Source organism: Synchiropus splendidus, chromosome 1, assembly GCF_027744825.2.
Source record: "Synchiropus splendidus isolate RoL2022-P1 chromosome 1, RoL_Sspl_1.0, whole genome shotgun sequence".
In the NCBI taxonomy this organism is placed as follows: Eukaryota; Metazoa; Chordata; class Actinopteri; order Syngnathiformes; family Callionymidae; genus Synchiropus; species Synchiropus splendidus.
Window position 1 is genome coordinate 33317306 of NC_071334.1, and position 245264 is coordinate 33562569.

Here is a 245264-nt window from a genome sequence, read left to right on the forward strand (position 1 = left end):
TGAATCAGTTCTCTTGAATGGGCCCTGAACCCGTTTGTTCTGGGAAAGATGGGCCCCGAGATCAAAAAGGTGAAGAACCCCTGTTCAAGGCAATGGCTTCCCTCTCTACGCGGCTGCACAGGATCAAGCCAAACCTCCGACTTATACGCTGGCGTTGAGATGAGCGGGTGTCAGCACGTTGCCTTTCTTCGACTGGTATGACCAAGTGAATCTCTGTATTTCCTGGATCGTATCTTGTCAACTCCTTTTATATTTTTGTTGCTTGGAGCGTTTTGAACTGCACCACCTGGATTTGTTCGTGGACATTTGCCTTTCTTTGCCGCATATCTTGTGTGTTTGTAGTTTGGACATTAAAAGACTTATTCATATTTCAAGTTAGTTATGCTGGAAGCTTATTTTCTGCTTTTTGGCCTCCCTTTCTCTTGAAAGTGAGTTGAGCTGTTGAAATTTTAATGAAAAAAGGATTGGATAGAAATGTGAAAGAATGACAAAATGATAGAAATGGAAGATTACTGAATTGAAATGGATGGGGGAAAAAATGTAAAAATATTTTAGGCCCATGCACTGAACAATGAATGAAAAACAATTTCATGAATGAGAGAAAAAAATGTCTGTTTTGGGTGTCTTTAATGGATGGAATGAAAGGATGGATGCCACCCAGATCTTTGTTTCAGATGTTTTAGAAAAACAACAGTTCAACAAAGATTTGGTGAATGAAAAACCCAGGAGAAATATGAGCTGCAAGAACACAGATTGTAAATGGTATTTTGAAACAAAGTGGAATAGAACTTATAATAAATGAGAGAAAAAAACTTGGGGAAATGGATTTTAAAAGACACACTTAAGTGATCATGCTGTAATTAAATACAAATCGGGAGAAGAAAGAATCATCCAACAGGGTGGTATAAGGTGCATGAATGAAGATTAAAAAAAAATCAAAATGTGTTTGGAAAAGGAGACAAACTTTTAAAGAAAACATAATAGTGTGGTGAGAGGAATTTAAAGGACGTTGGATGCTTTGATTTATTACTGCAAAAAAGGGAATATGGAAAAGAGGAAGAGGGAATGGAAATTCAAAGAAAGATTTAAGAAAAATAGAGAAAGATATAAACAGAAGAGGGCGAGGAGTAATATATGTATAGTATAATATAGCAAAGAGGAATATATTACACTTTAATAAAGGAATTTAGATAAAATAGAAGAAGAGAAATGTAAAGGAGCCATACTAAGGAGCAAAGCAAGAGTTACATTTGAGGGAGAGAAGTGTGCAAGTTACTTCTTAAGATTGGAAAAGAACAATTTATAGAATTTATAGAAATAGTGAATAAATGAGGAAAAAATAAATAGAAGCACAGACAAAGACAGACGGTCTTTGGCGGCACACTCCAACGCACAACGAGCTCTCCATCATTCTGTTGTGAAGATGTGTGGTTAAGTTAGAGTCACATCAGGCATAAAAACAACTCAGTTCAGCATAGATATATAGTGTATATAAAGGATGAGAACGAATCCATGTCATCTCCTCATGTTGGTAGATGGTCAACACGCTCTACTTGATCATGATTTAATGTCACCATATAGCCCACTGATATCTCCGGACAAATGAGCTGAAACTGGATCATTTCCTACGGCGCACCTGCACACTGGCGTGCCGCAGTACACTGGTTGAAAAATGCTGTTTGGAAGAAAGATGTTGGGAGGGAAGAGTGATTTCTACTGTGAAATGCTTGGTGCATGGGGAGAAGCACTGAAGTACAGATTATGAATGTGAAAATACAATTCATCTATAGGTGTTTTTAATAAATAAAGTAAGACTACAAGGACTATTAATCATGGATGAACAAGTATGGAATGCCACAGTGTGGAAACTAAAAGGTGCCTTAATATGTACCTGGATTTATGAGTGCACGGGAGTTGATTGAAGAAGTGGAAGAGTCATGTTTGAGTGAATATTTTGAGAGAATGAAAGAATATCTCAGTGACAGAAGACGAATTGAAAAGATGTTTCTTCCCCATCTGATAATGTGAGACCTAAAATGACGCGCTCAGGGACCAGTGACAGAGCACATGTGACAAAAGAGTGGTGGGCAGAAGCGCTTGGATCCAGCGAATTGGTGAGGAAGGGGGGTTGAAAGTGAAAGTAAGAGACGCGCTGCCGCCAACTCGAGCTCGATTCCGGTCTCATTTGAGGGGTGCTGTTCCGTGAAATATTGCCAATCTCTCGTGCTCTCTCCGACCATCCGGGCGGTGGTGGAACGCACACCTGACACGCTGTTGCGAATCAACACACTGGCGGACATCGGGCACATTGGTGGACTGGAACCACTGAGCTCCGACATGGTCCCGAGACTCAGCAGCGGAGCCTTACTCACAGGTCAGTGACTTGAATTGTTGTGTCTTGTTTATGTTGTGGGTTCAAGATCCACACACTGATTCTTGAGGGGGAATGTTTTATCTTGATCTCACGCGATCCGCATGTGCACAAGCTCAACTCAACGACACGTGTTCTAGTTCTCCATCACACGTCTTCTCCCTGTCACGTACTATCAACGCCTTCTACTGCTTGGATGCACCAGTAGCACATCATGCACAAAGGCGTCGCCATAAGCGGAGATTTGAGTTTGAGTTGAATTTTGACGCTAACGTGACTGTTACCGGACCCGCTTGATCAGTTCCGAACCGTGGTAAGGAACCTCCGGGTGTGTGACTCGCGCTGGTAACAGTATGTTTCCAAAAGAAAAATCTCCGGGTCTCTGCTTGTCCGACCAAGTTTATTTTGTTCAACAACCAGTTTCAGGTGCCGCGCTCCGACACTCTGTCGCTGACACCCCTCACGTCAAGACACGCCCCCCGGAGCGAACTGGCAACATGACGTTTGACATTCAGGATCCAAATAGAGACACATTTGTTGACTGTAGTGTTTCGCTAAGAATGACCGACCAGGAAGCGTTTATTTTGAACTGTGACGTGTTCGAAATCGACAGCCAACCAATGGCTCTGTCTTGCGCCGAATGTTATAACGGAAATGAGCGCAGCAGCGTCTTTGTTAAGACATGTGCGTTTGAGTTAGTCAGCATCAAAGCACGTTCTCTCCCCTGGAAGTGACCTGTAGGCCAGTGCCACGCAGTGTTCTGAAATAAGGCGGCAAAGCTTAACATGGAGGATTTAAGGACGACCATGGGCAATTTGTGTCAGAGCACACAAGAACCTCAAAAATAAAATAAATTAAAACAAGCGATGGTGGCGTGCTGCCGCCGTTTAAATGAGAGCCCCCATGCCTTCAGAAAAATGATCTCTTTTAAAGGTAAAATCTTATTAAAAGACACGTGGAAACATCGAAACATGTGGAAGACAAATGGACCAATAGAGTCCACAGTCCAAATACACAAGGGGGAGGTGTTGGGGGCTGCCTTTTTTTTTAGTCTTAGCCATGTGCAATTTATATATATATATAGTATTTTATTCATTGAGCTTGTTTTGATCTTGTCACCTCTGATGGTGTCTTTGATCTCAAATATTCCTCGGCACTGGTCATTTCCAAAGAACATCATGCTCTATTACTGTGTCGGGGTCTGACCGCCTCAAACGTGTGTTTCTCTAAATGAGAAAGAAACAATATTAGCACAGACATGTGGAAACAGAAGGAGAGTTAGAGGTGGTTCAATAGACAATATTGATTTTGGCTTTGCTCCTGTATAAATGAAGACACAATCCCCCACATAAAACAGAAAAAAACAAACGTGGGAAGAGACTGATGGATATTGTGTGAGTCACGTGATCATGAAGCTAAAACACTGATCAAGGGACAGATGGAACAGTGGTGAGGTTATTAGACATGGTTGGATCATTGGATTCTGATGGAAATGTCCGCTGCACTGGTCCATCATGAAGATCAAAACCCTTCATGTAAGTCTCCTGCTGAAGTGGAGTCTTCATGTTGTGTTCAAACTGCAAAAGTGAAATTTCTCCACTGTGGGACTACTGAAGGCCATCTAATCTCATCTAAGCAGCAGTGAGGAGGGTTCTGGGGAGAGGGACGCCTGGGCTTCTTTGCTCTGGTGCTGCCCCCGCGACCCAACCACAGATCAGTTGTGGAGAATAGAAGATGGAAGGAGCTTTTCTTTGAGAGTCTCATAGTCTTGTTGTGTTTGTGTGAAGGTGAAGCCTCTGCTGAGTCAGGGCTCAGAGAGGACGGAGACCCCGCCTCTGTACGACCTGGGACCAGAGCTCTGAGGTGAGATGAAGACCTCCAAGACTGTGCTCCATGTCAGAGCTCCGATCTCTCCTCTATTCCTCATTCTTGCTGCGACTTCTGTGTTGAAGATCTAAGCTGCATCCCGAACCACTTGGACCTGGACCTGGACCTGGACCCAGCTGTGTGTCTCTGAAGAGTTATTTGTCAATGGGGACAAGGATTGACTTCAGAGGAGGAGCAGAGTCTTCAGGTCTGAGGTGAGAGGGTTCAAGTGTGAGACTCTCAGGTCCACACGGACGCAGGGACTCATTGAAAACAGAGATGGGTCTCCTTATGAGCAGGACAGTGACCAGGTCCACACCTGCACACGTGTCAAATCACTTCTGTCCACTCCGCAATGCAGTGACTCGCCACACCATTATTAAAATGAAGCGGACACATGGAAACGGACATACATACAATTAACCAGTGCTTAGTCCTGTTCAGGGTTGCGGGGAGTGCTGGAGCCTATCCCAGCAGTCATGGGCGAGAGGCGGGAATACACCCAACTTGTGTGAGAAAAATAACACATCTTGGAAGTAGGTATGATCATTGTGGTTTTCAGTGTGTTTTAAGAACCAGACCAGGTAAAGAGTGAGTGGCCACCCTCATTGTCGCCTCAACTTGCTGACAGCCATGTGGCGTGTCTGTACAGCACTGACAAAACTGCACAAAACAAAACAACAAACTTCGTACAGTGAGGAAGCGCCTCTAATACTGTATGCTACAGGACTTAATTTGAATTGCCATGAAAACATGCCGTGAGTCCAAATAGACAAGGGGGAGGTGTTAGGGGGCTGCCTTTTTTATGAGCCTGGACTCAAATAACTCCACGTACCACACACACCACAATACAGGACCTCAAATGCTGGTGTTCACAGTGGTTTAGAGTGGGACAGGTACAGGGGTGTGAGGACATCTAGTGGTCAGATGGTGAATAGCACGACGGAGACAGACGGCAGAGTTGATCAGAGTTGTGTTTTCGTCAGGGTCCGTCAGGAGGAACCAGAAGAGTGTGGACTCTGCTGGGACTCTCTGAAGAGTGACTCCTCCAAGGAGTGGGGTATTAACTTCCAAGCTGGACCGGAGTCATCAGAGAGGTGAGATGATGTTCCTCCAGGTTCATGCTCTTCTTGTGATGGAACGGCATCATATGGCGTGGTTCGAACCATATGCTAGATCCACACTGAGACTATACACTGCCATAGTGGGAGTGAAAGTGCGGAACCCACTGACGAAGGAAATGAAAAACCTTTTTCAAGCAAATGACACAAAAAACAAAAACTGAGATTATTCTAGAGAATAGACCGTAAAGGTCAAAATAAACAATTGTTTAATCTACCCACAAAAATCTAAATAAATACACAGACACACACAAGTTCACACAGCCACTGATCTGAAAATAGGGAAAGTGGGATTATGGGGAAGACATCATAAGAAGTGGTCTTCACTCTGCTCCTTTTCAATCTCTGTATCATGTATGTATCATGAGTGATATACAGTAATAGTGACAAAACAGTCATATGATGTCACGTTTGAAATGTCTTTATCTTTATCTGTAATATACAGATAAATAAACATTCGTCAATAAACATTCATTCATTCATTCAGTCATTGTCCTGTCTGGAAGTCTAGGAGGAACAATCATGTTACAGTAGATTGTCTCCACACTGATGTTCAGAACTTTCAACACAACATGAGCGTATTGACAGACAGACTCACATTTTCTCCTCAGAGTGGATCATCAAAGCACAGAGCTTCTCAGTGGTCAGCAATATCTCTCACATCTGGACTCCACACGGCAGGTATGAACATGAACAAGTGAATGTTCTCATCTGAGAGGTTCCTGCTGCCGAGTCCCAACTCAGCTTGATGATTCTGTTCCAGTTGCTGGTGGTGAAAGTCCTTTGCAGTGAGAGCAGAGTAAGACGTGCTGCAGAGTGCGCCGGACAACTGAAGAGGAGCCTGCAGAAGAAGTTCCACAGAGTGTTTGAGGGAGTTGCTGAAGCAGGAACCTCTGCCCCTCTGAATCAGATCTACACAGAGCTCTACATCACTGAGGGGGGCACAGACCAGGTCAACCAGGAGCACGAGGTCCGCCAGATCGAAGTAGCAACCAGGAAGCAGACCAGACCAGAAAATACCATCAGACTAGAAGACCTCTTTCAACGTTCACATGACACAGACAGTCCAATCAGGAGCCTGCTGACAAAAGGCGTGGCTGGCATTGGGAAGACCCTCCTGACACAGAAGCTGACTCTGGACTGGGCTGAAGACAAAGCACACCAGAACTTCCAGCTCATGTTTCCTTTCACCTTCAGAGAGCTGAACCTGCTGAAAGAGAAGCAGTTGAGTTTGGTGGAACTTGTTCATCTCTTCTTTCCTGAAACCAAAGAAACAGGACTCAGCAGCTTTGAAGGAGTCCAGGTTCTGTTCATCTTGGACGGTCTGGACGAGTGTCGACTCCCTCTGGACTTCAACAGTCGGGTCCTGACAGAAGCTACAGAGTCCACCTCAGTAAACGTCCTGCTGACCAACCTCATCAGGGGGAAGCTGCTGCCCTCAGCTCACCTCTGGATGACCACACGACCTGCTGCAGTCAATCAGATCCCTCCTGAGTGTGTGGACATGGTGACAGAGGTCAGGGGGTTCACTGACCTCCAGAAGGAGGAGTACTTCAGGAAGAGGTTCAGAGATGAGGAGCAGACCACCATCATCTCTCACATCAGGAGCTCACGAAGCCTCTACATCATGTGTCACATCCCCATCTTCTGCTGGATCACTGCCACAGTTCTGGAGGACATGTTGAAGAGCAGAGAGACCAGAGAGCTGCCCAAGACCCTGACTGAGATGTACATCCACTTCCTGGTGGTTCAGTCCAAAGTGAGAAAGCTCAAGTACCATGGAGGAGCTGGGACAGACAGCGTTTGGGATCCTGAGAGCAGGAAGATGATGGAGTGTCTGGGAAAACTGGCTTTTGAGCAGTTGCAGAAAGGAAACTTGATCTTCTATGAATCAGACCTCACCGAGTGTGGCATCGACATCACAGCTGCTTCAGTTTATTCAGGAGTGTTGACTCAGATCTTTAAAGAGGAGAGAGGACTGTACCAGGACAAGGTCTTCTGCTTCATCCACCTGAGTCTCCAGGAGTTTCTGGCTGCTCTTCATGTCCACCTGAAGTTCTTCAACTCTGGAGTGAACCTACTGCATTCACAGCAAACAAACAGAAAAAGGAACAAACATCACATCAAACAGTTCTACCAGACAGCAACACGTGTTGCTTTACAAAGCCCAAACGGACATCTGGACTTGTTCCTGCGTTTCCTTCTGGGTCTTTCTCTGCAGTCCAGCCAGAGACTCCTTCCAGGTTTGTTGACCCTGACAGGAAGTTGCTTCTGGACCCACCAGGACACAGCAGAGCTCATCAAGGAGAAAATAAGGGAGAAAGTGTCTCCAGAGAGAATCATCAATCTGTTCCACTGTCTGAGTGAAGTAAAGGACACTTCTCTGATGGAGGAGGTCCAACAGCAGCTGAGATCAGGACGTCTCTCCACAGATCAACTGTCTCCTGCTCAATGGTCCACCCTGGCCTTCATCTTACTGTCCTCAGAGGAAGATCTGAGTGTGTTTAACCTGAAGAATTACTTTACTCCAGAGAATGATCCACGCGCGTATGTCCTGAAGAAATACCCTCTGTCAGAAGAGGCTCTTGAGAGGCTGCTGCCAGTGGTCCAAGCTTCAAAACACGTTCTGTAAGTAGATCAGACAGAGGAACCTGAAACATCTGTGATGATGTGAACTAGGGCTATTTTGATATACCAGCGTTAAAGATAATGAGATGACTTTGCACATGTCAAGTTGACAGGAATTCCGATTGATCACAACACGTGCGGCGTCTGCCATTCTGAGCCTTGATCCTCTCAAAGTTTGATCTCCTCATCTTTGCTTAGCTTCAGAACACCGCTCTCTGTCATCATCATGGCAGAACGCAGTGAGTGATGGTTCTTATGAACGACAGACAGAGTGAGTTGCATGAGCTGGGAAAGTAACTGTTCCAGTCAGGTCCTCAGTGATGACAGCATTGGAGTTGAGTGTTTTCTTTCCCTTGGGAACTGGAGGGAAAACACAACATGAAGATCAAGATGACTGCTCCATTATAAATTTCATTTTGCTCCATGTAATGATAATATTGTTAATGTGACATTTTTTGTTATTGAAAAAAGGCAAACATGAATGTATAATTTCTTTATTCATTTTATTCAGACTGAGCCGGTGTGGACTGTCAGAGAGAAGTGGTTCCCTTCTGTCCTCAGTCCTCAGCTCTCCGTCCTCTAGTCTGACTCAACTGGACCTGAGCTACAACAAGAACCTGAAGGATTCAGGAGTGGAGCTGCTGTCTGCTGGACTGAAGAGTCCACACTGTCACCTGGAGACTCTCAGGTCAGAACACATCATCTGTCCAGCTTCAGAGCTGAAATGAAAGTCAGAGGTGGAGACTCCAGCTTCAGAGTCATCAGTTTGCCTGCAGTTTGCACTTCTGTGAGCTTTGTTGTGCCGACCAAATCACAAATAAATGAAACGATCCCTTCAACGGTTGTTCTGATGACCACTGTCACACACCTTTAGTCTGTAGTCTACTCAACAGCGCCCTCTGGTGCTGATATCCTCAGCATGGGGACTGTAAAGTGAAATTGTTGAGGGAGACAGTTCCTGTCTGGCAGGATCAGCACCAAGTGAAGGGGTGGACTCTGATCATTTTAGATTGTAAATCACGACAGAAGGGTCCTCACTTCATCAGACCTGCTTCTCCACATATTACTGTTCAAACAGGGTCCAGAGCATGGAGTCTTGTCAAAGTAGAGGACTGAAAAAGTCTCACTTGTTGATGACACTTGTCTCTTTCACAGCCTGAGCTACTGTGGACTGTCAGAGAGAAGTGGTTCCCTTCTGTCCTCAGTCCTCAGCTCTCCGTCCTCTAGTCTGACTCAACTGGACCTGAGTCAGAACTACACTCTGAAGGATCCAGGAGTGGAGCTGCTGTCTGTTGGACTGAAGAGTCCACACTGTCACCTGAAGACTCTCAGGTCAGAATATGTTATGTTTGCCGTTCCAGAGCTTGATAACAGAGACTGCATCCACCATTTATACTCAAAATTAAGGTGGAAAAATACACTACAGGCTGATCTTATCCCTTTTGAACAAGTCAAAATGAAGCTCAGTAGTGTGTGTGGCAACGGATGTTCTCCTGAAGGATCTCCTCCCAGACCTCGACTAAAGCATCGGCCAACTCCTGGACAGTCTGTGGTGCTACTTGGCGTTGGTGGATGGAGCGAGACATGATGTCACAGATGTGCTCAATTGGATTCAGGTCTGGCGAATGGGCGGGCCAGTCCATAACATCAATGCCTTCGTGTTGCAGGATCTGCTGACACACTCCAGGCACATGAGGTCTTGCATTCGGAGCAAGGAGTCACAATCGATCTGAGAACCTCATCTCTGTGCCTAATGGCAGTCAGGCTACCTCTGGCGAGCACTTGGAGAGCTGCTGAAACCCCACACCATTACTGACCCACTGCCAGACTGGTCATGCTGGAGGTTTCTGCAGACAGCAGAACGTTCTCCATGACGTCTCCAGACTCTGTCACGTCTGTCACATGTGCTCAGTGTGAACCTGCTTTCATCTGAAGACTCTGAAGAGCACAGGGCGCCAGTGGCAAATGCGTCTGCACGGTGTTGGGCTGTCAGCACAACCCCCACCTGTGGATGTCGGGGGCTCATACCACCCTCGTGGAGTCTGTTTCTGACTGTTCGAGCAGACACGTGCACATTTGTGGCCTGCTGGAGCTCATTTGGCAGGACTCTGGCAGTGTTCCTCCTGTTCCTCCTTGCACAAAGAAGGAGGTAGTGGTCCTGCTGCTGGGTTGTTGCCCTCCCATGGCCTCCTCCATGTCTCCTGCTGTACTGGCCTGTCTCCTGGTAGCGCCTACATGCTCTGGACCCTCCGCTGACAGACACAGCAAACCTTCTTGCCACAGCTGGCACAGATGTGTCGTCCTGGATGAGCTGCACTACCTCAGCCACTTGTGTGGGTTGTAGACTCCATCTCATGCTACCAGGAGAATGAAAGCACTGAGAAGTGGTCTGTGGTCACCACCTGCAGAACCACTCCTTCATTGGGTGTGTCTTGCCAATTGCCTATAATTTCCACCTGTTGTCTATTCCTTTGTCACAACAGCATGGGAAATTGATTGTCAATGAATGTTGCTTCCTCAGTGGTCAGTTCGATTTCACAGAAGTGTGCTTGACTTGGAGTTTCATTGTGTTGTTTAAGTGTTCCCTCTATTTTTTGAGGTGTGTGTGTGTGTGTGTGTGTGTGTGTGTGTGTGTGTGTGTGTGTGTGTGTGTGTGTGTGTGTGTGTGTGTGTGTGTGTGTGTGTGTGTGTGTGTGTGTGTGTGTGTGTGCGCGCACAAAAGCATTGGTGCATTTAACATGTATATTTATATGTATTTAAGTCCTGTATAATAAGTCTGACTTGTCTCAAGTAACTCTCACATGCAGTTGACTCTCGTGTCTTTCACAGCTTGAACTTCTGTCGACTGTCAAAGAGAAGTGGTTCCCTTCTGTCCTCGGTCCTCAGCTCTCCATCCTCTAGTCTGACTCAACTGGATCTGAGCTTTAACTGCGACCTGAAGGATCCAGGAGTGGAGCTGCTGTCTGCTGGACTGAAGAGTCCACACTGTCACCTGGAGACTCTCAGGTCAGAACACATCATCTGTCCAGAGTTGTCAGGGTTGGGGTCATAGGTCACTGCATTAGCGCCTGGCATCAACCCCCCCATCTGCTGGGTGTAACCCCCCGTCATAACGCCCCTGCACTTCACACTGACTAGTTACACGACGGCTCAGATAACTGAATTATTGCCTTAAGTCAGGCTAAGTTTGAACTTTTAAAATGCATGTAAACAGCTCAGTTTGTCTGGAGAGAAATTATGATTTCACTTGGTCGAGCTACACGACCTGGATACTGTGGTGAATAGCTGGACTCAGCTAGCATGTAGCTGAGTAGCTTGACTATAACTGAGCTGGGTGATGTCCGGCTGCGTGAGCTTCAGCTGCGCAGCGGAAGGAAAAACAAACTCCTACTCTAATCTGATCTAATGATGTCTATTAACCTTCTATCCAATCGAGGAGTGTGTGTGTGTGTGTGTGTGTGTGTGTGCGTGTGTGTGTGTGTGTTCCTTCGTCTGCAGTGAACACGACAAACCCGATATCAGCTGTGTAACTTTGTAACTCATGAGTTACTAAGCACCACTGTGTTTTAGTGACTCCACATCTATCATTCTTGTGATACAAAGAAAGCACAAGCTTCAGATTATTTCGTTTTATCCAGAAACTTGCGAGTTTATTCCCAAAAGCTGCTGTGAAGGAAGTGTGTTGAGGATGATGACAGCACCATGACGGTGACGCCGTTGAACCATCGCTCCGATGCGCTGAATGTGACCTGCCAAAGTTAAAGTAGTTAATCTGTCAGCACGATCGCTGTTTACAAAGTCCAATATAGAGTACGAGTCTGAAACGGCTCCTCGCTACCCTCAGCTTCAATAAACACAAGAACCCTGAGACATTGAGGAGACAAGCAGGTGATGATCTGAGCACCTTCATGACTGTTGTCCTGTCTAGTAGTTGGTTTCAAGTGTGATCACCAAGAAGAGGAAGATTCACCAGTATAAGCTGCTGCATTTTACCACAATGATCTTCTCAATTCAGTGCGTCCCCAAATCAAGTCTTGTCAAAATAGAGGACTGAAAAAGTCTCACTTGTTGATGACATTTGATGTTGTCTCTTTCACAGCCTGAGCTACTGTGGACTGTCACAGAGAAGTGGTTCCCTTCTGTCCTCAGTCCTCAGCTCTCCGTCCTCTAGTCTGACTCAACTGGACTTGAGCTCCAACTACACCCTGAAGGATCCAGGAGTGGAGCTGCTGTCTGCTGGACTAAAGAGTCCACGCTGTCACCTGGAGACTCTCAGGTCAGACGTGTTGATCAATGTTTATTTATCTTGATTTCTCTCAAACAAATTAATTTCTTTGACAGAAATATTCCAACAATAATATGATTATGATCTTGTGAATGGGAAGAGTCCCGTGTGTCCTCAAATCAAGTCTTTAAAGTCTTGCCAAAATAGAGAGTTGAAAAAGTCTCACTTGTCTCTTTCACAGCCTGAGCTACTGTGGACTGTCAGAGAGAAGTGGTTCCCTTCTGTCCTCAGTCCTCAGCTCTCCGTCCTCTACTCTGACTCAACTGGATCTGAGCTGGAATGACGACCTGAAGGATTCAGGAGTGGAGCTGCTGTCTGCTGGACTGAAGAGTCCACACTGTCACCTGGAGACTCTCAGGTCAGAACATACTGTCCATTATCTGTCCAGCTTCAGAGCTGAAATCTGAGAGTCACACGTGTGGACTACAGAGTCACAGTTTCTCATAAGTTTGCTCCAATACTTCAGTGAGCTGTGTTGTGCTGAATCAGCAGAGTTGAAAACAAATAGAACATTGCATGAAGTTGAGAGGACCAGAAGAAGATTATCTGACCAACTGAATCATGAAACGATCCCTTCAACAGCTGTTCTGATGACCACTGTCACACACCTTTAGTCTGTAGTCTACTCAACAGCGCCCTCTGGTGCTGATATCCTCAGCATGGGGACTGTAAAGTGAAATTGTTGAGGGAGACAGTTCCTGTCTGGGAGGATCAGCACCAAGTGAAGGGGTGGACTCTGATCATTTTAGATTGTAAATCAAGACAAAGGGGTCCTCACTTCATCAGACCTGCTTCTCCACGTATTCCTGCTCATCACAGATGGTTTTCATCTGTGGCAGTGTCCACACCTCAACAAGGACAGTTAGGTCACTGCAGTAGCACCTGGCATCAACTCTTTGTCCTGCTGTTGATGGCTTCGTCTGTCTCCTGTTTTCTAATGGTCCTTCACTCGGGCAGGAGAGAAAAATCAAAGCCCTGATCACTAATGTTGTTGTCAGTCAGTGACCGATCCCAGACTGGAGCTGTCCACAGCCAACAGCTCCACTTGGCATTCCACTTTCTAGAAATACAGACTCATAGCATGTTGACATTCACACTTAGTGGCTTCAAGTTAGCAACTGAAGGCTGCAACTTTTGGAGATGATCCAAGGCTTAGTTGTTCTGGTCAGAGCTGAAGTGGAATTAAAGAGCCATGCAAGAAGTGTAAACATTGACAGATGGAGATTTAGGGAGAGGAAAATGGAAATGAACTTGAAACATTCACACAATGATGTGATGGTTGTTGATGTTCTTCAGCTCTCACAAATGTGTTCTGGGGTTGATACACTGGACACACACACCACTCACAATTCAATGCTTCACACTTGTGTAAGACTTGTCAGAGGAGTGAAACTCACAGCAGAGTACATGTGGATCTCAGCCTCTCTGCAAAGCTCCTGAAACTCTCCGCCTCCAAAGAGACAAGACAGTATTTTGAAAACAAATGAAACCACACACATGCAAGAGAATCGTCACTCAAATGCACCACAATATGATAAACATAAGAACCTTGAGACTCTCAGGAGACAAGCAGGTGATGATCTGAGCATCTTCATGACTGTTGTCCTGTCTAGTAGTTAGTTTCAAGTGTGATCATCAAGGAGAGGTTGCTTCTCCAGCACAAGTATATGTATAAGCTCCGAAAGTCTTGTCAAAATAGAGGGTTGAAAAAAAATCCCACTTGTTGATGACAGTCTTCTCTTTCACAGCCTGAGAGGGTGTGATCTGTCAGAGAGAAGTGGTTCCCTTCTGTCCTCAGTCCTCAGCTCTCCGTCCTCTAGTCTGACTCAACTGGACCTGAGCTCCAACGACACCCTGAAGGATCCAGGAGTGGAGCTGCTGTCTGCTGGACTGAAGAGTCCTGACTGTCACCTGGAGACTCTCAGGTCAGACATGTTGATCAATGTTTACTGATCAGGAAACACATTTAGAGACACTGACACTGGTTCTTCTGTTCTGTTCTCCATGTTTCACTTCGTCTATAGCTCAGAAATTCATTTCCACATTTTGTCATTTTCTCCCTTTTTTTCCTCAAACTAGTGAGTGTTCTAATTTTTCAAAAGACATGGTCCACTTTTCTGAAGTCTTTTTGAAAGAATGGACTTTTTATGGGGCTATTTCTTGTCCATCTTATTGATTGATGTTTTTCATGTTCCTGAGAAAAGACTCAATTTGCTCTCCTTGTCCAGGTGTTTATTATTTTACTACAGCGTTAGATTAGATTTCCTTTATTTGCCCCACAGAGGGGAAATTCAGCGTGTCGCTGCAGCCATTGACACAAAAAACACCCGAGACATGAATGATGCACAACAAACATCATTCCAACATCAAGTTTAACTTTGTTTCTCTTGAGTGTCCAGTTCTGCTTCACACATTCGTCCAGTGGTGTAATGGTCTGAGAGGAGAGGTCCAGATGTGAACAGACTGTGCTCCACACTACACTTCAAAATCACCAGTTTAATCTGTCTGGCGCAAGTGAAAATGAAGAACTGCACGAGAACCCAAAACCCAGTTTACTTGAAGTACATTTTAGGTATACTTAAGTATAAGTATTCAAGTATAGTCCAGACCATATACTTGTATTGTACTAGAAAGTATACAGATTTTTTACTTCTTTGGACTAAATTGCATAATAAGTGTACAACAAGCGTACTACAAGTACACTAGGTATATACTTCTCATCCACATTTCAAGGATTCAATGTGTATTTAAAGTTCACATTATTGATATGCAAAAGCACTGTAAAATGCACCACCCCGAAGGAATTTGCACTTTTACCTCAGACAGTAGCGGTAATGATGAGCCCATCATCCAGGTCATCACCAACTAATGTCTACATATGATTGTACATGTCACCTATGTTTACGATTAACAGGCTCTGTGATCGTAATGGCCACACACAAATGTATTCAAAAAAATAAAAAGCTCTTTGTATTACTTCAAATGAAAGGCCGCAGTTCAAATGTTGACACGATCACAAATCCCCAGCAACGGAACCAATACAGTTTGTAGAGTTCGCTCTCAGTCCAGCACTAAACCACAGTGCGCTCTCGGACGGAAAAAAGAAAAAATATAATCCACTCAAAAAAAAAGGAAAAAGTAAAGTAATCGCTCCAACTGGTATGGCTGGAAAGTGTGGGGTACCAATGCGGCGGGGATCCTGGAGACCTGTCGCTTCCTTCTCCTCAGCTGAGGACTGAGGACAAACAAATAAATAAAGGCTCGGTCTCACCGGCGTCAGCATGGTGGATCAGATTGCCATTGTTTCTCTCCGCACTGAGGAGAAGGAAGCGACAGGTCTCCAGGCTCCCCGCCGAACCACACAGGAACCTGATCGCTTCACCGATCTGCTGGGTTTAGCACGACTCACTTCATTTCTACCGGGCTGATTTTTTTTGCGCATTGGCACCCCACACTTTCCAGCCGGACCACATGCACCACTCGCCACTCTGCTGTAGCACTATATATATATATATATATATATATATATATATATATATATATATGAGAACAGAATAACTGTATACTGGAGAGTTATTCTGTCCTTCCGTCTCTTTCACAGGCTGAGCTGCTGTGGACTGTCAGAGAGAAGTGGTTCCCATCTGTCCTCAGTCCTCAGCTCTCCATTCTTCAGTGTGAGACACCTGGACCTGAGCTGGAACGACGACCTGAAGGATCCAGGAGTGGAGCTGCTGTCTGCTGGACTGAAGAGTCCACGCTGTCACCTGGAGACTCTCAGGTCAGAACACATCATCACCTCTCTTCAGTTGTGCTCCACAACTGGACAGTTATTCTGTTCTCATGATTTTCTCCAACATTGTTTCTCCTTCATTCCAGTCTGTCAGAGTGTAGGATCTCAGAGAGAGGCTGTGCTTATCTGGCCTCAGCTCTGACCTCTAACCCCTCCCACCTGAGAGAGCTGAACTTGAACCGCAATAATCCAGGAGGACCAGGACTGAAGCTGCTGTCTGCTGGACTGCAGAGTCCAGACTGGAGGCTGGAGACTCTCAGGTATGGACAGAGCAGCAGAACTCAACCAGTGAGCTCCAAAGAGCTTCAGATTGAACATGTGATCCAGAAGGAGTCCGCTGCTCAGACTCTTCATTTGAACTGAGCACATGAATCCAAACACATGACATGTTCTACTACTGGTCATCACTGGAAGCACCAAGGAGACAGTAGAGACTTTAGAGATTCATCATGAACATAGTCATGAAAGAGTGGCCCATTCCTGTCCTGAAACATCTGAAGTCACATCGATCTACTCTCATCCTCCTCACTCTTTGTTCCTCCAGGGTGGACGACTGTGGACCCCAGTGGTTATAGATCTGACTTGAAGAAATGTGAGTGTTTGAGTGATCTATGAGAACTCCTCGACTCTGTCAGCTTCTGGTGGAGCAGCAGAACCTTGAATCTGCTGCTGGAACTCAAGTCCAGGTCACTGTCCAGAACACTGCTCACCAACAAGGTGTTCAGCAGAAGCTGGTTGTCCAGCAGCAAAGTTAGGAGCCTCTGTGCAGAAGTAGAAGCAGCACTGTTGACTTCCCTCTTCAAATATGGAGTCATTCACTCTCTTCGGTCTTTGTCTCCATAGACACATGAGTTTGAAAGACTGTCACCTTCTCACTGGAGTCTGAAGACCTCAGTGTTCTTCCATCATCATCACCACGCCCTTCTTTTGTTTCTATGGCAGTCACTCTGAGAAGAGACAGAGGGAAAGAAGAGGAGTCGAGTTTGGACAGAAGCTTCTTCCTGGACTCTGAGCAATGGAAAATGTGTGAAATGAAATCAAATAATAATAATTTGCTTTTACTTTGTAAATGTTTTTTTTTCCCCATGCACTTTGAGTTTTGAGCTTTGAGTTTTTGAGTGAGTTTTTCTGATTGATCGCCTTGGTTTTTCAGTGCATCTGTGCCTGCTATTCATTGTTCCTCTCCCCAATCCTGTGGACTATATTCTGCACCTTGGGCAGTGTTTTTTCTGTCCATTTGTGCTTTTGGACTCTTGTTTTATTCTCCTGGATTGTTTTATTTTATTTATTGGACTCTGTCTCCCTCTTGAGCAGAGGTCGAGTTTTCGTTTCTGTTTCACCGTCTTTACTATTTTAGCTCTTTAGTTAACTTGTCTCCTTTTCTTCTTGAGTTAAATTCTGTTTGTTTTGTTCTTAAAATTTGTTGGAATTTCTTTTTTACATTCATCTCCTCCGTGCTGTATGTGGGTCTCTCATCTTAAGCGCGATCCTGCGAAAAGAAACTTAAGGAAAATGCTCTTCCGTATTGTGTTGCAGTGCCTCGCTGTATACCCTTTCTACTTTTACCACAAGTTGAAGAGGAGTTGAAGGACAACCACACTGCCGGTGGAGGATGACGGAGGATTAAACGAAGATGTACAAGCATATGTGGACCGCTATTGAGGATCATTGCAATGAACACAAGCCAGCTGGTGAATGGCTGGAGAAAATGAACCTCAGCAGTGGGACAAGCAAGTGACTCATTGGCAAGATTTGGAATTCACCACCAGTATGAGTGGCAGTGGCCCGACCGAAGCTGTGTAGAAACTGAGACTGTCCTCACTCTGTCATAATAAATTTAAAAAAAACTTCAGTTCCATGAATACATATGACACCCTCTATCAGGCCTTACTGTTGGTTTATCCACTCTGAGAACTGCGCCTGTGAAATTATTGGCTTAAATCTCTGCCCAGGTAAACTCCACCTCTCCCAATAAAACCCTCTGTTCCGAGCCATTTGTCTTGCAAACAGACACAGTTCAAGGTGCCACCTTGTGGAGAGTGGGTGACCTGACACCGCCCTGTCTGTTCAGGTACGCTACACAAGTTGTGTTGTCCAACCAGTTCATGGTTCCCTCTGATATGAGCAGTAAAAGGGCAGCGTACCAGATCCATATTGTAGCGTCTGCTGGGAGAAAAAAAAACAGCCGTTCTGTAGTTGACAATCCTCTTTAATTCTGTCAAACTCTGTGGATTGGTCTCATCAACACCAGCAGCTTGTGGCTCTCTCTCACCACCCGAAACAAAACTCCCTCTCCCCTTCAGCGCAGCCCCTCGCCCCGCCCCCTCTCACCCGTCACCACTGAACCCCTTCATAAATCCCTCGCTCCGAGGGATCACAACAAAAAGCACAAAAAAAAATCAGGGAGGTGCACAGGAGCCTTTCTGCGCCTCTTCGGAGTTGAGGAAGGTCCTTGTTGTCCAGGTTCCACCCCCTGATTCGCCGAAGGTGCTGTCTGGGATAGGGAGTCATTAACAGGAATCATTTCCTGATCCTGTGATGTGGCTAGCGCCCTTCCTTGAGATGACAGTGCAGAACCATGGCGTTGTTGCGGGCGTGAGTCCCTGCGGTATGGTGCGAGTCTGTCCCGGTGAAGAAGCACACGTCGTCCCCGAGGTGGCAGCTGAACCCAGTAGACCACTTCCCAGTCTTTCTAATATTTCACATGGCCCAGCCCAGTGGCAATCTAGTTTTGGACATCGTCCCTTCTTCCTCTTTGGACTATACACCCAAACCAAGTCAACAAACTGGAAATCCCTTCCTCTGGCCCTGATGTCATGGTTCCATTTTTGTCGATGGCCCGCTTTCTGCAACTGATCCCGGGCAAAAGCATGCGCTGACTCCATCCGATCCTGTAACCTGTGCACATACTCAGGCCCAAGTAATAAAGCTGGAGCATCTGGCGGTCTATCATTTCTGCTGGTATCCGGAGTTCTCTACCCAGCATGAGCAGGGCAGAGTTAAGTTAGACAATATGTTCCCTGTTTCTGGAAGTGGAAGGTGTTTTGGTGCTGTACGCGAAAGTACCACTGTGTGGCGCTACTGTATCGTAATTCATTAAAAATAACCTTTTTGTCGTCACCTGTTCCGTTAAGCTGCGGTCACACCGTGAGCATGATGCGTGTGTTTCGCTAATAAATAAGATACATTTTGGACTAAAAGGGTAGATGTCTCTCGTTCTGTCCCCACCCGAACGCAACGTGTTGCTGCTGCATTGGACAACTCAACAGACAGAGCCTTGAAATGACCTGGCATCTGCTCTGCCAAGTCTAAAATGCAGGTTCCACCGAGACTTGAACTCGGATCACTGGATTCAGAGTCCAGAGTGCTGACCATTACACCATGGAACCTCATATGTCCTTCACTGAACATCAAGCAAATCCAGTATTAGAAACTTTGTTGTACAGAGGTAGACCTTTATTCTATTACAGTGATGATTTTGAGTGACATTAATGTTGATAAAATAACGTTAAGCAGGGACGTAACACAGTGTTAAACCTATTACCAATGGAACAGCTCGCCACCTAGTAGTTTTATTTATTTATTTATTTTTTTTTTATTTTTTTTACATACAAACAGGTGATGATAAATAAACAAAAATACAGGCACATTATGGCAATATGAGGTCAGCAGTTCAAAGACAAAGTATAATAATCTGTAAGAAAAACTACATGATGACTGAGGGACATATATATAGCTTTTACTGAATATTTTGACACTGCTTTTGTGCTCTCAAAGTGTAGCAAAGAGCAACACAGTGATGTATGATCACGCTGACCGTTCGGCTCTTAACCGAACAGTTGGTGGTTGGATCCCACCCAGGGTCCATGATGATCACCCAGACAGCCATATGAAGCTCACCTTCATCGAACTTGAAGATTCCATGAGCATTGGTGCTGTAGACGTTAGCAGAGCTGCCTTCCAAGCAGTTGACATGGGTTTGATTCCCATCCAGTACAAGGCACCTCTGTGTTTGCTGTACAATCTGGAGTCTTCCCATCAACCTTTCTCAGACATGGACTGATAACATGGCCCAGGGTTTTAGTCATGAACTGTGATGTTGTTGAAGATGCGTAGAAACGAAGTGCAATGGCTGGGAATCAAACCCAGGTCAATTGCTTGGAAGGCAGCTGTGCTCACCACGATACGACCGTTGCCAATTCTATCCGGGAACAACCAAAAACACTCAAGGCAGCCACAACAACCTGGAGCTGAACGCCCAGAAGACAGTGGAGATGATCATAGACTTCAGGAGAGTAACAGTTTCTCTGTCCCCTCTCATGCTGGCTGGTTTGCCCATTCTTATTGTGGACTCCTTCTGCTTCCTAGGAACCGCCATCACTGAGGACCTCAAATGGGAGCCAACCATCAGGTCCCTCATCAGGAAGGACCAGCAGAGAATGTTCTTCTTTAGGCTGCTACGAAAACTACGACTGCCAATGAGGTTGCTGGTGGAGTTCTACACACCATCATCCAGTCCATCTTCACCTCCTCTATCACCCTCTGCTACAACAGCGCCACCTCCAGGGACAAGGATGTCAGCGCATCGTGCGTTCTGCTGGAAGGTGATCGGTTGCAGACTGCCAACTCTTCAGGACACCTGGACATGGACTGTTTGTTCCTCTTCCCTTCTTCCTGCTCTCAAAGTGTCTCTTATGGTAGAGATCCTCATTCTCATGTCTCTGTGACGTAACTGGTCATGCGGCTGTTGTGGGAAAGGCTGCTGGTTAGAGACCACCCTGGGAAGAAGATCCACTTTGGTTCCGTGACGAACCTCAGGGTTAGTAGGGCAGGTGATGGGCTGGTGATTTCACAGTGCTGTAGGCCCGTACGTTCCCCAGGGGACTGGAATGTTTGATTTCTGCATTCAAAGGGTTTTACCCAATACTTTGAGGAAACTGCATGAAAAGATCAGACCCTGCCTTGAATTGTTGGACTGTCACAATATACATCTGGTTGAACTCCAGTCAGCTGAAGAGCAATGAATTCACACACACTATGTTACGTGACGGTTCCACAGAGCGATTCCTGGTGTACACAACATCACTTCATGCGGCATATTCCAGCCCAAGGCACAACACTATTGTCATGTGACAGTTCCTCAGACTCAAAATGACCAACGCATCCAAAACACACACCAACGTTGTTGGTAGGACTTGAACCTAAGCGGGTACAACCCCATGGATGTCAAGTCCATCGCCTTAACCACTCGGCCACAACAACATTGTGACTATCGCCTACACCTAGAAGACAATAAACACTTTTTGAAGACAGTAATGGCCACATTTTGGCAAAAGACGACAGATTGTTTGAAAGAGGAGTAAAAGAGGCCATTTTTGTCAAAGTGGAAAAACCCTCTCTAAACAGAGGTGGAGGACTGAGACACCATCTTTCATCCTTTCGGCATGGACAGGTCCTTCACACCTGTACAGTGTGGTGTCAACATCTGAATTGCCTCAATTGCCACCTGGGTTACATTCAGCATTTGCATTAATGGACCATCAACACCCATCCCCAATGGGCAGGGACCAATAAGCACATCTCCATTGTCATAATGCTGACTCTTGTCACCCATCACACTGGATTGGTCCCACCCCTGTCCATCAACACCTTTGCCCATTCAACTGGCCTAATATAAGCCTGAACTCCAACCCAGCACATTAGAACTGACGAAGCCTTCTGGATAGGAGGCCAAACCTTTTCTCTGACTCTTACTAGTCCGGTTGACCTGATTCAAGCGCTGATCGATGAACTGGAAGAGAAGGGCAGAGCTCTGAGACCAGGAGGGCGGCTGGGCCCATAACCCAGAGGTCAAAACCACCCTCTGTTATCAAAAATAATGTTCTATTTTATTGATACAGGTTCAAATCCAGTGCCGCCTTTGAAGTGTTCATGAGGAAACATTGGACCATGAGGTTTCCCTTGGTTGCATTTCTACTGGCTAGAGTATGAAGGAATGTCCAAGAACCACTCCAAAGACCAGCAACACTAACGCTTCCAGGGCTCTGGACTTTGACTCCAGTGATCCGAGTTCAAATCTTGGTGGAGCCTCAGTTTTCATCTCCTGAAACTTGTTTTGGAGTCACAGTGACATGTTGACTGAAGGACTTTCTCTTACTGACGCCAAGATTGTTCTTGCCGCACACTACTCTTCACACACCACCATTCCACACACGACCCACGTTGCAAATTTTTCATCAGTATTTCATTGATCCCCCCCCCCCCCAACAGGAGTTCTTGGGTTCAAATCCCAGCAGGTGAAACATTAATTTCTGAAACATTACCAATACAGGTTTGTTGACACATCTTATGAAGGAACATCCAAGAACCACTCCCAAGTCCCAGAACACCAGTGGCCTCATGGTGTAATGGCCCTCACTTTGTCCTCTGAGGAGAGTGATCTCAGTTCAAGTCTTGGTGGAACCAGCTGATAATGAGTGAGCCAGGGAATTGGATGACGTCTGCCTGAATCCAGTGATCCAAGTTTGAGATTCAACCTTTGCTACAGGTCCTGAATGTTTTTGGAGTCACACTGAAACCAAATATTCTTTCATACATCAACAAGTTTTCACACACGATACAGTGGCAATGCAGAGTGTCTGTCCATGGAGTGACAGGAGATGTTGTGGCAGACCTCCTTGAAGGAGTCGACTCTGTCACGATCTCGTCCACAGCCACCTTATTGTTTTGCCAGGTCGTCCAAACACCTTTTCAGTCCCTCCTTCTCTCTATAAACACTCCCTCTGACCTCATTGCTCAGGAAAAAAACATATCATAGCAAGACATATTCTGACTGTGTCAATAACCATGGCTTACCTCAACCAGCTCAATGTCCATGACTTGGTTGCTATCCTGGTGCATCAATGTATAGGTGCCAAACCTGGCTGTGTGTCCCGTAAACATGACACATTTTATCAACACTCTCCAGGTGATGTTTTCTTCTGTTCTACCAATGTACGCTGTTCCGATTTCCACTTATGGCCGGTTCCAGACAGTTTCCAGCTTGCACCCTGAAAGCATTGTGCTTGAAGACCTGGTCGACAATTGTAGTGTTGTCGTCATACATCTCATACATATTCTCCCTTTTACTGAAGAAAAAAAGGAGTCACTGAATACTGAAGGTATTATACTACAGACATGTCATGGCACTACAAATGTCCTACCTCACTTTAGACTCCTCCATTGCTGAATGCCGAGGCAAAAGTGTTGAGTCGTGGTGGATGAAAAAAGAACGGCTGTCCTCTTCAGCATCTCCAGACGGGGTCTCTTTGCTCAGGAGAGTTGCAAACCGCCCTTCACTGGTGTGGAACTGAGCAGCAGCTCTGTGTCCAGCGTGATCTCAGTGCCTCCACTTCTGGACATGACGGTGGTCTGTGTCACTGTTCATCACCAAAGTGGGAAAACAAACATTCTTCTCACCACTGGGCTGTTGTTCTTCTGTGACCTGCACCTCAGATTCCTTTGTTGACATTAATCCGACAGAGATGATCATCACACACTTACACTCATGAAATGTCACTCTGGCTTATACAGTGCTCTCTATGTTCATCCACTATACACAAACACCCATTCACACACAGCTTGACACACCTCGGGGAAACTCGGCATTTAAGTGTCTTCACTTTCACCACTCACATGAACATGAATGACGTATTGACAAGCTCTTATGCAGCAGGAGTCCAGACCACTACACCATGGAACCAGTCATGTTGACTTTGGAGTGGTTCTTGGACCGTCCTTTGTAAAACTGGTGTCATAAATCCTGCCGTCTTGACCAAGTGTTTAAAACGAATGTTTCACCAGTGAGGCACTGCTGGGATTTGAACCCAGGATCTCCTGTTTACTAGACAGGCGCTTTTACCAACTAAGCCACAGCGCCACACAGGAAAGGAAAATAAAACAATTAAAACCCTCTAGTCTTAGAGATCAAGTACGGAGCTTAATGAAAACTTCTAGAACGTAGCTCCTGTGGTGTGTGAACAGTCGTGTCTGGGCAGAACACCTTCAGGCAACATGTCTGTGTCACTTCTAAGGTAATTGCAGATAGGAGGTTCCACCGAGATTTGAACTCGGATCACTGGATTCAAAGTCCAGAGTGCTGACCATTACACCATGGAACCATGAAGGTTTTGAAACATTGGAGTGGTTCTTGGACATTCCTTCATAAAGCTCTTGCCAGGAGCAGCAAGAGGAAACCTCATAGTCAAATGCTTTCTCATGAATACTCCAAAGGAAACACATGAAAAGTATCAATAAAAGGATACATTCTGTTTTCCACTCTGTCCACATGCCTTCTTTGACGTCCTGCATGACTAGAGCCGCCCTCCTGGTCTCAGAGCTCCGCCCTTCTCTTCCAGTTTATCGATCAGCACTTGTGCGCTCATGAATCCTGGGACGTACTCACAAGTTATAGAGTTTATTTTCATGATCCGAGACTTCCAGACCTTTTCATGATATAGGGCATTGTTCACTTTCTTTTCTTTGAATCACAGTCATAGCTCACCATGTTGAGGGCATTGCTCCATTCTTCAAATACTTCCTCGTGGAATTCATTTTCAAAACCTTTCATATCTATTAAGCATTTGTCTCTGTTCTGACCCTTATCACACTTTTCTGATTCTCCAAAGTAACTAGCTTGATCCTCCATCATCATCCTCATGCTCTAAAACCTCTTTCCTGATCTTGGCTCCCTTCCCATCCCTAATCATGTTCCTGATCACATCACTGATTCCTTCATGATGTTTTTATTTTGGTGATTAATTCCTCGTATTGTATCCTCGTATAGTCCTGCTATTTTCGTAAATTCTTGCATCACCTGTAAATCCAGACCTGAAGTTGGTGGGTTCTCATCGCCTACATACTGTACATCACCTCTGGTATGAAGGTAATAATGGCTGCCGAGGCCTTTCCAAAACTTGACTCTGACACCATCATCTAAGAGACGGGTTCCACCGAGACTTGAACTCAGATCACTGGATTCAGAGTCCAGAGTGCTGACCATTACACCATGGGGTTGCAGAGACATTTGCAATTACATTTATGTGCTTGTTGAAGTTATGTTCATCTAAAATAAGTAAATGTTGGAATGGCTTGCAATGGATTTCCACACAAGTAAAAGGAGACTTTGATGAAAGTGTTGTTGTGGCCGAGTGGTTAAGGCGATGGACTTGAAATCCATTGGGGTTTCCCCGCGTAGGTTCGAATCCTGCCAACAACGGAGAATGCTCTTTTTATATTACACTGTGTTTGTCCTATGCCAGTTTCAGTTTATAAATCACATTCTCTCCTTAAGTTGGTGTATGGCAGGAAGTGCTTTCCCCCACCAATATCATGCCCATAACAAAGGTCGATACAATAGAGTTTCTAACACTGGATATACTGGATGTTCACTAAAGGACGGCAGCCACCAGTGGTTCCATGGTGTAATAGTCAGCACTCTGGACTCTGAATCCAGTGATCCGAGTTCAAGGTCGGTGGAACCTGTCTCTTTCTGCCAGTGATCACGCTCCTCGTGGCTCCACTGTCCAACTGGTGCTCTGTGACCTCACTAAGCAGAGTATATGAGTGACTCTTTTGAGAGTTGGAGGTTTTTGGAGAGGCATCAGGAGCAATGATGAACTTTGGGAAACCAGGGGTGATGTACAGAGGTGATGAGAACCCGCCAACTTCAGAGGTCGATGGATCGAAACCATCCTCTGCTATATACATTTTTATATTCTATTCTAATGCTATGGGTTCAGTTTCATGTGTTTCCTTTGAAATGTTTGAGAAAGCATTGGACCATGAGGTTTCCTCTTGCTGCATTTCTACTGGCAAGAGCTTTATGAAGGAATGTCAGCCACTCCAAACTTTGAAAACTCTCATGGTTCCATGGTGTAATGGTCAGCACTCTGGACTTAGAATCCACTGATCTGAGGTCAAATCTCGGTGGAACCTCATGTGTGAAACTTCCTTTGAAATGACACAGACATGTTGCCTGAAGGTGGAACTATTACTTAAAGCAAATATTGTTCTACCCAGACACAACTCCTCACACTCCATCATTCCACACAGGACCCATGTGGAAGAATTTTTCATTACTTTCTGTACTTGATCTCTAAGACTAGACAGTCTTTTTTTTTTCTTCTGAATGGCAGGAACAGTGAATTTCCATGACAAGAGCTGTGTTCCTCCACATGGATACTAGCTCAGTGTTGTCTGATGGAAGCAGAGTGGCGCAGCGGAAGCGTGCTGGGCCCATAACCCAGAGGTCGATGGATCGAAACCATCCTCTGCTAACAACATCTTTATATTATTTTCTAATGCTATAGGTTCCATTTCATGTGTTTCCTTTGAAGTGTTCATGAGAAAGCACTGGACCATGAGGTTTCCTCTTGCTCCACCATAAACTTTGCAAAGTGCTTTTTATTTTTATTTTTCTGTGAAGCCATTTTCACAAACCCACATTGACAAACTTTTTATTTGCAAAAATAAAATAATTCACTCTTACATTTATACTCATTCAATACACCCAGAATCATGGTCAGACTTGAAATGAACTATGTACAGTGTTCTGAAGGATCTTCCCTGGAGGGATGAGGGTCAAGAGACCTGGGGAGAAGCATCTGGTTCCTTATCCCAGCTGGTGCCCTTTTTTGAGGTTTATTACTTTGTAATAGTCACTAGACGCAGGCGTCTGTGATCATTCCTTCCCCTTCATTTTCACTACAAAGGTAAGAGTTTGTTTTGGAATAAAAGAGGATGGACTGTAGCCTGCTGCCAGAGGGAAGAGGAACAAACAGTCCATGTCCAGGGTGAGAAGGGTCGGTTCTGAGCCGACCTGCACGTCTCTGGGTCCTGGAGACATACAGGTCCTGAAGAGTTGGTAGTCTGCAACCGATCACCTTCTCAGCAGAACGCACAATGCGCTGCACTCTGCCCTTGTCCCTGGAGGTGGCGCTGTTGTACCAGACGGTGATAGAGGAGGAAAAGATGGACTGGATGATGGCTGTGTAGAACTCCACCAGCAACTTCATCGGCAGTCGTAGTTTTCGTAGCAGCCTAAAGAAGAACATTCTCTGCTGGTCCTTGCTGATGAGGGACCTGATGGTCAGTTCCCATTTGAGGTCCTCAGTGATGGCGGTTCCTAGGAAGCAGAAGGAGTCCACAATAAGAATGGGCAAACCAGCCAACATGAGAGGGGACAGAGAAACTGTTACTCTCCTGAAGTCTATGATCATCTCCACTGTCTTCTGGGCGTTCAGCTCCAGGTTGTTGTGGCCATTTTCAGTGTTTTTGCTTGTTTCTGGATAGAATTGGCAACGGTTGTATCGTGGTGAGCACAGCTGCCTTCCAAGCAATTGACCTGGGTTTGATTCCCAGCCATTGCACTTCGTTTCTACGCATCTTCAACAACATCACAGTTCATTCCTGTTCATATTATCTTATTCTTATTCATGTTATCAGTCCATGTCTGAGAAAGGTTGATGGGAAGACTCCAGATTGTACAGCAAACACAGCGGTGCCTTGTACTGGATGGGAATCAAACCCATGTCAACAGCTTGGAAGGCAGCTCTGCTAACGTCTACAGCACCAATGCACATGGAATCTTCAAGTTCGATGAAGGTGAGCTTCATATGGCTGTCTGGGTGATCATCATGGACCCTGGGTGGGATCCAACCACCAACTGTTCGGTTAAGAGCCGAACGGTCAGTGTGATAATACATCACTGTGTTGCTCTTTGCTACATTGTAAAATCGATGGACAAACACTTTGAGAGCACAAAAGCAGTGTCAAAATGTTCAATAAAAGCTAACACCCTGAGGATTTCTTGAGTGCCATCTAAGTGTGTTACAAAATGATTTGTTTGTACTTTTGATAGAAGAATGATGTATCATTTTTACTGATACTTCAAAATAAAATAAAACAAACAGCAGGCCCTCGGTTTGAACCTTGCTCTGGGATGGAAAACTGGATCAGGTTCCCATTTTAAATGCTCTCGACAATACAAATCATGTCCTGCTCAGCTCGAGCTCTGCTTCTTTGACAAAAGATGGCTTTGCTCGCAGTTGTCTTCACCCAGCTCTTCATCACATCTGTGTAGCCTGGTGCATGAGGCTAAATCTGAGGGAATGAAGTCTTTCCAACCACTTTCATTCAGGTCCAGTTTGTGCTGTTGATGCCAGTGAATGGCAGGAACAGTTTCCATGACAAGAGCTGCGTTCCTCCACATGGATACTGGCTGAGTGTTGTCTGATGGAAGTGGCGCAGCGGAAGCCTTGTAATCCCTCATGGTTCCATGGTGTAATGGTCAGCAGTCTGGACTTTGAATCCAGTGATCCCAGTTCAAATCTCGGTGGAACCTCATAGCTCGAATTACCTTTAAAGTGACACAGACACACACCACCACAGGAGCTGCGTTCAAGAATTTTTCATCAGGTTTTCATGACTCTCTGTACACTGTCTCTAACACTAGAGGTTTTTTATTGTTTTATTTTCCTCTCCTGCGCGGCGCTGTGGCTTAGTTGGTCAAAGCGCCTGTCTAGTAAACAGGAGATCCTGGGTTCAAATCCCAGCAGTGCCTCAGTGGTGAAACATTGATTTTAAACACTTTGTCAAGACGGCAGGATTTATGACACCAGTTTTAGGACGGTCTAAGAACCACTCCAAAGTCAACATGACTGGTTCCACGGTGTAGTGGTCTGCACTCTGAATCCAGCTGCATAAAGGTACGTTCACACCGAACTGCCAGACGTCAGTAGCTGGTAGCTTGCTCAGGTAGTGAGTGGTTGCCACCTGCCCGGATCGAACAAGTCGCCAAAGTAGGTCAGTCGCCGGGGGGCGTGGTGGTTGTGGACGGTGGATTGAAGATGGTGGAGCCGGTGCTCGCTACTGATTAAATGAAAACATGGAAAAAGAGACGTCTCTGGTTTCGTAGCAATCGCCAGAGCCGCTCACACTGGTGAATTTAACCACCTCCTCCTGCAGCATCACCGGGATACGGCCACTTCGAGCGGTACTTCAGGCGGAACCGCCGCAAGTTGGACGACCTGTTGGTCTGGATCAGTGGCTGAATACAGGACACCAAGTGCCCGCGGTCTGTCCTCGGTAAGCAGCTCGATGTGTCGTTATGTACGCGGACTTGTGTCCAAGTCTTTCTGAACTGTCATCAATTCATCAACTCCGGAGTACATTAGTAGATGTTTGAGCTCAGCTTCAGCATCTGGTGACACCTTCCTCTGTAGGTCTCTTCCATCGGTGTACTGCACATAATGGAAGTTGAGTTCAATAGTGATAGTGATCATAAATAAAATTTGTATAGGACAGCAATAGTTAACCTAAAGCATGTCATGTCACTACGACAGTGCTTGAACATTTAATAACAAAAACAGAATAATGCTAGAAAATGTTATTTCTACATACATCAGGAGCAGCAGTGGATGAGGAGGGGCCAGTGTTAGGTGGAGGTGATGCAGCAGCAGCAGGTGAGGCAGAGGAAGGTCCATCCTGCTCCTCATCATCACCAACATCATGAGTGGATCCATCCTCCTCCTCTCACATAGCGTGATTACATTATTGTACTAGCTATACTGAAAAAAGCAATACAGAAAGCTACATACGTTTTTATATTTATATATTTAGCTAGTATTCAGAATGTCACCACTAAATGAACGTACAAACCTACCTGCTACCTTGCTGCTGCTGCAGCTGCCTCTCCAGTCATGTTGGCCGAGGTCTCTCTTGGAGATGAAGGGCTCCAGAAGAGAGAGGACGGTGAAGAACGCTCACTTCACGGCACTACAGTAGATGCCGCTGACCACTCTGCTCCTCGGTTACCATCCTCCCCTCATATAAACAGACCCTTCAGGACGTCTCATCTGAATTAAATTAAATCAGAAACAGTACTGATTTATCCCGTCGCCATACAGATGTAGTTTCTACAGTCGCAGCAGTACATTCGCCTCGTAAACTCGGTGGACATTGCGTTTAGTAAACTTAGGTAAATAAAGGTGTCAACTCACCAGGAACGCCACCGTTGTGGCGAACTTTCCCTCCGGACAAGATTCTTCCTATTTATGTTCCGGTGGAAATTAAAAAATGCAGAATTTGTGCCACTCACGACAGGACGGCGGAAAGTCTGCATGTAAACAACTGCAGCCATTAGCTTCTCCTCCTAAATCAGTCGTGTCGCTTGCGGAAGTCGCGTTCGGTGTGAAAGTACCTTTAGAGATCAAATACGGAGAGTATTGAAAACCTCATGAAATATTCTTGAACATGGCTCTTGTGGTGTGTCAACAGTCGCGTGTGGGTAGAACAATGTTTGTCGTAAGTAATAGGGAGACGTTTGGGTCCCTTCAAAGGAAGTTGAGTTGCGGTTCCACCGAGATTTGAACTCGGATCACTGGATTCAAAGTCCAGAGTGCTGACCATTACACCATGGAACCATGAGGATTCTGAAACTTTGGAGTGGTTCTTGGACATTCCTTCATAAAGCTCTTGCCAGTAGAAATGCAGCAAGAGGAAACCTCATGGTCCAATGCTTTCTCAAACACTCCAAAGGAAACAAATGAAACTGAACCCATAGCATTAGAATAGAACATACAAATGATCATAGCAGAGGATGGTTTCGATCCATCGACCTCTGGGTTATGGGCCCAGCATGCTTCCGCTGCGCCACTCTGCTTCCATCAGACAACACTGAGCTAGTATCCATGTGGAGGAACACAGCTCTTGTCATGTAAACTGTTCCTGCCATTCACTGGCATCAACAGCACAAACTGGACCTGAATGAAAGTGGTTGGAAAGACTTCATTCCCTCAGATTTAGCCTCATGCACCAGGCTACACAGATGTGATGAAGAGCTGGGTGAAGACACTTTGCATTGTCAAGAGCATTTGAAATGGGACCCACCTCAGTTTTTCCCAAAAAATCCTGATCAAATCAGTGATTTCCTTCATGATGTTTTCTGTCATCACATTCATTGTATAAACTATCTCACTCATGATAAGTGTGTTAACAATCACTATTTTCCCATCATCTCTGCACTAAAATGTGTTCAATTTCATTTGTTGACATTTTGCATGGTGCTTTTTATTTTTTTTTTCACAAAAACACATTGTCAAACTATTTATTAGCAACAATTAAAAAAAAACGTTATTTCTCTCAGAGATTAAAGTACAGTGGTACCTCGGTTTTCGAACGTCCCAGACTTCCAACAAATCGGAGTTTGAACAAAGATTTCGAGATTTTTTTACTTGGGATTTCAAAAATCCAGAACTCGAACGCCCCCGGAAAAACATAACGTGCGCGGACCGATCAGCTGACCCACGACGCGCTTTGTTATTGTGTATAATTAGCTCTATTTACTGACTGTTTTTTCTTCATATTGAGGTGTAAAACCTTTCCTGTCTCCACACTGGACCATGGTAGAGCGTCACAGGGGAGGTGCTCACTCTCCACACCTCTCAGGCTGGAGCACTCACTCCAGGGTTTGATGTCCTGTTGTGGGCTGGAGCTGGGACAGGGATGAGGCGAGTCTGGGACAGAGCGTTACTTGGTTTATGACTTTGTCACAGCCAAACTGCACAGAAGCGCACATTCAGAGCTGGACACGCACAGGGCACCTCTTCACTTCTGGAGAGACGTCACTCACTCGGCAACCCCTCCCACATGCAGCGGCCACACACATAGAGGAACAGCGCACCTGCAGCAGACACTGTACATTCACTCCTACAAAAGCCTATTTTAAGGCTTGGAACGCATTATTTCTTTTTCCATTCATTGTGATGGGAAAAATCGATTCGGATTTCGAACAAATCGCTTCTCGAACGGCCGTCTGGAACGGATTGTGGTCTTTGAACTGACTGACCTCGAATTGCAATAATTTGCGTGTATTTTTTACATTTCTTTATTTGTCATCACCTGTTTATGTATGTTCTGTTATATATTATAAAAAAGAAAAAAAAACTACTCAGTGGCGAGCTGTCCCATTGGTAATAGGTTTAGCACTGTTACGTCCCTGCTAGGTGAAAAGGAAAAGTTTGAGCAAGTGGCTGTTAAAGTAAAGTTGTTTTAGATGAACATAACTTATCAACAATCACAGAAATGCATGTAAAAGGGCAAATGTCTCTACACCAGTTTATAAAACTCACTAAACTGGATGATCACTGAAAGATGTGTACAACCCCAGGTTCCATGGTGTAATGGTCAGAACTCTGGACTCTGAATCCAGTGATCCGAGTTCAACTCTCGGTGGAACCTGTCTCTTAGGTGTGAAGTTTGTGAGTCAAGTTTTGGAAAGGCATCGGGAGCCATTATTACCTTAATACCAGAGGTGATGGACAGTATATTGGTGATGAGAACCCACCAACTTCAGGTCGAGATTTACAGGTGAAGGAAAATGAAATAGCAGAAAGAAAACAATATGAGCAATTGGTCACCAAAACAAAAAAGGAATGTGATGACAGAAAACATCATGAAGGAATCAGTGATGTGATCAGGAACATGATTTGGGATGGGAAGGAAGCCAGGATCAGGAAAGAGGTTTTAGAGCATGAGGATGATGATGGAGGATCAAGCTAGTTACTTTGGAGAATCAGAAAAGTGTGATAAGGGTCAGAACAGTGACAAAATACTTGGAACAGGAGGATGATCAGATATGGAAGAAGGTTTTGAAAAGAAAGTTAAGGAAATATTGTGGTTGTGAAATAATGGGAAAATATGTGTCTTTTAAAGAAGCACATTTAATAAAAACAAATTAATTCCACGAGGAAGTACTTGAAGAACGAAGATACCCCCTAAACAAGGTGAGCTATGACTGCGATACATTGTTGAAGATCTTGAAACAACCCATCACATCAGATCACTGGATTCAGAGTCCAGAGTGCTGACCATTACACCATGGAACCTCATATGTCCTTCACTGAACATCAAGCAAATCCAGTATTAGAAACTTTGTTGTATAGACCTTAATTATATTTCAGTGATTATTTTGAGTGACATTAATGTTGATAAAATAACTTTAAGCAGGGACGTAACACAGTGTTAAACCTATTACCAATGGGACAGCTAGTAGTTTTATTTATTTTTTGATTTGTTAGCTATGACTGCGATACATTGTTGAAGATCTTGAAACAACCCATCTTTCTAAATAATGTGACAAAGAAAGTGAACAAGGTCCTAAATAATGAAAAGGTATGGAAGACTGGGATCAGAAAAATAAACTCTATAACTTGTGAGTACGTCCCAGGATTCATGATCGCACAAGTGCTGATCGATCAACTGGAAGAGAAGGGCGGAGCTCTGAGACCAGGAGGGCGGCTCTAGTCATGCAGGACATCAAAGAAGGCATGTGGACAGAGTGGAAAAGTAGAATTGAGAAAGGAAATAATATAAGAAGAGGCAGAAATGACTGATCTTGTTTTATATCAGAAGAGGACAGAAGAAAATTGAATTAAGTACATTAAAAACTAATTTCTGGTCCTTTGAAGAAAATCAGAATCATTACCCATTGAGAGAAATTGGATGGAAGATAAGTATTTAATTTTTAGTAAGTTGAGGACGAAAATGTGTTTGTACTGCAGGCCCTCGGTTTGAACCTTGCTCTGGGATGGAAAACTGGATCAGGTTCCCATTTTAAATTCTGTCGACAATACAAAGCATGTGCTGCTCAGTTCAAGCTCTGCTTTTTTGACAAAAGATGGCTTTGCTCGCAGTTGTCTTCACCCAGCTCTTCATCACATCTGTGTAGCCTGGTGCATGAGGCTAAATCTGAGGGAATGAAGTCTTTCCAACCACTTTCATTCAGGTCCAGTTTGTGCTGTTGATGCCAGTGAATGGCAGGAACAGTTTACATGACAAGAGCTGCGTTCCTCCACATGGATACTAGCTCAGTGTTGTCTGATGGAAGCAGAGTGGCGCAGCGGAAGCGTGCTGGGCCCATAACCCAGAAGTCGATGGATCGAAACCATCCTCTGCTATGAACATTTTTCATATCCTGTTTTAATGTTACAGGGTTCAAATCCAAGTGTTGCCAACAACGTGTTCATGAGGAAGCATTGGACCATGAGGTTTCCTCTTGCTGCTACTGGCAAGAGCTTTATGAAGGAATGTCCAAGAACCACTCCAAAGTCCAACAACTCTCATGGTTCCATGGTGTAATGGTCAGCACTCTGGACTTTGAATCCAGTGATCCGAGTTTAAATGTCGGTGGAACCTCAGTTTTCTTGTCCTGGAACTCGCTTTGGCGTCACACTGACTGAAGGTGTCCTGATCACTGACGCCAAACATTGTTCCAGCCAGACACGACTGTTCACACACCACCATCCACCACAGGAGCCACGTTCTGAAATTCCTCATCACGTTTTCATTTCTTCACTGGATCTCGAAGACCAAAGTGGTTTTATTCAAATCCCAGCAGTGTCTCACTGGTGAAACATTGATTTTAGGCACTTGGTCAAGACGGCAGGATTTATGACACCAGTTTTACAAAGAACAGTCCAAAAACCACTCCAAAGTCAACATGACTGGTTCCATGCTGTAGTGGTCTGGACTCTGAATCCAGCTGCGTAAGAGCTTTTCAATGCGTCATTCATGTTCATGTGAGTGGTGAAAGTGAAGACACTTAAATGCCTCGTTTCCCTGAGGTGTGTCAAGCTGTGTGTGAATGGGTGTTTGTGTTGTGAGCACTGTATAAGCCTGACACACCTAATTGAGAAATGATCAAAGTAGTTAAACTATCATTTTGGTAATTGTTCTGTTGCTGGTTTTATGGGAAATGTAAATAATGGCAGGGTACATGTCGTGCCATCCAAGACAGTGGACCACCAGCGTCTGAGGAGGCAAACTATCTCAGTGCACCAGAAAGTTCCTCTGAGGCAAAGCTCACAAAGTTCACCCCCATGGACGGATGTCCTCCATGACGGGTTTGTGAAGAGCAACCCAGGCTGCATCCTACCGTTCATATATCACAACATGAAATCTGGCAAAAGCAGAAAGAAGTTCTCCCCATTTTCTGGGCCTCAGCTCGCAAAGTGACAAAGTGTCAAATCAATGTTTTAAACATTGATTTGGCACTCAATGGTGAAAAATCAATGTTTCACCAGTGAGGTACTGTTGGGATTTGAACCCAGGATCTCCAGTGGACTAGACAGGGGCTTTGACCAACTAAGCCACAGCGCCGCACAGGTGAGTTGTTAAATAAAATAAATAAATTAAAAAAAAACTCTGGTCTTAGAGATCTAGTAGAGAGAGTAATGAAAACCTCATGAAATATTCTTGAACATGGCTCTTGTGGTTTGTGAACAGTTGCATCTGGGTCGAACAATATTTGTCATAAGTAATAGACACCTTCAGGCAACATGTCTGTGTCCCTTCAAAGGAAGTTGTGTTGAGGTTCCACCGAGATTTGAACTCAGATCACTGGATTCAAAGTTCCGAATGCTGACCATTACACCATGGAACCATGAGAGTTTTCAGACTGGAACCATTCCAGTTCCGCTGCGCCACTCTGCTTCCATCAGACAACACTGAGCTAGTATCCATGTGGAGGAACGCAGCTCTTGTCATGTAAACTGTTCCTGCCATTCACTGGCATCAACAGCACAAACTGGACCTGAATGAAAGTGGTTGGAAAGACTTCATTCCCCCAGATTTAGCCTCATGCACCAGGCTACACAGATGTGATGAAGAGCTGGGTGAAGACACTTGGCATAGTGAAGAGCATTTAAAATGGGACCCACCTCAGTTTTCCTCAAAAATTCCTTAAATCAGTGATTTCCTTCATGATGTTTTCTGTCATCACATTCATTGAATAAACTATCTTACTCATGATAAGTGCGTTAACAATCACTATTTTCCCTCCCAGTCCTAACTTCCTGGTTTTCCCAGAGTTTAATCCTTATTGTCTGTTTCATGTTGTCTTTTCAGAAGAGAAATCCATGAAGGTTCTAGACGTCCCTCAATGTTGAAAACCTGCCAACCAGTGGCAGAAATATCATCTCTAACAGACGTCTGGACTGCAAACAACTCCTCCAGGATCTCTGCTAACTGTCATCGCACCACTTTCATGGAGTCAGAAGCCTCTTGGTGCCACTGGAAAACAAGGCACGGAATTGTCCTTGAGCAGAGACAGAGAGACAGTGAACAGCTGGAACAACATTTGGCTTTGTTGGTGGAACAAGCTTGGACTGAATGGTGTTGATGAGGTTGGACAGTGAGAGTGGGACAGAGCTTTGAAATGACCTGGCATCTGCTCTGCCAAGTCTAAAATGCAGGTTCCACCAAGACTTGAACTCGGATCACTGGATTCAGAGTCCAGAGTGCTGACCATTACACCATGGAACCTCATATGTCCTTCACTGAACATCAAGCAAATCCAGTATTAGAAACTTTGTTGTATAGACCTTAATTATATTTCAGTGATTATTTTGAGTGACATTAATGTTGATAAAATAACTTTAAGCAGGGACGTAACACAGTGTTAAACCTATTACCAATGGGACAGCTAGTAGTTTTATTTATTTTTTGATTTGTTTTCAACAGAACAGTACACACAAACAGGTGATGATGAATAAACAAATAAAAATACAGGCACATTATGGCAATATGAGGTCAGCAGTTCAAAGACAAAGTATAATAATCTGTAAGAGAAACTACATGATGACTGAGGGACATATATATATAGCTTTTATTGAATATTTTGACACTGCTTTTGTGCTCTCAAAGTGTCTGTCCATCAATTTTAAAATGTAGCAAAGAGCAACACAGTGATGTATTATCACACTGACCGTTCGGCTCTTAACCGAACAGTTGCTGGTTGGATCCCACCCAGGGTCTATGATGATCACCCAGACAGCCATATGAAGCTCACCTTCATCGAACTTGAAGATTCCATGAGCATTGGTGCTGTAGACGTTAGCAGAGCTGCCTTCCAAGCAGTTGACATGGGTTTGATTCCCATCCAGTACAAGGCACCTCTGTGTGCCAACCTTTCTCAGACATGGACTGATAACATGGCCCAGGGTTTTAGTAATGAACTGTGATGTTGTTGAAGATGCGTAGAAACGAAGTGCAATGGCTGGGAATCAAACCCAGGTCAATTGCTTGGAAGGCAGCTGTGCTCGCCACGATACAACCGTTGCCAATTCTATCCAGGAACAACCAAAAACACTCAATGCGGCCACAACAACCTGGAGCTGAACGCCCAGAAGACAGTGGAGATGATCATAGACTTCAGGAGAGTAACAGTTTCTCTGTCCCCTCTCATGTTGGCTGGTTTGCCCATTCTTATTGTGGACTCCTTCTGCTTCCTAGGAACCGCCATCACTGAGGACCTCAAATGGGAACTGACCATCAGGTCCCTCATCAGCAAGGACCAGCAGAGAATGTTCTTCTTTAGGCTGCTACGAAAACTACGACTGCCAATGAAGTTGCTGGTGGAGTTCTACACACCATCATCCAGTCCGTCTTCTCCTCCACTGTCACCGTCTGGTACAACAGCGCCACCTTCAGGGACAGGGGCAGACTACAGCGCATCGTACGTTCTGCTGGGAAGGTGATCGGTTGCAACCTGCCACCTCTTCTGGACCTGTATGTCTCCAGGACCCAGAGACGTGCAGGTCGCATCAAAGCAGACCCTTTTCACCCTGGACATGGACTGTTTGTTCCTCTTCCCTCTGGCAGGAGGCTACGGTCTATCCAGACCAGACCCTGATCAGGAGTGATGCTGAAGTATTTGTTTCAATCTCAAAGAAGAGTCAACAGAAAAGGAACAAATCTCCTGTGACCAACGTCTGAAGAAAATGTTCACGTCTGGGGTATGAGCTCATAGAGCACCAGTTGGACAGTGGAGGCACAAGGAGAGGGATCAAAGAAAGACAGGTTCCACCTAGACTTGAACTCAGATCACTAGTTTCAGAATCCAGAGTGCTGACCATTACACCATACACCTTCATATGTAATTTCAACATTGGTATATGAGCATGGAGCAGGGAGATGGCTGCGCGGTCTGGAAAGTTGAGGGCTGAATGTATATTTAGTCCCAGGTCACTTGCCTCAATGTCATGCAGGGTTTTTTCGTGCACCGCTCATGTAGCTTTCTTTTCTGTAGTGTCTGTTTCATGCAGTCTTTTGAGAAAGGATCACGGATCACTGGATTCAGAGTCCAGAGGGCTCACTATTACACCATGGAACCACTGGTGGCTGCTGTTCTCCAGTGAACATCCAGTATATCCAGTGTGAGAAACTCTTGTCCTATCCTTGAGTGGGAATCCATTGCAAGCCATTCCAATCTCAGGCTCCAATTTCTTTCTAAATTCTTAACCTCAACCTTCATCCACAAAAATTCATGTGAGGGGCAAGGACTGTTGCGATTGTTGGAAAGTTCAATTGAGGGTTCCGGGTTTGATGAGGCGCCGTGAAAACCCTCTCTGTGTGTGGAATGCATGTTTGCAGGTGCGAGATGTATGAACGGGTGGACGTGTGCACCACCGTGTGGACTGCAAGGGTATTGTCGTTTGGCTGTCAACGTGAGTGTGTTATGTGTGTGACACCTGAGTTATCAAGCTAATTGTGCACGATTTGTTCATTTTCATTGTGTAATAGAAATATTCTCAGAAGTTGAAAGACACAAGCGAAGTTGCATCGTGCTGCATTGTGTCCTGTCAAGTGTCGTTTTCTGGGTTTGCAGAAATAAAGAAAATTCAACATAACACCCTGAGGATTTCTTGAGTGCCATCTAAGTGTGTTACAAAATGATTTGTTTGTACTTTTGAATGAAGAATGATGTATCATTTTTATTGATACTTTTCAAAATAAAATAAAACAAACAGCAGGCCCTCGGTTTGAACCTTGCTCTGGGATGGAAAACTGGATCAGGTTCCCATTTTAAATGCTGTCGACAATACAAAGCATGTGCTGCTCAGTTCAAGCTCTGCTTTTTTGACAAAAGATGGCTTTGCTCGCAGTTGTCTTCACCCAGCTCTTCATCACATCTGTGTAGCCTGGTGCATGAGGCATAATCTGAGGGAATGAAGGCTTTCCAACAACTTTCATTCAGGTCCAGTTTGTGCTGTTGATGCCAGTGAATGGCAGGAACGGTTTACATGACAAGAGCTGCGTTCCTCCACATGGATACTAGCTCAGTGTTATCTGATGGAAGCAGAGTGGCGCAGCGGAATCGTGCTGGGCCCATAACCCAGAGGTCGATGGATCGAAACCATCCTCTGCTATGAACATTTTTCATATCCAGTTTTAATGTTACAGGGTTCAAATCCAAGTGTTGCCAATAACATGTTCATGGGAAAGCATTGGTCCAAGAACCACTCAAAAGTTTCAAAACCATCATGGTTCCATGGTGTAATGGTCAGCACTCTGGACTTTGAATCCAGTGATCCTAGTTCAAATCTCGGTGGAACTTCATCTCTGACACTTTGAAGTGACACCGACATGTTGCCTGAAGGTGTCCCTATTACTTGCAGCAAATATTGTTCTACCCAGACACATTTGTTCACATTCCACACAGGAGCAATGTTGTACAAATTTTCATTGATCTTTGTACTTGATCTCTAAGACTAAAGGGTCTTTATTTTTTTTCTTCTACTGTGCTTAGCGGCGCTGTGGCTTAGTTGGTCAAAGCGCCTGTCTAGTAAACAGGAGATCCTGTGTTCAAATCCCAGCAGTGCCTCACTGGTGAAACATTGATTTTTTGACATTTTGTCAAGACGGCAGGATTTATGACACCAGTTTTACAAAGGACGGTCCAAGAACCACTCCAAAGTCAACATGACTGGTTCCATGGTGTAGTGGTCTGGACTCTGAATCCAGCTGCATAAGAGCTTGTCAATGCGTCATTCACGTTCATGTGAGTGGTGAAAGTGAAGACACTTAAATGCCTAGTTTCCCTGAGTTTACGTTGCAGCTTTTTATCTTGTGTCGTACTTTTCCACGGATGACTTCCCTACTTTATCTTCATCATGACGTGAGACACGCACGATGCAGAGGGCGCCACCATGAGTTAAAGGTTGATGTGGAAGAATACAGCTCCTTCTCTGGTTCAGTGTCAGTAGTTCACTCATGTTTCTCTTCAGATCGTATAAATCTTTCGCCTTTTACTAAAGATTTCCGTGGAGAGGAACAACATGAGTTTTTACTAATTTTTTGATCCCCTGCTCTTGTTGGTAGTGATGGGTAGATGAGGCATCCTGTATCGTTTCGACACAGTGACACACTGTATTGACACTGTGTTGACACTGTGTTGCTGAATACTAGTGATGGGTAGATGAGGCATCCTGTATCGTTTCGACACAGTGACACACTGTATTGACACTGTGTTGACACTGTGTTGCTGAATACTGACACCTGGTGGACTTGCAGGAAACATTTGACAGGGTCATCTGACACTGATCTGTCAAACCAATTTTATCCAATTCCATTGATTAGGCATTTGCATTCACGTTATTTTTACATATACGTAATTTCATTTTAAAAAAAATATTTGATATTCGCGACGCAGTTGATAAATTAAGTGAACATCTGTCTGAATGCCTAAGTAAAAGTGTTGTGAAGGACAATGCACTCATTGTAATTAAAGATTTTTATTTAAAAAAATTAGTTTCTCCAGCGTTTTGTTATTCAGTCTATTTCTTTTTTTTGAGGCAATTTCCCCCGCCTTCGAGAAGATCCTCTCGCAAGGCACTGAAGAGGCTGGTGTGCACAACACCTGTGTGGCCAATATAAATAGGTGAGGGAACGTTGCCTCCATGGACTTCCAATATAAGAGCGGGTCTTCCGTACGTGCAACGTGTCCTGCTGACATATAGCGCTGCACCTCTGAGTGCGCATCAACAGTGGGGTTGCGCATCATCTGGCCAACTTCATGGTCGAGGTGCTGCCACAGGTCGTCTGAAAAAAAAAAATGACAAAGGAATTTCAGCGCATTTTCCAGAAATAAAAATTACATAATGATAAAGAACCTGATGGTGTCGGAGTCAGCAGTGAAGAAGGTCCTGGCTGGGCCTCCTGTGTGCGCCCGATGATTCGGGCGCATTCTGAACGCAGCCTAGTGACTGCTTCTGTACACCGGGAGGAACTACGGAACCCTAGTGATTTGTATCTGGGGTCTAGAAGTGTTGCTAGTGTTAACACACTTAAAGACTCCAGATTGGAAGCAGTGTCTGCGACTCGACGCTTGAGGTGGTCATGTAACTGTATGGCGGGCTGTGTCTGCAAGGTAGAAGCATAACGCTCAAGTGCGAGATAGAGCATTTTCATCATCGGGATGACCTTCGATCCTGAAACTCGCCTCTCTCCAGACAACTCCACTGTTGCTTGATGGAATGGGGCAAGCACTTGAAGTACTTCCCCCACGGTGTTAAAGTCATCAGCAGTCAGTGGAGTCAAATCTGTCTTTAGAGAGGCCAGAGATACCCACACTGGTTCCCTCTCATCATGCAGCCTCGACAACATTTCATATGTGCTGTTCCAGCGCGTTGGCACCTCATTGATCAGTTTCAGTGTTGGTCGTCCCATCTGTTGCTGCACCTGAGCGAGCTTCTCCTTGGCTGTCGTGCTGGAGCGGAAATGAGTGACTATGTTCCTAGCTTTTTGTCTGATGGCTGTCAGTGCGGGGATCTGGTCACAAGACTTTTTAACTAACAAATTTAGACTATGTGCAATGCAAATTATGTGCCGAATTTGGAGCTGTCTGATAGATGCGATCATATTTGGAGCAGCGTCGGTCACAAAACACCTTACTTTGTTAGTTATGGCCCAGTCCTCCATAACAGCTCTCTTGACCTGGGCCAAATTGTCTGCAGTGTGACTTTGTGGAAAGTATTGAACTCCCAACACTGATGTACACAAATGCATATCTTTATTAATGTAGTGACAGGTCAGCGCCAAGTAAGCCTCCATGTTCACAGATGTCCACATGTCAGCCGTTATACTCACTGCCACAGCTTGCTGTACTTCCACTTTCACTCGTTCCCGTTCCTCCCGGTATTTTTCGTCTACCATCTGCTTGATGGTCTGAAAATTGTTACAAAAGCAAATCAATACGTTAGAAATACTGATGGAATATAACTGGCTTTATCAACTACTACTTTAGGAAAAACAAACCTTTCTGGATGGCAAAGAATATGAGGGTTCAAGGACCTGAATAAGTTCCTTGAACCCTTCACTCTCCACAATGCTGAGCGGCTGGCAGTCTTTGAGAATGAAGTTCAGGAGTGCTTTATCAAGCAGCTCCTTCCGGGAAGCTTGATTGTTAAGCACAAATCATTAATAATGACTGATACCTAACCATTCCATTAAGAGAGTCAGACAAAGCAAAATAATGTTTGCATACCTGGATTTATCCGGGATCTATCAGGAACTTCATTCTCGTGCCTTGCCCTGTAATGCCTCAGCATTGTGGAGGTGCTCTTGTTTGTGTAAGTAAGTTCGCTGCCGCAAATGCGACATTTCACCTGAAAAACAGAGTATGAATAATAAACTAAGACTTACTTTCAAAATAATCATGAAATAACAGAACATTTAGAAAATATGAGAGTAAGACAGTGAAACAAGGAAATCAACATAAAACGATACCTTATTTTCACAGACAAGATCGAAATGGTCCCACACGGCAGAAAACTTGCGTTTACCGGTGACATCCATCTTGCTGATATTTAACGCAGAGTAACGTGCCAATAACGCAATGCTTGTTTTGAGCGTCCATCCTGTTGACAGATGCGCTTCCTTATAAACACAGTTTGGCGCGCGACCGCTGTGTCGACACGTTCCGGTAGTGGTCACGTGACTTTCTTAAAGCGGTACGCGTACCGACACGGGGTTTGCCCTGGAAGCTCGGCGCATGCGCCGACGCCTCAGTGTCGCTGGACCCATCACTACTTGTTGGGCTTCTTATTGTGTTCAATGTAACCTGTGTGGTCAACAACTTTGTATCACAAATGCAGAGTTGTGATTCCCAAGATGTGTATCTATGAAGCAGCAGACTTTGTTGTGTAACTTCAATTCATCACTCAATTTCCAGGGTTTTCATGTTTTCCTGCTCTCAAAGTGTCTCTCTTTTTGTAGAGATCCTCATCCTCATGTCTCTGTGACGTAACTGGTCAGTGTGTTTGGCTGTTGTGGGAAAGGCTGCTGGTTAGAGACCACCCTGGGAAGAAGATCCACTTTGGTTCCGTGACGAACCTCAGGGTTAGTAGGGCAGGTGATGGGCTGGTGATTTCACAGTGCTGTCGGCCCGTACGTTCCCCAGGGGACTGGAATGTTTGATTTCTGCATTCAAAGGGTTTTACCCAACACTTTGAGGAAACTGCATGAAAAGATCAGACCCTGCCTTGAATTGTTGGACTGTCACGACATACAGTCTGGTTGAAGAAGACCAATGAAGTCACACACACTATGTTACGTGACGGTTCCACAGAGCGATTCCTGGTGGACACAACATCACTTCATGCGGCATATTCCAGCCCAAGACACAACACTATTGTCATGTGACAGTTCCTCAGACTCAAAATGACCAAAGCATCCTGAACACACACTAACGTTGTTGGTAGGACTTGAACCTACGCGGGTACAACCCAATGGATTTCAAGTCCATCGCCTTAACCACTCGGCCACCACAACATCGTGATGAGAGCCGTTTTTCTGTCTTTTGTCCATTTGAAACACCTACACCGAGAAGAAAGTCTTTTGAAGACAGTAATGTCCGCATTTTGGCAAAAGACGACAGATTGTTTGAAAGAGGGGTAAAAGAGGCCATTTTTGTCAGTGGAAAAACCCTCTCGAAACAGAGGTGGAGGACTGAGACACCATCTTTCATCCTTTCAGCATGGACAGGTCCTTCACACCTGTACAGTGTGGTGTCAACATCTGAATTGCCTCAATTCCCACCTGGGTTACATTCAGCATTTGCATTAATGGACCATCAACACCCATCCCCAATGGGCGGGGACCAATAAGCACATCTCCATTGTCATAATGCTGACTCTTGTCACCCATCACACTGGATTGGTCCCACCCCTGTCCATCAACACCTTTGCCCATTCAACTGGCCTAATATAAGCCTGAACTCCAACCCAGCACATTAGAACTGACGAAGCCTTCTGGATAGGAGGCCAAACCTTTTCTCTGACTCTTGCTAGTCCAGTTGACCTGATTCAGACCTCTGCTGCGTGATGACCTGGATAACTGAGCACTCTCACAAACTTTGCATGGTGCTTTTTATTTTTATTTTTTCTGTGTCACAAAACCACATTGTCAAACTTTTTATTTGCAACAATAACATAATTCACTCATTCATTTATACTCATTCAATCCACCCAGAATCATAGTCAGACTTGAAGTGAACTATGTACAGTGTTCTGAAAGATCTTCCCTGGAGGGATGAGGGTCAAGAGACCAGGGGAGCAGCATCTGGTTCCTTATGCCAGCAGGTGCCCTTTTTTTGAGGTTTATTACTTTGTAATAGTCACTAGACGCAGGCGTCTGTGATCATTCCTTCCCCTTCATTTTCACTACAAATGTAAGAGCTTGTTTTGGACTAAAAGAGGATGGACTGTAGCCTGCTGCCAGAGGGAAGAGGAACAAACAGTCCATGTCCAGGTGTCCTGAAGAGTTGGCAGTCTGCAACCGATCACCTTCCCAGCAGAACGGAACGCTGCACTCTGCTCTTGTCCCTCGAGGTGGTGCTGTTGTACCAGACGGTGATAGAGGAGGTGATGATGGACTGGATGATGGCCGTGTAGAACTCCACCAGCAACTTCATCGGCAGTCGTAGTTTTCGTAGCAGCCTAAAGAAGAACATTCTCTGCTGGTCCTTCCTGATGAGGGACCTGATGGTTGGCTCCCATTTGAGGTCCTCAGTGATGGCGGTTCCTAGGAAGCAGAAGGAGTCCACAATAAGAATGGGCAAACCAGCCAACATGAGAGGGGACAGAGAAACTGTTACTCTCCTGAAGTCTATGATCATCTCCACTGTCTTCTGGGCGTTCAGCTCCAGGTTGTTGTGGCCGCTTTCAGGGTTTTTGGTTGTTCCTGGATAGAATTGGTAATGGTTGTATCGTGGGAATCAAACCCATGTCAACTGCTTGGAAGGCAGCTCTGCTAACGTCTACTGCGCCAATGCGCATGGAATCTTCAAGTTCGATGAAGGTGTCTGGCTGTCTGGGTGATCATCATGGACCCTGGGTGGGATCCAACCAGCAACTGTTCGGTTAAGAGCCGAACGGTCAGTGTGATAATACATCACTGTGTTGCTCTTTGCTACATTTTAAAATCGATGGACAGACACTTTGAGAGCACAAAAGCAGTGTCAAAATATTCAATAAAAGCTATATATATATGTCCCTAAGTCATCATGTAGTTTCTCTTACAGGTTATTATACTTTGTCTTTGAACTGCTGGCCTCATATTGCCATAATGTGCCTGTATTTTTATTTGTTTATTCATCATCACCTGTTTGTGTGTACTGTTCTGTTGAAAACAAATCAAAAAATAAATAAAACTACTAGCTGTCCCATTGGTAATAGGTTTAACACTGTGTTACATCCCTGCTTAAAGTTATTTTATCAACATTAATGTCACTCAAAATCATCACTGAAATAGAATAAAGGTCTATACAACAAAGTTTCTAATACTGAATTTGCTTGATGTTCAGTGAGGGACATATGAGGTTCCATGGTGTAATGGTCAGCACTCTGGACTCTGAATCCAGTGATCCGAGTTCAAGTCTCGGTGGAACCTCATAGCTCAAATTACCTTTGGAGAGACACAGACATGTTGCCTGAAGGTGTTTTCCGAGACCGTTCACACACCACATGAGCTGCGTTCAATAATATATCATCAGGTATTTATTACTCTCCGTACTTGATCTCTAAGATGAGACGGTTTTTATTTTCCTCCTCTGCTGTGGCTTACTTGGTAAAAGCGCCTGTCTAGTAAACAGGAGATTCTGGGTTCAAATCCCAGCAGTGCCTCACTGGTGAAACATTGATTTTAGACACTTTGTCAAGACGGCAGGATTTATGACACCAATTTTACAAAGGCCGGTCCAAGAACCACTCCAAAGTCAACATGACTGGTTCCACGGTGTAGTGGTCTGCACTCTGAATCCAGCTGCATAAAGGTACGTTCACACCGAACTGCCAGACGTCAGTAGCTGGTAGCTTGCTCAGGTAGTGAGTGGTTGCCACCTGCCCGGATCGAACAAGTCGCCAAAGTAGGTCAGTCGCCGGGGGGCGTGGTCTCAGGTTGGCTACTTATCAAATGAAAACATGGAAAAAGAGACGTCTCTCGTTTCGTAGCATTCGCCAGAGCCGCTCACACTGGTGAATTTAACCACCTCCTCCAGCAGCGTCACCGGGATACGGCCACTTCAAACGGTACTTCAAGCGGAACCACCGCGAGTTGGACGACCTGTTGGTCTGGATCAGTGGCTGAATACAGGACATCAAGTGCCCGCGGTCTGTCCTCGGTAAGCAGCTCGATGTGTCGTTATGTACGCGGACTTGTGTCCAAGTCTTTCTGAACTGTCATCAATTCATCAACTCCGCGGTCGTATCTGCTGTGTGCTTGAAGTAATTTTCGGAGATATATAATCTGTCATCGTCAATAGTATGTACACTAAAACTAGACTATTTGAAACAATATTTATATTTCTTTGAGTCTTGTCAGTTAGCGCCACTTTGTGGTCATCAATGAATGCAACAGTTAAATGCATTGTGATGAAACTATTTATCCTGTGAGGCAGATGCACTGTTGTATGATTGATATATACTTAAAGTTATCACCAATATATATATGTTTACATATCCATGTATGGTTTATATTTTGCAGGTATTCGGTAACAGGACACCTGCTTCCATGTTGGTGTGACCGTCCATTTCCAGGAGCTGACCAGAGGACTCCAGCCACAGACCACACATGTTTTTGTTGTCCCCGGAGGGACGGGGGTCAAGAGAGGCGGACTCTAACCCTAACTGTGGCTACAAAGAAAGTAAATGATCCAAATTTCAGTCAGCTGTTGTTGCTTGGTCACTGGTTGTGCTTGGTAAGGTAAGGTAACTTTATTGTCAAATATGCTACAGTACGAGACATATAGCATGGATGAAATATCTGGTAAAGTAGCATGTACATTTTAAATTTATGTGGAACCTGGAAGGAACGAGGACCTTGAAAACTGTCCCATCTTCTGAGCTGGGTTTGTGGAGGGACTACATTAGTAGATGTTTGAGCTCAGCTTCAGCATCTGGTGACACCATGCTCTGAAGGTCTCTTCCATCGGTGTCCTGCACATAATGGAAGTTGAGTTCAATAGTGATAGTGATCAGCACGAATAAACAAAATCTGTATAGGACAGCAATACTTAACCTAAAGCAAGTCATGTCACTACGACAGTGCTTGAATGATGGAGAACATTTAATAACAAAAACAGAACAATGCTAGAAAATGCTATGTCTACATACATCAGGAGCAGCAGTGGATGAGGAGGGGCCAGTGTTAGGTGGAGGAGATGCAGCAGCAGCAGGTGAGGCAGAGGAAAGTCCATCCTGCTCCTCATCATCACCAACATCATGAGTGGATCCATCCTCCTCCTCTCAATGATTACATTATTGTACTAGCTATACTGAAAAAAGCAATACAGAAAGCTACATACGTTTTTATGTTTATATATTTAGCTAGTATTCAGAATGTCACCACTAAATGAACGTACAAACCGACCTGCTACCTTGCTGCTGCTGCAGCTGCCTCTCCAGTCATGTTGGCCGAGGTCTCTCTTGGAGATGAAGGGCTCCAGAAGAGAGAGGACGGTGAAGAACGCTCACTTCACGGCACTACAGTAGATGCCACTGACCACTCCGCTCCTCGATCGCCATCCTCCCCTCATATAAACAGAGCCTTCAGCACGCCTCATCTGAATTTAATTAAATCAGAAACAGTACTTATTTATCCCGTCGCCATACAGATGTAGTTTCTACAGTCGCAGCAGTACATTCGCCTCGTAAACTCGGTGGACATTGCGTTTAGTAAACTTTGGTAAATAAAGGTGTCAACTCACCAGGAACGCCACCATTGTGGCGAACTTTCCCTCCGGACAAGATTCTTCCTATTTATGTTCCGGTGGAAATCAAAAATGCACAATTTGTGCCACTCATGACGGTGGAAAGTCTGCATGTAAACAACTGCAGCCATTAGCTTCTCCTCCTCCGGGACACGTCACTCGCGGATCTGGTCTCTGATTGGTGAACGCGCCGCGACTGGTCTCTGTACTGGACTACTGTCGCAGTAGTCCAGTCGTGTCATCTTGAGTAGCCGGAATCGCCATATGTAGCTCAAATCGCGTAGCGTCGCACACTCCAGTCGTGTCGCGGCTGATCATCGTCAATCGGCCAAATCAGTCGTGTCGCTTGCGGAAGTCGCGTTAGGTGTGAAAGTACCTTTAGAGATCAAATACGGAGAGTATTGAAAACCTCATGAAATATTCTTGAACATGGCTCTTGTGGTGTGTGAACAGTCGCGTGTGGGTAGAACAATGTTTGTCGTAAGTAATAGGGACACCTTCAGGCAACATGTTTGGGTCCCTTCAAATGAAGTTGAGTTGAGGTTCCACCGAGATTTGAACTCGGATCACTGGATTCAAAGTCCAGAGTGCTGACCATTACACCATGGAACCATGAGGATTCTGAAACTTTGGAGTGGTTCTTGGACATTCCTTCATAAAGCCCTTGCCAGTAGAAATGCAGCAAGAGGAAACCTCATGGTCCAATGCTTTCTCATGAACACTTCAAATGAAACACATGAAAGTGAACCTATAGCATGAGAATAGAATATAAAAATCTCCATAGCAGAGGATGGTTTCGATCCATCGACCTCTGGGTTATGGGCCCAGCACGCTTCCGCTGCGCCACTCTGCTTCCATCAGACAACACTGAGCTAGTATCCATGTGGAGGAACGCAGCTCTTGTCATGTAAACTGTTCCTGCCATTCACTGGCATCAACAGCACAAACTGGACCTGAATGAAAGTGGTTGGAAAGACTTCATTCCCTCAGATTTAGCCTCATGCACCAGGCTACACAGATGTGATGAAGAGCTGGGTGAAGACACTTTGCATTGTCAAGAGCATTTGAAATGGGACCCACCTCCCCAAAAATTCCTGATCAAATCAGTGATTTCCTTCATGATGTTTTCTGTCATCACATTCATTGTATAAACTATCTTACTCATAAAAGTGTGTGAACAATCAATATTTTCCCTCTCAGTCCTAACTTCCTGGTTTTCCCAGAGTTTAATCCTTATTGTCTGTTTCATGTTGTCTTTTCAGAAGAGAAATCCATGAAGGTTATAGACGTCCTTCAGTGTTGAAAACCTGCCAACCAGTGGCAGAAATATCATCTCTAACAGACGTCTGGACTGCAAACAACTCCTCCAGGATCTCTGCTAACTGTCATCGCACCACTTTCATGGAGTCAGAAGCCTCTTGGTGCCACTGGAAAACAAGGCACGGAATTGTCCTTGACCAGAGACAGAGAGACAGTGAACAGCTGGAACAACATTTGACTTTGTTGGTGGAACAAGCTTGGACTGAATGGTGGTTGATGAGGTTGGACAGTGAGAGTGGGAGAGAGGCTTGAAATGACCTGGCATCTGCTCTGCCAAGTCTAAAATGCAGGTTCCACCGAGACTTGAACTCGGATCACTGGATTCAGAGTCCAGAGTGCTGACCATTACACCATGGAACCTCATATGTCCTTCACTGAACATCAAGTAAATCCAGTATTAGAAACTTTGTTGGATAGACCTGAATTATATTTCTGTGATTATTTTGAGTCACATTAATGTTAATAAAATAACTTTAAGCAGGGACGAAACACAGTGTTTAACCTATTACCAATGGAACAGCTCGCCACCTAGTGGTTTTATTTATTTTTTTGATTTGTTTTCAACAGAACAGGTGATGATGAATAAACAAATAAAAATACAGGCACATTATGGCAATATGAGGTCAGCAGTTCAAAGACAGAGTATAATAACCTGTAAGAGAAACTACATGATGACTTAGGGACATATATATAGCTTTTACTGAATATTTTGACACTGCTTTTGTGCTCTCAAAGTGTCTGTCCATCGATTTTAAAATGTAGCAAAGAGCAACACAGTGATGTATTATCACGCTGACCGTTCGGCTCTTAACCGAACAGTTGGTGGTTGGATCCCACCCAGGGTCCATGACGATCACCCAGACAGCCATATGAAGCTCACCTTCATCGAACTTGAAGATTCCATGTGCATTGGTGCTGTAGACGTTAGCAGAGCTGCCTTCCAAGCAGTTGACATGGGTTTGATTCCCACGATACAACCATTACCAATTCTATCCAGGAACAACCAAAAACACTGAAAGCGGCCACAACAACCTGGAGCTGAACACCCAGAAGACAGTGGAGATGATCATAGACTTCAGGAGAGTAACAGTTTCTCTGTCCCCTCTCATGTTGGCTGGTTTGCCCATTCTTATTGTGGACTCCTTCTGCTTCCTAGGAACCGCCATCACTGAGGACCTCAAATGGGAGCTGACCATCAGGTCCCTCATCAGCAAGGACCAGCAGAGAATGTTCTTCTTTAGACAGCTACGAAAACTACGACTGCCGATGAGGTTGCTGGTGGAGTTCTACACGGCCATCATCCAGTCAATCATCACCTCCTCTATCACCGTCTGGTACAACAGCGCCACCTCCAGGGACAAGAGCAGACTGCATAATGTGGTAGTATGTCATCTGATTTAGTCATTTCTTTTCTCTCTTGGCTTCTATTGAAGCAGGCGATGAGACCGGCAGTGCAACAGTACGTGACGAGGACACTCGCAACTCCAAATGAACCAACAGAATAGACACGCTGTGAATCACTTAAAATTGAATTTACATATGTTTGGCAGTTTCTGTTAATGCTAGAATGAAAGACAAATATTGCACAACGCTCCCTGATGGGCGGGAGTAATAACCACATGTCACTGACTCCACTAAAACAATCAGTGAGCATTTCTTCTGATGGTTATTTTATAATTCCATGCCGTCTATGCTTCATTTAGCTTGCTGGTGCTTGGTTCTTCAGAGCTGGTCTCCTTCTTCTCATGCAGGGCTTGAAAATGCCTCAGCATGGAAGTGTTGTTGTTGAACACAACAGGCACTTCACCTTACAATGAAAACATCAGCTATAGCAACAATCCATCACAACACATCGCACACTCGATTACACCTGTAGTATTTTGGAATTACCTTATTGGGAGAGATGAGGTCAAAGTGTTCCCAAACAGGGGAAAACGTTTCACTCTTTCACAGTGTTTGCATGACAGCACAGGGATCACAGTAATGACAAAACAGGAAAACTTCATTGCATCAAGTTGCTGCTTAAATCTAGAATTGAGCTGCTCGATCCACTTCCCAAACTGGTCACATGGTACGGCCGGTTTCAAGGCTTCGGCTGTCGTCTTCAGAGCATTCCTCGTTGTGCGTTTTATATACTCGCTGCCAGTTTACTCTGTTCATTCAAAATCTTGAGTGATCACCTCATCATCTTAACCACTCATCCACAACAACACAGCAGGCATGGGAAAATTCAAGATGGCGCCGACGAAGGCTGGCTTGGCATTATTGTGTGTGTTACTTTGCTTGTTTTATGTTTTGACGGAGCATGTTCTTACACCCAAAATGAGTCGATGAACATCAGGTCTATCACGCCGTCTGACTTATTGTCTGTATTTGTTGTGTGAGGCTTGGAGTTAGTCCACTTTTCGACTGGACAAAAGAGGCTGAGGAGGAGAGGGAAACGTTCATTTGTTTGCCTTCGCCAAAGAGGATCACGCACACCGCTTCATGGGATGTTCCACTCCAACGTCCTCCTCTTGTGTTTTGTGTTCCACACAGATGTAGTTGAGCAAACTCATACCGGACAATGTGCTTCATCCAGAGGGGTTCCACCTTCACCGGGTACTGCACAGTCTCTGCACAATGCTTATAAGGCCCTCCCTCGAGCAGAACTGGGACTCTGACCACTTGATGGTCCATCTTGTCCCCACATACTGTACAAGCAGAGATTGAAGCTTGCAAAGCGTGTTGTGTAGCGCATGAAGATCTGGATGAGTGATGCTGTGAGAAAGAGGCAGCTCACAAGAGTGGGCACACAAGCTGAAATATCAGACAAACTTAGGCAGCAGTTCTCAGGCAGTGACTCGGCTGCAGTGTGGAGAGGGCTCAAGGTGGTCACAAACCTCACTCTTGCACAGGACTTGAACAACTTTTAGTGTCGTTTTGAGCATCCATTGAGCCCTGTCTCATGTCAATGGTTCTTTGGATATTCTTTTGGGGTGTTCCATCATCTTGTATGGGCATAGTATGGGCGGGATAAAGCTCTTCCTGCACACACCAACTTTAGGAGAGATTGTGATTCATAAACAGCAAAAGGGATATAATGTACTCAGTGTAATAAAACACACACATTCCATTGTTGGTAGGACTCAAACCTACGTGGGGAAACCCCAATGGATTTCGAGTCCATCGCCTTAACCTCTCGGCCACAACAACACATTCAACACAACCTTCCATCCTTTTGCATTCGAATTTTTTCCTTAATCCTCCACCTCAAACTTAATCCACAAAAACTCATGTGAGGGTCAAGGACTGTTACGATTGTTGGAAAGTTCAATTGAGGAGCAACATTGAGGAATGGACCTCTCTCAGCATTGAGAAACTCCACGACCTTCCTCTGTATTGAGGAATACCCAGAATCCTTTGCGTAGTATCCAGGAATAAAAGCGTGGCACTGAAGGCGACAAAGAAAGCGAGCTTCAAATGTAAGTGTTTTCTTTGTTCATGGACACATAAAAAACAGAAGGCATAAACACAGCTGCAGTATCTGCAATAAGGAATCTCTCATTTCTGAGGAACCAAACCTTCCTTCACCCTTGGTTTTGAGGAATCTGGTTAAGGATTGGAATTGAGCATTCAGGAAGCATTTGGAATTCATCCTAAAGGTACATTCACACCGCCGGCTACTCTTCAGTTGCAGTAGCGCCAGTCGTCAGTCGCTGGGTCCGCCTGTATACTGTACATCACCTCTGGTATTAAGTCAAGTTTTGCCTTTCCAAAACTTGACTCACACACTATCATCTAAGAGACAGGTTCCACTGAGACTTGAACTAGGATCACTGGATTCAGAGTCCAGAGTGCTGACCATTACACCATGGAACCTGGGGTTGAAGTCTTTCAGTGAACATCCAGTTAAGTGAGTAATAGAAACTGTTGTAGAGGCATTTGCAATTACATTTCTGTGATTGTTGACAAGTTATGTTCAGCTAAAATAACTTTACTTTGACAACATTTTGTTCAAACTTTTGTTTTCCTTTTCACCTAGCAGGGACGTAACAGTGTTAAACCTGTTACCTATGGGACAGCTCGCCACTGAGTAGTTTTTTAAAATATTTTTTATGTATCACAGATTATACATAAACAGGTGATGACAAATAAACAAATGTAAAAAATACACGCAAATTATTGCAATTCGAAGTCAGTCAGTTCAAAGACCACAATCCGTTCCAGACGGCCGTTTGAGAAGCGATTTGTTCGAAATCTGAATCGATTTTTCCCATCACAATGAACGGAAAAAGAAATAATGCCTTCAAAGCCTTAAAATAGGCTTTTGTAGGAGTGAATGTAGAGTGCTGCAGGGCCGTTGTTCGTCTATGTGTGTGGCCGCTGCATGTGGGAGGGGTTGCCGAGTGAGTGGCGTCTCTCCAGAAGTGAAGAGGTGCCCGGTGCGTGTCCAGCTCTGAATATGTGCTTCTGTGCAGTTTGGCTGTGACAAAGTCATAAACCAAGTAACGCTCTGTCCCAGACTCGCCTCATCCCTGTCCCAGCTCCAGCTGACAGGACATCAAACCCTGGAGTGAGCGCTCCAGCCTGAGAGGTGTGGAGAGCGAGCACCTCCCCTGTGACACTCTACCACGGTCCAGTGTGGAGACAGCAAAGGTTTTACACGTCAATATGAAGAAAAAACAGTCAGTAAATGGAGCTAACGGGACACGTCTGCATACAGAGGCTGCGTTAAACACTATTACAAAGCGCAACGTGGGTCAGCTGATCGGTTCGCGCAAGTTATGTTTTTTCTGGCTTTTTTCGGGGGCGTTCAAGTTCTGGATTTTCATTCGAAATCCGAAGCAAAAACATCTCTAAATTTTTGTTCAAACTCCGATATATTCAAAGTCTGGGACGTTCGAAAACCCAGGTACCACTGTACTTTAATCTCTGAGAGAAATAACATTTTTTTTTTTTTTTTTTTGGAGCAAATAAAAAGTTTGACAATGTTTTTTTTTTTTTTAAAAAGGCACCATGCAAAATGTCAACAAATGAAGCTGAACACGTTTTAGTGCAGAGATGATGGGAAAATAGTGATTGTTAACACACTTATCATGAGTGAGATAGTTTATACAATGAATGTGATGACAGTAAACATCATGAAGGAAATCACTGATCTGACAAGGAATTTTTGGGGAAAACTGTGGTGGGTCCCATTTTAAATGCTCTTGACAATGCAAAGTGTCTTCACCCAGCTCTTCATCACATCTGTGTAGCCTGGTGCATGAGGCTAAATCTGAGGGAATGAAGTCTTTCCAATCACTTTCATTCAGGTCCAGTTTGTGCTGTTGATGCCAGTGAATGGCAGGAACAGTTTACATGACAAGAGCTGCGTTCCTCCACATGGATACTAGCTCAGTGTTGTCTGATGGAAGCAGAGTGGCGCAGCGGAAGCGTGCTGGGCCCATAACCCAGAGGTCGATGGATCGAAACCATCCTCTGCTATGAACATTTTTCATATCCTGTTTTAATGTTACAGGGTTCAAATCCAAGTGTTGCCAACAACATGTTCATGAGAAAGCATTGGACCATGAGGTTTCCTCTTGCTGCATTTCTACTGGCAATTAGAACCACTCTAGCGCTCTGGACTTTGAATCCAGTGATTCAGTGATCCGAGTTTAAATCTTGGTGGAACCTTATGTCTTAAATTACCTTTGAAGTGACTCAGACATGTTGCCTGAAGGTGTAACTATTACTTACAGCAAATATTGTTCTACCCAAACTCGACTGTTCACACCCCACAGGAGCTATGTTTAAGAATTTTTCATCAGGTTTTCATTACTCTCCGTACTTGATCTCTAAGACTACAGGGTTTTTATGTTTTTATTTTCCTCTCCTGTGTGGCGCTGTGGCTTAGTTGGTCAAAGCGCCTGTCTAGTAAACAGGAGATCCTGGGTTCAAATCCCAGCAGTGTCTCACTGGTGAAACATTGTTTTTCAGATACTTGGTCAAGACGGCAGGATTTATGACACCAGTTTTAAAAAGGATGGTCCAAGAACCACTCCAAAGTCAACATGACTGGTTCCATGGTGTAGTGTTCTGGACTCTGAATCCAGCTGCGTAAGAGCTTGTCAATGCGTCATTCATGTTCATGTGAGTGGTGAAAGTGAAGACACTGAAATGCCTAGTTTCCCTGAGTTGTGTCAAGCTGTGTGTGAATGGGTGTTTGTGTATAGTGGATGAACATAGAGAGCACTGTATAAGCCAGAGTGACATTTCAGAAGCATCAGTGTGTGATGGTCATCTCTGTCGCATTAATACCAATAAAGGAGTCTGAGGTGCAGGTCACAGAAGAACAACAGCCCAGCAGTGAGAAGAATGTTTATTTTCCCTGGTAATGGGTTTAAAACTGTGTTACTTTCCTGCTTGAGGGAAAAAGAAAATATAAGTTTCGACATGTGGTTGTTAAAGTAAAGTAATTTATATACTGGATGTTCACTGAAGGACAGCAGCCATCAGTGGTTCCATGGTGTAATGGTCAGCACTCTGAATCCAGTGATCCGAGTTCAAGTCTCGGTGGAACCTGTCTCTTTCTGCCAGTGATCACACTCCTCGTGGCTCCACCGTCCAACTGGCGCTCCATGAACTCATACTCTACATGTGAATAGTTTATAGGTTCCTGTCCTGAAATGGTGCTGTGACTGGTGGTGGAGTGCCTTCATGAGGCTTCCGTTGACTCTACTTTGTGCTTCAAATACTTCAGCGTCACTTCTGCACCATGAGTAAGTCTCAGTGGAACCTCTATGTTTGCCTGGTACAGCAGGGCCACGCCCAAGGAACAGGGCAGACTGCAGCGTGCATTCTGAGAAGGTGATCGGTAGCATTCTGCCGCCTCTTCAGGACCAGTATGTCTCCAGGACCCAGAGACATGCTGGTCGGATCAGAGCCGGCCCGTCTCACTCTGGTCATGGACTGTTTATCCGTGTTTCCTCTAGTAGGAGGCTACGGTCGGTCCAGAACAGAACCTCCGACACAGGAACAGCTTCTTGTCCTCGGCTGTCAGATGAGGAAGAATTGGACCATGAGGTTTCCTCTCACTGCATTTCTACTGGTTATACTAGTTTTATGATGGAATGTCCAAGAGCCACTCCAAAGTTCCACAACACTAATGGTCAGCACTCTGGAGTCTGAATCCAGTGATCTGAGTTCAAATCTTTTTGGAGCCTCAGTTTTCATGTCCTGAAACTTGCTTTGGAGTCACACTGACATGTTGACGAAAGCTCTTCCTGTAACTGATGCCATATATTGTTCGAGCCACTCGTCTGTTCACACACCACAATTCCCAACAGAAGCCACATTCCACAACTTCATTGCACTGCACACTTGATCTCCAAGACCAAAACGTTCTATTTAATCTGAAAGTTTATAGATTTGAAGGAATTATCGTAGCTATATAAATTAGACTTTTAATCTAAGAGGCCTCTTGACGTTGCTTATTCTTCTTTTATTCCAGCATCTGTTCTACGAACTTTTACCTTTGCAGGGAAAATGAAGGGGAAGGAATTGCGTCTCGTGAGTATTACAAAGTAATAAACCTAAGTTTGAGGTGGAGGATGAAGGAAGAAATTGGAACAAGATTGGAATGGTTTGCAATGGATGTTCAGACAAGCAGTGGAAAGGAGTCCTATAATTTTGGTTAAGCATGTTGTTGTGGCCGAGTGGTTAAGGCGATGGACTCGAAATCCGTTGGGGTTTCCCCGCGTAGGTTCGAATCCTGCCAACAACGGAAGAAGTGTATTTTATTACACTGTGTATGTCCTGTGTCTCCTTAAGTTTCTCAATCACAATGTCTCCTAGAGTTGGTGTATGGCAGCAAGCGCTTTACCCCACCAATATTATGCCCATACAAGGCCATGGAACACTCCAAATGAACATGCAAAGCACCACTATAGTGAGGAAGACTTGTTGCTGCCTGATGTGGTCCACCAGCCCGACGTGTTCCGCAAATGCCGGTGCTGCCACTATGAGTTAGCAAAACACATGCGCGAGTTCTGCCAACTGACGTTTAGTGGTAAGTGCATGCGCTGCTCCACTTAGACTGCACCTGATGTGGACCGGAAGATAACTACACGATAACTACTACTTTCTCTTCTTCTCTGCCTTTGCCCTCTTCACCTTCCTCACCACCATGGTCATCCTGAAATCTAACATATGAAGAGACCATTCTAGAAAAATCCCTTTCAGCATTTAGAAAAAAACTGAAAGCGCGAAATACACAAATAAACATAAGAAAACGCACTGAATGGCAAAATTTCTCCCAGAGATTTAACACTCTCAGTTCAATAACATAAATTGGCGCATTACGTGAGTTGTCGTTTTCAATTTTGCATGACAAACAAAATTGGAGAACTTTGCTTTAAAATATTATAACATCTGCCCAAGAAAGTTGCTCCTCTCTAAATTTACTCGAGTTGATACTTATTGCTCCTTCTGTCAAAACACAATACATTAATTGTGCATTTATCCTGAATCTGTCAAATTCTTCAATTAATGCTGAAACTTCAATTTGCATTTTAATACCCTGTAAAATGTTTTTTATTTTTTTCTAAGCTAAAAGAACTCTCTGACTATAATGACATATTCTCTTGTCTATGATTCATGCCATTTCTCTCTGAGATTATGGAACTTTGTCTTTGAACGGACTCACTTTGAATTGCATTAATGTGCCTGTATTTATTACTTTTGTGTATTTGTCATCATCTGTTTATGAATGTTGTTTTATTAAAAAATAAAAAATAAAAAACCTCCTCCTCCTCCTCCTCTGTCCCATTGCTAATAGGTTTAACACTGTTACATAGCTGCTTGGTGAAAAGGAAAACAAAGGTTTGAGCATGTGGTTGTCAAAGTAAAGTTATTTTAGATTATCATAACTTTTAAACCATCACAGAAATGTAATAGCAAAGGTCTCCACAACACAGTTTCTCATCCTGGATATACTGGATGTTCACTGAAGGACATATGAGGTTCCATGGTGTAATGGTCAGCACTCTGGACTCTGAATCCAGTGAGTCGAGTTCAAGTCTCAGTGGAACCTGTCTGTTAGCTGATAGTGTGTCAGTGAAGTCTTTCAGCACTATTGGAAAGTTATCAGGTGCCATGATTAACTTTGGGAAACCAGAGGTGATGTTCAGGATTTCAGCGATGAGAACACACCAACTTCAGGTCTTAGATTTACTGGTGATGAAAGAATATTCAGAAATTTTAGGAGTAAATTTAGGGAAGGAAAATGAAATAGCAGAAAGAAATCAATACCAGGAATTAGTCACCAAATGAAAAAAAAGAATGTGATGAAATGTGATGACAGAAAACATCATGAAGGAATCAGTGATATGATCAGGAACATGATTTGGGATGGGAAGGGAGCCAGGATCAGGAAAGAGGTTTTAGAGCATGAGGATGATGATGGAGGATCTTTGGAGAATCAGAAAAGTGTGATAAGGGTCAGAACAGTGACAAAATACTTGGAACAGGAGGATGATCAGATATGGAAGAAGGTTTTGAAAAGAAAGTTAAGGAAATATTGTGGTTGTGAAATAATGGGAAAATATGTGTCTTTTAAAGAAGCACATTTAATAAAAACAAATGAATTCCACGAGGAAGTACTTGAAGAACGAAGATACCCCCTAAACAAGGTGAGCTATGACTGCGATACATTGTTGAAGATCTTGAAACAACCCATCTTTCTAAATAATGTGACAAAGAAAGTGAACGAGGTCTCATATCATGAAAAGGTAACTGTCATCAGTATTTACGACATGTCAATCAGGTACTTAGGGGGCAGGGACTGCCAGAAAGAGATGTTGTTACAGACCACAAGAGTGATTGGAAATAGGAGTACGGGAAACAAAAGGAACCTCAAAGACCTCTGGAGTGTTTATTGAATAACCTCACTTTACAGTATGGAGGTCTGGGATCAGAAAAATAAACTCTTTAACTTGTGAGTACGTCCCAGGATTCATGATCGCACAAGTGCTGATCGATAAACTGGAAGAGAAGGGCGGAGCTCTGAGACCAGGAGGGCGGCTCTAGTCATGCAGGACGTCAAAGAAGGCAAAACTAGAATTGAGACAGGAAATAATATAAGAAGAGGCAGAAATGACTGATCTTGTTTTACATAGAAGAGCTTGTCAATGCGTCATTCATGTTCATGTGAGTGGTGAAAGTGAAGACACTTAAATGCCTCGTTTCCCTGAGGTGTGTCAAGCTGTGTGTGACTGGGTGTTTGTGTTGTGAGCACTGTATAAGCCTGACACACCTAATTGAGAAATGATCAATGTAGTGAAACTATCGTTTTGGTAATTGTTCTATTGCTGGTTTTATGGGAAATGTAAATAATGGCAGGGTACATGTCGTGCCATCCAAGACAGTGGACCACCAGCGTCTGAGGAGGCAAACTATCTCAGTGCACCAGAAAGTTCCTCTGAGGCAAAGCTCACAAAGTTCACCCCCATGGACGGATGTCCTCCATGACGGGTTTGTGAAGAGCAACCCAGGCTGCATCCTACCGTTCATATATCACAACATGAAATCTGGCAAAAGCAGAAAGAAGTTCTCCCCATTTTCTGAGCCTCAGCTCGCAGCACTTTTAATGGAAGCCTGGCTGTTTATAGATTCACAGTTGAAAGGAGTCCAAAGTCTTCGGAGACAAAGATCGTTGCAAAAGTGAAGCAGTTTGGACAAGCTGAGCATCTGAAACAGGAGTCGGCAAGCCAAAGGACGATGAAGAGGAGGAATTGTAAAATGTAATTAGGTAGGTAGGTTCAAATCCTACCAACAACGTGAATGGAGATTTTCTCGCCTTGTGACCTATGTGTCGTAGTCAGCGTCCAGATCTCCTTGATGTTTGAAGCCCAAATATCTTAAGTGTTGTGGACAAGCTGCTCATCGAGTTTACGTTGCAGCTTTTTATCTTGTGTAGTACTTTTCCACGGATTACTTCCCTACTTTATCTTCATTCATCATGTCGTGAGACACGCGCTATGCAGAGGGCGCCACCATGAGTTAAAGGTTGATGTGGAAGAATACAGCTCCTTCTCTGGTTCAGTGTCAGTAGTTCACTCATGTTTCTCTTCAGATCGTATAAATCTTTCGCCTTTTACTAAAGATTTCCGTGGAGAGGAACAACATGGGTTTTCACTAATTTTTTGATGCCCTGCTGTTGTAGGGCTTCTTACTGTGTTTAATGTAACCTGTGTGGTCAACAACTTTGCATCACAAGTGCAAAGTTGTTATTCCCAAGATGTGTATCTATGAAGCAGCAGAGTTTGTTGTGTAACTTCAATTCATCACTCAATTTCCATGGTTTTCATGTTTTCCTGCTCTCAAAGTGTCTCTCTTTTTGTACAGATCCTCATTCTCATGTCTCTGTGCCATAACTGGTCAGTGTGTTTGGCTGTTGAAAGGCTGCTGGTTAGAGACCACCCTGGGAAGAAGATCCACTTTGGTTCCGTGACGAACCTCAGGGTTAGTAGGGCAGGTGATGGGCTGGTGATTTCACAGTGCTGTCGGCCCGTACGTTCCCCAGGGGACTGGAATGTTTGATTTCTGCATTCAAAGGGTTTTACCCAATACTTTGAGGAAACTGCATGAAAAGATCAGACCCTGCCTTGAATTGTTGGACTGTCACGACATACAGTCTGGTTGAACTCCAGTCAGCTGAAGAGCACACTATGTTACGTGACGGTTCCACAGAGCGATTCCTGGTGGACACAACATCACTTCATGCGGCATATTCCAGCCCAAGACACAACACTATGGCCATGTGACAGTTCCTCAGACTCAAAATGACCAAAGCATCCAAAACACACACCAACCTACGCAGGTACAACCCAATGGATTTCAAGTCCATTGCCTTAACCACTCGGCCACAACAACATCGTGATGAGAGCCGTTTTTCTGTCTTTTGTCCATTCGAAACACCGACACCGAGAAGACAAGAAACTGTTTTGAAGACAGCAATGTCCGCATTTTGGCAAAAGACAACAGATTGTTTGAGGCAGGAGTAAAAGAGGCCATTTTTGTCAAAGTGGGAAAACCCTCTCTAAACAGAGGTGGAGGACTGAGACACCATCTTTCATCCTTTCGGCATGGACAGGTCCTTCACACCTGTACAGTGTGGTGTCAACATCTGAATTGCCTCAATTCCCACCTGGGTTACATTCAGCATTTGCATTAATGGACCATCAACACCCATCCCCAATGGGCAGGGACCAATAAGCACATCTCCATTGTCATAATGCTGACTCTTGTCACCCATCACACTGGATTGGTCCCACCCCTGTCCATCAACACCTTTGCCCATTCAACTGGCCTAATATAAGCCTGAACTCCAACCCAGCACATTAGAACTGACGAAGCCTTCTGGATAGGAGGCCAAACCTTTTCTCTGACTCTTGCTAGTCCAGTTGACCTGATTCAGACCTCTGCTGCGTGATGACCTGGATAACTGAGCACTCTCACAAACTTTGCATAGTGCCTTTCATTTTTTCTGTGAAGCCATTTTCACAAAACCACATTGTCAAACTTTTTATTTGCAACAATAAAATAATTCACTCATACATTTATACTCATTCAATACACCCAGAATCATGGTCAGACTTGAGCTGAGCTCCACATGGATACTAGCTCAGTTGGTGGTGTGGAACTGAGCAGCAGCTCTGTGTCCAGCGTGATCTCAGAGCCTCCACTTCTGGACATGACGGCGGTCTGTGTCGCTGTTCATCACCAAAGTGGGAAAATAAATATGTCCATTCTTCTCACTGCTGGGCTCTTGTTCTTCTGTGACTTGCAACACAGATTCCTTTATTGACATTAGTGCGACAGAGATGACCATCACACACTGATGCTTCTGAAATGTCACTCTGGCTTATACAGTGCTATGTTCATCCACTATACACAAACACCCATTCACACACAGCTTGACACACCTCAGGGAAACTCGGCATTTAAGTGTCTTCACTTTCACCACTCACATGAACATGAATGACGCATTGACAAGCTCTTATGCAGCTGGATTCAGAGTCCAGACCACTACACCATGGAACCAGTCATGTTGACTTTGGAGTTGTTCTTGGACCGTCCTTTGTAAAACTGGTGTCATAAACCCTGCCGTCTTGACAAAGTGTCAAATCAATGTTTTAAACATTGATTTGACACTCAATGTTGGGATTTGAACCCAGGATCTCCGGTTGACTAGACAGGGGCTTTGACCAACTAATCCACAGCGCCACACAGGTGAGTTGTTAAATAAAAAAAATAAATAAATTAAAAAAAAACTCTGGTCTTAGAGATCTAGTAGAGAGAGTAATGAAAAGCTCATGAAATATTCTTGAACATGGCTCTTGTGGTTTGTGAACAGTTGCATCTGGGTCGACCAATATTTGTCATAAGTAATAGACACTTTCAGGCAACATGTCTGGGTCCCTTCAAAGGAAGTTTTGTTGAGGTTCCACCTCGATTTGAACTCAGATCACTGGATTCAAAGTTCCGAATGCTGACCATTACACCATGGAACCATGAGAGTTTTCATACTTTGGAATGGTTCTTGGACATTCCTTCATAAAGCTCTTGCCAGTAGAAATGCAGCGAGAGGAAACCTCATGGTCCAATGCTTTCTCATGAACACTTCAAAGGAAATACATGAAAGTGAACCCATAGCATGCGAATAGAACATAAAAATGTCCATAGCAGAGGATGGTTTCAATCCATCGACCTCTGGGTTATGGGCCCAGCACGCTTCCGCTGCGCCACTCTGCTACCATCAGACAACACTGAGCTAGTATCCATGTGGAGGAACGCAGCTCTTGTCATGTAAACTGTTCCTGCCATTCACTGGCATCAACAGCACAAACTGGACCTGAATGAAAGTGGTTGGAAAGACTTCATTCCCTCAGATTGAGCCTCATGCACCAGGCTACACAGATGTGATGAAGAGCTGGGTGAAGACACTTTGCATAGTGAAGAGCATTTAAAATGGGACCCACCTCAGTTTTCCTCAAAAATTCCTTAAATAAGTGATTTCCTTCATGATGTTTTCTGTCATCACATTCATTGAATAAACTATCTTACTCATGATAAGTGCGTTAACAATCACTATTTTCCCTCCCAGTCCTAACTTCCTGGTTTTCCCAGAGTTTAATCCTTATTGTCTGTTTCATGTTGTCTTTTCAGAAGAGAAATCCATGAAGGTTCTAGACGTCCTTCAATGTTGAAAACCTGCCAACCAGTGGCAGAAATATCATCTCTAACAGACGTCTGGACTGCAAACAACTCCTCCAGGATCTCTGCTAACTGTCATCGCACCACTTTCATGGAGTCAGAAGCCTCTTGGTGCCACTGGAAAACAAGGCACGGAATTGTCATTGAGCAGAGATAGAGAGACAGTGAACAGCTGGAACAACATTTGGCTTTGTTGATGGAACAAGCTTGGACTGAATGGTGGTTGATGAGGTTGTACAGTGAGAGTGGGACAGAGCCTTGAAATGACCTGGCATCTGCTCTGCCAAGTCTAAAACGCAGGTTCCACCGAGACTTGAACTCAGATCACTGGATTCAGAGTCCAGAGTGCTGACCATTACACCATGGAACCTCATATGTCCTTCACTGAACATCAAGTAAATCCAGTATTAGAAACTTTGTTGTATAGACCTTAATTATATTTCAGTGATTATTTTGAGTGACATTAATGTTGATAAAATAACTTTAAGCAGGGACGTAACACAGTGTTAAACCTATTACCAATGGGACAACTAGTAGTTTTATTTATTTTTTGATTTGTTTTCAACAGAACAGTACACACAAACAGGTGATGATGAATAAACAAATAAAAATACAGGCACATTATGGCAATATGAGGCCAGCAGTTCAAAGACAAAGTATAATAATCTGTAAGAGAAACTACATGATGACTTAGGGACATATATATAGCTTTTATTGAATATTTTGACACTGCTTTTGTGCTCTCAAAGTGTCTGTCCATCGATTTTAAAATGTAGCAAAGAGCAACACAGTGATGTATTATCACGCTGACCGTTCGGCTCTTAACCGAACAGTTGGTGGTTGGATCCCACCCAGGGTCCATGATGATCACCCAGACAGCCATATGAAGCTCACCTTCATGGAACTTGAAGATTCCATGAGCATTGGTGCTGTAGACGTTAGCAGAGCTGCCTTCCAAGCAGTTGACATGGGTTTGATTCTCATCCAGTACAAGGCACCTCTGTGTTTGCTGTACAATCTGGAGTCTTCCCATCAACCTTTCTCAGACATGGACTGATAACATGGCCCAGGGTTTTAGTAATGAACTGTGATGTTGTTGGAGATACGTAGAAACGAAGTGCAATGGCTGGGAATCAAACCCAGGTCAATTGCTTGGAAGGCAGCTTTGCTCGCCACGATACAACCGTTGCCAATTCTATCCAGGAACAAGCAAAACCACTGAAAGCGGCCACAACAACCTGGAGCTGAACGCCCAGAAGACAGTGGAGATGATCATAGACTTCAGGAGAGTAACAGTTTCTCTGTCCCCTCTCATGTTGGCTGGTTTGCCCATTCTTATTGTGGACTCCTTGGACCTCAAATGGGAACTGACCATCAGGTCCCTCATCAGCAAGGACCAGGAAAGAATGTTCTTCTTTAGGCAGCTACGAAAACTACGACTGCCAATGAGGTTGCTGGTGGAGATCTACACGGCCATCATCCAGTCCATCTTCACCTCCACTGTCACCGTCTGGTACAACAGCGCCACCTCCAGGGACAAGAGCCGACTGCAGCGCATCGTACGTTCTGCTGGGAAGGTGATCGGTTGCAACCTGCCACCTCTTCTGGACCTGTATGTCTCCAGGACCCAGAGACGTGCAGGTCGCATCAAAGCCGACCCTTTTCACCCTGGACATGGACTGTTTGTTCCTCTTCCCTCTGGCAGGAGGCTACGGTCTATCCAGACCAGAACCTGATCAGGAGTGATGCTGAAGTATTTGTTTCAATCTCAAAGAAGAGTCAACAGAAAAGGAACAAATCTCCTGTGACCAACGTCTGAAGAAAATGTTCACGTCTGGGGTATGAGCTCATAGAGCACCAGTTGGACAGTGGAGGCACGAGGAGAGGGATCAAAGAAAGACAGGTTCCACCTAGACTTGAACTCAGATCACTAGTTTCAGAATCCAGAGTGCTGACCATTACACCATTCACCTTCATATGTAATTTCAACATTGGTATTTGAGCATGGAGCAGGGAGATGGCTGCGCGGTCTGGAAAGTTGAGGGCTGAATGGATCTTTAGTCCCAGGTCACTTGCCTCAATGTCATGCAGGGTTTTTTCGTGCACCGCTCATGTAGCTTTCTTTTCTGTAGTGTCTGTTTCATGCAGTCTTTTGAGAAAGGATCACGGATCACTGTATTCAGAGTCCAGAGGGCTCACTATTACACCATGGAACCACTGGTGGCTGCTGTTCTCCAGTGAACATCCAGTATATCCAGTGTTAGAAACTCTTGTCCTTTTCTTGTGTGGGAATCTATTGCAAGCCATTCCAATCTCAGGCTCCAATTTCTTCCTAAATTCTTAACCTCAACCTTCATCCACAAAAATTCATGTGAGGGGCAAGGACTGTTGCGATTGTTGGAAAGTTCAATTGAGGAGTTCCGGGTTTGATGAGGCGCCGTGAAAACCCTCTCTGCACAACAACACCCTCCTCCTCCCCCACATCAACACCATCGCCACCACACCTCACCACAGACCAGGTCAGAGGAGAGCTGAGGAAGCTCCGACCCAGGAAAGCTGCAGGCCCAGACAAAGTGTGTCCAAGACTACTGAAGACCTGCGCTGCAGAACTGGGGGAACCAGTACAACGGATCTTCAACCTCAGCCTTCAGACTGGGAGAGTGCCAACACTCTGGAAGACATCCCGCATTGTTCCAGTTCCGAAGAAGAACCGGCCCAGCGAGCTGAATGACTTCCGACCAGTGGCACTCACTTCACACCTGATGAAGACGCTGGAACGGCTCTTCCTCAGCCTCCTCAGACCTCAGGTACAGCACGCCCAGGATCGCCTGCAGTTTGCATACCAGCCAGATGTTGCCGTGGAGGATGCCATCCTCTACCTACTCCATCGAGCCCACTCCCATCTGGACAAGGGAAGCGGCACAGTGAGGATTCTCTTCCTAGACTTCTCTAGTGCCTTTAACACCATCCAGCCTTCTCTGCTTCGGGACAAACTGGGCAGGATGGGAGTGGACCCCCACCTGGTGGACTGGATCTCCGACTACCTCACTGGCAGACCACAGTACGTCGGGCTGAAGGACATCACGTCTGACACTGTGGTCAGCAGCACAGGAGCCCCCCAGGGCACAGTGCTGGCCCCTGTTCTCTTCACCCTGTACACATCAGACTTCTGCTACAACTCAGAGCTGTGTCACATTCAGAAGTACGCAGACGACACAGCCATTGTCGGGTGCATACGGGATGACAGGGAGGAGGAGTATCGGAGACTGGTCAGGGACTTTGCTGCATGGTGCCGCACCAACCACCTACAGCTCAATACCTCTAAAACGAAGGAGCTGGTTATTGACTTCGGGAGGTCCAAACCAAGACCGCGACCAGTCCTGTTAGAGGGAGCTGAGGTGGAGACTGTGGACTGTTACAAGTACCTTGGGCTGTGGCTGGACAATAAACTGGACTGGACAACACACACCAGCCACCTGTATAGGAAGACACAGAGCAGGATGTACTTCCTGAGGAGACTGCGGTCCTTCAACATCTGCAGTAAACTGCTGCAGATGTTCTACCAGTCTGTGGTTGCCAGCGTCCTTTTCTACACCGTGGTGTGCTGGGGGGGCAGCATATCCAAGAAGGACACTTCCAGACTGGACAAACTGATCAGGCGGGCCGGCTCTGTGGTCGGCATGAAGCTGGACTCTCTGGTGACCGTGGCAGAGTTGAGGACTCTGGACAAACTGCTGGATATTATGGACAACACCAGCCACCCTCTGCACACCGTCATCAGCAACCAGAGGAGCTTGTTCAGTGAAAGGCTGCTGCTCCCCAAGTGTCGGACCAACAGACTTAAGAACTCCTTTGTACACCACGCCATCGTACTCTACAACTCCTCACTTGGGGGGAGGAAGTAGTAGGGTACACCACGCTTTACCACATAGAAATGGACACCTGCTCTTACAATGTGCAATACCCATCTCAATGTGCAATAACCATCCCTACGGTGCAATAACCCTTTTTAACCTAGTTTAATTTTTAACTTTTTAATTTGTTTTATTTTATTTTATTTTATTTTTTATTATATATATATTTTTTTTTTAATCTTATTTTATTTTCAATTGTATTTTTACTTCCAGGTTATTAGTATTATTATTTTTATTTCATTTGTATTTTCTTTCTTATTCTCTGTGTGATGCTCTTCCTAACTGCATGCCCTTCCTTGCCTCTATTGTTACTGGAAACGTAAATTTCCTGGAGGGAGTCATCCCAAAGGGATCAATAAAGTCAAGTCTAAGTCTAAGTCTCTAAGTCTAAGTGTGTGTGGAATGCATGTTTGCAGGTGCGAGATGTATGAACGGCTGGACGTGTGCACCACCGTGTGGACTGCAAGGGTATTGTCGTTTGGCTGTCAACGTGAGTGTGTTATGTGTGTGACACCTGAGTTATCAAGCTAATTGTGCACGATTTGTTCATTTTGATTGTGTAATAGAAATATTCTCAGAAGTTGAAAGACACAAGCGAAGTTGCATCGTGCTGCATCGTGTCATGTCAAGTGTCGTTTTCTGGGTTTGCAGAAATAAAGAAAATTCAACATAACACCCTGAGGATTTCTTGAGTGCCATCTAAGTGTGTTACAAAATGATTTGTTTGTACTTTTGAAAGAAGAATGATGTATCATTTTTATTGATACTTTTCAAAATAAAATAAAACAAACAGCAGGCCCTCGGTTTGAACCTTGCTCTGGGATGGAAAACTGGATCAGATTCCCATTTTAAATGCTCTCGACAATACAAAGCATGTGCTGCTCAGTTCAAGCTCTGCTTCTTTGACAAAAGATGGCTTTGCTCGCAGTTGTCTTCACCCAGCTCTTCATCACATCTGTGTAGCCTGGTGCATGAGGCTAAATCTGAGGGAATGAAGTCTTTCCAACCACTTTCATTCAGGTCCAGTTTGTGCTGTTGATGCCAGTGAATGGCAGGAACAGTTTACATGACAAGAGCTGCGTTCCTCCACATGGATACTAGCTCAGTGTTGTTTGATGGAAGCAGAATTGCGCAGCGGAAGCATGCTGGGCCCATAACCCAGAGGTCGATGGATCGAAACCATCCTCTGCTATGAACATTTTTCATATCCAGTTTTAATGTTACAGGGTTCAAATCCAAGTGTTGCCAATAACATGTTCATGGGAAAGCATTGGACCATGAGGTTTCCTCTTGCTGCATTTCAACTGGCAAGAGCTTTATGAAGGAATGTCCAAGAACCACTCAAAAGTTTCAAAACCTTCATGGTTCCATGGTGTAATGGTCAGCACTCTGGACTTTGAATCCAGTGATCCTAGTTCAAATCTCGGTGGAACTTCATCTCTGACACTTTGAAGTGACACCGACATGTTGCCTGAAGGTGTCCCTATTACTTGCAGCAAATATTGTTCTACCCAGACACAATTGTTCACATTCCACACAGGAGCGATGTTGTACAAATTTTCATTCATCTTTGTACTTGATCTCTAAGACTAAAGGGTCTTTATTTTTTTTTTTTCTTCTACTGCGCTTAGCGGCGCTGTGGCTTAGTTGGTTAAAGCGCCTGTCTAGTAAACAGGAGATCCTGTGTTCAAATCCCAGCAGTGCCTCACTGGTGAAACATTGGTTTTTTTGACATTTTGTCAAGACGGCAGGATTGATGACACCAGTTTTACAAAGGACGGTCCAAGAACCACTCCAAAGTCAACATGACTGGTTCCATGGTGTAGTGGTCTGGACTCTGAATCCAGCTGCATCAGAGCTTGTCAATGCGTCATTCACGTTCATGTGAGTGGTGAAAGTGAAGACACTTAAATGCCGAGTTTACGTTGCAGCTTTTTATCTTGTGTCGTACTTTTCCATGGATTATTTCCCTACTTTATCTTCATCATGTCGTGAGACACGCACGATGCAGAGGGCGCCACCATGAGTTAAAGGTTGATGTGGAAGAATACAGCTCCTTCTCTGGTTCAGTGTCAGTAGTTCACTCATGTTTCTCTTCAGATCGTATAAATCTTTCGCCTTTTACTAAAGATTTCCGTGGAGAGGAACAACATGAGTTTTTACTAATTTTTTTGATGCCCTGCTCTTGTTGGGCTTCTTATTGTGTTCAATGTAACCTGTGTGGTCAATAACTTTGTATCACAAGTGCATAGTTGTTATTCCCAAGATGTGTATCTATGAAGCAGCAGAGTTTGTTGTGTAACTTCAATTGATCACTCAATTTCCATGGTTTTCATGTTTTCCTGCTCTCAAAGTGTCTCTCTTTTTGTACAGATCCTCATTCTCATGTCTCTGTGACGTAACTGGTCAGTGTGTTTGGCTGTTGTGGGAAAGGCTGCTGGTTAGAGACCACCCTGGGAAGAAGATCCACTTTGGTTCTGTGATGAACCTCAGGGTTAGTAGGGCAGGTGATGGGCTGGTGATTTCACAGTGCTGTCGGCCCGTACGTTCCCCAGGGGACTGGAATGTTTCATTTGTGCATTCAAAGGTTTTTAACCAATACTTTGAGGAAACTGCATGAAAAGATCAGACCCTGCCTTGAATTGTTGGACTGTCACGACATACAGTCTGGTTGAACTCCAGTCAGCTGAAGAGCAATGAAGTCACACACACTATGTTACGTGACGGTTCCACAGAGCGATTCCTGGTGGACACAACATCACTTCATGCGGCATATTCCAGCCCAAGGCACAACACTATTGTCATGTGACAGTTCCTCAGACTCAAACTGACCAAAGCATCCTGAACACACACTAACGTTGTTGGTAGGACTTGAACCTACGCGGGTACAACCCAATGGATTTCAAGTCCATCGCCTTAACCACTCGGCCACAACAACATCGTGATGAGAGCCGTTTATCTGTCTTTTGTCCATTTGAAACACCTACACCGAGAAGACAAGAAACTCTTTTGAAGACAGTAATGTCCGCATTTTGGCAAAAGATGACAGATTGTTTGAAAGAGTCTTACTCTCTGACTCTTACTAGTCCGGATGACCTGATTCAAACCTGTGCTGCGTGATGACCTGGATAACTGAGCACTCTCACAAACTTTGCTGTTTGTTTTTTTTCTGTGAAGCCATTTTCACAAAACCACATTGTCAAACTTTTTATTTGCAACAATAACATAATTCACTCATTTATCTGTACTCATTCAATGCACTCAGAATCATGGTCAGACTTGAAGTGAACTATGTACAGTGTTCTGAAGGATCTTCCCTGGAGGTGGATCGAAACCATCCTCTGCCTTGAACGTTTTTATATTCTATTCAAATGCTATAGGTTCACTTTCATGTGTTTCCTTTGAAGTGTTGATGATGTGTCAAGCTGTGTGTGAATGGGTGTTTGTGTATAGTGGATGAACGTAGAGAGCACTGTATAAGCCAGAGTGACATTTCAGAAGCATCAGTGTGTGATGGTCATCTCTGTCGCATTAATGTCAATAAAGGAGTCTGAGGTGCAGGTCACAGAAGAACAACAGCCCAGCAGTGAGAAGAATGTTTATTTTCCCTGGTAATGGGTTTAAAACTGTGTTACTTTCCTGCTTGAGGAAAAAAGAAAATATAAGTTTCGACATGTGGTTGTTAAAGTAAAGTTATTTATATACTGGATGTTCACTGAAGGACAGCAGCCACCAGTGGTTCCATGGTGTAATGGTCAGCACTCTGGACTCTGAATCCAGTGATCCGAGTTCAAGTCTCGGTGGAACCTGTCTCTTTCTGCCAGTGATCACACTCCTCGTGGCTCCACCGTCCAACTGGCGCTCCATGAACTCATACTCTACATGTGAATAGTTTATAGGTTCCTGTCCTGAAATGGTGCTGTGACTGGTGGTGGAGTGCCTTCATGAGGCTTCCGTTGACTCTACTTTGTGCTTCAAATACTTCAGCGTCACTTCTGCACCATGAGTAAGTCTGAGTGGAACCTCTATGTTTGCCTGGTACAGCAGGGCCACGCCCAAGGAACAGGGCAGACTGCAGCGTGCATTCTGAGAAGGTGATCGGTAGCATTCTGCCGCCTCTTCAGGACCCAGAGACATGCTGGTCGGATCAGAGCCGACCCTTCTCACCCTGGTCATGGACTGTTTGTCCCTTTTTCCTCTAGTAGGAGGCTACGGTCGATCCAGAACAGAACCTCCGACACAGGAACAGCTTCTTGTCCTCGGCTGTCAGATGAGGAAGAATTGGACCATTAGGTTTCCTCTCACTGCATTTCTACTGGTTATACCAGTTTTATGATGGAATGTCCAAGAGCCACTCCAAAGTTCCACAACACTAATGGTCAGCACTCTGGAGTCTGAATCCAGTGATCTGAGTTCAAATCTTTTTGGAGCCTCAGTTTTCATGTCCTGAAACTTGCTTTGGAGTCACACTGACATGTTGACGAAAGCTCTTCCTGTAACTGATGCCATATATTGTTCGAGCCACTCGTCTGTTCACACACCACAATTCCCAACAGAAGCCACATTCCACAACTTCATTGCACTGCACACTTGATCTCCAAGACCAAAACTTTCTATTTAATCTGAAAGTTTATAGATTTGAAGGAATTATTGTAGCTATATAAATTAGACTTTTAATCTAAGAGGCCTCTTGACGTTGCTTATTCTTCTTTTATTCCAGCATCTGTTCTACGAACTTTTACCTTTGCAGTGTAAATGAAGGGGAAGGAATTGCGTCTCGTGAGTATTACAAAGTAATAAACCTAAGTTTGAGGTGGAGGATGAAGGAAGAAATTGGAACAAGATTGGAATGGTTTGCAATGGATGTTCAGACAAGCAGTGGAAAGGAGTCCTATGACTTTGGTTACACATGTTGTTGTGGCCGAGTGGTTGAGGCGACGCACTCGAAATCCATTGGCGTTTCCCTGCGTAGGTTCGAATCCTGCCAACAACGGAAATCTTACATTTTATTACACTGTGTACGTCCGATGCCTGTTTCAGTTTCTCAATCACAATGTCTCCTGGAGTTGGTGTATGGCAGCAAGCGCTTTACCCCACCAATATTATGCCGATACAAGCTCATGGAACACTCCAAATGAACATGCAAAGCACCACTATAGTGAGGAAGACTTGTCCACCAGCCCGACGTGTTCCACAAATGCCGGTGCTGCAACTATGAGTTAGCAAAACACATGCGCGAGTTCTGCCAACTGATGTTTAGTGGTAAGTGCATGCGCTGCTCCACTTAGACTGCACCTGATGTGGACCGGAAGATAACTACACGATACCTACTACTTTCTCTTCTTCTCTGCCTTTGCCCTCGTCCCCTTCCTCACCACCATGGTCATCCTGAAATCTAACATATGAAGAGATCATTCTCGAAAAATCCCTTTCAGCATTAAGAAAAACTGAAAGCGCGAAATACAGAAATACTCATAAGAAAACACACTGAATGGCGAAATGTCTCCCAGAGGAAACACTCTCAGTTCAATAACATAAATTGGTGCATTACGTGAGTTGTCCCTTTCAATTTTGCATGACAAACAAAATTGGAGAACTTTGCTTTAAAATATTATAACATCTACCCAGGAAAGTTGCTCCTCTCTAAATTTACTCGAGTTGATACTTATTGCTCCTTCTGTGAAAACACAATACATTAATTGTGCATTTATCCTGAATCTGTCAAATTCTTCAATTAATGCTGAAACTTCAATTTGCATTTTAATACCCTGTAAAATGTTTTTATTTTTTTCTAAGCTAAAAGAACTCTCTGACTATAATGACATATTCTCTTGTCTATGATTCATGCCATTTCTCTCTGAGATTATGGAACTTTGTCTTTGAACGGACTCACTTTGAATTGCACTAATGTGCCTGTATTTATTACTTTTGTGTATTTGTCATCATCTGTTTATGAATGTTGTTTTATTAAAAAAAAAAAAAAAACCTCCTCCTCCTCCTCCTCTGTCCCATTGCTAATAGGTTTAACATTGTTACATAGCTGCTTGGTGAAAAGGAAAACAAAAGTTTGAGCATGTGGTTGTCAAAGTAAAGCTATTTTAGATTATCATAACTTTTAAACCATCACAGAAATGCAATAGCAAAGGTCTCCACAACACAGTTTCTCATCCTGGATATACTGGATGTTCACTGAAGGACAGCAGCCACCAGTGGTTCCATGGTGTAATGGTCAGCACTCTGGACTCTGAATCCAGTGATCTGAGTTCAAGTCTCGGTGGAACCTGTCTGTTAGCTAATAGTGTGTCAGCTAACAGACACACTTCAGTGAAGTCTTTCAGCACTATTGGAAAGTTATCAGGTGCCATGATTAACTTTGGGAAACCAGAGGTGATGTTCAGGATTTCAGCGATGAGAACACACCGACTTCAGGTCTTAGATTTACTGGTGATGAAAGAATATTCAGAAAGTAAATTTAGGGAAGGAAAATGAGATAGAAAGAAATCAATACCAGGAATTAGTCACCAAATGAAAAAAAAAGAATGTGATGAAATGTGAGGACAGAAAACATCATGAAGGAATCAGTGATATGATCAGGAACATGATTTGGGATGGGAAGGGAGCCAGGATCAGGAAAGAGGTTTTAGAGCATGAGGATGATGATGGAGGATCAAGCTCGTTACTTTGGAGAATCAGAAAAGTGTGATAAGGGTCAGAACAGTGACAAAATACTTGGAACAGGAGGATGATCAGATATGGAAGAAGGTTTTGAAAAGAAAGTTAAGGAAATATTGTGGTTGTGAAATAATGGGAAAATATGTGTCTTTTAAAGAAGCACATTTAATAAAAACAAATGAATTCCACGAGGAAGTACTTGAAGAACGAAGATACCCCCTAAACAAGGTGAGCTATGACTGCGATACATTGTTGAAGATCTTGAAACAACCCATCTTTCTAAATAATGTGACAAAGAAAGTGAACAAGGTCCCATGTATGTGTGTCATGGTATTTACGACATGTCAATCAGGTACTTAGGGGGCAGGGACTGCCATAAAGAGATGTTGTTACAGACCACGAGAGTGATTGGAGTACGGGAAATAAAAGGAACCTCAAAGACCTCTGGACTGTTTATTGAATAACCTCACTTTACAGTATGGAGGTCTGGGATCAGAAAAATAAACTCTATAACTTGTGAGTACGTCCCAGGATTCATGATCGCACAAGTGCTGATCGATAAACTGGAAGAGAAGGGCGGAGCTCTGAGACCAGGAGGGCGGCTCTAGTCATGCAGGACATCAAAGAAGGCATGTGGACAGAGTGGAAAACTAGAATTGAGACAGGAAGAACAGAATATTGAATGTTGAAAGGTATTAATACTAATCTTTCAATCATGTCCCTCAGTTTTGCAAGATAGACGAAATATTGTCTAATATCAAAATAGAGTTGGTATTATAGTGAATGTGAATCATGTGTCATGTCAGATCATTGTTTCATTTTCTGAAAAAGGAAGATTTAGATTTAGTTTTTTCTCGTTTGATTTCATTAATGGACGACAATATAGTCATCAACTACGATTCTGTTGAGTAGAATCGCTGATGAAAGACAAACCTTAGAAAATGAAACAAAATGTGAAACATGGAAATTTGTTTGATTAACTACACTATTCTGTTGTTTCTGAATCATTACCCATTGAGAGAAATGGGATGGAAGATATATAATTTATTTTTAGTAATTGGATGGCGCAAATGTGTTTGTATATTATTTGTTCGTACTTTTGAAAGAACGATGTATCTTTTTTATTAACACTTTTTTAAATGAACAAACAGCAGGCCCTCGGTTTGAACCTTGCTCTGGGATGGAAAACTGGATCAGGTTCCCATTTTAAATCTGTCGACAATACAAATCAATGCACATGGATACTAGCTCAGTGTTGTCTGATGGAAGCAGAGTGGCGCAGCGGAAGCGTGCTGGGCCCATAACCCAGAGGTCGATGGATCGAAACCATCCTCTGCTATGAACATTTTTCATATCCTGTTTTAATGTTACAGGGTTCAAATCCAAGTGTTGCCAACAACATGTTCATGAGAAAGCATTGGACCATGAGGTTTCCTCTTGCTGCATTTCTACTGGCAAGTAGAACCACTCTAGCGCTCTGGACTTTGAATCCAGTGATCCGAGTTTAAATCTTGGTGGAACCTTATGTCTTAAATTACCTTTGAAGTGACTCAGACATGTTGCCTGAAGGTGTAACTATTACTTACAGCAAATATTGTTCTACCCAAACTCGACTGTTCACACCCCACAGGAGCTATGTTTAAGAATTTTTCATCAGGTTTTCATTACTCTCCGTACTTGATCTCTAAGACTAGAGGGTTTTTATGTTTTTATTTTCCTCTCCTGCGTGGCGCTGTGGCTTAGTTGGTCAAAGCGCCTGTCTAGTAAACAGGAGATCCTGGGTTCAAATCCCAGCAGTGCCTCACTGGTGAAACATTGTTTTTCAGATACTTGGTCAAGACGGCAGGATTTATGACACCAGTTTTAAAAAGGATGGTCCAAGAACCACTCCAAAGTCAACATGACTGGTTCCATGGTGTAGTGTTCTGGACTCTGAATCCAGCTGCGTAAGAGCTTTAGAATGCGTCATTCATGTTCATGTGAGTGGTGAAAGTGAAGACACTTAAATGCCTTGTTTCCCTGAGGTGTGTCAAGCTGTGTGTGAATGGGTGTTTGTGTATAGTGGATGAACATAGAGAGCACTGTATAAGCCAGAGTGACATTTCAGAAGCATCAGTGTGTGATGGTCATCTCTGTCGCATTAATACCAATAAAGGAATCTGAGGTGCGGGTCACAGAAGAACAACAGCCCAGTAGTGAGAAGAATGTTCGTTTTCCCACTTTGGTGATGAACAGTGACACAGACCCCCGTCATGTCCAGAAGTGGAGGCACTGAGATCATGCTGGACACAGAGCTGCTGCTCAGTTCCACACCAGTGAAGGGCGGTTTGCAACTCTCCTCAGCAAACAGACCCCGTCTGGAGATGCTGAACAGGACAGTTTCTTGACGCGTTGGACGGTCATGGCATCGGAAACAGTCTTGCTTGATTATGATGGCGTGTCTCGGCAGGTTCCCATTTTGTCCAGGAGTGAGGAGTTTTTGGATTATGTTACATCAACAGCAAACACGTCCCCACAGAGACATCAAAAATTGCCGTAACAACTGTATTTCAAGTGGTCAAGGCGGGGTATAGACCTTTAAGGTAAGTTTTCAACTGGCAATAATCGCGCCTCGGATTAACCTCATAGGCTACGATACTGCCACTGTGCAAAGCTGCTGGTTGAGTTGCTCAGATGAGGACCCATGGAATTACGCCTTACATTACGTGACGGTTCCACAGAGCCACAACTACAAACGAAGCTCAAGTATTCCAACCTGCATTCATAACACTCACACTGCTGTATTTCAGACATGACCGCTGCATCCATTTATGGACAGAGTGGAACTGAGTAGATACATTTCTTGTGCTGACATGGACTTAAAGAAATAGAAAAGCTGAGGAGCCAAACTCAGTCGGCCAAAAACACCATCTCACCGCATGTTTGTAAATCCACTATTGTCGATTTCTCTTTGTGACAGTGAAAGTTCCTTGACAGGAATCTGTGCAGTGATGTTCTTGTGTAAACTGTAGCAACCTTCCATACAGTTGACTTGGGTTCAATTCTCAGGCTTTGCCAATTGTTTTTGCCATCTAACCATGGATGGCAGAATATTTGTGCCTCAACTGTCAACACCACAAATGTCCCATTAAGGCTGGACGCGGACGACCAACACATAGGTCTCAATGGGATAAAAACCAATCTCCGCCTGGCGTTGTTGGTAGGACTCGAAGCTACGGGGGAAATCCCCAATGGATTTCAGTTCCATGGCCTTCATCACTCGTGCCTTCAGTGGATTTGTGACTGGTCAGAAGAAACCAGTTCTCTGAATCACGATTGAATGGAATGAGGTATGTGCAGTGGCTGGGAATGGAACCCAGGTCAAGTGCTTGAAAAGCAGCCATCATCATTGTTGCTTGAAAGATGAGGAAGAGATGACCCATAACTAAATTACTGATGAAGTGGCTGGGAAACAGTGTTGTTGTGGCCGAGTGGTTAAGGCGATGGACTAGAAATCCATTGGGGTTTCCCCACGTAGGTTCGAGTCCTACCAGACTGACTTGATGTTTGAAGCCCAAATATCTTGAGTGTTGTGGACAAGCTGCTCATAGAGTTTACGTTGTAGCTTTTTATCTTGTGTAGTACTTTTCCATGGATGACTTCCCTACTTTATCTTAATTCATCATGTTGTGAGACACGCACGATGCAGAGGGCGTCACCATGAGTTAAAGGTTGATGTGGAAGAATACAGCTCCTTCTCTGGTTCAGTGTCAGTAGTTCACTCATGTTTCTCTTCAGATCGTATAAATCTTTCGCCTTTTACTAAAGATTTCCGTGGAGAGGAACAACATGAGTTTTTACTAATTTTTTGATGCCCTGCTCTTGTTGGGCTTGTTATTGTGTTCAATGTAACCTGTGTGGTCAACAACTTTGCATCACAAGTGCAGAGTTGTTATTCCCAAGATGTGTATCTATGAAGCAGCAGAGTTTGTTGTGTAACTTCAATTCATCACTCAATTTCCATGGTTTTCATGTTTTCCTGCTCTCAAAGTGTCTCTCTTTTTGTACAGATCCTCATTCTCATGTCTCTGTGCCGTAACTGGTCAGTGTGTTTGGCTGTTGTGGGAAAGGCTGCTGGTTAGAGACCACCCTGGGAAGAAGATCCACTTTGGTTCCGTGACGAACCTCAGGGTTAGTAGGGCAGGTGATGGGCTGGTGATTTCACAGTGCTGTCGGCCCGTACGTTCCCCAGGGGACTGGAATGTTTGATTTCTGCATTCAAAGGGTTTTACCCAATACTTTGAGGAAACTGCATGAAAAGATCAGACCCTGCCTTCAATTGTTGGACTGTCACGACATACAGTCTGGTTGAAGAAGACCAATGAAGTCACACACACTATGTTACGTGACGGTTCCACAGAGCGATTCCTGGTGGACACAACATCACTTCATGCGGCATATTCCAGCCCAAGGAACAACACGATTGTCATGTGACAGTTCCTCAGACTCAAAATGACCGAAGGATCCTAAACACACACCAACATTGTTGGTAGGACTTGAACCTACCCGGGTACAACCCAATGGATTTCAAGTCCATCGCCTTAACCACTCGGCCACAACAACATCGTGATGAGAGCCGTTTTTCTGTCTTTTGTCCATTTGAAACACCTACACCGAGAAGACAAGAAAGTCTTTTGAAGACAGTAATGTCCGCATTTTGGCAAAAGACGACAGATTGTTTGAAAGAGGAGTAAAAGAGGCCATTTTTGTCAAAGTGGAAAAAGCTTCTCTAAACAGAGGTGGAGGACTGAGACACCATCTTTCATCCTTTCAGCATGGACAGGTCCTTCACACCTGTACAGTGTGGTGTCAACATCTGAATTGCCTCAATTCCCACCTGGGTTACATTCAGCATTTGCATTAATGGACCATCAACACCCATCCCCAATGGGCGGGGACCAATAAGCACATCTCCATTGTCATAATGCTGACTCTTGCCACCCATCACACTGGATTGGTCCCACCCCTGTCCATCAACACCTTTGCCCATTCAACTGGCCTAATATAAGCCTGAACTCCAACCCAGCACATTAGAACTGACGAAGCCTTCTGGATAGGAGGCCAAACCTTTTCTCTGACTCTTTCTAGTCCAGTTGACCTGATTCAGACCTCTGCTGCGTGATGACCTGGATAACTGAGCACTCTCACAAACTTTGCATAGTGCTTTTTATTTTTATTTTTTCTGTGTCACAAAACCACATTGTCAAACTTTTTATTTGCAACAATAACATAATTCACTCATTCATTTATACTCATTCAATCCACCCAGAATCATAGTCAGACTTGAAGTGAACTATGTACAGTGTTCTGAAGGATCTTCCCTGGAGGGATGAGGGTCAAGAGACCAGGGGAGCAGCATCTGGTTCCTTATCTCAGCAGGTGCCCTTTTTTTGAGGTTTATTACTTTGTAATAGTCACTAGACGCAGGCGTCTGTGATCATTCCTTCCCCTTCATTTTCACTACAAATGTAAGAGCTTGTTTTGGACTAAAAGAGGATGGACTGTAGCCTGCTGCCAGAGGGAAGAGGAACAAACAGTCCATGTCCAGGTGTCCTAAAGAGTTGGCAGTCTGCAACCGATCACCTTCCCAGCAGAACGGATCGCTGCACTCTGCTCTTGTCCCTCGAGGTGGTGCTGTTGTACCAGACGGTGATAGAGGAGGTGATGATGGACTGGATGATGGCCGTGTAGAACTCCACCAGCAACTTCATCGGCAGTCGTAGTTTTCGTAGCAGCCTAAAGAAGAACATTCTCTGCTGGTCCTTCCTGATGAGGGACCTGATGGTTGGCTCCCATTTGAGGTCCTCAGTGATGGTGGTTCCTAGGAAGCAGAAGGAGTCCACAATAAGAATGGGCAAACCAGCCAACATGAGAGGGGACAGAGAAACTGTTACTCTCCTGAAGTCTATGATCATCTCCACTGTCTTCTGGGTGTTCAGCTCCAGGTTGTTGTGGCCGCTTTCAGTGTTTTTGGTTGTTCCTGGATAGAATTGGTAATGGTTGTATCGTGGGAATCAAACCCATGTCAACTGCTTGGAAGGCAGCTCTGCTAACGTCTACAGCACCAATGCACATGGAATCTTCAAGTTCGATGAAGGTGAGCTTCATATGGCTGTCTGGGTGATCGTCATGGACCCTGGGTGGGATCCAACCAGCAACTGTTCGGTTAAGAGCCGAACGGTCAGTGTGATAATACATCACTGTGTTGGTCTTTGCTCCATTTTAAAATCGATGGACGGACACTTTGAGAGCATAAAAGCAGTGTCAAAATATTCAATAAAAGCTCTATATATGTCCCTAAGTCATCATGCAGTTTCTCTTACAGGTTATTATACTTTGTCTTTGAACTGCTGGCCTCATATTGCCATAATGTGCCTGTATTTTTATTTGTTTATTCATCATCACCTGTTTGTGTGTACCGTTCTGTTGAAAACAAATAAAAAAATAAATAAAACTACTAGCTGTTCCATTGGTAATAGGTTTAACACTGTGTTACGTCCCTGCTTAAAGTTATTTTATCAACATTAATGTGACTCAAAATAATCACAGAAATAGAATAAAGGTCTATGCAACAAAGTTTCTAATACTGGATTTGCTTGATGTTCAGTGAGGGACATATGAGGTTCCATGGTGTAATGGTCAGCACTCTGGACTCCGCAGCCATTAGCTTCTCCTCCTCCGGGACACATCACTCGCGGATCTGGTCTCTGATTGGTCAATGCGCCACGACTGGTCGCAGCAGTTCAAAAAATTGAACTACTGCGACTGTCGCAGTAGTCCAGTCGTGTCATCTTGAGTAGCCGGAATCGGCATATATAGCTCAAATCGCGTAGCATCGGACACTCCAGTCGTGTCGCGGCCATGTTGGTCGCCGCTGATCGCCGTTAATCGCCCAACTCCATTGACTTTGTATGCAAATCAGTCGTGTCGCCCGCGGTGTGAACGTACCTTTAGAGATCAAATACGGAGCGTAATGAAAACCTCATGAAATATTCTTGAACATGGCTCTTGTGGTGTGTGAACAGTCGCGTGTGGGTAGAACAATATTTGTCGTAAGTAATAGGGAGACGTTTGGGTCCCTTCAAAGGAAGTTGAGTTGAGGCTCCACCGAGATTTGAACTCGGATCACTGGATTCAGAGTCCAGAGTGCTGACCATTACACCATGGAACCATGAGAGTGTTCAGACTTTGGAGTGGTTCTTGGACATTCCTTCATAAAGCTCTTGCCAGTAGCAGCAAGAGGAAACCTCATGGTGCAATGCTTTCTCAAACACTCCAAAGGAAACAAATGAAAGTGAACCCATAGCATTAGAATAGAATATAAAAATCTCCATAGCAGAGGATGGTTTCGATCCATCGACCTCTGGGTTATGGGCCCAGCACGCTTCCGCTGCGCCACTCTGCTTCCATCAGACATCACTGAGCTAGTATCCATGTGGAGGAACGCAGCTCTTGTCATGTAAACTGTTCCTGCCATTCACTGGCATCAACAGCACAAACTGGACCTGAATGAAAGTGGTTGGAAAGACTTCATTCCCTCAGATTTAGCCTCATGCACCAGGCTACACAGATGTGATGAAGAGCTGGGTGAAGACAACTGCGAGGAAAGCCATCTTTTGTCAAAAAAGCAGAGCTTGAACTGAGCAGGACATGATTTGTATTATCGACAGAATTTAAAATGGGAACCTGATCCAGTTTTCCATCCTAGAGCAAGGTTCAAACCGAGGGCCTGCTGTTTGTTTTATTTTATTTTGAAAAGTATCAATAAAAATGATACATCATTCTTCATTCAAAAGTACAAACAAATCATTTTGTAACACACTTAGATGGCACTCAAGAAATCCTCAGGGTGCTATGTTGAATTTTCTTTATTTCTGCAAACCCAGAAAACGACACTTGACAGGACACAATGCAGCACGATGCAACTTCGCTTGTGTCTTTCAACTTCTGAGAATATTTCTATTACACAATGAAAATGAACAAATCGTGCACAATTAGCTTGATAACTCAGGTGGCACACAGATAACACACTCACGTTGACAGCCAAACGACAATACCCTTGCAGTCCACACGGTGGTGCACACGTCCACCCGTTCATACATCTCGCGCCTGCAAACATGCATTCCACACACACAGAGAGGGTTTTCACGGCGAGTCATCAAACCCGGAACCCTCATTTAACTTTGCCCCTCACATGAATTTTTGTGGATTAAGGTTGAGGTTAAGAATTCAGGAAGAAATTGGAGCCTGAGATTGGAATGGCTTGCAATGGATTCCCACTCAAGGAAAGGACAAGAGTTTCTAACACTGGATATACTGGATGTTCACTGGAGAACAGCAGCCACCAGTGGTTCCATGGTGTAATGGTCAGCACTCTGGACTCTGAATCCAGTGATCCGAGTTCAAATCTCGGTGGAACCTCATATCTTAAATTACCTTGGAAGTGACACAGACATGTTGCCGGAAGGTGTAACTATTACTTACAGCAAATGTTGTTCTACCCAGACACAACTGTTCACACACCACCCAGGACCCATGTTGAAGAATTTTTCATTACTCTCTGTACTTGATCTCTAAGACTAGAGGGTTTTTTTTTCCTCCTCTGCTGTGGCTTACTTGGTAAAAGCACCTGTCTCGTAAAAAGGAGATCCTGGGTTCAAATCCCAGCAGTGCCTCACTGGTGAAACATTGATTTTAAACACTTTGTCAAGACGGCAGGATTTATGACACCAGTTTTACAAAGGACTGTCCAAGAACCACTCCAAAGTCAACATGACTGGTTCCATGGTGTAGTGGTCTGGACTCCTGCTGCATAAAGATACGACCACACCGAGCGCCAATTTTCAGTCGCGGTAGCACCAGTCGTCAGTAGCAGGTAGCTTGCTCAGGTAGTGGTTAGTTGCCACCTGCCCGGATCGAACACGTCGCCAAAGTAGGTCAGTCGCCGGGGGGCGTGGTCACAGGTTGTGGACGGTGGATTGAAGATGGCGGAGCCGGTGCTCGCTACTTATCAAATGAAAACATGGAAAAAGTACGGAAGAGGATTAGGGCCAGTAAAGAAAACTTTAACTTTAAAGTGAGAATTCTGACTTTAAAGTGAGAATTCTCACTTTTTTCTCAGAATTCTGACTTAAAAGTGAGAATTCTGACTTCAATCTCAGAATTCTGACTTTAAAGTGAGAATTCTCACTTTTTTCTCAGAATTCTGACTTTAAAGTGAGAATTCTGACTTTAATCTCAGAATTCTCACTTTGTGACGTTGAGCAATGAATTGTGGGGCGGGAAACGTCAGATCGCTGTGTAGCTGTGAAGAGACAACATGTCATCGACCAGTGACTTTTTGCGCAGTCGAGGAGTTTCAGAGGACATCATCTCACTTATGGAGGAGCAGAGGGTGAGTAACATATTGCCCTCATTTGGTGACTGTTGAGTACTTAAAGGAAATGCTCCATGTAGCTTGTAGCTTCGCTGCTAATTCATATCACATTGATGGGATCTACCCGCGTGAATATGCAGATTAGGAGTCGTTGGTTCCTTCAGACAAAAGTATTCAAGAGACAGTCCAGATACGTCATGGTGACGTCATATAACATTTGTAGAACTCGGCGACACTTTGCATCCAGCCCCTTTGCTTGCTTGACGGAGCCAGCGATCCGGTAATTAAGGAAGAGGCAGACACCGCTCCTCATTCACAACATTGCTTTCATTAAATCAGTCAAATATACGATTGTAAAATAACAGAAACTGTGCGATCACTGAACAAACAGACAACATTTGAACAAACCAGCACGTCTTGACGCTATTAACCATCGTGCCATTAACATACATGCATATGAGCCAGTAATCTCCTGTCTTTGGTGACTTATTTTGCAGACATTCACATGTTCAGCGCACAAAAGAGACGTATCTAATGTTCTAGAGTCATCGCCGCCAAGGTGTCAGTGACGATGTGAGTGTGTTTGTAATATATTGGGAACTTGAATGAAGGCAACTGTTCGTTTGGTGCGTGCATTTTATTTTACGCCCGTCACACTCACTCGCCGATGCTTCGTCAAGCGTGTTGGCCAACAAAAACCTTCCCTTAACCATCGCTAATATCAGTGCACTCCACTCCACTAACACCTACTAGGGCAACAACACAGTCTATAACACGGTTGTTAATTATATTTCTTGTTCTTATATTGCTCGCATGCTTCACGCTGCTGCTGTCGTTTGTTGTCGAATGTGTTGAATCTAATTTTAGACTCATTAAGCTTATTTAAATCTAAGTAGTTTTGAAATAATATTTTTAGGCATATATGTACATCACAAATTATTAATATATTTCAACGTGTAACAGTTGCAGCATTTTTGTCAGTTTGTATTTTATTTACAATTTTATAATACTTACAATACTTTGTGATTCTGTTATATTTTAATTGATTGTCTTTTTTTGCTGTTTTTCTTGTGCAGATTGATAGTGACGTCATCTCACTGATGGATGATGAAAGTCTTGCCAATTTCATCCCCTGTTATGGAGACCGAATTGCTCTCTTCAATTTTTGCAAGACAAAACAGCCCCCATTAAAAAGAAAAAACGGACTTTTGGAAAAACTCAGTGAAAAAATAAAACTCAGAAATGAAAGTGCGAAAGGGGACACTGCCTCAAAAACGAAAATACAACAGATTAAGAGGCAGAAAACCACAAGAAATGTTGCGATTGGATGGATACACAATGATGGAAAAATAGCAAAACAGGTGAGGGAGAAGCAGGGAGGAGGTACCAGAAAGGTTAAAATGTCCACAGAAGCTGGGTTAAAGGACATTCTTGAGGAGGGAAAAAAACTGTTTTTCCCTGGTGGAATTTCTCCTAAAGGATCTGAATTGGACTTCGAGTTTGAGGTGTGGGATTTCAAACAGAATTACCTCACTGATGACACCTGCCAGTCCATTGGCAATATGTACGAGGCAGCAAAACTGACGTTGTTGCGTTTTTACATTGCAACAAGGCGAAAAGATGAGCAAGATGACGCCAGCACAACGACAGGGGAAGTCTTGGCTTTGTCACACAATGGCAGTGAAAACAACTCTGCAGAAATTGAGGAGGTCACAGTTGAATCAAGTGAAGTCTACATATCTTTGGACATTTCTGTTGATTCAGAAATTACTTTTGGTCCCACATATGATGCAGAGGAAGATACAGAGGTCACATTGATTTACGATGGTCCAGCTATGCCTCTCAGTCCACCTGATCCACCAGATGCGATGACAATAACTGTTCACTACTCTGACACATTGAATGATATGATTACAGCTTTCTCTGATGACGCCATCTTGAACAAATCACTGAATGTGAAACGCATATTACCAGATAATAGAGAAGAAGCAGGTGTTGGATCTGGAGTGCTGAGGGATGTTCTTAGCTGCTTCTGGCAAGAATTCTATGAACGATGCACCCTTGGTACAATAGTTAAAGTGCCATTCATCCGCCATGATTTTCCTGAGGAAAAGTGGAAAGCAGTTGGGAGAATCCTTGTTAAAGGTTACCAAGATTGTTGCTATTTCCCAAACAAACTTGCATTTCCCTTCCTCGAACAAGTGCTTTTTAACTGTGTTTACAGTGATGCGAAAGCCCATTTCCTGCAGTTTGTGAGCAGCCAGGAACGAGATGTGTTGATGGAAGCAATGAAGGACTTTTCTGAAGTGGACCTAGATGATCTTGTCGAAGTACTTGACAGCTATGGCTGTAGAAGGAGAATCACAGCTGAAACCTTTCCCACAATACTGCTGGAAATAGCACACAAAGAGCTGGTCCAAAAGCCCATGTTTGTTATAGACTGCTGGAGGGAGGTTACTCTTCAGCATATCTCCATCAGTCCTGAAGCACTGAACAAATTGTGCTCTGACTTGCAACCAAAAGTCTGCCAACTGCTGAGATTTGCGACTGATTTAACCCCAAAGCAGAAAGAAGTGGCAAGTCATCTGAAAAAGTTCATCAGAGAGTTGGATGAAGTCAAGCTTCAGAAGTTTCTCCGGTTTTGCACTGGCTCTGATCTTGTTGTTACAGACACCATTCCTGAGGAATTCCAGGAAATGACAGAGTTCACGAGAAGACCCGTGGGGCACACCTGTGGGAAAGTTCTGCATATTGCTGAAAGCTATGAAAATTTCCCAGATTTCCGATCAGAATTCAATGCAGTTCTCGAAAGCAATGTTTGGATGATGGACATTGTTTAATTGTTTTGCACCCTTAACTAGAGGAATATAACGATCTAAAAAGTTCATGGGCTTCATTTAAAAGAAAGCCTAAGATGTTATACTTACTATTGGGAAGTTGTTTCAGCAGCTGCATTGTTTTATATGGATATATACCATGCTGCTACTATGAAGAGTAATATTTTATTGCATTCAATAAACTCACTCTTCTACAACTTTGTATTTCTGTCTTCACCTGAGTGTTTATTAAGTGTGTAAATATGAAGTGTCTCATAATGTTGTTCATATGTTTTGTAAAATGTTTTTTGCAATACATAGTACTTCAAAAATATTTATGGAACCAATCGAAACTAAAAAAAACGACATTGTAGACAGCGAATTATACACAGGAAAATATTTTCTGTCACTCATTTTGGTAGGTGAAGTTTTACATAGATTCATCACAACTCAGGTGAAATGTTTAATGCCCTTTTATTTATTTGTGACTTACAGAAAATACATTTAAAATGTCATGTGTGAAAAATCACAATACGTAAACTCAAAGGACAAAAAATGTGTCGAATTCATTCTCTTAATGACACAGTTAGATGCCGAAGTTTTAATAAATATTACATCAATAGACTTGTCATACAATCTTCAATATTTCTCCCCTCAATGTAATGTACAAATCACTTGCATCTAATGGATCTGATGGAGCATGCCATTCATTTTCCTCCATGAGCAGACAACACAGCTCAAAAACAGTTTCATCACAAGGAAACGGGGCTTTTGGCGTGCACTCTTCCATACATACAATGACCTCTTCCATTTCAGCAGATTTCAGTCGATCCTCAGCACTGTGAATGGCAGGGAATGAATACATGACGACTGGCCGACCTGAAGCTGCATCACCGGTCAACCTTGATCTTATTTTGTGGGAGTTCCATGTGTTCACAACTTCATCCAGCTCATCCTGCCCAAAAAGCGGAATAGTTAAGTATTGATATTATTGACATTTTGCCCAGCAACTTTATGAACATTCAATTTGCTTGTTTGAGTCATCCCATCTACAGTATGCACTATGCAAAATGACAAAAGTATCTGTAGTACATCTGACTGTCTTACTTCAAGTATTTCGGAATTAAATTTTTACCATTGATTAATTTCAATGCAGAAAAAATAATATGCACAGACAAAGTCTTTTACCTGCATGAGATTGAGAATGCAGAACTGGATGAGGCTTTTATCCAGAAAGTTTCCTGTGAAGTGACCATCATCCTGAAGAGTTTGAAATAAATTCATCCAGAATTGTGCAGTCTGTTTACGGAGGGTGGTCCACCATCCTTCAATGCGCTGATTGGCGGTACTTCTTCCATAAAGGAAACTTTTGTCCCCTGCAAAGCTATCTGAGTGGTTTCTTCGCAAAAACATTTGCATCTGTTCAACATGGCCATTTTCTGTGCCCCTGTCAGCACGGATCCTTTCTGGGCATCCACCAATGCGTGAAACTGTTTTAATAAAGTAACTTGCAACCACCTTCGGACCATTGTTTGTGGTGTAGGCCTCTGCCCATAATACGTATCGGCTAAACCCGTCAATGCAGCCATGGATGCCAATCCCATAGGGTTTCAATTTATCATAGCCATCCATGTGCCAAACAGCATTTGGTCCTCTGCAGCTGTATTGCCGTCTTCGTAGGCGTCGTGCTCTTCTTAATTCCACACCAACGGGGTCAATCATTTTTATAATTTGCCGTATTGTGTCTTGTGACACAACAAATCCTTTCTGAATTGCTCGTAGATGAAGCCATCGATAACCTTGCATCTGCCCACTCGTCATGATCTCTTGCTGGATAAAAGCCAACACTTCTCCCAGGTCTGACTGGTTCTTTCTTCGATACAAACCAAGTCTTCGGCATATGCTCTTCAGAGTCCGAATACTCATGACAGTCTGAGCACGATGTGCCACTACTGCAAGTATTTCTTTATTGCTGAGTGAAAGTCTAAAGCACAGCTTGATGAAGTCATCCAAATCTGGCTTTTCAGCTGCCACTGTGTGAGTTGTAGCCTCCATCAGTCACTTTATCTGCACAAGAAAAGATAAAAAACAATCATATTTTAGAATTACTGAAATAATGTAGCGTCTGACAAAACAGTATGCATATTATATATTTTGTAAATAATAATGTTCGCATTTATCGTGTTGTGTCAGTTTCAACAGTTCACTACACTCATCAACCTTCCCAGTTAGTAGTAAAATACAGACGTGTGTGTGCATATGTGTGTCTATGTGTATATGACATCACCGTGACATATATGGATTGTCACGTCAGTCTCTTTTTTATGAATTAGTAGCGAAGCTACAAGCTACATGGAGCATTTCCTTTAAGTACTCAACAGTCACCAAATGAAGGCAATATGTTACTCACCCTCTGCTCCTCCATAAGTGAGATGATGTCCTCTGAAACTCCTCGACTGCGCAAAAAGTCACTGGTCGATGACATGTTGTCTCTTCACAGCTACACAGCGATCTGACGTTTCCCGCCCCACAATTCATTGCTCAACGTCACAAAGTGAGAATTCTGAGATTAAAGTCAGAATTCTCACTTTAAAGTCAGAATTCTGAGATTAAAGTCAGAATTCTCACTTTAAAGTCAGAATTCTGAGATTAAAGTCAGAATTCTGAGATTTTTTTTTTTTTCTTTACTGGCCCTAATCCTCTTCCGTAAAAAAGAGACGTCTCTCGTTTCGTAGCATTCGCCAGAGCCGCTCACACTGGTGAATTTAACCACCTCCTCCAGCAGCGTCACCGGGATACGGCCACTTCAAACGGTACTTCAAGCGGAACCACCGCGAGTTGGACGACCTGTTGGTCTGGATCAGTGGCTGAATACAGGACATCAAGTGCCCGCGGTCTGTCCTCGGTAAGCAGCTCGATGTGTCGTTATGTACGCGGACTTGTGTCCAAGTCTTTCTGAACTGTCATCAATTCATCAACTCCGCGGTCGTATCTGCTGTGTGCTTGAAGTAATTTTCGGAGATATATAATCTGTCATCGTCAATAGTATGTACACTAAAACTAGACTATTTGAAACAATATTTATATTTCTTTGAGTCTTGTCAGTTAGCGCCACTTTGTGGTCATCAATGAATGCAACAGTTAAATGCATTGTGATGAAACTATTTATCCTGTGAGGCAGATGCACTGTTGTATGATTGATATATACTTAAAGTTATCACCAATATATATATGTTTACATATCCATGTATGGTTTATATTTTGCAGGTATTCGGTAACAGGACACCTGCTTCCATGTTGGTGTGACCGTCCATTTCCAGGAGCTGACCAGAGGACTCCAGCCACAGACCACACATGTTTTTGTTGTCCCCGGAGGGACGGGGGTCAAGAGAGGCGGACCCTAACCCTAACTGTGGCTACAAAGAAAGTAAATGATCCAAATTTCAGTCAGCTGTTGTTTTGCTTGGTAAGGTAAGGTAACTTTATTGTCAAATATGCTACAGTACGAGACATATAGCATGGATGAAATATCTGGTAAAGTAGCATGTACATTTTAAATTTATGTGGAACCTGGAAGGAACAAGGACCTTGAAAACTGTCCCATCTTCTGAGCTGGGTTTGTGGAGGGAGTACATTAGTAGATGTTTGAGCTCAGCTTCAGCATCTGGTGACACCATGCTCTGAAGGTCTCTTCCATCGGTGTCCTGCACATAATGGAAGTTGAGTTCAATAGTGATAGTGATGAGTACGAATAAATAAAATCTGTATAGGACAGCAATACTTAACCTAAAGCAAGTCATGTCACGATGACAGTGCTTGAATGATGGAGAACATTTAATAACAAAAACAGAACAATGCTAGAAAATGCTATGTCTACATACATCAGGAGCAGCAGTGGATGAGGAGGGGCCAGTGTTAGGTGGAGAAGATGCAGCAGCAGCAGGTGAGGCAGAGGAAGGTCCATCCTCCTCCTCATCATCACCAACATCATGAGTGGATCCATCCTCCTCCTCTCACATAGCGTGATTACATTATTGTACTAGCTATACTGAAAAAAGCAATACAGAAAGCTACATACGTTTTTATATTTATATATTTAGCTAGTATTCAGAATGTCACCACTAAATGAACGTACAAACCGACCTGCTACCTTGCTGCTGCTGCAGCTGCCTCTCCAGTCATGTTGGCCGAGGTCTCTCTTGGAGATGAAGGGCTCCAGAAGAGAGAGGACGGTGAAGAACGCTCACTTCACGGCACTACAGTAGATGCCACTGACCACTCCGCTCCTCGATCGCCATCCTCCCCTCATATAAACAGAGCCTTCAGGACGTCTCATCTGAATTAAATTAAATCAGAAACAGTACTGATTTATCCCGTCGCCATACAGATGTAGTTTCTACAGTCGCAGCAGTACATTCGCCTCGTAAACTCGGTGGACATTGCGTTTAGTAAACTTAGGTAAATAAAGGTGTCAACTCACCAGGAACGCCACCGTTGTGGCGAACTTTCCCTCCGGACAAGATTCTTCCTATTTATGTTCCGGTGGAAATTAAAAAATGCAGAATTTGTGCCACTCACGACAGGACGGCGGAAAGTCTGCATGTAAACAACTGCAGCCATTAGCTTCTCCTCCTCCGGGACACATCACTCGCGGATCTGGTCTCTGATTGGTCAACGCGCCGCGACTGGTCGCAGTAGTTCAATTTTTTGAACTACTGCGACTGTCGCAGTAGTCCAGTCGTGTCGTCTTGAGTAGCCGGAATCGCCATATGTAGCTCAAATCGCGTAGCGTCGCACACTCCAGTCGTGTCGCGGCTGATCATCGTCAATCGGCCAAATCAGTCGTGTCGCTTGCGGAAGTCGCGTTCGGTGTGAAAGTACCTTTAGAGATCAAATACGGAGAGTATTGAAAACCTCATGAAATATTCTTGAACATGGCTCTTGTGGTGTGTCAACAGTCGCGTGTGGGTAGAACAATGTTTGTCGTAAGTAATAGGGAGACGTTTGGGTCCCTTCAAAGGAAGTTGAGTTGAGGTTCCACCGAGATTTGAACTCGGATCACTGGATTCAAAGTCCAGAGTGCTGACCATTACACCATGGAACCATGAGGATTCTGAAACTTTGGAGTGGTTCTTGGACATTCCTTCATAAAGCTCTTGCCAGTAGAAATGCAGCAAGAGGAAACCTCATGGTCCAATGCTTTCTCAAACACTCCAAAGGAAACAAATGAAACTGAACCCATAGCATTAGAATAGAACATACAAATGATCATAGCAGAGGATGGTTTCGATCCATCGACCTCTGGGTTATGGGCCCAGCATGCTTCCGCTGCGCCACTCTGCTTCCATCAGACAACACTGAGCTAGTATCCATGTGGAGGAACACAGCTCTTGTCATGTAAACTGTTCCTGCCATTCACTGGCATCAACAGCACAAACTGGACCTGAATGAAAGTGGTTGGAAAGACTTCATTCCCTCAGATTTAGCCTCATGCACCAGGCTACACAGATGTGATGAAGAGCTGGGTGAAGACACTTTGCATTGTCAAGAGCATTTGAAATGGGACCCACCTCAGTTTTTCCCAAAAAATCCTGATCAAATCAGTGATTTCCTTCATGATGTTTTCTGTCATCACATTCATTGTATAAACTATCTCACTCATGATAAGTGTGTTAACAATCACTATTTTCCCATCATCTCTGCACTAAAATGTGTTCAATTTCATTTGTTGACATTTTGCATGGTGCTTTTTATTTTTTTTTTCACAAAAACACATTGTCAAACTATTTATTAGCAACAATTAAAAAAAAACGTTATTTCTCTCAGAGATTAAAGTACAGTGGTACCTCGGTTTTCGAACGTCCCAGACTTCCAACAAATCGGAGTTTGAACAAAGATTTCGAGATTTTTTTACTTGGGATTTCAAAAATCCAGAACTCGAACGCCCCCGGAAAAACATAACGTGCGCGGACCGATCAGCTGACCCACGACGCGCTTTGTTATTGTGGAAATTAGCTCTATTTACTGACTGTTTTTTCTTCATATTGAGGTGTAAAACCTTTCCTGTCTCCACACTGGACCGTGGTAGAGCGTCACAGGGGAGGTGCTCACTCTCCACACCTCTCAGGCTGGAGCACTCACTCCAGGGTTTGATGTCCTGTTGTCAGCTGGAGCTGGGACAGGGATGAGGCGAGTCTGGGACAGAGCGTTACTTGGTTTATGACTTTGTCACAGCCAAACTGCACAGAAGCGCACATTCAGAGCTGGACACGCACCGGGCACCTCTTCACTTCTGGAGAGACGTCACTCTACATTCACTCCTACAAAAGCCTATTTTAAGGCTTGGAACGCATTATTTCTTTTTCCATTCATTGTGATGGGAAAAATCGATTCGGATTTCGAACAAATCGCTTCTCAAATGGCCGTCTGGAACGGACTGTGGTCTTTGAACTGACTGACCTCGAATTGCAATATTTTGCGTATATTTTTTACATTTGTTTATTTGTCATCACCTGTTGATGTATGTTCTGTTATACATTGAACATATTAATAAACTACTCAGTGGCGAGCTGTCCCATAGGTAATAGGTTTAACACTGTTACGTCTCTGCTTGGTGAAAAGGAAAACAAAAGTTTGAGCAAATGGTTCTTAAAGTAAAGTTGTTTTAGATGAACATAACTTATCAACAATCACAGAAATGTATGTAAAAATGCAAATGTCTCAAATGCAACAGTTTCTGATACTCACTAAACTGGATGTTCACTGAAAGGCGTGCAACAACCAAGGTTCCATGGTGTAATGGTCAGCACTCTGGACTCTGAATCCAGTGATCCGAGTTCAACTCTCGGTGGAACCTGTCTCTTCGGTGTGAAGTGTGTGAGTCAAGTTTTGGAAAGGCATCAGGAGCCATTATTACCTTAATACCAGAGGTGATGTACAGTATACAAGCGATGAGAACCCACCAGCTTCAGGTATGGATTTACAGGTGATGCAAGAATATACGAAAATTGTAAATTTAGGGAAGGAAAATGAAATATTCATTGGTAATAGGTTTAGCACTGTTACGTCCCTGCTAGGTGAAAAGGAAAAGTTTGAGCAAGTGGTTGTTAAAGTAAAGTTGTTTTAGATGAACATAACTTATCAACAATCACAGAAATGCATGTAAAAGGGCAAATGTCTCTACACCAGTTTATAAAACTCACTAAACTGGATGATCACTGAAAGATGTGTACAACCCCAGGTTCCATGGTGTAATGGTCAGAACTCTGGACTCTGAATCCAGTGATCCGAGTTCAACTCTCGGTGGAACCTGTCTCTTAGGTGTGAAGTTTGTGAGTCAAGTTTTGGAAAGGCATCGGGAGCCATTATTACCTTAATACCAGAGGTGATGGACAGTACATTGGCGATGAGAACCCACCAACTTCAGGTCGAGATTTACAGGTGAAGGAAAATGAAATAGCAGAAAGAAAACAATATGAGCAATTGGTCACCAAAACAAAAAAGGAATGTGATGACAGAAAACATCATGAAGGAATCAGTGATGTGATCAGGAACATGATTTGGGATGGGAAGGAAGCCAGGATCAGGAAAGAGGTTTTCGAGCATGAGGATGATGATGGAGGATCAAGCCAGTTACTTTGGAGAATCAGAAAAGTGTGATAAGGGTCAGAACAGTGACAAAATACTTGGAACAGGAGGATGATCAGATATGGAAGAAGGTTTTGAAAAGAAAGTTAAGGAAATATTGTGGTTGTGAAATAATGGGAAAATATGTGTCTTTTAAAGAAGCACATTTAATAAAAACAAATGAATTCCACGAGGAAGTACTTGAAGAACGAAGATACCCCCTAAACAAGGTGAGCTATGACTGCGATACATTGTTGAAGATCTTGAAACAACCCATCTTTCTAAATAATGTGACAAAGAAAGTGAACAAGGTCCTAAATAATGAAAAGGTATGGAAGACTGGGATCAGAAAAATAAACTCTATAACTTGTGAGTACGTCCCAGGATTCATGATCGCACAAGTGCTGATCGATCAACAGGAAGAGAAGGGCGGAGCTCTGAGACCAGGAGGGCGGCTCTAGTCATGCAGGACGTCAAAGAAGTCATGTGGACAGAGTGGAAAAGTAGAATTGAGACAGGAAATAATATAAGAAGAGGCAGAAATGACTGATCTTGTTTTATATCAGAAGAGGACAGAAGAAAATTGAATTAAGTACATTAAAAACTAATTTCTGGTCCTTTGAAGAAAATCAGAATCATTACCCATTGAGAGAAATTGGATGGAAGATAAGTATTTAATTTTTAGTAAGTTGAGGACGAAAATGTGTTTGTACTGCAGGCCCTCGGTTTGAACCTTGCTCTGGGATGGAAAACTGGATCAGGTTCCCATTTTAAATTCTGTCGACAATACAAAGCATGTGCTGCTCAGTTCAAGCTCTGCTTCTTTGACAAAAGATGGCTTTCCTCGCAGTTGTCTTCACCCAGCTCTTCATCACATCTGTGTAGCCTGGTGCATGAGGCTAAATCTGAGGGAATGAAGTCTTTCCAACCACTTTCATTCAGGTCCAGTTTGTGCTGTTGATGCCAGTGAATGGCAGGAACAGTTTACATGACAAGAGCTGCGTTCCTCCACATGGATACTAGCTCAGTGTTGTCTGATGGAAGCAGAGTGGCGCAGCGGAAGCGTGCTGGGCCCATAACCCAGAGGTCGATGGATCGAAACCATCCTCTGCTATGAACATTTTTCATATCCTGTTTTAATGTTACAGGGTTCAAATCCAAGTGTTGCCAACAACATGTTCATGAGGAAGCATTGGACCATGAGGTTTCCTCTTGCTGCTACTGGCAAGAGCTTTATGAAGGAATGTCCAAGAACCACTCCAAAGTCCAACAACTCTCATGGTTCCATGGTGTAATGGTCAGCACTCTGGACTTTGAATCCAGTGATCCGAGTTAAAATCTCGGTGGAACCTCAGTTTTCTTGTCCTGGAACTCGCTTTGGCGTCACACTGACTGAAGGTGTCCTGATCACTGACGCCAAACATTGTTCCAGCCAGACACGACTGTTCACACACCACCATCCACCACAGGAGCCACGTTCTGAAATTCCTCATCACTTTTTCATTTCTTCACTGGATCTCGAAGACCAAAGTGGTTTTATTCAAATCCCAGCAGTGTCTCACTGGTGAAACATTGATTTTAGGCACTTGGTCAAGACGGCAGGATTTATGACACCAGTTTTACAAAGAACAGTCCAAAAACCACTCCAAAGTCAACATGACTGGTTCCATGCTGTAGTGGTCTGGACTCTGAATCCAGCTGCGTAAGAGCTTTTCAATGCGTCATTCATGTTCATGTGAGTGGTGAAAGTGAAGACACTTAAATGCCTCGTTTCCCTGAGGTGTGTCAAGCTGTGTGTGAATGGGTGTTTGTGTTGTGAGCACTGTATAAGCCTGACACACCTAATTGAGAAATGATCAAAGTAGTTAAACTATCATTTTGGTAATTGTTCTGTTGCTGGTTTTATGGGAAATGTAAATAATGGCAGGGTACATGTCGTGCCATCCAAGACAGTGGACCACCAGCGTCTGAGGAGGCAAACTATCTCAGTGCACCAGAAAGTTCCTCTGAGGCAAAGCTCACAAAGTTCACCCCCATGGACGGATGTCCTCCATGACGGGTTTGTGAAGAGCAACCCAGGCCGCATCCTACCGTTCATATATCACAACATGAAATCTGGCAAAAGCAAAAAGAAGTTCTCCCCATTTTCTGAGCCTCAGCTCGCAAAGTGACAAAGTGTCAAATCAATGTGTTAAACATTGATTTGGCACTCAATGGTGAAAAATCAATGTTTCACCAGTGAGGTACTGTGGGGATTTGATCCCAGGATCTCCGGTTGACTAGACAGGGGCTTTGACCAACTAAGCCACAGCGCCACACAGGTGAGTTGTTAAATGAAAAAAAAAAATAAATTAAAAAAAAACTCTGGTCTTAGAGATCTAGTAGAGAGAGTAATGAAAACCTCATGAAATATTCTTGAACATGGCTCTTGTGGTTTGTGAACAGTTGCATCTGGGTCGACCAATATTTGTCATAAGTAATAGACACCTTCAGGCAACATGTCTGAGTCACTTCAAAGGAAGATGTGTTGAGGTTCCACCTCGATTTGAACTCAGATCACTGGATTCAAAGTTCCGAATGCTGACCATTACACCATGGAACCATCAGAGTTTTCATACTTTGGAGTGGTTCTTGGACATTCCTTCATAAAGCTCTTGCCAGTAGAAATGTAGCAAGAGGAAACCTCATGGTCAAATGCTTTCTCATGAACACTTCGAAGGAAATACATGAAAGTGAATTTAAAGCATTAGAATAGAATATAAAGATCTTCATAGCAGAGGATGGTTTCGATCCATCGACCTCTGGGTTATGGGCCCAGCACGCTTCCGCTGCGCCACTCTGCTTCCATCAGACAACACTGAGCTAGTATCCATGTGGAGGAACGCAGCTCTTGTCATGTAAACTGTTCCTGCCATTCACTGGCATCAACAGCACAAACTGGACCTGAATGAAAGTGGTTGGAAAGACTTCATTCCCTCAGATTTAGCCTCATGCACCAGGCTACACAGATGTGATGAAGAGCTGGGTGAAGACACTTTGCATTGTCAAGAGCATTTCAAATGGGACCCACCACAGTTTTCCCCAAAAATGCCTTATGAAATGAATGATTTCCTTCATGATGTTTTCTGTCATCACATTCATTGTATAAACTATCTTACTCATGATAAGTGTGTGAACAATCACTATTTTCCCTCTCAGTCCTAACTTCCTGGTTTTCCCAGAGTTTAATCCTTATTGTCTGTTTCATGTTGTCTTTTCAGAAGAGAAATCCATGAAGGTTATAGACGTCCTTCAATGTTGAAAACCTGCCAACCAGTGGCAGAAATATCATCTCTAACAGACGTCTGGACTGCAAACAACTCCTCCAGGATCTCTGCTAACTGTCATCGCACCACTTTCATGGAGTCAGAAGCCTCTTGGTGCCACTGGAAAACAAGGCACGGAATTGTCCTTGAGCAGAGACAGAGAGACAGTGAACAGCTGGAACAACATTTGGCTTTGTTGGTGGAACAAGCTTGGACTGAATGGTGTTGATGAGGTTGGACAGTGAGAGTGGGACAGAGCTTTGAAATGACCTGGCATCTGCTCTGCCAAGTCTAAAATGCAGGTTCCACCGAGACTTGAACTCAGATCACTGGATTCAGAGTCCAGAGTGCTGACCATTACACCATGGAACCTCATATGTCCCTGACTGAACATCAAGCAAATCCAGTTTTAGAAACTTTGTTGTATAGACCTTTATTCTATTTCTGTGATTATTTTGAGTGACATTAATGTTGATAAAGTAACTTTAAGCTGGGACGTAACACAGTGTTAATCCTATTACCAATGGAACAGCTCGCCACCTATTGGTTTTATTTATTTCTTTGATTTGTTTTCAACAGAAAAGTACACACAAACGGGTGATGATGAATAAACAAATAAAAATACAGGCACATTATGGCAATATGAGGTCAGGAGTTCAAAGACAGAGTATAAAAATCTGTAAGAGAAACTACATGATGACTTAGGGACATATATATATATATATATATATATATATATATATATATATATATATATAGCTTTTACTGAATATTTTGACACTGCTTTTGTGCTCTCAAAGTGTCTGTCCATCAATTTTAAAATGTAGCAAAGAGCAACACAGTGATGTATTATCACACTGACCGTTCGGCTCTTAACCGAACAGTTGCTGGTTGGATCCCACCCAGGGTCTATGATGATCACCCAGACAGCCATATGAAGCTCACCTTCATCGAACTTGAAGATTCCATGAGCATTGGTGCTGTAGACGTTAGCAGAGCTGCCTTCCAAGCAGTTGACATGGGTTTGATTCCCATCCAGTACAAGGCACCTCTGTGTTTGCTGTACAATCTGGAGTCTTCCCATCAACCTTTCTCAGACATGGACTGATAACATGAATAAGAATAAGATAATATGAACAGGAATGAACTGTGATGTTGTTGAAGATGCATAGAAACGAAGTGCAATGGCTGGGAATCAAACCCAGGTCAATTGCTTGGAAGGCAGCTTTGCTCGCCACGATACAACCGTTGGCAATTCTATCCAGGAACAAGCAAAAACACTCAATGCGGCCACAACAACCTGGAGCTGAACGCCCAGAAGACAGTGGAGATGATCATAGACTTCAGGAGAGTAACAGTTTCTCTGTCCCCTCTCATGTTGGCTGGTTTGCCCATTCTTATTGTGGACTCCTTCTGCTTCCTAGGAACCGCCATCACTGAGGACCTCAAATGGGAACTGACCATCAGGTCCCTCATCAGCAAGGACCAGCAGAGAATGTTCTTCTTTAGGCAGCTACGAAAACTACGACTGCCGATGAGGTTGCTGGTGGAGTTCTACACACCATCATCCAGTCCATCTTCACCTCCTCTATCACCGTCTGGTACAACAGCACCACCTCCAGGTACAAGGGCAGACTGCAGCGCATTGTGCGTTCTGCTGAGAAGGTGTTCGGTTGCAGACTGCCAACTCTTCAGGACCTGTATGTCTCCAGGACCCAGAGACGTGCAGGTCGGCTCAGAGCCGACCCTTCTCACCCTGGACATGGACTGTTTGTTCAGCAGGCAGCAGGCTACAGTCCATCCTCTTTTATTCCAAAACAAACTCTTACCTTTGTAGTGAAAATGAAGGGGAAGGAATGGTCGCAGACGCCTGCGTCTAGTGACTATTACAAAGTAATAAACCTCAAAAAAGGGCACCAGCTAGGATAAGGAACCAGACTCCGCTCCCCTGGTCTCTTCACCCTCATCCCTCCAGGGAAGATCCTTCAGAACACTGTACATAGTTCACTTCAAGTCTGACCATGATTCTGGGTGTATTGAATGAGTATAAATGTAAGAGTGAATTATGTTATTGTTGCAAATAAAAAGTTTGTCAATGTGGTTTTGTGAAAATGGCTTCACAGAAAAATAAAAATAAAAAGTACTATGCAAAGTTTATGGTGGAGCAAGAGGAAACCTCATGGTCCAATGCTTTCTCATGAACACTTCAAAGGAAACACATGAAATGGAACCTATGGCATTAGAAAATAATATAAAGATGTTCTTAGCAGAGGATGGTTTCGATCCATCGACCTCTGGGTTATGGGCCCAGCACGCTTCCGCTGCGCCACTCTGCTTCCATCAGACAACATTGAGCTAGTATCCATGTGGAGGAACACAGCTCTTGTCATGTAAACTGTTCCTGCCATTCTCTGGCATCAACAGCACAAACTGGACCTGAATGAAAGTGGTTGGAAAGACTTCATTCCCTCAGATTTAGCCTCCTGCACCAGGCTACACAGATGTGATGAAGAGCTGGGTGAAGACAACTACAAGGAAAGTCGTCTGTTGTCCTGAAAAAGAAAGAAAAAGAAGAACTTGAACTAAGCAGGACACACTTTGCATTGTGAAGAGCATTTCAAATGGGACCCACCTCAGTCTTTCCCATAAGTTCCTTTTGAAATGAGTGATTTCCTTCATGATGTTTTCTGTCACATCACATTCATTGTATAAACTATCTTACTCATGATAAGTGTGTTAACAATCACTATTTTCCCTCTCAGTCCTAACTTCCTGGTTTTCCCAGAGTTTAATCCTTATTGTCTGTTTCATGTCAGAAGAGAAATCCATGAAGGTTATAGACGTCCTTCAATGTTGAAAACCTGCCAACCAGTGGCAGAAATATCATCTCTAACAGACGTCTGGACTGCAAACAACTCCTCCAGGATCTCTGCTAACTGTCATCGCACCACTTTCATGGAGTCAGAAGCCTCTTGGTGCCACTGGAAAACAAGGCACGGAATTGTCCTTGAGCAGAGACAGAGAGACAGTGAACAGCTGGAACAACATTTGACTTTGTTGGTGGAACAAGCTTGGACTGAATGGTGGTTCATGAGGTTGGACAGTGAGAGTGGGAGAGAGGCTTGAAATGACCTGGCATCTGCTCTGCCAAGTCTAAAATGCAGGTTCCACCGAGACTTGAACTCGGATCACTGGATTCAGAGTCCAGAGTGCTGACCATTACACCATGGAACCTCATATGTCCTTCACTGAACATCAAGTAAATCCAGTATTAGAAACTTTGTTGGATAGACCTGAATTATATTTCTGTGATTATTTTGAGTGACATTAATGTTAATAAAATAACTTTAAGCAGGGACGAAACACAGTGTTTAACCTATTACCAATGGAACAGCTCGCCACCTAGTGGTTTTATTTATTTTTTTTATTTGTTTTCAACAGAACAGGTGATGATGAATAAACAAATAAAAATACAGGCACATTATGGCAATATGAGGCCAGCAGTTCAAAGACAAAGTATAATAACCTGTAAGAGAAACTACATGATGACTTAGGGACATATATATAGCTTTTACTGAATATTTTGACACTGCTTTTGTGCTCTCAAAGTGTCTGTCCATCGATTTTAAAATGTAGCAAAGACCAACACAGTGATGTATTATCACACTGACCGTTCGGCTCTTAACCGAACAGTTGGTGGTTGGATCCCACCCAGGGTCCATGATGATCACCCAGACAGCCATATGAAGCTCACCTTCATCGAAATTGAAGATTCCATGAGCATTGGTGCTGTAGACGTTAGCAGAGCTGCCTTCCAAGCAGTTGACATGGGTTTGATTCCCATCCAGTACAAGGCACCTCTGTGTTTGCTGTACAATCTGGAGTCTTCCCATCAACCTTTCTCAGACATGGACTGATAACATGGCCCAGGGTTTTAGTAATGAACTGTGATGTTGTTGAAGATGCGTAGAAACGAAGTGCAATGGCTGGGAATCAAACCCAGGTCAATTGCTTGGAAGGCAGCTGTGCTCGCCACGATACAACCATTGCCAATTCTATCCAGGAACAACCAAAAACACTGAAAGCGGCCACAACAACCTGGAGCTGAACACCCAGAAGACAGTGGAGATGATCATAGACTTCAGGAGAGTAACAGTTTCTCTGTCCCCTCTCATGTTGGCTGGTTTGCCCATTCTTATTGTGGACTCCTTCTGCTTCCTAGGAACCGCCATCACTGAGGACCTCAAATGGGAGCCAACCATCAGGTCCCTCATCAGGAAGGACCAGCAGAGAATGTTCTTCTTTAGGCTGCTACGAAAACTACGACTGCCGATGAGGTTGCTGGTGGAGTTCTACACAGCCATCATCCAGTCCATCATCACCTCCTCTATCACCGTCTGGTACAACAGCGCCACCTCCAGGGACAAGAGCAGACTGCATAATGTGGTAGTATGTCATCTGATTTAGTCATTTCTTTTCTCTCTTGGCTTCTATTGAAGCAGGCGATGAGACCGGCAGTGCAACAGTACGTGACGAGGACACTCGCAACTCCAAATGAACCAACAGAATAGACACGCTGTGAATCACTTAAAATTGAATTTACATATGTTTGGCAGTTTCTGTTAATGCTAGAATGAAAGACAAATATTGCACAACGCTCCCTGATGGGCGGGAGTAATAACCGCATGTCACTGACTCCACCAAAACAATCAGTGAGCATTTCTTCTGATGGTTATTTTATAATTCCATGCTGTCTGTGCTTCATTTAGCTTGCTGGTGCTTGGTTCTTCAGAGCTGGTCTCCTTCTTCTCATGCAGGGCTTGAAAATGCCTCAGCATGGAAGTGTTGTTGTTGAACACAACAGGCACTTCACCTTACGATCGAAACATCAGCTATAGCAACAATCCATCACAACACATCGCACACTCGATTACACCTGTAGTATTTTGGAATTACCTTATTGGGAGAGTTGAGGTCAAAGTGTTCCCAACAGGGGAAAACGTTTCACTCTTTCACAGTGTTTGCATGACAGCACAGGGATCACAGTCATGACAAAACAGGAAAACTTCATTGCATCGAGTTGCTGCTTAAATCTAGAATTGTCCACTTCCCGAACTAGTCACATGGTACGGCCGGTTTCAAGGCTTCGGCTGTCGTCTTCAGAGCATTCCTCGTTGTGCGTTTTATATACTCGCTGCCAGTTTACTCTGTTCATGCAGAATCTTGAGTGATCACCTCATCATCTTAACCACTCATCCACAACAACACAGCAGGCATGGGAAAATTCAAGATGGCGCCGACGAAGGCTGGCTTGGCATTATTGTGTGTGTTACTTTGCTTGTTTTATGTTTTGACGGAGCATGTTCTTACACCCAAAATGAGTCGATGAACATCAGGTCTATCACGCCGTCTGACTTATTGTCTGTATTTGTTGTGTGAGGCTTGGAGTTAGTCCACTTTTCGACTGGACAAAAGAGGCTGAGGAGGAGAGGGAAACGTTCATTTGTTTGCCTTCGCCAAAGAGGATCACGCACACCGCTTCATGGGATGTTCCACTCCAACGTCCTCCTCTTGTGTTTTGTGTTCCACACAGATGTAGTTGAGCAAACTCATACCGGACAATGTGCTTCATCCAGAGGGGTTCCACCTTCACCGGGTACTGCACAGTCTCTGCACAATGCTTATAAGGCCCTCCCTCGAGCAGAACTGGGACTCTGACCACTTGATGGTCCATCTTGTCCCCACATACTGTACAAGCAGAGATTGAAGCTTGCAAAGCGTGTTGTGTAGCGCATGAAGATCTGGATGAGTGATGCTGTGAGAAAGAGGCAGCTCACAAGAGTGGGCACACAAGCTGAAATATCAGACAAACTTAGGCAGCAGTTCTCAGGCAGTGACTCGGCTGCAGTGTGGAGAGGGCTCAAGGTGGTCACAAACCTCACTCTTGCACAGGACTTGAACAACTTTTAGTGTCGTTTTGAGCATCCATTGAGCCCTGTCTCATGTCAATGGTTCTTTGGATATTCTTTTGGGGTGTTCCATCATCTTGTATGGGCATAGTATGGGCGGGATAAAGCTCTTCCTGCACACACCAACTTTAGGAGAGATTGTGATTCATAAACAGCAAAAGGGATATAATGTACTCAGTGTAATAAAACACACACATTCCATTGTTGGTAGGACTCAAACCTACGTGGGGAAACCCCAATGGATTTCGAGTCCATCGCCTTAACCTCTCGGCCACAACAACACATTCAACACAACCTTCCATCCTTTTGCATTCGAATTTTTTCCTTAATCCTCCACCTCAAACTTAATCCACAAAAACTCATGTGAGGGTCAAGGACTGTTACGATTGTTGGAAAGTTCAATTGAGGAGCAACATTGAGGAATGGACCTCTCTCAGCATTGAGAAACTCCACGACCTTCCTCTGTATTGAGGAATACCCAGAATCCTTTGCGTAGTATCCAGGAATAAAAGCGTGGCACTGAAGGCGACAAAGAAAGCGAGCTTCAAATGTAAGTGTTTTCTTTGTTCATGGACACATAAAAAACAGAAGGCATAAACACAGCTGCAGTATCTGCAATAAGGAATCTCTCATTTCTGAGGAACCAAACCTTCCTTCACCCTTGGTTTTGAGGAATCTGGTTAAGGATTGGAATTGAGCATTCAGGAAGCATTTGGAATTCATCCTAAGGGTACGCTCACACCGCCGGCTACTCTTCAGTTGCAGTAGCGCCAGTCGTCAGTTGTTAGCTCCAGCCATGATGAGTTGAGTCCTGCCCGGCACCAACACGTTGCCAAAGTAGGTCAATCGGCTCCCTTCCCATCCCAAATAATATTCCTTATCACATCAGTGATTCATTCATTATGTTTTCTGTCATCACATTCCCTTTTTATCTTGGTGATCAATTCCTCCTATTGATTTCTTTCTGCTATTTCATTTTCCTTCCCTAAATTTACAATTTTCGTATATTCTTGCATCACCTGTAAATCCAGACCTGAAGCTGGTGGGTTCTCATCGCTTGTATACTGTACATCACCTCTGGTATTAAGGTAATAATGGCTCCCGATGCCTTTCCAAAACTTGACTCACACACTTCACACGTAAGAGACAGGTTCCACCGAGAGTTGAACTCGGATCACTGGATTCAGAGTCCAGAGTGCTGACCATTACACCATGGAACCTTGGTTGTTGCACGCCTTTCAGTGAACATCCAGTTTAGTGAGTATCAGAAACTGTTGCATTTGAGACATTTGCATTTTTACATACATTTCTGTGATTGTTGATAAGTTATGTTCATCAAAAACAACTTTACTTTAAGAACCATTTGCTCAAACTTTTGTTTTCCTTTTCACCTAGCAGAGACGTAACAGTGTTAAACCTATTACCTATGGGACAGCTCGCCACTGAGTAGTTTTTTAATATGTTTAATGTATAACAGAACATACATCAACAGGTGATGACAAATACACAAATGTAAAAAATATACGCAAAATATTGCAATTCGAGGTCAGTCAGTTCAAAGACCACAATCCGTTCCAGACGGCCGTTTGAGAAGCGATTTGTTCGAAATCTGAATCGATTTTTCCCATCACAATGAATGGAAAAAGAAATAATGCGTTCCAAGCCTTAAAATAGGCTTTTGTAGGAGTGAATGTACAGTGTCTGCTGCAGGTGCGCTGTTCGTCTATGTTTGTGGCCGCTGCATGTGGGAGGGGTTGCCGAGTGAGTGGCGTCTCTCCAGAAGTGAAGAGGTGCCCGGTGCGTGTCCAGCTCTGAATGTGCGCTTCTGTGCAGTTTGGCTGTGACAAAGTCAAAAACCAAGTCACGCTCTGTCCCAGACTCGCCTCATCCCTGTCCCAGCTCCAGCCGACAACAGGACATCAAACCCTGGAGTGAGCACTCCAGCCTCGGAGGTGTGGAGAGTGAGCACCTCCCCTGTGACACTCTACCACGGTCCAGTGTGGAGACAGGAAAGGTTTTACACCTCAATATGAAGAAAAAACAGTCAGTAAATGGAGCTAACAGGACACGTCTGCATACAGAGGCTGCGTTATACACAATAACAAAGCGCCTCGTGGGTCAGCTGATCGGTTTGCGCAAGTTATGTTTTTTCTGGCTTTTTTCGGGGGCGTTCAAGTTCTGGATTTTCATTCCAAATCCGAAGCAAAAACATCTCTAAATTTTTGTTCAAACTCCGATATATTTGAAGTCTGGGACGTTCGAAAACCGAGGTACCACTGTACTTTAATCTCTGAGAGAAATAACTTTTTTTTTATTTTATTTTATTGTTGCTAATAAACAGTTTGACAATTTGTTTTTGTGAAAAATAAAAATAAAAAGCACCATGCAAAATGTCAACAAATGAAGATGAACACATTTTAGTGCAGAGATGATGGGAAAATAGTGATTGTTAGCGCACTTATCATGAGTAAGATAGTTTATACAATGAATGTGATGACAGTAAACATCATGAAGGAAATCACTGATTTGATAAGGAATTTTTGGGGAAAACTGAGGTGGGTCCCATTTTAAATGCTCTTGACAATGCAAAGTGTCTTCACCCAGCTCTTCATCACATCTGTGTAGCCTGGTGCATGAGGCTAAATCTGAGGGAATGAAGTCTTTCCAACCACTTTCATTCAGGTCCAGTTTGTGCTGTTGATGCCAGTGAATGGCAGGAACAGTTTACAAGACAAGAGCTGCGTTCCTCCACATGGACACTAGCTCAGTGTTGTCTGATGGAAGCAGAGTGGTGCAGCGGAAGCGTGCTGGGCCCATAACCCAGAGGTCGATGGATCGAAACCATCCTCTGCTATGAACATCTTTATATTCTATTCTAATGCTATAGGTTCACTTTCATGTGTTTCCTTTGAAGTGTTGATGAGGAAGCATTGGACCATGAGGTTTCCTCTTGCTGCTACTGGCAAGAGCTTTATAAACGAATGTCCGAGAACCACTCCAAAGTCTGAAAATCCTCATGGTTCCATGGTGTAATGGTCAGCACTCTGGACTTTGACTCCAGTGATCCGAGTTCAAATCTCGGTGAAACCTCATCTCTGACACTACCTTCGAAGTGACACCGACATGTTGCCTGAAGGTGTTCTACTGAGACACAACTGTTCACACACCACAGGAGCTACGTTCAAGAGCTTTTCATCAGGTTTTCATTTCTCTCCATAATTGATCTCTAAGACTAGAGGGTTTTTATATTTTTATGTTCTTCACCTGTGTGGTGCTGTGGCTTAGTTGGTCAAAGCGCCTGTCTAGTAAACAGGAGATCCTGGGTTCAAATCCCAGCAGTGCCTCACTGGTGAAACATTGATTTTTTTTTAGACACTTTGTCAAGACGGCAGGATTTATGACACCAGTTTTACAAAGGACTGTCCAAGAACTACTTCAACATGACTGGTTCCATGGTGTCGTGGTCTGGACTCTGAATCCTGCTGCATCAGAGCTTCTCAATATGTCATTCATGTGAAAGTGAAGACACTTCAATGCCTAGTTTCCCTGAGGTGTGTCAAGCTGTGTGTGAATGGGTGTTTGTGTATAGTGGATGAACATAGAGAGCACTGTATAAGCCAGAGTGATATTTCAGAAACATCGGTGTGTGATGGTCATCTATGTCGCATTAATACCAATAAAGGAGTCTGAGGTGCAGGTCACAGAAGAACAACAGCCCAGTAGTGAGAAGAATGGACACATTTGTTTTCCCACTTTGGTGATGAACAGTGACACAGACCGCCGTCATGTCCAGAAGTGGAGGCACTGAGATCACGCTGGACACAGAGCTGCTGCTCAGTTCCACACCAGTGAAGGGCAGTTTGCAACTCTCCTCAGCAAAGAGACCCCGTCTGGAGATGCTGAACAGGACAGCTGTTCTTTTTTTGTCCACCACGACTCAAGACATATAAGCCTTGGCATTCAGCGACGGAGGACTCTGAACTGAGGTAAGACATTTGAAGTGCCATGACATGTCTGTAGTATAATGCTTTCAGTATTCAGTGACTGTTTTTTATCTTCAGTAAAAGGCAGATGGAATCTGAAAAACATAACAGCAGCAAGTACATTGTTTTTGAGGATGGTTCGAGGGTGCTCTTCCAGTCCTGCCCTGTGTGCACCAGTGCATCATACATTCTACCTGGATGTGTGACGACAACACTGCAATAATCGACCAGGTCTTCAAGTACAATGCTTTCAGAGTAGAAGTTTGAAACTGTCTGGGACCGACCATAAGTGGAAACCAGAATAGCGTACATTGGTAGAACAGAAGAAAACATCACCTGGAGAGTGTTGATAAAATGTGTCATGTTTACGGGACACACAGCCAGGTTTGGCACCTATACATTGATGCACCACTGGTGGGATTTGAACCCAGGATCTCCGGTTTACTAGACAGGCGCTTTCACCAACTAAGCCACAGCACCACACTGCTGAAAAGAAGAAAAATAATAATAAAAAATTGCTCTTGGAGATCAATTGAGATGAGATGAGAAACTGATGAGAAATTTGCAACGTGGGTCGTGTGTGGAATGGTGGTGTGTGAAGAGTAGTGTGTGGCAAGAACAATATTGGCGTCAGTAAGAGAAAGACCTTCAGTCAACATGTCACTGTGACTCCAAAACAAGTTTCAGGAGATGAAAACTGAGGCTCCACCAAGATTTTAACTCGGATCACTGGATTCAAAGTCCAGAGCCCTGGAAGCGTTAGTGTTGCTGGTCTTTGGAGTGGTTCTTGGACATTCCTTCATACTCCAGCCAGCAGAAATGCAACCAAGGGAAACCTCACGGTCCAATGCTTCCTCATGAACACTTCAAAAGCAGCACTGGATTTGAACCTGTATCAATGAAATAGAACATCGATTTTGATAGCAGAGGATGGTTTCGATCCATCGACCTCTGGGTTATGGGCCCAGCACGCTTCCGCTGCACCACTCTGCTTCCATCAGATAACACTGAGCTAGTATCCATGTGGAGGAACGCAGCTCTTGTCATGTAAACTGTTCCTGCCATTCACTGGCATCAACAGCACAAACTGGACCTGAATGAAAGTGGTTGGAAAGACTTCATTCCCTCAGATTTAGCCTCATGCACCAGGCTACACAGATGTGATGAAGAGCTGGGTGAAGACAACTCTGAGGAAAGTCGTCTTTTGTCGTAATAACAAAAAAGCAGAGCTTGAACTGAGCAGGACATGCTTTGTATTGTCGACAGAATTTAAAATGGGAACCTGATCCAGTTTTCCATCCCAGAGCAAGGTTCAAACCGAGGGCCTGCAGTTTGTTTTATTTCATTTTAAAAGTGTAAATAAAAAAGATACATCGTTCTTTCAAAAGTACGAACAAATAATATACAATAACATTTGCGTCCTCAACTTACTAAAAATAAAATACATATCTTCCATGCCATTTCTCTCAATGGGTAATGATTCGGAAGCCAACAGAACAATAATAAAACAAATTTCCATGTTCTAATTTTGTTTCATTTTCTGAGGTTTATCTTTCATCAGTGATTCTACTCAGCAGAATCATATTTGATGACTATATTGTCGTCCATTAATGAAATCAAACGAGGAAAAACTAAATCTAAATCTTCCTTTTTCAGAAAATGAAGCAATGATCTGACATGATTCAAAAACATGCTCTTAAAATCAACTCTATTTTGATATTGGACAATATTTCGTCTATCTTGCATAACTGAAGTACATGATTGAAAGATTAGTATTAATACCTTTCAACATTCAACATTCTGTTCTTCCTGTCTCAATTCTAGTTTTCCACTCTGTCCACATGCCTTCTTTGACGTCCTGCATGACTAGAGCCGCCCTCCTGGTCTCAGAGCTCTGCCCTTCTCTTCCAGTTTATGTATCGCAGTCATAGCTCACCTTGTTTAGGGCGTAGCTTCGTTCTTCTTATTAAATGTGCTTCTTTAAAAGACATATATTTTCCCATTTTTTCACAATCACAATATTTACTAAACTTTCTTTTCAAAACCTTCTTCCATATCTGATCATCCTCCTGTTCCAAGTATTTTGTCACTGTTCTGACCCTTATCACACTTTTCTGATTCTCCAAAGTAACGAGCTTGATCCTCCATCATCATCCTCATGCTCTAAAACATCTTTCCTGATCCTGGCTCCCTTCCCATCCCAAATCATGTTCCTGATCACATCACTGATTCCTTCATGATGTTTTCTGTCATCACATTTCATCACATTCTTTTTTTCATTTGGTGACTAATTCCTGGTATTGATTTCTTTCTATCTCATTTTCCTTCCCTAAATTTACTCCTAAAATTTCTGAATATTGTTCCATCACCTGTAAATCTAAGACCTGAAGTTGGTGTGTTCTCATCGCTGAAATCCTGAACATCACCTCTGGTTTCCGAAAGTTAATCATGGCTCCTGATAACTTTCCAATAGTGCTGAAAGACTTCACTGACACACTATTAGCTAACAGACAGGTTCCACTGAGACTTGAACTCGACTCACTGGATTCAGAGTCCAGAGTGCTGACCATTACACCATGGAACCACTGGTGGCTGCTGTCCTTCAGTGAACATCCAGTATATCCAGGATGAGAAACTGTTGTGGAGACCTTTGCTATTACATTTCTGTGATGGTTTAAAAGTTATGATAATCTAAAATAACTTTACTTTGACAACCACATGCTCAAACTTTTGTTTTCCTTTTCACCAAGCAGCTATGTAACAGTGTTAAACCTATTAGCAATGGGACAGAGGAGGAGGAGGTTTTTTTTTTTTTTTTTTAATAAAACAACATTCATAAACAGATGATGACAAATACACAAAAGTAATAAATACAGGCACATTAATGCAATTCAAAGTGAGTCCGTTCAAAGACAAAGTTCCATAATCTCAGACAGAAATGGCATGAATCATAGACAAGAGAATATGTCATTATAGTCAGAGAGTTCTTTTAGCTTAGAAAAAAATAAAAACATTTTACAGGGTATTAAAATGCAAATTGAAGTTTCAGCATTAACTGAAGAATTTGACAGATTCAGGATAAATGCACAATTAATGTATTGTGTTTTCACAGAAGGAGCAATAAGTATCAACTCGAGTAAATTTAGAGAGGAGCAACTTTCCTGGGTAGATGTTATAATATTTTAAAGCAAAGTTCTCCAATTTTGTTTGTCATGCAAAATTGAAAGGGACAACTCACGTAATGCACCAATTTATGTTATTGAACTGAGAGTGTTTCCTCTGGGAGACATTTCGCCATTCAGTGTGTTTTCTTATGAGTATTTCTGTATTTCGCGCTTTCAGTTTTTCTTAATGCTGAAAGGGATTTTTCGAGAATGATCTCTTCATATGTTAGATTTCAGGATGACCATGGTGGTGAGGAAGGGGACGAGGGCAAAGGCAGAGAAGAAGAGAAAGTAGTAGTTATCGTGTAGTTATCTTCCGGTCCACATATGTGGAGCAGCGCATGCACTTACCACTAAACGTCAGTTGGCAGAACTCGCGCATGTGTTTTGCTAACTCATAGTTGCAGCACCGGCATTTGTGGAACACGTCGGGCTGGTGGACAAGTCTTCCTCACTATAGTGGTGCTTTGCATGTTCATTTGGAGTGTTCCATGAGCTTGTATCGGCATAATATTGGTGGGGTAAAGCGCTTGCTGCCATACACCAACTCCAGGAGACATTGTGATTGAGAAACTGAAACAGGCATCGGACGGACACAGTGTAATAAAATACACTTTTAACGTTGTCGGCAGGATTCGAACCTACGCGGGGAAACCCCAATGGATTTCGAGTCCATCGCCTTAACCACTCGGCCACAACAACATGTGTAACCAGAGTTATAGGACTCCTTTCCACTGCTTGTCTGAACATCCATTGCAAACCATTCCAATCTTGAGCTACGTTCCAATTTCTTCCTTAATCCTCCACCTCAAAGTTAGGTTTATTACTTTGTAATACTCACGAGACGCAATTCCTTCCCCTTCATTTTCACTGCAAAGGTAAGAATTTGTATCACAGATGCTGCAATAAAAGAAGAATAAGCAACGTCAAGAGGCCTCTTAGATTGAAAGTCTAATTTATATAGCTACGATAATTCCTTCAAATCTATAAACTTTGAGATTAAATAGAAAGTTTTGGTCTTGGAGATCAAGTGTGCAGTGCAATGAAGTTGTGGAATGTGGCTTCTGTTGGGAATTGTGGTGTGTGAACAGACGAGTGGCTCGAACAATATATGGCATCAGTTACAGGAAGCGCTTTCCTCAACATGTCAGTGTGACTCCAAAGCAAGTTTCAGGACATGAAAACTAAGGCTCCAAAAAGATTTGAACTCAGATCACTGGATTCAAAGTCCAGAGTGCTGAGCATTAGTGTTGTGGAACTTTGGAGTGGTTCTTGGACATTCCATCATAAAACTAGTATAACCAGTAGAAATGCAGCGAGAGGAAACCTCATGGTCCAATTCATCCTCATGAACGTGTTAAAGGTAACACCACATCCCACCAACTCGGAATGTGCGTCAGAATAAAGTGCTGTCAACAAAATAAAATAAAATAAGCCACAAACAGCAAAGACTGATCACAAATTCAATAGTCTGACAGCCGAGGACAAGAAGCTGTTCCTGTGTCGGAGGTTCTGGTCTGGATCGACCGTAGCCTCCTACTAGAGGAAACAGGGACAAACAGTCCATGACCAGGGTGAGAAGGGTCGGCTCTGATCCGACCAGCATGTCTCTGGGTCCTGGAGACATACTGGTCCTGAAGAGGCGGCAGAATGCTACCGATCACCTTCTCAGAATGCACGCTGCAGTCTGCCCTGTTCCTTGGGCGTGGCCCTGCTGTACCAGGCAAACATAGAGGTTCCACTGAGACTTACTCATGGTGCAGAAGTGACGCTGAAGTATTTGAAGCACAAAGTAGAGTCAACGGAAGCCTCATGAAGGCACTCCACCACCAGTCACAGCACCATTTCAGGACAGGAACCTATAAACTATTCACATGTAGAGTATGAGCTCATGGAGCGCCAGTTGGACGGTGGAGCCACGAGGAGTGTGATCACTGGCAGAAAGAGACAGGTTCCACTGAGACTTGAACTCGGATCACTGGATTCAGAGTCCAGAGTGCTGACCATTACACCATGGAACCACTGATGGCTGCTGTCCTTCAGTGAACATCCAGTATATAAATAACTTTACTTTGACAACCACATGTCCAGACTTATATTTTCTTCTTTCCTCAAGCAGGAAAGTAACACAGTTTTAAACCCATTACCAATGACGCACATTTTAGTAGATGAACATGAGGGTTTAACTGAGTTCTCACACCAGATCACTGAATCTCCTCAGGGATGTGGTTCTTGGGCAACAGCCCTTTTTCTCTGTGTGAAATGTGCCTTTTTTGTGGAGCACCTTTTTTTTTAAAGAGGAAACAAAATTGTCTCTCTTTCTTTCTGCTCAAATGTATTTTGGAGACTGACTGGGCATTTGAAAATCCCTGCAGTGTAGCGCTCCCAACCCTCTGTCACAGCTCCTCCTTCACTGCGATACAATGTTGAAGATCATGGAACAACCCATCAGCTGGCACCCTGAAAGCATTGTGCTTGAAGACCTGGTCGACAATTGCTGTGTTGTCGTCATACATCTCATACATATTCTCCCTTTTACTGAAGATAAAAGAGTCACTGAATGCTGAAGGTATTATACTACAGACATGTCATGGCACTTCAAATGTCCAACCTCAGTTTACACTCCTCCATTGCTGAATGTCGAGGCCGAAGTGTTGAGTCGTGGTGGATGAAAAAAAAAAAAAAAAAAGGACTGCTGTCCTTTTCATGATCTCCATCCTCCTCAGCATCTCCAGATGGGGTCTCTTTGCTGAAGAGAGTTGCAAACCGCCCTTCACTGGTGTGGAACTGAGCAGCAGCTCTGTGTCCAGCGTGATCTCAGTGCCTCCACTTCTGGACATGACGGCGGTCTGTGTCGCTGTTCATCACCAAAGTGGGAAAACAAACATTCTTCTCACTACTACATTAGTAATGGGCTGTGATGTTGTTGAAGATGCGTAGAAACGAAGTGCAATGGCTGGGAATCAAACCCAGGTCAATTGCTTGGAAGGCAGGTATGCTCGTCACGATACAGAGAATGTTCTTCATTAGGCTGCTACGAAAACTACGACTGCCGATGAAGTTGCTGGTGGAGTTCTACACGGCCATCATCCAGTCCATCTTCTCCTCCACTGTCACCGTCTGGTACAACAGCGCCACCTCCAGGGACAAGAGCAGAGTGCAGCGCATCGTGCGTTCTGCTGGGAAGGTGATCGATTGCAACCTGCCACCTCTTCTGGACACCTGGACATGGACTGTTTGTTCCTCTTCCCTCTGGCAGCAGGCTACAGTCCATCCTCTTTTATTCCAAAACAAGCTCTTACCTTTGTAGTGAAAATGAAGGGGAAGGAATGATCCCAGACGCCTGGGTCTAGTGACTATTACAAAGTAATAAACCTCAAAAAAGGGCACCAGCTGAGATAAGGAACCAGACGCCGCTCCCCTGGTCTCTTGACCCTCATCCCTCCAGGGAAGATCCTTCAGAACACTGTACACAGTTCACTTCAGGTCTGACCATGATTCTGGGTGGATTGAATGAGTATAAATGAATGAGTGAATTATGTTATTGTTGCAAATAAAAAGTGTGACAATGTGGTTTTGTGAAAATGGCTTCACAGAAAAAAAACAAAAAGCAAAGTTTGTGAGAGTGCTCAGTTATCCAGGTCATCACGCAGGGGGGAGGTTTGAATCAGGTCAACTGGACTAGTAAGAGTCAGAGAGTAAGACACTTTCAAACAATATGTCGTCTTTTGCCAAAATGCGGACATTACTGTCTTCAAAAGACTTTCTTGTCTTCTCGGTGTAGGTGTTTCAAATGGACAAAAGACAGAAAAATGGCTCTCATCACGATGTTGTGGTGGCCGAGTGGTTAAGGCGATGGACTTGAAATCCATCGGGTTGTACCCACGTAGGTTCAAGTCCTACCAACAACGTTGGTGTGTGTTTAGGATGCTTTGGTCATTTTGAGTCTGAGGAACTGTCACATGGCAATAGTGTTGTGCCTTGGGCTGGAATATGCCACATGAAGTGATGTTGTGTCCACCAGGAATCGCTCTGTGGAACCGTCACGTAACACAGTGTGTGTGACTTCATTGCTCTTCAGCTGATTGGAGTTCAACCAGACTGTATGTCGTGACAGTCCAACAATTGAAGGCAGGGTCTGATCTTTTCATGCAGTTTCCTCAAAGTATTGGGTAAAACCCTTTGAATGCAGAAATCAAACATTCCAGTCCCCTGGGGAACGTACGGGCCGACAGCACTGTGAAATCACCAGCCCATCACCTGCCCTACTAACCCTGAGGTTCATCACGGAACCAAAGTGGATCTTCTTCCCAGGGTGGTCTCTAACCAGCAGCCTTTCCCACAACAGCCAAACGCACTGACCAGTTACGTCACAGAGACATGAGAATGAGGATCTCTACAAAAAGAGAGACACTTTGAGCAGGAAAACATGAAAACCATGGAAATTGAGTGATGAATTGAAGTTACACAACAAACTCTGCTGCTTCATAGATACACATCTTGGGAATCACAACTCTGCATTTGTGATACAAAGTTGTTGACCACACAGGTTACATTGAACACAGGAAGAACCCTACAAGAGCAGGGCATCAAAAAATTAGTAAAAACTCATGTTGTTCCTCTCCACGGAAATCTTTAGTAAAAGGCGAAAGATTTATACGATCTGAAGAGAAACATGAGTGAACTACTGACACTGAACCAGAGAAGGAGCTGTATTCTTCCACATCCACCTTTAACTCATGGTGGCGCCCTCTGCATCGCGCGTGTCTCACGAAATGATGAATGAAGATAAAGTAGGGAAGTAATCCGTGGAAAAGTACTACACAAGATAAAAAGCTGCCACGTAAACTCTATCAGCAGCTTGTCCACAACACTCAAGATATTTGGGCTTTAAACATCAAGTCAGTCTGGACGCTGGCTATGACACATGGGTCACAAGACGAGAAAATCTCCATTGACGTTGTTGGTAGGAATCAGGAATTTAGTGATGGGTCGATGAGAAATCAGCTCATCACACCATCTCTTTCTCATCTTTCAAGCAACAATGATGATGGCTGCTTTTCAAGCACTTGACCTGGGTTTCATTCCCACCCACTGCACGTACCCCATTCCATTCAATCGTGATTCAAAGAACTAGTTTCTTCTGACCAGTCACAAATCCACTGAAGGCACGAGTGATGAAGGCCATGGAACTGAAATCCATTGGGGATTTGCCCCGTAGTTTCGAGTCCTACCAACAACGCCAGGCGGAGATTGGTTTTTATCCCATTGAGACCTATGTGTTGGTCGTCCGCGTCCAGCCTTAATGGGACATTTGTGGGGTTGACAGTTGAGGCACAAATATTCTGCCATCCATGGTTAGATGGCAAAAACAATTGGCAAAGCCTGAGAATTGAACCCAGGTCAACTGCATGGAAGGTTGCTACAGTTTACACAAGAACACCACTGCACAGATTCCTGTCAAGGAACATTCACTGTCACAAAGAAAAATCGACAATAGTGGATTTACAAACATGCAGTGAGATGGTGTTTTTGGCCGACTGAGTTTGGCTCCTCAGCTTTTCTATTTCTTTAAGTCCATGTCAGCACAAGATATGTATCTCCTCAGTTCCACTCTGTACATAAATGGATGCAGCGGTCATGTCTGAAATACAGCAGTGTGAGTGTTATGAATGCAGGTTGGAATACTTGAGCTTCATTTGTAGTTGTGGCTCTGTGGAACCGTCACGTAATGTAAGGCGTAATTCCATGGGTCCTCATCTGAGCAACTCAACCAGCAGCTTTGCGCAGTGGCAGTATTGTAGCCTATGAGGTTCATCCAAGGCGCGATTATTGCTAGTTGAAATCTTTACCCAATACCCCGCCTTGACCACTTGAAATATAGTTGTTACGGCAATTTTTGATGTCTCTGTTGGGACTTGTTTGCTGTTGATGTAACATAATCCAAAAACTCCTGACTCCTGGACAAAATTGGAACCTGTCGAGACACGCCATCATAATCTAGCAAGACTGTTTCCGATGTCATGACCGTCCAACGCTTCAAGAAACTGTCCTGTTCAGCATCTCCAGACGGGGTCTGTTTGATCTGGAGAGTTGCAAACTGCCCTTCACTGGTGTGGAACTGAGCAGCAGCTCTGTGTCCAGCGTGATCTCAGTGCCTCCACTTCTGGACATGACGGTGGTCATTGTCGCTCTGGCTTATACAGTGCTCTCTATGTTCATCCACTATACACAAACACCCATTCACACACAGCTTGACACAACTCAGGGAAACGAGGCATTTAAGTGTCTACACTTTCACCACTCACATGAACATGAATGACGTATGGAGAAGCTCTGATGCAGCAGGATTCAGAGTCCAGACCACTACACCATGGAACCAGTCATGTTGACTTTGGAGTGGTTCTTGGACAGTCCTTTGTAAAACTGGTGTCATAAATCCTGCCGTCTTGACAAAGTGTTTAAAATCAATGTTTCACCAGTGAGGCACTGCTGGGATTTGAACCCAGGATCTCCTGTTTACTAGACAGGCGCTTTAACCAACTAAGCCACAGCGCCGCACAGAAGATGAAAATAAAAATATAAAAACCCTCTAGTCTTAGAGATCAAGTACAGAGAGGAATGAATACCTGATGAAAAGTTCCTGAACGTAGCTCCTGTGGTGTGTGAACAGTTGTGTCTCTGTAGAACACATTCAGGTAACATGTCTGTGTCAATTCAAACAGTTTCAGACATGAGGTTCCACCAAGACTCAAACGCGGATCACTGGATTCAGAGTCCAGAGTGTTGACCATTACACCATGGAACCATCAGGGTTTTCAGACTTTGGAGTGGTTCTTGGACATTCCTTCATAAAGCTCTTGCCAGTAGCAGCAAGAGGAAACCTCATGGTCCAATGCTTTCTCAAACACTCCAAAGGAAACAAATGAAACTGAACCCATAGCATTAGAATAGAACATACAAATGATCATAGCAGAGGATGGTTTCGATCCATCGACCTCTGGGTTATGGGCCCAGCACGCTTCCGCTGCGCCACTCTGCTTCCATCAGACAACACTGAGCTAGTATCCATGTGGAGGAACGCAGCTCTTGTCATGTAAACTGTTCCTGCCATTCACTGGCATCAACAGCACAAACTGGACCTGAATGAAAGTGGTTGGAAAGACTTAATTCCCTCAGATTTAGCCTCATGCACCAGGCTACACAGATGTGATGAAGAGTCGGGTGAAGACACTTTGTATTGTCAAGAGCATTTAAAATGGGACCCACCTCAGTTTTCCCCAAAAATTCCTTATCAAATCAGTGATTTCCTTCTTGATGTTTTCTGTCATCACATTCATTGTATAAACTATCTTACTCGTGATAAGTGTGTTAACAATCACTATTTTCCCATCATCTCTGCACTAAAACGTGTTCAGCTTCATTTCTTGTCTTCTGCATGGTCATTAAAAAAAAAAAAAAAAATTGTCAAACTTTTTATTTGCACCAATAAAAAAAAAAAAAAAAAAAAGTTATTTCTCTCAGAGATTAAAGTACAGTGGTACCTCGGTTTTCGAACGTCCCAGACTTCGAATATATCGGAGTTGGAACAAAAATTTAGAGATGTTTTTGCTTCGGATTTCGAATGAAAATCCAGAACTTGAACGCCCCCCCCAAAAAAACAGAAAAAGTAACTTGCGCAAACATTTGTTATTGTGTATAACGCAGCCTCTGTATGCAGACGTGTCCCGTTAGCTCCATTTACTGACTGTTTTTTCTTCATATTGAGGTGTAAAACCTTTCCTGTCTCCACACTGGACCGTGGTAGAGTGTCACAGGGGAGGTGCTCGCTCTCCACACCTCCGAGGCTGGAGTGCTCACTCCAGGGTTTGATGTCCTGTCAGCTGGAGCTGGGACAGGGATGAGGCGAGTCTGGGACAGAGCGTTACTTGGTTTATGACTTTGTCACAGCCAAACTGCACAGAAGCACATATTCAGAGCTGGACGCGCACCGGGCACCTCTTCACTTCTGGAGAGACGTCACTCACTCGGCAACCCCTCCCACATGCAGCGGCCACACACATAGACGAACAGCGCACCTGCAGCAGACACTGTACATTCACTCCTACAAAAGACTATTTTAAGGCTTGGAACGCATTATTTCTTTTTCCATTCATTTTGATGGGAAAAATCGATTCGGATTTCGAACAAATCGCTTCTCAAACGGCCGTCTGGAACGGATTGTGGTCATTGAACTGACTGACCTCGAATTGCAATAATTTGCGTATATTTTTTACATTTGTTTATTTGTCATCACCTGTTGATGTATGTTCTGTTATACATTAAACATATTAAAAAACTACTCAGTGGCGAGCTGTCCCATAGGTAATAGGTTTAACATTGTTACATAGCTGCTTGGTGAAAAGGAAAACAAAAGTTTGAGCAAATGGTTGTTAAAGTAAAGTTGTTTTAGATGAACATAACTTATCAACAATCACAGAAATGCATGTAAAAATGCAAATGTCTCTGCAACAGTTTCTGATACTCACTAAACTGGATGTTCACTGAAAGATGTGCAACAACCAAGGTTCCATGGTGTAATGGTCAGCACTCTGGACTCTGAATCCAGTGATCCGGGTTCAACTCTCGGTGGAACCTGTCTCTTAGGTGTGAAGTGTGTGAGTCAAGTTTTGGAAAGGCATCGGGAGCCATTATTACCTTAATACCAGAGGTGATGTACAGTATACAAGCGATGAGAACCCACCAGCTTCAGGTCTGGATTTACAGGTGATGCAAGAATATACGAAAATTGTAAATTTAGGGAAGGAAAATGAAATAGCAGAAAGAAATCAATAGGAGGAATTGATCACCAAGATAAAAAGGGAATGTGATGACAGAAAACATAATGAATGAATCACTGATGTGATAAGGAATATTATTTGGGATGGGAAGGGAGCCGATTGACCTACTTTGGCAACATGTTGGTGCCGGGCAGGACTCAACTCATCATGGCTAGAGCTAACAACTGACGACTGGCGCTACTGCAACTGAAGAGTAGCCGGCGGTGTGAGCGTACCCTTAGGATGAATTCCAAATGCTTCCTTAATACTCAATTCCAATCCTTAACCAGATTCCTCAAAACCAAGGGTGAAGGAAGATTTGGTTCCTCAGAAATGGAAGATTCCTTATTGCAGATACTGCAGCTGTGTTCATGCCTTCTGTTTTTTATGTCTCCATGAACAAAGAAAACACTTACATTTGAAGCTCGCTTTCTTTGTCGCCTTCAGTGCCACGCTTTTATTCCTGGATACTACGCAAAGGATTCTGGGTATTCCTCAATACAGAGGAAGGTCGTGGAGTTTCTCAATGCTGAGAGAGGTCCATTCCTCAATGTTGCTCCTCAATTGAACTTTCCAACAATCGTAACAGTCCTTGACCCTCACATGAGTTTTTATGGATTAAGTTTGAGGTGGAGGATTAAGGAAAAAATTCGAATGCAAAAGGATGGAAGGTTGTGTTGAATGTGTTGTTGTGGCCGAGAGGTTAAGGCGATGGACTCGAAATCCATTGGGGTTTCCCCACGTAGGTTTGAGTCCTACCAACAATGGAATGTGTGTGTTTTATTACACTGAGTACATTATATCCCTTTTGCTGTTTATGAATCACAATCTCTCCTAAAGTTGGTGTGTGCAGGAAGAGCTTTATCCCGCCCATACTATGCCCATACAAGATGATGGAACACCCCAAAAGAACATCCAAAGAACCATTGACATGAGACAGGGCTCAATGGATGCTCAAAACGACACTAAAAGTTGTTCAAGTCCTGTGCAAGAGTGAGGTTTGTGACCACCTTGAGCCCTCTCCACACTGCAGCCGAGTCACTGCCTGAGAACTGCTGCCTAAGTTTGTCTGATATTTCAGCTTGTGTGCCCACTCTTGTGAGCTGCCTCTTTCTCACAGCATCACTCATCCAGATCTTCATGCGCTACACAACACGCTTTGCAAGCTTCAATCTCTGCTTGTACAGTATGTGGGGACAAGATGGACCATCAAGTGGTCAGAGTCCCAGTTCTGCTCGAGGGAGGGCCTTATAAGCATTGTGCAGAGACTGTGCAGTACCCGGTGAAGGTGGAACCCCTCTGGATGAAGCACATTGTCCGGTATGAGTTTGCTCAACTACATCTGTGTGGAACACAAAACACAAGAGGAGGACGTTGGAGTGGAACATCCCATGAAGCGGTGTGCGTGATCCTCTTTGGCGAAGGCAAACAAATGAACGTTTCCCTCTCCTCCTCAGCCTCTTTTGTCCAGTCGAAAAGTGGACTAACTCCAAGCCTCACACAACAAATACAGACAATAAGTCAGACGGCGTGATAGACCTGATGTTCATCGACTCATTTTGGGTGTAAGAACATGCTCCGTCAAAACATAAAACAAGCAAAGTAACACACACAATAATGCCAAGCCAGCCTTCGTCGGCGCCATCTTGAATTTTCCCATGCCTGCTGTGTTGTTGTGGATGAGTGGTTAAGATGATGAGGTGATCACTCAAGATTCTGCATGAACAGAGTAAACTGGCAGCGAGTATATAAAACGCACAACGAGGAATGCTCTGAAGACGACAGCCGAAGCCTTGAAACCGGCCGTACCATGTGACTAGTTCGGGAAGTGGACAATTCTAGATTTAAGCAGCAACTCGATGCAATGAAGTTTTCCTGTTTTGTCATGACTGTGATCCCTGTGCTGTCATGCAAACACTGTGAAAGAGTGAAACGTTTTCCCCTGTTGGGAACACTTTGACCTCAACTCTCCCAATAAGGTAATTCCAAAATACTACAGGTGTAATCGAGTGTGCGATGTGTTGTGATGGATTGTTGCTATAGCTGATGTTTCGATCGTAAGGTGAAGTGCCTGTTGTGTTCAACAACAACACTTCCATGCTGAGGCATTTTCAAGCCCTGCATGAGAAGAAGGAGACCAGCTCTGAAGAACCAAGCACCAGCAAGCTAAATGAAGCACAGACAGCATGGAATTATAAAATAACCATCAGAAGAAATGCTCACTGATTGTTTTGGTGGAGTCAGTGACATGCGGTTATTACTCCCGCCAATCACGGAGCGTTGTGCAATATAAGTCTTTCATTCGTGCATTAACAGAAACTGCCAAACATATGTAAATTCAATTTCAAGTGATTCACAGCGTCTCTATTCTGTTGGTTCATTTGGAGTTGCGAGCGTCCTCGTCACGTACTGTTGCACTGCCGGTCTCATCGCCTGCTTCAATAGAAGCCAAGAGAGAAAAGAAATGACTAAATCAGATGACATACTACCACATTATGCAGTCTGCTCTTGTACCTGGAGGGGGCGCTGTTGTACCAGACGGTGATAGAGGAGGTGATGATTGACTGGATGATGGCCGTGTAGAACTCCACCAGCAACTTCATCAGCAGTCGTAGTTTTCGTAGCTGCCTAAAGAAGAACATTCTCTGCTGGTCCTTCCTGATGAGGGACCTGATGGTTGGCTCCCATTTGAGGTCCTCAGTGATGGTGGTTCCTAGGAAGCAGAAGGAGTCCACAATAAGAATGGGCAAACCAGCCAACATGAGAGGGGACAGAGAAACTGTTACTCTCCTGAAGTCTATGATCATCTCCACTGTCTTCTGGGTGTTCAGCTCCAGGTTGTTGTGGCCGCCTTGAGTGTTTTTGCTTGTTCCCGGATAGAATTGGCAATGGTTGTATCGTGGTGAGCACAGCTGCCTTCCAAGCAATTGACCTGGGTTTGATTCCCAGCCATTGCACTTCGTTTCTACGCATCTTCAACAACATCACAGTTCATTACTAAAACCCTGGGCCATGTTATCAGTCCATGTCTGAGAAAGGTTGATGGGAAGACTCCAGATTGTACAGCAAACACAGAGGTGCCTTGTACTGGATGGGAATCAAACCCATGTCAACTGCTTGGAAGGCAGCTCTGCTAACGTCTACAGCACCAATGCACATGGAATCTTCAATTTCGATGAAGGTGAGCTTCATATGGCTGTCTGGGTGATCATCATGGACCCTGGGTGGGATCCAACCACCAACTGTTCGGTTAAGAGCCGAACGGTCAGTGTGATGATACATCACTGTGTTGCTCTTTGCTACATTTTAAAATCGATGGACAGACACTTTGAGAGCACAAAAGCAGTGTCAAAATATTCAGTAAAAGCTATATATATGTCCCTAAGTCATCATGTAGTTTCTCTTACAGGTTATTATACTTTGTCTTTGAACTGCTGACCTCATATTGCCATAATGTGCCTGTATTTTTATTTGTTTATTCATCATCACCTGTTCTGTTGAAAACAAATCAAAAAAATAAATAAAACCACTAGGTGGCGAGCTGTTCCATTGGTAATAGGTTTAACACTGTGTTTCGTCCCTGCTTAAAGTTACTTTATTAACATTAATGTCACTCAAAATAATCACAGAAATATAATTAAGGTCTATAGAACAAAGTTTCTAATACTGGATTTGCTTGATGTTCGGTGAAGGACATATGAGGTTCCATGGTGTAATGGTCAGCACTCTGGACTCTGAATCCAGTGATCCGAGTTCAAGTCTCGGTGGAACCTGCATTTTAGACTTGGCAGAGCAGATGCCAGGTCATTTCAAGGCTCTGTCCCACTCTCACTGTACAACCTCAAGAACCACCATTCAGTCCAAGCTTGTTCCACCAACAAAGTCAAATGTTGTTCCAGCTGTTCACTGTCTCTCTATCTCTGCTCAAGGACAATTCCGTGCCTTGTTTTCCAGTGGCACCAAGAGGCTTCTGACTCCATGAAAGTGGTGCGATGACAGTTAGCAGAGATCCTGGAGGAGTTGTTTGCAGTCCAGACGTCTGTTAGAGATGATATTTCTGCCACTGGTTGGCAGGTTTTCAACATTGAAGGACGTCTATAACCTTCATGGATTTCTCTTCTGAAAAGACAACATGAAACAGACAATAAGGATTAAACTCTGGGAAAACCAGGAAGTTAGGACTGAGAGGGAAAATATTGATTGTTCACACACTTTTATGAGTAAGATAGTTTATACAATGAATGTGATGACAGAAAACATCATGAAGGAAATCACTGATTTGATCAGGAATTTTTGGGGAGGTGGGTCCCATTTCAAATGCTCTTGACAATGCAAAGTGTCTTCACCCAGCTCTTCATCACATCTGTGTAGCCTGGTGCATGAGGCTAAATCTGAGGGAATGAAGTCTTTCCAACCACTTTCATTCAGGTCCAGTTTGTGCTGTTGATGCCAGTGAATGGCAGGAACAGTTCACATGACAAGAGCTGCGTTCCTCCACATGGATACTAGCTCAGTGTTGTCTGATGGAAGCAGAGTGGCGCAGCGGAAGCGTGCTGGGCCCATAACCCAGAGGTCGATGGATCGAAACCATCCTCTGCTATGGAGATTTTTATATTCTATTCTCATGCTATAGGTTCACTTTCATGTGTTTCATTTGAAGTGTTGATGAGAAAGCATTGGACCATGAGGTTTCCTCTTGCTGCATTTCTACTGGCAAGAGCTTTATGAAGGAATGTCCAAGAACCACTCCAAAGTTTCAGAATCCTCATGGTTCCATGGTGTAATGGTCAGCACTCTGGACTTTGAATCCAGTGATCCGAGTTCAAATCTCGGTGGAACCTCAACTCAACTTCCTTTGAAGGGACCCAAACGTCTCCCTATTACTTACGACAAACATTGTTCTACCCACACGCGACTGTTCACACACCACAAGAGCCATGTTCAAGAATATTTCATGAGGTTTTCAATACTCTCCGTATTTGATCTCTAAAGGTACTTTCACACCTAACGCGACTTCCGCAAGCGACACGACTGATTTGGCCGATTGACGATGATCAGCCGCGACACGACTGGAGTGTGCGACGCTACGCGATTTGAGCTACATATGGCGATTCCGGCTACTCAAGATGACACGACTGGACTACTGCGACAGTAGTCCAGTACAGAGACCAGTCGCGGCGCGTTCACCAATCAGAGACCAGATCCGCGAGTGACGTGTCCCGGAGGAGGAGAAGCTAATGGCTGCAGTTGTTTACATGCAGACTTTCCACCGTCATGAGTGGCACAAATTGTGCATTTTTGATTTCCACCGGAACATAAATAGGAAGAATCTTGTCCGGAGGGAAAGTTCGCCACAATGGTGGCGTTCCTGGTGAGTTGACACCTTTATTTACCAAAGTTTACTAAACGCAATGTCCACCGAGTTTACGAGGCGAATGTACTGCTGCGACTATAGAAACTACGTCTGTATGGCGACGGGATAAATAAGTACTGTTTCTGATTTAATTTAATTCAGATGAGGCGTGCTGAAGGCTCTGTTTATATGAGGGGAGGATGGCGATCGAGGAGCGGAGTGGTCAGTGGCATCTACTGTAGTGCCGTGAAGTGAGCGTTCTTCACCGTCCTCTCTCTTCTGGAGCCCTTCATCTCCAAGAGAGACCTCGGCCAACATGACTGGAGAGGCAGCTGCAGCAGCAGCAAGGTAGCAGGTCGGTTTGTACGTTCATTTAGTGGTGACATTCTGAATACTAGCTAAATATATAAACATAAAAACGTATGTAGCTTTCTGTATTGCTTTTTTCAGTATAGCTAGTACAATAATGTAATCATTGAGAGGAGGAGGATGGATCCACTCATGATGTTGGTGATGATGAGGAGGAGGATGGACCTTCCTCTGCCTCACCTGCTGCTGCTGCATCTTCTCCACCTAACACTGGCCCCTCCTCATCCACTGCTGCTCCTGATGTATGTAGACATAGCATTTTCTAGCATTGTTCTGTTTTTGTTATTAAATGTTCTCCATCATTCAAGCACTGTCGTAGTGACATGACTTGCTTTAGGTCAAGTATTGCTGTCCTATACAGATTTTGTTTATTCGTGCTGATCACTATCACTATTGAACTCAACTTCCATTATGTGCAGTACACCGATGGAAGAGACCTACAGAGGAAGGTGTCACCAGATGCTGAAGCTGAGCTCAAACATCTACTAATGTACTCCCTCCACAAACCCAGCTCAGAAGATGGGACAGTTTTCAAGGTCCTTGTTCCTTCCAGGTTCCACATAAATTTAAAATGTACATGCTACTTTACCAGATATTTCATCCATGCTATATGTCTCGTACTGTAGCATATTTGACAATAAAGTTACCTTACCTTACCAAGCAAAACAACAGCTGACTGAAATTTGGATCATTTACTTTCTTTGTAGCCACAGTTAGGGTTAGGGTCCGCCTCTCTTGACCCCCGTCCCTCCGGGGACAACAAAAACATGTGTGGTCTGTGGCTGGAGTCCTCTGGTCAGCTCCTGGAAATGGACGGTCACACCAACATGGAAGCAGGTGTCCTGTTACCGAATACCTGCAAAATATAAACCATACATGGATATGTAAACATATATATATTGGTGATAACTTTAAGTATATATCAATCATACAACAGTGCATCTGCCTCACAGGATAAATAGTTTCATCACAATGCATTTAACTGTTGCATTCATTGATGACCACAAAGTGGCGCTAACTGACAAGACTCAAAGAAATATAAATATTGTTTCAAATAGTCTAGTTTTAGTGTACATACTATTGACGATGACAGATTATATATCTCCGAAAATTACTTCAAGCACACAGCAGATACGACCGCGGAGTTGATGAATTGATGACAGTTCAGAAAGACTTGGACACAAGTCCGCGTACATAACGACACATCGAGCTGCTTACCGAGGACAGACCGCGGGCACTTGATGTCCTGTATTCAGCCACTGATCCAGACCAACAGGTCGTCCAACTCGCGGTGGTTCCGCTTGAAGTACCGTTTGAAGTGGCCGTATCCCGGTGACGCTGCTGGAGGAGGTGGTTAAATTCACCAGTGTGAGCGGCTCTGGCGAATGCTACGAAACGAGAGACGTCTCTTTTTCCATGTTTTCATTTGATAAGTAGCCAACCTGAGACCACGCCCCCCGGCGACTGACCTACTTTGGCGACTTGTTCGATCCGGGCAGGTGGCAACCACTCACTACCTGAGCAAGCTACCAGCTACTGACGTCTGGCAGTTCGGTGTGAACGTACCTTTATGCAGCTGGATTCAGAGTGCAGACCACTACACCGTGGAACCAGTCATGTTGACTTTGGAGTGGTTCTTGGACCGGCCTTTGTAAAATTGGTGTCATAAATCCTGCCGTCTTGACAAAGTGTCTAAAATCAATGTTTCACCAGTGAGGCACTGCTGGGATTTGAACCCAGAATCTCCTGTTTACTAGACAGGCGCTTTTACCAAGTAAGCCACAGCAGAGGAGGAAAATAAAAACCGTCTCATCTTAGAGATCAAGTACGGAGAGTAATAAATACCTGATGAAATATTATTGAACGCAGCTCATGTGGTGTGTGAACGGTCTCGGAAAACACCTTCAGGCAACATGTCTGTGTCTCTCCAAAGGTAATTTGAGCTATGAGGTTCCACCGAGACTTGAACTCGGATCACTGGATTCAGAGTCCAGAGTGCTGACCATTACACCATGGAACCTCATATGTCCCTCACTGAACATCAAGCAAATTCAGTATTAGAAACTTTGTTGTATAGACCTTTATTCTATTTCAGTGATGATTTTGAGTGACATTAATGTTGATAAAATAACTTTAAGCAGGGACGTAACACAGTGTTAAACCTATTACCAATGGGACAGCTAGTAGTTTTATTTATTTTTTTATTTGTTTTCAACAGAACAGTACACACAAACAGGTGATGATGAATAAACAAATAAAAATACAGGCACATTATGGCAATATGAGGCCAGCAGTTCAAAGACAAAGTATAATAACCTGTAAGAGAAACTACATGATGACTTAGGGACATATATATAGCTTTTACTGAATATTTTGACACTGCTTTTGTGCGCTCAAAGTGTCTGTCCATCGATTTTAAAATGTAGCAAAGAGCAACACAGTGATGTATTATCACACTGACCGTTCGGCTCTTAACCGAACAGTTGCTGGTTGGATCCCACCCAGGGTCCATGATGATCACCCAGACAGCCAGACACCTTCATCGAACTTGAAGATTCCATGCGCATTGGTGCAGTAGACATTAGCAGAGCTGCCTTCCAAGCAGTTGACATGGGTTTGATTCCCACGATACAACCATTACCAATTCTATCCAGGAACAACCAAAAACCCTGAAAGCGGCCACAACAACCTGGAGCTGAACGCCCAGAAGACAGTGGAGATGATCATAGACTTCAGGAGAGTAACAGTTTCTCTGTCCCCTCTCATGTTGGCTGGTTTGCCCATTCTTATTGTGGACTCCTTCTGCTTCCTAGGAACCGCCATCACTGAGGACCTCAAATGGGAGCCAACCATCAGGTCCCTCATCAGGAAGGACCAGCAGAGAATGTTCTTCTTTAGGCTGCTACGAAAACTACGACTGCCGATGAAGTTGCTGGTGGAGTTCTACACGGCCATCATCCAGTCCATCATCACCTCCTCTATCACCGTCTGGTACAACAGCACCACCTCGAGGGACAAGAGCAGAGTGCAGCGTTCCGTTCTGCTGGGAAGGTGATCGGTTGCAGACTGCCAACTCTTCAGGACACCTGGACATGGACTGTTTGTTCCTCTTCCCTCTGGCAGCAGGCTACAGTCCATCCTCTTTTAGTCCAAAACAAGCTCTTACATTTGTAGTGAAAATGAAGGGGAAGGAATGATCACAGACGCCTGCGTCTAGTGACTATTACAAAGTAATAAACCTCAAAAAAAGGGCACCTGCTGGCATAAGGAACCAGATGCTGCTCCCCTGGTCTCTTGACCCTCATCCCTCCAGGGAAGATCTTTCAGAACACTGTACATAGTTCACTTCAAGTCTGACTATGATTCTGGGTGGATTGAATGAGTATAAATGAATGAGTGAATTATGTTATTGTTGCAAATAAAAAGTTTGACAATGTGGTTTTGTGACACAGAAAAAATAAAAATAAAAAGCACCATGCAAAGTTTGTGAGAGTGCTCAGTTATCCAGGTCATCACGCAGCAGAGGTCTGAATCAGGTCAACTGGACTAGCAAGAGTCAGAGAAAAGGTTTGGCCTCCTATCCAGAAGGCTTCGTCAGTTCTAATGTGCTGGGTTGGAGTTCTGGCTTATATTAGGCCAGTTGAATGGGCAAAGGTGTTGATGGACAGGGGTGGGACCAATCCAGTGTGATGGGTGACAAGAGTCAGCATTATGATAATGGAGATGCGCTTATTGGTCCCCGCCCATTGGGGATGGGTGTTGATGGTCCATTAATGCAAATGCTGAATGTAACCCAGGTAGCAATTGAGGCAATTCAGATGTTGACACCACACTGTACAGGTGTGAAGGACCTGTCCATGCTGAAAGGATGAAAGATGGTGTCTCAGTCCTCCACCTCTGTTTCGAGAGGGTTTTTCCACTGACAAAAATGGCCTCTTTTACTCCTCTTTCAAACAATCTGTCGTCTTTTGCCAAAATGCAGACATTGCTGTCTTCAAAAGACTTTCTTGTCTTCTCGGTGTAGGTGTTTCAAGTCTGAGGAACTGTCACATGACAATAGTGTTGTGTCTTGGGCTGGAATATGCCGCATGAAGTGATGTTGTGTCCACCAGGAATCGCTCTGTGGAACCGTCACGTAACATAGTGTGTGTGACTTCATTGCTCTTCAGCTGACTGGAGTTCAACCAGATGTATATTGTGACAGTCCAACAATTCAAGGCAGGGTCTGATCTTTTCGTGCAGTTTCCTCAAAGTGTTGGGTAAAACCCTTTGAATGCAGAAATCAAACATTCCAGTCCCCTGGGAAACGTACCGGCCGACAGCACTGTGAAATCACCAGCCCATCACCTGCCCTACTAACCCTGAGGTTCGTCACGGAACCAAAGTGGATCTTCTTCCCAGGGTGGTCTCTAACCAGCAGCCTTTCCCACAACAGCCAAACGCACTGACCAGTTACGTCACAGAGACATGAGGATGAGGATCTCTACAAAAAGAGAGACACTTTGAGAGCAGGAAAACATGAAAACCCTGGAAATTGAGTGATGAATTGAAGTTACACAACAAACTCTGCTGCTTCATAGATACACATCTTGGGAATAACAACTCTGCATTTGTGATACAAAGTTGTTGACCACACAGGTTACATTGAACACAATAACAAGCCCAACAAGAGCAGGGCATCAAAAAATTGGTAAAAACTCATGTTGTTCCTCTCCACGGAAATCTTTAGTAAAAGGCGAAAGATTTATACGATCTGAAGAGAAACATGAGTGAACTACTGACACTGAACCAGAGAAGGAGCTGTATTCTTCCACATCAACCTTTAACTCATGGTGGCGCCCTCTGCATCGCGCGTGTCTCACGACATGATGAATGAAGATAAAGTAGGGAAGTATTCCGTGGAAAAGTACGACACAAGATAAAAAGCTGCAACGTAAACTCTATGAGCAGCTTGTCCACAACACTCAAGATATTTGGGCTTCAAACATCAAGTAAGTCTGGTAGGACTCGATCCTACGTGGGGAAACCCCAATGGATTTCTAGTCCATCGCCTTAACCACTCGGCCACAACAACACTGTTTCCCAGCCACTTCATCAGTAATTTAGTTATGGGTCATCTCTTCCTCATCTTTCAAGCAACAATGATGATGGCTGCTTTTCAAGCACTTGACCTGGGTTCCATTCCCAGCCACTGCACATACCTCATTCCATTCAATCGTGATTCAGAGAACTGGTTTCTTCTGACCAGTCACAAATCCACTGAAGGCACGAGTGATGAAGGCCATAGAACTGAAATCCATTGGGGATTTCCCCCATAGCTCCGAGTCCTACCAACAACGCCAGGCAGAGATTGTTTTTTATCCCATTGAGACCTATGTGTTGGTCGTCCGCGTCCAGCCTTAATGGGACATTTGTGGCGTTGACAGTTGAGGCACAAATATCTCTCCATGGTGAGATAGCAAAAACAATTGGCAAAGCCTGAGAATTGAACCCAGGTCAACTGCATGGAAGGTTGCTACAGTTTACACTAGAACATCACTGCACAGATTCCTGTCAAGGAACTTTCACTGCCACAAAGAAAAATCGACAATAGTGGATTTACAAACATGCGGTGAGATGGTGTTTTTGGCCGACTGAGTTTGGCTCCTCAGCTTCTCTATGTCTTTAAGTCCATGTCAGCACAAGATATGTATCTACTCAGTTCCACTCTGTACATAAATGGATGCAGCGGTCATGTCAGAAATACAGCAGTGTGAGTGTTATGAATGCAGGTTGGAATACTTGAGCTTCGTTTGTAGTTGTGGCTCTGTGGAACCGTCACGTAATGTAAGGCATAATTCCATGGGTCCTCATCTGAGCAACTCAACCAGCAGCTTTGCGCAGTGGCAGTATCGTAGCCTATGAGGTTAATCCGATTATTGCTAGTTGAAAACTTTACCCAATACCCCGCCTTGACCACTTGAAATACAGTAGTTATGGCATTTTTTAATGACTCTGTGGGGACTTGTTTGCTCTTGATGTAACATAATCCAAAAATTCCTGACTCCTGGACAAAATGGGAACCTGCCGAGACACGCCATCATAATCTAGCAAGACTGTTTCCGATGTCATGACCGTCCAACGCTTCAAGAAACTGTCCTGTTCAGCATCTCCAGACAGGGTCTCTTTGATCTGGAGAGTTGCAAACTGCCCTTCACTGGTGTGGAACTGAGCAGCAGCTCTGTGTCCAGCGTGATCTCAGTGGCTCCACTTCTGGACATGACGGCGGTCTGTGTCACTGTTCATCACCAAAGTGGGAAAACAAACATTCTTCTCACTACTGGGCTGTTGTTCTTTTGTGACCTGCACCTCAGATTCCTTTATTGGTATTAATGCGACAGAGATGACCATCACACACTGATGCTTCTGAAATGTCACTCTGGCTTATACAGTGCTCTCGATGTTCATCCACTATACACAAACACCCATTCACACACAGCTTGACACAACTCAGGGAAACAAGGCATTTCAGTGTCTTCACTTTCACCACTCACATGAACATTAATGACGCATTCTAAAGCTCTTACGCAGCTGGATTCAGAGTCCAGAACACTACACCATGGAACCAGTCATGTTGACTTTGGAGTGGTTCTTGGACAGTCCTTTTTAAAACTGGTGTCATAAATCCTGCCGTCTTGACAAAGTATCTGAAAAACAATGTTTCACCAGTGAGGCACTGCTGAGATTTGAACCCAGGATCTCCTGTTTACTAGACAGGCGCTTTGACCAACTAAGCCACAGCGCCACGCAGGTGAGGAAAATAAAAACATAAAAACCCTGTAGTCTGAGAGATCAAGTACGGAGAGTAATGAAAACCTCATGAAATATTCTTAAACATAGCTCCTGTGGGGTGTGAACAGTCGAGTTTGGGTAGAACAATATTTGCTGTAAGTAATAGTTACACCTTCAGGCAACATGTCTGAGTCACTTCAAAGGTAATTTAAGACATAAGGTTCCACCAAGATATAAACTCGGATCACTGGATCACTGGATTCAAAGTCCAGAGCGCTAGAGTGGTTCTACTTGCCAGTAGAAATGCAGCAAGAGGAAACCTCATGGTCCAATGCTTTCTCATGAACATGTTGTTGGCAACACTTGGATTTGAACCCTGTAACATTAAAACTGGATATGAAAAATGTTCATAGCAGAGGATGGTTTCGATCCATCGACCTCTGGGTTATGGGCCCAGCACGCTTCCGCTGCGCCACTCTGCTGCCATCAGACAACACTGAGCTAGTATCCATGTGGAGGAACGCAGCTCTTGTCATGTAAACTCCTGCCATTCACTGGCATCAACAGTACAAACTGGACCTGAATGAAAGTGGTTGGGAAGACATCATTCCCTCAGATTTAGCCTCATGCACCAGGCTACACAGATGTGATGAAGAGCTGGGTGAAGACAACTGCAAGCAAAGCCATCTTTTGTCAAAAAAGCAGAGCTTGAACTGAGCAGGACATGCTTTGTATTGTCGACAGAATTTAAAATGGGAACCTGATCCAGTTTTCCATCCCAGAGCAAGGTTCAAACCGAGGGCCTGCTGTTTGTTTTATTTCATTTTAAAAAGTGTAAATAAAAAAGATACATCGTTCTTTCAAAGGTACGAACAAATAATATACAAACACATTTGCGCCATCCAATTACTAAAAATAAATTATATATCTTCCATCCCATTTCTCTCAATGGGTAATGATTCAGAAACAACAGAATAGTGTAGTTAATCAAACAAATTTCCATGTTTCACATTTTGTTTCATTTTCTAAGGTTTGTCTTTCATCAGCGATTCTACTCAACAGAATCGTAGTTGATGACTATATTGTCGTCCATTAATGAAATCAAACGAGAAAAAACTAAATCTAAATCTTCCTTTTTCAGAAAATGAAACAATGATCTGACATGACACATGATTCACATTCACTACAATACCAACTCTATTTTGATATTAGACAATATTTCGTCTATCTTGCAAAACTGAGGGACATGATTGAAAGATTAGTATTAATACCTTTCAACATTCAATGTTCTGTTCTTCCTGTCTCAATTCTAGTTTTCCACTCTGTCCACATGCCTTCTTTGACGTCCTGCATGACTAGAGCCGCCCTCCTGGTCTCAGAGCTCCGCCCTTCTCTTCCAGTTGATCGATCAGCACTTGTGCGATCATGAATCCTGGGACGTACTCACAAGTTATAGAGTTTATTTTTCTGATCCCAGACCTCCATACTGTAAAGTGAGGTTATTCAATAAACAGTCCAGAGGTCTTTGAGGTTCCTTTTGTTTCCCGTACTCCTATTTCCAATCACTCTCGTGGTCTGTAACAACATCTCTTTATGGCAGTCCCTGCCCCCTAAGTACCTGATTGACATGTCGTAAATACCATGACACTTACCTTTTCATGATATGAGACCTCGTTCACTTTCTTTGTCACATTATTTAGAAAGATGGGTTGTTTCAAGATCTTCAACAATGTATCGCAGTCATAGCTCACCTTGTTTAGGGGGTATCTTCGTTCTTCAAGTACTTCCTCGTGGAATTCATTTGTTTTTATTAAATGTGCTTCTTTAAAAGACACATATTTTCCCATTATTTCACAACCACAATATTTCCTTAACTTTCTTTTCAAAACCTTCTTCCATATCTGATCATCCTCCTGTTCCAAGTATTTTGTCACTGTTCTGACCCTTATCACACTTTTCTGATTCTCCAAAGTAACTGGCTTGATCCTCCATCATCATCCTCATGCTCTAAAACCTCTTTCCTGATCCTGGCTCCCTTCCCATCCCAAATCATGTTCCTGATCATATCACTGATTCCTTCATGATGTTTTCTGTCATCACATTTCATCACATTCTTTTTTTTCATTTGGTGACTAATTCCTAGTATTGATTTCTTTCTATCTCATTTTCCTTCCCTAAATTTACTCCTAAAATTTCTGAATATTCTTTCATCACCAGTAAATCTAAGACCTGAAGTTGGTGTGTTCTCATCGCTGAAATCCTGAACATCACCTCTGGTTTCCCAAAGTTAATCATGGCACCTGATAACTTTCCAATAGTGCTGAAAGACTTCACTGACACACTATTAGCTAACAGACAGGTTCCACTAAGACTTGAACTGAGATCACTGGATTCAGAGTCCAGAGTGCTGACCATTACACCATGGAACCTCAGCTGTCCTTCAGTGAACATCCAGTATATCCAGGATGAGAAACTGTGTTGTGGAGACCTTTGCTATTACATTTCTGTGATGGTTTAAAAGTTATGATAATCTAAAATAGCTTTACTTTGACAACCACATGCTCAAACCTTTGTTTTCCTTTTCACCAAGCAGCTATGTAACAGTGTTAAACCTATTACCAATGGGACAGAGGAGGAGGAGGAGGAGTTTTTTTTTTTTTTTTTTAATAAAACAACATTCATAAACAGATGATGACAAATACACAAAAGTAATAAATACAGGCACATTAATGCAATTCAAAGTGAGTCCGTTCAAAGACAAAGTTCCATAATCTCAGAGAGAAATGGCATGAATCATAGACAAGAGAATATGTCATTATAGTCAGAGAGTTCTTTTAGCTTAGAAAAAAATAAAAAACATTTTACAGGGTATTAAAATGCAAATTGAAGTTTCAGCATTAACTGAAGAATTTGACAGATGAAGGATAAATGTACAATTAATGTATTGTGTTTTGACAGAAGGAGCAATAAGTATCAACTTGAGTAAATTTAGAGAGGAGCAACTTTCTTGGGCAGATGTTATAATATTTTAAAGCAAAGTTCTCCAATTTTGTTTGTCATGCAAAATTGAAAGGGACAACTCACGTAATGCACCAATTTATGTAATTGAACTGAGAGTGTTTCCTCTGGGAGAAATTTTGCCATTCAGTGTGTTTTCTTATGTTTATTTGTGTATTTCGCGCTTACAGTTTTTTTCTTAATGCTGAAAGGGATTTTTCGAGAATGATCTCTTCATATGTTAGATTTCAGGATGACCATGGTGGTGAGGAAGGGGACGAGGGCAAAGGCAGAGAAGAAGAGAAAGTAGTAGTTATCGTGTAGTTATCTTCCAGTCCACATCAGGTGCAGTCTAAGTGGAGCAGCGCATGCACTTACCACTAAACGTCAGTTGGCAGAACTCGCGCATGTGTTTTGCTAACTCATAGTTGCAGCACCGGCATTTGTGGAACACGTCGGGCTGGTGGACAAGTCTTCCTCACTATAGTGGTGCTTTGCATGTTCATTTGGAGTGTTCCATGAGCTTGTATCGGCATAATATTGGTGGGGTAAAGAGCTTGCTGCCATACACCAACTCGAGGAGACATTGTGATTGAGAAACTTAAACAGACACAGGACATACACAGTTTAATAAAATACACTTCTTCCGTTGTTGGCAGGATTCGAACCTACGCGGGGAAACCCCAATGGATTTCGAGTCCATCGCCTTAACCACTCGGCCACAACAACATGTTTAACCAAAATTATAGGACTCCTTTCCACTGCTTGTCTGGACATCCATTGCAAACCATTCCAATCTTGTTCCAATTTCTTCCTTCATCCTCCACCTCAAACTGAGGTTTATTACTTTGTAATACTCACGAAACGCAATTCCTTCCCCTTCATTTACACTGCAAAGGTAAAAGTTCGTAGAACAGATGCTGGAATAAAAGAAGAATAAGCAACGTCAAGAGGCCTCTTAGATTAAAAGTCTAATTTATATAGCGATGATAATTCCTTCAAATCTATAAACTTTCAGATTAAATAGAACGTTTTGGTCTTGGAGATCAAGTGTGCAGTGCAATGAAGTTGTGGAATGTGGCTTCTGTTGGGAATTGTAGTGTGTGAATAGACGAGTGGCTCGAACAATATATGGCATCAGTTACAGGAAGAGCTTTCGTCAACATGTCAGTGTGACTCCAAAGCAAGTTTCAGGACATGAAAACTGAGGCTCCAAAAAGATTTGAACTCAGATCACTGGATTCAGAGTCCAGAGTGCTGAGCATTAGTGTTGTGGAACTTTGGAGTGGCTCTTGGACATTCCATCATAAAACTAGTATAACCAGTAGAAATGCAGTGAGAGGAAACCTCATGGTCCAATTCTTCCTCATCTGACAGCCGAGGACAAGAAGCTGTTCCTGTGTCGGAGGTTCTGTTCTGGACCGACCGTAGCCTCCTACTAGAGGAAAAAGGGACAAACAGTCCATGACCAGAGTGAGAAGGGTCGGCTCTGATCCGACCAGCATGTCTCTGGGTCCTGGAGACATACTGGTCCTGAAGAGGCGGCAGAATGCTACCGATCACCTTCTCAGAATGCACGCTGCAGTCTGCCCTGTTCCTTGGGCGTGGCCCTGCTGTACCAGGCAAACATAGAGGTTCCACTGAGACTTACTCATGGTGCAGAAGTGACGCTGAAGTATTTGAAGCACAAAGTAGAGTCAACGGAAGCCTCATGAAGGCACTCCACCACCAGTCACAGCACCATTTCAGGACAGGAACCTATAAACTATTCACATGTAGAGTATGAGTTCATGGAGCGCCAGTTGGACGGTGGAGCCACGAGGAGTGTGATCACTGGCAGAAAGAGACAGGTTCCACCGAGACTTGAACTCGGATCACTGGATTCAGAGTCCAGAGTGCTGACCATTACACCATGGAACCACTGGTGGCTGCTGTCCTTCAGTGAACATCCAGTATATAAATAACTTTACTTTAACAACCACATGTCGAAACTTATATTTTCTTTTTTCCTCAAGCAGGAAAGTAACACAGTTTTAAACCCATTACCAGGGAAAATAAACATTCTTCTCACTGCTGGGCTGTTGTTCTTCTGTGACCTGCACCTCAGACTCCTTTATTGGTATTAATGCGACAGAGATGACCATCACACACTGATGCTTCTGAAATGTCACTCTGGCTTATACAGTGCTCTCTATGTTCATCCACTATACACAAACACCCATTCACACACAGCTTGACACATCATCAACACTTCAAAGGAAACACATGAAAGTGAACCTATAGCATTTGAATAGAATATAAAAACGTTCAAGGCAGAGGATGGTTTCGATCCACCTCCAGGGAAGATCCTTCAGAACACTGTACATAGTTCACTTCAAGTCTGACCATGATTCTGAGTGGATTGAATGAGTATAAATGAATGAGTGAATTATGTTATTGTTGCAAATAAAAAGTTTGACAATGTGGTTTTGTGAAAATGGCTTCACAGAAAAAAAACAAAAAGCAAAGTTTGTGAGAGTGCTCAGTTATCCAGGTCATCAAGCAGCACAGGTTTGAATCAGGTCATCCGGACTAGTAAGAGTCAGAGAGTAAGACTCTTTCAAACAGTATGTCGTCTTTTGCCAAAATGCGGACATTACTGTCTTCAAAAGAGTTTCTTGTCTTCTCGGTGTAGGTGTTTCAAATGGACAAAAGACAGATAAACGGCTCTCATCACGATGTTGTTGTGGCCGAGTGGTTAAGGCGATGGACTTGAAATCCATTGGGTTGTACCCGCGTAGGTTCAAGTCCTACCAACAACGTTAGTGTGTGTTCAGGATGCTTTGGTCATTTTGAGTCTGAGGAACTGTCACATGACAATAGTGTTGTGTCTTGGGCTGGAATATGCCACATGAAGTGATGTTGTGTCCACCAGGAATCGCTCTGTGGAACCGTCACGTAACATAGTGTGTGTGACTTCATTGGTCTTCAGCTGGAGTTCAACCAGACTGTATGTGGTGACAGTCCAACAATTGAAGGCAGGGTCTGATCTTTTCATGCAGTTTCCTCAAAGTATTGGTTAAAACCCTTTGAATGCAGAAATGAAACATTCCAGTCCCCTGGGGAACGTACGGACCGACAGCACTGTGAAATCACCAGCCCATCACCTGCCCTACTAACCCTGAGGTTCATCACGGAACCAAAGTGGATCTTCTTCCCAGGGTGGTCTCTAACCAGCAGCCTTTCCCACAACAGCCAAACACACTGACCAGTTACGGCACAGAGACATGAGAATGAGGATCTGTACAAAAAGAGAGACACTTTGAGAGCAGGAAAACATGAAAACCATGGAAATTGAGTGAGGAATTGAAGTTACACAACAAAGTCTGCTGCTTCATAGATACACATCTTGGGAATAACAACTCTGCACTTGTGATACAAAGTTGTTGACCACACAGGTTACATTGAACACAATAAGAAGCCCAACAAGTAGTGATGGGTCCAGCGACACTGAGGCGTCGGCGCATGCGCCGAGCTTCCAGGGCAAACCCCGTGTCGGTACGCGTACCGCTTTAAGAAAGTCACGTGACCACTACCAGAACGTGTCGACACAGCGGTCGCGCGCCAAACTGTGTTTATAAGGAAGCGCATCTGTCAACAGGATGGACGCTCAAAACAAGCATTGCGTTATTGGCACGTTACTCTGCGTTAAATATCCGCAAGATGGATGTCACCGGTAAACGCAAGTTTTCTGCCGTGTGGGACCATTTCGATCTTGTCTGTGAAAATAAGGTATCGTTTTATGTTGATTTCCTTGTTTCACTGTCTTACTCTCATATTTTCTAAATGTTCTGTTATTTCATGATTATTTTGAAAGTAAGTCTTAGTTTATTATTCATACTCTGTTTTTCAGGTGAAATGTCGCATTTGCGGCAGCGAACTTACTTACACAAACAAGAGCACCTCCACAATGCTGAGGCATTACAGGGCAAGGCACGAGAATGAAGTTCCTGATAGATCCCGGATAAATCCAGGTATGCAAACATTATTTTGCTTTGTCTGACTCTCTTAATGGAATGGTTAGGTATCAGTCATTATTAATGATTTGTGCTTAACAATCAAGCTTCCCGGAAGGAGCTGCTTGATAAAGCACTCCTGAACTTCATTCTCAAAGACTGCCAGCCGCTCAGCATTGTGGAGAGTGAAGGGTTCAAGGAACTTATTCAGGTCCTTGAACCCTCATATTCTTTGCCATCCAGAAAGGTTTGTTTTTCCTAAAGTAGTAGTTGATAAAGCCAGTTATATTCCATCAGTATTTCTAACGTATTGATTTGCTTTTGTAACAATTTTCAGACCATCAAGCAGATGGTAGACGAAAAATACCGGGAGGAACGGGAACGAGTGAAAGTGGAAGTACAGCAAGCTGTGGCAGTGAGTATAACGGCTGACATGTGGACATCTGTGAACATGGAGGCTTACTTGGCGCTGACCTGTCACTACATTAATAAAGATATGCATTTGTGTACATCAGTGTTGGGAGTTCAATACTTTCCACAAAGTCACACTGCAGACAATTTGGCCCAGGTCAAGAGAGCTGTTATGGAGGACTGGGCCATAACTAACAAAGTAAGGTGTTTTGTGACCGACGCTGCTCCAAACATGATCGCATCTATCAGACAGCTCCAAATTCGGCACATAATTTGCATTGCACATAGTCTAAATTTGTTAGTTAAAAAGTCTTGTGACCAGATCCCCGCACTGACAGCCATCAGACAAAAAGCTAGGAACATAGTCACTCATTTCCGCTCCAGCACGACAGCCAAGGAGAAGCTCGCTCAGGTGCAGCAACAGATGGGACGACCAACACTGAAACTGATCAATGAGGTGCCAACGCGCTGGAACAGCACATATGAAATGTTGTCGAGGCTGCATGATGAGAGGGAACCAGTGTGGGTATCTCTGGCCTCTCTAAAGACAGATTTGACTCCACTGACTGCTGATGACTTTAACACCGTGGGGGAAGTACTTCAAGTGCTTGCCCCATTCCATCAAGCAACAGTGGAGTTGTCTGGAGAGAGGCGAGTTTCAGGATCGAAGGTCATCCCGATGATGAAAATGCTCTATCTCGCACTTGAGCGTTATGCTTCTACCTTGCAGACACAGCCCGCCATACAGTTACATGACCACCTCAAGCGTCGAGTCGCAGACACTGCTTCCAATCTGGAGTCTTTAAGTGTGTTAACACTAGCAACACTTCTAGACCCCAGATACAAATCACTCGGGTTCCGTAGTTCCTCCCGGTGTACAGAAGCAGTCACTAGGCTGCGTTCAGAATGCGCCCGAATCATCGGGCGCACACAGGAGGCCCAGCCAGGACCTTCTTCACTGCTGACTCCGACACCATCAGGTTCTTTATCATTATGTAATTTTTATTTCTGGAAAATGCGCTGAAATTCCTTTGTCATTTTTTTTTTTCAGACGACCTGTGGCAGCACCTCGACCATGAAGTTGGCCAGATGATGCGCAACCCCACTGTTGATGCGCACTCAGAGGTGCAGCGCTATATGTCAGCAGGACACGTTGCACGTACGGAAGACCCGCTCTTATATTGGAAGTCCATGGAGGCAACGTTCCCTCACCTATTTATATTGGCCACACAGGTGTTGTGCACACCAGCCTCTTCAGTGCCTTGCGAGAGGATCTTCTCGAAGGCGGGGGAAATTGCCTCAAAAAAAAGAAATAGACTGAATAACAAAACGCTGGAGAAACTAATTTTTTTGAATAAAAATCTTTAATTACAATGAGTGCATTGTCCTTCACAACACTTTTACTTAGGCATTCAGACAGATGTTCACTTAATTTATCAACTGCGTCGCGAATATCAAATATTTTTTTTAAAATGAAATTACGTATATGTAAAAATAACGTGAATGCAAATGCCTAATCAATGGAATTGGATAAAATTGGTTTGACAGATCAGTGTCAGATGACCCTGTCAAATGTTTCCTGCAAGTCCACCAGGTGTCAGTATTCAGCAACACAGTGTCAACACAGTGTCAATACAGTGTGTCACTGTGTCGAAACGATACAGGATGCCTCATCTACCCATCACTACCAACAAGAGCAGGGCATCAAAAAATTAGTAAAAACTCATGTTGTTCCTCTCCACGGAAATCTTTAGTAAAAGGCGAAAGATTTATACGATCTGAAGAGAAACATGAGTGAACTACTGACACTGAACCAGAGAAGGAGCTGTATTCTTCCACATCAACCTTTAACTCATGGTGACGCCCTCTGCATCGCGCGTGTCTCACGACATGATGAAGATAAAGTAGGGAAGTCATCCGTGGAAAAGTACGACACAAGATAAAAAGCTGCAACGTAAACTCAGGGAAACTAGGCATTTAAGTGTCTTCACTTTCACCACTCACATGAACGTGAATGACGCATTGACAAGCTCTTATGCAGCTGGATTCAGAGTCCAGACCACTACACCATGGAACCAGTCATGTTGACTTTGGAGTTGTTCTTGGACCGTGCTTTGTAAAACTGGTGTCATAAACCCTGCCGTCTTGACAAAATGTCAAAAAATCAATGTTTCACCAGTGAGGCACTGCTGGGATTTGAATCTAGTGTCTCCTGTTTACTAGACAGGCGCTTTGACCAACTAAGCCACAGCGCCGCTAAGCACAGTAGAAGAAAAAAAATAAAGACCCTTTAGTCTTAGAGATCAAGTACAAAGATCAATGAAAATTTGTACAACATTGCTCCTGTGTGGAATGTGAACAAATGTGTCTGGGTAGAACAATATTTGCTGCAAGTAATAGGGACACCTTCAGGCAACATGTCGGTGTCACTTCAAAGTGTCAGAGATGAAGTTCCACCGAGATTTGAACTCGGATCACTGGATTCAAAGTCCAGAGTGCTGACCATTACACCATGGAACCATGATGGTTTTGAAACTTTTGAGTGGTTCTTGGACATTCCTTCATAAAGCTCTTGCCAGTTGAAATGCAGCAAGAGGAAACCTCATGGTCCAATGCTTTCCCATGAACATGTTATTGGCAACACTTGGATTTGAACCCTGTAACATTAAAACTGGATATGAAAAATGTTCATAGCAGAGGATGGTTTCGATCCATCGACCTCTGGGTTATGGGCCCAGCACGCTTCCGCTGCGCCACTCTGCTTCCATCAGACAACACTGAGCTAGTATCCATGTGGAGGAATGCAGCTCTTGTCATGTAAACTGTTCCTGCCATTCACTGGCATCAACAGCACAAACTGGACCTGAATGAAAGTGGTTGGAAAGACTTCATTCCCTCAGATTTAGCCTCATGCACCAGGCTACACAGATGTGATGAAGAGCTGGGTGAAGACAACTGCGAGCAAAGCCATCTTTTGTCAAAGAAGCAGAGCTTGAACTGAGCAGCACATGCTTTGTATTGTCGACAGCATTTAAAATGGGAACCTGATCCAGTTTTCCATCCCAGAGCAAGGTTCAAACCGAGGGCCTGCTGTTTGTTTTATTTTATTTTGAAAAGTATCAATAAAAATGATACATCATTCTTCATTCAAAAGTACAAACAAATCATTTTGTAACACACTTAGATGGCACTCAAGAAATCCTCAGGGTGCTATGTTGAATTTTCTTTATTTCTGCAAACCCAGAAAACGACACTTGACAGGACACAATGCAGCACGATGCAACTTCGCTTGTGTCTTTCAACTTCTGAGAATATTTCTATTACACAATGAAAATGAACAAATCGTGCACAATTAGCTTGATAACTCAGGTAGCACACAGATAACACACTCACGTTGACAGCCAAACGACAATACCCTTGCAGTCCACACGGTGGTGCACACGTCCACCCGTTCATACATCTCGCACCTGCAAACATGCATTCCACACACAGAGAGGGTTTTCACGGCGCCTCATCAAACCCGGAACTCCTCAATTGAACTTTCCAACAATCGCAACAGTCCTTGCCCCTCACATGAATTTTTGTGGATGAAGGTTGAGGTTAAGAATTTAGAAAGAAATTGGAGCCTGAGATTGGAATGGCTTGCAATGGATTCCCACTCAAGGATAGGACAAGAGTTTCTCACACTGGATATACTGGATGTTCACTGGAGAACAGCAGCCACCAGTGGCTCCATGGTGTAATAGTGAGCCCTCTGGACTCTGAATCCAGTGATCCGTGATCCTTTCTCAAAAGACTGCATGAAACAGACACTACAGAAAAGAAAGCTACATGAGCGGTGCACGAAAAAACCCTGCATGACATTGAGGCAAGTGACCTGGGACTAAAGATCCATTCAGCCCTCAACTTTCCAGACCGCGCAGCCATCTCCCTGCTCCATGCTCATATACCAATGTTGAAATTACATATGAAGGTGTATGGTGTAATGGTCAGCACTCTGGATTCTGAAACTAGTGATCTGAGTTCAAGTCTAGGTGGAACCTGTCTTTCTTTGATCCCTCTCCTTGTGCCTCCACTGTCAAACTGGTGCTCTATGAGCTCATACCCCAGACGTGAACATTTTCTTCAGACGTTGGTCACAGGAGATTTGTTCCTTTTCTGTTGACTCTTCTTTGAGATTGAAACAAATACTTCAGCATCACTCCTGATCAGGGTCTGGTCTGGATAGACCGTAGCCTCCTGCCAGAGGGAAGAGGAACAAACAGTCCATGTCCAGGGTGAAAAGGGTCGGCTTTGATGCGACCTGCACGTCTCTGGGTCCTGGAGACATACAGGTCCAGAAGAGGTGGCAGGTTGCAACCGATCACCTTCCCAGCAGAACGTACGATGCGCTGTAGTCTGCCCCTGTCCCTGAAGGTGGCGCTGTTGTACCAGACGGTGACAGTGGAGGAGAAGACGGACTGGATGATGGTGTGTAGAACTCCACCAGCAACCTCATCGGCAGTCGTAGTTTTCGTAGCAGCCTAAAGAAGAACATTCTCTGCTGGTCCTTGCTGATGAGGGACCTGATGGTCAGTTCCCATTTGAGGTCCTCAGTGATGGCGGTTCCTAGGAAGCAGAAGGAGTCCACAATAAGAATGGGCAAACCAGCCAACATGAGAGGGGACAGAGAAACTGTTACTCTCCTGAAGTCTATGATCATCTCCACTGTCTTCTGGGCGTTCAGCTCCAGGTTGTTGTGGCCGCATTGAGTGTTTTTGGTTGATCCTGGATAGAATTGGCAACGGTTGTATCGTGGCGAGCACAGCTGCCTTCCAAGCAATTGACCTGGGTTTGATTCCCAGCCATTGCACTTCGTTTCTACGCATCTTCAACAACATCACAGTTCATTACTAAAACCCTGGGCCATGTTATCAGTCCATGTCTGAGAAAGGTTGATGGGAAGACTCCAGATTGTACAGCAAACACAGAGGTGCCTTGTACTGGATGGGAATCAAACCCATGTCAACTGCTTGGAAGGCAGCTCTGCTAACGTCTACAGCACCAATGCTCATGGAATCTTCAAGTTCGATGAAGGTGAGCTTCATATGGCTGTCTGGGTGATCATCATAGACCCTGGGTGGGATCCAACCACCAACTGGTGGTTAAGAGCCGAACGGTCAGTGTGATAATACATCACTGTGTTGCTCTTTGCTACATTTTAAAATCGATGGACAGACACTTTGAGAGCACAAAAGCAGTGTCAAAATATTCAATAAAAGCTATATATATATGTCCCTCAGTCATCATGTAGTTTCTCTTACAGGTTATTATACTTTGTCTTTGAACTGCTGACCTCATATTGCCATAATGTGCCTGTATTTTTATTTGTTTATTCATCATCACCTGTTTGTGTGTACTGTTCTGTTGAAAACAAATCAAAAAATAAATAAAACTACTAGCTGTCCCATTGGTAATAGGTTTAACACTGTGTTACGTCCCTGCTTAAAGTTATTTTATCAACATTAATGTCACTCAAAATAATCACTGAAATATAATTAAGGTCTATACAACAAAGTTTCTAATACTGGATTTGCTTGATGTTCAGTGAAGGACATATGAGGTTCCATGGTGTAATGGTCAGCACTCTGGACTCTGAATCCAGTGATCCGAGTTCAAGTCTCGGTGGAACCTGCATTTTAGACTTGGCAGAGCAGATGCCAGGTCATTTCAAGGCTCTGTCCCACTCTCACTGTGCAACCTCATCAACCACCATTCAGTCCAAGCTTGTTCCACCAACAAAGCCAAATGATGTTCCAGCTGTTCACTGTCTCTCTATCTCTGCTCAAGGACAATTCTGTGCCTTGTTTTCCAGTGGCACCAAGAGGCTTCTGACTCCATGAAAGTGGTGCGATGACAGTTAGCAGAGATCCTGGAGGAGTTGTTTGCAGTCCAGACGTCTGTTAGAGATGATATTTCTGCCACTGGTTGGCAGGTTTTCAACATTGAGGGACGTCTAGAACCTTCATGGATTTCTCTTCTGAAAAGACAACATGAAACAGACAATAAGGATTAAACTCTGGGAAAACCAGGAAGTTAGGACTGGGAGGGAAAATAGTGATTGTTAACGCACTTATCATGAGTAAGATAGTTTATTCAATGAATGTGATGACAGAAAACATCATGAAGGAAATCACTGATTTAAGGAATTTTTGAGGAAAACTGAGGTGGGTCCCATTTTAAATGCTCTTCACTATGCCAAGTGTCTTCACCCAGCTCTTCATCACATCTGTGTAGCCTGGTGCATGAGGCTCAATCTGAGGGAATGAAGTCTTTCCAACCACTTTCATTCAGGTCCAGTTTGTGCTGTTGATGCCAGTGAATGGCAGGAACAGTTTACATGACAAGAGCTGCGTTCCTCCACATGGATACTAGCTGTGGTCAGCATTCGGAACTTTGAATCCAGTGATCTGAGTTCAAATCTCGGTGGAACCTCAACACATCTTCCTTTGAAGGGACACAGACATGTTGCCTGAAGGTGTCTATTACTTATGACAAATATTGTTCGACCCAGATGCAACTGTTCACAAACCACAAGAGCCATGTTCAAGAATATTTCATGAGGTTTTCATTACTCTCTCTACTAGATCTCTAAGACCAGAGTTTTTTTTTAATTTATTTATTTTATTTAACAACTCACCTGTGCGGCGCTGTGGCTTAGTTGGTCAAAGCCCCTGTCTAGTCCACTGGAGATCCTGGGTTCAAATCCCAACAGTACCTCACTGGTGAAACATTGATTTTTCACCATTGAGTGCCAAATCAATGTTTAAAACATTGATTTGACACTTTGTCAAGACGGCAGGGTTTATGACACCAGTTTTACAAAGGACGGTCCAAGAACAACTCCAAAGTCAACATGACTGGTTCCATGGTGTAGTGGTCTGGACTCTGAATCCAGCTGCGTAAGAGCTTGTCAATGCGTCATTCATGTTCATGTGAGTGGTGAAAGTGAAGACTGAATGCCGAGTTTCCCTGAGGTGTGTCAAGCTGTGTGTGAATGGGTGTTTGTGTATAGTGGATGAACATAGCACTGTATAAGCCAGAGTGACATTTCAGAAGCATCAGTGTGTGATGGTCATCTATGTCGCATTAATGTCAATAAAGGAATCTGTGTTGCAAGTCACACAAGAACAACAGCCCAGCAGTGAGAAGAATGGACATATTTATTTTCCCACTTTGGTGATGAACAGCGACACAGACCGCCGTCATGTCCAGAAGTGGAGGCACTGAGATCACGCTGAACACAGAGCTGCTGCTCAGTTCCACACCACCAACTGAGCTAGTATCCATGTGGAGCTCAGCTCAAGTCTGACCATGATTCTGGGTGTATTGAATGAGTATAAATGAATGAGTGAATTATTTTATTGTTGCAAATAAAAAGTTTGACAATGTGGTTTTGTGAAAATGGCTTCACAGAAAAAATAAAAGGCACTATGCAAAGTTTGTGAGAGTGCTCAGTTATCCAGGTCATCACGCAGCAGAGGTCTGAATCAGGTCAACTGGACTAGCAAGAGTCAGAGAAAAGGTTTGGCCTCCTATCCAGAAGGCTTCGTCAGTTCTAATGTGCTGGGTTGGAGTTCAGGCTTATATTAGGCCAGTTGAATGGGCAAAGGTGTTGATGGACAGGGGTGGGACCAATCCAGTGTGATGGGTGACAATGGAGATGTGCTTATTGGTCCCCGCCCATTGGGGATGGGTGTTGATGGTCCATTAATGCAAATGCTGAATGTAACCCAGGTGGCAATTGAGGCAATTCAGATGTTGACACCACACTGTACAGGTGTGAAGGACCTGTCCATGCCGAAAGGATGAAAGATGGTGTCTCAGTCCTCCACCTCTGTTTCGAGAGGGCTTTTCCACTTTGACAAAAATGGCCTCTTTTACTCCTCTTTCAAACAATCTGGCGTCTTTTGCCAAAATGCGGACATTACTTTCTTTTCTTCTTCTAGGTGTAGGTGTTTCAAATCTACAGAAGACAGAAACCGGTTCTTGTCTCGATGTTGTTGTGGCCGAGTGGTTAAGGCGATGGATTTGAAATCCATTGGGTTGTACCCGCGTAGGTTCAAGTCCTACCAACAACGTTGGTGTATGTTTTGGATGCTTTGGTCATTTTGAGTCTGTGGAACTGTCACATGACAATTGTGTTGTTCCTTGGGCTGGAATATGCCGCATGAAGTGATGTTGTGTCCACCAGGAATCGCTCTGTGGAACCGTCACGTAACATAGTGTGTGTGACTTCATTGGTCTTCAGCTGACTGGAGTTCAACCAGACTGTATGTCGTGACAGTCCAACAATTGAAGGCAGGGTCTGATCTTTTCATGCAGTTTCCTCAAAGTATTGGGTAAAACCCTTTGAATGCAGAAATCAAACATTCCAGTCCCCTGGGGAACGTACGGGCCGACAGCACTGTGAAATCACCAGCCCATCACCTGCCCTACTAACCGTGAGGTCCGTCACGGAACCAAAGTGGATCTTCTTCCCAGGGTGGTCTCTAACCAGCAGCCTTTCCCACAACAGCCAAACACACTGACCAGTTACGGCACAGAGACATGAGAATGAGGATCTGTACAAAAAGAGAGACACTTTGAGAGCAGGAAAACATGAAAACCATGGAAATTGAGTGATGAATTGAAGTTACACAACAAACTCTGCTGCTTCATAGATACACATCTTGGGAATAACAACTCTGCACTTGTGACACAAAGCTGTTGACCACACAAGTTACATTGAACACAATAAGAAACCCTACAACAGCAGGGCATCAAAAAACTAGTAAAAACCCATGTTGTTCCTCTCCACGGAAATCTTTAGTAAAAGGCGAAAGATTTATACGATCTGAAGAGAAACATGAGTGAACTACTGACACTGAACCAGAGAAGGAGCTGTATTCTTCCACATCAACCTTTAACTCATGGTGGCGCCTTCTGCATCGTGCGTGTCTCACGACATGATGAATGAAGATAAAGTAGGGAAGTCATCCGTGGAAAAGTCCCACACAAGATAAAAAGCTGCAACGTAAACTCTATGAGCAGCTTGTCCACAACACTCAAGATATTTGGGCTTCAAACATCAAGTAAGTCTGGATGCTAACTACCTCTCAGAGATTCAAGTACAGTGGTTCCTCGGTTCTCGAACGTCCCGAACAAAAATTTCGAGATTTTTTTGCTTCGGATTTCGAATGAAAATCCAGAACTCGAACACCCCCGAAAAAAGCTGGAAAAACATAACGCGCACGGCCCGATCAGCTGACCCACGACGCGCTTTGTAATTGTGTTTAACGCAGCCTCTGTATGCAGACGTGTCCCCTTAGCTACATTTACTGACTGTTTTTTCTTCATATTGAGGTGTAAAACCTTTCCTGTCTCCACACTGGACCGTGGTAGAGTGTCACAGGGGAGGTGCTCGCTCTCCACACCTCCGAGGCTGGAGCACACACTCCAGGGTTTGAGCTCAGACAGGGATGAGGCGAGTCTGGGACAGAGCGTTACTTGGTTTACGACTTTGTCACAGCCAAACTGCACAGAAGCGCACATTCAGAGCTGGACACCCACCGGGCACCTCTTCACTTCTGGAGAGACGTCACTCACTCGGCAACCCCTCCAACATGCAGCGGCCACACACATAGACGAACAGCGCACCTGCAGCAGACACTCTACATTCACTCCTACAAAAGCCTATTTTAAGGCTTGGAACGCATTATTTCTTTTTCCATTCATTGTGATGGGAAAAATCGATTCTGATATCGAACAAATGGCTTCTCGAACGGCCGTCTGGAACGGATTGTGGTCGAGAACCGAGGTACCACTGTACATTTTCTTTGAACTGACTGACCTCGAATTGCTATAATTTGCGTATATTTTTTACATTTGTGTATTTGTCATCACCTGTTGATGTATGTTCTGTTATACATTGAACATATTAATAAACTACTCAGTGGCGAGCTGTCCCATAGGTAATAGGTTTAACACTGTTACGTCTCTGCTTGGTGAAAAGGAAAACAAAAGTTTGAACAAAATGTTGTTAAAGTAAAGTTATTTTAGCTGAACATAACTTGTCAACAATCACAGAAATGTAATTGCAAATGCCTCTACAACAGTTTCTATTACTCACTTAACTGGATGTTCACTGAAAGACTTCAATCCTCATGGTTCCATGGTGTAATGGTCAGCACTCTGCACTCTGAATCCAGTGATCTGAGTTCAAGTGTCGCTGGAACCTGTCTCTTAGGTGAGAGCATGTGAGTTCATTTTTGGAAAGGCAAAACTTGACTCACATAGCCATTATTACCTTAATACCAGAGGTGATGTACAGTATACAGGCGATGAGAACCCACCAGCTTCAGGTCTGGATTTACAGGTGATGCAAGAATATACGAAAATTGTAAATTTAGGGAAGGAAAATGAAATAGCAGAAAGAAATCAATAGGAGGAATTGATCACCAAGATAAAAAGGGAATGTGATGACAGAAAACATAATGAATGAATCACTGATGTGATAAGGAATATTATTTGGGATGGGAAGGGAGCCGATTGACCTACTTTGGCAACGTGTTGGTGCCGGGCAGGACTCAACTCATCATGGCTGGAGCTAGCAACCAACGACTGACGACTGGCGCTACTGCAACTGAAGAGTAGCCGGCGGTGCAGATACTGCAGCTGTGTTTACGTCTTCTGTTTTTTATGTCTCCATGAACAAAGAAAACACTTAGATTTGAAGCTCGCTTTCTTTGTCACCTTCAGTGCCATGCTTTTATTCCTGGATACTACGCAAAGGATTCTGGGTATTCCTCAATACAGAGGAAGGTCGTGGAGTTTCTCAATGCTGAGAGAGGTCCATTCCTCAATGTTGCTCCTCAATTGAACTTTTCAACAATCGGAAAAGTCCTTGCCCCTTGTGGATTAAGGTTGAAGTTGAGGATTAAGGAAGAAATTCAAATGCGAAAGGATGGAAGGTTTTGTTGGATGTATTGTTGTGGCCGAGTTGTTAAGGCGATGGACTCGAAATCCATTGGGGTTTCCCCGCATAGGTCGATAGGAATCCTATCGACAACGGAAAGTGTGTGTTTTATGACACTGAGAATCCGTTGTATCATTCGTTCATTTGTTTTTCATAATAAAACCCAAACTACAGAAATGAAAAGACAACTTGTTTTTTCATAGTTTGTTTCGAGGACCAAAATGAAAAAACGGAAAACGAATTGTTTTTCCGTTTTCCGATTTTTTGCACAATTGGAAAATGGATAGAACGGATAACGGGGTGATTGTTACTTTTTCATAGTTGGATTTGATGTTGACCGCATCACCCGGAAGTGAACCTTATAGAAACGCGAGTGCACAACGGCGGCAACCTCTCGGTGATCAGGCTCATAAAGATGAACGAGAACACATTTGTGCTGTTTAGGGAGGGAACAAGGGTCACATTAAGGCCAGAAGACCTGAGTACAGAGAAAATAGGTGTCATTTTCCAGGTAAGTCGTTTTTGTATGAAATGTAGCCGGGAGGTCCGTTACTTACTTACTAACTTTTGTGAAGCAAGTTTACGTCACAAGGGGACAATTTAATTGTCTCTTTAAATGCGCGTTCAAATCTCAGTAGATGAATATGATCAATGTCTAATCTTCTCTCTCCTAAATACTTCTAGGTCCAAAAGGAGACCATTTTTTGACAGATGACACAAATGTGGCCATATTTCCTCATGATGACGGTGACTTCATGTGCTATGACATGGTCATTATGAAGTCCATGGCAACAGCACCTCTCTAGAGAAGCTGCCCAGGGAACTTTCATCTTGCCAGCAGCCAGTCAGATTTTCTTTCCACCGTCCACCCAGTGCAGCTGCTGGCTCTGCCTCTTCACATTCAAGGAGCACCCTGGTCAAAACCTTTGTCAGGTGATTTGTAAGAGAAACCCTATTCACAACAACTTTCTTCTCAATATTTTTTGTCGGTGTCTTGACTGTTTGCTGGTAATTACTTACTACCCACCCCACAATTGAGCCGTGTTAATGCTGACCCCAGTCATATATTGAGTGGCTAATGTCATCACTGTATATTCACTGACTGACTGAGAAGTCAATCCGAATATTCTCAAAATCACTCCTTGTGAAAACTGTTTGAGATAGCACCTTGCATCATATAACATATTGGCCACTTGTAAGATACTTTCCATGTGTTCAAGAAATTCTAAGTTATTGTCATTGTTCAGGAATGTCTTCTTTGCTGATGTCGTCAATGGAAAGCTGGAGAGCAGCAAGATGGTGACAGTCCACTTCACGGAGTTTGAGGCCTGTGTTGCAACAATCACTGACAAGGTGAAAGAAGCCCTCAGAGAACAGGAGCCTGTCATTTTGACTGATAGTCAGTTGAATAAAATAATTGATTCGGAAGGAACAAGAGGTAAGTATAATAAAGTTATTATTTTTGTTCTAATTATCGCGGTTTAAATGTAATATTTTCAACAGTTCACATTCTTAATAACTGAAAAAAGTGCATACACCTAAGTGATATTCGCATGAAAGGACATTTTTTAATAATAGCTCTGTACTTTGGATTTGTTTAGAAAAAAAAAAGAACGTACCTTTAAGATATAATTAATCCACAGGGCAGAATATACATGGTTGAAACGTAATCAAACATTTTTTATGACAAAGACTAATCTTATTTACTCTTGTCAGGATCAGTGTACTGGAAGCAAAATTCCAGGAAAGGATTTGCAGTACCTGAAGCTCATCTGCTCCAGGTTAATAAGAGGAGGCTGCTGAGGTCAGGGAAGACTATTTTACTTTTTTCAATCGATGTTTGTGGTAACTTTCATATGATGTCCACAAAGGGTTCTGATTCTGGTTTAAAAAAAACAAACATCTTCTTGTGATGAAATATGGCTTAGTTGGGACCGTTTTGCTGCTCCTAACGAGGTTGAAGTCAAATTTGAGGGTTGAAACTTAAAAATAACTCGGTCATTTTAACTGGATATCAGTTTGGATAAGGTTAGCCATTTATTTTGGATGGTTATGTTTAAGGGTGAGAGGCTGGGGAAACCAAGGAAGTCAATGAAAAACCGCACGATGTCCTAACAAGGATAGAAATATAAGTTTGTGCGTGTGGTTTGTTTTTTGGGTTTTTTTTTCCCCTTTATGAATTTCCTGACTGCAGCTTTTCCGGGGAATCTGAAGTGAATGTCTGTCTGTGTTAAACATTGAATTAAAATGTTCTTCAGTCGCAGAGAAGATACTGGCCTTCAAGAGGTTGTAGCAGACATTGAAGATGTAGTGGAGGCAGCCCAAGGATTATCAAAGATCTTAGTGGATTTGGTCATTCCACGATGACGACAACCTTGTCTCTGTCAGAAGCCGAAGCAGCCTCTTTAAGAAAAATCTGGACCTGTCTCGTCTGTAAAGCTCTTAAATGTATTAATCAACATGGACTATGACTCAATACTACACTGCTCTCACTGTCCTGGTTCTTACACAGTCAAAATGATATGAATTGTATGTCTAATAAAGCGGATTTAATAAAGCTTTTATCGCCTTACCAAATGAAACTTTTAGTTTTTTAAATTTTTCTAGGAACTCACAGGTCTTTTAAAACGACCAATGTTCTCCACCTGCTGTAGAAGCCTGATGGGGTGTAAGGTGTGTATAACAGAGTGGAGCAAAACCAGCACTTCCTGCCCCAAATGTCGTGAAGACGATTTAGAGGACAACATCCATGAAGTGGCTGGACTTGGTGAGGCCCTGGCACCACTGGAAAAGTTGCTCCTGTAGTAGATATAGTTTTTTATATATAATTTAGCACTGTGTTTTGGAAAACCAGTTCATGTTAAGCACTTTACTGTGGCAGTCAGCCCTTTGTTTACATGGTTTTATACTTATAATTTTGTCAAACAAAGAAATATGCAGTGTTCTAAACTTGACTTTTATTTATAATTGAGCTCACTTTTTGTTTGGCAAGTACATACAGTATTGACAATCACTCTGCATGCCTTCCAGTCACATGAATCAGGTACAACAGTGCTTCTTGAAACATACTGTGGTCATTGTTCACAACAGAGTCAAAAAGAAGAGAAATGTCAGGAATCCGCTCTCCAAACAGCTGCTCAGCATAAAGTCGGCCTTCCTCTGATGAAAATGGATCAGAGCCAAAGGATGAGTTCCAAGTCAGGGACGACCCCAACTCCAGCTCATCTCTGGGGGAATTCTTGCTGCACAACCACCACCAGCAAGATGGTTCAAAGGACAATGAAGGGGAGGAATTGCAAAATGATGTTAGGTGTTGTTGTGGCCGAGTGGTTATGGCGATGGACTAGAAATCCATTGGGGTTTCCCTGCGTAGGTTCGAGTCCTACCAACAATGCGAATGGAGATTTTCTCCCCTTGTGACCTATGTGTCATAGTCAACGTCCTGACTGACTTGATGTTTGAAGCCCAAATATCTTGAGTGTTGTGGACAAGCTGCTCATAGAGTTTACGTTGCAGCTTTTTATCTTGTGTAGTACTTTTCCACGGATGACTTCCCTACTTTATCTTCATTCATCATGTCGTGAGACACGCGCGATGCAGAGGGCGCCACCATGAGTTAAAGGTTGATGTGGAAGAATACAGCTCCTTCTCTGGTTCAGTGTCAGTAGTTCACTCATGTTTCTCTTCAGATCGTATAAATCTTTCGCCTTTTACTAAAGATTTCCGTGGAGAGGAACAAATGAGTTTTTACTAATTTTTTGATGCCCTGCTCTTGTTGGGCTTCTGTAAACTGTGTGGTCAACAACTTTGCATCACAAGTGCAGAGTTGTGATTCCCAAGATGTGTATCTATGAAGCAGCAGAGTTTATTGCGTAACTTCAATTCATCACTCAATTTCCATGGTTTTCATGTTTTCCTGCTCTCAACGTGTCTCTCTTTTTGTAGAGATCCTCATTCTCATGTCTCTGTGACGTAACTGGTCAGTGCGTTTGGCTGTTGTGGGAAAGGCTGCTGGTTAGAGACCACCCTGGGAAGAAGATCCACTTTGGTTCCGTGACGAACCTCAGGGTTAGTAGGGCAGGTGATGGGCTGGTGATTTCACAGTGCTGTCGGCCCGTACGTTCCCCAGGGGACTGGAATGTTTGATTTCTGCATTCAAAGGGTTTTACCCAATACTTTGAGGAAACTGCATGAAAAGATCAGACCCTGTCTTGAATTGTTGGACTGTTACGACATACAGTCTGGTTGAACTCCAGTCAGCTGAAGACCAATGAAGTCACACACACTATGTTACGTGTCGTTTCCAGAGAGCGATTCCTGGTGGACACAACATCACTTCATGTGGCGTATTCCAGCCCAAGACACAACACTATTGCCATGTGACAGTTCCACAGACTCAAAATGACCAACGCATCCAAAACACACACCAACGTTGTTGGTAGGACTTGAACCTACGCAGGTACAACCCAATGGATTTCAAGTCCATCGCCTTAACCACTCGGCCACAACAACATTGTGACAACAACCATTTTCTGTCCTTTAAACACCTACACCTAGAAGACAAGAACCTCTTTTGAAGATAGCAATGTCCGCATTTTGGCAAAAGACGACAGATTGTTTGAAAGAGGAGTAAAAGAGGCCATTTTTGTCAAAGTGGAAAAACCCTCTCTTAACAGAGGTGGAGGACTGAGACACCATCTTTCATCCTTTCGGCATGGACAGGTCCTTCACATCTGTACAGTGTGGTGTCAACATCTGAATTGCCTCAATTCCCACCTGGGTTACATTCAGCATTTGCATTAATGGACCATCAACACCCATCCCCAATGGGCGGGGACCAATAAGCACATCTCCATTGTCATAATGCTGACTCTTGCCACCCAGGCACGTTGAGGTGGCGAAGCGCGTCTTCAAGCAGAGCTGGAAGAATCGTGTTAAAGGCAGAGCTGAGGTCTACAAACAGGATCCTGGCATAGGTTCTTGAGGAGTCCAGATGCTCCAGAATGAAATGAAGGGCCTGGTTCACTGCATCGTCCACAGATCTGTTGGCTCTGTAGGCAAACTGCAATGAGTCCAGGTGAGAAGCAGTGATGGATTTCAGGTGAGAGAGAACCAGGCGCTCAAAGGACTTCATGACCACAGACGTCAGTGCCACCGGTCTGTAATCATTCAGTCCTGTGATCCTGGCCTTCTTGGGAACAGGAATGATAGTGGAGGACTTAAAGCAGGCAGGAACATGACAGGACACCAAGGAAGCATTGAAGATGTCTGTGAACACTGGAGCCAGCTCAGCAGCACAATGCTTCAGGATGGCAGGGGAAACTGTCCGGACCCGCAGCCTTCCAAAGGTTCAGCTTCCTGAACTGAGTGAGCACGTCTTGGTCCATGATGTCAAGAGAAAGAGGAAGAGGGGGGAGGTGAGGGGGTGGCTCATCAAAAGTGACTGTGATCGACTTTGCTGTCTCAGTGACATTGTTCGTCTTAGTTGTGTCACTAAGAGACAGCACAGTCCTTTGTTGTTAAGTGGATCATGGGGCTGGAGAGACCACAGAGGTGTTGGTGCAATATGGTTGTTCAAAGCGACAATAGAAGTTGTTCAGGTCCAGTGCAAGAGCGAGGTTGTTCAGAGTGTGGGGGGCACGTGGCTTGTAGTTAGTGAACACCTTGAGCCCTCTCAACACTGCAGCCGAGTCATTGGCTGAGAACTGCTTCCCAAGTTTTTCAGAGTATGCAGCCTTTGCTTTCTTCAGCTCCCTCTGAAACCGATACTTCACCTCTTTGTAGCAGCTCCTGTCCCCACTCTTGCGCGCTGCCTCCTTCTCCCATCTAATCTGGCTGAGTTTAGCTGTGAACCAAGGTTTGTCATTTGCATAACTCCCTTGGTGCGTGTTGGAACTATGCACTCTTCACAGTAGCTGATCCATGAAGTCACAGTGTCTGTATACTCATCCAGATTATTGGTCGCAGCCCTGAACACCTCCCAGTCTGTGGTCTCCATACAAGCCGGCAGCTCCTCTCTAGCTTCACTTGTCCAGATCTTCATGCTCCTCACAACAGGCTTTGCCAGCTTCAGCTTCTGCTTGTATGTGGGAACAAGATGAACCATCAAGTAGTCAGAGAGACCCAGTGCAGCTCGAGGGAGGGCGATATAGGAGTTGCGGAGCGCTGAGTAACAGTGATCCAGCACGCTGGTGGGACATTTTACAACCTGCCTGTACGTGGGAAGCTCCTCGCTCAGAGTCGCCTTGTTGAAGTCACCAAGCACAATCACAGGACAGTCCGGGAAAGTTCGCTCCACATGCAGAACCTGATCCGCGAGCGCACTCTGAGCCTCACGTACATCCGCTCTGGGCGGGATATACACGGCAGCCAGAATGAATGAAGCGAACTCATGTGGGGAGTAAAATGGCTTACAGTTCACCATCAGACATTCCAGAGAGGGAGAGCAGTGCTGAAAGATCACCGTCACATCCGTACACCAGCGATTGTTGATGTAGAAACACAGTCCTCCGCCTCTGACACCAAAAATACTGGTAGTAAGTCAGACGGAGTCATAGCGCTGACATTCATCGACTGATCTCGTGTGTAAGAATACGCATATGCTCCATCAAAACACAAAAATAAACAAAATAACATGCACGGTAATTCCAGGCCAGCCTTGCTGACCAGCCGGAGTCAGCATGTGCGGCTGGGGACGACTGTCTCCGACACTAAGAGAGCTTGTTTTGGAATAAAAGAGGATGGACCGTAGCCTCCTGCCAGAGGGAAGAGGAACAAACAGTCCATGTCCAGGTTTCCTGAAGAGTTGGCAGTCTGCAATCGATCACCTTCCCAGCAAAACGCACGATGCGCTGCAGTCTGCCCTTGTACCTGGAGGTGCTGCTGTTGTACCAGACGGTGATAGAGGAGGTGAAGATGGACTTGATGATGGCTGTGTAGAACTCCACCAGCAACTTCATCGGCAGTCGTAGTTTTCGTAGCTGCCTAAAGAAGAACATTCTCTGCTGGGCCTTGCTGATGAGGGACCAGATGGTCGGCTCCCATTTGAGGTCCTCAGTGATGGCGGTTCCTAGGAAGCAGAAGGAGTCCACAATAAGAATGGGCAAACCAGCCAACATGAGAGGGGACAGAGAAACTGTTACTCTCCTGAAGTCTATGATCATCTCCACTGTCTTCTGGGCGTTCAGCTCCAGGTTGTTGTTGCCGCTTTCAGTGTTTTTGATTTTTGATTCCCAGCCATTGCACTTCGTTTCTACGCATCTTCAACAACATCACAGTTCATAACTAAAACCCTGGGCCATGTTATCAGTCCATGTCTGAGAAAGGTTGATGGGAAGACTCCAGATTGTACAGCAAACACAGAGGTGCCTTGTACTGGATGGGAATCAAACCCATGTCAACTGCTTGGAAGGCAGCTCTGCTAACGTCTACAGCACCAATGCTCATGGAATCTTCAAGTTCGATGAAGGTGTCTGGCTGTCTGGGTGATCATCATGGACCCTGGGTGGGATCCAACCACCAACTGTTCGGTTAAGAGCCGAACGGTCAGTGTGATAATACATCACTGTGTTGCTCTTTGCTACATTTTAAAATCGATGGACAGACACTTTGAGATCACAAAAGCAGTGTCAAAATATTCAGTAGAAGCTACAAATATGTCCATAAGTCATCATGTAGTTTCTCTTACAGATTATTATACTCTGTCTTTGAACTGCTGGCCTCATATTGCCATAATGTGCCTGTATTTTTATTTGTTTATTCATCATCACCTGTTTGTGTGTACTGTTCTGTTGAAAACAAAAAAATTAAAAAAAAATAAAACCACGAGGTGGCGAGCTGTTCCATTGGTAATAGGTTTAACACTGTGTTACGTCCCTGCTTAAAGTTACTTTATCAACATTAATGTCACTCAAAATAATCACTGAAATATAATAAAGGTCTATACAACAAAGTTTCTAATACTGGATTTGCTTGATGTTCAGTGAAGGACATATGAGGTTCCATGGTGTAATGGTCAGCACTCTGGACTCTGAATCCAGTGATCCGAGTTCAAGTCTCGGTGGAACCTGCATTTCAGACTTGGCAGAGCAGATGCCAGGTCATTTCAAGCCTCTCTCCCACTTTCACTGTACAACCTCATCAACCACCATTCAGTCCAAGCTTGTTCCACCAACAAAGCCAAATGTTGTTCCAGCTGTTCACTGTCTCTCTATCTCTGCTCAAGAACAATTCCGTGCCTTGTTTTCCAGTGGCACCAAGAGGCTTCTGACTCCATGAAAGTGGTGCGATGACAGTTAGCAGAGATCCTGGAGGAGTTGTTTGCAGTCCAGACGTCTGTTAGAGATGATATTTCTGCCACTGGTTGGCAGGTTTTCAACATTGAAGGACGTCTAGAACCTTCATGGATTTCTCTTCTGAAAAGACAACATGAAACAGACAATAAGGATTAAACTCTGGGAAAACCAGGAAGTTAGGACTGAGAGGGAAAATAGTGATTGTTAACACACTTATCATGAGTAAGATAGTTTATACAATGAATGTGATGACAGAAAACATCATGAAGGAAATCACTGATTTCATAAGGAATTTTTGGGGAAAACTGTGGTGGGTCCCATTTTAAATGCTCTTGACAATGCAAAGTGTCTTCACCCAGCTCTTCATCACATCTGTGTAGCCTGGTGCATGAGGCTAAATCTGAGGGAATGATGTCTTTCCAACCACTTTCATTCAGGTCCAGTTTGTGCTGTTGATGCCAGTGAATGGCAGGAACAGTTTACATGACAAGAGCTGCGTTCCTCCACATGGATACTAGCTCAGTGTTGTCTGATGGAAGCAGAGTGGCGCAGCGGAAGCGTGCTGGGCCCATAACCCAGAGGTCGATGGATCGAAACCATCCTCTGCTATGAACATCTTTATATTTTTTTCTAATGCTATAGGTTCAATTTCATGTGTTTCCTTTGAAGTGTTCATGAGAAAGCAATGGACCATGAGGTTCCCTCTTGCTGCATTTCTTCTGGCAAGAGCTTTATGAAGGAATGTCCAAGAACCACTCACTCCAAGTTTGAAAACCCTCATGGTTCCATGGTGTAATGGTCAGCACTCTGGACTCTGAATCCAGTGATCCGAGTTCAAATCTCGGTGGAACCTCATGTCTTAAATTACCTTGAAAGTGACACAGTCATGTTGCCGGAAGGTGTAACTATTACTTACAGCAAATACTGTTCTTCCCAGACACAACTGCTCACACACCACCATTCCACACAGAACCCAAGTTGAAGAATTTTTCATTACTCTCTGTACTTGATCTCTAACACTAGATGGTCTTTATTTTTTCTTCTGAATAGCAGGCACAGTGAATTTCCATGACAAGAGCTGCGTTCCTCCACATGGATACTAGCTCAGTGTTGTCTGATCGAAGCAGAGTGGCGCAGCGGAAGCGTGCTGGGCCCATAACCCAGAGGTCGATGGATCAAAACCATCCTCTGCTATCAACTGTTTTATGTTCTTTTCAAATGCTATAGGTTCACTTTCATGTGTTTCCTGTGGAGTGTTTGAGAAAGCATTGCACAATGCGGTTTCCTCTTGCTGCTACTGGCAAGAGCTTTATGAAGGAATGTCCAAGAACCACTCCAAAGTTTCAGAATCCTCATGGTTCCATGGTGTAATGGTCAGCACTCTGGACTTTGAATCCAGTGATCCGAGTTCAAATCTCGGTGGAACCTCAGAGAGATGAAGGAGACCACTATATGTCAAACCTGTATGATTGATGGTCCCCCGGGAGTAATAAAACCCTCCCCTTCCGGAAGTAATAAACCCACCCCTTTATATATAAAAAAGAAATTAAAATAATTACCCTCCCATTTTTATATCAACAGGAAATTAAAATAATAACCCTACCCCCTTGTTTTTGACAGGAAGGAAAATAATTAACGCTACCAGGGGGTGGAGGGTCGGACAGCTGTATAAACATCACCCCTGTGTGTGTGTGTGCGTGTGTGTGTATATATATGTACCCTTCAGACTGTTGCCAGGAACAAGCAATGGCTGTCCCTACATCGATGCGCGGATCACCGGTGATCAGAGAGACGGCTGTGACTGTTATTGAGGACCCGTGGATGGGTGCAGGGGCTCCCCGTAAATCCGTAATGTACCTACGGCGTACGCAGGCACCACCCGGGGAATCTTTGCAGGACGAGTGGTCTCTAGAGCCTTACGGACGTCATGGAAGATGGGGGTACGTGTTTAAGTACGAAACAGCTGAATTGTGCATTTACCAGCTGGAGGATGGCGAAACCTTGAGTGCCTGTACGGAGACGGCTGTGTTATCGTCTAACGACTGGGGCGTGCTGAGAGAGGTGAAGCCGGAAAATCTTCCCAGGGTTGAAGAAGAAGAACAGCGTCAGAAGGCTGGAGCCGTGTCCAACAAATCTGATAGAACGGAGAGGAAGCCGGCCTTCATGGCTATTTGGCTGGCTAAAATGTCAGGATCAGGACGTTGGTCCTTCAGGGCCATCCATAAAGTATCAACAGGAGTCACGGGTGAAGAAGAAGAAGATTTCGTCCTGGAATATTTTAATTCTGATTGCGGTGTATTTCGTACTCTGTTAACCATACCGATGGATGCTTGGAGTGAGAAAATCCAGGAGATTTCTCCAAAAATCGACGGTCTCTTCTACCATAGCCGCTTATGGGATGATGCCATTGTGTTGAAAATAGCACTGACCTTTTAGACCCTCCCCACTTTGGACCGCCTACTTGTTAACGGTTGCTATAAAGAGGGCTTTTTCCAGAGCAACACCCTGTAGACGTGCCCGTCGGGACAAGAGAGAGACAACGATGAGGCCAGAAGGTGTTCCCAGACGTATTGGCACTATCTTCCTCGGAGCTGCTACAGGCGGTATCGGGTACGGAATGAACAACTCATCGTCGCTCCCTCTACTACCTGTGGTAGAACACGGGGTGGGTGACGGTCATAAGTACGACGGTTCTAACAACGACACGCCAGACAGAGAATGTCCTTCATCGGCCATTAAAGACGACGCAAATGACTCTGATGCAGCTGAAATGGAAGATGTGGATGGTGACGAGGAACCTGTAGGGAGAGCAACAACCTCCTACACCGAGAACGAAACTGTCTGCGTGCATCCGCCTGCTTCATCCTCAGCTTCTCAAGACCAAGAACCAGCAGCTAATGATGAAACGGATGGATGGATAAGCGGTTTCTTCCTGAAAGCTGTAAAGACAGTTGTATTTCATCTACTAGGTAAAACCATGCGCATGTACTGGAGGGAGATCTGCTACGGTTGCCAAGTAGACCATCCCTGCCGACTACAACACAGCTGTCTTGAAGAGATGGAGGATGATTTCTACAGCCTTAACTTCCATCCGTTGATGAAGAGACTCTGTAACAAGAACTTTCTGCCTGCTGTACAACACTACTTGACCGTGAATGACGTACAACTGGGGAAAATGAGAACCAAGGCTACGGCTGAGGCAGTCTTGCTTGAAATGAGGTCTCCGAAATCAACTGTCTGGAATGAATACATCAAACACGAGCCTGAGGATCTTTTAATTGAACGTCTGGAATCAGCAAGTAGAATCTGGAATAGAACGCCGGTCCTGGGTGATGTCACAAACACGAGATTCCCTCGTATGTGATTTACTTTTTTTCTTTACTCTCTTTGTATAACATTACACTCGAATCCTGACATAACCTGTTTAATAAAAAACATTAAGAAGCATATTCTGATCTCAGCTCATTCATTTCTCGTTTAGCATGTCGGTGAAACACATCATTAAAAGAGTTTATTACAATCCTCTTCACCCTGGGAGCTATGGAGGTGTGGATCGCCTTCGCCGAGGGGTGCAGGTTGAGACTGGAAAACCAGTCAGTTCTAAATCTATTAAAGATTTTTTATCAAAACAAGATGCTTACACCTTGCATAAACCAGCCAGAGTAAACTTTCCGAGAAACAGAGTATTTGTTCACAGGCCTCTTCAACAATTCCAGGCCGACCTATGCGACATGCAGGCACTGGCTAGATATAACGACGATCAAAATTACTTGTTGACCGTTATAGATGTATTTTCAAAGAAGGCCTATGTACGCGTTTTAAAAAGAAAGACTGCGAATGAGACAACGAAGGCGTTTGAATCAGTGCTGGAGGAGAGCGGGACGCCTGCAAAGCTACAGACGGACGACGGGAAAGAATTTTTTAACAAGAGTTTCCAGGCTTTGATGGAAAGGAAGGGTATTAATCATTTTTCAACAGCGAGTGACGTTAAGGCCTCTGTGGTTGAGAGATTTAACCACACTCTTGAAAATCGGATGTGGAGATATTTTACAGCTAAAAACACTCTGCGTTACATCGAGGTTTTACAGGATCTAGTAAAGAGTTATAATTACAGCTATCACAGTAGTATAAAAATGACACCGATGGAAGTAACTAAAGAGAATACTCTGCAAGTGTTTGACAGTCTTTACATAAGACCGTCGAAAGGTCTCCAGAATCCAAAATTTAAGGAGGGCGATCATGTTAGGATATCAAAACTGCGAGGTGTATTTGACAAAAAGTATGAGCAGAGTTTTACAGATGAGATATTTACGATAACTGAATGTATTCACCGCAACCCGCCTGTGTATAAATTGAAAGATTTCAACGGCGAGCCCATCCAGGGGTCATTTTATGATCAAGAATTACAAAAAGTACAACTCGTAAAGGATAAAGTATTTCACGTGAAAAAGATTCTCAAGGAACGCTGCGTTAAAGGAGAGAGACAAGTCTTTGTCCAGTGGAAAAACTGGCCTGAAAAATTCAACAGCTGGGTAAAAGCTTCAGATATAAAAAATATATAAGACGATCCTCCTTTACACAGGGAATCATATCATCATGTGCAGCTCAAACAACGCAGGCTTCTATGTGACTTTACCATCAAACGCCAGTGCAAAAGTTTTTAAAGACAACTCGATTGGTACTTTCCGCGTTGATTTAGCACAACATATCGATTTAAACGGAAAATGGGAGGTTGCTTTGACGGAGATTACATACCCTCACACGTGGCATAATATTCCGGAGGATGCGGCGTCATTTTACTGGAAACCGAACCCTAGAGGACCTGATTCCAGCACAAACACGGCACCCTCGAGAGGATCAGATACAGATGCTAACACGCCGCGGCGGCATAAAGATGAATTTCATAGAGCCATGGCGAGACTTAGGGCTCCGGATCCTGACGCTGGCGCCTCAACTCAGAGGAAAAAAGACGAACCGCGAGGGGTTGATCGACATTTCAAAACCGCGGGGACAGATATTTCCAAACTGAAGTTCAAGGGTGGATACTACAGCTCTATTAATCGGATTACCACTGAGTTGGTGCAAACCTTTAAAAAAACCAATAACGATATACGCTTCCTGTTTGACAGTGCACGGCAAAAAATTGATCTTCATGGAGACGGTCAGAGCCTAGTGCTTTTTAACTCGCCTTTGGCTTACATGTTAGGTGTAGAGCCTGGTAGTTGGATCAATTTTTGCGAGTTCAGAGCGCCGCATCCAGTTGATTTAAAAGCGGGGTTTTACCATCTCTACTGTTACAGTGACGTTGTAAGACCGCAGCTTGTAGGGGATGCATATGCACCGCTTTTAAGAACGGTGGAAATCAAGGGTAGTTACTCAGATATAATCATACAACATTTTAACCCTGCTTACTATTTACCGGTTGCCAAGAACCATATTGAAAATATTCAGATCCAAATTAAATCAGATCTTAACAAACCAGTCAATTTTACCTTTGGAAAGGTGGTGGTGACTCTACACTTTAGACCTGTTACTTGAGAGGATATTATATAGCCCTTGCATCATCGTCTGGAAATTCATTCATCACCACAACACCAGAGAGATAACCGGCCTTTGCAGACCGAGGCATAAACAAGCACAATGGTTCACGCGGGCTTAAGAGACGACCCGCACAGATTTGTACAATATTATGAAAAACAGGTGGGTGGAGATCTACCTGGTTTCTACGGAGCCCCGATTATGTACGGACGAGGCATCGGTTCCCTCTTCTCAAAAATGTTTCGGTTTGTATCACCTCTTTTGAAAAGAGGTATTGCCATAGCGAAGCCTCATCTCAAATCAGCAGTGGGTAACATAGCCTCGGATATGTTCACCCGTACCGTGAGAGGAATGAGCGATCAACAGAGAGAGGAAGGGTCTGGCGGTATAGCCGTCTTATCACGAAGGACAAAGAGACGACCACCAGGACGACGTGTAACACAGAGCTCAAATAAATGTACAAACAAAAAAAGAAAGAAGCCAGTTGACAGAAGCAAACGGGCCAAGAGGAAGTCCAGAGGGAGCTCTGATATATATTAAAAAAACGTATATACAGTAACATGGCGCTCCTACATCAGAAATCTGCAGAATGCACATTGGCAGAACTGGATTTATTCACGCCGCCGATGACGCAGCTTTCCATCGAGGACAAAATTTACACTGAAATTGCTCCAGTAGCCGCTATCAGCGAAGGAGGCCCGATTGAGTTTTTTATACCGGGAGACGGCGAAAAGTATCTAGACCTAAACGACACCCTTCTACACGTGCGTGCAAGAATTACTAACGCCGATGGCACCCCGCTGGCTAACGACGCCGCTGTCGGTCTCATCAATTATCCTCTAAACACAATCTTTGATCAGTGCGATGTGGTTCTGGGGGATCGGATGATTTCGCAGTCCAGTTCCACACACCCGTACAGAGCTATGATCGAAACACTTCTCAACTTTTCAGGCGACACTCTTAAAACACAGTTTAGCACCGGTCTTTTTTACCGAGACACACCTGGGTCAGTTGACTCGATCGTCACTGTAAACGGTCCCAAGGCAGGCCTTAACAAAAGGGCAGAGTTCACGAGCAGATCCAGAGAAGTACATCTTCTCGGTCCTCTCCACAGCGACATATTTTTCTGCGAGAGACTGTTATTAAACTCGGTCGATTTAAGAATTAAACTCACCAGGGCGAATGACGCCTTCTGCCTGACCGGACCCCACGACTCCACCTTTCGTCTGAAAATCCTCGGCGCCTCTCTGTTTGTGAAGAAAGTCACTGTTTCGCCAGCTGTGAGAATAGGTCATGCAGCGGGTTTGTTAAAAGGAAATGCTCTCTACCCACTCTCACGAGTCAATGTAAAAACATACTCCATTCCAGAAAACTCAAGAATATGTACCCAGGAGAATTTATTTCTGGGTTCAATACCTAAATACGTGGTTTTAGGGTTGGTACATCATGAGGCATTTACCGGTAGGAGAGATCTCTCCCCGTTCAATTTTCATCATTACAACAACGAATATCTCGCCCTCTGTCAGGACGGTCGACAGATCCCCACTAAAACTTTTCAACCTCAGTTTAATAACAGTATGGCGGTCAGAGAGTTTTATAACATGATTCTAGCTACAGGAAGACATTTGAAGGACCTACCTCTAAGCATTGACCGTGAAGGTTTTAACAACGGTTATTCGTTGTTTGCATTTAATCTCAATCCAGCTGACGACAACGATGCTCTCTCCCCTGTCTCAAATGGGAATTTAAGACTGGAGATGAGATTCAGAGTACCCTTACCAAACACCGTAACACTGATTGTGTACGCTTGTTATGATTCCATTCTGGAGATTGATGCGAAAAGACAAGTGCTGGTGGACTATTATTAAAAAGTTATGGATAGTCTCCAGTTACAGAGGCTGCTGAGAGGTCTCTTGGGTGACACATTTTACGGTGTATGGCCGTCGGATAAGTTGCCTCAATTGACACAACCCCTCAGACCGCCTGCATATTTCATCGTCAACACACATCCGGCACATAAACCAGGAGAGCACTGGTTGGCTTTAACTCTCGAAGAAGACGGTAGAACAACTTTCTTTGACTCATTTGGAATGGGGCCCTACTTTACACATTACCCTGAAAATATTTTAAAGTTTCTCAAGAAACATTCAGGCAACATCGAGTACAACAATGGCCAACTACAGAACATCATTGCGTCTTCTACCTCTGTCATCGTGCTAGAGGGTTGTCTATGGGAGAAGTATTAAGTCTATACAGTGACGATACCTTAAGAAACGACCTCATGGTATACAACTTTGTGAAAGGACATCAGCAATGTCTAAAAAGATGTGCACACTGTCCGTGGAAACAACAAAACTGTTCTCTTCTGTATTTTAAAGACTATTGTAACGCGTGACTAATCTTATTTTGTTTGTGCGTGTGTTTAAAAAAAAATCTGTAATTTCATAGTAATTCAATAAAACATTTTATTGATGAAAAGACAATAACTGTGTACAAGACAATTATTCAGGAAACCCATCGAGGCGTTAGAGACAATTTCTTCCCTTTGGTCACTACACGCGTCAAGCGTCGTCGAGGCGTCACTTTAGGGTCCTTTGGGTCGGGAGACCAGCTCTCAGCTATACTTTTCTTTCGCGAGATGGAATTCGATTTAAGTCTCTGATATTGAGCCCGTGCTTCAGGATTGGACAGCAGGGTGAGAGGGATGTTTAGCTTTAATAATGTGACGAGAAACTCGGACCAGCCCTCAGGTAATGAAGAACTTGTTTTCTTATACGGTAGGGAAAGGTACTTGAATATATCGATCACATGAGAGCCTTTTACAGCATTTCCTTCATACATAAATTCACCGTTCGTATTCCAACCGTCACCGTTTTTGGATATCCTCTGGATAATGTATTCAGCATTTCTTCAAGCTTTTGACGGAAGGCTATTTAGAATATCCTTACCCAGGTCATCTGTTACAGAGGGTGTTTTTAGAACACTTTCGACACGTCTGTCAGAGTCGAGGGGATGATCGCTGACCCCGTCTCGTTGTAAAGTCAGAGTTACTCTCTTTTGGTCTCTCTGATCCTGTTTAGTAAAGGTTAAATATCTCTGCAATAGAGCATCGTACTTTTTAATCTTCTCATATGAGTTTAACTGAGAATCATTTAGAATGGTCCTCATCTTCTCATTCAATTCATCTTTGGCAGTTTCACGGATGTCAGAGGTTGGACGTGATAACTGGTTAATTTGCCGAGGAGAGACGAGATACATTTTCTGGACAGTCTTCATAGTGTTTTACTTCTTTACAAGCCCCCCTATTAGATTTCCAATGATCGGAACGGCAGCCACTAGCAACGGCAACAGGAATCCACCCGATTGCTTTTTAAGAATCCTTCGTTTACGCTTCAAGCACGCTTTTTTATTAGCCAAGAGTCTGATGTTTTTCTTCTGTTTTTTCAGTTTTTTGAACTGAGCCTGCGACAATGGTACATTCCCCTTCAAAACATTCAGGGCGATCTCACTGACAGCTTGAATAAAGTCCCGGGAACTACGTGTCAAAATGTCTTTACGTTTCTTTGACGGAGCTTGGTATAGTTCCTTAAGTAAACCAGCGTTTCTTTTTATACGCGCTGACATAACTCAAGCAGACGTTTTTGGTATGTACACAGTGTGACGCTGATGAGGTAGTATCCCAGTCCTTAGTCTGTAGCGTTCTGGACAGGAGGGTGTTAGATCAACGATTAAGTACCCGTGAACGTCAGCTGTAGCATCTTCAAAGCTTTCTAGAAAGAAAGCTCTTTGAGACGGGTAAACCTGTTGAGCAAGAACTTTTATCTGCATTTTATCACGAGGATTCTTAAACGATACAAAGTAATTGCTATTCAGACTAATAGTACGACTATATTTACCGCGATGAAATAAGTTTTGCGTCAGCATTATAACACTCATATTTTTATGATGCCTGTACTGCGTAAAAATGCGAACAACCTCTGGGTTTTCAGAAGCTTCAAAAATAACGTCGTCAAGAATAATCAAATGTTTTCTATCAGAAGGAAATACATCTTCATTTTCAAAAGATTCAGGTAAACCTTCAATGAATTTGATATTTTTATTCATCTTTTGCAATTCACTGTACATAGGTTGAAAAGAAGTATAAATGCATACAATATTTACATTGACATCATCCATAACATGTTCACAATTTTCAAGTATACATTTTACAAAATGGGTCTTTCCCGACCCCGACGGTCCCACCACTAGACATGAAAATGGTGTTTTCAAACGCGGATCGAAATTAATTCCTTCCATAGTGACCCCTCATCCACTCAAAACTCAGAACCCGAAAGGTTTGGTTGTGCCGTCCAAAAACAAGCGCCTCTTATCGTACACGACCCGGAGTTTTTTCGTAACTGATCTGTTTTTTAAAGTGATGTTCTTTTTATCCCTGACAATGTTGCGTTGCCGGGTCTCAAGCACCCCATCAGGTGAATTCTGCAAATAGCCCTCTACAAGAAAGTTTATCCGCTGACAAGATTCTTTTGTTTGCGTGATACCTTTAACTTTCATCACAACCTTCTTCTGTCCTTTGGTCCTATAAGCATACGTCTTAGGACCCGCCGAAACAAAGTCCTCGATGCTATCCCCATCGAGTTCATCAGTCAGATCACCGAGATAGTTACCTAATTTTAAAGGTGTCTCGCCGTCTTTCACCACATATATCAAGCTGTCTGTGTCAACGTAGAGAACATTCTCCTGCAATTTCTCCATGTAACTGTACAACTTCAGACGAGCATAAGCAGTGGTGAAAGCTCCGATAAAAACATTGCTGCTTTTACCAGGAGGGTAGAGACCCTTGTAACGCCACTGGATCACAACTTTTATCTCATCCAACACGTTAAAGTAGCTGACCTCGTATTTCCCTGAAAACAAGAAACTGAAAAACTCGTTGGGGTCTGACACTACAGAAACCTGAGACATGTTCTCCCTCTGGCAGAACTTGCCCCACAGGCTATTAAGACAAGCCTTAGCCACCTGTCTCTTTGCTGGGTTGTGACAAACCTTATCAGCACAAAGCAAAATCCCCTGATGGGCTTGATAATCCCGAATGTATTTGTCGCGGCTTTCCTGATCAACGGCCTCGGCAGGGTAACCAGAAGCCTCCTGCTTGCCCTTCAGGAATGTACGGATGTAACCTGCGAAAATACAATCGCTAGATCTATCAAAATGCCATACTTCGATAATCTTGGCCACCTTGTATCCCTTGTCCAGAGCCTTGTTGAACTCAACCGAGACCCAGACCCCCGTCAAAGCACGCTCGTCATCGCTATGCATACAGTCACTGTCTTGAGCATTACGACTTGAACAGATACTGCATAACGTGAAGTGTAATTTACCCCCTGGTCCTCTATAGGGTAAAACAGGTACATGTAAACCTCTAGGAGGATAGACAACCGCCTTGATCAGACCAAAGTACTGTCTGGGATCGCCAAAGTCCTTGTGGATTATGCGGGGGTGACCTAGGGGGTACGAACACGTGCTGTTGACGTAAGGATACAGAGAGGTGACATTGGCGTAAAAAACCTTTTCACTAGACTTTGTCGTGTAACGCAACTTTAAAGCACTGGTTCTACCTCCGTAGAGGGCATTACGAGGGTTGAGAGGCTCAGGGGTGTCAAAATCTAAGAGAAAATCTCTGAGATCATCACACGATTGTCGAAGAGAACGCCATTCGTGTTCCCAGATGGTAATAAGACGCACCTCGTGATTAGACTTTAACGTCTGCTCTCTCTCCATCGTAGCAGAGTAGAATTCGCCATATGGTCTTCCTCTTAATGGGCAGACGGCTTGAGGGTCAACACATGAAGGACAGTCGTGGAAGAAACAGCCGTAAAACTCCCAGACCTGCTTAACACCGTCAACTTCAGCATAACCGTCAACAAAACACTGGCCAAACGCCATCTCCCCATGGTTCAAGGCATGATGTATGAAAATGCCCTGTCTGTGTGATTCCCATTGCAACCACTGGATGGAAGCATCTGAGAACCTCTTGTTACCGCTTGTTACATAATTGTTGGGACAGGGTATGGCTAATGTGTCTGGTTTTAAAAAGTTGGTCCTGAAAACAGCCATACACGCAGAGGCGATTGTTACGGATGAGAGCGCATCAACACCTGTTTCTTTAAAAAACTCCTCTCTAAATATCATGCATCCTCTGGCCAGAATGTCAACATCGTTTTTGCAATAGTGAATAGCTTCACTCCTGAAATTGAAAGAATTCCTACGCACAGATTCATACCAGCTGTAAAAATCTCTCTGTTCAGGGTCTGACATGTCCTCAACGCCGTAGTCTGAGGGAGGAGGATAGGTCCCTATGTAATGCAGATGATCTTTTGAGCTAAACCTGTGTGGAAAAAAACCCTTGCATCGGTCGGTGAAACCGAGAGCTTTAGGCATGGAGCTGAGTCGCATGGTTAGGAATGAGAGAGAGTCGATGAATTTTAGCTATCTTACTACCAGTCATGATTATCCTCTTAGGTATTAACCCTTCATCAAGCATACCTCTCAAGACAATGACGCTGTCAAAACTCCTGGCGTTATGCGCAACAAAAACACAGCCTCTAAACCGGTTCTTTCTGAAATATAAAAGAAACGCTCTAACACAGTCGAGACCATAAAACACCCGTTCTTCGCCTCTCTGCATCTTTACACACACTATAAAAGGGACATGTCTACCTTGGTCGTCTGTAAACGTTTCAAAATCATAAAAAACCAGATCAGGATGCTCAGTCTTCCTGGCGACGGTTTGAATGTAGCAATGATGGACCTCGTTAGTCGACGATAATTTTACACCGCAGATGTGACATTTAAGCACAACGCAGCAATGGTTGGGTTTACCCGGTTTTAACGGGATATACCGGCACCTTCCGCATTTTTCACATTTTTTGTATCTCTGGCAGAGACTCGAGCCGTTAGCGCCGATCTCTTTGTGTCTCGCAACGCAGGAAGGTGTTCTACAAACCCTGCGACAGTCGTCACAAGTTACAGGGTCTGGGACCTCTGTAGGGCAAACAGGATCGTGACAAACGCTACAGTGACCTTTGCATATGTGTTTTGATTTATCTTCATACCCCTTATGACAGCTGACACAAAAGTAACGTGTTCCTAAAAAACCTTTTGGGTTCTTCACCCCATAATAGTGTCCCTGAAGTAGAAACAAGTATAAGTGGTTGATGGTTTGCTGTCGTTTTATGAAACACAACAATTTTACGCCTCACTATCCGTTCAAACAGGGGTATATCTGTGAACGTGATAGGTGTTTGAGAATCTAAACCAGCTTTGTTTTGTAATTCCCTCCCCAACTCAACACAATCTTGATACGCACGGTTAGGATTAAGGAGACAAGAAAGGCTGATTGCGAAGCAAAGCTGCTCGGTTCCGTCACCACCAACTACATAGAGATGTCGTCTTTTTTTACCAATAATTTCGGCATCCAGCGTCTTCTCGAGCTAAAAACGCAAGTTTAGCGCCTCCTCGAGGGTTATGTACAATTTGGACCGTTAATTCAATTCTCTTACCCATAGCGATGACTCAAAAGCAGGGTAGATATTCCCGCCGTCGCCTTCAACCACAACATTAACGTGTTCTTGAACATCTTCGCCTACCACTTCAAGCTGAACCACATCCTCTCGATCTGCCAGTCTCTGCGCTTCATCAGCCAACTCCCTGACCTGTTGCATCAAACCTCTGTAGAAAGTAGCTAAATCAGGAGTGTCCGGTACAACAGGTCGTGTTAGCACCCTTCTTATCCTATCTGTGTTAAAAGGCTCTATGACTTCGGATTCAATACCGGTACCTCCAACACAACATCCTTCCTGAACCGAATCACCGTCATCATCAACATTGTCATCGCTACAGTTAGAGTCAGACACATCTACCAGAGGGTCAAGAGCAGGTGTCCCTGAATCAGTCGTCTGCAGACTATCGACAAACCTTTCTAACCAATTCTCGTTGTCTAAAGAGGTATCGGCCCTACCCTTGCGGGATGATGCAGGAACCATATTTAAAATTCGGTTACCCTCTCTCTCGCCGAAAAAAATTGACTCCATGTTTTCGTTTATACACGGATCATAGACCTGCACTACATCCCCCTCAGACACGTCGTCAAACAAGTCAGACAGAAACATATGTGTTGACGAGGCACTCTGGTCAATGAGGTGTGGTGTAGTGTCCTGGTTGTGTGTGGATTCAGGGTCAGAACCGGAAGGAAAACCATCATGGTTGGCCATAGCGTAATAACAATAATAACAATAACAATAAAATAATAATTTAAAAAATTTAATAAACAAAACAACAGTCTCAAAACACAATCACCCGCGATGCAACAGCGACCTCAAAACACAATCACCCGCGGCGCAACAGCATCCTCAAACCGTAATCACCCAGCCCTGCTTTTAAATTATGAGGATCCAAATGGACCTTACTGGGTCGAACTTCAGTCAGATCAGTCCACGACGTCTGTTACCGCCAGGTCCTTGTTGTTTTAGGAGTCTCAGAACTTCAGACACCAACGCCTTATTCGTGACGTCCTTAATGATGAGTTCTGTAACGATTATAATAATATATAAGACATATGCATCCCTGCTGATTACGCGTCGAAATAGTTGTTAATCTTACCTTCACGTAGATTTCTCACCAAACGACGGTATTTACGTGCTTGACGTGCTTGACGTGCTAGACGACGACTCTGTATTTCACTCTGATGAAGACGTCGTTCAAGCGTACTAAAGGGAATAGATTGATTATATTGTGTGATACTAATGAAGTACAGGGGACACATGGTGCATGTGTCTCTGCAACATGAGTATGTCTTAATCAAACATTTGCAGTGTGTGCAGATTGCAGCGTGAGCAGAATTATTTACAGATTTGCAGAAATTGACCAATCGATGGAAAAACAGACGTCTGCACTCAGGATGACCCGCTGACCAGACCAAAAAGGAGAACAGCAACCGCCACCTCGAAACCGCCAACACCCAAGTGGAAAGTTACTGAAGACAACACCTTGAATAGTATAAGAAGGAGAAGTAGTCATCTCGATGTGTGCTTCTACTGGTGTCTGACCTGTAAGTCACGACTCTCGTTGTGCTGCAGACTCTACCCAGAGAAGAGCCCGGATCGATCTGTATTTTGCCTTGGCTGATTGTTTGCTACGCTGAGAATAAACTAGACTGATTATTGGTATGTTGAAGTTTCTTTATTGACAACCACCTGGAACAACGGACACAATTGGTAGGAAGAGTTAACTGCGAAGACATCGAACTATTTCCTACAGTACGTACTCTGCATTCGTCGTTGGTATCCGGGGCGATGTCCGCGGCTTGTCTGTGGTTGCTGGCGGCGCTGATGGTGTCGGCGACGGTGGCTGTGGAGGTGCGGGTTGCCCAGATGCCGACGTCGAGTCTTCAGCAGGGAACGGTCCGGATAGTAGATCCAGAGGTACTATGGAAACTGGCGTCGATGTCTCCCACAAAGGCCAAGACCCAGGGGGGAGAGCTGAAACAGAATATCGACAACAATACAAATGTAAATACAATCTAGAAGCAAGACCTCGGATAGCAGTTAATATGATATTAATATAAACAGAGTAGTATGAAAATAACCCTAGTACAATATGAAAAAATACGACCTGCGGAATAACAAAATTACGTAATCATATAACCGGTGTAGAGCGGTGTTGTTTTCTAGCGATGGCTATAATAAGACAACAACACGTGTAGCATCCATATCAATACTCATGGGCAGAACCATCATCACAACAGAAGCAAATAGTGAAGAGCAGTAAAAAAAATAAAAAATTAAATTAAATTAAAAAAAATTTTAGAAAAAATTAAAAAATAGTAAATAAATACATAATAATAATAAAATAAAATAATAAATAAATAAATGTAGGGATCTACTAAGGATCAACATTTAAAGCATAAAAACAAATAGTAAATCACTAGTGTATACTGTCATTAAACCACATTACAATTAGTAAAATCACGACCTCTAGTGGCCGCCGTCGTTAAAGCACATTACAGTTAGTAAAATCACGACCTCTAGTGGCCGCGGTCGTTAAAGCACATTACAATTAATAAAATCACGACCTCTAGTGGCCGCCGTCGTTAAAGCACATTACAGTTAGTAAAATCACGACCTCTAGTGGCCACCGTCGTTAAAGCACATTACAGTTAGTAAAATCACGACCTCTAGTGGCCGCCGTCGTTAAAGCACATTAGCGTTAGTAAAATCACGACCTCTAGTGGCCGCCGTCGTTAAAGCACATTACAGTTAGTAAAATCACGACCTCTAGTGGCCGCCGTCGTTAAAGCACATTAAAATTAGCAAAATCACGACCTCTAGTGGCCGCCGTCGTTAAAGCACATTACAGTTAGTAAAATCACGACCTCTAGTGGCCGCCGTCGTTAAAGCACATTACAGTTAGTAAAATCACGACCTCTAGTGGCCGCCGTCGTTAAAGCACATTACAGTTAGTAAAATCACGACCTCTAGTGGCCGCGGTCGTTAAAGCACATTACAATTAATAAAATCACGACCTCTAGTGGCCGCCGTCGTTAAAGCACATTACAGTTAGTAAAATCACGACCTCTAGTGGCCGCCGTCGTTAAAGCACATTACAGTTAGTAAAATCACGACCTCTAGTGGCCGCCGTCGTTAAAGCATAGTGTAAAATAGTAATCACGACCTCACGTGGCCGCCGTCGTTAACGCATAGTGTAAAATAGTAATCGCGACCTCTAGTGTCCGTCGTCGTTAAAGCATAGTAGTAAAATCACAATGACGCTTAGCAGCAACAGTTACTCAAACACCTTCAATAGTAAAATGACACCGTCTAAAGCACATAGCCGGAACATAGACAAACCCATTACAGATAAAACACACACACACACACACGCACGCACGCACGCACGCACGCACACACACACACACACACACACACACACAATAGCGAACATACAACCATTCAACTGATACTGAACGGTAGAGATGTGTTGAAAACGCTGGCTTGCTGGCGGCGCTGATGGTGTCGGCGACGGTGGCTGTGGAGGTGCGGGTTGCCCAGATGCCGACGTCGAGTCTTCAGCAGGGAACGGTCCGGATAGTAGATCCAGAGGTACTATGGAAACTGGCGTCGATGTCTCCCACAAAGGCCAAGACCCAGGGGGGAGAGCTGAAACAGAATATCGACAACAATACAAATGTAAATACAATCTAGAAGCAAGACCTCGGATAGCAGTTAATATGATATTAATATAAACAGAGTAGTATGAAAATAACCCTAGTACAATATGAAAAAATACGACCTGCGGAATAACAAAATTACGTAATCATATAACCGGTGTAGAGCGGTGTTGTTTTCTAGCGATGGCTATAATAAGACAACAACACGTGTAGCATCCATATCAATACTCATGGGCAGAACCATCATCACAACAGAAGCAAATAGTGAAGAGCAGTAAAAAAAATAAAAAATTAAAAAATTAAAAAAAAATAAAAAATAGTAAATAAATACATAATAATAATAAAATGAAATAATAAATAAATAAATGTAGGATCTACTAAGGATCAACATTTAAAGCGTAAAAACAAATAGTAAATCACTAGTGTATACTGTCATTAAACCACATTACAATTAGTAAAATCACGACCTCTAGTGGCCGCCGTCGTTGAACCACATTACAGTTAGTAAAATCACGACCTCTAGTGGACGCCGTCGTTAAAGCACATTACAGTTAGTAAAATCACGACCTCTAGTGGCCGCCGTCGTTAAAGCACATTACAATTAGTAAAATCACGACCTCTAGTGGTCGCCGTCGTTAAAGCACATTACAGTTAGTAAAATCACGACCTCTAGTGGACGCCGTCGTTAAAGCACATTACAGTTAGTAAAATCACGACCTCTAGTGGCCGCCGTCGTTAAAGCACATTACAATTAGTAAAATCACGACCTCTAGTGGCCGCCGTCGTTAAAGCACATTACAGTTAGTAAAATCACGACCTCTAGTGGCCGCCGTCGTTAAAGCACATTAGAGTTAGTAAAATCACGACCTCTAGTGGCCGCCGTCGTTAAAGCACATTACAATTAGTAAAATCACGACCTCTAGTGGTCGCCGTCGTTAAAGCACATTACAGTTAGTAAAATCACGACCTCTAGTGGCTGCCGTCGTTAAAGCACATTCGAGTTAGTAAAATCACGACCTCTAGTGGCCACCGTCGTTAAAACACATTACAGTTAGTAAAATCACGACCTCTAGTGGCCGCCGTCGTTAAAGCACATTACAGTTAGTAAAATCACGACCTCTAGTGGCCGCCGTCGTTAAAGCACATTACAGTTAGTAAAATCACGACCTCTAGTGGCCGCCGTCGTTAAAGCATAGTGTAAAATAGTAATCACGACCTCACGTGGCCGCCGTCGTTAAAGCATAGTGTAAAATAGTAATCGCGATCTCTAGTGTCCGTCGTCGTTAAAGCATAGTAGTAAAATCACAATGACGCTTAGCAGCAACAGTTACTCAAACACCTTCAATAGTAAAATGACACCGTCTAAAGCACATAGCTGGAACATAGACAAACCGCATTACAGATAAAACACACACACACACACACACACACACACGCACACACACACACACACACACACACACACACACAATAGCGAACATACAACCATTCAACTGATACTGAACGGTAGAGATGTGTTGAAAAAAATTGAGATTCGCATCTTACCAAACGTTGGTGTTGGTGTTGAAGCGACAGGTAGAAGGTGTGGCGTGCTCGTTGTCTTTGTATCTGTTTTCATGTGAAAAAATAAATAAATAAATACAGCAGTGAAACGTAAACTATCACTCCAAAATGTTTTTTCCCACCTCCTATCAGCTGAGGCGTCTGGTGAGTTAAAGAATCAACGAGCGGGTGCCCTACTCCTTCGACCTCTGACTGATCGTCTGTTTTCATACGCACAGGCGTTGAATAAAACAAAAAACATAGGAGGTTAAATATAAAATACATCGACAGACTGTGGTTAAAATACTTTTTTTTATTGAACTGAATGTTTTGCTCTCACCGTTGAACAGTTGGAGCGACCCGTTCAATGAATGATCAGCATCCACAGGGTCCGGATGACTTCCCGGTCGTGTCTGATTTCCGGGTTCCGGGTGATCTTTTCATGCACACACACACACACACACACACACACACACACACACACACACACACACACACACACACACATACGCATGTATATACACTTAATAAATACCGCTATTCTTTACCTAGTTATCGTAATTATGATTAGAATCGCCGCTGTCTTGAAGACTCGCTCTTGGATTCACAGCCGACAGATCCGCACAGGCATCTCCGTCTTCAAAAGTTACACGCATTAACCGCTCAAGCTCCTCAGCGTCGATCAGCATCTCCGGGAAGTTATTCGCGGAGGCGATAATATCTGAAAAATAGAAGTGCGGCTGTTGTAACACATAATAGAGATATTAACAACGAATTATAAAATAATTAAATATTTTTACCAGTATCACTCTGCGTTAAATGAACGTCACACAGATGAGTGACGACGTCTGTCAATGAAAAGAGACATGGTACGTGATAAACATGACGTAACGTTTTTATTATACTTATATATGTAAATGTAAATACATAGATACACATATATGTATATACTTATATGTATACTGTATAGATATAGATAGATGGATAGATAGACAGATAAATATTCACCTACGACGTGCAGAGGAAGAGGCATCCATGGGTAGTCTGGATTCCTTTTGGAAAGGAGGATGAAGTTCTGGAAGGTCTGGTCAACAGCGAAGGTTACCCCGGAACTGATGTAAAATGTGGTCTGAATCGGGGTCACCTAAATACTCCGTCCGTGTGGGCAGGGCCTAGGTGACGTCTTTGTTGATTTGGATCGGGTCACCCACTCTGCCATTGTCGCCAATTAAAGACAGATGTATAAATATTCTAAAGGTGTTTCCAGATGTGGTGGAGACGGCACAAGATCTGGAATTTGACCCATGACGACCTGGACCGTAAGAAGACCAGGATCAATCAGTGGAGACTGCACCCCCAAAATGAACTGAAATGTGTAATAAAAGGGGTCAGGGCCTGAGATAGTCTTTGTCACTCTACACCAGAGGTGGGCAATTAAATTTCCCAAGGGGCCGGGTTATATATTGTGACCGTTGAGAAGGGCCGTCAAACACTAAGAGAGGAGAACAAGAGAAAATTGAAAATAAAAATCATGTGTGATTATGAATCTACACTGTAAAAATGCATATAAACTGTTGGTTTGTTGTGTTTTATTTAATGTAAACCACATTCCATTTAAAGATTGTGTAGTGATTCCTTCTCCAGAGATTCAAGCATGGACCTGGTGAACTTTTCCGGAATGTGTAACTTCAACTCGGAGACATCTCCTTGGGTTCCCACCATGCCTTTGGCAGCTCAGAGGTTTCTGAACCCTCCGATAAGGACCATAAATCATTGGAATGGTCAAAGGGGGGAGAGACTAGAGCAACAGTCCAGGATGCTGTGCCGTAAGAGAAAAAAAACCCTGACCAACTTGTGAACCCTGTTTGGTGGGGGACCCACACAGCTCCCCCTTCTCCAGGTTCCAGATGAACAAAGACAGACTTGTATGTGAATGTGTCTTAATGTGTATTTCTGAAAAAGGACTTTTGTTTCCCATATAACCCATGATTTCCACAGGATGTTCAAGCAAACCAGATGCCCTGAACATGTGATGTTAAACTTGACATGAATGGTTGATTGTTATGTTGATCATTATAAGAAGACAATGTGCTAGAATGGTCATGTTTGGTGTCGTTTGAATGCTTGAATTGAGATGGGAAAGTTTTGACAGATTGTGAGCAACTTTACAACTCAGATAATGTTTTATTGTCAAATAAAACTCTGGTACTGGGGGGATCAAAATCTCCCATCTCAAGACTGGAATTTATGACCCCGTTGGAGGAGGAGGAGGAAGGCCAGGCTTGGAAATCCTCATCCAATCAGCAATCGGTGATGGAACTCCTTCAACCAATCAAAACTGGACAAGGAGACTCTTCATGAGAGTTTAAAAGACCCAGTTTACAGAGGTGCGCTCTGTTCACCCCTCTGTGTCCCTCTGTGCTCCTCTCCCCTCTGTCCCTCTGTTGCCCTCGGTTGCGCTCTTTCCCCTCCTTCTGCCGCTTCTTCTGGCTCCTTCGCCTCCAACAACCAACTACAACCAACTTCTTCGACGGTTCCTGCTCAAGTTCCTGCAAAGACTCTTGCTTCTCGTCCACCCTTGAAGCCGTGCCAGCGTTCCACTCGCTGCCCATCCAAGTGTGAGAGTGATCGAGAACTTCTCCAAAGTTGCACGTCGCCCTCGTCCTACAGCGGTCTGCCAAGCCAGAGCCTCCTTCAGGAACGGCCCAGTCACACCACGTGATCACAGCCGGCAGCCGTGACGAGCACGCGAGTCCAACTTCCAACAACCTTCCGCTGCCTGGAGTGTGTCATTAAGGCGACCACTCTAGAAGGTTGTTCAGACTGGTGAATCACCTGGCACGAGAGAAAGATACGCCTTCGGTCCTACGCCGCTCTCTGCCAGCTACGATCACCCCGTCTGCGACGAAAGATCCACGACGGTCCGGAAGGCGATCCGAGAGTGCCATCGACGCCTGAAGCTGCGGGTCCTCATCACCTCCAAGTCACTACGCTGAGAACCAGGACGCCTCCTTCCAAAGCCGCCTGCCTCCTCCCTCACCTCCTAATCGACCTTCTGCATCTACTCATCACCCTCTCATCCATCCATCCATCCCATTCATCCCTCCATTCATCGCCAAAGTAAGCCGCCGCTTGTCATCTCTGCACAGATTGGTGTGTTGGGGTTTAGTAATATCATTACTTGCCTGAGGTTGACAGTTAGACTAGAACGTCTCAACTTTCCCATCAGTTACATACGCGTCTGATGCAGTATTGACATTGCTTCATAACTGGTTTGCGTTTCCATCGCGATATTGTTGGGATCATATTATTCTACTTCTGCATCTTTCCTGTTTCTTTCTGTTCTTTTATTCCTAAATAAATCTATAAAATTACGTTGGTCTTGATCACGTTACTTTGGAGTGTATTATAATCAATCTAAGAGCCTCTGATCAGCAAAGGACATTACATCACGAGTAGTGACTTGAGATAAATAGATTGATTACGCTAATAATTAATTAAGTTACCACAGTTAATTAATTAATTAAGTGTTAATCAAGAGAGCTTAATAGTCTCCTGGAAACTATATTTCAGGTAGTGCCCCAAACTTTCGAGGAGATATTATTTTTCATAATATCCACGTCACAGACGCAGGCGTCCGTGACCCGACAATCCGTCACTTTCACTACAATTGTCAATGTGGCTCATACATTTCAAAATTTACTTTCAATTCTGATGTATTTTAAGGGACAAGAAATACTCCGAAAATAGCCAACAGAAAAGATTTAGAAAAATAATTAAACAAGAAGGTTATGTTTCAGTTACATCATAATAAACAAAAAACAATCCATAAGACAAAATGTCAGAGACAACAACAATGTCAGTTTTATAGTTTTGCTCTGACTCCAGGAGGGCCACATAAATACAGTCAAAGGGCCGCATTTGGCCCCCGGGCCGCACTTTGCCCAGGTCTGCTCTACACCATCGGAGCTGAGGCAAAGCCAGGTGTAGTTGCGGGCCCAGAGCTCTGTTAGGGTAATTAGACGCCTCTGTCAGGGTGTAAATTCTTTTGGATTTTAAGTTGGGGTGTTTTTGGTTGTCATTCTCACGGGAAAACGAACACGTGGACGGTACAGAAGTGTATTTCCTACAGCCTAAACAATGTTGTCTGAAGACAATGAGGTCCGCCTTCAGACTGTCTCTTTTGAAGATTCAATCGTCCAGGAAAGAACTCGCGTCTCCGCAGCAAATTAACTGGTTATCACAGACTCTGTTTCGGTGTCTGAGAAAGAGTCAGGCATAATGCCTGTTGTCACACCCCTGTTTACCCCTTTTTTTTTTTTTTTTTTTAAGTATTTCCTGAGTAAGTAAAAATGCATCGTTTCAAACTCACACAGGGTGTAAAATTAAATAGACTGATTCAACAGAAACTCATATGAGTTGAATAGCTGTGTCATTTGAACTAATGCTGAAAACTAAAAGTATTTCTTTCTTTTGTTTTGTCCTTGTTCACTCAACCTTATTTTCTGAAAACTAAAAGTATTTCTTTCTTTTGTTTTATTCTGAAAACTAAAAGTATTTCTCAAACAAGTACAAATTATCTGTTTGAACGCATTTTGAAAAATGGTGCATGAGTTGGGTAGCTGTGTCGTTTGAACTATTAGTGAAGACTAAAAAGTGTTTTCTTTCTACTGTTTTATCTTTAAGAAATATTTCAGGAATGAAAAACTTCTTTATAAGATGTTAAATAACTTCTAAAATGTTTAAACCCGAAATAATATTGTAGCTACTAACGTGTTTTGATTATTTAGCCTACAATGCAGAAACAGTTCAAACATTGACTAATGCTGAAAACTAAAAGTATTTCTTTCTTTTTGTTTTACCCCTTTTTTTTTTTACCCACACCCCTAAGGTAATCCCCCGGTGTCTCATCACACACCCACCCTCCCGCTGACCCTGCCTGACCCTTGCGTCTGTGAGGATGTAGCTGACCCCCACCCCTGCATCACACAAGGGTGAAGCTACCCCTTGGACCTTCATTATTTTCCTTCCTGTCAAAAACAAGGGGGTAGGGTTATTATTTTAATTTCCTGTTGATATAAAAATGGGAGGGTAATTATTTTAATTTCTTTTTGATATAAAAAGGGGTGGGGTTTATTACTTCCGGAAGGGGAGGGTTTTATTACTCCCGGGGGACCATCAATCATACAGGTTTGACATATAGTGGTCTCCTTCATCTCTCTAACCTCAACACAACTTCCTTTGAAGGGACCCAGACATGTTGCCTGAAGGTGTAACTATTACTTATGACAAATATTGTTCTACTCAGACACGACTGTTCACACAGCACAAGAGCCATTTTCAAGAATATTTCATGAGGTTTTCATTACTCTCCGTACTTGATCTCTAAGACTAGAGGTTTTTTATGTTTTTATTTTCCTCACCTGTGCGGTGCTGTGGCTTAGTTGGTTAAAGCGCCTGTCGAGTAAACAGGAGATTCTGGCTTCAAATCCCAGCAGTGCCTCACTGGTGAAACATTGATTTTAAACACTTTGTCAAGACGGCAGGGTTTATGACACCAATTTTACAAAGAACGGTCCAAGAACCACTCCAAAGTCAACATGACTGGTTCCATGGTGTAGTGGTCTGGACTCTGAATCCAGCTGCATCAGAGCTTGTCAATGCGTCATTCATGTTCATGTGAGTGGTGAAAGTGAAGACACTTAAATGCCTAGTTTCCCTGAGGTGTGTCAAGCTGTGTGTGAATGGGTGTTTGTGTATAGTGGATGAACATAGAGAGCACTGTATAAGCCAGAGTGACATTTCAGAAGCATCAGTGTGTGATAGTCATCTATGTCGCATTAATACCAATAAAGGAGTCTGAGGTGCAGGTCACAAAAGAAAAACAGACCAGTAGTGAGAAGAATGTTTTCCCACTTTGGTGATGAACAGTGACACAGACCACCGTCATGTCCAGAAGTGGAGGCACTGAGATCACGCTGGACACAGAGCTGCTGCTCAGTTCCACACCAGTGAAGGCCGGTTTGCAACTCTCCTGAGCAAAGAGACCCCGACTGGAGATGCTGAAAAGGACAGCTGTTCTTTTTTTGTCCACCACGACTCAAGACAAAAAAGCCTTGGCATTCAGCGACGGAGGACTTTGAACTGAGGCAAGACATTTGAAGTGCCATGACATGTCTGTAGTATAATGCTTTCAGTATTCACTGACTGTTATTTATCTTCAGCAAAAGGCAGATGGAATCTGAAAAACATAACAGCAGCAAGTACATTGTTTTTGAGGATGGTTCAAGGGTGCTCTTCAGTCCTGCCCTGTGTGCACCAGTGCATCATACATTCTACCTAAGTGGAAACCAGAATAGCGTACATTGGTAGAACAGAAGAAAACATCACCTGGAGAGTGTTGATCAAATGTGTCATGTTTACGGGACACACAGCCAGGTTTGGCACCTATACATTGATGCACCAGGATAACAACAAAGTCATGGACATTGAGCTGGTTGAGGTAAGCCATGGTTATTGACACAGTCAGAATATGTCTTGCTATGATGTGTTTTTTTCCTGAGCAATGAGGTCAGAGGGAGTGTTTATAGAGAGAAGGAGGGACTGAAAAGGTGTTTGGACGACCTGGCAAAACAATAAGGTGGCTGTGGACGAGATCGTGACAGAGACGACTCCTTCAAGGAGGTCTGCCACAACATCTCCTGTCACTCCATGGACAGACACTCTGCATTGCCACTGTATCGTGTGAGAAAACTTGTTGATGTATGAAAGAATATTTGGTTTCAGTGTGACTCCAAGAACATTCAGGACCTGTAGCAAAGGTTGAAACTCGAACTTGGATCAATGGATTCAGGCAGACGTCATCCAATTCCCTGGCTTACTCATTATCGGCTGGTTCCACCAAGACTTGAACTGAGATCACTCTCCTCAGAGGACAAAGGGCCATTACACCATGAGGCCACTGGTCTTCTGGGACTTGGGAGTGGTTCTTGGATGTTCCTTCATAAGATGTGTCATCAAAACTCATGTTTTGATAAAGTGTCAGAAATCAATGTTTCACCATTGAGGCACCGCTTGGATTTGAACCCATGATCTCCTGTTTACTAGACAGGCGCTTTCACCAACTAAGCCACAGCACCAAACTGCTGAAAAAATAATAATAATTAAAAAAATGCTCTTGGAGATCAATGAAATCCTGATGAAAAATGTGCAACGTGGGTCGTGTGTGGAATGGTGGTGTGTGAAGAGTAGTGTGCGGCAAGAACAATATTGGCGTCAGCAAGAGAAAGACCTTCAGTCAACATGTCACTGTGACTCCAAAACAAGTTCCAGGAGATGAAAACTGAGGCTCCACCAAGATTTGAACTCAGATCACTGGATTCAAAGTCCAGAGCCCTGGAAGCGTTAGTGTTGCTGGTCTTTGGAGTGGTTCCTGGACATTCCTTCATACTCAGTAGCCAGTAGAAATGCAGCCAAGGGAAACCTCATGGTCCAATGTTTCCTCATGAACACTTCAAAGGCGGCACTGGATTTGAACCTGTATCAATAAAATAGAACATTATTTTTGAACAGAGGATGGTTTTGACCTCTGGGTTATGGGCCCAGCCGCCCTCCTGGTCTCAGAGCTCTGCCCTTCTCTTCCAGTTCATCGATCAGCGCTTGAATCTAGTCAACTGGACTAGTAAGAGTCAGAGAAAAGGTTTGGCCTCCTATCCAGAAGGCTTCGTCAGTTCTAATGTGCTGGGTTGGAGTTCAGGCTTATATTAGGCCAGTTGAATGGGCAAAGGTGTTGATGGACAGGGGTGGGACCAATCCAGTGTGATGGGTGACAAGAGTCAGCATTATGACAATGGAGATGTGCTTATTGGTCCCCGCCCATTGGGGATGGGTGTTGATGGTCCATTAATGCAAATGCTGAATGTAACCCAGGTGGGAATTGAGGCAATTCAGATGTTGACACCACACTGTACAGGTGTGAAGGACCTGTCCATGCCGAAAGGATGAAAGATGGTGTCTCAGTCCTCCACCTCTGTTTAGAGAGGGTTTTTCCACTTTTCCAAAAATGGCCTCTTTTACTCTTCTTTCAAACAATCTGTCATCTTTTGCCAAAATGTGGACAGTGCTGTCTTCAAAAGAGTTTCTTGTCTTCTAGGTGTAGGTGTTTCAAATGGACAAAAGACAGAAAAACGGCTCTCATCACGATGTTGTTGTGGCCGAGTGGTTAAGGCGATGGACTTGAAATCCATTGGGTTGTACCCACGTAGGTTCAAGTCCTACCAACAACGTTGGTGTGTGTTTAGGATCCTTTGTTCATTTTGAGTCTGAGGAACTGTCACATGACAATAGTGTTGTGCCTTGGGCTGGAATATACCGCATGAAGTGATGTTGTGTCCACCAGGAATCGCTCGTGCAAATGACAAACCTTGGTTCACAACTAAACTCAGCCAGATTAGACGGGAGAAGGAGGCTGCTCGCAAGAGTGGGGACAGGAACTGCTACAAAGAGCTGAAGTATGGGTTTCAGAGGGAGCTGAAGAAAGCTAAGGCAGCATACTCTGACAAACTCACGCAGCAGTTCTCAGCCAATGACTCGGCTGCGGTGTGGAGAGGGCTCAAGGTGCTCACTGACTACAAGCCACGTGCCCCCCACACTCTGAACAACCTCGCTCTTGCACAGGACCTCAACAACTTCTATTGTCGCTTTGAGCAGCCATTTTGCCCCAGCACCTCTGTGGTCTCTCCAGCCCCATGTTCCACTTTACAACAAAGGACTGTGCTGTCTCTTAGTGACACAACTAAGAGCAATGATGTCACTGAGACAGCAAAGACCACAGTCACTTTTGATGAGCCACCCCCTCACCTCCCCCCTCTTCCTCTTTCTCTTGACATCATGGAGCAAGACGTGCGCACTCAGTTCAGGAAGCTGAACCTTCGGAAGGCGGCAGGTCCGGACAGAGTTTCCCCTGCCATCCTGAATCATTGTGCTGCTGAGCTGGCTCCAGTGTTCACGGACATCTTCAATGCTTCCTTGGTGTCCTGTCATGTACCTGCCTGCTTTAAGTCCTCCACTATCATCCCTGTTCCCAAGAAGACCAGGATCACAGGACTGAATGACTACAGACCGGTGGCACTGACGTCTGTGGTCATGAAGTCCTTTGAGCGCCTGGTTCTCTCTCACCTGAAGTCCATCACTGCTTCTCACCTGGACTCATTGCAGTTTGCCTACAGAGCCAACAGATCTGTGGACGATGCAGTGAACCAGGCCCTTCATTTCGTTCTGGAGCATCTGGACTGCCCAGGAACCTATGCCAGGATCCTGTTTGTGGACTTCAGCTCTGCCTTTAATACAATTCTTCCAGCTCTGCTTGAAGACAAGCTTCGCCAGCTGGACGTGCCTGACTCCCTCTGTAGATGGATTACAGACTTCCTGACCAGCCGGAGTCAGCGTGTGCAGCTGGGGACGACTGTCTCTGACACTCGGACCCTCAACATCGGGTCTCCTCAGGGCTGTGTTCTCTCTCCATGGCTCTTCTCTCTGTACACTAACTGCTGCACCTCCAGCCACGAGTCCGTGAAGCTGATCAAGTTTGCGGACGACACCACCATCATCGGGCTCATCTCAGATGGAGATGAGTCGGCTTACAGGAGGGAGGTGGAGCGGCTGGTGTCTTGGTGCAGCCACAACAACCTGGAGCTCAACGCTCAGAAGACAGTGGAGATGGTCATGGACTTCAGAAGAGTAACAGCTCCTCTGTCCCCTCTCATTTTGGCTGGTTCACCTATACCTATTGTAGACTCCTTCTGCTTCCTGGGAACCACCATCACTGAGGACCTCAAATGGGAGCCAACCATCAGGTCCCTCATCAGGAAGGCCCAGCAGAGAATGTTCTTTCTGAGGCAGCTACGAAAACTACGACTGCCGACGAAGTTGCTGGTGGAGTTCTACACGGCCATCATCCAGTCCATCCTCACCTCCTCTATCACCGTCTGGTACAACAGTGCCACCTCCAGGTACAAGGGCAGACTGCAGCGCATCGTACGTTCTGCTGAGAAGGTGATCGGTTGCAGCCTGCCACCTCTTCAGGACCTGTATGTCTCTAGGACCCAGAGACGTGCAGGTCGGATCAGAGCCGACCCTTCTCACCCTGGACATGGACTGTTTGTTCCTCTTCCCTCTGGCAGGAGGCTACGGTCCATCCAGACCAGAACCTCCCGTCACAGGAACAGCTTCTTCCCCTCGGCCGTCAGACTGTTAAATTCGTGAACAGCCTTGTTGTTATGTTATTCTATTTATTTTATTTTATTTTATTTATTTATTTATTTATTTTTGTTGCACTTTATTCCAAGGCACTTTCCTAGTCAGTGGGCTCCCCACTGACCATGGCAATAAATTTGATTCTGATTCTGATTCTGATTCTGATTCTGATTCTGATTCTCTGTGGAACCGTCACGTAACATCGTTGTTGTGTTGGTGGAAGCAGACACAGGAGACGTGGTGTCCGGATTCTCTTCTTTATTTTCTTAACTTTCCATATCTCTCATTTTTCCCATTCACTCTCCGGGATCTTCTCTTCTTCTCTTCTCCTCTGTAACCAGCTCACTTGCGACATCCACTGGCCACACGCAATCTTCATACCAGAACACAACATCTCCCCCGTTACCCGAAAAGATCCAGTCTGTAACTGTAATTGCAAACAGACACGTGAGCAGAAATGATAAACAGTAAAATTGATTCACTAACCAGGCCATGTGCAGCCAACAATTGCATGCGATATGTGAAAACTAACAATTGACTGATTTAGTTTAATCTCTTGCCAACAACTCTATGAGAAATAACTTCAGTGAAAAACTAACTTGGCCTTATATCTACCACCAGGAACAAATAATTAACTTATTACTCATGAAACTTTCTGCATAACTATTTCTTAACATCCTTCATGACAAAATCTTTTGTCCAAGCAGGTGGTCTTCTTGTTCTCTGGACCACTGGTTCAGGAGGCCTGATGTTTTCTTCTTCATCATCTCTCCTCATTGTTCCCGCTGATTCCAGCAGTGACTCTTGATCAACTTCTGCATCAAGACCGTTGGAGCTAAGTGGAACCCGTGACAAGCAATCTGCTATGATGTTCTTATCTCTGGGCCGGTACTGCATGTCGTACTGAAAAGACATCAGACGGGAAGACCAACGGGCGATTCTCATACCAGCTCTGTTCATCCCTTTTGTGTTCAGGAGTGTAGTTAGGGCTTGGTGATCTGTCCTCAGAGTAAATCTGTGACCCCAAACATATGTCCTCCATCTCTCGACAGCCCACACACATGCAAGTGCCTCTTTTTCCACTGTGGAAAACTTCCTCTCAGATGGTGACAGGGTACGGGAAGCAAAAGCAACTATGCGTTCCACAGTGTCAGAGTGCAATTGTGAAAGAACTGCACCTAGTCCGTAATCTGAGGCATCTGTAGAAATGAATGTAGGTAGGCTAGAGGAGTAGATTGCCAGTACTGGACTTTGCGAGAGCATCGTTTTCAGTTTGTTAAAACTCTTCTCAGCTTTTTCTGACCATTTCAGCTCAGCTTGGGAAGTCGCTCTGAGTAACTGTCGCAATGGCTCAGCTACTGTAGCATAGTTTGGCAAAAATTTGCTAAACCAGGACGTCAAGCCCAAAAAAGAACGTAAAGCAGCCATATCTTTAGGTGCAGGAGCTTCTGCAATTGCAGTCAAGTGATCTGTGCTCGGACATAATCCTTCTTTCGAAATGACATGACCCAGGCAAACAATTCTTTCTTGGCACAGGGAACTTATGTCGAAGTTGATGGTGAGTCCAGCATCCTTTAGCCTTTGGAGCACGTTTTGCAGGTTTAAGTCATGGTTCTCTCTGGAATGACCATAGACAATAATGTCGTCGAGGTAGTTTTGCACTCCAGTCACGTCCTTCAAGATCATTTGCATCATTTTCTGGAATGCCGACGGAGCAGATGCAAGTCCAAAGGGAACTGAAACAGTCCATCATGGGTGATAAATCTTACCTCCACGTTTTCTCACCACGACTAGAGGACTCACCCATTCAGAAGCATCAACTCGCTCTATTATGCCCTCGTGTAGAAGTCGCTTAAGTTCCTCTGTCACTTCATTACGTACACTCAAAGGCAGGCGTCTCAGTTTTTGTCGTACTGGTGGAACTGAATTGTTCACTTGAACCTTGTGAATAAAACCTTTCACACAACCAAGACCTTCCAGTGCAGCGTAGTTTACAGTAGGTTGTGGCATGTCCGAAGGCACCACTGCATTCTTGATGTTTGAGTGATGTACTTTCCCCTCTATTATGCTCATTTTCAAAGCTTTAATCAAGTCCAGACCGAGCAGGGGTGACCCTGACTTGACTATGTAGAATGTTGCATTCACTCTGTGTGTTTGGCATGGTAGAGAGACCACTACTCGAAGGCAACCCACAACAGGAAGATTCTGTTTAGCATAACTCCAGGGTGGTTGTTTTACCCTCAGGTGTCTTGAACATGATGTTTGAGGTGATCTTGTCCCTTGAAGCAGCAACTTGCTTGACATTCTCCACACAGAGAACTGCCAACTCCGGCACCACAACTTCTCTCACTTCACTTACAGCAGATTTGCAGACCTTTGCGAAATGTCCCATTTTTCCACACTTGTTGCACTTTACTTTGGTGGCTGGGCAACTTTTATCATTCGCCAAATGTTTAGCTGATCCACATCTGTAACACTGACGCTCATTTGTATGTTTAGCACTCACTCGTGATGGTCCTTTAACTGGCCTCACTCCTCTTTTCCCAGGAAAACATGAACTCGTTGCGCCGACAGCTTGAACTGAAGCAGACAGTGAAGTGCTAGCTGATGAGAGCAATGAAGCATTTTTAACTGCAGCTTCAACCTGGCATGCAATTGCCAGAGCCTTCTCCAAAGTTAGTTCCTCTTCCAATAGCAACTTGTCTTTAACAGCATTCAGTTGAACATTGGCGATAAGCTGATCTCTGATCAATTCGTCTTCCATCTGTCCAAAACGACACGGAGTAGCAAGCGCCCTCAATGCAGCTACATACTGTGTAACAGTTTCATCCGTGCGTTGTTGTCGCTGTCTGAATGTATGTCTGGAAGCAAGCACATTAACTTTCGGTACGAAGTGCTTCTCAAGCGCCGCCATGGCTTCGCCATACGTATTACCTTGATCCGGCAAAGTGTAAAACTGACGTTGTCCTTCAGGTCCCAAGCAGTGTAACAGGACAGCTTGGCGTCTTTCATCCGGCCACGCATCTCCTCTTGCATTTATCACCAGCATGTAATTGTCGAAAATTTTCCACCACATTTTGAACGCCATTTGGGGCTCACCAACATGTTGAAGAAACGGCGGTGGACTCGGTACTGAAGCGCTCATCCTCGTCGCCAATTTGTTGTGTTCGTGGAAGCAGACACAGGAGACGTGGAGTCCGGATTCTCTTCTTTATTTTCTTAACTTTCCATATCTCTCATTTTTCCCATTCACTCTCCGGAATCGTCTCTTCTTCTCTTCTCCTCTGTAACCAGCTCACTTGCCACATCCACCGGCCACACGCAATCTTCATACCAGAACACAACAATCGTGTGTGTGACTTCATTGCTCTTCAGCTGACTGGAGTTCAACCAGACTGTATGTCGTGACAGTCCAACAATTCAAGGCAGGGTCTGATCTTTTCATGCAGTTTCCTCAAAGTATTGGGTAAAACCCTTTGAATGCAGAAATCAAACATTCCAGTCCCCTGGGGAACGTACGGGCCGACAGCACTGTGAAATCACCAGCCCATCACCTGCCCTACTAACCCTGAGGTTCGTCACAGAACCAAAGTGGATCTTCTTCCCAGGGTGGTCTCTAACCAGCAGCCTTTCAACAGCCAAACACACTGACCAGTTACAGCACAGAGACATGAGAATGGGCATAACAACTCTGCACTTGTGATACAAAGTTGTTGACCACACAGGTTACATTGAACACTATAAGAAGCTCTACAAAAGCAGAGCATCAAAAAATTAGTAAAAACTCATGTTGTTCCTCTCCACGGAAATCTTCAGTAAAAGGCGAAAGATTTATACGATCTGAAGAGAAACATGAGTGAACTACTGACACTGAACCAGAGAAGGAGCTGTATTCTTCCACATCAACCTTTAACTCATGGTGGTCGTGTGTCACGACATGATGAATGAAGATAAAGTAGGGAAGTAATCCGTGGAAAAGTACCACACAAGATAAAAAGCTGCAACGTAAACTCTATGAGCAGCTTGTCCACAACACTCAAGATATTTGGGCTTTAAACATCAAGTAAGTCTGGACGTTGACTACGACACATGGGTCACAAGGCGAGAAAATCTCCATTCACGTTGTTGGTAGGACTCAAACCTACATGGGGGAACCCCAATGGATTTCTAGTCCATCGCCATAACCACTCGGCCACAACAACACTGTTTCTCAGCCACTTCATCAGTAATTTAGTTATGGGTTGATGAGAAATCAGTTCATCACACCATCTCTTCCTCATCTTTCAAGCAACAATGATGATGGCTGCTTTTCAAGCACTTGACCTGGGTTCCATTCCCAGCCACTGTACGTACCCCATTCCATTCAATCGTGATTCAAAGAACTAGTTTCTTCTGACCAGTCACAAATCCACTGAAGGCACGAGTGATGAAGGCCATGGAACTGAAATCCATTGGGGATTTCCCCCGTAGCTTCGACTCCTACCAACAACGCCAGGCGGAGATTGGTTTTTATCCCATTGAGACCTATGTGTTGGTCGTCCGCGTCCAGCCTTAATGGGACATTTGTGGTGTTGACAGTTGAGGCACAAATATTCTGCCATCCATGGTTAGATGGCAAAAACAATTGGCAAAGCCTGAGAATTGAACCCAAGTCAACTGTATGGAAGGTTGCTACAGTTTACACAAGAACATCACTGCACAGATTCCTGTCAAGGAACTTTCACTGCCACAAAGAGAAATCGACAATAGTGGATTTACAAACGTGCGGTGAGATGGTGTTTTTGGCCGACTCAGTTTGGCTCCTCAGCTTCTCTATTTCTTGAAGTCCATGTCAGCTCAAGATATGCATCTACTCAGTTCCACTCTGTACATAAATGGATGCAGCGGTCATGTCTAAAATACAGCAGTGTGAGTGTTATGAATGCAGGTTGGAATACTTGAGCTTCATTTGTAGTTGTGGCTCTGTGGAACCGTCACGTAATGTAAGGCGTAATTCCATGGGTCCTCATCTGAGCAACTCAACCAGCAGCTTTGCGCAGTGGCAGTATCGTAGCCTATGAGGTTAATCCGAGACGCGATTATTGCTAGTTGAAAACTTTACCCAATACCCCGCCTTGACCACTTGATATACAGTTGTTACGGCAATTTTTTATGTCTCTGTTGGGACATGTTTGCTGTTGATGTAACATAATCCAAAAACTCCTGACTCCTGGACAAAATGGGAACCTGCCGAGACACACCATCATAATCAAGCAAGACTGTTTCCGATGTCATGACCGTCCAACGCTTCAAGAAACTGTCCAGTTCAGCATCTCCAGACGGGGTCTGTTTGATCTGGAGAGTTGCAAACCGCCCTTCACTGGTGTGGAACTGAGCAGCAGCTCTGTGTCCAGCGTGATCTCAGTGCCTCCACTTCTGGACATGACGGCGGTCTGTGTCACTGTTCATCACCAAAGTGGTAAAACGAACATTCTTCTCACTACTGGGCTGTTGTTCTTCTGTGACCTGCACCTCAGATTCCTTTATTGACATTAATGCGACAGAGATGACCATCACACACTGATGCTTCTGAAATGTCACTCTGGCTTATACAGTGCTCTCTATGTTCATCCACTATACACAAACACCCATTCACACACAGCTTGACACACCTCAGGGAAACTCGGCATTTAAGTGTCTTCACTTTCATCACTCACATGAACGACATATTGAGAAGCTCTGATGCCGGAGGATTCAGAGTCCAGACCATTACACCATGGAACCAGTCATGTTGACTCTGGAGTGGTTCTTGGACCGTCCTTTGTAAAACTGTCATCATCAATCCTGCCGTCTTGACAAAGTGTCTAAAATCAATGTTTCACCAGTGAGGCACTGCTGGGATTTGAACCCAGGATCTCCTGTTCACTAGACAGGCGCTTTAACCAACTAAGCCACAGCGCCGCACAGGTGAGGAAAATAAAAACATAAAAAACCTCTACTCTTAGAGATCAAGTACGGAGAATAATGAAAACTTCTAGAACGTAGCTCCCCTGGTGTGTGAACAGTCGTGTTTGGGCAGAACACCCTCAGGCAACATGTCTGTGTCAATTCAAACGAAGTTTCAGACAAGAGGTTCCACCAAGACTCAAACTCGGATCACTGGAGTCCAGAGTGTTAACCATTACACCATGGAACCGTGAGGGTTTTCAGACTTTGGAGTGGCTCTTGGACATTCCTTCATAGTGCCAGAAGAAAAGCAAGAGGAAACCTCATGGTTAAATGCTTTCTCATTAACACTTCAAAGGAAACAAATGAAACTGAACTCTTAGCATTAGAATAGAATATGAAGATGTTCATAGCAGAGGATGGTTTCGATCCATCGACCTCTGGGTTATGGGCCCAGCACGCTTCCGCTGCGCCACTCTGCTTCCATCAGACAACACTGAGCTAGTATCCATGTGGAGGAACGCAGCTCTTGTCATGTAAACTGTTCCTGCCATTCACTGGCATCAACAGCACAAACTGGACCTGAATGAAAGTGGTTGGAAAGACTTCATTCCCTCAGATTTAGCCTCATGCACCAGGCTACACAGATGTGATGAAGAGCTGGGTGAAGACACTTTGCATTGTCAAGAGCATTTGAAATGGGACCCACCTCAGTTTTTCCCAAAAAATCCTTATCAAATCAGTGATTTCCTTCATGATGTTTTCTGTCATCACATTCATTGTATAAACAATGTTACTCATGATAAGTGTGTTAACAATCACTATTTTCCCATCATCTCTGCACTAAAATGTGTTCAATTTCATTTGTTGACATTTTGCATGGTGCTTTTTATTTTTTTTCACAAAAACACATTGTCAAACTATTTATTAGCAACAATAAAAAAAAAAACGTTATTTCTCTCAGAGATTAAAGTACAGTGGTACCTCGGTTTTCGAACGTCCCAGACTTCCAACAAATCGGAGTTTAAACAAAGATTTCGAGATTTTTTTACTTGGGATTTCAAAAATCCAGAACTCGAACGCCCCCGGAAAAACATAACGTGCGCGGACCGATCAGCCGCTTTGTTATTGTTATTGTGTATAATTAGCTCTATTTACTGGCTGTTTTTTCTTCATATTGAGGTGTAAAACCTTTCCTGTCTCCACACTGGACCATGGTAGAGTGTCACAGGGGAGGTGCTCGCTCTCCACACCTCCGAGGCTGGAGCGCTCACTCCAGGGTTTGATGTCCTGTTGTGGGCTGGAGCTCAGACAGGGATGAGGCGAGTCTGGGACAGAGCGTTACTAGGTTTATGACTTTGTCACAGCCAAACTGCACAGAAGCGCACATTCAGAGCTGGACGTGCACCGGGCACCTCTTCACTTCTGGAGAGACGTCACTCACTCGGCAACCCCTCCCACATGCAGCGGCCACACACATAGAGGAACAGTGCACCTGCAGCAGACACTCTGCATTCACTCCTACAAAAGACTATTTTAAGGCTTGGAACGCATTATTTCTTTTTCCATTCATTGTGATGGGAAAAATCGATTCGGATTTCGAACAAATCGCTTCTCGAACGGCCGTCTGGAACGGATTGTGGTCTTTGAACTGACTGACCTCGAATTGCAATAATTTGCGTGTATTTTTTACATTTCTTTATTTGTCATCACCTGTTTATGTATGTTCTGTTATATATTATAAAAAAGAAAAAAAAAACTACTCAGTGGCGAGCTGTCCCATAGGTAATATTTTTAACACTGTTACGTCTCTGCTAGGTGAAAAGGAAAACAAAAGTTTGAGCAAATGGTTGTTAAAGTAAAGTTGTTTTAGATGAACATAACTTATCAACAATCACAGAAATGCATGTAAAAGGGCAAATGTCTCTACACCAGTTTATAAAACTCACTAAACTGGATGATCACTGAAAGATGTGTACAACCCCAGGTTCCATGGTGTAATGGTCAGCACTCTGGACTCTGAATCCAGTGATCCGAGTTCAACTCTCGGTGGAACCTGTCTCTTAGGTGTGAAGTTTGTGAGTCAAGTTTTGGAAAGGCATCGGGAGCCTTTATTACCTTAATACCAGAGGTGATGTACAGTATATTGGCGATGAGAACCCACCAACTTCAGGTCGAGATTTACAGGTGAAGGAAAATGAAATAGCAGAAAGAAAACAATATGAGCAATTGGTCACAAAAACAAAAAAGGAATATGATGACAGAAAACATCATGAAGGAATCAGTGATGTGATCAGGAACATGATTTGGGATGGGAAGGGAGCCAGGATCAGGAAAGAGGTTTTAGAGCATGAGGATGATGATGGAGGATCAAGCTCGTTACTTTGGAGAATCAGAAAAGTGTGATAAGGGTCAGAACAGTGACAAAATACTTGGAACAGGAGGATGATCAGATATGGAAGAAGGTTTTGAAAAGAAAGTTAAGGAAATATTGTGGTTGTGAAATAATGGGAAAATATGTGTCTTTTAAAGACGCACATTTAATAAAAACAAATGAATTCCACGAGGAAGTACTTGAAGAACGAAGATACCCCCTAAACAAGGTGAGCTATGACTGCGATACATTGTTGAAGATCTTGAAACAACCCATCTTTCTAAATAACGTGACAAAGAAAGTGAATAAGGTCCTAAATAATGAAAATGTATGGAAGACTGGGATCAGAAAAATAAACTCTTTAACTTGTGAGTACATCCCAGGATTCATGATCGCACAAGTGCTGATCGATCAACTGGAAGAGAAGAGCGGAGCTCTGAGACCAGGAGGGCGGCTCTAGTCATGCAGGACGTCAAAGAAGGCAAAACTAGAATTGAGACAGGAAATAATATAAGAAGAGGCAGAAATGACTGATCTTGTTTTATATCAGAAGAGGACAGAAGAAAATTGAATTAAGTACATTAAAAACTAATTTCTGGTCCTTTGAAGAAAATCAGAATCATTACCCATTGAGAGAAATTGGATGGAAGATAAGTATTTAATTTTTAGTAAGTTGAGGATGAAAATGTGTTTTTATATTATTTGTTCGTACTTTTGAAAGAACGATGTATCTTTTTTATTTACACTTTTCAAAATAAAATAAAACAAACAGCAGGCCCTCGGTTTGAACCTTGCTCTGGGATGGAAAACTGGATCAGGTTCCCATTTTAAATTCTGTCGACAATACAAAGCATGTCCTGCTCAGTTCAAGCTCTGCTTCTTTGACAAAAGATGGCTTTGCTCGCAGTTGTCTTCACCCAGCTCTTCATCACATCTGTGTAGCCTGGTGCATGAGGCTAAATCTGAGGGAATGAAGTCTTTCCAACCACTTTCATTCAGGTCCAGTTTGTGCTGTTGATGCCAGTGAATGGCAGGAGAAGTTTACATGACAAGAGCTGCGTTCCTCCACATGGATACTAGCTCAGTGTCGTCTGCTGGAAGCAGAGTGGCGCAGCGGAAGCGTGCTGGGCCCATAACCCAGAGGTCGATGGATCGAAACCATCCTCTGCTATGAACATTTTTCATATCCTGTTTTAATGTTACAGGGTTCAAATCCAAGTGTTGCCAACAACATGTTCATGAGGAAGCATTGGACCATGAGGTTTCCTCTTGCTGCTACTGGCAAGAGCTTTATGAAGGAATGTCCAAGAACCATTCCAAAGTCCAACAACTCTCATGGTTCCATGGTGTAATGGTCAGCACTCTGGACTTTGAATCCAGTGATCCGAGTTTAAATCTCGGTGGAACCTCAGTTTTCTTGTCCTGGAACTCGCTTTGGCGTCACACTGACTGAAGGTGTCCTGATCACTGACGCCAAACATTGTTCCAGCCAGACACGACTGTTCACACACCACCATCCACCACAGGAGCCACGTTCTGAAATTCCTCATCACTTTTTCATTTCTTCACTGGATCTCGAAGACCAAAGTAGTTTTATTCAAATCCCAGCAGTGTCTCACTGGTGAAACATTGATTTTAGGCACTTGGTCAAGACGGCAGGATTTATGACACCAGTTTTACAAAGAACAGTCCAAAAACCACTCCAAAGTCAACATGACTGGTTCCATGCTGTAGTGGTCTGGACTCTGAATCCAGCTGCGTAAGAGCTTTTCAATGCGTCATTCATGTTCATGTGAGTGGTGAAAGTGAAGACACTTAAATGCCTCGTTTCCCTGAGGTGTGTCAAGCTGTGTGTGAATGGGTGTTTGTGTTGTGAGCACTGTATAAGCCTGACACACCTAATTGAGAAATGATCAAAGTAGTTAAACTATCATTTTGGTAATTGTTCTGTTGCTGGTTTTATGGGAAATGTAAATAATGGCAGGGTACATGTCGTGCCATCCAAGACAGTGGACCACCAGCGTCTGAGGAGGCAAACTATCTCAGTGCACCAGAAAGTTCAGTTCTCTGAGGCAAAGCTCACAAAGTTCACCCCCATGGACGGATGTCCTCCATGACGGGTTTGTGAAGAGCAACCCAGGCTGCATCCTAACGTTCATACATCACAACATGAAATCTGGCAAAAGCAGAAAGAAATTCTCCCCATTTTCTGAGCCTCAGCTCGCTGCACTTTTAATGGAAGCCTGGCTGTTTATAGATTCACAGTTGAAAGGAGTCCAAAGTCTTCGGAGACAAAGATCGTTGTAAAAGTGAAGCAGTTTGGACAAGCTGAGCATCTGAAACAAGTCACCAAGCCAAAGGGCGATGAAGAGGAGGAATTGTAAAATGGAATTAGGTAGGTAGGTTCAAATCCTACCAACAACGTGAATGGAGATTTTCTCGCCTTGTGACCTATGTGTCGTAGTCAGCGTCCAGATCTCCTTGATGTTTGAAGCCCAAATATCTTGAGTGTTGTGGACAAGCTGCTCATAGAGTTTACGTTGCAGCTTTTTATCTTGTGTAGTACTTTTTCACGGATGACTTCCCTACTTTATCTTCATTCATCATGTTGTGAGACACGCGCGATGCAGAGGGCGCCACCATGAGTTAAAGGTTGATGTGGAAGAATACAGCTCCTTCTCTGGTTCAGTGTCAGTAGTTCACTCATGTTTCTCTTCAGATCGTATAAATCTTTCGCCTTTTACTAAAGATTTCCGTGGAGAGGAACAACATGAGTTTTGACTAATTTTTTGATGCCCTGCTCTTGTTGGGTTCTTATTGTGTTCAATGTAACCTGTGTGGTCAACAACTTTGCATCACAAGTGCAAAGTTGTTATTCCCAAGATGTGTATCTATGAAGCAGCAGAGTTTGTTGTGTAACTTCAATTCATCACTCAATTTCCATGGTTTTCATGTTTTCCTGCTCTCAAAGTGTCTCTCTTTTTGTACAGATCCTCAGTCTCATGTCTCTGTGACGTAACTGGTCAGTGTGTTTGGCTGTTGTGGGAAAGGCTGCTGGTTAGAGACCACCCTGGGAAGAAGATCCACTTTGGTTCCGTGACGAACCTCAGGGTTAGTAGGGCAGGTGATGGGCTGGTGATTTCACAGTGCTGTCGGCCCGTACGTTCCCCAGGGGACTGGAATGTTTCATTTCTGCATTCAAAGGGTTTTACCCAATACTTTGAGGAAACTGCATGAAAAGATCAGACCCTGCCTTGAATTGTTGGACTGTCACGACATACAGTCTGGTTGAACTCCAGTCAGCTGAAGAGCAATGAAGTCACACACACTATGTTACGTGACGGTTCCACAGAGCGATTCCTGGTGGACACAACATCACTTCATGCGGCATATTCCAGCCCAAGGAACAACACGATTGTCATGTGACAGTTCCTCAGACTCAAAATGACCAAAGCATCCTGAACACACACCAACATTGTTGGTAGGACTTGAACCTACGCGGGTACAACCCAATTGATTTCAAGTCCAACGCCTTAACCACTCGGCCACAACAACATCGAGACAAGAACCGTTTTCTGTCTTCTGTAGATTTGAAACACCTACACCTAGAAGACGAGAAAAGACAGTAATGTCCACATTTTGGCAAAAGACGACAGGTTGTTTGAAAGAGGAGTAAAAGAGGCCATTTTTGTCAAAGTGGGAAAACCCTCTCTAAACAGAGGTGGAGGACTGAGACACCATCTTTCATCCTTTCGGCATGGACAGGTCCTTCACACCTGTACAGTGTGGTGTCAACATCTGAATTGCCTCAATTCCCACCTGGGTTACATTCAGCATTTGCATTAATGGACCATCAACACCCATCCCCAATGGGCGGGGACCAATAAGCACATCTCCATTGTCATAATGCTGACTCTTGTCACCCATCACACTGGATTGGTCCCACCCCTGTCCATCAACACCTTTGCCCATTCAACTGGCCTAATATAAGCCTGAACTCCAACCCAGCACATTAGAACTGACGAAGCCTTCTGGATAGGAGGCCAAACCTTTTCTCTGACTCTTGCTAGTCCAGTTGACCTGATTCAGACCTCTGCTGCGTGATGACCTGGATAACTGAGCACTCTCACAAACTTTGCATAGTGCCTTTCATTTTTTCTGTGAAGCCATTTTCACAAAACCACATTGTCAAACTTTTTATTTGCAACAATAAAATAATTCACTCATTCATTTATACTCATTCAATACACCCAGAATCATGGTCAGACTTGAGCTGAGCTCCACATGGATACTAGCTCAGTTGGTGGTGTGGAACTGAGCAGCAGCTCTGTGTCCAGCGTGATCTCAGAGCCTCCACTTCTGGACATGACGGCGGTCTGTGTCGCTGTTCATCACCAAAGTGGGAAAATAAATATGTCCATTCTTCTCACTGCTGGGCTGTTGTTCTTCTGTGACTTGCAACACAGATTCCTTTATTGACATTAGTGCGACAGAGATGACCATCACACACTGATGCTTCTGAAATGTCACTCTGGCTTATACAGTGCTCTCTATGTTCATCCACTATACACAAACACCCATTCACACACAGCTTGACACACCTCAGGGAAACTCGGCATTTAAGTGTCTTCACTTTCACCACTCACATGAACATGAATGACGCATTGACAAGCTCTTATGCAGCTGGATTCAGAGTCCAGACCACTACACCATGGAACCAGTCATGTTGACTTTGGAGTTGTTCTTGGACCGTCCTTTGTAAAACTGGTGTCATAAACCCTGCCGTCTTGACAAAGTGTCAAATCAATGTTTTAAACATTGATTTGGCACTCAATGGTGAAAATTCAATGTCTCACCAGTGAGGTACTGTTGGGATTTGAACCCAGGATCTCCGGTTGACTAGACAGGGGCTTTGACCAACTAATCCACAGCGCCACACAGGTGAGTTGTTAAATAAAAAAAATAAATAAATAAAAAAAAACTCTGGTCTTAGAGATCTAGTAGAGAGAGTAATGAAAAGCTCATGAAATATTCTTGAACATGGCTCTTGTGGTTTGTGAACAGTTGCATCTGGGTCGACCAATATTTGTCATAAGTAATAGACACCTTCAGGCAACATGTCTGGGTCCCTTCAAAGGAAGTTGTGTTGAGGTTCCACCTCGATTTGAACTCAGATCACTGGATTCAAAGTTCCGAATGCTGACCATTACACCATGGAACCATGAGAGATTTCATACTTTGGAATGGTTCTTGGACATTCCTTCATAAAGCTCTTGCCAGTAGAAATGCAGCGAGAGGAAACCTCATGGTCCAATGCTTTCTCATGAACACTTCAAAGGAAATACATGAAAGTGAACCCATAGCATGCGAATAGAACATAAAAATCTCCATAGCAGAGGATGGTTTCGATCCATCGACCTCTGGGTTATGGGCCCAGCACGATTCCGCTGCGCCACTCTGCTTCCATCAGACAACACTGAGCTAGTATCCATGTGGAGGAACGCAGCTCTTGTCATGTAAACTGTTCCTGCCATTCACTGGCATCAACAGCACAAACTGGACCTGAATGAAAGTGGTTGGAAAGACTTCATTCCCTCAGATTTAGCCTCATGCACCAGGCTACACAGATGTGATGAAGAGCTGGGTGAAGACACTTTGCATTGTCAAGAGCATTTGAAATGGGACCCACCTCCGCAAAAATTCCTGATCAAATCAGTGATTTCCTTCATGATGTTTTCTGTCATCACATTCATTGTATAATCTTACTCATAAAAGTGTGTGAACAATCAATATTTTCCCTCTCAGTCCTAACTTCCTGGTTTTCCCAGAGTTTAATCCTTATTGTCTGTTTCATGTTGTCTTTTCAGAAGAGAAATCCATGAAGGTTCTAGACGTCCTTCAATGTTGAAAACCTGCCAACCAGTGGCAGAAATATCATCTCTAACAGACGTCTGGACTGCAAACAACTCCTCCAGGATCTCTGCTAACTGTCATCGCACCACTTTCATGGAGTCAGAAGCCTCTTGGTGCCACTGGAAAACAAGGCACGGAATTGTCCTTGAGCAGAGATAGAGAGACAGTGAACAGCTGGAACAACATTTGGCTTTGTTGATGGAACAAGCTTGGAATGAATGGTGGTTGATGAGGTTGTACAGTGAGAGTGGCACAGAGCCTTGAAATGACCTGGCATCTGCTCTGCCAAGTCTAAAATGCAGGTTCCACCGAGACTTGAACTCAGGTCACTGGATTCAGAGTCCAGAGTGCTGACCATTACACCATGGAACCTCATATGTCCTTCACTGAACATCAAGTAAATCCAGTATTAGAAACTTTGTTGTATAGACCTTAATTATATTTCAGTGATTATTTTGAGTGACATTAATGTTGATAAAATAACTTTAAGCAGGGACGTAACACAGTGTTAAACCTATTACCAATGGGACAACTAGTAGTTTTATTTATTTTTTGATTTGTTTTCAACAGAACAGTACACACAAACAGGTGATGATGAATAAACAAATAAAAATACAGGCACATTATGGCAAGACAAAGTATAATAATCTGTAAGAGAAACTACATGATGACTTAGGGACATATATATAGCTTTTATTGAATATTTTGACACTGCTTTTGTGCTCTCAAAGTGTCTGTCCATCGATTTTAAAATGTAGCAAAGAGCAACACAGTGATGTATTATCACACTGACCGTTCGGCTCTTAACCGAACAGTTGCTGGTTGGATCCCACCCAGGGTCCATGATGATCACCCAGACAGCCATATGAAGCTCACCTTCATGGAACTTGAAGATTCCATGAGCATTGGTGCTGTAGACGTTAGCAGAGCTGCCTTCCAAGCAGTTGACATGGGTTTGATTCTCATCCAGTACAAGGCACCTCTGTGTTTGCTGTACAATCTGGAGTCTTCCCATCAACCTTTCTCAGACATGGACTGATAACATGGCCCAGGGTTTTAGTAATGAACTGTGATGTTGTTGAAGATACGTAGAAACGAAGTGCAATGGCTGGGAATCAAACCCAGGTCAATTGCTTGGAAGGCAGCTTTGCTCGCCACGATACAACCGTTGCCAATTCTATCCAGGAACAAGCAAAACCACTGAAAGCGGCCACAACAACCTGGAGCTGAACGCCCAGAAGACAGTGGAGATGATCATAGACTTCAGGAGAGTAACAGTTTCTCTGTCCCCTCTCATGTTGGCTGGTTTGCCCATTCTTATTGTGGACTCCTTGGACCTCAAATGGGAACTGACCATCAGGTCCCTCATCAGCAAGGACCAGGAAAGAATGTTCTTCTTTAGGCAGCTACGAAAACTACGACTGCCAATGAGGTTGCTGGTGGAGATCTACACGGCCATCATCCAGTCCATCTTCACCTCCACTGTCACCGTCTGGTACAACAGCGCCACCTCCAGGGACAAGAGCCGACTGCAGCGCATCGTACGTTCTGCTGGGAAGGTGATCGGTTGCAACCTGCCACCTCTTCTGGACCTGTATGTCTCCAGGACCCAGAGACGTGCAGGTCGCATCAAAGCCGACCCTTTTCACCCTGGACATGGACTGTTTGTTCCTCTTCCCTCTGGCAGGAGGCTACGGTCTATCCAGACCAGAACCTGATCAGGAGTGATGCTGAAGTATTTGTTTCAATCTCAAAGAAGAGTCAACAGAAAAGGAACAAATCTCCTGTGACCAACGTCTGAAGAAAATGTTCACGTCTGGGGTATGAGCTCATAGAGCACCAGTTGGACAGTGGAGGCACGAGGAGAGGGATCAAAGAAAGACAGGTTCCACCTAGACTTGAACTCAGATCACTAGTTTCAGAATCCAGAGTGCTGACCATTACACCATTCACCTTCATATGTAATTTCAACATTGGTATTTGAGCATGGAGCAGGGAGATGGCTGCGCGGTCTGGAAAGTTGAGGGCTGAATGGATCTTTAGTCCCAGGTCACTTGCCTCAATGTCATGCAGGGTTTTTTCGTGCACCGCTCATGTAGCTTTCTTTTCTGTAGTGTCTGTTTCATGCAGTCTTTTGAGAAAGGATCACGGATCACTGGATTCAGAGTCCAGAGGGCTCACTATTACACCATGGAACCACTGGTGGCTGCTGTTCTCCAGTGAACATCCAGTATATCCAGTGTTAGAAACTCTTGTCCTTTTCTTGTGTGGGAATCCATTGCAAGCCATTCCAATCTCAGGCTCGAATTTCTTCCTAAATTCTTAACCTCAACCTTCATCCACAAAAATTCATGTGAGGGGCAAGGACTGTTGCGATTGTTGGAAAGTTCAATTGAGGAGTTCCGGGTTTGATGAGGCGCCGTGAAAACCCTCTCTGTGTGTGTGGAATGCATGTTTGCAGGTGCGAGATGTATGAACGGGTGGACGTGTGCACCACCGTGTGGACTGCAAGGGTATTGTCGTTTGGCTGTCAACGTGAGTGTGATATGCGTGTGACACATTAGTTATCAAGCGAACTGTGCATGTTTTTGTTCTTTTTGATTGTGTAATAGAAATATTCTCAGAAGTTGAAAGACCCAAGTGAAGTTGCATCGCGCTGCATCGTGTCATGTCAAGTGTCGTTTTCTGGGTTTGCAGAAATAAAGAAAATTCAACATAACACCCTGAGGATTTCTTGAGTGCCATCTAAGTGTGTTACAAAATGATTTGTTTGTACTTTTGAATGAAGAATGATGTATCATTTTTATTGATACTTTTCAAAATAAAATAAAACAAACAGCAGGCCCTCGGTTTGAACCTTGCTCTGGGATGGAAAACTGGATCAGGTTCCCATTTTAAATGCTGTCGACAATACAAAGCATGTGCTGCTCAGTTCAAGCTCTGCTTCTTTGACAATAGATGGCTTTGCTCGCAGTTGTCTTCACCCAGCTCTTCATCACATCTGTGTAGCCTGGTGCATGAGGCTCAATCTGAGGGAATGAAGTCTTTCCAACCACTTTCATTCAGGTCCAGTTTGTGCTGTTGATGCCAGTGAATGGCAGGAACAGTTTACATGACAAGAGCTGCGTTCCTCCACATGGATACTAGCTCAGTGTTGTCTGATGGAAGCAGAGTGGCGCAGCAGAAGCGTGCTGGGCCCATAACCCAGAGGTCGATGGATCGAAACCATCCTCTGCTATGAACATTTTCATATTCTTTTCAAATGCTATAGGTTCACTTTCATGTGTTTCCTTTGGAGTGTTTGAGAAAGCCTTGCACCATGAGGTTTACTCTTGCTCCACCACAAACTTCGTATAGTGCTTTTTATTTTCATTTTTCTGTGAAGCCATTTTCACAAACCCACATTGACAACTTTTTATTTGCAAAAATAAAATAATTCACTCATTCATTTATACTCATTCAATACACCCAGAATCATAGTCAGACTTGAAGTGAACTATGTACAGTGTTCTGAAGGATCTTCCCTGGAGGGATGAGGGTCAAGAGACCAGGGGAGCAGCATCTGGTTCCTTATCTCAGCAGGTGCCCTTTTTTGAGGTTTATTACTTTGTAATAGTCACTAGACGCAGGTGTCTGTCATCATTCCTTCCCCTTCATTTTCACTACAAATGTAAGAGCTTGTTGTGGAATAAAAGAGGATGGACTGTAGCCTGCTGCCAGAGGGAAGAGGAACAAACAGTCCATGTCCAGGTGTCCTGAAGAGTTGGCAGTCTGCAACCGATCACCTTCCCAGCAGAACGTAACGCTGCACTCTGCTCTTGTCCCGGGAGGTGGCGCTGTTGTACCAGACGGTGACAGTGGAGGAGAAGATGGACTGGATGATGGTGTGTCGAACTCCACCAGCAACTTCATCGGCAGTCGCAGTTTTCGTAGCTGCCTAAAGAAGAACATTCTCTGCTGGGCCTTGCTGATGAGGGACCTGATGGTCGGCTCCCATTTGAGGTCCTCAGTGATGGTGGTTCCTAGGAAGCAGAAGGAGTCCACAATAAGAATGGGCAAACCAGCCAGCATGAGAGGGGACAGAGAAACTGTTACTCTCCTGAAGTCTATGACCATCTCCACTGTCTTCTGGGCGTTCAGCTCCAGGTTGTTGTGGCCGCCTTGAGTGTTTTTGGTTGTTACCGGATAGAATTGGCAACGGTTGTATCGTGGACCCTGGGTGGGATCCAACCACCAACTGTTCGGTTAAGAGCCGAACGGTCAGCGTGATAATACATCACTGTGTTGCTCTTTGCTACATTTTAAAATCGATGGACAGACACTTTGAGAGCACAAAAGCAGTGTCAAAATATTCAGTAAAAGCTATATATATGTCCCTAAGTCATCATGTAGTTTCTCTTACAGATTATTATACTCTGTCTTTGAACTGCTGGCCTCATATTGCCATAATGTGCCTGTATTTTTATTTGTTTATTCATCATCACCTGTTCTGTTGGAAACAAATCAAAAAAAATAAATGAAACCACTAGGTGGCGAGCTGTTCCATTGGTAATAAGTTTAACACTGTGTTACGTCCCTGCTTAAAGTTATTTTATCAACATTAATGTCACTCAAAATAATCACTGAAATCAAATAAAGGTCTATACAACAAAGTTTCTAATACTGGATTTGCTTGATGTTCAGTCAAGAACATATGAGTGTGACAGTGATCCCTCTCCTCGTGTCTCCACCGTCCACCTGGCGCTCGATGAGCTCATGCCACAGATGTGAATTGTTTCTTCAGATGTTGGTCACAGCAGATACGTTCCTTTTCTGTTGACTCTTCTTTGAGCTTGAAACAAATACTTCAGCAACACTTCTGCACCATGAGTGAGTCTCGGTGGAACCTGAATGATCGTGACCTCATCACACTGACATGTTGAGAGAAGGTCTTCCTGCTACTGACTCCAAATATTGTTCTAGCCAGAGATGAATCAGGCAAGGGAGACCTCTATCTGCTGTAGTAGATGTTCTGTCAGTGGAGGCTTTTACCATTAATACAGAGAGGAATGATACATTTAAGGGATGAGAATAGGTGATGAAGACGAGGCTAAAATCTTTCAAGATGCTGACGATACTATAATAACAAAGTATGTAAGTGAAGTCTTCAGAGAGTTGGAGGGTTTTGGAGAGGCATCAGGAGCCATGATGAACTTTGGGAAACCAGGGTGGTTTCAGGGAGGTGATGAGAACCCACCGACTTCAGGTCTAGATTTACAGCTGAAGGAAGAATATAAGAAAAAGCACATTTTAGGAGTAAATTTAGATTAATTGATAAGAAATTTTGTTTGGGATGGGAAGACAGCCAGGAACAGGAAAGAGGTCTTAGAGCGCCAGTATGATAGTGGAGGGCTCAAGCTAGTTACTTTGGAAAATCAGACATTTGCATTAATATTTTATTTTTAGCAAGAAGGAAGTATAGATGTATAATTCCTTGTTTGTGCTGATGAAAGAATGATGTATCACCTTGCCCTTTTTGGTAAAAACCGCATGTGGTTTCTATACAGTTCAAGCTCTGCTTCTTCATTATGAGCGCATACAACAACTTTCCTCTCAGTTGTCTTCACCCAGCTCTTCATCACATCTGTGTAGCCTGGTGCATGAGGCTAAATCTGAGGGAATGATGTCTTTCCAACCACTTTCATTCAGGTCCAGTTTGTGCTGTTGATGCCAGTGAATGGCAGGAACAGTTTACATGACAAGAGCTGCGTTCCTCCACATGGATACTAGCTCAGTGTTGTCTGATGGAAGCAGAGTGGCGCAGCGGAAGCGTGCTGGGCCCATAACCCAGAGGTCGATGGATCGAAACCATCCTCTGCTATGAAAATAATCATATCATGTTTTATCCTGGTTCAAATCTAAGTGTTGCCTTGAACATGTTCATGAGGAAGCATTGGACCATGAGGTTTCCTCTTGCTGCATTTCTTTTGGCAAGAGCTTTATGAAGGAATGTCCAAGAACCACTACAAAGTCTGAAAACCCTCATGGTTCCATGGTGTAATGGTCAGCCCTCAGCACTTTGAATCCAGTGATCCGAGTTCAAATCTCAGTGGAACCTCATCTCTGACACTTCCTTCGAGGTGATACAGACATGTTGCCTGAAGGTGTCCCTATTACTTACAGCAAATATTGTTCTACCCAGACACAATTGTTCACATTCCACACAGGAGCGATGTTGTTGATGATGACCTCTGGACTTGATCTCTAAGACTAGGGGGTCTTTATTTTTTTCTTCTTTTCCACTGTACGGCGCTGTGGCTTAGTTGGTTAAAGCGCCTGTCTAGTAAACAGGAGATCCTGGGTTCAAATCCCAGCAGTGCCTCACTGGTGAAACATTGATTTTTAGACACTTTGTCAAGACGGCAGGATTTATGACACCAGTTTTACAAAGAACAGTCCAAGAACAACTCCAAAGTCAACATGACTGGTTCCATGGTGTAGTGGTCTGGACTCTGAATCCGGCTGCAGAAGAGCTTTTCAATGCGTCATTCATGTTCATGTGAGTGGTGAAAGTGAAGACACTTAAATGCCTAGTTTCCCTGAGGTGTGTCAAGCTGTGTGTGAATGGGTGTTTGTGTATAGTGGATGAACATAGAGAGCACTGTATAAGCCAGAGTGGCATTTCAGAAGCATCAGTGTGTGATGGTCATCTCTGTCGCATTAACATCAATCAGTCTTTGCTGTTTGTGGCTTATTTTATTTTATTTTATTTTGTTGACGGCACTTTATTCCGATTGGTGGGATCCCCACTGACCATGGCAATAAATTGGATTCTGATTCTGATTCTCTGATGGAAGCAGAGTGGCGCAGCGGAAGCGTGCTGGGCCCATAACCCACAGGTCGATGGATTGAAACCATCCTCTGCTATCAGCATCCTGATATCCTCTTTAAATTATCGAGGTTCAGATCCAAGTGTTACCTTCAATGCGTTCATGAGGATGAATTGGACCATGAGGTTTCCTCTCGCTGCATTTATACTGGCAAGAGTTTTATGATGGAATGTCCAAGAGCCACTCCAAAGTTCCACAACACTGATGCTCAGCGCTCTGGACTTTGAATCCAGTGATCTGAGTTCAAACCTTTTTGGAGCCTCAGTTTTCATGTCCTGAAACTTGCTTTGGAGTCACACTGACATGTTGACGAAAGCTCTTCCTGTAACTGATGCCATATATTGTTCGAGCCACTCGTCTGTTCACACACCACAATTCCCAACAGAAGCCACATTCCACAACTTCATTGCACTGCACACTTGATCTCCAAGACCAAAACTTTCTATTTAATCTGAAAGTTTATAGATTTGAAGGAATTATCATCGCTATATAAATTAGACTTTTAATCTAAGAGGCCTCTTGACGTTGGTTACTCTTCTTTATTTCCGGCATCTGTTATACAAACTCTTACCTTTGCAGTGAAAATGAAGGGGAAGGAATTGCGTCTCGTGAGTATTACAAAGTAATAAACCTAAGTTTGAGGTGGCGGATTAAGGAAGAAATTGGAACAATATTGGAATGGTTTGCAATGGATGTTCAGACAAGCAGTGGAAAGGAGTCCTATAACTTTGGCTCAACATGTTGTTGTGGCCGAGTGGTTAAGGCGATGGACTCGAAATCCATTGGGGTTTCCCCGCGTAGGTTCGAATCCTGCCAACAACGGAAAAAGTGTATTTTATCCGTCCGATGCCTGTTTCAGTTTCTCAATCACAATGTCTCCTAGAGTTGGTGTATGGCAGCAAGCGCTTTACCCCACCAATATTATGCCCATACAAGGCCATGGAACACTCCAAATGAACATGCAAAGAACCACTATAGTGAGAAAGACACATGCGCGAGTTCTGCCAACTGACGTTTAGTGGTAAGTGCATGCGCTGCTCCACTTAGACTGCACCTGATGTGGACCGGACGATAACTACACGATAACTACTACTTTCTCTTCTTCTCTGCCTTTGCCCTCGTCCCCTTCCTCACCACCATGGTCATCCTGAAATCTAACATATGAAGAGATCATTCTAGAAAAATCCCTTTCAGCATTAAGACAAACTGAAAGCGCGAAATACACAAATAAACATAAGAAAACGCACTGAATGGCAAAATTTCTCCCAGAGATTTAACACTCTCAGTTCAATTACATAAATTGGCGCATTACGTGAGTTGTCGTTTTCAATTTTGCATGACAAACAAAATTGGAGAACTTTGCTTTAAAATATTATAACATCTACCCAAGAAAGTTTCTCCTCTCTAAATTTACTCGAGTTGATACTTATTGCTCCTTCTGTGAAAACACAATACATTAATTGTACATTCATCCTTCATCTGTCAAATTCTTCAATTAATGCTGAAACTTCAATTAGTATTTTAATACCCTGTAAAATGTTGTTTGTTGTTTTTTTCTAAGCTAAAAGAACTCTCTGACTATAATGACAGATTCTCTTGTCTATGATTCATGCCATTTCTCTCCGAGATTATGGAACTATGTCTTTGAACTGACTGACTTTGAATTACATTAATGTGCCTGTATTTATTACTTTTGTGTATTTGTCATCACCTGTTTATGAATGTTGTTCTATTAAAAAAAAAAAAAAAAAAGCTCCTCCTCCTCCTCTGTCCCATTGGTAATAGGTTTAACACTGTTACATAGCTGCTTGGTGAAAAGAAAACAAAAGTTTGAGCATGTGGTTGTCAAAGTAAAGCTATTTTAGATTATCATCACTTTTAAACCATCACAGAAATGTAATAGCAAAGGTCTCTACAACACAGTTTCTCATCCTGGATATACTGGATGTTCACTGAAGGACAGCTGAGGTTCCATGGTGTAATGGTCAGCACTCTGGTCTCTGAATCCAGTGATCCGAGTTCAAGTCTTGGTGGAACCTGTCTGTTAGCTAATAGTGTGTCAGTGAAGTCTTTCAGCACTATTGGAAAGTCATCAGGTGCCATGATTAACTTTGGGAAACCAGAGGTGATGTTCAGGATTTCAGCGATGAGAACCCACCAACTTCAGGTCTTATATTTGCAGGTGATGGAAGAATATTCAGAAATTTTAGGAGTAAATTTAGGGAAGGAAAATGAAATAGCAGAAAGAAATCAATACCAGGAATTAGTCACCAAATGAAAAAAAGAATGTGATGAAATGTGAGGACAGAAAACATCATGAAGGAATCAGTGATGTGATCAGGAACATGATTTGGGATGGGAAGGGAGCCAGGATCAGGAAAGATGTTTTAGAGCATGAGGATGATGATGGAGGATCAAGCTAGTTACTTTGGAGAATCAGAAAAGTGTGATAAGGGTCAGAACAGTGACAAAATACTTGGAACAGGAGGATGATCAGATATGGAAGAAGGTTTTGAAAAGAAAGTTTAGTAAATATTGTGGTTGTGAAAAAATGGGAAAATATATGTCTTTTAAAGAAGCACATTTAATAAGAAGAACGAAGCTACGCCCTAAACAAGGTGAGCTATGACTGCGATACATAAACTGGAAGAGAAGGGCGGAGCTCTGAGACCAGGAGGGCGGCTCTAGTCATGCAGGACATCAAAGAAGGCATGTGGACAGAGTGGAAAACTAGAATTGAGACAGGAAGAAAAGAATGTTGAATGTTGAAAGGTATTAATACTAATGTTTCAATCATGTACTTCAGTTATGCAAGATAGACGAAATATTGTCCAATATCAAAATAGAGTTGGTTTTCAGAGCATGTTTTTGAATCATGTCAGATCATTGCTTCATTTTCTGTGCATGAGGCTAAATCTGAGGGAATGAAGTCTTTCCAACCACTTTCACTCAGGTCCAGTTTGTGCTGTTGATGCCAGAGAATGGCAGGAACAGTTTACATGACAAGAGCTGTGTTCCTCCACATGGATACTAGCTCAGTGTTGTCTGATGGAAGCAGAGTGGCGCAGCGGAAGCGTGCTGGGCCCATAACCCAGAGGTCGATGGATCGAAACCATCCTCTGCTACTCATTGTCCATATAAACTTTTTTTTGAATGATACAGGTTGAAATCCAAGTGTTGCCTTCAAAGTGTTGATGAGAAAGCATTGGACCATGATGTTTCCCTTTGCTCCACTTCTTCTCGTGAGAGTTTTATGAAGGAATGTCCAAGAACCACTCCAAAGTCCCACAGCCCTATTGGTTCCATGGTGTAATGGTCAGCACTCTGGACTTTGAATCCAATGATCCGAGTTCAAGTCTCGGTGGAGAGTTTGGCGTCACACTGACTAATTGGCTGCAGGTGTCCCTGTTACTGATGCCAGATATTATTCCAGCAGGTCCAGACATGTCTGTTCACACACCCACAGGAGCCGTGTTCCAGAATTGTTTTTCATTACTCTACTTGATTTCCAAAGGGTTTTTTCTTTTCCTTTACTGTCTGGCGCTGTGGCTTAGTTGGTCAAAGGGCCTGTCTGGTTAACAAGAGATCCTGGGTTCAAATCCCAGCAGTGCTTTACTGGTAGTGATGGGCAAGACGACCCGCGGCTTCGAAGATTGTTTCAAGTAAAAGTGGGCGTGGAAAATGAAGTCTCGTTTCGAAGTGCACGTCAGTGACCGGTGAAAACGAGGTCCCCTTTTGGGCCATGCTCGTCGAGTGGTAACGGTCACATGACTTGGCTCGACCCATCGCTCACTTTTGCTGACGTGTCACAAAGGTATTTAACGGGTTGAATCTGGCGCAAACGCGTAGCGAGATGAGGCGTTCAGAGAGAGACAAAGATTTTGTTCAGAGAGATTGTGAGGAGTATTGTTTTCGGAGTTAGTTATATTTAAGTCAGTTAGTTTGTAAGTCAGCCACGTAGTTTATTCATTTATATTCAGAGAGAGTGACTTCAGATATAGTCAGCCATCTAGTTAGTTTGTTTATTCACAGCATTTATTGTCATGCAAATGGTTGAGATTCAGTCATTCAGTTTAGTTGCTAGTTTAGTGTAGTAGTGTAGCAGCATCAAACATCTGTGCACAGTCAACGTTTGGATTTAAAGTACAAGTAAAGTATAAACACAATGGTGTTGGTGTATCACAGGTGAATGGTGTCAAAAATGCATTTTTGAAAGTCACAATCCACTGGAATTAATTCACCACGCAGCAACATTTTGATTTTTCTTTTAAATGTTACTTGCGCAACTTACACACGTGATTGCTTGTTAAATGGTGCTTTGTATTTTTTTATTTTGGTTCTGAGATGATTTGTAACTGAACACTGGTGAAACATAAATAAAATATAATTAAACCACTAGCTGGCTGGGTTGGATCATTGTTCACACTAGCTTGGTGTCTCGTGTTTCTACACCTTCACAATGATGTTTTGGGATCCATTTTATCCCAACCCAATGAACTAGACCATGGAGCCACCAAGGAAGAAGAAGACTTCACCCGTTTGCGATCATTTTGAGAAGGTTTGTCTTATCCTTTGTTTGGTTGACATCAATGATGTTCTTCTCATGTATTGAAATTATGTTTAAGGTGAAGTGTTTGCTGTGCTCCAAAGAGCTGGTTCACCGCCATAACACGTCCTCATTGCTTCGGCATTACCGGGCGTTTCACGAGGCTTGATCAATATGACTGTCAAGGACTCCCAGCCATTTTCTATTGTGGAAGACCTTGGTTTCAAGGAGCTCATGCATGTCATGGATCCTACCTAGATTCTTCCAACAAGGACGGTGAGTTGATTGTTCGTAGTAATTCAGTGATGTACCTAAATCCATCATGATATGCATGAAAAGGCTAAGGTTAAAGGCAGCAATGGCACATGCCATAACACTGACCTCCAATTCATGGACGTCAGTCAATATGGATGGATATCTTGCGGTCACCTGCCTTTTCCTCCATGATGACCATCTGGAGTCCATCTGGAGTCCACCTTTCGTCGGCATTTTGTTTGTGTGGTGCACTCCCTTAATTTAATGGTCAAAAGGCTCTGGTTGAAATGCCCCAGCTCCAACAGATCCGACTCAAAGCGAGGAATGTTGTAGCCTATTTCAGGGCCAGTTCCACCGCAAAGGCCAGACTGGATATGATCCAAATCCAGATGGGAAGAGCCCTCTGAAGCTGATAATTGAGGTGGATACAGCACTTTTCACATGCTCCAGCGCATCATTGAATTGAAAGAGTCTGTTGGGGCTGCACTGGCCACCCTCAAAACAAATCTGGTGCCACTTTCCTCCACAGAGTATGACATCATAAAAAATTGCTGTGGACGTGCTAGAGCCTTTTCACCTGGCAACTGAAGAAATGTCTGCAGAAAAAACTGTTTCAGCCTCCCATTTTTAAAATGCTACACCACACATTTGGACAAACTTTAAAAACCTGTCAGGCTGGTGGCTCTCTTAAAATCAGGACGCTCTTTCATAAAACCTCATCAACTCATCGCTCATTTCTTTTTCCACCATAGACTTTGAGAGTACAAATGCATAATGTCCAAAACACAGTTTGATTGAAGGGACATATTTGAGACTAGATAGCTAACTTAACATAGAACACACTAAAGAGCCTCACACAATTGTAAGAGACTCAAGCTGTTCCTCTCCGTGGAACACTTTAAACTCGGGTTAAAGATTCTAACATTCTGAAGAGAAACTTGAGCGGAATAATGAACCTGGACCAGAGAATCAGCTGTATTTTTCCACATCAACCTTTAACTCATGGTGGCGCCCTCTGCACCATGTGACTTGTGAAGTTTCAAATATTCATGAATATTCACTTTAGTCCACTGAAGAAATTGAAGGTTCTCAAAAAAATATCTTCAGTATAAGTGAGGTCCTGATCTTGATAAAAGTGAAATTGATTGGTTAGTTTTCACCAAGTTTTTCTTCTGAAGATGGGGTATTGGGTAAAGTCTCTTCTGTAGCTGTATCTTTCCACATTCAGCATTTCATTTGTTGGTTGCTGTCTGTTTGTGAAGTCTTTACATACACAGAGGTCTCATGTCTGAGAACATCTTTATGTCAAAGCTCACTTATTATATCAACAGCAAACAAGTCTCCATAGAGACAGCAAAACTTCTACCCACATAGGTTCCAGGCCCACCAGCAATGAAGCCTATCTGTTGTAGGACTCCTTTCTTCTGCCTGTGTTGGAAGGCATGCCAGCTTGGCAAAACAACTGTCAACAAACCTGGACCCAAAAAAATCTTGATTTTTTTAATCGATTTGACATTTTGTGATTGGCTTTTAACGCCCAATCACAACAGGCAAATTCATGTACCTGAACTCTAACAATCTCTCAGACAGCACCATGAACCATTGTCCAACCTCATGCATCACTGTGGTATAACGGTGAGCATAGCTGCCTTCCAAGCAGTTGACCTGGGTTTGATTCCCAGCCATTGCAGGTCTGTGTGCTGCAGAGCTGCGATCTTGCTTTTTAACCATCAACTTTTCGCAGACATCTACTGATGACATGGCCAGAGGTTTTCTCCATGCCCTTGTGTTGCTGTGGCCAAGTGGTGAAGTCAGACAGCCATGACCAAATGAGGAGGCCATTTTTTCCTCAAAGTGGAAGTCTTGTTGTGTGGATGCTGCAAAGATCAAAACAAACTTCCTCCACAAATCCTAGCTTCCTCCCAGACATCGCTGTGAAATTACAATGACTCACTGTGAGATACAATGTCATATTCACGTTGTGGGTAGGACTTGAAACTATAGGTCATCACCTTAACCACTTTTTTTAAAATCAATTCCCAGCTATTGCAACTTCCCTTTTCATCCACCTATGATTTGCTGAACTGCCTTCTCCTCTCTCTTCCTAAATCTACTGAAGACACAGCCATAATAGTCACATGATGTTGCAATAGACTGGAAATCCATTGAGGTTTCCGCACGTAGTTTTGAGTCTTAACAACGAAAGTTGAAGTCCTCATGTCATTGTGATCTGTGGGTTGAAGTCAGCACCCAGACTGAAGGAGCGTTTATGCGCAACTGTACAGACAGAGCCTTCTAACATTGTTTGAAACAGACGGGTACAATTTTGTCAGTAAAGGTAGCATCAATAAACCTTTACTGTGACAAGTGATAGAGAGCTACATAGGTTATAGGGTCTGAAATGTTGTCGTACTTTTCGACTCCTGATCTTTGCTCTGAGATGCAGAATGTGATGTTATTAGTGTTATCCACTATAGAGGCTGTTTTCTGTGAATAAATACGGAAACCATCCCAAATACACAAAATACATTTCATGTTCACACGGAGTGCTGTGACAAAAACAGAAAACGCCACGTATGCCAGCAAAATCTGACGTGCTAGGGAGAAGCCAGCCGTGACATGAATCTCAGGTCACACTGTGCAACTTGTCTATGTTTTTATCATCCCATTCTGTACGTATCAAGCTTGAAACTGCTTTACTTGATGCATTTATTTGTGTGTTTGCATGTTTAAACAAAAAGACTTCTTCAGTCTTTCATTGTGAAGCCATTAAATAATATAAAACACAAATGCATTCACCGCTAGCTTCCTCCAACACGTCCCCTCCCTCATACATTTACAAACTACAACACTGTTTTTAACATTTATTAGAAATGAATGTACAAAAATCCAACTGCTATACACCATGTTTTAATAACAAGGAAAAGAGATCAACATAAGTTTGGAACTTCTGGCACCAGGTCAGTGTTCAAGTCCGGTGTGAAGGCCAAGCTTTCATGGTGTGTTCATGGAATCGCCTCCAGCTGAGTGGCATCCAGGTCAATTATTGTCTGTCGTGCTTTCACAGAACCTGTGTCCCGCTGTTCGACGCCCATCTGCTACATGAGTCCATGTATTTGATGTATGATGAGATGAGAAAGGTCTGTGGCACATGCGGTTGGTGATTTTGCTGTGTTCAGATCAGTCATTTTCCTTTTTGTTTGATTCACATGACTATACAAACATATACATACAGGTTCCGGTGTTCACTTTGAAGTTCGTGACGTTTTGGGTTTTTAAGTGTTGTGTTCAGGTGTTCCATGTCCTCAAGGGTCCAAACTGAGCATTGATAAAAAGTTCAAGTTTGTCCGTGAGTGTGTAATCCTCTGTTGAGTTCAGGTGCACCCTGTAGGTGTAAGTGCCCCCATCTGCAGGACCAGTCATGGTGTGTTCATGTGCTTGTTGTTGGTATCCTCCTCCACAAACCTCCGCACAGGCAGTTTTTGATCCAGCGCTGCTCCCACTGCTTCATGGCGCTGGTTTTGTTGGGTGAGCGAAGCATTGTGACGCAGCCGCACCTGAACGCAGCATCTCAAGGTTCATCTCACAGTACTTGTTAAGTCAACGTGGGGTTCAGATTATTGCAGACTCACCTGGTGCAAGCTTTGCTCTCCTCCGTGGGACAGACGCCCATGTGGATGCAACGTAGATTATCCATTTTCTGAGTGCTGGGGCTCCTGCGTGCACATACACATGTTTGTATTTCTATCCTTGTGGGGACATTCTACGGCTTGCCCCATGCTCTCACACTAAAGCTAACCATCCAAAACAAACGGCTAACCATAACCAGGACTCTGAACCAAACATAAACCTCATTATAATGACATAGTTAGTTTGAAGTCTTCGTCCTCAAATTGAGGGGGACCTTGTGGGGTCCAGCCAAATGTCACACCCACACGCACGCACAGAGGACTTGGTACCTGGTGAAGGCATCCATCGGGACGGAGGGGGAGCCCAGTCCAGGCAGCGACAGTGTTTTCCCGAATTGCAGCCTCAGCGGAAGTTTGCCTTGCAGCTTCACAATGACCCCATCGTTCACCGGGAGCCACTCCATGCTGGGGACCAGCAGCTGGCTGGGCAACAGACAGCACTCGTCTATCAGGGTCTCATCGGGGTCTTGGGGGGGTCCATCCTCCCGAGCTGATCAAACACACACAATCATTTAGAAATGCAAGAAATCCACAAAAGTCAATGCGCCACAGACAAGCAACATCCCAGGGTTCACCCAACACACACACTGGACCTTTTTTGAAGCATAAATGACAATCATAAAATATATGGAGCTCCATAATACAACACTAAACAGTAGTGATGGGTAAATGAGGCATCATAAAGCGTTTCGACACAGTGACACACTGTGCTGATACAGTGTTGATACTGTGCCACTGAATACTGACACCTGTTGGACATTAACAATCCCTGCAGGCAACCTACTTGATGTATATATAATAATATCAAATAAGTCTTTGCATTCACTATTATTGTGATATTATATGTGAAAATGTATCATAATGTGAAAAACGTTTTTTTAATTAAAAAAATAAATCAATCTAATGTTGCAGCAGTTACATCCTGTTGACGGAAGCGCTTATAAACACAGTTTGGCGTGTTTTTGCCGAGTCGACACAGTCAAGTGATTGTCTTAACGTGGTACGTGCATCAATGCAGGGATCGCTCTGTGAGCTTGGCACGTGTTCCGGCGCATCGCTGTTGCATGATCCATCACTACTGAACACCATCTTACTGTAGTTAGGAGAGAAAGCTCTTTGTTGCAGCTCTTATTCACTCCACAAGGGGGCGAGAAAGACTGAGTGGCTGGTCATAATGTCTATTTATTACAGAAAAAAAACACCTTTTACAGATATTCAGCAAACTAACAAATGACAAAGTGAAGTGACGTTCTCACCACAGAGCCACAGCTTGGTGAGCAGCCGGAACAGAAGCTGCATGCTGTCCTGGTTGTCCGACGTGGCAGTGAAGGTGGGCAGGCAGCCGGACTTCAGTAGACCCCAGATGCGGATCATCACCAGCATCTCCCTCAGCATCCCGAGAGACGCCCCGTCCCTCATGAAGCCAAACCCCGGTCGGACCATGGAGCCCTGGTAGTGGACAAGTTACTCAACAGCACGCAGATTCTCCACCGGTTATTCGTCAAGACCGTCATATTACTCCCCGTAGGGTCCATAAGGTCTTTATTTCCCTCCCCATCCTCTAAAACCAGCTCACCTGGTTGGGCAGGTTGGCCAGCAAATAGAGGACAAAGTCCCCTACCCACTGGATGAGCTGCTGCAGTGACTGCAGTGGCGGTCCGTCCAACACAAACTCCTCCGTCTTCAGGTTCAGCATCACCTTATCAATATCTGACCAAACACAGTCATTAACACACCTGGCTCACCCCACCCGCCGCACCACTGTCTCACCTGTGTCGATGTTCTTGGCGCAGATCTCAGCCAGTCGGTCGCCAGGACTTTTGTCAGCGGGGTTGAGGGTGAGAGGCCTCAGCAGGGACTTCAGGGTGGAACTGATAGCAATCAGCAGCAGCTTTGCGTGGAAGTCGCAAGCCCGAGCCGCTGTCGCTGTGGACAGTTTACACAGAGATGCCTTGACAGCGACAATACGTGTGGCCAGGACCTGAACCAGAACAGCAACAAATATTAGAAAACCATCATGACATGACTATAAATCTCTTTCTGCTTCAATTCTCTGATGCCTTGCTGACCTGCTGCAGTGCCTGGTTCTGCCTCATGTACTCCTCGTGCAGCTTCTCCACCAGGTTGTGGACCATATTAGGCTGCACATGCAGCAATACATCCCACCAGTCGTAGCCTGTCACCATGCAATACTCCAACAGGAACAGAAGATGGCGCAAGGTCGTGTTCATCTCCAGCACCTGACCCATAGATGGCGATACTCGCAGAATGTGGAGCTAAGAGAAACAGCGATGGCCAGTCAGCACCTGGGATGTTTGTCATTGTTGTCAGAGTGGCAGTCCTCACCTTCCCGTGGTTGTCCACTCCCGCCAGAGCCAAGGACGTCCAGGAGAACTGCAGCGCTTTGAAGTGGAGGATGGGCCCTGCCGTTCTCTGTCGCTTGATAGACGTTTCGTCTCCAGGCCGCTGCCCAGGTCCAGATGTGGACGAGGAGCCATAGAAAACGCCCATCACCTGGAGAGAAAGACGGTGGAAGATCTGGATGCTGCCGTCGTGGAAGGCAAGAGCCAGACCTGAAAAATACAAGCTGAATTACATTTGGACCGTCATGATTCATATTGGCTGTGGTGCACAGGGTATGAGCAAGACTTGAATTGGAAATGAAACAACCAAATGCCACAGAATTGAGATTCTGAGATCTCAAGTTGCTCAGCAGACTCGTGGACTTCTTATCATAGGGAGCAGAGAAACCCTTTTCCAACCGAGAACCCTCGTCGTGCATGTTAAACCTGTGCACACACTTTGAGCAAGCAAGAGCGTACATCTTTTTGAGGTGCACATCCAACTTGAGGCTCTCTGACTCCACAGAAAGGGCGCGACACAAGGCAGGACTCAAACATGAGAAGTCAATTGTCACAAAGAACTTTTGAGGGATCATGACTTATTTTAAATTGGCAGTGCAGAGACAGGAAATCATGCAATGACCCTGAGGTTATCTTACCAAGTCCTGGGCAGAACTTTGTATCTGATGCCACCTTCAGGTCGGTATTGGATATTGAGATGGGCAGTTTCGGCAGAGCGATGGCCGACACTCGCTCCATGTCAGTGGTAGTGGTCAAGATCCTCCATTTCAGGATTGTTGGTTGCTTCTCCAACACTGGACACAGACAGATCGTCAGAGCAGCAAGTGGGAACTCATCATGCCATGAACCAAGGGTCACTTACAGACTGGTGACCGATGCTGGAAGATGTTATTGACAGGAAGTCCCTCTTTCCTCAGGGACCAACATTCCACGATGCTGCCGCTCTGATTGGACGCACAGAGAAGAACCTAGGATACAAACAGGCACCACCAGTTACACCTCAACACCTCATTTTCATTACTTCTCCGGTTCTCTAGTCGACCTGTTCTGAATTCTCCCTGGTCAGGAATTTGAGATGCGTGACAGCGGGGTACTTCTCCCTCCTGAGTGGGTCAGTGGTGCATCTCAGGAACAAGGACGGTAACAGCTCTGTGTCGATGCGGCACTTCTCGCTCACCACACTGACGACCACCTGAGCACAGACATGGACGATGACATGACTCCTGCAAGAGGAAGGTCAAGCAGCAAAACCTTTGACCTTGTAGAACTGCACAGGAGATGAGCTGCTGCCATCAGTCGCTGCCACCACAATGTTGCCTCCTCCGGTGAAGGCGATGTCGGCCAATGCCACTCGTCCTCGCAGCCGACAGAGACTCTCACTGGCTGTCAGCAGAGCACCACCGGGCTTCAGCAGCGAAACGGTGACCAGACCACTGACCGTCACCGCCAGCCAGCCCTCCATCGGTTTCCCACCAAACAGAGTCAAAGACGGGGAGAACTTGACTCGGGAGAACTTCTCGCTAAAGTTTGTAGATCCAGACTGAAATACCAAGAACATTTTATGACTTCAAATTTTGAACAAACAAATCCCCTACTGGCTTGTTTACCATCTCCACATGGAGAGCCAGTTTGACTCCATTGTGCAGCCAACTCAGCGCAACAATGGGATCGCCGTCCACAGAACTGGAAAGACAGCTTTCCCAGCTGTTGACCAGATGATCCGACATGGACCAGCATTTGATCTGTCCATCACCATCTGCTGAAAGTAGCCTGGATCCTGTGAACACAAAACCTTTCAATGGCGCTTCTGTATTGTGTTAATTTCTCTGCGTGAGTGCTACCTGACTGGTCCCATTCAAGACAAGAAATGACCTCGGCATGTCCTGAGTTGATGGAGTAAACATCCCACGGGTGGTCCGTGTCGATAATGTGGATCATGTGACTGACATCTGAAACACACCAGCAGTTAAAAAGACAGCATATCAACTCTATTTTTCCTCAGTATTTTCTTTAAGTTCACCTTTGTCGTCATCGTCATTCTTCAGGTCAGTGGTAAACGCTACCAGGTTCCTACATGACCAGGCACAGACCAGAGGGATGGATGGACAGTGGGTGTTCTTTGGCCGTTTCTCCCACTCACAGACGTACGCCAGCTCCATGGTTCCTGCAAAGACAGAGGCCAAGAGGCACCACCAGCACCGTTATCACACAAGCATCCTCGATGAATTCCGCAAAACTAATAACAACATAACACGTGTAAACTGTCATCCTCAAACTATTAAATTGGCCTCAGGATTGTACAATTGTTGGTGTAGTGGGCTGAAACGTAATCAAATAATGCAATTTAGAGAGTGTAATCCACCGAGATGAACCTTTTAAAAAAGCGTTTCCGATTTAGTAGTTTCATTGTTTGAGTCCAGTAGCAACACTAAAGTGGTCTCCGCTGGATTCTTCTATTTTATATGTGCATTATATATGCATTTTTTTCTTTCATTTTTTTCATCTCACGAAATTGATACTCGCTTACCTATGAATACGACGCAACTGATACGTGAAGCTTCTTCAACAACTTCTTAGTGACAGATCGAATCGAATTCTAATTTAAAATACAACGGGGCTCGATACAGCCACACCAAGGGAGTAATAAAGCGAGACTGCAAAACTATGAACGCTAATTCACATTTAGAAAATATCAGCCGTCTCCGCGCTCCGCTGTCGTCCATTCAGACGACTATTCAACCAGGACCCCGCGGGCGCTGATAGGCGCCCGTTCTTGTGCCTGTTTAATTTGGAATCTTTTACCCCGCGCAAGAGGCCGTATCTGTACACAACAATGATTTTTACCCATGAGATGGACATGGTCATTATTTTTAATTGTTATTAGCTGTACCGCTGGTATATTTTTTCGAGTAAAGGAAACATAACTTTAGAGCCCTGAATTTTGCCTACAGGTGTATAAACATGAGCCCTTGCTTCTCGTTCTATTGTCCAGTTCAGGTAGACGATTAGCTCCTTCCCCAGGTGGAAGCTTTCATATATCTTGAATTCTTTTTCAAGGGTAATAGAGACGAATTGAGATTTGCGCGTCAGACCGAACAGACACAGAGATCGCACAAGTGACAGCAGTTGTCTTTGCAGGATGATTTCTTTTGAGAAGGATGCGAAGTCCAGCAAGACTAGGAAAAATACAAAGATTTATCGTTACTGATTTTACCTTCTTGTAAGACTTCCGCTATTATGTCATTTATGTCAGACCTGGACAATTGCGCCTGACAGTCAACGCGCAGGGTCTACTAGCCGTCTCATTAAAGCGCTCTGTTTCCGGTGATCTCCCAGTTCCGCCTCATAACAGCAGCCGTCAGTCTTTAGTAAACTGACCTCACACGTTGCATTTTGCCGTTTTCTCGAAACCAAACAGAGTCTTTCGTGTGGATTGCGAATGGCTTCATACACTGCATCGAACAGTGGATAGCAGCTAACTAACATTGCTGCGCCCCAAGAGTTAATCTAGCCTTAGCATTAGCCGCTGGGCTAACGACTCTGCTAAGGGAGATTGTTTATCGTCTTTTTTCATTGGCACCTCGTCTTTCCTGGAGGAAACATCGACCCGAACACATGGACACACGCACCAAGAGTCTATGACTGGTACGTGAATTGAATGTTATGTCCGTGATAAGCCGTCTTCAGTGGAATGATGTTTACCTGCACAGCCGGAGGCCGAAGATTTCTTACATGAGAACATCGAAAATAACAACTGGTAGAGATGGCTGCTGGTCAAATCGGTAACCGTCATTCCAATGTTTTACTCCTTTTTTTTGTCGGATTGAAGCTGTCTTGTCGGTTGTTGGTCATTGCATCAGGGCATTGCTGCAATCACACAGCGTCTCATCACACGTCATAGTTTTCTACATTATGGTTTTATCTGTGCTAATATTGTCCAAATCCAAACCGTTGCCAACCACCTGGAGGATTTACAGATCATGTACTAATCTACCATGAAGAAAAATGTGTATATTCAGTAACCTACGGTTTCTATTTCACTTTTTTTTATGGCAAAATGAACTATATGGGAAGAAGAAAGGCAATTTTATCTAATCCAACTGTCATTCCTCTGATGATGCATGTGAAACGTGGCTTAATTTCTTTCACATATTAAAAGGAAGTCCAAGGATGTTCACTTAAGTAAACTGTTTGAGTCTAAATCATAGGCCAACTAAAATTTCTGGAAAGAACAAGAGATTATGATGTTGGTACTGTATATTGTATATCCTGGATGATAATGCGAGGTAACTGGAGAAAGCTTTTTTGTAGCATCTGTCCTTGTGAACCAATGTCTGCCCTTGTGGCACCTCATTGCTTGGCAGAGTTTTGATGCGCTCGGAGCGCTTCAAGCATATAAAATCCCTCACATACTCTTGTAAATATTTCCCTCTCCTATCTTTAACATGTCAATTTTGCTAATAAAATATGGGAAAGCAAGATTATGCACATCTTTGTGTATTGAGGAGGGCAGGAAGCAAGGAATGTTATCTTGATGTCTTGTTGATGCCAGTTAGCTAAGCCAGTCAGTGTCTAGGACTGTGAACAGTATAAATCACTGTTTTAAGAGCCAGGAAATTCCAGTATTAATTGTGTCCTACGTGTTTTACTTGGGGGTTATTTTGTACATCTGATATTGAGCCTTTGGCAATATCTCATCAAACATATCTTGAGCATTTCGTGGTACATTCCTAAGAAATGACATTATAATAATGCATTAAACTAATTTAGTAAATGAATAAAATAATGAGGGGAAAAACATGTTTTCACTTAAGTCAAATAAATGCAGACTAAATAACCCTAATTCAAGTTATAGTTAACTGAGCTTCACTCTGCCACAGCTCTGATTCATTTCAAAGCTTCTGGATAGGACCGGAGCACATGCAGTGGGCGAGCACCCAAGCGGTGTCGATACCATGGCAAATTTGTATCGTATCCAATTATGGCATTTTGGAATCAATACTTTTGACATCATTTGCTCCTAGAGCAACAATCCACCCACGCCATCCATCATAATGATTCCCATTTTCCTTGAAAAAGGGAATATAAATATAAAAGGAATAGTCGACTTGGTTCCTTTATTTGACCGACTGCCTCAATGTTCTGTTGAATATTGGTTGGTGATTTGAAGTGTGAAAGTTACTTTGTAAAGTTGATGAAAACAGTGACATATGCCTGGTACCAACTTTGTAATCAGCTAAAGGAGAAAGGTGATCCTCTTGTATTCTACATTGATCTCTCTAGTGCTAGATGAGCCTGATCTCCAACAGACCTTTTTTGGATCAGTTCTCTGCATCACACTGGAACTTGCAACTCTATGTTCTGGTTGTATAACACAACGTTTCTCCACGCAAGTCACGTCAGACTTTCTGAAAGCCCTTTGACATTGTAGATTGCGTTGTGTCTGTTCCAGATTATCTGTGCAAAGAGCAACGAAACACACTGCCCTACAAGCCTGAACTGCTCAGATTACTGGCCATTAGTTTGCATGGTGCCTTTGTTGCATTATTATTTGTAACAGTTTTATTTTTTCCTGCATCTCCATGAAACACGTTGCTGAAAGCCAGGCGCAGTCAGCAAAAATGACACTAACAGCAGAAACTGTTGACCTCATCCAGGATAATTCCCCCAACCGTTGAAACCCCTTTAAGTTTTCGGTATAAACACATCTTAAAAGACAGAGAAAAGGGTTATGTTTCACTTTTGAATATTAGGAATGAAGCTGAGGTTTTCAGTATTGCATATTAGCTGAAGTTTGTTCTGAATGTCACAAATTGTTTGAACAGCGAGCTAGGCGACATTTCATTAATCCAGCCCTGTAACCGTGAGCGACACAACCCAGCATGTTTTACAAATTGTTTCAATTTAATTAAAGATAACTTGTTAGTTAGTGAAACATAATTTGAGTGCAAGGCCAGTTTTTCTGAATAGTTTGCCCTGAGTGATCAAACATTCTGTTTTGGAGTCATTTCATTTGGGAACTGAAGACTTAAGTATCACATTATGTTGGTTCATGATACATTATAATTTATGTTTAAGTCAAGTGGGATGTGACCCTCAAGGTCAAAGCAAAACTACATAAGAAATTGTAGATATTGAAAATACCTTGTGAAAAAGTGTCTTGTATTGACATGATTTGTCCGCCGTTGTGTTCCCAAAATATTCACTACTTTCATTATAAAACGAAGTACATTCTACTCAAATGAATATTTTAAACACATGATGTGATAACATAATTAGACTTGACTTTTTTTTCCTCCACATATTGTTTAATGACAGTAAAAAAAAAATAGGGATGCTCTAATCGATCGGTCACCAGTCATCATCGGCCGATATCGGTGTGACCAGTGAATGCCGATCACCACCTGTCATTGCCGGAACACCTTTCAAGAGATTTACATCTCACGTTGAATTGCATTTTCACAGAATAGTTGCTGCATTCTGCAAGGTTTTTCTATATTTCCCCATCATTGAAGGGGTATATAAAACATGTCTGAATTTAAATGAATCAGTGGTTCATTTTTTCACATCATGTACAGAGTAGGTCTCATCATTTTGATTACAAATTCATTGTCAATCCATGTGATCCGCATCAGTGATCGATGGTGATCGGCACTCTGGCTGATCGGTATCGGTGATCGGCAGCAAAAGTCCTGATCGGAGCATCCATAGTAAAGTCTTTTTCTACTGTGTTCTGTCTTGTGGCTTGATGGCTGCTCACCACTTGGACAGTTAGCTCCAGTAGGGATGGACTGGCCCTCATTTTCCTGATCTGTTACCTGAATTTGGATATCTGCCAATATTATCCCGATCTAATGCCAGTGCTGTGTTTGCTTTATTGATGTCATAATTTTTTATGCTTGTGTTAGAAATGACAATTTGTAAAATTGTCTCCTGTAAAAGTGTAGGTTTCAGATTGAAATCTTCACTATATAATAAAGTGTATCTGGACACTAAAAGCTGTAGTAAAACCAGAATTGTAAAAGATGTCAGAAAATGGCCAGATTCTCTATTTCCAAAACTGTTTACAAACTGAGGGTTTACCTTAAATAACACAGACTTTTAATCTGCACGTCTTAATCTGCTGTTTACCATTGACCTGCAGCCAACCCATGAGCTGGTATTGATAAGCACAGCTTTCGAATTTTGATCATAGTAACAAAGTTGGTAGGTTTGATTTTTAAGTGTCACATCATCATGCTAATGGTCATGTCTGCCATCTTGTGTTGTGCAGTTTGAGCTGTGAGAAGAAAATCGCTGACTCGTATCTCCCAAGTTCACCGCTGTGTCAATCGGAGGTCACAGTGCAACTCTGCACTCCAGAACCAGCCATGCTGACCTAGAATCAGCTGTTTGTTCCTGCAGTCTGAACCCCAGCTGGCAGCAATAATCCAAAGACCATGTCTGATAACCAGGCCAACAACAATGCCCCGCTCAACAATAACAACAACGTTGGGCCCAACCGGATGCGGAACCCCAACATCAACCAGAACCCACTCATCAATGTCAGAGACCGCCTCTTCCATGCCCTCTTCTTCAAGATGGCGGTCACTTACGCCCGCCTCTTCCCCCCGTCCTTCAGGAGGGTGTTTGAGTTCTTCGTCCTGTTGAAGGTGAGTCGACACCATACTTAGTGATGCCACTCTGCACCCTCACTGAGGCAGAAAGATGAAGTTCAAGTGTGTTGTATTATTTTTGGTAAAATGCCGAACCAAAGTAGAGTATACTTATTTAAACAAGTCACTGTTCCTTGTTTAAATAATGTTTTGGCTTTTTAGAATAAGGTTGTCGGTTCACTTTCTGAGAATCATTCATCTGTCTCAGGCAGTTTGCATTATTCCCTCCTGAAGTTGCTCATCTAGCTCTAATATTAGCTGTGAGCCACTTTCTTCTCTAGAGGAGTTATTTTCGCTCATCATTTCATGTCGCTTTGTTTTTGACCCAGTTCTCTCTCTCAGGTCACAGCCTATCATTTCCTGTAGGTGGTAGTTTGATGCATGTTTCTGCTGATTCACTTCTTTGACGCTGTATTTCCATCTCACAATTGGAGCTCATGCTACAAGCTGCAGAAGACTGGTGCAGAACCAGACTAAGGCTGCAGGTTTCCCAACATGAACATTCACACCATAGATGACCATGTGATGTCTGGTATCGTTCTTACTTGGTGTTGGTAGTGGAGGAAACCTGTGCTGGCAGGTGTGCACCGATTTTTGAAAAGCCTGACCTGCCCATAAGGATTTTGGCTCGGACTGTTGTAACCCACAATGTTTGTACCTTCTTGTATTGGAAAGAAAATCTGTGCTAATCTTTGATTTTCGCAAAAAGGTTCATGTTTGAAGTAAAATATTACATCAACAGATGAGGTGAGCTTATATACTGTCCTGTAGTGTTGAACGGGAAAAGTGGCTTGCCGATCGAACTGATTTGCCAGTCTTAATGAAACTCTATTGAAGAAAGAGGTGCAGTTGGATTTATAAAACACTGGTTCGCCAGAGAGCACCCATGTGACCTGCGTACCTGCTGAAGTATACTCCGTGGACACCTCCTACCACTTCTCTGTGTGGTCCTGATGCTCGTGTCTCTTAAGTTTAAGCAGCGTCTGACAAGCGACCTTCTGTAAGCAGGTTCTATAAGCTTTCTTGTTGCGGGCTTCACTCAGCTGACTTGAAACTAAATTGACTGGAAGTCAGCTTTGAAAGGGCTGAGCAGCAGCAGTAGTATCCTATTAGAGTAAAGGTTAGATTTTTAATCTCCACCAACCAGCAAACAAGGCAGCGGCGCAGGTCGGAGGGTTACGTCTAATGAATGTTTGGATGAAAGTGGAAATATGCGTGGGAACAACAACAACATAATGTCCCCTTTAAACTGTGAAAGTAATCTGGATTATGCTGACAGGATAGTTTATGTGTGGCAGGAAAGTCCAGGATTAATCTGTTAATCCATGCCCTAATCAGACTGAAGACGTAATTGGCCTCGAGCACCCGGTCTGCACAGTGGGCATCCTGCCATGAGACCTGGCTGCTCACCTCACTCATGTCACATGAAGATGTTTCTGTCTTCTTTTTCGGACTCAAGTCATGCTTAAGTAGGAGTGCTCGGGGCACTTGAAGACTTCTCCATTGTCTTGAAAACTTCCTAGTCACACTGAAACTGCCTTTCAGATGAAACTATTTGGTTCTACTTGGTCTTTTCATCCATCAGTCTACTACGTTGTTGTACACTGTACAGTTTACTTCTGTGTCCACACAACGAACACTTATTGTGGTTTGCCAGTTAACTTGGAGAATTGAATTCAGGTGCTTTCCTTTTGTGTAAACCCACCTCTTTAAGATGTCTTAAAGAGTACCATGTTCCCCTCCAGTTAGTATCTTATACTTCTCTTTTCCCTGAAACTGTCAAAAGCATTTTGAAACCAGTAAATCTTGATATTCACTTGAAAGACATGAGGGAAAGACTTTGAAACAACTAAGTCCTTCTGACTGGAGTGGCTCCAGAGACTTCTCTCCACAGTGTCTCATCTCAAGTCACGATGAAGCACCTTTGTAATCGATCAAACTTTCCTTGTGTTTCCTCAGGCGCTCTTCGTCCTCTTCATCCTCGCCTACATCCACATCGCCTTCTCTCGCTCACCCATCAACTGCCTGGAGGCAGTGAGGGAGCGATGGCCTCGCGACGGCATCCTCCGCGTGGAGATCCAGAGGAACTCCAGCCGGGTGCCAATCTTCCTGCAGTATTACGACTCTTCAGGCTTCCAAGAGGATCTGGGACAGGAGGCAGCTGGTGGAGGGATGGCGGGCCTCAGTCTGGCAGCGCTGCAGGAGGAAGAGGAGGAGGAAGAGGAGATGACCCTGGAGATGTTTGACAATAGTTCGGTGCAGGTAAAGTCGAGTCCTAGGTCACGGGACTGATCTCCGCCATGTGCCGTCAAAGCATGTCTTCTCTGTTTGCTGCTGCAGTTCGAGCTGGACATCGAGCCTCGCCTCAAGCCATCTCTGATTGGCGGCGGAGCAGTTGGCGGAGGTGGAGGAGGCAGCGCGAACGAAAGCCAGGACGTCTCCTTCAGCCAGACCACTAAAGGTATGCAGCCGCTGAGGGACAAAGTGTCAGAGCTGGAGATGATGACCCGAGCAGGTAAAGTGTTGTTCGCTGTCTCTCCTGCCTCCTCTCCTGTGCACCTCCCTCTCCTTATCACTTTGCTTTTCCACTCCTTCTGGGAGTCTCTCTTTTCAAACGTGGGTTTAGATTTCACTCTGGAACCAATGTTTTTCTTCCCACCAGAAGAGGGCAGCACAGTGTCAGTTCTGTAGTTGAGAGCTCAATATTGTTTACGTTGACTAGATGTCAAGAAGGAGAAGGATGTGTTTGGATGAGCCCCACGAGTTGAGATGTGTTATGGATAGTGGGCTGGAATTTGTGGTTTAAAGTGTTACCAAAGATGGAATTTCAAAAAACTGGATAATTCTGCTTGGAGGATGTGAGGAGACAGAAGAGAGTTGTGCGTGACTTTGTAGACAAATTAGGAGAGGAAGGAGGAGGCGGGGCTGCAGCCAAGATCCTAACATGTGCCCCACGGTGTTCCCACCAATAAACAAGATACTCCCATCGAACTGTAACCTTTCCCGCTGAGACTAATTACTGCACTGTAAGTCGGAGTTCCCGTCCTGCTCCCAGCGCTCAGCCTCCTGTGTGCTATTGTTTCAGTGTGGCCACAAGAGGAGTACATTGTGGAGTATTCCCTGGAGTACGGCTTCCTGCGACTGTCTCAGAGCACCAGGCAGAGGCTCAACATCCCCGTCATGGTGGTCACGTTGGGTAAGGCGCTCTAACCTGCCGCCTCGCTCCGTGCACACTTGCTGATCATATGTTTTATCGCCCAGATCCCATGAAGGACGAGTGTTTCGGCGACGGATTCAGCCGCTTCCTGCTCGACGAGTTTCTGGGCTACGACGACATACTCATGTCCAGTGTCAAGGCTCTTGCAGAGAACGAGGAGAACAAAGGTGGAGTCAGAGAAGCGTATTGATTTGCCTTTTATCTGCATCGATTTACAGCAGTGGCACCCTCTGCTTGCTTCTTTCCTGCCGTGATGCTCTTTGGTTCTCCACAGGGTTCCTGAGGAATGTGGTGTCTGGAGAACATTATCGCTTCGTAAGCATGTGGATGGCGAGAACATCGTACCTGGCTGCCTTTGTCATCATGGTCATTTTTGTAAGTGTGGATGGGCTCTAACGGTTCTGTCCTCAGTGATGTGTCTCCAGGTTTTAAGATTCGAGTTCAATGTTCTTCCTCAGACGCTGTCTGTGTCGATGCTGCTCAGATATTCTCACCACCAAATCTTCGTCTTCATCGGTGGGTCGCACTGAATGCGCAGCTACTTTGAGATACTGATGTTCTTTATCTGATGCCATGAATTGTATTGGTCTCTTCAGTGGACCTCCTGCAGATGTTGGAGATGAACATGACCATTGCCTTTCCAGCAGCTCCTTTGCTCACCGTCATCCTTGCACTTGTTGGTAAGATACTGTATATCCCAGACCAGATCAGGTAGAGGCAAGCGCATCATGGACTTCCTGAGATCCAGAAGTGATTCTCCTCTCTTCATCAGGAATGGAGGCCATCATGTCGGAGTTCTTCAACGACACCACCACAGCCTTTTACATCATCCTTATCGTCTGGCTGGCCGACCAGTACGACGCCATCTGCTGCCACACTAACACGAGCAAACGCCACTGGCTACGGTGAGTTCGCAGACTCCTATCAAAGATCATATGTTGATGAATACAGGTGATGTCAGAAGGTAGAAAATTTCAGTCATCGCACATGATCGAGTCACAAATAGGCAGCGCTTACAGAAGTATACACCAAGTCCATGAGGTTGGTGCCTCTCTGGTGTTTCAGGTTCTTCTATCTGTATCACTTTGCCTTCTACGCCTATCACTACCGCTTCAATGGTCAGTACAGCAGTCTGGCTCTGGTCACCTCCTGGCTCTTCATTCAGGTGAGAACCATTGTGTGTTTGTCAATCTATATATTGGATTCTTGTGTGACCTCTTGTGTGTCGCCGCAGCACTCCATGATCTACTTCTTCCACCACTACGAGCTTCCTGCCATCCTGCAGCAGATCAGAATCCAGGAGATGCTGCTGCACAACCAGCAGGGCGGGCAGGCCAACCAGACAGCCCTGCAGGACAGCCTCAACAACAACACAGCGGCCGCGCCCGCAGCACCCGCACCTCCTGGCCCCGCTGAAGCTCCCCAGTCGGGGGCCGCATCCACGCCACAGTCCGACGTCCCACCCAGCTCCGCTATTGCCCCTCCTGCGGCCGGAGGGGAGGTGAGGGCGGAGCTCAACTGGATGGCTCAGACTGCGGCCATCATCACGGAAGCTCTGTCGTCCTCGGCCCAGCAGGGGGCAGCGGTGCTGGACGCTGTTCAGGGAGCAGCCGGCAGCAGTTCGAGAGCGACGGGCGCAGACGAGAACAGCGCGACGGGAGGAGAGGTGGCGGGGGGCGAGACAGCCGCCCGGCCTTTAGAAATGAAACCCTCAGCTGGAGGGCAGCAGGGGGCCGGACCCTCTGGCGAAACAGACTCTTCCGCCCCACAGACTCCAAACACAGACTGCAAAGCGCAGCAAAGCTCTGACACATCCTGAGAGGCATAGACCAAGTCCAGTGGAACTCGTGTGTCCAGCAACAGAGCACCCAACTGTCGGGCGATCGATTACTGATCGCGTTCTGGGTTTGCTTACTGATCCATAGCTGACCAGAGAGGTGACCCCCGCCGCTAGTTTTTAATCATCACACAACTTTATTTTACTTATCAGTTAGTTCACTGAGGGGTCAGCGTGAAGGCTGCAGTTCAATGGCAGGTGTTGCTCTGCATGTCTGTGGCAGCGGAAACAAGACAACCCTTTTCCTGTTTCCTGTTGTATTGATACCAAGTGCGCGTCAGATGGAATTGTGTGTCTTTTGTATTGTCCCAGTGTCACCCAGACACTTTAGAGTCAAACATTTCACGTGTGCCGGAGACGTCCGTTTGGAGTCCTCGCATTCTTCCCTCATCCAAGACAGTCTCGAGTGACTGCTGAAATCATGAGTCTTGTGTCCTCATCTTTGTTGGTTTCAAGGTGATGTGTGTGGCCTGTCATCCAAACGTCCCACCTCAAGTCTGCTGCTCCGTCGACTTGTCCTCAGCCTGTCTTGTTTCCGTCAGTCCAGAGAACACAAAACCTGACTTAAGCATCAACACAAACTCAGCCATTGATCAGCCGACCTGATAACTGATCGGCTCTGGTTCTGGCAGACCAAAGCACAAGACCTGTGAGATTTTTTTTTCCCCCTTCCATTGCTTACATTCTATTTTTGAAAACTGAATGTGTATTTGGAGCGCTGTGGTGTCGAACTGAAGTCAAAGAAAACAACGAATGCCTTATCAACGTCATCTTTTTAAGCGTGCTGATTGGCTGTGCAATATGACACTGGTTCTTTTGGCACGACGCTGGCTCCGCCTCCACTAGAGGGCGCTGATCGCTCACATCGTAGCAAAAGCGTAGTTACCATGGCAACTTCTGTTCACCAGGCGGGCCAAACCATCACAGAATACATCATTGAGTTTTTGGTATATGAACACTCACCTGAGCGTCAGTGAGGTGGAGTGGCGGAGCCTGGACCCAGCATCACTAACTGGACCAGACCAACAGACTCTGTGGTTTGTCTTCTTCTCGTGCCTCGGCTGATTGGCTGTAGCTCCAGTAGTTGATCTCAAGTCTCGAACTTGTCTGACTGTATTTAACTGTCCAGTAAAACCAGTGCACAACCCAGACTTCCTTGTCTCTTTTCTCCGTTGCGGACATAAAGCACATCCGTTGACGCGTGTTTTGCTCCACAAGTTCTGATTGAAGTCCAGAGACAAATTAAGCCCCTGAAAAGTCAATGAAATATAGGTATAATGGCTGGAAATGAACACTTGAGTTGGGATCAAAATATTTTGAAACACTTGGGTTGCTCTCCGTGTCACTAGAGGACATCTGCCTTGACTTGCGTTTGTCTAAGTTGGCGTCTGTCTAGAGCAGGGGTGTCCAAACTTTTTGCAAAGGGGGCCAGATTTGGTGTGGTAAAAATGTGGGGGGGCCGACCTTGGCTGACGTTCTTTACGTACAACAACAATATATATAAACAAAGGCCATTATGTGTTTCACATTTGCTTTTTTATTATAATTTCAACCATCTTAAGTGTGTTTTGGTTCATTTGAAACATGCATACCGCATGCAGTTCATTCACTTTTTTTTTCTTAAACAGAAGTAACATTTGAAACGTGAAATATATCACCATGGCAGTTCAATGTTCAGTGAAAGGTGCTCAGTGAAAGGTTTGCAATGCTTTGCTGCTACCTGGTAACTAGCCTTTGTGGCATTCTCATTAGACTCTCGGGCTCTTGCGAAATACTGCTGCTGTGAGATTAAACTAGCTTCAAGTTGCTTCAATTTCTCGCTGCGTTCCTTCCCTGTAACCTTGTCGTACATGTCAGCGTGTCTCATTTGGCAATGTCGCTTGACATTGAACTCTTTAAAAACAGCCACTGTCTCTTGGCAAATGAGGCAGACACAGTTGTTGTGTATTTCAGTGAAGAAATAGTCCAATTTCCACCTATCATTGAAGCGTCGGCCCGCCATTTTAGAAAATTGGGGGTAAAGCGTCATACGCAGTGAGTGTTGCTGCCCTCTAGTGGGTAAATGAGTAACAGCATATAGTGTGTAAGTTACTTCATATGCTGGTGGCAGTACTGCTGCTCAATTTAATAAGTCTATGTGCGCCAGACGTTATTGATTTTATGACAGAGGCTGCGGGCCGGATGAAATTTGACCACGGGCCGCATTTGGCCCCCGGGCCGGACTTTGGACATGTCTGGTCTAGAGCCAATGTCTGGTCAGAGGTGAGCCCAGAAGGAGTTTCCTGGAGCGCCGGGCTTGGGACACTCCCAGATCACAGAGTGTCACATGTCCCTCCATCTGAGTGTAAGTTGGTCCTGGAGATCAATGTGTGCCAACACACTGTCTGCTGAGGCGTCGAGTGACTTCCTGAGCTCATGAACCCGGGCCCCAGAGACTGAACTGTGAGCTGTGGTCCCTGGGCTCAGCGCGCCTTAAAAGCAAGTGTGTAATGCACCTGAACCCTGATTATTTCAGCTGATAGCACTTTCATTTTAATATAAATTTCATACAGAATCAGTTTTATCTTGTTTCACATGAACCGTATAGTTTTATTCTGCAAGGGATGTATACAATGACATACGATGACAATGACAACAGACAAGAAATATGCCGTGCATCTTGGCTCCAGAAATAAAACTGTTGTACAGGAATTGTAAGTACTTATGTGCATGTACTGTACCGACAGTGCTTTTGTGTACACATACCTATAAATACAGCGAGATTTTTATTTAAATTTTCAGAATAAAAAAAAAACTTCGTCTGAATATGTTTAAAAATATAATACTTATAATACTTGTTTTAGATTGAATATCAACTTTAAAAACATCTAGTATATATATATATATATATATATATATATATATATATATATATATATATATATATATGTGTATATATATATATATATATATATATATATATATATATTTTTTTTTTTTTTTTTTTTTTTTTTTTTTTTTTAGACATTGACACTGACTGTAGCACATGTATATAGACTTTTGATCGGTTTCTTGATGTTCTTGTAAGTTGCCGCTGGAGTGTGTTCTGGTCCTGTCGGTTCTGGAATCCGAGAGCTGCATTTGAATAGAAAGCGATCACCTGCCTCACACAAGCGCACGCACACACAAACACGCGCGCGCATCGTGCGGCTTCACGAGGAAAGAGAAAACAGCCGCTGGACTCGGATCTGCAGTTTTACCAGGCGAACCGAGGGGACACGAACCGGGACCTGCAGGACGATCCGCCGAGCCCTGGTTCTGACCGGGCATCAACGCGGTCCGCAGGTGGACCGGGTCTGGTACCGTGACGGTTCTGCGGTCGGCGAGTAAATAGAACGTGACCGGAATTCTGAATGATCTGACAGCTGGACGGGACCAGGTGAGGTGCGGCCGAGATGCGGGGTTTCGTTGGTCAGAGCCGGTGGGCGAAGGTGCACATGGAACCGCGGGACAAAGAACCGGGACAATTGCGGGATAGATGATCCGCAGCGTGCGCGTGCGTGTGAGAGTAATGACTGCAGTCCTTCACGCTCCGTCATCTGATGTTGACACGTGACTCCCCTTCACCTGTTCATATACATATGCGAGAGTGTAGGTGTGTGCCGGCGCGTGCACGTCCACATGTGGGGGGCGCGACGGCACGTGCGCGTGCGAGTGCTGAAACATCTGGGGTCGTTCCGCGCTCCGATTGGCTGAATCTTAATTGGCGTGAGTTCGATCTCGTGATCTTGTGTTGAATGATGAAGAGGAGGAGGAGGAGGAGGAAGAGGACGGCGGGAAATGAAGAGGACAGCCACCATGGTGGCGATGATGACTTAGTTTAGTGGTGGTGACGACGACGGGCGAGAGATGCATGATGCTGCTGGAGATGATGGAGTTGAAAGGGCTGTGGTCGTGGTGATGCTGATGAGTATTGTGGTGGTATAAATGTAGGTTTCTCTTGTGCTGGTTTCAATGGCAGGCGTCAATGGTGCAGATCATAGTAGCGATTGTGGTAGTGTGCTGGTGTGGTTGAAAAGGAGTTCTGTGGTGCTGCTGCTGATGAAGAAGAGGAGGGTGGTGGGGGAAAATGATCAAGATGGTTGCAGGTCCAGGGATTATGAGGATGGTTGTTTCGGTTCTGGTGCTATAGGTGATGTTTCGGGGTGGGAGTTGTTTGTGGTGGCTATTGGTGAGGAAGAGGTTGTGCTTCTGGAGATGAAGATGACCACTGTGGTGGTTTTCACAATGATGATCATGATGGTTGTGGTAGTATCAATGAAAGTACAGGCACTGATGATGGCTGCGGTGGCATTAACGCTACGATCATCATGGCAGTGTTGGTGATAAGAATGGCTGAGGATGTGATGAAGATGAAGAGGACCATGGTGTTGGCATGAATGAAAACAAGTTCTCCTGTGGTGGTGCTGATGAAGATGATGGTCGGGGTGGCATTAATGATATGAAGATCATGGTGGTAGTCCTGATGGTGTGGAGGGTCGTGGTGGGAGTGATGAGGAAGATGATTCCCATGAAGCTGTGTCGCTGATGAAGAATGTTGCTGTGGCATTCATGATGATGATGATGATGATGCCGACTGTGGTGGTGTTGGTGAGGAAGACCGCTGCCACGCTACTGAGGGTGACGACTGGTGGTGTAAATGAGTACTGAGTTCTGCAGTAGGACTAATGATGAAGATTATTGTGGATGTGATGAAGATGATGGTGACTCTACCTCCTGTACTTTTTATCACATCAGTTTGTGTATTGATCGACTGCTGTGTGTGTGTGTGTGTGTGTGCACAGTGCGACCAAGATGATGATGATGAGTCCGTCAGACAAGATGAAGAAGAAGCCACCCAAGGACAGTCTCACTCTGCTGCCATGTTTCTACTTTGTGGAGGTAACGGCTGCTCTCACACACGCACAACATTTTGCCCCCAATTATCTCCGGTGTTGCCATGGTAACGGTGCCACCAGAACAACGAGGCACAACCATCATTAAGTGCCGATCGCAACCATCCCATCCAACACACTTTCCTCCGATAATCTGATTGACCAGTCACTCGACCTGTGACCGTGAAGCTCCGCCAGATAAACCCCGACGTCTGGGCGTCCTGGATTATGACAGGGATGGCAAAAGGGAGCTGAGATGTTGTTCAGGGAGAGATTAGTCTGGAAGTGAGTTTGTTGGGAAGTGGAGCTCTAAACTGTCCTCAAAGAACCAGAACAGTCGCCTGATCCTCAAGAGATGTTACCAACTTCATCTGAAGTTGTGGGTAAGCGGCTGACCTCCATGTGTCTGCTTGATATATATATATATATATACACACACACACAACTGCATGGAAAAGAAGCAAGACTAACATCTCGAATATAACGCAGACTAATATGTCATTGTTGCCAATAAACCTTTTTAAACCTTCACCATCCAACGCTCCTTTTCATCACCGCCTCAATAACATATCTTCAATCCTTCCATCCGTTTTCTACCACTTATCTGATAATGTGACGCTGGGGCAGCAGTCGGCGCAAAGATGCCCACCGACTAGTGGAGTTGTTCCCAGGTCAATGCTGGGATAGGACCTCCCATGGCCCCAGATTTAGAGGAGATAAGGGTCAATCCAGTCAAGCCACTTACCTTTATGTGCCACCAGAGTTCTCAGCACAAAGGAACCACTCTTTCATCAGGGGTTCGGGTTTTACCATCTACGTGTGTCACTCAATGTCATGTGGTCTTTTTCGTCCAGCTGCCCATTGTGGCCTCCTCCATGGTGTCGCTCTACTTCCTGGAGCTGACTGACGTGGTGCAGCCGGCGCAGGTCGGCTTCCGCTGCCACGACCGCGACCTCAGCATGCCGTACGTGGACGGAGGAGACGAGTTGATCCCGCTGCTGATGCTGCTGAGCCTCGCCTTCGCAGGACCAGCTGCTTCGGTAACCATTGCAGATTGAGTCATCTTTCTGTCCTCAAAGACAACACTGCTCCTCTTCTGTCTCAGATCATGCTCGTGGAAGGCCTGATCTACTGCCTGCAGTCCAGACTGAAGCTGCGTCGACCTGAAGGAAGCATCAACGCTGGTGGCTGCAACTTCAACTCCTTCCTCAGGAGGACAGTTCGCTTTGTTGGTAAGACTTAAACCCTCCCTTTGTCTGCTTCCTACTCCTAAATCCTGCCGCCCCTGGTCAACCACCAGGTGTGCACGTGTTCGGCCTGTGTGCTACGGCACTGGTGACTGACATCATCCAGCTGTCTACCGGCTACCACGCGCCATTCTTCCTCACCGTCTGTAAACCCAACTACACCCAGCTAGGCATTTCCTGCGACAAGAACCCGTACATCACAAAAGACATCTGCGCTGGACATGACCAACACGCCATTATGGCCGCCAGGTGAGCTGACCATTTTTCGTGGCGTGTCCTCCCATAAATCAGGAAGTGCAGGCCAGTCTAGAACTCATTTAGTTTCCGATGAATGCATTCAGTACCTTTAGTTCCATAACCCGCATGCTGAGGGGGACAGAAGGTGCTTTCAACAGGATCCAAGCAAAGCCCCCGCCAAAAAAAAAGCGCTAGCTGATTCCTTTCCTCATTGTGGTGGAGACAAGATCCTCAACCACAAGTTGGAGACCCTGACTGCTTCAAAGGTCTAGGTTAATGGAGCTGCTGCCCTCTGGACGTCCATGATCATCTGCAGTGCCTTCTGAGGGTTCATGTAGTTCTCGGTTCCCTGAGGTCACCAGCATCATAATGAAGAAGACTTGCTTTGGTGGAAGACTGTAGTGAAGTTCAAGAACCTAATATTGATGTTTTAAACTCTGCTTTGTTACAGAAAAACATTTCCTTCTCAACACGCAACTCTCTCTGCCTTTGCTGCGGTGTATGTTTCTGTAAGTTGAACCTTGAAATTATTCCAAGAAGCAGAAGGAGTTTTGAAACCACGGTGCTGTCAGTAGATTGAGCTACCCTCTCTGTTATCTCCGCAGATGTATTTCAACTCCACCATTTCGGACAGCACCAAGCTGCTCAAGCCAGTGCTGGTGTTTGCGTTTGCCATTGCGGCGGTCCTGACGGGTCTGACTCAGATAACGCAGCACCGCAGCCACCCCATGGATGTGTACGTGGGCTTTCTCATCGGAGCATTCATCGCCGCCTACCTGGTGCGTTTTGCGCACGGTTTCTCTCTCAGTCAAGATGTCCATCTGCTGCTGGTTCGCACTCACTGTGTTGTCATGGAGATATTTTTTGTTGCCGTCACTATGACGACAGAAGAGCCTGAAATTTCTGCTTCTCTTTCTTGAAGGGCATCCGGGAAATTAGGTGACTGTGCAACTGCCACTAATCTTAGTTATTAAAAAGCAACGTTAGAGCCAGTTGCTAATGTTGCAGGTTAAACTTGTTGTACCAGCGCTTACGTCCAGTTCAGACGCTAACACATTTGATTTTGCTTTTCCAGGCTTTCCATGCTGTTGCCAACTTCAAATCCTCTGACGATGTTGCACCCCCACCCGCGCCCTCTCCCCCAAAAGAGGATCCGCTCCGAGCACTGACGGAGCGCGGCCACGATTCGGTTTACAACAAGGGTCCTGCCTCCGCCTCTGAAAGCAACGATGAGATATCATCAGCCCCGGCACCGATGGACAGACTGGAGGGTTTGGGGCCTCTGCAGAGGGAAAAGGCCTCCATGGGTAGCCTGAAGAGAGCCAGCGTGGATGTAGAGCTTCTGGCTCCCCGCAGCCCGATGGGGAAGGAAACTATGCTGACCTTTAGTAACACACTACCTCGGGCCTCGATGAATGTCAACGGAGGGCTCGGTGAAGGTTCCGGCTCAAGTGATCAAGTCCAGCCTGTACAGCCCGTCCAGCCGGTACAGCCTGTACAGAGGCGTTTAAAAGCCGTTCAAGTCCCGATGGACCCAATGAGGTCTCAGCAGTTGATGTCAGAATGGAAACAGAAGTCATTGGAGATGAGAGGACAAAGCCCCCGAGAGGATACTGAGCGAGAGGCCAGTGAGGACGGCTCAGAGAGGAGCTCGGTCACCACTGATGACGGAGGATCACAGGCCCCCATATATCAGCCGTCTGTCCATTCAAATAGAGGGACCTCCAGTCGAAACCCAACTCCTCCACCTGGACCAAAACCGGTGGCTGTGGCCACTCCAAGACCCCCTCAAATCCCTGAGGCAGGACCCCCTCCAGTCTCACCAAAGAGTGCAGTAACCCGTGCAAAGTGGCTAGCCATCCGGGAAAAGACGGCGGGGGATTCCTCTTCCCGTGGGGCCACCACTCAACCACGACTCATGCAGGTTATTGCCATGTCCAAGCAACAAGGCCTCCTGCCATCTCAATCTTCGGGCGAGAAGTCCTCAGAGTCCACCTCCACTGGGTCTGGAACCTCCTCCAGTGCTGACTCCCCTCATTACCGCCAAACATCAGAGCAGCAGCGGGAAGGATCAATTGTTACTGTGGATGCCCACGCTCCCCACCATCCCGTCGTCCAAGTACCGGCCCCGCCTCAAGCCCCACCCCTTGCTGGGAACGGTAACCCGTGGGAGTGGGCCGGTGCGTCCAATGGAGGCGACCAACGCGACACCTACGACCTCAACAGCCATCACAGAGGGGACTCAGCGGCCCACGGTAGCAGCTTCCGTCCACAGAGGTCCGCATCGCCTCGCTTCATTGGTGAGGCTGACCTAGCCCAACACTCGATCCACACTCAGATGGAGATCTCTGCAGAAGCACAGCGGAGGGAAATGGCCATGAGACGCAAGACGGCCCTAGTCCTTTTGGATCGAGAGATTCGCAATCATAACGAACAGGAGAACTATTACAAAAGCCTTCAAGGACGGCGATTCAAGGATTAGTCTCTTACCCTTTTGAAACAAACGCCTTATTTGAAACTGGTCCGTAAAGCACAGCAGAAGCAGTGAAGTCCAAATGCTCCGAAGGGATCCACCCAGGAAGCTCCAGCCATACATACGCTTTGAGGCTCAATGGCCTTCTCACGCATCAGATGTCCTGCTCAGTCCCAGTCATCTTGAGCGACAGCTGAGGTGAGGGCTGGTTGATTGTATATATATATATTACCACACGTACTGTAATTACCTCAGACTCTCTCATCTGCACAGCAATCATGATGTATAAAAAGATTAGAATAGTAAGCTCCAGTCCAGCCACTGCACCGGCATTTACGTTGAAGTTGAGCGGCGGGAAATCAGGATGGCCTGTTGATCGCTGTTCCATTGCAGTCTACATTTCAAACTCAGGCCAACAAAGCGCCATGCTAACGTAGACAAATTGCTCTTTTGGTGGCCCAAGCTGCCTTTGCTCTGTGTCGCTAACCTTTGCTCTTTACAAGCGCAAGCATGGGATTGACTCTAAATGTTGTTTCAATGCCAGAGGAAGAGTTATTTGCGACTCTAAATTCTCGCACGTTTTACTGAGGTATAGCTGAAGGTGGAGGCCAGGGCAACCCTTCCTCCCGTAGCCTCCTTCTCAGAGAATACTGAGGAGTTTAGGTGAGCTCGCTAGCGTGTCCTGGGCTTTTCCTGCGGACTAGTCGGCCAGGAAATGGAGCACTTTGTCTTTTGGCTCAGCTCTTTCTTCAGGCCGATACTGAATTTCCATGGCTCTGTTAATGTGTGTGAACTGGCTACTGTACTTGAGATTGATTACTTGGATCTCAGATCCAAAACCGTCGTGAGAACCTCTACAAATTAGTTATCGGATACTTTTATTCCTGAGATTCATTATACAAAAAAAACAGGGAACGATAAATCAATGAGCATCGCGGTCATCCAAACTTGTATGGAGCAACACAACATTCTCACGGATGACACTGGAGTCTGGACAACAACCAATGGAAGGCACTTGAAGACTCCAGTCTGAAACAACGTCTGGAATTCTGCATCTGGGGAAGTGACTGGGGATCCCCCTAGAGGTACCCTGCTGATACTACACTGACTGTATAATACCAGAGTGTGTCATTGCCTCTCTGTTGTGATGGCTCGGTTGCTATGGTGAGTAGCATGTTTGTTCGTGCGTCTCTGGTGGGGACGTCTGGTGTGGAGTATTTTCGTTACTGTGTGAATCGGATTCTGTGTGTTGATTCAGGATGGCCTGATGTGAAGTTCAGTAAGATACTTCAGATGTGACAGTCACTCCCTCATCAGGTCTGAGGAGGTGAAGCGCCATGTAGACAAGTCCATGTCAAACTAGTCCTATTGCTGCTGGTTGTAAAAGTTGGGAGATGCATTTGTTTTAAGTTATTATACTCTGTGTTCAGGTGACACATATTCATGTGTTTGGATGAAAATCGTTGACATTGTTGATGTCTGTTTGCTGTAAAACATCACGTCCCTTGGCAAAGCTTGGACTCTATGATCTTGGTTTATCACAGCATGCATTTTGAGTCCGAGGCCACCTGGCATAGCGCTTCACACACAGGCTATGAGCGAACGCAAGTGTCAAATATAGACCAGTTCGCAATGCCAAAACGTGCACACACTTTCTGGTGATGGAAGCATCTTCTAGCTCCGCCTACATAGATCTGTAAGTGGACGTTTCTACAAACACTTTTCAGTGCTAAATATTACAGTGTGGTTGGTTGTCATATTCAGAACTGTGGACTTAAGTTCAACTGCTGCATATTTGGCCCCTTGCCGACATGATTCATGCATTCACAGATGTTACCCACACACTTCTTACGCTCCCGCCAGGTGAAAGAGGAAAGTAACAAAAAAGCTTGAGCACCTGGTTGTTTAAGCAGCAGTGTTGTTGTTTGTTTACAAGCAACCAAAGAAATCACAGACAGCAATGCTCTAAACTTTCTGACAGAAATAACTATCACCAATAACAACAGAATCAAAAGTGGCTCTTGAAGCAAACCACGAAGCAGTTGAGATCTCAAATCAAACCACTACACACACGTTTCTAGTGTTGGACTCGCATTCATCACTTCTAATCTCTGAACGCTGAACAACACTACACTTGTTTGCACTTTAATTATGCCTCAGCATACTTTATTTTAGTTACAGAGAGGTCCACCTTACGCCTGTTGGGGGTGCACAAACACGTGAGATGAAACTGTTTTTCAGTAATCAACACTGACATTAACATGATTGTCAAAGTATGATAAGCAATGAATAGAATCCATATCCGCAAAGGAGAAGTAGGAGGAGCAACCTTTGTTTCACGTGTTGCCATGGTGAATGTAATCTGTGCAGATCAGAGTTGGACAACCCGCAAGTCCGGTTTTCTCACTGGCCTTGGTTAACAAGGTAAGGGTGAGAGCCACATATGGTGCTACAAATACCAAGTGGCATCTACATTAAAGTTGTGATGAGAACTTCCGATTCTCAACCATGCATCCCAACCACGCTGCTTGGAACATTGCACAGGAGGAGAAACAGATGTGTCAACATGCGAAGTGGAAGGCTGTACACTTGAAAATAGTAGCTATTGCTCATGTCTTGGAATGACATACCAAAACACTTGTAGCACAGAGAAGAGTAAAGCAGCTGCTTTAGACTCAAAACGGAACACACAAAACAGGCGCATACGAGGGCAGAGAGGATGATAATAATCTCCCAATACTCCCGTCATGAGTCGCTCAGACTGTTCACTTAGGTTTAGTTTAGCCTCAGCACTCGCAGCACAACTGACACGACTAGGACAATAAAGAAATGCCACAAAAATCCAAGGAACTGTATATTCAGGTCAAGGTCAGTGAGGATATCTGGAGTGGAAGTGCACACAAGACTCAGTGTGTGGGTTGGTCTCTGACAGTCCTAATCGGGGAGTGACTGGATCAGAAACGTTCACCTGCTGTTGCTGTTGCCGTGTCTGTGTCGTTGCATGTGTGTCGACCTGAAACAATGTGTCTTCTCCCACACGCCGGGATTCAAAAGAGCAGGGGAAGAGAACAGATCTCACCTGAATGTGTAAACCATCAACCATCCTGAAGCTGTACATTTTGTCCATGAAAATGTAAAAAGAAATTGTTGCTGCTATCGAAACGTGTGTTGATGGAGGACGGTGCTGCATGCCCCAATTAAATCTTCTCGATCCAGAAGGTATCTGCTGCCAGTTTTATTTCTGTTTCAAACACTCTGGGCGAACAGATCCGCTGTGACTCAGCGCCACAGAAGACGAGAGGAGCACAGACCAGCCCTCGAGTGAAGAGATCGAACAGAGGCTGCCAAACATACTACAGCTTTTCACCAGAGGAATTATTAAAATGACTGGTGGTTTCTGCGAGTCGTGGCTGGATGGAACAGTTGGCGTTTTGTCAGCCGTCTATAGAAATCAAGACCCACCTGTTCACCAAAACAACACATTTTCACGCTCACACTTTTCAGTGTCGATTCTTAGTTTTTGCCATCTATAGTCCTCATCACTCCTCGCCAAACCATTGTTTCAACCAATCAGAGAGGCCGATCTGAAACAGCGCTGTTTCTGATTTTGTATGTAAAGAGATGTTAGCTTTCATTGTTACATTTATTCATTTGTGTTTGTCTCACTGTGTGTGTGTGGGCTTTGGTTCAGGGCCGTGGTTCAGGTGAAGCCATGTGTTTTGGATGGTTACGTTCAGGGTGAGAGGCCGGGGAAAGCATCATGGCAATGAGAGGTCCTCACAAGAATAGTGAAACAAGCATGTTTGTGGGTTAGAACTTCAAAATACCTAGGTCACTTTAGTTAGGTTAAAGTTTGTTTTGGGTCCTGGTTAAGGTTAACTATTTATTTTAGATAGGTTTATGATGAGAGGCTGGGGAAAGCATGAAAGTCATTGAAACGTCCTCATAGGTGTGTGAGATTTGTGTGTATGTTTGCAAGTGTCTCTGTGAGTGGAATGTGGTGTGACCATTTTAAGCTGTGTTTTGTTGTGTATTCGCGTGTACGTATTTTGTCCCTGAGAGTCTGTTTCTCAGCAAAACATCTCAAGAATGAGACGGCGAAGATTCTGGACCTGACAAGTGAAACGAGTTAACTAGTCATACAGAGTTCAATATAACAGTCTCAAAGAGCTCCTCGCTACCTGTCAGCTCTACATGATCTTCTTCCACTGACAACTGAAGCGGACTGAGGACTGAAAAGCTCACGGCGACAAACTCAATAGCTGAGTGGGATCGAGGCTACTCTCTGTGTGGAACCATGATCTGTGACCCACCATTGCTGAATCCAGGTTTGGCAACAACTAGTTTCACATCAAGAGCTGCTGTTGTGGGAGTGTTGAAAAGTTTTCCTTCCCATGATGTTCAGCTCTCTTAAACCGCAGCATGGTCACTAGTTCATCACAGGACAGACAACCAACACACCTGCTGACAACTTGCTCATTTCAATAGAGTGGATTATTGACCAGTCCTGCCACATTTGTTCAAACATCCTTATCTACCAGTTTCTTGCGGGCTCACAGTCCCTCATACACTAACCGAAACAACAGATTTTAAACATGCTCTAAATGGCAATATCT

The 245264-nt window shown here is 44.2% G+C and overlaps 6 protein-coding genes, 1 long non-coding RNA gene, 86 other non-coding genes and 1 pseudogene across 100 annotated transcripts; 52 read left to right on the forward strand and 42 right to left on the reverse strand.

The window, feature by feature from the left end:
- Window positions 1-2174: 2174 nt before the first annotated feature.
- LOC128752914 (NACHT, LRR and PYD domains-containing protein 3-like) lies at window positions 2175-17939 on the forward strand. 5 transcript variants are annotated; one of them, XM_053854697.1, is made up of 17 exons: window positions 2175-2374; window positions 4138-4234; window positions 4324-4452; window positions 4682-4777; window positions 5224-5334; window positions 5970-6039; window positions 6122-7986; window positions 8498-8674; window positions 9142-9318; window positions 10816-10992; window positions 12086-12262; window positions 12453-12629; window positions 14020-14196; window positions 15873-16049; window positions 16148-16321; window positions 16606-16653; window positions 16905-17939. In XM_053854697.1, exons 1-16 carry the CDS (start codon window positions 2338-2340, stop codon window positions 16634-16636), a joined length of 3849 nt encoding a protein of 1282 aa, XP_053710672.1. In that variant the 5' UTR covers window positions 2175-2337; the 3' UTR covers window positions 16637-16653; window positions 16905-17939. The 5 variants fall into 5 exon arrangements, with proteins under 5 accessions (XP_053710672.1, XP_053710671.1, XP_053710673.1 ...); XM_053854696.1 differs by having other exon boundaries at window positions 16606-17939; XM_053854698.1 differs by having other exon boundaries at window positions 4159-4234; window positions 16606-17939.
- Window positions 17940-19378: 1439 nt separating this feature from the next.
- trnaq-cug (transfer RNA glutamine (anticodon CUG)) lies at window positions 19379-19450 on the reverse strand. Its single transcript has one exon. It is a non-coding gene; the product is annotated as a tRNA-Gln (tRNA).
- A 1791-nt stretch (window positions 19451-21241) lies between these two features.
- Window positions 21242-21323, reverse strand: trnas-uga (transfer RNA serine (anticodon UGA)). Its single transcript has one exon. It is a non-coding gene; the product is annotated as a tRNA-Ser (tRNA).
- Window positions 21324-23905: 2582 nt separating this feature from the next.
- On the reverse strand, window positions 23906-23979 carry trnat-agu (transfer RNA threonine (anticodon AGU)). The gene has a single exon. It is a non-coding gene; the product is annotated as a tRNA-Thr (tRNA).
- A 169-nt stretch (window positions 23980-24148) lies between these two features.
- Window positions 24149-24220, reverse strand: trnaq-uug (transfer RNA glutamine (anticodon UUG)). Its single transcript has one exon. It is a non-coding gene; the product is annotated as a tRNA-Gln (tRNA).
- A 1015-nt stretch (window positions 24221-25235) lies between these two features.
- trnas-uga (transfer RNA serine (anticodon UGA)) lies at window positions 25236-25317 on the forward strand. The gene has a single exon. It is a non-coding gene; the product is annotated as a tRNA-Ser (tRNA).
- A 3271-nt stretch (window positions 25318-28588) lies between these two features.
- On the forward strand, window positions 28589-28662 carry trnat-agu (transfer RNA threonine (anticodon AGU)). Its single transcript has one exon. It is a non-coding gene; the product is annotated as a tRNA-Thr (tRNA).
- Window positions 28663-30451: 1789 nt separating this feature from the next.
- On the reverse strand, window positions 30452-30523 carry trnaq-uug (transfer RNA glutamine (anticodon UUG)). The gene has a single exon. It is a non-coding gene; the product is annotated as a tRNA-Gln (tRNA).
- Window positions 30524-32267: 1744 nt separating this feature from the next.
- Window positions 32268-32339, forward strand: trnaq-cug (transfer RNA glutamine (anticodon CUG)). Its single transcript has one exon. It is a non-coding gene; the product is annotated as a tRNA-Gln (tRNA).
- A 1884-nt stretch (window positions 32340-34223) lies between these two features.
- On the forward strand, window positions 34224-34295 carry trnaq-uug (transfer RNA glutamine (anticodon UUG)). Its single transcript has one exon. It is a non-coding gene; the product is annotated as a tRNA-Gln (tRNA).
- A 2055-nt stretch (window positions 34296-36350) lies between these two features.
- On the reverse strand, window positions 36351-36422 carry trnaq-cug (transfer RNA glutamine (anticodon CUG)). The gene has a single exon. It is a non-coding gene; the product is annotated as a tRNA-Gln (tRNA).
- A 3001-nt stretch (window positions 36423-39423) lies between these two features.
- Window positions 39424-39495, forward strand: trnaq-uug (transfer RNA glutamine (anticodon UUG)). Its single transcript has one exon. It is a non-coding gene; the product is annotated as a tRNA-Gln (tRNA).
- A 193-nt stretch (window positions 39496-39688) lies between these two features.
- Window positions 39689-39762, forward strand: trnat-agu (transfer RNA threonine (anticodon AGU)). The gene has a single exon. It is a non-coding gene; the product is annotated as a tRNA-Thr (tRNA).
- Window positions 39763-40145: 383 nt separating this feature from the next.
- LOC128752970 (U5 spliceosomal RNA) lies at window positions 40146-40262 on the forward strand. Its single transcript, XR_008413722.1, has one exon. It is a non-coding gene; the product is annotated as a U5 spliceosomal RNA (small nuclear RNA).
- Window positions 40263-43627: 3365 nt separating this feature from the next.
- trnas-uga (transfer RNA serine (anticodon UGA)) lies at window positions 43628-43709 on the reverse strand. The gene has a single exon. It is a non-coding gene; the product is annotated as a tRNA-Ser (tRNA).
- Window positions 43710-45755: 2046 nt separating this feature from the next.
- trnaq-cug (transfer RNA glutamine (anticodon CUG)) lies at window positions 45756-45827 on the forward strand. Its single transcript has one exon. It is a non-coding gene; the product is annotated as a tRNA-Gln (tRNA).
- A 2857-nt stretch (window positions 45828-48684) lies between these two features.
- trnaq-uug (transfer RNA glutamine (anticodon UUG)) lies at window positions 48685-48756 on the reverse strand. Its single transcript has one exon. It is a non-coding gene; the product is annotated as a tRNA-Gln (tRNA).
- Window positions 48757-49752: 996 nt separating this feature from the next.
- Window positions 49753-49824, reverse strand: trnaq-cug (transfer RNA glutamine (anticodon CUG)). Its single transcript has one exon. It is a non-coding gene; the product is annotated as a tRNA-Gln (tRNA).
- A 2753-nt stretch (window positions 49825-52577) lies between these two features.
- Window positions 52578-52659, reverse strand: trnas-cga (transfer RNA serine (anticodon CGA)). The gene has a single exon. It is a non-coding gene; the product is annotated as a tRNA-Ser (tRNA).
- A 594-nt stretch (window positions 52660-53253) lies between these two features.
- trnaq-cug (transfer RNA glutamine (anticodon CUG)) lies at window positions 53254-53325 on the reverse strand. Its single transcript has one exon. It is a non-coding gene; the product is annotated as a tRNA-Gln (tRNA).
- A 2005-nt stretch (window positions 53326-55330) lies between these two features.
- trnat-agu (transfer RNA threonine (anticodon AGU)) lies at window positions 55331-55404 on the forward strand. Its single transcript has one exon. It is a non-coding gene; the product is annotated as a tRNA-Thr (tRNA).
- A 1728-nt stretch (window positions 55405-57132) lies between these two features.
- Window positions 57133-57214, forward strand: trnas-cga (transfer RNA serine (anticodon CGA)). The gene has a single exon. It is a non-coding gene; the product is annotated as a tRNA-Ser (tRNA).
- A 1236-nt stretch (window positions 57215-58450) lies between these two features.
- trnaq-cug (transfer RNA glutamine (anticodon CUG)) lies at window positions 58451-58522 on the forward strand. Its single transcript has one exon. It is a non-coding gene; the product is annotated as a tRNA-Gln (tRNA).
- A 2021-nt stretch (window positions 58523-60543) lies between these two features.
- LOC128753084 (U5 spliceosomal RNA) lies at window positions 60544-60656 on the forward strand. Its single transcript, XR_008413832.1, has one exon. It is a non-coding gene; the product is annotated as a U5 spliceosomal RNA (small nuclear RNA).
- Window positions 60657-64003: 3347 nt separating this feature from the next.
- trnaq-cug (transfer RNA glutamine (anticodon CUG)) lies at window positions 64004-64075 on the reverse strand. The gene has a single exon. It is a non-coding gene; the product is annotated as a tRNA-Gln (tRNA).
- Window positions 64076-68982: 4907 nt separating this feature from the next.
- trnaq-uug (transfer RNA glutamine (anticodon UUG)) lies at window positions 68983-69054 on the forward strand. The gene has a single exon. It is a non-coding gene; the product is annotated as a tRNA-Gln (tRNA).
- A 197-nt stretch (window positions 69055-69251) lies between these two features.
- Window positions 69252-69325, forward strand: trnat-agu (transfer RNA threonine (anticodon AGU)). The gene has a single exon. It is a non-coding gene; the product is annotated as a tRNA-Thr (tRNA).
- Window positions 69326-69699: 374 nt separating this feature from the next.
- Window positions 69700-69814, forward strand: LOC128753083 (U5 spliceosomal RNA). Its single transcript, XR_008413831.1, has one exon. It is a non-coding gene; the product is annotated as a U5 spliceosomal RNA (small nuclear RNA).
- Window positions 69815-70475: 661 nt separating this feature from the next.
- On the reverse strand, window positions 70476-70557 carry trnas-uga (transfer RNA serine (anticodon UGA)). Its single transcript has one exon. It is a non-coding gene; the product is annotated as a tRNA-Ser (tRNA).
- Window positions 70558-71356: 799 nt separating this feature from the next.
- On the forward strand, window positions 71357-71428 carry trnaq-cug (transfer RNA glutamine (anticodon CUG)). The gene has a single exon. It is a non-coding gene; the product is annotated as a tRNA-Gln (tRNA).
- A 2402-nt stretch (window positions 71429-73830) lies between these two features.
- Window positions 73831-73902, forward strand: trnaq-cug (transfer RNA glutamine (anticodon CUG)). The gene has a single exon. It is a non-coding gene; the product is annotated as a tRNA-Gln (tRNA).
- A 2117-nt stretch (window positions 73903-76019) lies between these two features.
- trnat-agu (transfer RNA threonine (anticodon AGU)) lies at window positions 76020-76093 on the forward strand. The gene has a single exon. It is a non-coding gene; the product is annotated as a tRNA-Thr (tRNA).
- A 707-nt stretch (window positions 76094-76800) lies between these two features.
- On the reverse strand, window positions 76801-76946 carry LOC128753075 (U4 spliceosomal RNA). Its single transcript, XR_008413824.1, has one exon. It is a non-coding gene; the product is annotated as a U4 spliceosomal RNA (small nuclear RNA).
- A 1103-nt stretch (window positions 76947-78049) lies between these two features.
- Window positions 78050-78162, forward strand: LOC128753079 (U5 spliceosomal RNA). The gene has a single exon (XR_008413827.1). It is a non-coding gene; the product is annotated as a U5 spliceosomal RNA (small nuclear RNA).
- Window positions 78163-78811: 649 nt separating this feature from the next.
- trnas-uga (transfer RNA serine (anticodon UGA)) lies at window positions 78812-78893 on the reverse strand. Its single transcript has one exon. It is a non-coding gene; the product is annotated as a tRNA-Ser (tRNA).
- Window positions 78894-81429: 2536 nt separating this feature from the next.
- On the reverse strand, window positions 81430-81501 carry trnaq-cug (transfer RNA glutamine (anticodon CUG)). The gene has a single exon. It is a non-coding gene; the product is annotated as a tRNA-Gln (tRNA).
- A 1178-nt stretch (window positions 81502-82679) lies between these two features.
- Window positions 82680-82751, forward strand: trnaq-cug (transfer RNA glutamine (anticodon CUG)). The gene has a single exon. It is a non-coding gene; the product is annotated as a tRNA-Gln (tRNA).
- An 847-nt stretch (window positions 82752-83598) lies between these two features.
- Window positions 83599-86695, forward strand: LOC128767522 (uncharacterized). Its single transcript, XM_053879630.1, has 2 exons — window positions 83599-83724; window positions 84783-86695. Exons 1-2 carry the CDS (start codon window positions 83650-83652, stop codon window positions 86544-86546), a joined length of 1839 nt encoding a protein of 612 aa, XP_053735605.1. The 5' UTR covers window positions 83599-83649; the 3' UTR covers window positions 86547-86695.
- Window positions 86696-86928: 233 nt separating this feature from the next.
- Window positions 86929-89060, reverse strand: LOC128767531 (uncharacterized). The gene is made up of 3 exons (XM_053879641.1): window positions 88933-89060; window positions 87711-88589; window positions 86929-87477 (listed from the first exon to the last, which is right to left on the reverse strand). The coding sequence occupies exons 2-3, from the start codon at window positions 88575-88577 to the stop codon at window positions 87151-87153; spliced, it is 1194 nt and encodes a 397-aa protein (XP_053735616.1). The 5' UTR covers window positions 88578-88589; window positions 88933-89060; the 3' UTR covers window positions 86929-87150.
- Window positions 89061-89227: 167 nt separating this feature from the next.
- LOC128767541 (uncharacterized) lies at window positions 89228-99683 on the forward strand. 2 transcript variants are annotated; one of them, XR_008416135.1, is made up of 4 exons: window positions 89228-89427; window positions 89790-93962; window positions 97409-99075; window positions 99166-99683. It is a non-coding gene; the product is annotated as an uncharacterized LOC128767541 (long non-coding RNA). The 2 variants fall into 2 exon arrangements; XR_008416132.1 differs by having other exon boundaries at window positions 97409-99683.
- trnaq-uug (transfer RNA glutamine (anticodon UUG)) lies at window positions 91555-91626 on the reverse strand. Its single transcript has one exon. It is a non-coding gene; the product is annotated as a tRNA-Gln (tRNA).
- Window positions 93307-93378, forward strand: trnaq-cug (transfer RNA glutamine (anticodon CUG)). The gene has a single exon. It is a non-coding gene; the product is annotated as a tRNA-Gln (tRNA).
- trnaq-cug (transfer RNA glutamine (anticodon CUG)) lies at window positions 93762-93833 on the forward strand. The gene has a single exon. It is a non-coding gene; the product is annotated as a tRNA-Gln (tRNA).
- Window positions 95429-95500, forward strand: trnaq-uug (transfer RNA glutamine (anticodon UUG)). The gene has a single exon. It is a non-coding gene; the product is annotated as a tRNA-Gln (tRNA).
- trnaq-cug (transfer RNA glutamine (anticodon CUG)) lies at window positions 97754-97825 on the reverse strand. Its single transcript has one exon. It is a non-coding gene; the product is annotated as a tRNA-Gln (tRNA).
- A 932-nt stretch (window positions 99684-100615) lies between the features above and the next one.
- Window positions 100616-100687, reverse strand: trnaq-cug (transfer RNA glutamine (anticodon CUG)). The gene has a single exon. It is a non-coding gene; the product is annotated as a tRNA-Gln (tRNA).
- A 2934-nt stretch (window positions 100688-103621) lies between these two features.
- trnas-cga (transfer RNA serine (anticodon CGA)) lies at window positions 103622-103703 on the reverse strand. Its single transcript has one exon. It is a non-coding gene; the product is annotated as a tRNA-Ser (tRNA).
- Window positions 103704-104570: 867 nt separating this feature from the next.
- trnaq-cug (transfer RNA glutamine (anticodon CUG)) lies at window positions 104571-104642 on the reverse strand. The gene has a single exon. It is a non-coding gene; the product is annotated as a tRNA-Gln (tRNA).
- Window positions 104643-106440: 1798 nt separating this feature from the next.
- Window positions 106441-106512, forward strand: trnaq-uug (transfer RNA glutamine (anticodon UUG)). The gene has a single exon. It is a non-coding gene; the product is annotated as a tRNA-Gln (tRNA).
- A 180-nt stretch (window positions 106513-106692) lies between these two features.
- Window positions 106693-106766, forward strand: trnat-agu (transfer RNA threonine (anticodon AGU)). Its single transcript has one exon. It is a non-coding gene; the product is annotated as a tRNA-Thr (tRNA).
- A 3151-nt stretch (window positions 106767-109917) lies between these two features.
- trnaq-cug (transfer RNA glutamine (anticodon CUG)) lies at window positions 109918-109989 on the reverse strand. Its single transcript has one exon. It is a non-coding gene; the product is annotated as a tRNA-Gln (tRNA).
- Window positions 109990-111189: 1200 nt separating this feature from the next.
- trnas-cga (transfer RNA serine (anticodon CGA)) lies at window positions 111190-111271 on the reverse strand. Its single transcript has one exon. It is a non-coding gene; the product is annotated as a tRNA-Ser (tRNA).
- A 1247-nt stretch (window positions 111272-112518) lies between these two features.
- trnaq-cug (transfer RNA glutamine (anticodon CUG)) lies at window positions 112519-112590 on the reverse strand. The gene has a single exon. It is a non-coding gene; the product is annotated as a tRNA-Gln (tRNA).
- A 1808-nt stretch (window positions 112591-114398) lies between these two features.
- Window positions 114399-114480, forward strand: trnas-uga (transfer RNA serine (anticodon UGA)). Its single transcript has one exon. It is a non-coding gene; the product is annotated as a tRNA-Ser (tRNA).
- Window positions 114481-115138: 658 nt separating this feature from the next.
- On the reverse strand, window positions 115139-115251 carry LOC128753078 (U5 spliceosomal RNA). Its single transcript, XR_008413826.1, has one exon. It is a non-coding gene; the product is annotated as a U5 spliceosomal RNA (small nuclear RNA).
- Window positions 115252-116347: 1096 nt separating this feature from the next.
- Window positions 116348-116486, forward strand: LOC128753074 (U4 spliceosomal RNA). The gene has a single exon (XR_008413823.1). It is a non-coding gene; the product is annotated as a U4 spliceosomal RNA (small nuclear RNA).
- Window positions 116487-117053: 567 nt separating this feature from the next.
- trnat-agu (transfer RNA threonine (anticodon AGU)) lies at window positions 117054-117127 on the reverse strand. Its single transcript has one exon. It is a non-coding gene; the product is annotated as a tRNA-Thr (tRNA).
- A 2007-nt stretch (window positions 117128-119134) lies between these two features.
- trnaq-cug (transfer RNA glutamine (anticodon CUG)) lies at window positions 119135-119206 on the forward strand. The gene has a single exon. It is a non-coding gene; the product is annotated as a tRNA-Gln (tRNA).
- Window positions 119207-120073: 867 nt separating this feature from the next.
- On the forward strand, window positions 120074-120155 carry trnas-cga (transfer RNA serine (anticodon CGA)). Its single transcript has one exon. It is a non-coding gene; the product is annotated as a tRNA-Ser (tRNA).
- Window positions 120156-123089: 2934 nt separating this feature from the next.
- trnaq-cug (transfer RNA glutamine (anticodon CUG)) lies at window positions 123090-123161 on the forward strand. The gene has a single exon. It is a non-coding gene; the product is annotated as a tRNA-Gln (tRNA).
- Window positions 123162-124157: 996 nt separating this feature from the next.
- Window positions 124158-124229, forward strand: trnaq-uug (transfer RNA glutamine (anticodon UUG)). Its single transcript has one exon. It is a non-coding gene; the product is annotated as a tRNA-Gln (tRNA).
- Window positions 124230-127058: 2829 nt separating this feature from the next.
- trnaq-cug (transfer RNA glutamine (anticodon CUG)) lies at window positions 127059-127130 on the reverse strand. Its single transcript has one exon. It is a non-coding gene; the product is annotated as a tRNA-Gln (tRNA).
- Window positions 127131-129769: 2639 nt separating this feature from the next.
- LOC128753077 (U5 spliceosomal RNA) lies at window positions 129770-129883 on the reverse strand. Its single transcript, XR_008413825.1, has one exon. It is a non-coding gene; the product is annotated as a U5 spliceosomal RNA (small nuclear RNA).
- Window positions 129884-130981: 1098 nt separating this feature from the next.
- LOC128753076 (U4 spliceosomal RNA) lies at window positions 130982-131112 on the forward strand (annotated as a pseudogene).
- A 708-nt stretch (window positions 131113-131820) lies between these two features.
- Window positions 131821-131894, reverse strand: trnat-agu (transfer RNA threonine (anticodon AGU)). The gene has a single exon. It is a non-coding gene; the product is annotated as a tRNA-Thr (tRNA).
- Window positions 131895-134238: 2344 nt separating this feature from the next.
- trnaq-cug (transfer RNA glutamine (anticodon CUG)) lies at window positions 134239-134310 on the reverse strand. The gene has a single exon. It is a non-coding gene; the product is annotated as a tRNA-Gln (tRNA).
- A 1215-nt stretch (window positions 134311-135525) lies between these two features.
- On the reverse strand, window positions 135526-135607 carry trnas-cga (transfer RNA serine (anticodon CGA)). Its single transcript has one exon. It is a non-coding gene; the product is annotated as a tRNA-Ser (tRNA).
- Window positions 135608-136726: 1119 nt separating this feature from the next.
- trnaq-cug (transfer RNA glutamine (anticodon CUG)) lies at window positions 136727-136798 on the reverse strand. Its single transcript has one exon. It is a non-coding gene; the product is annotated as a tRNA-Gln (tRNA).
- Window positions 136799-137597: 799 nt separating this feature from the next.
- Window positions 137598-137679, forward strand: trnas-uga (transfer RNA serine (anticodon UGA)). Its single transcript has one exon. It is a non-coding gene; the product is annotated as a tRNA-Ser (tRNA).
- A 3286-nt stretch (window positions 137680-140965) lies between these two features.
- On the reverse strand, window positions 140966-141082 carry LOC128753088 (U5 spliceosomal RNA). The gene has a single exon (XR_008413835.1). It is a non-coding gene; the product is annotated as a U5 spliceosomal RNA (small nuclear RNA).
- Window positions 141083-141732: 650 nt separating this feature from the next.
- On the reverse strand, window positions 141733-141804 carry trnaq-uug (transfer RNA glutamine (anticodon UUG)). Its single transcript has one exon. It is a non-coding gene; the product is annotated as a tRNA-Gln (tRNA).
- Window positions 141805-144885: 3081 nt separating this feature from the next.
- trnaq-cug (transfer RNA glutamine (anticodon CUG)) lies at window positions 144886-144957 on the forward strand. The gene has a single exon. It is a non-coding gene; the product is annotated as a tRNA-Gln (tRNA).
- A 2365-nt stretch (window positions 144958-147322) lies between these two features.
- Window positions 147323-147404, forward strand: trnas-uga (transfer RNA serine (anticodon UGA)). The gene has a single exon. It is a non-coding gene; the product is annotated as a tRNA-Ser (tRNA).
- Window positions 147405-148065: 661 nt separating this feature from the next.
- LOC128752976 (U5 spliceosomal RNA) lies at window positions 148066-148178 on the reverse strand. The gene has a single exon (XR_008413728.1). It is a non-coding gene; the product is annotated as a U5 spliceosomal RNA (small nuclear RNA).
- A 5772-nt stretch (window positions 148179-153950) lies between these two features.
- On the forward strand, window positions 153951-154062 carry LOC128753085 (U5 spliceosomal RNA). Its single transcript, XR_008413833.1, has one exon. It is a non-coding gene; the product is annotated as a U5 spliceosomal RNA (small nuclear RNA).
- Window positions 154063-154710: 648 nt separating this feature from the next.
- trnas-uga (transfer RNA serine (anticodon UGA)) lies at window positions 154711-154792 on the reverse strand. Its single transcript has one exon. It is a non-coding gene; the product is annotated as a tRNA-Ser (tRNA).
- Window positions 154793-158276: 3484 nt separating this feature from the next.
- Window positions 158277-158348, forward strand: trnaq-cug (transfer RNA glutamine (anticodon CUG)). Its single transcript has one exon. It is a non-coding gene; the product is annotated as a tRNA-Gln (tRNA).
- A 1007-nt stretch (window positions 158349-159355) lies between these two features.
- Window positions 159356-159427, forward strand: trnaq-cug (transfer RNA glutamine (anticodon CUG)). The gene has a single exon. It is a non-coding gene; the product is annotated as a tRNA-Gln (tRNA).
- Window positions 159428-159930: 503 nt separating this feature from the next.
- Window positions 159931-160002, forward strand: trnaq-uug (transfer RNA glutamine (anticodon UUG)). The gene has a single exon. It is a non-coding gene; the product is annotated as a tRNA-Gln (tRNA).
- Window positions 160003-185084: 25082 nt separating this feature from the next.
- trnas-uga (transfer RNA serine (anticodon UGA)) lies at window positions 185085-185166 on the forward strand. Its single transcript has one exon. It is a non-coding gene; the product is annotated as a tRNA-Ser (tRNA).
- Window positions 185167-190881: 5715 nt separating this feature from the next.
- Window positions 190882-190994, reverse strand: LOC128753087 (U5 spliceosomal RNA). Its single transcript, XR_008413834.1, has one exon. It is a non-coding gene; the product is annotated as a U5 spliceosomal RNA (small nuclear RNA).
- A 1168-nt stretch (window positions 190995-192162) lies between these two features.
- LOC128753073 (U4 spliceosomal RNA) lies at window positions 192163-192301 on the forward strand. The gene has a single exon (XR_008413822.1). It is a non-coding gene; the product is annotated as a U4 spliceosomal RNA (small nuclear RNA).
- Window positions 192302-193001: 700 nt separating this feature from the next.
- trnat-agu (transfer RNA threonine (anticodon AGU)) lies at window positions 193002-193075 on the reverse strand. Its single transcript has one exon. It is a non-coding gene; the product is annotated as a tRNA-Thr (tRNA).
- A 1971-nt stretch (window positions 193076-195046) lies between these two features.
- Window positions 195047-195118, forward strand: trnaq-cug (transfer RNA glutamine (anticodon CUG)). Its single transcript has one exon. It is a non-coding gene; the product is annotated as a tRNA-Gln (tRNA).
- A 1653-nt stretch (window positions 195119-196771) lies between these two features.
- On the forward strand, window positions 196772-196843 carry trnaq-uug (transfer RNA glutamine (anticodon UUG)). Its single transcript has one exon. It is a non-coding gene; the product is annotated as a tRNA-Gln (tRNA).
- Window positions 196844-198134: 1291 nt separating this feature from the next.
- LOC128752972 (U5 spliceosomal RNA) lies at window positions 198135-198247 on the forward strand. The gene has a single exon (XR_008413724.1). It is a non-coding gene; the product is annotated as a U5 spliceosomal RNA (small nuclear RNA).
- Window positions 198248-198907: 660 nt separating this feature from the next.
- On the reverse strand, window positions 198908-198989 carry trnas-uga (transfer RNA serine (anticodon UGA)). Its single transcript has one exon. It is a non-coding gene; the product is annotated as a tRNA-Ser (tRNA).
- A 2658-nt stretch (window positions 198990-201647) lies between these two features.
- Window positions 201648-201719, reverse strand: trnaq-cug (transfer RNA glutamine (anticodon CUG)). Its single transcript has one exon. It is a non-coding gene; the product is annotated as a tRNA-Gln (tRNA).
- A 5915-nt stretch (window positions 201720-207634) lies between these two features.
- Window positions 207635-207708, forward strand: trnat-agu (transfer RNA threonine (anticodon AGU)). Its single transcript has one exon. It is a non-coding gene; the product is annotated as a tRNA-Thr (tRNA).
- Window positions 207709-208956: 1248 nt separating this feature from the next.
- On the forward strand, window positions 208957-209038 carry trnas-cga (transfer RNA serine (anticodon CGA)). The gene has a single exon. It is a non-coding gene; the product is annotated as a tRNA-Ser (tRNA).
- Window positions 209039-210183: 1145 nt separating this feature from the next.
- On the forward strand, window positions 210184-210255 carry trnaq-cug (transfer RNA glutamine (anticodon CUG)). The gene has a single exon. It is a non-coding gene; the product is annotated as a tRNA-Gln (tRNA).
- A 5623-nt stretch (window positions 210256-215878) lies between these two features.
- med16 (mediator complex subunit 16) lies at window positions 215879-222917 on the reverse strand. 2 transcript variants are annotated; one of them, XM_053853524.1, is made up of 16 exons: window positions 222772-222917; window positions 221090-221233; window positions 220911-221018; window positions 220677-220846; window positions 220328-220609; window positions 220112-220261; window positions 219932-220037; window positions 219708-219863; window positions 219053-219279; window positions 218776-218982; window positions 218477-218687; window positions 218283-218416; window positions 217963-218155; window positions 216977-217196; window positions 216650-216733; window positions 215879-216574 (listed from the first exon to the last, which is right to left on the reverse strand). In XM_053853524.1, the coding sequence occupies exons 1-16, from the start codon at window positions 222860-222862 to the stop codon at window positions 216448-216450; spliced, it is 2610 nt and encodes an 869-aa protein (XP_053709499.1). In that variant the 5' UTR covers window positions 222863-222917; the 3' UTR covers window positions 215879-216447. The 2 variants fall into 2 exon arrangements, with proteins under 2 accessions (XP_053709499.1, XP_053709500.1); XM_053853525.1 differs by lacking the exon at window positions 222772-222917 and adding an exon at window positions 221597-221803.
- tmem259 (transmembrane protein 259) lies at window positions 222394-233204 on the forward strand. 2 transcript variants are annotated; one of them, XM_053853526.1, is made up of 12 exons: window positions 222394-222714; window positions 226343-226721; window positions 228684-228986; window positions 229065-229239; window positions 229810-229920; window positions 229986-230108; window positions 230216-230316; window positions 230400-230457; window positions 230538-230621; window positions 230714-230846; window positions 231007-231106; window positions 231176-233204. In XM_053853526.1, exons 2-12 carry the CDS (start codon window positions 226509-226511, stop codon window positions 231758-231760), a joined length of 1986 nt encoding a protein of 661 aa, XP_053709501.1. In that variant the 5' UTR covers window positions 222394-222714; window positions 226343-226508; the 3' UTR covers window positions 231761-233204. The 2 variants fall into 2 exon arrangements, with proteins under 2 accessions (XP_053709501.1, XP_053709503.1); XM_053853528.1 differs by having other exon boundaries at window positions 229065-229185.
- A 1673-nt stretch (window positions 233205-234877) lies between these two features.
- On the forward strand, window positions 234878-243890 carry plppr3b (phospholipid phosphatase related 3b). The gene is made up of 8 exons (XM_053854325.1): window positions 234878-235196; window positions 236602-236698; window positions 237546-237731; window positions 237797-237923; window positions 237992-238187; window positions 238627-238684; window positions 238781-238954; window positions 239251-243890. Exons 2-8 carry the CDS (start codon window positions 236612-236614, stop codon window positions 240655-240657), a joined length of 2235 nt encoding a protein of 744 aa, XP_053710300.1. The 5' UTR covers window positions 234878-235196; window positions 236602-236611; the 3' UTR covers window positions 240658-243890.
- The last annotated feature ends 1374 nt before the right edge of the window (window positions 243891-245264 follow it).

Coding starts and splice junctions, on each gene's coding strand:
- plppr3b (XM_053854325.1), top strand. CDS start 236,612: ATGATGATGATGAGTCCGTCAGACAAGATGAAGAAGAAGCCACCCAAG. Junction 237,924..237,991: donor GAGGACAGTTCGCTTTGTTG/GTAAGACTTAAA, acceptor GTCAACCACCAG/GTGTGCACGTGTTCGGCCTG. Junction 238,188..238,626: donor CACGCCATTATGGCCGCCAG/GTGAGCTGACCA, acceptor GCTTTGTTACAG/AAAAACATTTCCTTCTCAAC.
- LOC128752914 (XM_053854696.1), top strand. CDS start 2,338: ATGGTCCCGAGACTCAGCAGCGGAGCCTTACTCACAG. Junction 6,040..6,121: donor ATCTGGACTCCACACGGCAG/GTATGAACATGA, acceptor ATTCTGTTCCAG/TTGCTGGTGGTGAAAGTCCT. Junction 9,319..10,815: donor TGTCACCTGAAGACTCTCAG/GTCAGAATATGT, acceptor TGTCTTTCACAG/CTTGAACTTCTGTCGACTGT.
- LOC128767531 (XM_053879641.1), bottom strand. CDS start 88,577: ATGGAGGCTACAACTCACACAGTGGCAGCTGAAAAGCCAGATTTGGAT. Junction 87,478..87,710: donor GCATTCTCAATCTCATGCAG/GTAAAAGACTTT, acceptor CTTTTTGGGCAG/GATGAGCTGGATGAAGTTGT.
- LOC128767522 (XM_053879630.1), top strand. CDS start 83,650: ATGTCATCGACCAGTGACTTTTTGCGCAGTCGAGGAGTTTCAGAGGAC. Junction 83,725..84,782: donor CACTTATGGAGGAGCAGAGG/GTGAGTAACATA, acceptor TTTCTTGTGCAG/ATTGATAGTGACGTCATCTC.
- med16 (XM_053853524.1), bottom strand. CDS start 222,862: ATGACGGTTACCGATTTGACCAGCAGCCATCTCTACCAGTTGTTATTT. Junction 220,262..220,327: donor CTCCTGTGCAGTTCTACAAG/GTCAAAGGTTTT, acceptor GTCTGTGCTCAG/GTGGTCGTCAGTGTGGTGAG. Junction 218,983..219,052: donor GAGTGGACAACCACGGGAAG/GTGAGGACTGCC, acceptor TGTTTCTCTTAG/CTCCACATTCTGCGAGTATC.
- tmem259 (XM_053853526.1), top strand. CDS start 226,509: ATGTCTGATAACCAGGCCAACAACAATGCCCCGCTCAACAATAACAAC. Junction 230,458..230,537: donor CCAAATCTTCGTCTTCATCG/GTGGGTCGCACT, acceptor TGGTCTCTTCAG/TGGACCTCCTGCAGATGTTG. Junction 231,107..231,175: donor CCTCCTGGCTCTTCATTCAG/GTGAGAACCATT, acceptor GTGTCGCCGCAG/CACTCCATGATCTACTTCTT.